The sequence below is a fragment of the Artemia franciscana genome, chromosome 7, assembly GCF_032884065.1.
Source record: "Artemia franciscana chromosome 7, ASM3288406v1, whole genome shotgun sequence".
Taxonomy (NCBI): Eukaryota; Metazoa; Arthropoda; class Branchiopoda; order Anostraca; family Artemiidae; genus Artemia; species Artemia franciscana.
In genome coordinates this window covers 11,017,999-11,222,756 of record NC_088869.1, presented here as the reverse complement: position 1 = coordinate 11,222,756, position 204,758 = coordinate 11,017,999, and the positions used below count along the sequence as shown (strand labels likewise).

The window sequence follows — 204,758 nt, the reverse complement described above, 5'->3', positions numbered from 1 at the left end:
AAAATACTTCAGTGTAAAGAGAAGTATTGTGAGGAGTTAAACCCCTCATATACCTAATTATCTTTGTTTTCGTTTTAAGTTTTAATGCTGGTCCCTACTTTCAGTTAAAAAGACTTTTTCTTATTAATTTTTTTATTGTTTTTTTTTAATAATGCTAGAAAATCCTGCGCCCCCTTCATGGAAACTGTCTTCCCTCATGAAAACTTCTCCATGGAGACATCACCCAATGAAACTCTCTTCCCTCAACACCTCCTCCCCCAACCAAAAATTCCATGTGAAAACATCTGCAAGCTTCCCAATAACCGTTACTATATGTAAACTCTGGTCAAAGTTTGTAACCTGAAGCCTCCCTCGGGGACTGTGGGGGAGTAAGTCGTCCCCAAAGACATAGTAATTAGGTTTTCGACTATGTTGAATAAAATGGCCATCTCAAAATTTGGATCCGGTGACTATGGGGAAAAACTAAGCGTGGGAGAGGGCCAAAGTGCCCTCCAATTTTTTAGTCACTTAAAAAGGGAACCAGAACTTTTAATATCCGTTAGAATGAGCCTTTTTGTGATGTCATAATACCGCTGGGTCATTACGATCAACCCTGGAAAGAAACGAACACAAAAAAACAACAGACTAAGAAATAAGCACGCATCCGTGATCAGTCTTCTAGCAAAAAAAGACTCCCACGTTTTTGTAGATAAGAGCTTGAAACTTCTACACTAGAGTTCTCTGATAAGTTGAATTTGATATTGTTATTTTTGTTCATATTTTATTATTTTTAGGGGGTGTTCTCCCTATTTTCCAAAATAAGGCAAATTTTTTCAGACTCGTAACTTTTCATGGGTATAACTAAACTTGATAAAACTTATATATTTAAAATCAGCATTAAAAAGCGTTTCTTTTGATATTGATAATGGTATCGACATTCTCGGTTTATAAAGTTTCGGTTACTATTGAGCCAGGTTGCTCCTTACTACAGTTCGTTACCAAGAACTCTTTGATAGGGCCAAACTTTCCAGAAAAATCATAAGGTTAAGAACAGATAACTAATATAGCTTATAGCCCTCCATTCACTTTTGACCGCTAAAAAGGCACTATAATTTCTCCTTTCCATTCCAATTGCTTCCCTCCAAAGTTTATATAACCATTCGTTCCATAATTACCTGGTTTTCCCCCGGGATATAGCTTAGAATCCTTACCCTGAGTGCTTCGTGTGTGTAGGGGGGGGGTGTTATAATCTTCAAAGACATAATTACTGGGACTTTCAAATATGCTAAAAAAAAGTAGCTCTCTCAAGATTTTCATTGAATATACTTGCGAAAATGATGGGTAAGATGGGGGGTAGTTGTCCTTTAATCACTTTTCAAATAGTTCGTGGTAACTAACTGTAGTAAGGTGCGACCCGGCTCAATAATAACCGAAACTCTAAAAAATGGATTCCATACCAATAGTTACATCAAAAGAACTGCATTTTAACGCTGATTTTAAATATATAAGTTTCATCACGATTAGTTTTACCCATCAAAAGTTATGAGCCTGGTAAAATTTGCCAAATTTTAGAAAATAGGGGGAAACACCCCCTAGAAGTCATACAATCGTAACAAAAATCACACTATAAGATACATCGCGTCAGAGAACCATACTTTTTATTGTTTTAAAAAGTAGGGTTAAGAGAAAGAGTCAAACTTCAGCGTAAAGAGTGAGGCGTTGAGGAGGAAAAGTCCCTTTCATATAAGGAGTAATTTCTTTTTCGTTTTAAGTTTCAGTGTCGCTCTTTACTTACAGGTAAAAAAAACTTGTTTTTTATTTTTTTAATTAATATTAAAAAAGGCACTAAAACTTCTTGTTTCTAATACAATGAATCACTTCTGAAGTTTGTACTTCAGTATAAACTTAAAACCCTTGCTCTCAGGGCTAGGAGGGGGGGGTTAATCTTCAAAGACATAATTATTGAACCTTTCCAACTACGCTGAACGAAATGAATATATCAAAAATTTTATCAGATATATTTTTGAAACTGATGATTGTGGGGGCTGGTTACCCTCCACAGCACTACAATTTGCAATTTCCAATCGAATGAGCACTTTGGAAGTTTCGACAACTGCTTCCCCATGATAACCCTGTTAAAAAAGCAACAAGAGCTAAGAGCTCATATGGCAATTGCGACGAGGTCAGAAGACACAAGAGCTGAGAACTTATATGGTATGAGCTCTAGCAAAATTCTAAAAATCAACAGATTGCTTTAAAATAAAAATCAGAGGCTTAATGCCGGTCGGGATTTAAAATAAGAGCTCTGAGTCACGAGGTCCTTCTAAATATCAAAATTTAAAATTTTAAAAAGCTAAAAATACCTCAATTTTTCTAAATTTTCCAAATTAACAAACCCAAGCTCCCCCAAAGAGCACGAATCCGTACCAATTATGTCAATCTCGTATCTATAACTTGTGCTTATGCTTCTCATCAAGTTTCATCCCGATATATCCACTCCAGCAAAGCGTTATCCAAGATTTCCGGTTTCCAAGATTCCCATTTCGCCCCTGCAGCTCTCTATATCCCCGGATCCAATTCGAATTGAAGAAGGAATATCTGAAAAATCAGATTCTTGTATATATCAAGTTTCATTGATATCCGATCACCTATTCGTAAGATTGCTCGATTTCACGTTTTCCAAGTGATCTTGCTTCCCCCTCAAACTTCCTTCAATGTCACCGGATCAGGTTGGGATTTAGAATGAGAGTTTTATAGCACAATATCCTTCTAGATATCAAATTTCTTTAAGACCTGACCTCCCGTTCGTAAGTTACAAATACCTCATTTTTTATAATTTTTATAATTAGCCTCCCCCCAACTCTCCCAAAGTGAGCAGGTCCGTTCCGGTTATGTCAATCTTGTATTTAGGACTTTTGCTTATTTTTCCCACCAATTTTCATCACGATCCCTTCACTCTAAGCATTTTCCAAGAGTTTAGGTTCTGCCCCCCCCACATCCCCTTCACCGGATAAGGTTGAAATTTAATATGAGATATCCGAGACATAATGTCCTTCCAAACATCAAATTTCAATAAGATCTGATCACTTCTTCATAAGTTAGAAATATTTCATTTTTCTAAATTTCAGAATTAACCCTTCCCCCCCTCCACTACCCAAAAGAGAGCGGATGCGTACCGGTTATGTCAATCAAGTATCTAGGGTTTTTTCCACCAAGTTTCTTCTCGGTTCCTCCACTCTAAGCGTTTTCCAAGATTTTAGGTTGCCCCATTTATTCCCCCCAGTGTCACTGAATCCAGTCGTAAGTCAAGATAAGAGCTCTGAGACACAATATCCTTCCAAACTTCAAATTTCATTAAGATCCAATCACTCCTTCGTAAGTTAAAAATACCTTATTTTTCTAATTTGTTCAGGATTAACCCCCCCCCCAACTCCCCCAAAGAGAACGGATCTGTTCCAATTATGTCAATCACGTATTTAGGACTTGCGCTTATTTTTACCACCAAGTTTCATCCTGATCGCTCCACTCTAAACGTTTTCCAAGATTTTAGGTCCTTCCTCCTCAATTCCCCCCAATGTCACCGGATCCAATCCAGATTTGAAACAAAAGCTCTGAGACACGATATCCTTCTAAACTTCAAATTTTATTAAGATCCGATCACTCCTTCGTAAGTTAAAAATACCTCATTTTTTCCGATTTAAGCGGCCCCCATCCCCCCCCCCACATGGTCAAATCGGGAAAAACGATTTCCAATTTAATCTGGTCTGGTCCTTGATACGCCTGCCAAGTTTCATAGTCTTAGCTTGCCTGAAAGTGCCTGAAGGAGCGAAACCGGGACCGACAGACAGACCGACCGACAGACAGACAGACCGTCAGAGTTTGCAGTCACTATTTGTCACTTCGTTAATACCAAGTGCCATAAAAAAACATCAATAGTACACTGTGTCCACATCGTGCTTTACTTAGGTAGAGTTAGTGCGCTGAACGTGACAGAACTGACCGCAAGGTTCTTAGTCTTGCTGGTACCCCGAAAGGGTGGAGGTAGCTCATTGTAGAGCCAATTGTCCATAAACCAAGATCTTACGGCCCAACACAGTGGTATTCCTACAGAAGATCATCTAACGATGTTGCATGATTTACACCCCTTTCCCTGTGGGGGGTTGTCAACCCTAGAGGCATGATTATTTGCCTTCTGGACAGATCAAAGTAAAATGACCATCTCAAAATTAGGATTGGAATTATCCCTAAATATAATTACCCCAAAGCCACGTAAGAAAACAAAACAAACACAGAATGTTGAAAATGTATTTGGATACTCCTATAATAAATTTGAAGCAAACAGGGTATTGAATTCAAATTAATTTTGAAGTCTATTCTTCTTAATTTGTTTCCAAAAACGTGTTATATATATAAATATATATATATATATATATATATATATATATATATATATATATATTATAAAAATATTGATTTGCCAGACAATTTTCACATTACTCCAAAATTAAATTAGCACCGGTAATCACATCTCCCGGTAACTAAATTTCATTGCAGTTATTTTTAGGTAGGTCTTCATTTTCAGGGTCAAATTTGTACTTTGAAAATAGTTCTTGTTCAAAAATATTGCTGAATAATTTTATCATTCAATGACCTAGATCGGCTGAAAATATATTGATCCTAACCAAAACATTACTTACTGTTGGACGATTGCCAGAGTAAGGGGAATTTAGCTGGTAATTTCAAGAAATGCTATTAGCCAATTTATTATAAGGGAAACGGGTCATTTATTTTAACAAAGAAAAAAAGCCAGAGCCCAACAACTCCCTGTGAAATAAGTGGCCACGTCTGTCACCAAAGATGTTTTAACTTTTATTACAGAAATTCAGAGTTTTTTATCTTATAGCGTTCGAAAAAAGAAGATAGTTGGAAATTTTATTTCAACATTTTAAGGATTCTTTGTGGATTGATAATTACCCTCCCCTTTTTTTCAGTTTGGTCAAGCATATATGGCAACAATTATCTTCTATCAGTACCAGGTTCAATCCATAGCAGATACATCTCCTACAATTCACCTTAAAAGAGGAACTGATCGACTTATCTGTATTTTTGTAACACAACCCATTTTTATATTGAAATTTAAAAAAGAAGCATTCATTATATCATAATGCTTCAATATTTTGAAATAGACTACTTTGATACAGAATATTCTGAAATATATATATATACATATATATATACATATATATATAATCATATGCATAATTATTTTTAAAATAATTATATATTTATTTATGTATTTTTCTCTAAAATGGTTCCATATTTTTTCAGGAAAACCAATATCTTGAAAAACTCTCGCATAAAAAACGATCCGAAAAATCTGAAGAAGGTGAAAGTTAGTTAAGAGCCTTAATTTTGTTTTTTCACATGGCGTCATGTACTATGTTAGTACATCATATAAGCATTTCTTGTGACAATATGTATGATACCATGTAAGCATTTTCTTTTATGATTTCAAGTATAGCATAAATACTAATGTTGAGTTTCCAAAACATCAGCTATTCATGTAATATAATGTCCGTTGGAAGGCCCAAAAATCAAATATTTGCAGTTGCAGTTACTATAAATGATGATATCATGGAGCCAGCACCCAAACTATCAAACGTGATAATATGTGAAAATCAACAACGTGGAACATCAACTGTGACAACAACAATATAGGCAGCTAAAGTAAAGGCTAATGCTAGATTATCGGAAGTGATTAAAATCCAAAAAATATGTATAAAATGAAAATAAAGAGCAAAGACGAGAGCGGTTAAAAGATTTGCGAATACGATAATTGTAGCGAGTCAAAAATGAAAATGAAGAGCAAAGAAAAGCATGGTTAGAGGAAAAGCGAAAGCGTGTCAAAAACGATAACTAAGAGCAAAGATACACGCGGTTAGAAGACATGCGAAACACAGTGTTTGAGTGAGTCAAAAGCAAAAATCAAGAGCAATGACATGCGCAGTTAGAAGACTTACGAGACTAAGGTTGTGAGCAAGTCAAAAATAAAAATGAAGAGCAAAAACGAGCAGCTAGAAGAAGTAGGAAACCGAAGCATAATGACAAAAGATAAGCCGAGGCAAAAAAGATTTTTTTTTCCACCACCTGAACAATTAAAAGAAACAAAGTAGTTCATCAATGCCTACCATACCTTTGAAAATCAAAAACCTGGACTAGTTTAATTGTTGAAAGAAAAAGAAGCTTTTTTCCCAACATCTGAGCAATTAAAAGAAACAAATATTTGGTAATATGTCCTTCACAGTGACAAAACACAAGCAGAGCAAAAAGTTAAAGCTGCAATAAAAAAAAATTCATGGTACATGTCGGTTTCACAATAATTTTTTAGGGAAGGAAAGACTGAATCTGCTTTCTCCAATATCTGTTCAATATTGTCGTCTGAAGATCCATCACTACAAAGCTGGGGCTTAATGTATGTGATGCTGTCACCCTGAATCAACTATGCTTTACTTACAGTTAATCAAAAAGGATCAGTGGCATTTAAAGCCATAAATTTTGTCTTAGTTGTACTAACGTTCAATCCAATTACATTTGCCCAAGGAACTACATCATCGAGCATAGTCTTAGCCTTTCCTGGGTTCAAAAGGGTTCTGCCATTGTTGGTGTGTTAAAGGTTTCTAATTGAAAGGTTCTTCCAAACATGAAATCCTAGATGAGAAGAAAATATACTTTCTAACAACCTATCAGAAAGGGCGGTATAATTTTGTTTTATGCCAATTAGTTTAGCATATCGCCCTCCAACTGATTTGGATTATTAAAAAGGGCACTATAAATTTTGATTTCCTAACCAATGAGTCCCCTCCGAAGTTTATATAACCCCCCTTTGAGTAAATACCTTATTAACCCGGGTGGTAACTTACAGCACATACCCTGAGAGCTGCGTGTGTGTGTACTAGCGGAGTTGTAACCTTCAAAGACATAATTCCTGGACCTTTTAATAACGCTAAACAAAAATTCCTTTAGTGAAAAGATGACAGTGGTGATTGTAGGAAAGCTGATCAGTGGAGGAGAAGGTTTCCGGCAGGTTTAAAATATTAGCCGAAATTTCACCCTGAATCGTCCATAAAAAGCTATGGACGCTTTTTTAGCCAGAATTGAATTATCTGCGGGAAGTTTTCCATGTGAGGGAGAGGAGCATTTTAAGTGAGAAGAACTTCCTATAAAGGGACTTGCTGGTGGGTAAAGAAACCCCAATTTTCTGGCATTATCTAAAAACTAGAAGAAGTTAAATAAAACACGTGTGAAGAGTGAGGTATTGAGAAGGGGGCAGCCCTCCTCACATAATTAATATTTCTATTTGTTTTAAGTTTTGATCCTGCACCTTACTTTAAAATAAAAATACTTTTTTTTAATAGCCAAAAGGGATTGAAGGGTGGCTAATCCCTTCCCCCAAACTCTTCACACATCCTTTTATCTGTAAATATTCCTGATTGAAATTCTGGGACAACGATTTCGTTTTTTGTAATAAGCATATAACTCATAACTCAAACTAGTCTGAATGTCAAACAGCAAAGTTTCTGGATTTGATTCCCACAAGGCCCTTGGACAAAGGATTTGAGTTATGTAAGCTGCCCATCGTTAACATATAAGTTGCTCATGTTAGGGGTGATCGTATAAACTTTTGAGGGATCATCCAATCGTAAATCAAAAGTTCTAAAACAAATTTTAAGAGCTAACAGTGATCGGAAGGTAATCAGCCTTTAAAACCTTTCCCCCCAAATTTATCTGATCACAATTTTGAGATGGCCTTTTGCTCTATATTGTCAAGAGGTCAAATAATTTTATGTTTGGAGTTAAAAGCCCCCTATCCCCCCGGGGAAAGGACAATAAGTTATGCAATATAGTGGGAGGATCTCATGTCAGAGGACAATGGGCTGACGCACTAGACGGGCTTTTGTGATAAACGAACACCTGCTCAGCCGCAACATAAACCCAAATAAGGTCCCATCCATAGCCCTGGACTGGGCTACTTGGAGATGACTGAAGGCGCTGTCTGCCAGTTCCCTCTACGCTAGCAATCCTGCTGGGCAAGAGTGGTAAGTCAAAGTAGGTAAGATCTAGGTTATTGACAATGGCTTCTGCAAAAGGGTTCCTTGACCCTTGAAGGGAACTCGCAAAACCCAGGACTTTACGGTTAACTCTATCATAGGCAGTGCAACAGCACTGACAAAGTACAGACCGATGTAAGTATAATCTATCATTTATTTTTTTGGAAAGGTCCAATAATTATGTCTTTGAAGATTACAACTCCCCTAGCACACACAAACACAGAAAAAGTAAAGACCGATGTAAGTATTAAATATCATTTAATTTTTTGGAAAGGTCCGGTAATTATGTCTTTGAAGATTACAACTCCCCTAGCACATACAAACACACACATACACACACAAACAAAACTCGCAGGGCATGGGTTGTAAGTTATAACCCGGTGATATATAAGATTATTATTGCAAGAGTGGCCATATAAACTTTGAAAGGGGTTAATTGGATAGAGGATCAAACATTATGGTACCATTTCTAATAGTCGAAATCAGCTGGAGAGCAATATGCTATTCTAGTTGCCAATTGCTAGGCATCAATATCAAACAGTTTTTGGTAACGAACTGTAGATGGAGCGACCCGGCTCAATAGTAACCAAAACTCAAAAAATGGAGTTTTTACCTATCAGAAGTTGCGAGCCTCAGAAAATTTGCCTTATTTTAGAAAATAGGAGTAAACACCCCCTAAAAGTCATACGATCTTAACGAAAATCACACCATCATATTCAGTGTATCATAGAACCCTGTTGTAGAAGTTCCTATCTATGATCAAGCTCCTATCTATGAAAATGTGGAATTTTGTATTTTTTGCCAGAAGGCAGATCACGGATGCGTGTTTATTTGTTTGTTTTGTGTTTATTTGTTGTTGTTTTTTCCCAGGGGTGATCTTATTGACCCAGTGGTCCTAGAATCTTGCAAGAGGGTTCATTCTAACTGAAATGAAAAGTTCTAGTGCCCTTTTTAAGAGACTAAAAAAATTGGAGGGCACCTAGACCTCCTCCCACGCTAATTATTATTTTCCCAAAGTCAACGGATCAAAATTCTGAGATAGCCATTTTATTAAGCGAAGTCAAAAAATCTTAGAAATATGTCTTTGGGGACGACTTACTCCCCCACAGTCCCCGTGGGAGGGGCTACAAGTTACAAACTTTGACCCGTGCTTGCATATAGTAATGGTTATTGGGAAGTGTACTGACGTTTTCAGGGGGATTTTTTGGTTGGGGGAGGGGATGACAAGAGGTGGATATGTTGGGGGAACTTTCCATCGAGGATTTTGTCATGGGGGAAGAAAATTTCCATAAAGGGAGCGCAGGATTTTCTAGCATTATTAAAAAAAAATTTTAAGTTTTTTCAACTGGAAGTAAGGAGCAGAATTAAAGCTTAAAACGAACAGAAATTATTAGGAATATGAGGGGCTCACCTCCTCCTAATACCCCGCTCTTTACGCTAAGTTATTTTTAGTGATTTCAACTATTTATTCTACGGCTTTTGTGATTCAGGGGTCATTCTTAATGAATTGGGACAACATTTAATCTTTAGTGTAAAGAGCGAGGTACTGACGGGGGGGGGGGTGAACCCCTGATATATTTAATGAAACATGAGATTACAAAAGTGCGTTACGTAAGCTAATTTATAAGTTAAGTTTATCTTTTACTAATAAAAACATTCGTAAATTTAAAAGTTGTAGTTGCCTTTTTAAGTAACCAAAAAATCGCAAGGCAACTATGCTATCTCCACCGTTCCCTTTTTTCTCAAAATCTTTCGATCAAAACTATGAGAAAGTCATTCAGCCAAAAAAAAACTTGCCAATTTCGTGTTAATTATTCCTCTGCGGAGAGCCAAAATCAAAACATGCATTGATTCAAAAACGTTAAGACATTAAATAAAAAAACAAGTTTTTTTAGCTGAAAGTAAGGAGCGACATTAAAACTTAAAACGAACAGAAATTACTTCGTATATGAAAGGGGCTGCTTCCTTATCAACGCCCCGCTCTTTACGCTATAGTTTTTTAGTGTTTTAAAAAGCAGAGTTAAGAGAAAGAGTCAAACTTTAGCGTAAAGAATGGGGCGTTGATGAGGAAACAGTCCCTTTCATATACGAAGTAATTTCTGTTTGTTTTAAGTTTTAATGGTCCTCCTTACTTTCAGCTAAAAACTCTTGTTTTTTTATTTAATTTTTCTAGAACGGCTTGTCCTATAGACTTCAAAGAAGGCTCATTTTGTGTAAAATCTCAAATTCTAGCTCCCTTTTAAGAGGTAAATGTAATAGAGGGCAACTAATCCCCCATGACATCTTGTTATATTCAAACGTATCTAATCAGAATTGTGAGATTCAGGTAAGTTTTTCAGAGAAATAGCATTGAAACTTTTAAAGGAGCTAATTCGATTTAAAGTTAAAAGTTCTAGTGCCATTTTTAAGAGAAACGAACAGATTGGGGTGGGGGATACCTCCTTCTAGGCCCATTCTTTTTCAAAACACATCAAGTCAAAATCTTAATATAGCTATGTTGTTCAACATAGAAGAATGGCTCAGCAACTATGTCTCTAGGGATATTGGTTGAATCCACCTCCATAAATTATGCAATTGGCTTTTTATGCTTTAAAAATACATGTTACTTCAAATTAAATGAAAAGGCACAATGGGTATGGTTGCCAATAAGAAAGCAAAAGTATATGTTGAGAACAACTAGGGAAATTTATTTTAAAATTTTGAGGTTAATAGTATTACTACTTCTGCTCTCACAATTTAAATAAATTAAAAGAGTGGAACCGTATCCAGGTTATCAAAAAGCACAGGTAGAACTGTTTGGGATTGACATTAATTTATTTTTTTTAGGTCAGCCTGAAGAGGCATAAAGTTAACTTTAAACAATACTATTTTTGTCAGGATTAAATTCGTTGAAAAAGTTTTTCCAACATACAAATAGCAAGCCAAACTTTGGATTCGTATAGAAAACAAGAGCCATGAGCTCATATGGCACTTGTGACGAGATCGGAAGAGCCAAGAGCTTCTTCCTACCAAGATTGACTACGATCCCTCTACTTTAAGGGTTTTCCAAGATTTCTAGTTCCCTCCTTCAACTCCCCCCAACGTCACCAGATCCGGTCGGGATTTGAAATAACAGCTCTGACACCCGAAATACTTGTAAATATCAAATTTTGTTAAGATCTGGTAACCCGTTCGTAATTTAAAAATACCTCATTTCTCCTAATTTTTCGGACTGAACCGTCCTTCCGATCCCCCCCCCCCCGAGATGGTCGAGTCGGGGAACTGGCTATTTATAATTTCATCTGGTAGGGTTTTTGATATGCGTGCCAACTTTCAGCGATCGCTGTATTGATCATGTATCCTGTTTCGGATCTTATTCATGTATAACCTGGATGGTCTGGGATTCAAATCTGAGATCTCTCGCACCCTAAGCAAGATTCATACCCCTAGACCACAGGCCACACTTAAGAAGAACTATTATTTTCTATCGGCGAATAGAATTCTTCTCAACTTTCTTGTTCACTCACCCCCCCCCTCTAGATGGTCAAATAGGCAAAGGGACAATTTATAATATAATCTTGTTTGGTCCCAATTACGCCTGCCAATTTTCATAGTCCTGTCACTTCATGGAAATTTTCTCCCCCCATGACAAATTCCTCCATGAAAAGTTTTCTTGCATAATCCCCTCCCCTCAAACCATCCCCCAAACCCAAAAGTTCCTCTAAAAGCGTCTATACACTTACCAATAACCATTACTATGTGTAAACACTTGTCAAAAATTATAATGTGCAGCCCCCCAACAGGGACTTTGGGGAAATAAATCGTCCTCAAAGACATAGTTATATATATAGTCCAATGTTTTTGGTCACCTAAAAAGGGCATTAGAGCTTTTAACTTTTAATTAGAACATTAGAATTAGCCCTCACATGACATCCTAGGACCAGAGGGTCGATACAATAACCCCTGGGAAAAAAAAAACAACAAAAAACAACAAAACAAACAAATAAGCAAACATCCGTGATGTGTCATGTGGCAAAAAATGCAAATTCCACATTTGTTTAGTTAGGAGCTTAAAACATCTACTGTAGGGTTGTCTGACACGCTGAATTTGATGGTGTGATTTTTGATTGTGATTTTGATGGTCTGATTGTTGATATTCTATGACTATTAAGGGCTGTTTCCCCCTATGTTCCAAAATAAGACGAATTGTCTTAGGCTCGTAACTTTCGATTGGTAAGTCTAATCTTAATGAAACTTATATATTTAAAATCAGCATTAAAATGCAATTCATTTGATGTCACAATTTTTATGAAAATTCCGTTTTTTAGAGTTTTGGTTACAATCTATGCCAGGAGTTCACTTTGGGCAGAACCATTCAATTAGAGACCTTGAATACACCGACGATTTCAGAACCCTTTCGGACCCAGAAAAAGCTAACACTATGGTAGATGATGTGGTTACTTGCGCAAATGTCATTGGATTAAACGTTAGTACAACTAAGAAAAAAATTAGGGCTACCATTCACAATTGAAAATCTCATTGAAAATATAATAGATAGGTGATTAAAAAAGGTAAAACAAAAAAATAGAGAGCCCATCCCTCTTGATTCAGTTACATTGGCAACTGAGAAAAATACTTTCACTACATTATCATACGTCTCGAAACTCACAGACAAACTTGGAAAAATCTAAAAAAATCACAATCTCTCTGGTTCTTTCAAAACTGAACAAAAAGTTGAACATTTTCTCAACTCGGGAAAGGATAAAATGGACCCTATACTAGGTAGTGGTGTCTACAGAGTCCTGTGTTCATGTGGAAAATTTTACGTTGGCAGACCCATCAACAACTAGGGGAACGATTGCATGAACAGAAATTTTCAATAGGCAAGTCACTGAGATTGGAAAATAAAAATTACAACTTTGATTCAGCTCTGGCCCAGCATATATACGAAAATCCTGACCATTTTGTTCTTTTTGAAGAGGCAACTTGAATATCTACCGTAAATGGCCTAACGCAACCTTTTAAAGAGGCAATTGAGATTAAAAAAACTTATAAATAGAAATTTGGCTATAAATAGAGACACGGGAGATATTTCCTTAAGCTTAATTTGTTACAATTTAATATTAAAAGATTCTATGAATGTTTTCGCCCGGTCTAATTTAAGACAACCTGTCCGCATATCTAATGAAAACAAAAATTGTAGACAGGTGAAATCTTTTGCAAGGCAAAGGATGCTTATTCAATCTAATTGGTAACTTCTTTTTCATTGATTTCAAGTTGGTTTTTGTTTCTTGATAAATAAAAAAAATAGTTTTTTCAACTGAAAGTAAGGAGCAACATTAAAACTTAAAACGAACAGAAATCACTCCGTATATGAAATGGGTTGCCCCCCTCTGCAATTTCTGGCTCTTTACGCTAAGGTTTGAATCTCTGCCACAATTCTACTTTTTAAAACAATTGAAAACTTTTGCGTAAAGAGCGAGGTGTTAAGGAAGGACAACCCATTCATATACGGAGTAATTTCTGTTCTTTTTAAGTTTTAATATCGCTCCTTACTTTCAGTTAAAAAAAATATTCTTTTTTATTTAATCTAAAGAAAGCATGACATCTATATCGAAAAATCTATAAAAGTTCCAGTCCCAAAATGAATTGGAATGAATTTGTCTTAACTGACCCGTTAAGACCAATTCATTCTCTTAAAAGGATTAATAACCAGTTTTTGAACAAACGTGGAAAAAGGATTATATTCTGAATCAATTAGAGACTAAATTTATTCTGTTGTAACAAAATATTACCTGAATGATTTCAACCGGCTAACAATAGCCTAACGCACGTCTGTACCTGCCTTGATTAAATAAAAAAAACAAGTTTTTTTAAATGAAAGTAAGGAGCAACATTATAACTTAAAACGAATTGAAATTACTCCGTATATGAAAGGGGCTTTTCCTCCTCAACGTGTCGCTCTTTACGCTAAAGTTTGACTCTTTCTCTTAACTCCCTATATGAATAAAAAAGCCCCTTTCATATAAGGAGTAATATCTGTTCGTTTTAAGTTCTAATGTTGCTCCTTACTTTCATTAAAAAAAATTTTTTTATTTAATTTCTGGGCCTTTTTGAATTAATGCATGTATTGATCTTGGCTCTCCGCACATAAATAATTAAAACGAAATTTACATATTCATTAAATGCAATTAATCGAAAGATTTTGAGAAAAAAGGAGCGAGGGAGGGGGCCTAGTTGCCCTCCAAGTTTTTGATTACTTCAAAAAGCAACTAGAACTTTTAATTTTTTACAAAAGTTTTCATTGGTAAAAAATATGCATAACTTACGTAACGAACTTCTATATTCGTATATTTTTATTGCGTATATGAGGGGGTTCAACCCTTGTCGACACCTCACTCTTTACACTAAATCTTAGGTTTTGTCCCAATTCCTTAAGAATGACCTCTGAATCACAAAAGCCGTAGAATAAAGAGTTGAAATTGTTAAAATATGTTAGCGTAAGGAGTGAGGTATAACGAGGAGGTACACCCCTTATATGTGTAATAATTTTTATTTGTTTTAAGTTTTAATGCTGCTCCTTACTTTCAGTAGAAATAACTAAATATTTATTTTTCCATTGCATTTTCAAATTATGCTATAAAATCGTGCGCCCCCTTCATTGAAATTATCTTCCCCCATGAGAAGTTTCTCCATGGAAATAACCTCCCGCATAACCCCCACCCCCTCAACTCTCCCCCTAAAAAAACACCTGAAAACGCCTGTACACTTCCCAGTAACCATTACTATATGTAAACACAGGTCAAAGTTTGTAACTTGCAGCCCCTCCCACTGGGACTGTGGGGGAGTAAGTCGTTTCTAAAGACATAGTTATTAGGTTTTTTGACTATGGTGAATAAAATGGCTACGTCAGAATTTGATCCGGTGACTTTTGGGAAAAATGAGCGTGGGAGGGGGCCTAGGTGCCCTCCTATTTTTGGTCACTTAAAAAGGGCACTAGAACTTTAAATTTCCGGTATAATAAGCCCTTTCTCGGTATTCTAAGACCATTCGGTCGATACGATCACCCCTGGAAAACAAAAACAAAAAAAAAACAAGTAAATAAACACGCATCCGTGATTTGTCTTCTGGCCAAAAATGCAAAATTGCACATTTTTGTAGATAGGAGCTTGAAACTTCTACAATAAGGTTCTCTGATACGCTGAATCTGATTGTGTGATTTTCAATTTAAAATCAGCATTAAAATACAATTCTTTTGATGTAACTATTGGTATCAAGAGTCAATTTTTTAGAGTTTCGGTTACTATTGAGCCGGGTCGCTCCTTACTACAGTTCTTTACAACGAACTGTTTTTTTCAGTATCTTTTTTCCTCATGTACAGTTCACTTAAGAAGGTTAGATTTTGTTGTTGTTTCTTCTGTGTTTCTTTTTTTTTCTTTTTCCTCTTTCTGATTTTTTTAGCACTGAAACGACTTGGCGGAGATCCTTGTCGAAATATTTGCTTGTTTTTCATATTTTGCTACTGGCTGATAAAATCCTCGTTTTTCACCTATTTAATTTTTCTCTTTTCATTTATTATTTCCTTTCTTTATTTTCATACCTTAGATTTTGAATGTTCTGTAAACCCCAACAGCCTTATTAAACGGTCTTTGTACAATTTTTGAACCAATAGCTATCTCAAAATTTGTATCAGATACATTTCGGGAAAATACGGCTTTGGGGGGGGGGGAGGTTATACGCCTACCGATCACTTTTAATCTTAAAAGAGTATTAAAACTTCTTATTACCAACACAATGAGCCCCAAGCGAAGTTTATGCAATCACCCTTTTTATATATACTTTATATAACCATAGGACATAACTTACAACTCTTGCCCTAAGGGCAGTTGTTTTTTTTTTATTCTCAAAGACATAATTTCTAGTACTCTAAATTACGTTGAAACAAATGGCTCTTTCAAAATTTTGATTAGGCACGTTTGGGGAAAATATGGGCATGGGAGTTTTGTTGTCCTCCAACCACTTTTAATTATTAAAAAAGGGTACTGTCCCTTTCATTTAACAAATTTCCATCAGACTTATTTTGGGAAAATACAAAACTAGGGGGGGGGGTATCCATCCTCCAATCACTCTAAATCTTAAAAAGGGTACTATAACTTCTGACAACCAATCCAATGACCCCCCTTCGAAGTTTATATTACTACCACTTAAATATAAAGGGCCTCTCGAAAAAATAATATTGAAGGCTAATTACTATAGGCTGTTTAAAAGCTCTAAATACTAGCGTGAAGAGCATAATAATGAGGAAGTAACAAACCCTGTCATTCAAAGAATAATTTCTGTTTGCTTTAAGTTTTAATGTCAGTCTTTATTTTTGTTTAAAAATTACTTGTTTTTTATTCAATTCTATTCAAAAAGTACTTCAAGCCATATTTAAAAGGTGAAACTTAGGTTTATTGTAGACAAAACGTATGTCTCTAATACTAATCAGTATTTCAAACTGGTGTGACGGTAAAATTATGTAATAGATACGATGCATGTTGAATAGAAAATAACATAATTGTCGTTTGAATGTCTTATGTAAATCAAATTTTCTTTTTGGAGAACTCAGTGTCTTACTTGTGAAAATGGATTCTTTTCATGTAAGTCCAAATTTTCTCTCTTTTTCGAATAGGCTTTGTCAATGTCAAATCATATGTACATTATGATCACTCCTTGTTGGCAAAATGAAAATAGTGAGTATTTTTTTTCCATTCCTCAACCAAAGATTTAACTCAAAGGTTGCTTATAAATCCCACTAGAATACTCCTTTTGAAAGACTACTGGCTCATTGATATGTTGCTTGCCTAGTCTGCGGTTTGACAACTTTTCTTGACCTTAATTGTCTGAGGGTCAGCCCTATGCCAGGTATGAGCGAATTCTGGACCCATTATAGCAAAGATCAATCCACTACTGTTTGACGAGTAATATTTATGATGATACAGTATTTATTATGATGACGTCCTGTTTCTACAATGCATGTGCTTATGGGGACCAGAATGACTGGAGTATAAAACTGTCTTAAGTGCTGTATCAAAAGAAAGTGTTCATATTAGTAAACGTTGATTTATTATTGTTTTTGGAATTTTTTTTTGTTTATTTGTTTTTTTTTTAATAATGCTAGGAGGAATCCAAAGAGTCTCTGATCAAAATAAAGATAATTTTGAGTGAGTTACTAATGAAGACATGACCTTACAAGAATCTAAACGGTCGACAACTCTCTGACGAAAGTAAAATAGTTCAAAATAGGGATGATACCTTTTTATTGACAGTGAATAGATATAAAATTATTTAACTGGATATTTTGAACACATATACAGTGTTCATCATCAGCAGTAAAACTCATCAATTTTACTGTTGATGATGAACACTGTACATGTGTTCGAAATATCCAGTTAAATAATTTTATATCTATTCTCTCTAATATATGTTTTGTATTGTTTAAGAAATAAAAGTTGCATTAAAATAAATTACTATTTAAATAAATGAATTACTAAATAAATAAATTCAGATTCTTAAGCAAAAATTTCAACCATAGCTATTAAACGAAGCTTATTGGTCATATTTTTATAGGTTCATACTTATGGAAAATCTCCATATTTGTATTCTATTATCATTCAAGCTTGGTTGACACTCGCCTAGTACAAATCTTTAACTATAAGCATATTTATATCTGACATCTGTTCAAGTACCAATTTATGTTAGTTTTGTGTAACTGTTTATTTGCTAAAATTAATTTATTATCGTTATTTGTTATCATTTATTATCATCAAAATCATTTATTATGAAGATTGCAGTTTTTTTTGTCACAAACAAGGACGTTATAAATTAGTAAAACGGAAATTTTCTCATATTTCGCTTAGATAAAAATCCATTGAACATATGGAGCAATATCAAACCATAAAACAAACATAAATTATTACGTATATATGAGTTGATGCCCCCTCCTCTTTACCTCACTCTTGACTGTAAAACTTTTTATGTACCTTTAAAAATACTTCTAATTGTTCTAATTAAACGACCCATTTGTTACAGGACTCACTCTTAAAGCATTGGGACACAAAGTAAAATTTTAGCGTATAGAGTGAGATATTTAAGAGGGGTAGCCCCCTCCTATTCGCTTAATAATTTTCTTTCGTTTTCAATTGTAATGTATCTCCTTAATCTCAATTTAAAAACACTTCAATTATTTTGTGTTTGATTTTTTTTTTTAAATTCTGCTTGGAAATATGGCCCCACTTCATATAAAATCTGCTCTCCCACAAAAAGTCCTCCTTGCAGAGCTACTTTAATTTGAACTAACTCCTCTTAACCCGTACCAGACACTTTATAACTATAGAATCCGATTCCTGCTAGATTCCCCCTTGAAAATTTCTTGCGGACAACTGCCCTTGAAGAAATCTTCTTGGAACGCTTTCATTTGAGAAAGACTTTAGATTCAGATTCAGATTCATTTATTCAAAAATTTATATTCATCAAAATCTTCAACTTGCCCAAATGGAAAGACAAGCTCGACTACTGGGCAAGACATATAAACAAAATTTAACAATCCTCATTGAAAAAATGAACCACTATTTCATCAATAAAATAAAAAAGAAACAGTATCTTTAATGAGAGTATTTCAAGTGGAGTAAGTGGATTGAGGCCAAAAAAAAAATATAAAATAAAAAAAAATTACCAACCGTTCTTGCAAGCAGATTCCATTATATAACTTTTTAATCGTCTCTTGAAAGATCCTTTTGGTAACTCAACAAATGTATTTAATGAATATATCTTGGCTATTGATACCAAATATACCAGAGGTTGAAACGGGACCTTTCATTTTTCACCAGAGGTAGTTTGTACGGGTTAACACATCTAGTTGTCAGTGAATTTTGATGTTTGGACAGTAAATTCTGGTCAAAAAAGAAATTATGTACATGTTGAATCTTAAAAAAACAAACTAGATAATAGCAGATGAGATTTCTGTGTAAGAGTCATTATGTCTAGAAACAGGTATGAAGTACGTGTTTCAGGGTGGATATCTGTACTCCTCGGGTGTTGTAAAAACTTATCTAGAATTCGAATAGCTTTGTTTTGCAGGGTTTGTAGTGGTTTAATATGTGATTTAAAAGTCAGCAAAAATATAGCTGAGCAATATTGGATGTGTGCATCATTTAGGCAAAAATATAGGATTCTTAGAACCTTATATGAGAATAAAACTTTTAGTCTGTGGAGCAAACCTATATTTCTTGATAATTTTAGTCTCAACCACGAAATATGTGGTTTAAAATTCAAGGTAGGGTCAAAAACGATACCTAAATATTTTGCTGTGTATACTCTTTTGATTTCATGAACAGTATCAATGGTAATTTATTCAGAGTTTTTAACTTTTGATATATATATATATATATATATATATATATATATATATATATATATATATATATATAAATACAGAGATCAGACCCGGTAAAAATATTACCAAACAATTTAGCTTAGCACCTGCACATGCAAAATCAAGTCGGCCAGTAGAAATTAAGACAAATAAAAAGACTTACCTAATATCTCTAAAGGCATTGTTCCCAGACTTAAGCTGATTCTACTATGCTGAGCAGAATGTTTGCCTAAAAAAATTGTGGCTGGATGTGTTTGGAAAATACCGGTTTTTGACAATTGCTGCTTGGCCACCAATCTCATTTTACACCTCAAAAGGCCATCAGAAATTATAATTTTAAATCGAATTAGCTCTTTTAAATGTTTCAATGATATTTATAGCTACTAAAAAGAGATGCTGCCTATGGTATTGGTTATAAGACCCTTTCAAAACCTACATGCATACAGTTTTCTCGTCCGATTAAAATTCCTAAGCGTTACTTATAAGATGCACCTTAATATCCTTACTGTCAATCTCTAAAATCTCATTTCAAACTTAAAAAGGGCACCAGATCTATTAATTTTGAATCAAAGTATCTTTTTTAAAAGTTACAATGATTTATTTGGCTATTAGAGAGTCGTACTGCCTATGCATTGCGTATATGCCCCCTTAAAAAACTGTATGCATGCAGTTTTCTCGTTTAATTGAATGACTCCTAAGCGTTCCCTATAACATTCATCTTAATATCCTTAGGGTCACTACTTACAGTAACTGTAGTGGTAGTATTAAAAACATACATATAGTTCCTTCTGGCTAGTTCAGAGTACCCCACCAATTACCTGTAAAGGTCTAAATTAAATATATAACTTGCTCTTCAGATATTACTTTGCTACCTTTTCGAAAGTCCATATGCTCATGGTTTATTTTGATTTAGTTCAATACCCGACTAAGTATTTCTTATAAGCTTCATTATAATACCCTTAGCTTAAATAGTGGCAATAGTTGTAGCAGCTTTAGTAGCATATTGTGCATAGAACCTTTGGTTTTTTCAACACCCCTTCAACACACTCTAATATCAACCGTTCCTGAAGCATTTCTGATACGTCCGCTTGAATACCTGTGTATGCATAGTATGTTTCTAATTAGTTCCGTGCAGTTTCTATTAATCCCAAATTTTTTGTCTTAATATCTTTAGTTTTAATGGCAGTAGTAGCCATGACAGCAGTAAAATTAATTGTATTAGCCAAAGATTTAGTGGCAGAAGTAGCTCCAGAAGTTATAAAATCTTTACCAAGTAACTACTTCACACCGTTGAAAACTGGGCTATCTAGGAGTTTTTCTTGTTCAAAATCGTCAATCATACTTTCTATCTCTGCCATGCGATTTTCCCACTCTTGAGTTTCTGTTTTCAAACTTTTCTATGATTGTAATATGATATGAAACTTTAGGGTAAACTCAAGGGACACTAAGGCATAGATTTCACTAATTATCCTCTCGCAAGATTACTTTAAGGAATCCCCACTTTTCTATTGTTTATTCCCAAATTTTCTATAACTTTCTCAGAATTTTTACCATCATTGATTATTTCGCTTATAGAATCTCATCCTTGTTAGCGACAATTCTCTCCAACAGCTGAGGTGATCCCTGATTTTAAGCACAGCAAATGATTTGATTTGTTTGTAGATTTCGGGAGAATCTTTAGCTTCTTCAAACGCCAATGTTTCTCCTCTCCCCGTTTCTTTTGCGACATATCCTTTATATTACCTTAGTACGATGCTAAACTTTTTAAAGTGAGTCTTATTTACTTGAAATCCTCGTAGCAGAAAACAATGAATTTTTTTTTGGCCTCTTCTATTTTTAACAATCTATAAGACTCCAACTGGCCATAATGGGAATCCTTGGAAATGAGCTAGGGATAAATCAAACAGTTTAAAGGGCATCTTGAAGTAAAAACAAGAAAAAAAACTTATGTTACTTTATATTACATTATATTAAAATTAATGTCGATGAGGGGGCCCGATGAACCACGGAGATTTGCATACGTCTATTTCATCGTACTCTGGCATCCACTGCAATGATTATAATATTATCAAACAGTTCGTGTAGACGAAGGAGTGGCCAGGCTCAGTAGTAATCGTAACTCCAAAAAATGGAATTTTTATACCAATATATATATATCAAAAGAATCGAATTTTTATGCTAATTCTAAATATATAAGTTTTGTCAAGTTTTGTTCTTCCTCTCAAAAGTTAAGTGCCTGAGAAAATATGCCTTATTTGAGAGAAACACCCACTAAAATTCAAATAATCTCAATTAAAATCAGACCATCAGATCAGCGTATCAGCGAACCCTATGTTGGAGGTTTCAAGCTTCTATAAAAAAAAAAAAAAATAAATTTAGTATTTTTTTGGGCCGGAAGAAAGATCAGGGAAACGTGTTTTTTTTTGTTTTTTTTTTTTGCATTGTATTTTATATTGTCATTTTATATTGACTATTTTATAATGACATTGCCATATCATATTTTACCATTTTGTTTTAGATCTTTTAATTCTTTTATAATTTTTTTTAGCAAACTGATCAGTATGGTCGTGGGTTATAGTTTTATATGTAGTTTTGTCATTCAGATGTGCATAAATTCTTGTGTCGTAATCTTTCGTATCCATGACAGCCAACGAACTGCTTTAGTTCTAGTAATGGACGGATCTTTGTGGAGATTGGATAGAATTCTCAGGTCACGCAAATTATCTGGTTTTATATTGGCGAGAGGATTAGCCTTTTTTTATTATTGTAAAGTGTATCAATAAGACAAGCCCTACCCAGACAAAGTTAGGACGACCATACAAGAATTAAAAGATCTAAAACTAAATGGTAAAATTACTCCACAATTATATAATAAGTTTTATATAATAAGCCCCAAAACATAATTTACCTCCCATATATCCCGGAAATCACTAGAAATCTTAAAAAAGTATGCACACAAAATAATCTGTATGTTGTATTTACCAATAACTTGGAAATCATATATCTCCTAAATTCTGGTAAAGATAAGACTCCAGTTAATCGCCAAAGAGCTGTCTATCGAATACCATGCGACTGTGGCAAATTCTATGTAGGAAGAACCCACCAGAATTTCGAGAAACGCCTACAACAACATAAAGATGATATCACCAAAGTGTTGAATTCTAATAATATTACTTCTGTTTCTTTTTATTCTGCTTTAAGTAGCCATGTTTTCAAAAATCGTAGCCACATAATACTTTTTGAAGAATCCGCCATTATTAGCAATGATCTAGGCATAAAGCAAGTAATTCGAGAAGCAATTGAAATCAGACTTAAGATTAATAATAAAATTTCCTTAAATAGGGATTCAGGAAAATATTCACTGAATGCTTTATACACATATTTAATTGAAATGATCTTACAAAATATTTTAAAAAACCCATAGATATTAACACAGAACCTGTCACAAATAGACCTATAAGATCAGCAGCGATGAAAGCTAGGCTGGCATTAAAAACCTGTTTTTAAATCATTTCCTTTCATTGAATTCAATTGACTCGTTTCATAACAATTTATTTTTCAGTCCTGGTTGAACTTCACTGAAGTAAGGATGCTGGGACTGTTTTGAAAAAGTTTTGAAAAATTGTTCATTTTAGTTTTATGGATTTTATTCTCTCGTAAGTTGTTTTTTCTTATTTGTATTGCTGAGGACGGCCCTTGGACATAGGGCAGAAATATTCATTTTAATTTGTTCTCCACTGTCTAAAACATTCCCTATTGTTCTTCTTGTTTTTTGTGTTTACGATGGAAAGGCAGTGTAGTCTTCGTCGTTATTTAAGTTAACTTACGTAACATACTTCTATATTTGTATTTTTTATTATTAATTTGTTATTAATCATTAGTATCTGCTTCTTTACACTAAAGTTTGAATTTTGTTTTAATTCTATAAAAATTATGCCTGAACCACAAAGGCCAATTAAATAGAATTAATAGTTCTTTTGAAATTTCTAAAAGTACTTTAGCGTAAAGAGCCAGGTAATAACTGAGGAAGAACCCCCTCATATACGTAATAATCTATTGTCGTCTTAATTTTTAATGTTGCTCCTAACTTTCAGTTGAAAAAACTTGTTTTTTTATTTAATTTCTGAACGTTTTTGAAGTAATGTAGGTTTTGATTTTGGCTCCAGTACATAAATAATTAAAAACACAAATTGAATATCATTTTTTCATTTTTCGGGTAAATGGCTTTCTCAAGTTTTGATTGGACAATTTTGAAAAAAGAGGGGGGGGAGGGTTAATTGCCGTCCAATTTGTTTCTTTACTTGAAAAGGGCACCAGAACTTTTAATTTTATTTACGGGTGTTTTTATTAGTAATAATTATACTTAACTTACTAAATGACCTATGTGACGATTTCTATATTCGTATATTTCTATTACGTATATAAGGGGGTTTGCCTTCTCGTCAATACCTCGCTCTTTACACTAAAGTTCGAATTTTGTTCCAATTATCTAAGAATCGTCCCTGAATTACAAAGGCCATCAAATGAGAATAAATATCTCTTTTTAAATTACTAAAAATACTTTAGCGTACATAGGAAGATATTGAAAAGGGGACGAACCCCCTCATATTTGTAATAATTTATGTTTGTTTTAAGTTTTAATGTTGCCCCTTACTTTCAGTTGAAAATGACAATATATAAAATGTCAATATAAAATGGCAAAAAACGATTATTTTGTTTATAGAATCTCATCCTTGTTAGCCACAATTCTCTCCAACAGCTTAGGTGATCCCTGATTTTAAGCACAGCAAATGATTTGATTTGTTTGTAGATTTCGGGAGAATCTTTAGCTTCTTCAAACGCCAATGTTTCTCCTCTCCCCGTTTCTTTTGCGACATATCCTTTATATTACCTTAGTACGATGCTAAACTTTTTAAAGTGAGTCTTATTTACTTGTAATCTTCGTAGCAGAAAACAATGAATTTTTCTTAGCCTCTGCTATTTTTAACAGTCTATAAGACTCCAACTGGCCACAATGGGAATCCTTGGAAAAGAGCTAGGGATAAATCAAACAGTTTAAAGGGCATCTTGAAATAAAAACAGGAAAAAAAGCTTAGGTTACTTTATATTACATTATATTACAATTACTTTCGATGAGGGGGCCCGATGAACCACGGAGATTTGCATACGTTTATTCTATCGTACTCTGGCATCCACTGCAACGATTATAATATTATCAAACAGTTCGTGTAGACGAAGGAGTGACCAGGCTCAGTAGTAACCGTAACTCTAAAAAACAGAATTTTGATACCAATATATATATATATATATATATATCAAAAGAATCGAATTTTTATATTAATTTTAAATATATAAGTTTTGTCAAGTATAGTTCTACCCCTCAAAAGTTAAGTGCCTGAGAAAATATGCCTTAGTTGAGAGAAACACCCCCTAAAAGTCAAATAATCTCAATGAAAATCAGACCATTAGATTCAGCTTATCAGAGAATCCTATGCTAAAGGTTTCAAGCTTCTATAAAAAAAAAAAAAAAAAAAAAAAAAAATTGGTATTTTTTTTTGCCGGAAGAAAGATCAGGGAAACGTGTTTATTTTTTTTTTCTAGGGGTGGTAGTATCGACCCAGTGGTCTTAGATTGTTACAAGAGGGCTCATTCGAACGGATATTAGAAGTTTCAGTGCCCTTTTTAAGGGACCAAAAAAACTGGAGGGTAACTAGTCCCTCTCCCAAGCTCATTTTTTTTCCAGGTCACCGGATCAAAAATTTGAGATAGCCATTATGTTTAGCATTGCCAATAATTTAATAAATATGTCTTTGAGGATTAGTTAATCACCCAATGTACCCCGGGGGAAGGGCTGCAATTTATTACCTTTGCCCATTGCTAACATGTAGTATTGGTAATTGACGAACTATACTGACGTTTTCAGGGGTTACTTTTTCTGATTGTGGGGGGATAAGGTTACTTAAGAGGATCTTTCCAAGGAGGAACTTATCATAGGAGAAGAGAACTTTCCTGAAGGAAGCGCTGGATTTTCCAGTATTATTTAAAAAAGAGAAATTAAATAAAAATAAATTTTTTCAACTGAAAGTAGGGAGCAGCATTAAAACTTAAAATGAACAGAAATTATTACAAATTTGAGGGGGTTTGTTTCCTCTTCAATGCCTCACTCTTTACGCTAAAGTATATTTAGTAATTTCAGAATAGATATTTATTCTAATTCAACGGCCTTTGTATTTCAGAGATCATTCTTAGAGAATTGGAACACAATTCGAGCTTTAGTGTAAAGAGCGAGGTATTGACAAGGGGGTCAACTCCCTCATATACGTAATAAAAATATACAAATATACAGCCTTGTTTCATAGCTTAATTTGTAAGTTAAGTATATTTATTACTAATAATAACGCCTGTAAATAAAATTAAAAGCTCTAGTGGCCTTTTTAAGTGACAAAACAAATAGGACGGCAATTAGGCCCCCTCCCCCTCTTTATTTTCAAAATCGTCCGATCAAAACTTTGAGAAAGCCTGCATGCATACAGTTTTCTTGTTTGATTGAAACTTCTAAGAGCCACCTGTAGGTTTCATCTTACTACACATAGCGTAATTAGTTGCAGTAGCTGTAGTGGTAGCATTAAAGGTTTACATACAGTGCCTTCTAGCTATTTCAAAGTCCTCCACTACTTACCCTTCAAGGTCCAAATTAATAATATACGCCGCTCTTCAGATGCTGCTTTGCTACCTTTTAGAAAGTCTATATCCCCATAGTTTATTTTGTTTATGTTAAACATCAACCAAAATATTCTTTAAAAGTTTCACCATTTGACATTTTGCTTAGCATTGTCAAAATTTTAATAAATATGTCTTTGAGGATGACTTAATCCCCCAGCATCCCTGGGGGAAGGGTTGCAAAATATGTACTTTGCCCATTGCTTACAAATAGTATTGGTTATTGACGAAGTATACTGACGTTTTCAGGGGTTATTTATTTTTATTGTGAGGGGATAAGGTTGCGTAAGAGGATCTCTCCATGGAAGAGCTTATCATGGGCGAAGAGAAATTCCCTGAAGGAGGCGCTGGATTTTCCAGCATTATTAAAAAAACAATGATAAATTAAATAAAAAATGAGTTTTTTCAACTGAAAGTAAGGAGCAACATTAAAACTTAAAACAAACATAAATTATTACAAATATGAGGGGCGCGTCCCCTCTTCAATATCTCCCTCTTTACGCTAAAGTATTCTTAGTAATTTCAAAAGAGATATTTATTCTCATTTGATGGCCTTTGTAATTCAGGGACGATTCTTAGATAATTGGAACAAAATTCGAACTTTAGTGTAAAGAGCGAGGTATTGACGAGAAGGCCAACCCCCTTATATACGTAATAGAAATATACGAATATGGAAATCGTCACATAGGTCAATTAGTAAGTTAAGTATAATTATTACTAATAAAAACACCCGTAAATAAAATTAAAAGTTCTGGTGGCCTTTTCAAGCAACGAAACAAATCGGACGGCAATTAACCCTCTTCCCCTCTTTTTGTCAAAATCGTCCGATTAAAACTTGAGAAAGCCATTTACCCGAAAAAAGAAAAACTGATATTCAATTTGTGTTTTTAATTATTTATGTACGGGAGCCAAAATCAAAACCCACATTACTTCAAAAACGTTCAGAAATTAAATAAAAAAACAAGTTTTTTCAACTCAAAGTAAGGAGCAACACTAAAAATTAAAACGAACATAAATTATTACGTATATGAGGGGGTTCGTCCTCTGTTAATACCTTGCTCTTTACGCTAAAGTACTTTTAGAAATTTCAAAAGAACTATTTATTCTATTTAATTGGCCTTTGTGGTTCAGGCGTAATTTTTATCGAATTTAAACAAAATTCAGACTTTAGTGTAAAGAAGGAGATACTGATGATTAATAACAAATTAATAATAAAAAATACAAATATAGAAGTATGTTACGTAAGTTAACTTAAATAACGATGAAGACCACACTGCCTTTCCATCGCAAAAACCAAAAACAAGAAGAACAATAGGGAATTTTTTAAGACAGTGGAGAACAAATTAAAATGAATATTTCTGCCCTATGTCCAAGGGCCGTTTTCAGCAATACAAATAAGAAAAAACAACTTACGAGAGGATAAAATCTATAAAACTAAAATGAACAATTTTTCAAAACTTTTTCAAAACACTCCCAGCATCCTTACTTCAGTGAAGTTCAACCAGGACTGAAAAATAAATTGTTATGAAACGACAGGGTTTCCATTTCGCATGCTTCGAAAATCGGTATATCTACCTAAAATTCGGTAGAAAATCGGTAGATGGCCTTACGCTATCGGTAGAAAAATCGGTAGGGAATTTCTAGACATGCCCAAACCCTTTAAGTGTATGTTAAGTTCGCGAAAATGCTCAATTTTTTGCTGAAGTCCCAGATCAATTCGGAATTAGACCACTCTAGAACGGTCAATCGACTTACGATTGATTATACGACGATTCAAAGCAATGTTTTCTTTAAAACTGCAAAAGAGTAAAGGGGTGTTGTTCGATCTTGTTGCAATAATGACGGTTACGAAATATTGCAGGCGTTGCAAATGCAGCGTTTGCGGTGGTTCTTGTAAATCGCTAGTATACTAATACGGCATGCTCTTGAGCTAGCGGCGATTCTAAAATGTTGCAAACGCGGCATTTGTAGTAGTTGCTGCAAATCTGCAGTGCCTCTGAATCCGAATTCACCCATAAGGAAAGAACGATTTTCATGTATTAATTAAATTGGCATTTGGTGTTTATGCTTACGTCGGAGCAAGATATGTTTAGACAAGAATATATTGCCTGTCACGCTTGTAAACATAGATGCTTAGCTAAACACGCATGAGAACGGGGCTTAAAAAATGCACTTTCAATATCCTTAGTTATTATTAATGGAATCCTATTATACTTAATCAGGTACTGTTCATCATAGTAAAGCACTTAAAATTGGACTTGTAACAACAAATGAGATACTGGATTCAAATGATTAAAGCAACTGATACGCAACTGCAAACGACGGAATCAAGCCTAAGATCGTATCAGTAGAATACGTTGATTGAATTCTAATCTACTTAATTAAGTACTTTTCATCATAATAAATCAATAAAGCATACTTTGGTCTTCAAACAACAATTCAGGAACAGCGACAGTTTCAAATATCTAATGCAACTCAAAACAGAAACTTTTGCTCTTCCACCGCAAACTAACATTCCGAAGCCTTAGCCTAGGATCAGATCAATAAATTGGTTGATTAAATTCTAATCTACTTACTTTGGTACTTTTTATCATAATAAATCAATAAAGCACACTTTGGAACAGTGGATGTTTCAAATAGCTAAAGCAACACAAAACAGAAACTTTTGCTATTATAGACTAACTTTGATCACCCATATACAATCTTTAACGGTCGCAGATGCTCGTACTTCCTTTGGCCGTTTCTCTAGTTCATGATCAACTATCAGCGACGAAGAATGCATATTCACCCTCTTCGTCCCGCATTCAGTACGATGGCAGACAAGGTCAGTGTCGACAATTCATTTTGTTTATCAGTCTTCACCTCTTTTAAAGTGCTGAAAAGACGTTCTGCAACAACATTTGAGAAAGGCAGTGAAAAGAAAAAGTAAATAGCCTGCCTTAAATTTTCAAACCTTGGTCGACCACTTGGGGTAACAATGGACAAAACGAATCTCCAATAATTCTACTGGTGACTGATACAGATCCTTCGGAACATCGACAGAGCTTTGTTCACGCCATTCCGAGTCAATGGCAGCTCTAGGACATTTGAGAGGGAAACGCTTAACTGGAATTGGTGCAAGACTAGAAACATTGAGCTTAGCAGCATTTGAGGGCTCTACAAGACAGGACATCTCATACAAATCATCATCAAATTCGAACCTGGTTTTGATCTGTGCAACTGCTTCCTTGTAAAATTATCTTGCTGTGAGGCATAGCTTCATCTCTTAATTATGGTCCACCTTAGGGTCGCGGTCTACAAGCTCTGAAATGGCGATCTGGGCATTCAGTCAAAGATAAATTTTTTGGATAGCTACATAATAATTGTCATCATTTACATCAAGTGAATTTTTCAAAGTATTTACATATCCCACCTCAAGAAAGTTCTTGGAGAGAGTTGCAACAAGTCTTTTTGTTTCTAATTTAAATGTATGGAAAAGGGGGAGACTGTGATTGGAAAAGAGCATTGAATTCAGCCAACATGCCCAAAATATAGTCCATGAACATCATCATTATTCTCATAAAGGGGTTTTTCAAACCACCAAGTGCTAAATCGTTTCCATGGGTAGGATCATCAAACAGAGCCTCAGTAAAATATAATGTCAGAGCATCCCATTGCTCAAGAATCCATTTGAAGCAGCTATGTACAGATAACCATCTAGTTTGTCCAGGGGACAATATCTTGTGATTGTCAATTTCTAAGAAGTCCTCGAAAGCGCTCAATGAATTCAGTCGTTTTGCACTATGACTGAAGTGGCTGTGAATGGCTCCGGGATTTCGCTAAATGGCACTGTTCGCAGTCACACCTATTATGTTTAATTCAAAAGAAAAAAAAATAGCAAAAATCGCCAAAAGTCGGTAGAAAATCGGTATTTCGGTAGGCTTGAAATTTATTCGGTAGAAAGGTCTGAAAATCGGTAGATCTACCGATAAATCGGTAGAAGTGGAAACACTGCGTCAATTCAATGAAAGGAAATGATTTAAAAACAGGTTTTTAATGCCAGCCTAGCTTTCATCGCTGCTGATCTTATAGGTCTATTTGTGACAGGTTCTGTGTTAATATCTATTGGTTTTTAAAAATAATTTGTAAGATCATTTTAATTAAATTTGTGCATAAAGCATTAAGTGAATATTCTCCTAAATCCCTATTTAAGGAAATATTATTATTAATCTTAAGTCTGATTTCAATTGCTTCTCGAATTACTTGCTTTATGCCTAGATCATTGCTAATAATGGCGGATCCTTCAAAAAGTATTATGTGGCTAGGATTTTTGAAAACATGGCTACTTAAAGCAGAATAAAAAGAAAAAAGAAGTAATATTATTAGAATTCAACGCTTTGGTGATATCATCTTTATGTTGTGGTAGGCGTTTCTCGAAATTCTGGTGGGTTCTTCCTACATAGAATTTGCCACAGTCGCATGGTATTTGATAGACAGCTCTTTGGCGATTAACTGGAGTCTTATCTTTACCAGAATTTAGGAGATTTATGATTTCCAAATTATTGGTAAATACAACATACAGATTATTTTGTGTGCATACTTTTTAAGATTTCTAGTGATTTCTGGGATATATGGGAGGTAAATTATATTTTGGGGCTTATTATATAAAATTTATTATATAATTGTGGAGTAATTTTACAATTTTGTTTTACATCTTTTAATTCTTGTATGGTCGTCCTAACTTCGTCTGGATAGGGCTTGTCTTATTGATAAACTTTACAATAATAAAAAAAGGCTAATCCTCTCGCCAGTATAAAACCAGATAATTTGCGTGACCTGGAGAATTCTATCCAATCTCCGCAAAGATCCGTCCATTATTATAACTAAAGCAGATAAAAGCAATTCGTTGGCTGTCATGGATACGAAAGATTACGACACAAAAATTTATGCTCATCTGAAAGACAAAACTACACATAAAACTGTAACCCACGACCATACTGATCAGTTTGCTAACAAAATTATAAAAGAATTAAAAGATCTAAAACAAAATGGTAAAATTACTCCACAATTATATAATAAATTTTTCCCCCGAGGCAGCTTTTGTCCAAAATTTTATGGTCTAACAATATACAATAACAATAATAATAACAATAACAATATGGCCAATTGTAGCTTGTACGAAAGTCCCCGCCTCCAACATTGGAAAATGGTTATGTACAGCCTTCAAACCTTTGCTTTTTTCTCAAAAATCTTATATATGTAATGCGGTTTATTTAGTTGAAAAACTCAAAAATATAAATATTTCAGAAAACACAATTATCAGTAGCTTTGACGATGTGTATGTATACAAATATTAATGTAGCAGAATCCGAGAAATTATTAGAAAATAAAATAAATGAAAATTATGATTTAATAGAAGTTTCAGCAACAGGATTAGATTGCGACGTTTTAATGACCTTGGTTAAACTTTGTAACAAGTATTTAATGTATTTCCAATTCCGCAATTCTTTCTACCAACAAATAAATGGCTTACCCATGGGTGCGCCTCTTTCCGGGTTACTGGCGAATATTTATGTAGAGCATATTGGAAATTGGGCATTAAATTCATATTTTTTGAATCATATCTTTTGAGGACGTTACATGGATGACGTTATTTCACTTTAGAACTAGGGGAAAAATGAACTTAGGGGTTTTTTAGATCACCTTAACACATAGGATAGGAATTTACAGTTTACCTTAGAAATTGAAATTGCAAATAAAATCTCATTCCTAGATGCTCTAATTATTCGTAACTTAAATGAACTCAATTTTACTATGTACTGAAAACCAACACAAAACAATGGATATTTACATTTTGAATCAAACCACCCCCCCCCACAAGTTAAAAGAGGTGTTGTAATATCTCTCGTAGATCGTGCCCTGAATATTTGTTCTGATTCCTACATCACAGCTGAATTAGACTTTATCAGGGACATACTTTTTGGAAATGGATATCCTCTTTTATTTATTAATGATACAATTAACCGTAGAGTGAAAAGACACTCCCATAAAATCAACGATAATTAACCATGTGAAAATCACGATAAGCCCCAAAACATAATTTTCCTCCCATTTATCCCAGAAATCACTAGAAATCTTAGAAAGTATGTATAGCTGTCTATCAAATACCATGCGACTGTGGCAAATTCTATGTAGGGAGAACCCACCAGAATTTCGAGAAACGCTTACAACAACATAAAGATGATATCACCAAAGCGTTGAATTCTAATAATATTACTTATGTTTCTTTTGATTCTGCTTTAAGTAGCCATGTTTTCAAAAATCCTAGCCACAGAATACTTTTTGAAGAATCTGTCATTAGTAGCAATGATCTAGGCATAAAGCAAGTAGTTCGAGAAGCAATTGAAATTAGATTTAAGATTAATAATAATATTTCCTTAAATAGACATTTAGGAGAATATTCACTGAATGCTTTATACACAAATTTAATTAAAAATAACCTTACAAAATCAAACAGTTCGTGGTAACGAACTGTAGTAAGGAGCGACCCGGCTCAATTATTCGAAACTCAAAAAACGGAATTTTGATGCTAAAAGATACATTAAAAGAATTGGATTTTAATGCTGATTCTAAATATATATGTTTCATCAAATTTAATCTTTGTCATCAAAAGTTACGAGAAAATTTGCCTTATTTTTGAAAATAGGGGGAAACACCACCTAGAAGTCATAGAATCTTAACGAAAATCACACCATCACATTTGGCATATCAGAAAACCCTATAGCAAATATACAAAATGTGGAATTTCATATTTTTTGCCAGAAGATAAATCACGGGTGCGTGTTCATTTGTTTGTTTTTTTGTTTAGTTTTTTTCTTTTCCTCAGGGGTCATCGTATTGACCAAGTGGTCCTAGAATGTCGCAAGAGGGCTCATTTTAACGGAAATGAAAAGTTCTAGTGCCCTTTCTAAGTAACCAAAAAAATGGAGGGCACCTAGGCCCCCTCCCCCGCTCATTTTTTTCTCAAAGTCAACGGATCAAAATTTTGAAATAGCCATTTTCTTCCGCATAGTTGAAAACCATAATAACCATGTCTTTGGGAATGACTTACTCCCCCACAATTCCTGGGGGAGGGGCTGTAAGTTACAAACTTTGACCAGTGTTTACATTGAGTAATGGTTATTGGGAAGTGTGCAGACGTTTTCACGGGGATTTTTTTGGTTGTGGGGGTGGGGTTGAGGGGAGGGTCTATGTGGGAGGATCGTTCCTTGGACGAATATGTCATGGGGGAAGAAAATTTCAATGAAAAGGACGCAGGATTATCTACCATCACTATAAAAAAACAATGGAAAAATAAACATGGAAACGTTTTTTCACTTGAAAGTAAGAAGTAGAATTGAAACTTAAAACGAACAGAGATTATTACGCATATGAGGGTTTCTAAAAATATTTTAGCATAAAGAGCAAGGTATTTAGGAGGAAATAAATACCTCGCTCTTTATGCTAAAGTTTTTTTAGTAATTTCTAGTAATTTCTTTAGTAAAAACTATTCTTTCTACGGCCTTTCTGATTCAGGGGTCATTGTTAAAAAATTGGGACAAAACTTACGATTTAGTGTAAAGAGCGAGGTATTAACAAGGGTACAAACCCCCCTCGTATACGTAATAAAAATATAAGAATATAAAAGTATATACATTTTTAACGAACATTTTTATTTGTAAAAAATATACGTAACATAAGAATTAACTTACGAAACAAACTTTAATATTCTTTTATAAAAAGTTACAAACTCTGTAAGTTACAAACTTTAACCAGTGTTTACATACAGTAACGGTTATTGGGAAGTTTATCAAAGTTTTCAGGGGGATTTTTTTGGTTTGGGTGTGGGGTTGAGGGGAGGGGGCTATGTGGGAGGAGCTTTCCTTGGAGTAATATTTCATGAGGGAAGAGAAATTCAATGAAAAGGGCGAAGGATTTTCTAGCATTACTATTAAAAAAATGAAGATATAAACAGGAAAAAGTTTTTTCAATTGAAAGTAAGGAGTAGCATTAAAACTTAAAACGAACAGAGATTATTACGCATATGAGGGGTTCTAAAAATACTTTAGCATAAAGAGTGAGGTATTTAGAAGGAGATAAATACTTCGCCTCTTTATGCTAAAGTATTTTTAGTAATTTCAACTATTTATTCTACGGCATTTCAGATTCAGGGGTCATTCTTAAGGAATTGGGACAAAACTTGATTTAGTGTGATGAGCGAGTTATTAACGAGGGGACAAACCCCCTCATATATATAATCAAAAATAAAAGAATATAAAAGTTTGTTACGTAAGTTGATTCTTAAGCTACGTATATTTTTTACTAATAAGAATGTTCGTTACAAATTAAAATTTCTAGTTGCCTTTTTAAGTAACTGAAAAATTGGAGGGCAACTAGGCCTCCTTCTCCACCCCGTATTTCTCAAAATCGTCTGATCAAAACTAAGAGAGAGCCATTTAGCCAAAAAAAGAATTATTATTTAAATTTCATTTTAATAATTTATGTACGGAGAGCCAAAATCAAACATGCATTAATTCAAAAACGTTCAGAAATCAAATAAAAAAATAGTTTTTTTAACTGAAAGTAAGGAGTGATATTAAAACTGAAAACAAACAGAAATTACTCCGTATATGAAATGGGTTGTCCCCTCCACAATCCCTCGCTCTTTACGCTAAAGTTTGATTCGATTAAAAATATAGTTGAAACAATTAAAAACTTTAGCCTAAAGAGCGAGAGATTGCGGAGTACGGAGTAATTTCTATTCGTTTTAAGTTTTAATGTCGCTCCTGACTTTCAGTTAAAAAAACGAGTTTTTTTATTTAATATATTAACGGATTGGTTGTTGAAATCTTGATGAATGAGTATCCTTTATGTCAGTATTGCTGATGTGTTTTGCATGATTTGCTGCTAAAATAGTGACTTTAGATCTACTTGTATAATCGACTTTTAATCAAGAAAAATTTAGCCGGAATATTTTAATCAGACCAAACTGCTAATTATTCTCGCTACAATGTTGAATATTTTATCTTAACCTCTCTTAAGACACGACTTCGCATACTGAACCATTTAATTCCTTTTCATCTTGATGTATTTTAAACAATGTGGTAGCTATATTAGCCGATGATACGTCTTTTCACCAGCAAAAATTATGAGAAATATTCAAGAGCTTCCGAGGTCTTTAATAACTCTTGATAGTATTTTTTTCAGCACATATATTGGTTTTTGGTAGGTTTCTAAATTCACACGAACTTTTCAGGCAATCACTTAACGGCTTAGTAATAGTGGCATAATTTTTTAAGAGATTCAATTGCAGATAATAAAAAAAATATGTGCTGCACATAATAAATAGCTGCACAAAATAGTGCTGCACATAATAAAATAGTGCTAAAACAGCACTTTTGTGATACAGTCGGCAACACTGAAAATAATCGATGGTTTATTTGACGCCTATATCGATATGCTGGCCTATGGAGCACCTCTGATGACTGTTGATATGTTTTCAAAAGCTATTTCGTGAAAAAAATTAATTGAAAGTCATAAATGAATTTCTTTTCCTGGTTAGAGAGAGGCCATTTGTAAAAAAAAAAATGATAATTTGACCCGGAAGGGTCCGGGAATTCAAGGGTTTGATGCGTCATGGGGTTGGGCCCACATTAGCCCCTGCCTTCGACCCTAAGTAACTCAAAAGTAAAATTTGTCACAATTAAGAAAATGCAATTGAATTAGCAGCGGGATTCAGCAGGTTTTCTTCTAACCACTACGGTCTTTTTTTTAAGTTTGAAAGTCAGTACAATTTTGCCAGACTGGTACAAAGTTAGTATAATTGTTATAAAGTTCAGCGATTTTTTCGACAGCCGGAATCGGGACTCCCCCTGTTCATTGTTATTAAAATATTGATGCTTCGTGACTTGTCTCTCTCTTCTTCTTTGTGTCTTTAAAAGGACACTTCTATGATACATTAGAGGGACACCATATGGGCTGCGTGCAAACGTTTTTTTTCAACTATTTGGCACCAAATTTAAAAATCGAAAGATTTGAATTGGCTCTTAAGATTTAAGATATGCCCCATTGATAATACATAAACAGGTAACGGCGCAGATTAACTATCCCTGATAGGACAACTTATTTTTTACTGTTTATCACTAAGTCAATTAGGGTGTAAAGTTATTAAGATACTGTCCAGTAGAACTAGGATATAAGAAAAAATCACTTTAAAATATATCTTAGGTTAATTTGACAGGGCCTCTGCATCCTGCACTTACCTTTAAATATGTAGTGGTATGTTCAGCTAACTATTTAAATGTTCCTTATGATTAGGTCAGGAATAAACAGTCAAGGGCATTAACTTTAGAAGTCAGGTCATTTAGAGAAGGCTGCACTGTTACCAATATTAAAAAAATTAAGAAACCTTGTTTGATTACAATGCTGCTTTAGCTTCTTCGAAGCTGGCACCCTTGATTTTTGCGACTACTAACAACACTGCCTCCTCTGAATGAGATGCCTTGTAAAGTTAGTACTCCATACTAGGAATTTGTCAAACGTATGGTAATAGCCCAATGGGAAATGATTGCAACTGTGGCTATGCCACCTTAAACTTATCAATCTAAATTTGTACAGACATATTTACAAGCTGAAATTTATGGCTTAAGGGTCTAATGAGCATTGATGCCCAGAAGACCTGCCTGGGGCTAGGATATATTGTCTGGTTGTGAAAACTACTATTCTGTATGTCTTGAAATTGTTAATTTTTCTATAAAATCTTTTCATCTTTTTATACCTTTTCAGGCTAACTGTTAAACTATTTTTGGTAAATGTTCAACTTCATCACAAGCTGTCTAAAGTGCGTATTACTGCATATAGCGAGATTCTGATGATCGCATATTGTTTCTTTGTCATTATTAGAGAAGTGCATCCATTCTTGGTTGATCCTCCTCCTCCATGGGGCAAATTAAAAATGCGTAAAGTGGGCTTACTTACAGATAACATTACCTATAAAGCTTAGCGTACTATTCCAAGAGCCCTGCAGTCACTGGGGCAAGGTCTAAATTCTAAATTTATTCCAAAAAGATTGACAAAACAAAAAAAACCTCAAACGAGGTTTATTAAATAAATATATTATATAGACCTCGCCCCACTACCTGTGGGGCTCATGAACTAATACGCTTTACTCTATAGGTAATCTTACCTGTAAGCAAGCCCAATTTATGTTTTTTTAGTCTGCCCAATGGAGGAGAAGGGTCAACCAAAAATGGACGTGGTCCTAGAGTTAGCATTTCCAAGTACAGCTTCTATTTTAGACAGCTTGTGACAAAACTAAACATTTCCCCTATTTTTGTTTTGAGACAAGAGAGATAATTTTGGGAAACGGTTCATAACATTCTTAGGCTTTCATTCCTGTTCCCTAAGTTAATTGACTAACAACTTGTATTCAAAGCTGCCTCCCTGTATTGCCAAAAAAAAACTCGTACCCTACATTTCTCTGGGGACTAATTATCTAGAGCAAAACCTTGGTTTGAGATTATTGTTTGTCATATTTTAGTGTGATGACCATTTCTTAAAATTGAAATAATTTAAAATGGTATACAGATATCTTCCTGGTTTTAACACTCAAATAATTTGAAATGGCTTCAAATATTTTAGTTCATCAGCATAAGATGTCCTGTTGCAAAATAACTATGTTCAGTGAGTGTGAGGAATGTTTTTGAACATTTGAATTCAGAATAAATCATAAGCTGAAAATTTGTAGTGACTGTCTCCATACTATTTATATTTTGTTTGATTTGTTAATTGCCTACAAATAAGTTTTAAATAATTTTATGTAAGACCATTTAAGCTTGTGAACCAAGTCTGGTAAAATCTCTTGCTTTTCATTCAGTTTTTTCTCCGCCCCTGAGACTCGTCTGAGTTAAAAAAAAGGCTCTCCGCATAGGAAGTTTCTGCCAACCTGGCCAAGGCCTCTTCAATCGTATTGTAGACTAAGCCATGTTTGGAAGAAGCCATTGAGCCACCAAAATGAAGATCCTTGGGGGGTCAGTCTGTTAAATCCTGCAACGTAGAGCTGAACCTTAACTTGAAACTGCAGCTGTCCACTGCAATATTAACACTCTTCAATCTAAGTGGCTTTGGAGGAAACTCAATGGACAGACTTTGTGAGCTATGACTGCCTATAAAGTATGGATTCCCAGTAACCTTTGTCACACCTGATTGCTGAGTAGACACTTCGTTGGTTTTGACATCTTTTGTGATTACCTGCTGACACTTTGGCTCCGATCCTTTAGGACTTTGAACTTGCCAGTTGTGGCTGATAGCATCCAAGAGGAAGACCCAAGTTTTGGTGAAGTGATTGTCTTCAAAATTTCTAAAACCAAGCAGGAACTTTGGTGTCTACTGAAGAGGCCTATGCTATAGACCGAACCATGAGACTAGAAAAAAGAAACTAGAAAATCTGACAGGAATGAAGACTGTATGCACTACTGAAAAGAACTTTAATATTCTAATAAACCTGTGTAGTGATATTAACAGCAAAATCTGCAACCAGGATATGATGTGAATAGACTAAGAAAATGATGACAAATCTGAATCATATGGATCTGAAGAGTCTGACTCTAATGACAGATGTGTTAAAGATGGTGCGACTATCAAGGCAAAGTCAAAAAAAGAAAATGAAAATTTACATGCTCATATTTAATAGCAATTGGGTTCCTGAAAAAGACATACAGAAATGGATTTGGAAGGATAACTGAGATTTTGCATGGTTCCTTTGCTGGGTTCTTCATAGATGTTACATTAGAGAAAATACCCGTGCTCATTGACATTCCAAAATAAATTTCACATCAAGAATTTAGACGTACAGCAGCATAGTTTGAACTGTAAAAGATGTACTCAAATAAAATTGAATTTTAGAAGAGTCTAGTCTTGCAGAATTAAGTTGAAAATGCAAAGTTTAAGCTCAGTGGCTTCATAACAAAACATAACTAGAAGGTTTTTTCTAGCTCAGGATCTTTTAAGGGTCTTTTCAGAAATATTTTCAAAATCTTTTGAGACATTCACGAATATATTAAAATAATTGGGAATAAATGACAGCCCAAAATTCACGGGTTCAAAAGAAAATGTTCCACCACCATACTGTATTATTGTTGCTTTATGCTTTGTTTTATAATCAAAAGCTATTGGCGAATATTTTCAAATAAGGTCAAAACAAGTATAAGACTTGGGATTACCGATTAGCCTTTCAGGGCTATTGCGCTCTGCTAGACCTCTTAAAAAGTGTTCCCTTATTCCATGATTGCAGGTAAAATAAGTTGCAGTTTTGATAAAGCAGGAAGCATTGTTTTAAAAAAATTAGTGCCAACTGCTGGTCAGTGTCTCTCAGAAAAACTTGAGAGAGGAAAGTTTTCAATCTTTGTGGATGAACTGAGAAATAAATTTGTTTTTAAATCTATGGGTATTTTTGCTTGTTTCTTGTGTCCTCAGCTGATACTTGTCTGTGATTGCATGTTACAGCTCAAATAATGAAAAAAAGTAGATAAGTTTTTTCACATTAAAAATATTCCAAAAGAAAATTGCACTACTGCTTTTGAATATGGGAAAGATAAAACTGTTGAAGGCTCTAATGCAAGTTGAATAATTTTGTTGTTGTTGACTATGTATTACTTAGCCTTGCTCTGTGAGCGTCTAGTGCAACCGAGAAAATTCGCCTAGAATTAAACAAGTTTGTCTGCAATGTATACAACTAAATACAGTCAAATTCACTAGATCCATTACAACTTACACAGAGATTCAGGGGCTGACAAGTACAAAAAATAACAAACTACTTGAAATCTGTGACTTGCGCTGGCTTTCCCTTTAGTCAGTAGCTTTAGATTAGCACATTTTAGAACAGTGTAGAGCACTAAAAGTTTAATTTTACAAAGAATTTAAGGCCACAAAGTTAGATTTTGCGGAAAAGATCCTGAAATTGCTTATACCAAGTTTCTGGGCTTTATTTTGCCACAAGTCAAACAAGTTGAACATTTATTTCAAGCAAAAAGGATTAGGTTATAGTGTTATTGCAAAACTGTTTCCACATTATTGTAGATCATCCTTAAGAATTTCCTACGGTCAGAAGTAGTCGAAAAAACATGTTAGGCGTACCTGAATACTTTTTCTCTCTTGAAAGAATATGTGTTGGAGCAAATATGGAAGCTGATGGGATCAAAAAATATTTCTTCCAAAAAGTGCGTGGCTTGAAATCATGTGTCTAAGCTTTTACGGGAAGTTAGCAAAGGATTTTTGTGTTTGCGTTTACTGCTAATCAATCTTTAAGGTATTGCTGAAAATGAAAGCGATTTACCTAGCTTGGCTGCCTACGGTAAAGAAGACTTATTACCAATAGTAGTCATGCCCCCTAACCCCTTATTCCTGCTGAGTATAAGTCTTTGCTGCATGAGTACTTTAAGAGTCATGAGTTTTTTTTTTGAGAAATTCAATGAGCCTCAAAATAGTTTTAGCTCCGTGAAATATTCAAAGCTTTGCACACTTATGTTCTCTGTCAGGTAATTTCTGCACTCACTCCCTATTGTTAAGCGCATTTGTCAATTGTCAAAACTAAGTCTCAAAACCTCCTTGCACTCTACACCATTTGCTCCTTGATTTGTACTAGGTAATAGATCCACGACCTCGGTAATTGTGTCTCCTGGAATCATTAAGAGAAAAGGGGGAAAGATAACAAGTACGTGACTAAATACAATACGTGGAAGATGAAGAAACTGAGCCTTTGCTAAGCTACCTTGATAAGGTGTTGCTCTGATGTCTTTTCTTGCAATTTCAGTTTCTGCACAATTGACTTGTTTTGTGTCTTGTCAATGAAACCAAGCATAGTAGCTCAGTTTTTCAGCTCCTGTCTATGCAGGGCTTCGTAGTAGGTTGGCAAATAAGTATATAAAAAGTACCTCTAGCTGCCGTCTAGTTGGAGGAGTCGGAAACATCTACTATAATAATAAATTATTAGATTTTCTTAAAAAAAGACATTGATTGAAAAATTATAATATAAAAATTATGTTATAGATGCTGTTAAGAACTTGGGATCTATTTTTTTCAAGAATTCCTTCCAATCATTTCAACTAAAACCCAGCCACAGTTATTTTTTGTATACTTTTTGTCCAGCTTGAAACGAAGCCTAGGGCTAATCCAGTGTATATATAACCCTAAAAAATAAGATTTTTTGGCCCTAATGAAGTCTTACAATCCAATAGAAAAAGAATGAAGCCGTAGCTTCAGCTCCCACATTTGTAGAATCTAGGTTTCCAGATTCTTGGCTTACATTTTCTTAGCCTGCTAGCTTTAACATGAAGCTAGACCAAAAGTACCCTAGACTAATGTACAAAAAAGGGCATTTATGTTTCAAGATTTTGGAACTCTTGAAGTACTTGCACTGAAAAATTATTTTAATGGTAAAAGAACCACAATATGATAACAAAAATAGAGTTTGGAAAAACATGAAGACAAAACAAAAAATCGTAGAAGCTCTGAAAAAAGAACTGGAAGGTTGGAATGACAAAAATCATGCTTGGGCTCTTTCCCTTGGACCAACTTCACTATCCAAAAACCCCAGAATTTAAAAGTTCTGGTTGGTGAAGCCATAACTTTAGATAGTACACTCTTGTTTATAGAGACGATGTGATAGCTTGTGTTATGGAAAAGCAAAAAATCAATTAGGGCATAATGTATTACATTGACAATGCTCTAGTCTTTTTTTCATGCTCTTTTATTTCGATGGTAGTGAATTAATAATAATATATATAACAAATAAAAAAGGATAAGAGATAGAAAAGAAGGGAATAGGAAGAAATTGTCCATTTTTTTCAGAGAGTACTGTTCGAAGGAAGATGCAAAGGGCAAAACCTACTAAAAATGTTTTCGTGCTTGATACGCTTTTTCCAGATAGCACAATTTTAGGGCTTTATTTTGACAAAAATCAAAAATCTAATATTGAAATCGCTGAGCTCAATGACCCACAGACAGGTCTGCAGCTCCTTTGGAGGCTTTGGCTATTTGATTACTTTTAATTTATTTGTGTTGGGGGAAAAAGTCTCTTGATCTGTTTTGACATACAAAACTAATTCGCACATAACTTTATGAAGCTTTTGGGGTTTTAATGTCAACTGGGTATTCTCAAATTGTTCTCATATCCTTGTAAGCCCATATGCATGGGTTTTTATTTTCATTTTGAGCGAAGCAAATTATCTTATCTGCTTGATCTATTTTTTTTTCACATTCTGGTAGGAGTTTTTTTTAGCTCAGAATCTTTTAAGGGTCTTTTCAGATATAGTTTCAAAACCTTTTGAGACATTCACGAATATATTAAAATAATTGGGAATAAATGACAGCCCAAAATTAACGGGTTCAAAAGAAAATGTTCCACCACCATACTGTATTATTGTTGCTTTATGCTTTGTTTTAGAATCAAAAGATATTGGCGAACATTTTGCATTAAGGTCAAAACGAGTATAAGACTAGGGATTACCGAAAGAATTGAAACTTGAATCTAATCTTAGCACTTTCAGGACACCCTTTCCGGTTACTACAGTAAAAGTTAAGAAAGATATTCATTAATGTGGAGAACTAACGTATTTTTAGCCCGTAAATCCTTTCTTCCCAACCCAAAAATTATTATATTCGTCTTTCACCTGTCCCATTATTTTTTGTTCCTATTAGTAATTTTTCTTTCAATTTAGCTGTGCTCTTCCTTTAAGTCAAAATTTAAAGTTCTCTTTGCCCATTGGTGTTCACTGAAAATTTGAGCCTTAAACTGCTGCTGAAGCAATGTACACATGCTATTTTGTTGGTGTGTCTACAAATATTTTTTTTTCAGTTTACAATGTCACTTAACTGAAAACAGAATCTAGCATAACAGTGGTACGTAGGGATAACCATCTAAACAGGATCGAGAGCAAATCTTTTGTGTCTTGTCCAGTGCTGCAACATTGTTTTTTTTTTACTTAAATATCAAGTAATAAGTATAAGTACTTTCCAAGTTCTTACTTAAGTATCAAATATCAAGTACTTGCCAAAATTGTACTTAAGTATTACTTCAAGTACTACTTCAAGTTTTTATTATATATATATATATATATATATATATATATATATATATATATATATATATATATATATATATATATATATATGATATCAAGCCTATGGCATCTTTTTTAAAGCCATTCTGAAGGCTTCTTAGCCTCTTCCCTTGCCTATAAAATATCCCCTATCATTCCTCTCTTGGAAATCTTAATCAAGAACCAGAATTTTCGTTTGATCGTTTTTAACAGTTTCCCTTGTTCGGCTGTTACACACCAAATGAAGTCCAAGAAAACAAGCTTAACCAATTTTCAACACAAAGGCTTGAAAGGAAAAGACTTTCAAAACAATTAAGTCCAGTCAAAAAAAATCTTGATTGGATCAGGCATACCACATGATAGGATTAATACAGTGCACGTAGAATTGAACTTCTGGCGATTAGTGTTCAATCAAATCTGGCACGTTTGAAAAAATACAGAACTATTCTGAAACATGTGAGAATAATGGAAAAAATACTGAAAGTATTGTTTTCCATTGTTTGGCTGGTACACACCCAATGAAGTCCAAAAAATAATCTGAACCAATTTTCAACACAACAGCTTGAAAGCAAAAGACTTTCAAAACAACTAAGTTAAGTCAAAAAACTTCTGTTCGGATTTGACAGATCACATGACAGGATTAATACAGTTCACATAGAGTTGAACTTCTGGCGATTAGTGTTCAATCAAATCTGGCATGTTTGAAAAAATACAAGGTTATTCTGAAACATGTGGGAATGGTGGAAAAAATATTGAAAACAGAAAAATAAACTTTGGTTTGGCTTTAAAACAGATAAAAGGTAATAAAGTAGTTCATTCTGTGATCAAATAAGTAAAAACCTTAGCAACAAAAAAAAAACTCAAATTCAAAAATAAGGAGCCAAGTGAGTTAGTTGCAGACTTTTTTAATAAGAGAAATTAAAGCTCAATAATCAAAAGTCAAAAATCAATCGATGGCATGTCTCGCCCTCGGCACCTTTACAAGGAAAGTGCCTCAAGTTTTCAAGTTAAATTCCAGATACGCTATGAAAATGTATGGCATCTATATCCTTTGGCTGGTTGTCACTCAAGCAAGCCGCATGGTGTGTAGTCAATTCAGATGGTCGGTAAAACTCCCTACAAACATATATTATAAAATCACGGGCTTGCAGCAAGCCCGCTGATTCAGACACATTCCATACGGCTGGTCAAACTGCAGAATGAATGAATGAATCAATGAATGAACCTTATTATCCGTAAAAGTATAAAAAAACACAAAGTACAGAGTATTATAAATAAACAAAAACGATAAACAGCAAGAACAAAATTCAAACTAACAAAAGTCAACATGGACTTATTAACCAGCATCAATATGGAAAAAAGCCTGCAGAGGGCCGTAACAGTGAATAAAGTAGATAGTCTTTTTACATATATCATCACTGGAAGATCGAATCAAAGGAGGCATATCTATTAAACCAAATCAAACCATTATTTTTCTCTTTTGGTGCCACCTAGGAAGTCGGAGGAGGCTTTTGTTTGGGGATATTTGTCCGTAAGCGACGCATAGGTTTTTCACGGCTTGATTCACTAGGGATGAAAAGGTAGTGGAAAGTTTTGGACCGTAACACAGACCAAGCCAACTAACTAAAGAAGAACATGGCAGAATTGCAGTCCCAGCAGCGAATGGAGCGACCGCATAAGGGCTATGAAATCAAATAAACTCGCATTTAGACGCATTAACTGATATTCTAATTTTAGATAGTTCATTGGTTAATCCTATAATTGAAAAGAAAAACCCATATTAAGGTAAGAAACATAACTTTTAAGGGGACGCAGGCACGCTGCAAGCACACATTTAAATATACTAGGAGACAATAGGGCAGAAATTGCAACCTATCTATTTCTAGCAGCAGTTTTCAAACTGTTCGTGGTAACGACTTGTAGTAAGGAGCGACCCGGCTCGATAGTAAACGAAACTCTAAACAGCGAAATTTTGATGCTAAAATATACATCAAAAGAATCAGATTTTCATGCTGATTTTATATATATAAGTTTCATCAAATTTAGTCTTTGTCATCAAAAGTTACGAGCCTGAAAAAAATTACCTTATTTTAGAAAATAGGAGAAAAAACTCTTTAAAAGTCAAAGAATCTTAACGAAAATCACACCATCGCATTCGGCGTATCATAGAACCCTATAGCAAAATTTTCAAGCTCCTATCTACAAAAATGTGGAATTTCGTATTTTTTACCAGAAGACAAATCACGGGTGCGTGTTTATTTGTTTGTTTTTTTGTTTTTTTTTTCAAGGGGTCATCGTATCGACCAAGTGGTCCTAAAATGTAGCAGGAGGGCTCATTTTAATGGAAATGAAAAGTTCTAGTGCCCTTTTTAAGTGACCAAAAAAATTGGAGGGCACCTAGGCCCCCTCCCACGCTCATTTTTCTCCAAATTCAACAGATCAAAATTTTGAGATAGCCATTTTGTTCCGCATAGTTGAATACCATAATAACTATGTCTTTGGGAATGACTTACTCCCCCACAGTCCCTGGGGGAGGGGCTGCAAGTTACAAACTTCGACCAGTGTTTACATATAATAATGGTTATTGGGAAGTGTACAGTCGTTTTCAGGGGATTTTTTTTTAGTTTCGGAGTTGGGGCTGAGGGGAGGGGGCTATGTGGGAGGATCTTTCCTTAGAGAAATTTGTCATTGGGGAACAGAAATTCAATGAAAAGGTCGGAGGATTTTCTAAAATTACTATAAAAAAAAGAAAAAATAAACATGGAAAAGTTTTTTCAATTGAAAGAAAAGAGTAGCATTGAAACTTAAAACGAACAGAGATTATTACGCATATGAGGGGTTCTAAAAATACTTTAGCATAAAGAGAGAGGTATTTAGGAGGAGATAAATACCTCGCTCTTTATGCTATAGTATTTTTAGTAATTTCAACTATTTATTCTACGGCCATTCTGATTCAGGGGTCATTCTTAAAGAATTGGGACAAAACTTAGGATTTAGTGTAAAGAACGAGGTATTAACGAGGGTACAAACCCCCTCATATACATAATAAAAATTAAAGAATATAAAATATTGTTACATAAGTTAATTCTAAAGTTACGTGTATTTTTTACTAATAAAAAAATCGTTAAAAATTAAAAATTATAGTTGCCTTTTTATGCAACCGAAAAATTGCATGGCAGCTAGGCCTCCTTCCCCATCCCTTATTTCTTAAAATCGTCTGATCAAAACTAAGAGAAAGCCATTTGGCCAAAAAAGGAATTTATATGCAAATTTAATTTTAATAATTAATGCGTGGAGAGTCAAAATCAAACATGCATTAATTCAAAAACGTTCATAAATTACATAAAAAAAACTAGTATTTTTTTAAAACTGAAAGTAAGGAGCGACATTAAAACTTAAAATGAACAGAAATTACTCCGTATATGAAATGGGTTGTCCCCTTCACAATCCCTCGCTCTTTACGATAAAGTTTGACTCTTTGCCACGATTCTGCTTTTAAAACAATTAAAAGCTTTAGCGTAAAGAGCGAGGGGTTGCGGAGGGGACCACCCATTTCATATACCTAGTAATTTCTGTTCGTTTTAAGTTTTAATGTCGCTCCTTACTTTCAGTTAAAAAAACTAGTTTTTTTTTATGTAATCACACCATGAAGTGGCAAAAACCATGAGACTAAGTCGAAAATATTCTGAGAAAAAAGGAATAAAACAAGAGCTAAGAGCTCATATGGCAATTGTAACGAGGTTGTAAGAGCCAAGAGCTCATTTGGCATGAGCTCTAGCAAAATTATAAGAATAAATAGATTAATTTAAAAGAAAAATCAGAGGCTTAATATTTGTCGGCATTTAAAATAAGAGCTCTGAGGCACAAGGCCCTTTTAAATATCAAAATTCATTAAGATCCGATCACCCACTCACAAGTTAAAAATACCTAATTTTTCTATTTTTTTCTCTCCCTTCACCTGATGGATAAATCGGGGAAATCATCTTTATCAAGTCAATTTTGCAGGTCCTTGACACGCCTACCAAATTTCATTGTCCTGGCACGTCCAGAAGTACCGAACTCCCCAAATCACTGGAACCCCTAACTACCCCAAAGGGAGTGGATCCAGTCCGGTTGCGTCAATCACGTATCTACGACATTGGCTTATTCTACCCATCAAGTTTCATTCCGATCTCTCCACTCTTAAGCGTTTTCCAAGATTTCCTGTTTCCCCCTCCAACTCTCCCCTAATGTCACCAGAACTGGCTGGGTTTTAAAATAAGAGATCTGAGACATGAGTTCCTTCTTAATATCAAATTCAAGAATACCTCACGAACGGTCACCCGCTCTTAAATTAAAAATACCCCAGTTTTTTTTTAATTTTTCCGAATTAACACCCCCTACAATCCTTCAAAGAGAGCGAATCCATTTCATTATGTCAATCACGTATCTAGGACTTATGCTTATTCTTCCCACCAAGTTTCATCCTGATCACTTTAAGCATTTTTAAGATTTCCAGTCCCCCTCCCCAATTCCCCCCAATGACACTGGATCCGGTCGGGACTTAAAACATAAGATCTGAGTTACGAGGTCCTTCTAAATATAAAATTTCATCCGATGAAATCCAAGAAGATCTGATCACTCCTTCGTAAGTTAAAAATACCTCATTTTTTCTAATTTTTCAGAATTAACCCTCCCCCCAACTCCCCAAAAGAGAGTGAATTCGTTCTACTTGTGTCAATCATGTATCTAGGACTTGTGCTTATTTTACCCACTAAGTTTCATCCCAATCCCTCCACTCTAAGCATTTTCCAAGATTTTAGGTTTCCCCCTCCAGGTCCCCCCACTGTCAACAGATCTGGTCAGGATTTGAAATAAGAAATCTGAGACATGAATTCCTTCTAAATATCAAATTTAATTAAGATCCATCTAATTTTTGTCCTCCCACTCCTCCCCCCCCAGATGGTCGAATCGGGGAAACAAGTATTTCAAATTTAATCTGGTCTGGTCCTAGATACGCCTGCCAAATTTCATCGTCCTAACTTATCTGGAAGTGCCCAAACTAGCAAGACCGGGACTGACAGACCGACAGAATTTGCGATAACTGTATGTCACTTGGTAAATACCAAGTGCCATACAAAGTAATTTTTCTGGAATATTTGGTTGAAGGTTGGCTTCAATTCGACTTATTTTGGAAAAAGTCTATTCCAGGCTTTGGGCAAGCCATGGCCGGAAGTAGTTGTAGGCCCTAATAAACTGAAGGAAAACTCGACTTTCTTAAAACTTGAAACCCCCTCCCCCTCGCCCTATTTTAGACAGGGCTTGTGATATCAGAGCTGGATATGAGCCCTGATCCTAGTCATCCTTGGTCTAGCTTTCATTTGGATCCGTTGCTCCATTTGCAAGTTATACTAAATTAAACCAAAAGATTTCATCACTTAAAACCCACCCCCCCTCGTTTTACTTCAGCGTGGGTTTTCATCTCAAAACGTGATGCCTGTCACGGTCTTAGGCACCTTTGGTTCACTCTTCACTGAGATTCATCGATCTCTCGCAAGTTACACTGAATTAAATGAAAAACTCAACTTTTTTTAGTACTTATAGCCCCCTCCCCCTAATTAAGCTAGGGTCTTCCTCTCCAAACATTATGTGTCTTATGGTTTTGCCATGTTTAGCTTGACTTTCATTGATATCTATTACTTCATTCGCAAGTTAAATTGAGTCGAACAATAAACTCAACTTTTTTAGCACTTAAAGCCCCCTCCCCCTTGCCCTAATTAAGCTTGGGTCTCCATCCCAGAACTCAATGCATATCATACTCTTAGGCATCTTTATTCAATTTTCATCGAAATTTATCTCTCCATTTGCAAGTTACAGTGAATTAAATGAAAAACTCGAATTTTTTTAACACTTAAAGCCCCATTGCCTTAATTAAGCTCAATTTCAATCCAAATAGTTCAATTTTAATATAAATCTGACTGGCAGTTCTCCTGCTATATTCCATTGCACAGACGGGCGGATAGACCGACAGATCTCAAAAACCTATCTTGATGGATATTTTCCGCTATCCAAATAGCTGATGATGCCTGGATGATGATATGCTATTGTTTTCCTTCTTTTTGGATCCAATGAGCCAACATGGCTACCTAAGACGTTGCTAAATCCGTCTGTCCGTCTGTCTGTCTTTCTGTCCGTCTGTGTAATCACGTATAGGGGGAGAACCACTGATTGGATTTGGATGAAAATTTTGATGGCTAAAATTGGTGCCAAGGATCATGAGACACATCAAGTTGAAAGATGAAGACCCTAGCTTAAATAAAAAAGGGGGGAGACAGCTTTAACTTCTAATAACAGTTTTTCGTTTAATTCAGAGTAACTTGCGACTAAAGTGATGGATCTGTATAAAAGTTGAACCAAAGAGGCCTATGACCATGACACATTTCAAGTTTTGAGATAAAGACCCTAGCTCAAATTTAACAAAGGGGAGTTGGTTTAAATTCTTAAAAAATTTAAGTTTTCCTTATAATTTAGTATAACGGGAAAATGGAGTAACGGATCCAAATGAAAACTAGACCAAAAATGCCTAAGATCTGGTTCAAGTTCTGATATCACAAACCCTATATCAAATAGGGTGAGGGGAGAGGGTTTCAAGTTTTAAGAAAGTTGAGTTTTCGTTTAATTTAGTAGGGCCTATAAATTATAAATGGAGTGACAAATATGAAGTCAGATTCGTCTGAATAACTGAATTTGCTGGAACGAATTTGACAAAATACCACTTCATTGGATCCAGATAGAATTCCCTAGACTTATTTATTGCAGACAACACTTAGATGGGCAAAGATTCATAGCTTCAGTAGTTTTACCAATAATGGTCCTGAGGATGATGAAATGGTAGAAATCTGGTTCAGTTGACGAGATGATAAAACTTAAACACTAATGTCAGAAATATAAGCCCAAATGGACTACAGTATGCAATATTTAGCACAAAACAAGGGATTTTAGCTCACTGTCGACCAGTGAACTGTGAAATAATTTCAATTTTCTTTGTTATGTAACTTTTAAAGAGAAATTAAACCAAGTGTTAATCATACGATAATTTTTTTCGTCAAAAACAAATACCTTATTTCATATCCAAAAATAGAGCATGGAGCTATATCTGAGTTTACTCTAAATCTAAAGGGTGATGTTTTCATGTACATTGCCAAAGCACACACACACAAAAACTATATCTGAGTTTGCTCTAAATATAAAGGTGATGTTTCCTTGTACATTGCTAAACCACACACCCATAAAATTTTCGTGTCAAAGGTAAAATATTTGAAAAACAAGTACATTAAAAGTATCTTAAGTAATTAGTATTTCGTAATCTTACTTAAGTATCAAGTAATAAGTACACCCTAAAGTTTTTAGTTAAGTACAAGTACAAGTAATGGAAAATTTTACTTAAGTAGTACTTCAAGTAAAAGTACTTCAAGTAAGTAACAGCACTGGTCTTGTCCTTTTCCTCTTACCAAAAGTGTATCTACTTAATTTTCATTCTATATTCCTCTCATTCCTCCCTTGCTCCCAAAACAGCATCAAAAAGTTTTTGCTTGATCCTCTAAGCGACTCCAAAGATAATGGGTATGCCCTCTTTCTATCAACTGGCAGCACTTATTCTCCTTTGATTTACCTCATTACTTCACTGTGAATAAATTATAGGAGCTATAGAGCCTGTAGAACATTTCTAATTTGCATAGCCAGCATAAACCAAATCTCTTTGTTCAATTAAAAAGTATATGTGTAACAAATTATCAATTTTTACTTCCCGAAAAGTTGTAAAGCTATGAGCCTGTCAATGTTTCCCCAGTTTTATACTATGGATAAAAATACATACAAAACGGGGAGTTATTCAAAATTTTTATCGCAGTCAAACCTTGAAATTTGGCGTAAAAGTAAGCTTTTGCAAAACCCTTTTAGTCAATAATGAATGACATTTCACAATAATAGGTATGTTTTACTTAGGGAATTTATTTTTAATATTTGTTTTATTTATTTTTGACAGCAGATTATCAAAAGAAATCATTTTCTCAAAGCAACGCTATGCCACACATAAAAATCAATGTAGAGGACAAAGGTTGCTGGTAGGGTTTTTCTTCTTAAAATCCAAATAAAAAACCTTAAAATATTTGAATTTAAATTCAAAAATATCAAAGTACAATCTGAATATAAAAATACAGTATCAAAATAAAAAATATAAATAAAAAAATGAGTTCATATTAAGTAAATAGTCACAGTAAATCTAAAACAAGAAATTATTTCTTTGTGACAAGGCTACTTTATCCTCAGCTCCATACTCTTCACTCTACTATCTGTCTTCCTTCCCCAATATTCAAGATAAAATACCCTAGAAGAAGGGTTAGGGGACTGTAATAAGAGTGTTTTTCAAACAGGCTTGAAGGCTCACTAAGACGTTTGTAGTTTTTGGGTCAAATGACTGAAGGTGTTTATATTTTATATATGATTGCCCGATTAATATGTTCGTTGTCTCACAAGACTTTGCTAAAAAGGGTCTTTTGTTAGATTTTTAACCAGTGTTGGCACAACAAGTATACTACCTTTAGGGCTTATGTTCCACTATATTTGGCCAAAGGTCCCATTACCTGTGCCACCACAAATTTCTATGTATGTATCTTTTTGGAAAAACAAAGGTTCTCCAAAGGATGCTAAAATGAAAGTAAACTCCCTATACTTTTTTTTAACCCTACCAGGGTCCGAGGGAAATAATCGATAAGAGTCGTAGAAAATAATTCAAAATTTGTTATATTGTTTTCCAATCTCAACTCACTGAATTATAAACGGGAACTTAAATAGGGTATTGACAAAAAAGATACAATATCATTTTTGTCTCTATTACGTGACACTGTGCGCCAAGAAAGTCACTTGCAGTCCAAAAATTTGATTTATTTTATCCATAAATCAAATTTCATTGGGAAGATTTAGCAAGCTTGTGAAAAGTCTCAAATAATACATATACATATGCATATAACAACATAATACATATACGGTATATGTATTATACGTATTATATATACGGTATATTGTATATATATATATATATATATATATATATATATATATATATATATATATATATATATATATACATATATATAATACAAATACAGTATAGACCAATTGATTACATCTTTTGAAATTATTACCTTGAAAATAGGCTAGCCTTTATGAGAGTTTGACTTTACTTTATAAAAATTTACTTTATAAAAGTTACTTTAGAAAAGTTACTTTACAGGTAACCTTGTATATAACAGAAAAGAGACATTCATTTGTTGAAATAGGAGCATAGCCCCAATAGTGAGTGTTCAGAAAGATTAACATTAGAATGTATGTAAAATTGTTTAATGTCATTAATTTTTCATTTCTATTCTCAAGGAGGAGCTTCCGAAAGGCGATGATACAAAGAAATCGTTTTGGCAGAAAAAAATAGGAAAGATTTTCTGTAAAAAGACCTTGTACAGTCGACTTCCTTTTTTGGAATGGCTTCCTAAGATCCGAATTGCTAGTTTAGTCTCAGATCTAATCGCAGGATTATCGGTAGGATTAACTCTGGTACCACAAAGCTTAGCCTATGCCACTATAGCTGGATTACCACCACAGGTAATTATTTTGTCCCTTTTTGAGCAATGATGTTGTTTTTTTGAAACTCTTTTTGCCTGAAGTATTTTGATCCATATAACTGTTAAGTCAAACTACGAGAATTCAATCACAATTTTACAACTTATACATCTAAAATGATTAAAATCCTTTTAAAAATTTTGATTTATTTTAGTATGTATGATCAAAATCCTTTCTAACAAGATCTAAAAAAGCTTGAGATTCGATGAATTTGTTGAGTACAAAGAACTTAAAGCAACTTCTTCCTCGTTTTCAACATAATAACTATCGGCCGAAAATTTAAAAGTTGACTTCATACTGCATCAGAACGATGAGTAACATAATCCACCTTTTATTCTATCCTCATTTAAATTTTGGTTGCATCGTTCTGCCCTGTATCAAAATATAATCAAGATATATATTATGCAAGACTGATGAAATAGCTTAGAAAATGTGCTGACCTTGCATCAACAATATAAATATGCGTCTGAAAATTGTTTTGGCCATATAAAGGTGGAATGAAATCACTATAAGTGGTTCATGACTAATTAAATACCAAATTCATATTTTTACAGTTTTACATACTACTCTATCTTCAGGTATATTGGAGGCTCTGAAGTGAATTCATACATCTGGCTTGCAGTGATATCTAGCAACCTGGTTGCAGAGGTTGCTATCAACCTAACAAGAGACAATCAGGTCCCATACTAAGAAATACAATAGCCCATAATTCCTTAAAAATAGTGTCAAATCGAAACACAAGTACACTGTTAGAATTTTCTTGTCCGAAAACCCTATATAGGAAATTTACAGCTACATAGCTTGAATGAAGAAGGAAATCAATTGGCTTGAAAAACAAATTAGTGGCTGCAAGCCCAATATTCTGCATCGATGTTATATTTTATTTCTCTCCGTTTTTCCTCTACAGGTAGCATGACACTGTAACATCATAGGGAGCTGTTTAATGGCTTGTTTTAAAGGAAATTGCAACATATTTTGTCTTTTTTAGCATAAAAAGTAAAAAAGAAATTTGAAGAAAAATTACAAGTTTAATCAGTATCATGCCTGTAGCCATAACAAAAACCTAGTAAAGAAGAAACGATATGCAGTAACTAAAAGAACAGAATTTTTTTGTAAATAAGATTCGGTAAATACAAGAATCTCTTGTAAAGCTGCTTTTCAGGATTATATATATAAAGTTATGATAAGGAACAAATTCTATTGCATAGTACTCATGCATTAAGTTAATTATATGAAAGAACCAACTATATTCAATATTAATTGAAGCTTTTGAAAATGAATAATTATACACCCTTGCATTTTAGTTTTTCAGATTCTCACTCTAACATTTCTTCTAGCCGTATATTTCTTTATTATTCATGTTTCTTAACTTTTTTTTTGATTTGTTGTAATTGTTTTTTTTGCCAGCATTCTAACCACGAAGTTCTTTGTACTTCATTTTTTTTTGCCTTGTTTTGATTCTCGCTGTCACAGAATCTAAAATTATACTACCTCGTTCTTCACATTCGTTTTTGATAGAACCAGACAAAATATAACAATAAGATGCGTAACTTGCACTTTTCAGGGTTTTCTTCCATGCTGAGTAATATATTCGTCGTTGATGTGCAGGTGGAACCAGGACTTTTATGCTACGTTGTTTTTTTCTTTAACACAAAAGAATGCCATACCATACAATACCATAATTAGTAAACCATACCATACCATACCAGTAAACCATACCATAGTTAAGAAAGGAAACCTGAAGTAAACGCCATCAAATCTGGAAATTTGGCTTTAGGAATTAGTTCTGGGCAGGGGGTGGATTTGACCCCCCCCCCCCCGAAAAAATGTTTTGTAACTGTTAAAAATTGAAACAAATATCAATATAGACCAATTTTTGATGTTTTTAAAGTCTTTTCGTATACCCCACCTCTGAAAAACCTCTGGGTACCCCACCTTTCCGTACCCCACCTCTGGGTACGGCAAATACAGGTCAAAGTGGAAATTGATTTCGTGAAACAGAACATAAGAGCTGACCTTTAATAGAGTGCAACATAACTCGATGAATTACCTTTGTTTCCTGATATTTTCCCAGTAATTACATTCACCTTAATTATGTTGTTATATAGTTCAGTAAAAATAAGGTGGGCTCTATTACACATCCCTTCTGAAACATTTAAGTTGGAAAATAATATAAGGATTGTATTTTTTTCATTTTTAAGTTATTGGGGTATAAATTTCCAGTATTAAATGAATTTAGGAATTCTTGAATGAATTCAATCCCCCTTTTTTATTTACTTGATTATTAAATTTTTAAGAATAATATTTTTTTTTGTGCGAGAATATCGATTATTTCTGAATTTATTTTACTAGCCTCTTTGGTGATTGAAGTTAAAATAACCTTGCCATGCATTTTTTGTAAACATTATTTCATATTTGTCTTTAGTTCACTAGTCAATGCTTTTAGACAAGTCTATAGAGATGAACAGTTTAACAAGAAGCGGCTTTTCTTGCTAATTAAAAGACAGCAGCTTTTGGAGTGGAGTAAGCATCGAGGCTTGCTCCCCGTGTCGGCACGAACATGATATAATGCAAAGCACCATAACAAGCTGGAGCCTTGTAGGTCTGTGGCTATCGACCGATACAGATTGTCTTTACAACATTTTTGTGTGTCTAATTTTAATAAGTAAGTCACAAGGAGGTGTGGATAGTTGAACTGTATTTTTTTCTTATTTACTCATGTTATTTGACGCAATAGATTCGTATTGTATCGTAAAAAACCTTTTAACTGTTTTAAAATAATAACTCATCGTTCAATCTTGTGCTTTTTATAGTTATATTTACTCTTACTGGATGACTATTATATAAGTGCAACTCAAATTAAATATATACAAATTGAAAGTAATTAAGGTAAGGTATCTTCATTAAGATGGCCTAATGCTATTGTTGGCTATAATTAAGATTTTCATCTTTTATTTTGTTTTGACTGTGTCAATTTTGGAAGGAAATTTTTCTCATATTTATCTACAAAATGCTCAGTATTTAAATATGGATGATACGACTCAGTCTGCTGTGTCTAGTAATAAAAATGTTTAAACGTCATATTTTATCTTCGTTTCAAGTTTAATTTTTCTGTGATTTTAAAAAATAAACATTTATTACTTTTGTTATCTACACATGTTAAGACACGAATGTAGATAAGTATAAATGCTTCTTTATAGAGTAAGGCCAAGGGTTCTATTAAACTTTAATTCTTCAGGATACCTTAATTAATTTAAAAACTGGCTTAAGCCTTTTTTTCTATAAATATTGTGTCCTGTGGTGGCGCAGTGGGTTTGACCTTAGCTTGGTAATACAGGACCCAGAGATCGAATCATGCTGCAGCAATGCATTGCAGGGCCGAAGCAGGGACCTTAGTAGTCAAGAAGTGTCGTTAATCTGATACGATACAATCTATAAATATTATAATTTTGGGCTTTTTAAAGTAGGGTGGACTTGGATAAGTCTGACCCGGGGTAACTCCAAAACCCCCATCTTATCTGGCTTTGTAATTAAAGATATATTTGTTTCCGTTTTCCGTCTTCTTCCTTTGATTTAGATACTTGACAACAGCGTTCAATATTTTTGCCATTTTCAATTGCTTTGTCATACAGAAATTTCAAAATTTTGTGGAAGACATTTTTGTTGCCTACGACTTAGGTAGCAATTTTTGATTGATAGTGACGAACAATAGAGAGATGATCAAACGATTCTAGATAGCTGATAATTTAGTAGCATAATTTAAGTTATTATTGTAATTTATAAGAATTTTGTTCTCAAATCAGTCAAGATATACAAGGGATATCGGAATTTCATTGGAAAAACAAGGATTTGGGTAAATCTGACATACCAGACTTACCCCATACATTATAAATTCGGACACGGGGGTCTGATTTCCCCGTGTATACAATTGGCTAGTTTTTTGCAATTCTAGCCTAGATATCAGTGTATTTGCCAACTATTCATAATATTAACAATACATAATATACAAACACACACACAAACACACATATATATATATATATATATATATATATATTTATATATCAGTGTATTATATATCATATATATATATATATATATATATATATATATATATATATATATATATATATATAAATAAATAAGTTGTCTGTGTGTGTGTGTGTCAAGTGACGTCATGTTTGTGTGTCGACTGAGGTCATGTTTGTCGACTGACGTCATTATAAGGATTTAGCTGTATGCGTCATGAAGTAATTTGTCGACTGACGTCATGTTTGTCAACTGATGAAATTACATACTGGGACACCGGGACACATATGATGACCGAGACACAGGGAATATAAATGACGACCGGAAACCTTAAAGAAAAATTACAGACTCGGACACCCGGACACAAATCATGACCGGGACACAGGGAATATAAATGACGACCGGGACACAGGGACACAACTACAACGGGGAAGCCGGGGGCAAAGGCGGGATATATGAATGACGACCGGGACACAGGGATTGTTCGAATAGAAATTACAGACCGGGACACAAATGACGACGGGGACACCGGGACACAGGGAATATAAATGACGACCGGGACACTCAAAGAGAAATTACAAACTAGGACACCAGGACACAAATGACGACCAGGACACAGGGAATATAAATGACGACCGGAACACAGGGACACATCATTAGAATAATAAGGTATAGATCTGAATACGGATTGTTTTTCCCATGGACAATTATATGTTGCATGTTCAAGAGTCAGTAAACCTGACAATCTATTTATATGCACAGACAATTGGACAGCGAAGAATGTTTTATATTCGCATGTTTTACGTCGTTAAACACACACACACACACACACACACATATATATATATATATATATATATATATATATATATATATATATATATATATATATATATATATATATATATATATATATATATATATATATACATATATATATATATATATATATATATATATATCATGAAAAGAGAAATCACCAATGCTACAGCACAAACACAAAAAAAAAAAAAAAAAAAAAGAGACAGAAGGAGAAAAGGAAGACTGTTTTCCTAAATTGGTGATTAATATAGACCAGCACTTGAATGAGGCCTTAACCCTACTCATGCATACAATCACATAGGTCAAACAGCATAGCCACACACAATCAACCATAAAGAATAATCCATGGACAGGCAGTCATGTCGTCAATAAGTATAAGGCGTCATTTACCGAACAATAGAAAAAATAATATAGACAAATAATTCAGAGGCAACACCCAGCATAAGGGCTCATCAGGAGAATACACTGGCCTATATAGGGTTTCGCCACTCTAAATTCTCTACCCAGCACAGTGTTGTGGCTACCACAGAATATCCATGGCATCCCCGCGTCAGGTATCACCCCCAAAATACATGCCTATGAAAAAAAAACAGCGAATGTAAAACAACCAAGTAAAACCAAAACCAGCTTATCTTATTAATATATCCCTCCCTTTAGCAACGATAGGTAAACTAAATATTATAAATTTTACCAAATCACAAATATTAACACATTGCAAAAAACCTGAATGAACTAAACAATTATAGAATTCATCTTTACCATGTGGCTAATTTTTAAAAAAAAATCCGCTCAATTAGAAACACAATTCAAAATAAATGGCGCTGTGACAACATTTCTCGAACCTCCGAAATTAGTTAAAAATTTCTTTAAGTATTTCTAGATAATTCTTTTGATATTTATTTAAAAGTTCGTTATAATGAAAACTAAATTTTTGAAATTGCCAAGTTAATTTATTTGCAGAAAAACCTCTTGATATCAATTTTTGGCTTAAGATTTTACATCTATTTTTAAAATCAATATAATTACTACAAATCCTTGCATAACGAAGTAACTGTGAGAAAAACGCTGAATATGTGATATTTGAGTGTATATTACTTTCAGGGAATGGGAAACTAATCACTTCAAAATCAAAATCATCTGTTTTATTATACATTTTAAAACTTAATTTATTATTATCACAAATATTAATATTTAAATCTAAGAAATGATCTTCATGACCAGCGCCATGACTAGGCTCAAGAATAAGCTCTGATGGATATATATTTTTAGAAATATCAATGAAATCCTTACAATTCAAGACCAAAATATCATCTAAATATCTTTTATTATTTGACAAAGCATGTTTTAAATTAATTGGATTATTCTTATCCATCATATATTTATATTCTAGTTGGCTTAAAAACAAGTCAGCTATAAATGGGCTGGCATTCCCCCCCATGGGAATTCCCATAATTTGCTTGTACAAATCACCCCCAGATCTTATATAAATATTGTATAAAACAAATTCCAATAACTCAAAAATCATATCCAAGCTGTAACATCTCAAGTTAACTGTAGTATTAAAGCAGTTTGTCCATATGCCTTTTTTATTATAACTGTCTATTTTTAAGAACCTTTTACTAGATAAGAGGAAAGATTTCTTTATAACAGTTTTTTTAAATTATCAAACACTAAATTAAGTGATAAATTAGTATACATTGTCGCAAAATCGAAAGACTCAATTCTTTTAGCTGAAACCATTGTTAAAGAATCTATCACCTGCAGTGAATTATTAACACTCCAATATGGATTAAAATTCGAAAATTTTTTAAAACCAGAACAATAGGTTTTAAGTTTATTTACAATTTCCTTTAAAATTAAAGAGAGGTCAGTAGCAGCAATGCGAGTTGGACATTTAGCAGCTCCAGCAATAAACCGTGGTTTAAGGGGATTTATGAAATTTTACAGTCCAATATAGGAAAGGGAACTTTTTATCATTGTCATTTATTTTAATATTAAAATTTTTAAAAAGTATTTCTTCAGTCTTTTCAATTAAATTCTCATCCTCTATATTTACCTTTTCATAAACATTAGTTGTGCATAACTCCCTTTTTAAGATATCACAATACAGCTTCTGACAAATTATGGCAAAATTATTATTAGCTTTATCCACTGGCACAATTACAAATTCATTCTTTAGATTAGCAATTGCTTGTTTAATCTTCGCATTATAAAATAATGATTTAGTGTTACTATTTTTTAAGTTAGAATATATTTTATTTCTTACTCTACTAATAGTTAAATTCTTCCAACTTTGAAAACTCTCTATTTTTATTCCCTTTCTTACACCACTTATCAATAAATAAATCAAAATCATTTTCCAAGCCATCAAGAACACTCGATGGTTTCAGATGATGAGAAAGACGGAAATTAGCCCCTTTATTCATTATAATTTGAAGATCATCTTGCTTTATTATTGACAAGTCCCTTGTTATAACATGTTTGTAAGCAGGATTTACAAATGGGCCAAGTTGCTTACAATTACAAACCGGTTCCCAATTTATATCGCTATCTAGCTTTTTTAGTATAAAATTATAATTAAAAATAATTTGCCCAATAGTTTTTGAAAATTTATAAGTTAAAACTGGACTATCATTATAATTTAAATTACTAGGAAGGGCCTGTTTCACATGCCGCTGATTTAAAATTTCTGGTAAATTAATATCTTCAATCTGCTTACAAGTAAAATTAATAGGTAAATATAATCTGTTATCCTTATTACTAATCTTATCGAACTTTTTCTTTTTTGAAATAAATTTCGTTTTAGTTAGAATGCAAATTGTATCACATATTACTTTAAAATTATAATCAAGAGCTGTATTATTCTTAACAATCCAGAAAAGTTTGATTAAATTCCTCTTGGATAAATTATTAAGACACTTTATTACAGAAATCATACCCCTAGATTCAAGTAGCTGGCATAGATCTATAGAAAGCATATGTACATCTAATTCATTTTTTCTATTATTTTTCCTATGTCCTCTCGATCGTTTTTTACGTTTAGTAGGACAAGTAAAAGAAGGATGGTCCATAAAACCATCAATACATTTAACAACAACATGAGACATGTCACCATATTTTGCTACACGATCATTTAGCCCAAAAGGATAAGCTGTACCAAGAGTATGGATCCAGAAATCCTCCTGTTTACGTAGTCTATTATTCTTCTCTTCTTTATTTAAATTTTCTAATTCTAAATTTTCTAAAATTGTGACAGTTATATCTGATATGGAACATTTACCATTACTACAATGTTGAACTAGATAGTTATTAGTTTTTTCATTATTAACTGTTGTCTTGTGTCCAGAAAATCTTTTATATATATTATTAGTTGTTTCCCCCACATATTGTAGGCAGCATTTATCACATTCTAATAGGTAAATTACATTGGTTGTTCTACAATTAACATTACCACGTAACTTGCATGCAAAATTTTTATTATACAATGTATAATTGTATAATAATTGTAATAAATGTATAATTGTATATTAAATGTATAATTGTAAGAAGAATATATATATATATATATATATATATATATATATATATATATATATATATATATATATATATATATATATATATATATATATATATATATCTATTCACAGGTGGGACACAGGGACACAACTACAATGGCGCGTAACGACTTGCGCGCGCAGGGGGGCTTTGGAAGGGGCGCGAAGCACCACCGCAACAGCTAGTATATATATATATATATATATATATATATATATATATATATATATATATATATATATATATATATATATATATATATGTATATATATATATATATATACGTATATATATATATGTATATATATATATATATATATATATATATATATATATATATATATATATATATATATATATATATATATATAAAGAAGAGAAGTTTAAATAAAGAAGAGAAGAATAATAGACTACGTAAACAGGAGGATTTCTGGATCCATACTCTTGGTACAGCTTATCCTTTTGGGCTAAATGATCGTGAAGCAAAATATGGTGACATGTCTCATGTTGTTGTTAAATGTATTGATGGTTTTATGGACCATCCTTCTTTTACTTGTCCTACTAAACGTAAAAAACGATCGAGTGAATATAGGAAAAATAATAGAAAAAATGAATTAGATGTACATATGCTTTCTATAGATCTATGCCAGCTACTTGAATCTAGGGGTATGATTTCTGTAATAAAATGTCTAAATAATTTATCCAAGAGGAATTTAATCAAACTTTTCTGGATTGTTAAGAATAATACAGCTCTTGATTATAATTTTAAAGTAATATGTGATACAATTTGCATTCTAACTAAAACGAAATTTATTTCAAAAAAGAAAAAGTTCGATAAGATTAGTAATAAGGATAACAGATTATATTTACCTATTAATTTTACTTGTAAGCAGATTGAAGATATTAATTTACCAGAAATTTTAAATCAGCGGCATGTGAAACAGGCCCTTCCTAGTAATTTGAATTATAATGATAGTCCAGTTTTAACTTATAAATTTTCAAAAACTATTGGGCAAATTATTTTTAATTATAATTTAATACTAAAAAGACTAGATAGTGATATAAATTGGAAACCGGTTTGTAATTGTAAGCAACTTGGCCCATTTGTAAATCCTACTTACAAACATGTTATAACAGGGGACTTGTCAATAATAAAGCAAGATGATCTTCAAATTATAATGAATAAAGGGGCTAATTTCCGTCTTTCTCATCATCTGAAACCATCGAGTGTTCTTGATGGCTTGGAAAATGATTTTGATTTATTTATTGATAAGGGGTGTAAGAAAGAGAATAAAAATAAAGAGAGTTTTCAAAGTTGGAAGAATTTAGTTATTAGTAGAATAAGAAATAAAATATATTCTTGTGTAATTGTGCCAGTGGATAAAGTTAATAATAAATTTGCCATAATTTGTCAGAAGCTGTATTGTGATATCTTAAAAAGGGAGTTATGCACAACTAATGTTTACGAAAAGGTAAATATAGAGGATGAGAATTTAATTGAAAAGACTGAAGAAATACTTTTTAAAAATTTTAATATTAAAATAAATGACAATGATAAAAAGTTCCCTTTCCTATAGTGGACTGTAAAATTTCATAAGAATCCTCCTAAACCACGGTTTATTGCTGGAGCAGCTAAATGTCCAACCCGCATTGCTGCTACTGACCTTTCTTTAATTTTAAAGGAAATTGTAAATAAACTTAAAACCTATTGTTCTGGTATTAAAAAATTTTCGAATTTTAATCCATATTGGAGTGTTAATAATTCACTGCAGGTGATAGATTCTTTAACAATGGTTTCAGCTAAAAGAATTGAGTCTTTCGATTTTGCGACAATGTATACTAATTTATCACTTAATGTAGTGTTTGATAATTTAAAAACTGTTATCAAGAAATCCTTCCTCTTATCTAGTAAAAGCTTCTTAAAAATAGACATTTATAATAAAAAAGCTATATGGACATATTGCTTTAATACTACAGTTAACTTGAGATGTTACAGCTTGGATATGATTTTTGAGCTATTGGAATTTGTTTTATACAATACTTATACAAGATTTGGGGGTGATTTGTACAAGCAAATTGTGGGAATTCCCACGGAGGGGAATGCCAGCCCATTTATAGCTGACTTGTTTTTAAGTCACCTAGAATATAAATATATGATGGATAAGAATAATCCAATTAATTTAAAACATGCTTTGTCAAATAATAAAAGATATTTAGATGATATTTCGGTCTTAAATTGTAAGGATTTCATTGTTATTTCTAAAAATATATATCCATCAGAGCTTATTCTTGAGCCTAGTCATGGCGCTGGTCATGAAGATCATTTCTTAGATTTAAATATTAATATTTGTGATAATAATAAATGAAGTTTTAAAATGTATAATAAAACGGATGATTTTGATTTTGAAGTGGTTAGTTTCCTATTCCCTGAAAGTAATATACACTCAAATATCACAAATTCAGCGTTTTCTCACAGTTACTTCGTTATGCAAGGATTTGTAGTAATTATATTGATTTTAAAAATAGATGTAAAATCTTAAGCCAAAAATTGATATCAAGAGGTTTTTTTGCAAATAAATGAACTTGACAATTTTTTAAAAAATTAGTTTTCATTATAACGAACTTTTAAATAAATATCAAAAGAATTATCTAGAAATACTTAATGAAATTTTCAATTAATTTCGGAGGTTCGAGAAATGTTGTCGCAGCGTCATTTATTTTGAATTGTGTTTCTAATTGAGCGGATTTTCTTAAAAATTAGCCACATGGTAAAGATGAATTCCATAATTGTTTAGTTCATTCAGGTTTTTTGCAATGTGTTAATATTTGTGATTTGGTAAAATTTATAATATTTAGTTTACCTATTGTTGCTAAAGGGAGGGATATATTAACAGGATAAGCTTGCTTTGGTTTTACTTGGTTGTTTTACATTTGCTTTTTTTTCCTTTCATAGGCATGTATTTTGGGGGTGATACCTGACGCGGGGATGCCATGGATATTCTGTGGTAGCAACAACACTGTGCTGGGTAGAGAATTTAGAGTGGCGAAACCCTATATAGGCCAGTGTATTCTCCTGATGAGCCCTTATGTTGGGTGTTGCCTCTGAATTATTTGTCTATATTATTTTTTCTATTGTTTGGTAAATGACGACTTATACTTATTGATGACATGACTGCCTGTCCATGGATTATTCTTTATGGTTGATTGTGTGTGGCTATGCTGTTTTATCTATGTGATTGTATGGATGAGTAGGGTTAAGGCAAAATTCAAATGCTGGTCTATATTAATCACTAATTTAGGAAAACAGTCTTCCTTTTCTCCTTCTGTCTCTCTCGTTTCTTTTTTTTTGTGTTTGTGCTGTTGCATTGGTGATTTCTCTTTTCATGATATATATATATATCTATATATATATATATATATATATATATATATATATATATATATATATATATATATACATGTATATATGGAATTCCCAAGGGGGGAGATTGCCAGCCCATTTATAGCAGACTTGTTTTTAAGTGAACTAGAAGATAAATATATGATGGATAAAAATAATCCAAATAATTTAAAACATTTTTGTCAAACAATAAAATATATTAAGATGATTTTTGGTCTTAAATTGTAAGGATTTCATTGATATTTATAAAAAATATATATCCAGCAGAGCTTACTCTTGAACCTAGTCATGGCGCTGGTCTTCTTAGTTCTGAGTTCTTTATTTAACATTAAAATCCATAAACAAAAAAATCACTTCAAGACAATCTCCCCATAAGGCTCCATGGCCGGGAAAGAACAGGGGAGAAAAAAATACCAACAACAAAAAAATATAAACAAAAACCAAAAATTGAGTCACCCACCTTAATAATCTCCAAAAAATGACAAGCTAGGCAGGGAGTAGCACATGATTTCACCAACTCAATTAAATATCAAACTCAATCCAGAGACATCAACTCCAAGGGAAACCGGAATAAAAGATAAAGACAAAAAAAATAAAAAAACAACAAACAAACAAAATTATTTACTAGCTAGAAAATCTCTAACATAATTTTTGAACATACCAGACGAGTGGCAGCTTCGTACGAACTCTGGGAGCGTGTTCCAGATCCTGTTGCAAGCTGTCAGAGGGTTGAAGTCAGACTTCACTGACGGTGTGTGAAGAACCAGTAAATTGTTGGAAGTGCGGAGATGATAAGTCGATTGATCAGAAACAAAAGACATATTATTACATAGGACAGCAGGAAGATGGCCGTGCAACTGTAAAAAAACGAAAGAAGAACAAGAAAGAAAATAGAGAGATTTCAAATCAAGCAAGGGTTTAAGTGAAAAACGGTTAGTTTCCTGAATAAGAGTCCTTGCTTTATCATAAAGTTTTGAAAGTGGCTTCAGAGACGAGGGAAAAGTTTACATCCAAATAACAGAACAATATGAAACATAAGACTGAACTAGGCTGCAGAACAAGAGTCTAAGAATCGACCCTGGAAATATATATTTGAGCTTTCTAAGGATTCCAAGACTCCTGGAGACTTTCATTTTAATCAGGTCAATATGATACTTGAACGAAAGATTTTCGTTAAGCAAGATGCCTAGGAATCGAACGTAACGATCCTTAGGTCTACTTAGAGAACCTCTTGATACATTTATTTCATTTAAATAAGGGTAAGCCTTTGAGACTCTGGAAAAAATGAGAAAACATGACTTTTCGTCATTTAAGGCAAGATAATTTACATCAAACCACTGGATAACTCTTTCAAAAAGGGCTATCATCCTTGAACGAAGATCAGACTCAGTTCTACCAGTTGTGCCAAGAGTACTGTCATCAGCAAAAGCAATAAGTGTATCCGGTAAGGACAAACTCTTGTCACAACTAGTAACGGATACTGGTTGACAAAGACGAGAGCAAATGGTAGGTTTTAAATTTTTAACCGCATTAATAAGGTCATTGACGTAGATTAAAAAGAGTATCGGCCCCATGACAGATCCTTGTGGAACACCAAACTCTATTCCAGAAGGATTAGAAAAGTCCGGATGAACCGAGATGACTCGACCAGATAAATATGATAGAAACCATGAATAAGCATTCCCTCTTATTCCAATATGGGACATTTTCAGAAGAAGAATCTTGTGTGTTAATGAGTCAAACGCTTTTCGAACATCAAGAAAAAGAGCAGCAGGTATCAAACTAGAGTCAAGAGCTGAATTTAAATAATTCAAGAGAGTTGCACATGCATGCTCAGTTGAATGTTTGGCCCTAAAACCAAACTGAAAATCATGAAAAAAGAGTTTAGAATCAAGAAAATCAAGAAGTCGAGAAAGCATAGCTTTTTCAAAACTTTTACTAAACACTGATAAAAGAGATATGGGACGATAATTTGCAGGATCATTCCTTGATCCAACTTTAAAAAGGATGATAACACGAGCACGCTTTAGAGCACTTGGGAAGACACCATTTTCAAAAGAAAGATTGACAAGTCTCGTGAGGGCACACACAATGACAGGAAGAATGAACTCGACAACCTTAGTCGGAATACGGTCTGGGCCAGAGAATGAAGAACCCCTCAAACAATTGACAATTCTGGCTATTTCAGCTTCAGAGACAGGTTCCAATGCCATTGATTTAGGACAAGGTGGTCCTAGATAAGACCTAAAATCAGGTAGAGAAGAAGAAGGACTTACAGAAGAGGCTGTAGTTTTGCCGATATTAGCAAAATAGATAGTAAACGCATCTTGAACTTTTAGCTCACCCTCTACATTTTTCCCGTCAATCACAACACTTGAAGGGACAGAAGGAGGCAGAAAAGATGGCCTGATAACAGAATTGATTACTTGCCATGTCTTCCTAGTGTCTTTACCGCACGCAGAGAATTTTACATGATAAAATAACGATTTAGCCCTTCGGCAAAGCGAATTGTAAACTCTTCTATAAGCTTTGAAAATTTGAAGCCGAGAATCACGCGAAAATGGCTTAGAGCACCTGTATTATCAAGCAAAGAAGCGGTAGTGTTAGTTATGCGAGTTGGAATACATGCAGAAGGTAGTGTTCCACAAGCGAGCATTGTCGAAAGAAAATCCAAGGACGAGGATGACCTCCGGTCACACAAATTAAGGTTGAAGTCGCCCATAATTACAAGTTCACATGAATGAAGTTGGATTATTTCCAAGACCTCATCAAGAATCTGAAGGAAAGAGGGAACAGACCCACTAGGAGACCGGTATACATTACCAACAATCAAAGCTTTAGCTTGGGTTTTAATCTCAATAAATATGGATTCAAAAATTCCCTCTTCATTTCTTGACAGGTCATGTCTAACAGAGTACGGAAGACATTCCGAAACATAAACAGCAAGGCCACCTTTAGCCATCCCACTTCGATTAAAATATTCCATCTTGTACCCAGGGAGATGCAATAGAGATTTGAAAGAATCTCAAGAATGATCTTGAAGATCATTTCTTAGATTTAAATATTAATATTTCTGATAATAATAAATTAAGCTTTGAAATGTATAATAAAACGGATGATTTTGATTTTGAAGTGATTTGTTTCCCATTCCCTGAAAGAATATATACTCAAATATCACATACTCGGCGTTTTTCTCACAGTTACTTTGTTTTGCAAGGATTTGTAGTAATTATATTAATTTTAAAAATAGATGTAGAATCTTAAGCCAAAAATTGATATTAAGAGGTTTTTCTGCAAATAAATTAACTTGGCAATTTAAAAAATTTAGTTTTCATTATAACGAAGTTTTAAATAAATACCAAAAAAAGATCTGGAAATACTTAGGGAAATTTTCGGCCAATTTCGGAGGTTCACGAAAAGTTGATGCAGCGCCATCTATTTTGAATTGTGTTTCTAATAGAGTGGGTTTTTCAAAAATAGCCACATGGTAATGATGAATTCTATATTTGTTTAGTTCAATCAGTTTTTTTTGCAAAGAGTTAATATTTGTGATTTTGTAAAATTTATCACATTTAGTTTACCTATTACTGCTAAAAAGCGGAATATATTAACAGGATAAGCTTGTTTTGGTGTTACTTGGTTGTTCTATATTTGCTGGTTTTTTCATAGGCATGTATTGTGGGGGTGATACCTGACACGGGGATGCCATGGATATTCTGTGGTAGGCACAACACTTGACTGGGTAGAGAATTTAAAGTGTCGAAACCCTATAGGCAAGTGTGTTCTCCTGATGAGCCCTTGTGTTGTATTGTTGCCTCTGAATTATTTGTCTTTACTGTTTTATTGTTTGGTAAATGACGATATACTTATTGACGACATAACTGCCTGTCCATGGATTATTCTTTATGATTGATTGTGTATGGCTATGCTTTTGACCGATGTGGTTGCATGGGTGAGTAGGGTTAATGCCTCATTCAAGTGCTGGTCTATATTAATCACTAATTTAGGAAAACAGTTTTCCCTTTCTCCTTCTATCTCCTTTCTTTTTTTTCTTTTTTTTAATGTGTTTGTGCTGTTGCATTGATGATTGCATCATTGAAGGACCAGATATAAAGCTCTATGTTTTTGAAAGTCCCAAAATGTTACCCTTCCCTTTTTCTTCTTTTTCTTTTCTACTATGACGATATGCACACCTTTTTTTGCATCTGTTTTTACACCCTTCAGCAAGTGAAGTGTTACCATTTCCATTTTTTCAGAGAGAGAGAGACACTTTTATTATACATATCATCAATATACAAAACAAACCACATCAGCCACTTTAGAAAGTCAGAGACTTGTTAGTAGTGGCTGATAAACATTAATGAGCACCAATACCAACAACATTAACAAAAAAAAAAAAAAAAAAACAAACAAAAAAACAAAAAAAAAAAAAAAAATAAACAAAATGAAACAAAAAAATTGGGAACAAGAAAACAACAGGAAAACAAAGAATAAGAAAAAAAAAAAAAAAAAAAAAAAAAAAAAAAAAAAAAAAAAAAACAACAACACTTAAAAAAAAACAAATCAATAAGCCATCCAATTTAAATTATATATTTATTTTCTACTCAGAAGGTGATTCTTCAGTCTACTCTTAAACTGGCTAACATTTTCAGATAACCTTATACTCATTGGTAAAGAATTCCACACTACTGGTCCAGCAAACTTGGGACCAAAACTTCCCCTCTGAGAGCTGCGACACTCATATACCAAATCATCCATATTTCTAGTCTCATAACTGTGGTATGAAGAATTCCTTATAAACATTTGACGAAAAATTTCAGGGGACAAACCATAAATACTCTGAAATACAAATATAGCAAGTTGATAATCATGAAGTTGGCTAACATTAAAGATCATAAGTTTCCTATAGCAATTAACTGTATCATTTTCACCATGGACATAATTTCCTAGTAGTCTAATAACTTTATTTTGTAAAACCTGAACACGTTTAAAATTTGTATAAAATCCACCAGCCCATATCACACAACCATAAGAAATATAAGGCATGACAATAGAATGATAAAGAGTTAAAAGGGCAGAATGAGGTAACTGATTTCTCAGACGCCGAATCAATCCAAGCCCTCTAGATACCCTAGCTGCCACCTGATCACCATGTGCTTTAGTTTCCACTTAACAGGAGATTTTATCGCTTATCAGTGCACAGGCGTTGCCATTGAAAAAAAATTCTCCTATGAACTTTATAATCATGTTGGAAGCCTGTTAGTGTCCCCGCCATGATGCAATTTCGAGATTAAAAATAAAACTTATTAAATTGGGATACTGGCTAAACTAGCATCATCATAAAAAGTGGCAATGCTTTACAACATACCAAAGAAAACACTAATTAATCAGATGAAGAAGCAAAGATATATCCTCAACTTGCCCGCTATTGATCATGGAAGACCTCTGTAACTGCCTTCCAAACCTCAGCAAAGTACGACAAATTCACCAAAAGTCATGGAAAGGTGGGGACGGGGCTTGCCAAAAATAAATTCCTAGATCAAGTACAAAAATATCTCAGTGTGAGCAAAATTAATACTCATTTCACAAACAATCAACCAAGGTGAAAATTGGGCTTAGGAAAAGAAAACAACATCTTGCTTAAGAAACATGACCGACTTGAAAACCTGAGGGCTTTGTAACAGGCAAACCCTTTAATCACTTTAGGATTTTATGAGCTGCTACGGAAAACATCAGAAGAGCTTGATATCTTAGTTAAACCAGAATGTTGGTACAACTTGGACGAATTTTACTTTTTGTCACGATCCTGATAGCCTTAAAATTACTTGCGTGAAAGGACCCCCAGCAATGCGATGAACAGGCGGCAATAGCATGATAATACAACTGTTCTTGCATGTATTAGTGCATCCGGTGAGAAACTACCTCCACTGGTAGTCATCTCAAGGAAAAACACATGGATTTTATGGCCACCTGTTATGGACCATCCAAGTGCATGATTTTCAGCTACTAAGAAAGGATGGATGATAGTGAGCCTCTTCTGTAACTGGTCTAAAGATGTGTTCCTGCCTAGGTCAAAGAAAAAGCACTTCTTATTTTTTATTACCATGGCTTCCATTTATCCTTGCCTCTTGTGGAAATCGCTTTACAAAAGAAGATTAGGATCCTTACGTTACCAGCCAATGCATCCCATGTTCTCAAGCCACTTGACAGAGTTATTTTCAAAGAGCTGAAATTGTCCTATGAGCAAAATCTCATGAACTGGCAACGAGTTCACCGAGGTAGTGACGTCTTACCAGAACAAAGACTCGTGAAAATTTAATGTTGGACCTGGGAGACTTACCTTACCTCTCCACTGATTAAAAATCATTTCAAGTGACTGGAATTTATGATTCCAGCACGTATCGACAACAATTTGTTTGACAAGGAAAAGTTTACTTAGCCAAGTCAAAACGATATATTGACAAAAATGAAGCATAGAGTCAGAATTTAAAAAGAGTGACAACCATAGTAAATACTGCAACTGATCAGATTACTATTTTAATTTTGGTTAGTTAAAACAATTCATACATGGGAGAAATCCTTTTAAGAACTTCTCTTGGACTCAGCACGTGGCCCTACTCTTGATGCCTTAGCTTCTGGGACATCTGGTAGGCAGAAAATTGCTCGAGAAGCTGAAATAATCACTTCTGTCGAGGCTTTGAGAGTGCTTGAACAAAAGAGAAAGAGAAAAAAGAAAAGCTCGAGAGTAAAACAGGGAAAGTAAAAGAGAAGACGATCAAACCAAAGCTAAGAAAGAACAGGGAGGGTGATATTTCCAATGAAGACTTTGACATCTCTCGAAGTTCCTCAACTGACCAAATGGACATTAAATATACTGTTGAAAGTCAGAACAATGAAAAGGAGAAATAGAAGCTGAACATACTGCTAAATGAATGCTAGGCTATAGCGTAAGATACCAAACATGATCAACAAGGCTGGTATATTGGAGAGGTGCTTGATTGTCCTGACAAAAATCTTAATGGCATAAAATATCTTCTCTGCTTGAGCCTAGCAAACTATTCATATGACAGGCCAAAAAAGATGACATTGAGGATGCTGAAAAATACATGTTTGTAGGACCATTAAAGCTGTCTTGAGAGGGTCTCTTCACTCTACCGTCATTCCAATTTCGGCATGTCACCACTCTGTACAAGAAGCACACCGAGAAGGACAAGTGATCAAAAGTTTGCTTTGTCATTTTTTTCCGATTCTGATTGAAATTGTTTTTCAATAACTTTTTTTTCGACTAAAAAGAAAAAATCTCTTATACTAATTCAAATTAATATTTCCCCCCATTATTTAAATAACGGTGTTACCTTTCTCATATTTACCATAAAAATGTAAAAAATATTTTTCTTAGAGACTTCTTCTATGTGCAGAGTAAAACCAACACTGTCGGAATTACCCCATAGTAAGCAATAGCCCTATGCTTTTCTGTTCTATATAATAAATATTAACAAAAGTTTGCTTTTGTATGGTTTCTCTGTACATACTCTATCATGTCTTAAGGTGGCAGAATTTTTGTCTCTGCATACATCGGATCTGCCCAGGTTTGTCAGATTTACCCCAGACTAGGGGCAGGTCCAACCCCCTCCCCCCTAAGATGGGTGTGGTAGGTGCAGTAAGTCACTGAAACAACAACACTTGTGAACTTTCTAGATTGTGAAGGATTTTACTACTATGACAAAGAACAACTTCAAATAGTTATATTGTGCAAGCAGCTTCTGAAAAACCTTGGGACCAAATTAAGCTGAAAAAACTCAATCGAAGGTCGGAATTACTCAAGTTCACCCTAAAATAACTAAAAAGTAAGTTCGACTGCAACATTTTTAAATTTTATATCATTTGGGAAAAATATTTTGTTTTTTGGATATTTGTTTCTGGTTGTTTATCAAGTGCTTTATTTGTATGTAATGAGCTCATTTAGTACGTTTGGCAATATTGGTGCAAAAAGGACAAAAAATTCAAATGATTAATAGTAAAAAGATTTAATTTCTTACACCCTTCATTTATCTTTTTCTGAAAGCCATATTATAATATTCGAAAATCATCCTTTCTTGCGGAAAAAATTTTGTATTGAATGTAATTAGTATTAAGTAGATTGAAGCTTTACTTAGAATTTTAGGCTAGAAAATCTTAATTTAGGTTATGGAGAATCCAACAAAGATGTTAAAAAAAAATATTTGGATGTGCAGTCAGTAAAGTTTCAAAGATAAAAATAGATTTTTGCTGCAGAGGTTCTTACGGAGCAAAGGTATGATTGGAGCTTGAATGCAGAACTGAAAAATTTCTGAATGTTTGAAAACTTCTTGAAAGTTTTTGGAATGTCCGAATAATTTTTTTATATGCCTAAACTATTTTCTTTTTTCCCCAGAATCTAAATAGTATTTTTGTATATTATGTGTGTTATCTATATATTGTGTTTGGCTTTTTTTTTCAGTTGTTACTTTGTTTAGTTTGTTGATGTTGTTTCGATAATTGTATTCTTTTTTTCTTTTTCTGCAGTTACATTATTAACCCAATTTATAATCAAAAGTTTCGCTCTGTTTCGTGAATGTTTGTTTCGTTGTTTGATATCTGATTTCGTTTGTTCAAAATCAGTTGTTTTGTTTTGTTCGGTGACGTACTTCATTCTGTATTTTATATACTCCTCAATTTTTAGGAAAATAAATAATTATTCAAAATTTTTTAACAGTTTGTTAAAGATTATTACTATCATTTTAAGGTACTTGCTAATTATTCAGATCACACCCGAGAAGTAAAGTATTTTGACTGAGTCAAACTAGAAAACAATTCTTTGTCTTGTCTTGTCCCATCTTTTGTCTCTTAGGCTATGAAACTGGTTTAACACACCCATACATAATCCATATACAATATATCTGAATATAAGATCCGAGAAATCCAGTTTCATAGCTACAAAGACAAGAGATCTGTGACTGACTGCATTGGACTTCTACAGTTTGGACAATATATAAGAATATTAGGAGCCTGGGGGTAAAGTATATTGGGTGTGCCTGTAAAATGTGTTAGCTGCAATTATTATACATTTTTCTGAAGTAAAAATTGTTTTCTAATTTTATGCTGTCCAAATACTTTGAGTTTGTTAAGAATAATTAACAAGTACTGTTTTAAAAAATTTTCTTTTTGCCTTGCACAAAAAAAAATGTTAAGGAGTAGAAGATTATGGGTAACATGGTTTTTATAATTATTTGAAAAGACAATGATGTAGATAGAGCGTAAGCCAATTTATTGATTGGAGGTGCCTCATAGGGTGCTATGTTAATTTGGAAAAATTCTTAAGCAAAGTAATGATTAATATAAATGTTATTTCATACTTTTTTTCAGTATGGTTTGTATTCCTCGATCATGGGTGGATTCATGTATGCTATTTTTGGTGGCACAACCTCAATGTCTGTTGCTCCTGTATCTCTGCTGGCTATAACAATTTACCCAGTTGTTACAAAATTTGGACCAGAGGTGGCAGTTTTTCTTTGTTTTGCTTCAGGAATCATCGAGATGGCACTTGGATTGTTTAATCTAGGTTTGTAAAGTTTAATTATATAGATTTTCTAGTTCTATAACACATGACCAACAATTCCCTAAAACGTGGTGGGAGAGAGCAAGAGTATTTTGTACTAAAAAAACTAAAAATGAAAATGAAACATTTTAGTCCCGCTACACGGCTTTACAGCCTCTACCTCCATTTATTACTTTATTCAAATTACCTAAGATAATAGCAAGTCTGCTTTAGTTGCTTAAAATAAATTCATTTATAGCAAAAATATAACACAAGTGGTTGAGTGTCTTCTACAAAATAGAGCTATCCCAAATCTCCAAGATTCTCATAAGGAAACAGCTTTGCTTTATGCTGCTGATAAAGCTACAATTAAAATTTGTAAGGTGCTAGTTCTAAATAGTGCATTATATTGTTTACGAAAGCACACTGGACATTTTTTAACTTCTGCTGAACAATGGATCCAATACAAATCTGCCCGAACTGTGCAGCAAAGTAGCTTTGCAATATGGTGCTGAAAAGAGGAGAATGAATATAGAGTCATGATGTCATTTGCTCTTTATAAAGTGGAGTATTCTCTAAAAATTCCAACGTATTACGCAAATCAATTCTTATTGTACGCTCTTTTGACAGTGAGCTTGCCTCTGGTGACTGTTGATTTAGTTTAAATTTCTCTAAATTTTTGTCAATGGAGTAGCCTAGTATGGTAATAGTGGCAGTAGTGGTAGCATGCAAGTATAGTCTTATCGATGAATTCTCTTACCAGTTCCCAAGAAATTCAGATTAATTAATTCATTCGTTACTGATTTACGCCCTTTCGACAATCTTTATAAGAATAACATGTTATGATTTAGTTCAACACTCCCCTGAACATTCCCTAAACAGCTTATCTGCATCCCCTCGTGTGTTGGAGAAGTAAAGTTCAAACAAATATCTAGTTCAGTTATATATCTCAAAGATATATATGATATTTAAACAATTAACACATTACCTAGCTTATAGCCCATGCCCTAAGGATCATGGGGATATCCCCAAAGATACAATTACTGGACTTTCCAACAGTGCTGAACACAAAAGCTCTCTTAAAATTTTGATCCGATGTGTTTTGAGGAATAATGGGCTCTAGGGAGGGGAGAGTCTGGCAGCCTAACATTCATTTTTGACTCTTAATGAGGGAACTAAAACTTCCAACTTTCAATCAAATGAGCCTCAGCCAATGGTTATGCGACCACACGCTCCATACAAATCTTATATGCCTTGGGGCATATCTTACAACCCTTGTTCCTGGGATCTGGGGGTATGTTTTAACCCTGGAGTCATTCCTCACCTCTTAATCTTAAAAGAGAACTAGATATTTACGCTTTCATTCAAATGATAATAGAATTATCCCTCCATAAGGACCTTATATGCACCTGGAGCATAACTTAAGACCCTTGCCCCCAGACTCCAGGGGAGTTTCAACCCTGAAGGCCTTACTATGTGATCATTAAACTTTTTTTTTAACAAATAGTGATCTACAAATTACTGTCAGATGCATTCGATTAAAAGCGGATTTGAGAGGTGGGACCTGTTGCCCTCTGATCACTAAGACTCTAAAAAAGTTAAAATAACTTCTGATTTTCAGCCTTCTCGGATGTTCATGCGACTACCCTTTCCATAAAAACTATATATGCCGCCAGGGCATAACTTACAACCCTTGCATTGAGGGCTTTGGAGATTTTGTCATCCTTGAAGTCATGATTACTGGAAGTTTTACCCACGCTAAACAAAATGGCAGTTCAAAAATTTAATAGGGCGTGTTTGGGGAAATGATAGGGGTAGGGGTTTGGGTAACCTATACACTCCCAAGATATAACTTGAAATCCTTGTCCTTAGGACTGTGGGAGGGGACTTTCGTCCTAAAAGATATATTTATTGATCCTTTCAATTTCGCTGAGAAAAATGGCTACCCAAAAATTTTCGATTAGATGTTTTGGGGAAATGATGGGCGTGGGAGGGTTGATTGACCTCCATTTGCTTTTGACTATTAAAAAGGGCACTAAAAATTCTAATTTTAAATAAAATGAGCCCCGTCCGAAGTTTATACGATCGTTCTTTCCATAACAGTTCTTATTCTTGATGATAATAACTTACAACCCGTGCCCTGAGGACTGTGGAGGGCTGTCATCCTAAAAGATATAATTAATTGGTAATTGAGTCAAGTCAACAGAATTACTGTCTCAAAATTTTGATGGATATGTTTTGGAAATGTTGCATATGGGGGGGGGGTGTGATTGTCCTCCACCCCTTTTGACCATTTAAAAGAGCACTAGAACTTTTAATTTCCAGTTGAATGGATCCCTTTCAAAGTTTCCACGAAAACTTCTTTAGGAAATGCCCTTGTCTAAAAAAGGAAATGAATAAATAATACATTGTGCCTGGATCACTTTTTATTTAGGTATGGCTATGGCACTGCCCAATAGCTACTAATTTTAAAGCTTGTCATGCTATAAATAGAAATCAGAAAGGATCAATAATAAAAAAAGCAAAATATTACACAAATCAAAACTTAGAATGATAAAGTGTCAGTACTCATACCCAAAATTAGTTCAGTTTTGATAGACGAACACTATGCAGAGAAAAACTAGTTTTCCAATGTAGCAATGGGGTCAACAGTATTGAAGTTTCAAGATAAGAATCTGGGTTCATATTGGGGGACCGTAAAAGACATTTCATGGAACGAAAGGAAAAAATTTATGACTTGTCTGAATTTGTTAACATTTTCCAGAAGCATAAAAATACAGATACTGCAATGTTGAAAACCAAACGATGGTAGCATGTAAGAGATAATAACATACTTCAAACATTTCCACAGAAGATGGCATTTTGAGTTTAGCTTATTCAGGAAAGAAGATGCCCAATACCCGTTTTACGAGTGGATGCACAACACTATTACGAGGAGTTGAATACTGTTTATCGAAGAGCCAGTTGATTGACCTAGTTAAGTGAAGTGATTGGCTGACATAATCATCCTGTTTACAAGAAGGCCAATCACTGGTGGGTCTTTCTTTCAAAAATTGAAAATGAATTCTGGCTTTTAGAATTCAAAAGCCTGGCTGGGAATTCAAATCCAAGCTTAACAGATTCAAATTCTACTGATGTAAAAAGTTTCATTGATGTGCTGGATGGCATTGTTCTGATTATTTTATGTTCAGTTGTTGAGAAACAAATTAAACTACAAGAATAAAAACCACTGAAGTAGGTGATTGCGCATCAAGTAATCTATTAATGAAGAGTGAATGTGAAGGACTTGCATCTTGACAGTTATCTTTCTTAAGATAAACAAAGTCAGTAGTAGTGGGATGGTACTGAAAAACAGCTTGGGCTTCTTGAGGTCCATCAGCCTTAGATGGTTAGTAAGCAATCAGGTAAACATTAAAACAGAAACACATATCATGAAGAGTTGTGATAAGCAAAGCCCTTGTTCCCTGTTTTGTGCAATGATGTAACACAGTAACATGAATAAGAGAGTCCTTCACTTTACATACATCATGACCTGCTACTGGAACACTAGTTTATCCATCAACATCAGTCAATCAATTATTGAGGAAGTCAAAGATTGAGAATAGCCAAACATTGTTTGAAAGTGAATAGAAGGCGTGGAATAATTGAGCATTTATTCGCAATGGGGATGACGGGTGGCCTCCGAGGCAGAAAACTTCGACAAAATTTAGAAACAACAAGTCACTAGGATTAGGTATGTGTCGTTTTATAAGGGAGATGCTGGGTAGTGAGAAGATCTATCAAGCAGAAAGTTGTACTTACCTAGGCAGTATTATTAGCAACGATAACGGGCACAGTAAGGACATTAAAAGTAGAACAGTCAAGGCCCATCATGTTTGTTCAAAGTTGAAAAAAGTTTGGAAGATTCTGAACATGTGTCTGCAAGCTGATATTAGAATATCGGAAGCTAAAGTGAAGTGATGACAGCGGTCAAGTATATTTTTGAAGCATGGTCACTTCGAACACAGAGGAAGATTTTCAATATATTTTTCTGAGTAAATTCCTACAGTTTCTTTTGGGTATCCAACTGACTGATCGCATCTCAAACGGTAAAATCTACAAAGTGTGTGGTTAAATTCCACTTTTTAGGGCTTTAATGAGCGAAATCTTGAAATGGTTAGGGCATATTCTGCAAGTGAAAAGTAACAGATTACCTAAGATTCTCCTTGTCAGCCACCCACCTAGGAAAAATGAAAAGCATTTAAGGGGAACAGAAACTTCATTGGATGGTGTAGACAGGGGGGGGGATGGAACAGATTGGCATAGAGAAGGAGTATATATATAGCTGTTTTGGCTAAGGACAAAACAGGACAAATGGCTAAAAGTTAAGGACAAAAGCTAAGGCTGTCTAAGGACAGCTTGGTGCTGCAGTGAGCTTTTAAGAGCAGTCACAGTAGTAAGAGTATTAGTAGGAGCAGTAACAATAGTAGTATTAGCTATAGTAGTAGTAGTAGTAGCATAGTAAATCAACATTTAGGGAGGAATACAAGTGCCTGAGCAGAAAGATGTTTGTGACTTTTAGAGCACTGACACTTTTAGAAACTCATTCAAATGTTTTTACAGCCTGCAATTGACCTTGAGTACTCAAAATTTGTTTGTTTTTTCCATGAGCAGCCCTAGCACAGTTTTTTACAAAGAGTTTTACTTCATCTTCAGTAGATTATTTTTCAAAACCCTTCAAGACGCTATTAAACGATGATTTCACAATCACCAGTATATCGAATACCCTTGTAATGATAATTTTTGCTTTGATTGCTGCATAATATGGTGGGAGAAAGAGTTTTCATTTGGAGGCTGGAATTCTAAGCCCAATAGTCTCTCCTGAATTCTTTGGGCATAGTAGGTTGACATAGTCTAATACGAGTAGAAAATGGAACCAGATCTTCTGGATAGTATTTTAACTCACCTAACAGCAAATTTTGAGAAGGAATCTGGGTTAAGGGCAGAATTAGATTCACTTCTACCTGACTAGACACAAGAAATCCTAGGTAGCGCAACAGTGCTGCCTAATTAAAGAGTGATGTAGGCACAATTCATTGTTTAGTTTATTTTAAACCAGAGCGCTTCGTTTAGAAGATGTTGTCATAGTAACTTGGAAAAGAGCTAATTCAATTTCAAATGGAGAGGGCCCGTTTCTCAAGTTTCAGTGACCCTTTTAATGGTCTAAGTGACCCCAAAAGAAAGTTCCACCCAACTTTTTTTTTGTTGCTAGGCCAGGGCACTTCGTATAGAAGGATTATTTTTATAACTTAGAAGGGGGCTCATTCGATTGGAAATTGCAACGTTTAGTGCCCTTTTAAACAGTCAAAAGGGATTGGAGGGCAACCATTTCCCTTCTTGCACCAATCACTTCCCCACAAACATCCAATCAAAATTTTGAGATTTTTCAGCATAGTTGAAAGGTCCAGCTTTTATGTATCTGAAGATCACACTTCCAACAGCCCGAAGGGCAAGGGTAAGGTATGCCCCATGGTCAAATAAAGTTTTATGGAAAAGGGAATCGTGTAGACTTTTGGAGGGGGCTCCATGAATTGTAAATCAAAAGTTGTTGCCCTTTTTTACAATCAACAATTGATCAGAGAGCAAATATTCCGCCCCCCTTGCGGTCTATTTTTCCCAAGCGCATCCTATAGAATTTTTAAGTTGGCTATTTGTTAAGAAAAACAGTCGAATGATCAAATAAAAATGCCTTCGGTTTTGACTTAACCCTGCAGTGTGGGGACAAGGGCTGTAAGTTATGCCCCAGGGGCATTTAAGTTTTTATGGGGGTGGTTGTTGTCTGAACATTAGAGGAATCTCTTTAGGTTAGAAGTCCAAAGGTATATTTCCCTTATTAAGAGTCAAAAGTGATGGAGGACCTTTACACCTTCCTTTTCTGACCGCCTTTTGTCCTCCAACGCATCCGGTCAAAATTATGAAATGGCCATTTGTTCATAATGATTCAACGAGCATATAACACTGCCTTCAGGAAGGAAAAAATCCTCCAGATTCCAGTGGCAACGGCTGAAAGCTATGTCACGGGTATTTGAGGTTTTTGTGAAATTGATGGTCGTGTAAACTTCAAATCGGATGGGGCTCATTTGACCTGAAGTCGGAAGATCTAATGCAATTTCGAAGAGTCGGAATTGAATAAGGAGTAACCAGCCCCTCCCCACAAGACTATAAGCCCCCAAAATACATCTGTCCAAAATTTTGCTCGTTTTTTATTGACATTAATTAAAAAAATTCTAAAAAATAAGTTTTTCAAATATTTCCAGACATTTCAATTTGTTTTCTAACGATATTTTTCTTCAAGACCTTTCAAGGCCTTTTTTTAAGGTCTTATTTTCAATATGTTTTTCCAGACGTTTCAAGGCATTTTAAGACCTTTTTTCAAAGCGTTTTTTCTTTCAAAGCTTTTTCTTTTCTTCAGAGCTTTTTGTTGAAATTTCTTTTTCTTGGGGATTTTTTTTCTTCAATGTTTTTTTCTATTTCTTAGAGATTTCAATTCAGGATGTTTTCCTCTGGGAACCTTGAAAATCCGTTATTAAAGATTTTTGTCCGCTGTAGGCACCATAGGTAGATATACACAAAATATATATAAAATCTGCCCGTACCAAGTTCCACGAAGAAAAATCAGCATGTTACAAGTTTCACGAAGCAAAAGAGTTCGCGAGGACATAAAACGATGTGCAATTTTCACAAAAAGAAAAATCAACATTCAACAAGTTTCACGAACAAAAAATCAGAACACAACAAGTTCCAAGATTGAAAAATCAGGACGCATCAAGTTTCACGACAAAAATAGATTTCACGAAGAGAAAAATCAAAGTAAGAGTTTCACAAAGAGAAAAATCCCGTCTATACTCTTCATGGAATGAAATGTCTCACTTTTACGTTTGGAGTGGAGCAACTTTGGGGCTTGAACGTTTCTGGTTTCTATGGACATATTTAGTTTGTTAGTTGTCCTTTTCATAACCAAGTTGATATTTAGAATGAAATACTTCACTTTGTTAACTTCTAAATAAACTAATATTGAGGTAAATTTCATAATAGTTATAATTGTTCCTTATTAACCAGGAAATATTTCTTTAATTTTGAGGTAGTTTTTCGGCGCAAGAACGAAGTGTCGGGGTCATAAACATATGAAACAACAAAATAACATCCTGGCCGATGTTAATATACTATTATTTCATTACTAGGTTTTTTTTTTTAAATTCTCGTAAATTTACCAGCAACCGTTTTATTCGAGTAATATTAATTTTGTTTTGGAAACATTCACGTTTATGTAAAAATAGCGCAAGTTATTTTTAATTTGTTTTTATTTCAGTAATTAATTTTGTCAAAAAATAAATTTTCAATTCAACATTTAAAAATTATCCCAATTAAGACTGGTATTTAATTTAAAGGAAAATATTGAAATAACTGTATTTTATTTTAAATTACTATAAAGTCACTGATTTAAAATGATCCCCCTTTCAAATGGGTAAATTTCAACAGGCTTAAAAAGAAAATTAAATGAAGCACAACCAAACAAAAAATGTGATTTAATGTATTCATCATTAGGATTTATATATAAGGTTATTAATGACCAGAATGACCATTGTTAGGCAATACTTTGGCCTCAGACAGCATAAAGCCAAATAAATTAAAATGACATCTTGTAAAAGTACATGCAGATCACGTTGGCAAGGCAAGAGAATTTTTCTGAAGAAAATTAGGGAATTTAAATAAACAACAAGAATTGCTTTCAAAGACCATGTCTGTAGCACAAAAAGCATTGCTTGCGTCACATGAAGTTTCTTTTAGAATTGCTAAATTGAAAAAAAATATTCAATTCGAACAACTTTGGTGCTACCTGCAGCAATTGACATAATAGGATGATGCTTGGTGAATCATATGCTAGTCAACTTAAAGTCATTTTTGGCAGATAATACAGTGGGAAGACAAATATCCGACATATCTGAAGAGCTATGTGCTCAATTAATAGAAAAATTGAAACTATCTTCTTTCGCGTTGCAAGTACATGATGCTACCGATGTTCTGAAGGATGCACACTTGACAATATATGTAAGATATCTTGTGGAATCTGATGTTAGAGAAGAAATGCTATTCTGTAAACTTATTGAATGCAATACTACAGCAAGGGAAGTTCTTAAAATCATTAATAATCCTTTTGATGATAATGGCATTGTGTGGGAGAACTCTGTTGGACTATGCACAGATGTAAGTTCATCTATGGCAGGAAAAACTGCTGTTCTACAAAACCTGGTTCAAAAAGTGGCTACTCGTGTAGTCTGGAAGCATTGCATGATTTATAGACAATCACTTGTCTCAAGAGATATGGGTGAAGATCTACTAACAATATTTGAAGTTATTACAACAGTTGTAAGTTTTATAAGAAATAGCCCATTAAGAGTTAGGCTTTTCGCTAAATTATGTCATGACATGGGTTCAGAATATAGATCAATTCTATGCTATTGTGAGGAACGTTAAATTTCTCGTGCCAAAGTACTTCAAAGGGTGCTTGATCTAAAGGAAGAGAACGCCATATTTCTTAGTGATAATAACAGAGATGAAGCACACTTGTTTTATGACACAAAATTACTTTTAAGACTTGTGTATTTGGATGATATTTTTCAAAGATACGGTATGTTGAATAAATCAATGTAAGGGGCTCAAATTTATGGTTCAATGCTGAAAGATATGATAACTGTATTTATAAATTAAATGAAACTATGAATAATAAGTTTGGACAATAATAAACCTGACATGTTTTAAACTTTTAAAATTACCTGTCTTGCTGATAAAATAGAAGAAAGTAAAGTTCTTATTAATGATCATTACGAGTCTATGGAAGCGATTCTCGTTGTACTTTAAAGATCTTGACATATCTAAATTTGAAAGGTTAGAACCCCCTTTGTGATTGATAAGATGGCTATGGTATTACGACTGCAGAGCAGAAAATGACAATTGAATTATCTAGTGATAGCACATTAAAGCAGATGTTTCGAGATGAAAATAATATTGTTACGTTTTGGGTACGAGTAAAGAACGATATTCCTACTTTGACAAACAAAGCTTTAGAAATTTCTTTGCCATTTATAGCATCTTACCTATGTGAAATTGGTTTTTCTACAGTAGCTGTCTTAAAAACAAAGTATCGATCTCTCTTAATGATTGAAGAGAAACTGATCTTTAATGATACCACAGTTTGAAAATAATTGTGATGAAAAACGAGTGATTGCCGCATTAGATTTTAATGCTGTATTGGTATTAGTTATATATTATTTTTTGTTTTTTATTAAATTTCTTTAAAAAAATTATATTATATTCTCCCATGATATTGTATATTATTTTGCAGCCCATTAAATAAACTACACTGTCAGTTGACTATTTATGAAATTTATTTTTTAGAAAAATTTCCGGGACGCAACAGTTTGTTTTCTAAACTGGGGCACACATTTTTTTTTAAGGGGGACGCGGGTGCAAAATGGTTGGAAACTGCTGATTATCTTCTTCTAACGCTTTTTATATCATTAATTGCTTTCGTGTTCCTTTTTTAACTCGGAGAAGTGTAGATTAAATTTAACCTTAAGTTTAAGAACATGCCAAGAACAATATGTTACTAATATGCCGTATAGTTGCAACCTCCATGAATCCAGTAAAATGATCCATAGCCTCCACTTCACACTTACATAGTTTGTATTTTTTTCTCCACTCTTTTAAAATTCCTCTTATTTTCATTAGATATATCACTAAGGCAATTCTTTTATAAATCCCTCCTCTTCTCTATAAGACATAAAAGATTTTAACTAATAGCCCTAGCTGTCTTCTATATTATTCCCTTAAAACACTATCAGTGAGTTCACAAACTATTTTCATAAAATTATCAAATTCATCTTTTACATTGTAAAATTCTAAACTCTCCAATCTAGTATTCAGCTATTCCTTTGAAGTTTTTCTCAAATCCTACTTCCAAACTGTCATATGTTCTATATATCTTAGGGATGTAAGGTAAGTCCTGGTCCTCTAGAAGTTTACCACCGCTGCTGTACATTTCCAGACCTAGCTTGCCCTTGATCCTACCCATAGTCAATAATAGGCTTCAGGATGAGGACTACAATGGCTTATAGTCTTGTCTAAAGGAAAGCTATAAATCTTTTTGGTTCAGGTGTTTTACTTGTTTTTCCAGTCTTATTGATAAAACGCTGTGAACGATCCTAAGACCATCCGTAAAACCATTTATTTCAATTATTCACTTGACAAAAGAAATATTTTTGTATATAAGGGATATTACAAAGGGAAAGACAATATTTTATGTGCATTTTGGCATTATTTTGCGATGACCAAAATCGTCCTAACAACTCACTGAAAGTTTTGACAAGATACACTTTGTGGAGAGTCTAGAGAAAAATTGGCAAAATAGCAATAGTGCAGTTTTAAAAATTTATAATATTTTGGCATGTACAGGAGACAGAGGATGTTTGACGTCATTAGGCCACTCACCAGTATTGCTAAAGTATTTTTATTTCGTTTCTAGGATTTCTTTTGGACTTCATATCACCAGCAGTTATAGATGGTTTTACCTCAGCAGCCGCCTTGATAATATCTTCAACACAGCTGAAATCTCTATTTGGTCTAAGTTATAAATCTGAAGGTTTTTTAAATACTTTAATTCAGTTTTTCACACATGTCAAGGAATATCGGATGGCTGATACAATAATGGGAGTGGCATGCCTTATATTTCTGTTCTCAATGAGAGTAAGTAGCTAATGAGGAGGTCTAGTTGATTAAGGGTATTAAATGTGTAACTAATTTATCACCAAAGAGAGAATAAATAAAATTATGAAGCAGGACTGTGTGCATGCACTTTGTCTTAGAAAAGGCAAACATATTTAAACCGTAAAGGGAGATTCACCAAAAAAAGCTATTAAAAAACCTTCTAAGATCACAGGAGGTGCAGCAGCGATTCTTAAGTCAAGAATAAAATCTGTCTCACGTTCTAAACACTTTTCAAAACGAGAGACAATCTTATAAAATTAATCGTCATAGAAACTTGTGACCTGGCTTATTTTTTTTAGAATTTGAATGCTTTAGCACCCTTTTAAGAGTCAGTGGTGATGGAAAGGGAACCAGAAGCCTCTTGAGACCTTTTGAGACTAGCTTCCTACCCCCCAAAGGCATCCAAATATTTTGAGACTTGCACTTTCTTTAAGCAGTTGAAAAGTTTTATGACTACGTTTTTAGGAACGTTATATCCACCCCTCACTGTCCTAACGACTAGTACTGTGAGTTATGTAAGTGTCTGGTATTTTATAAATAGATTCTATTATTAGGAAAATCCGCATGTTTTATCTTGTGTCAGGAGGGAAGGCTAAAAATGTCAAGGTGAAATGCTTAAGAAATGTTAAGGGGGACTCCAAAATAAGTCAAATCACCCTGAATATCTGAGTAGTAACAGCACTCCAAAGAATACATTAATGTTTGTATAGTATATTGTATTAAATATATATTTGTTCAAAGTAAGTTGTTGTACTAGCTATGTGGGTTTGAAATGTGAGGAATTAACATGGTCGATTTTAACTAACTTTCTTTGGGATGTAGAGACCTAAGAGAAATCGTTTACTCTAACCTCTGAAAACTGTAGAGCTATCCTTAGGTTGCTTGTTTCTAGCAACCTAGAAAGGGTATATTAATTAAGTGGCTCTGTAATGTTGAGAACAACTAAGGTCGCTTACCCTGGAATTTGGAGAATTATATAATCACATGTATTTTACTTGTTTATCGCATTTGGTATATTTTTTAAGTAGTTTTTGCGATAAAAAGACTTTTTGGTAGGTTGTTATTACGTTTTACTGAACTATTATATTAACTAGGTAGCCTTGAGGTGTAAACCTGACTTGTCTGACCATTAACAAAATGAAAAAAAAAAAAAACAGATCCTACTATGGACGTTGAATTTACCAATTGATATGTCATACATTTGCGCAAACACCGAAACCTATTTAAACAAGAGCTAAGAGCTCATATGGCACTTGTGACGAGACAAGAAGAGCTAAGAGCCAAGAGCTCATATGGTATGCGCTCTAACTCAATTCTAAGAATCAATAGATTGATTTAAAAGAAAAATCAGAGGTTTAATCAAACAGTTCACGATAACAAACTGTAGAAAGGAGCGACCAAGCTCAATAGTAACCAAAACTCTAAAAAACAGAATTTTGATATTAATAGCTACATCAAAACAATTGCATTTTAATTCTGATTTTAAATATATTAGTTTCATTAATTTTAGTTTTACCCATCAAAAGTTGCGAGCCTGAGAAAATTTGCCTTATTTTCGAAAATACTGGGAAACCCCCTAAAAGTCATACAATCTTAACGAAAATCCCAATATCAGATTCAGCGTCTCAGAGTACCCTATTGTAAGAGATTCAAGCCTCTATCTACAAAAATGTTGAATTTTGTATTTTTTGCCAGAAGGCAGATCACGGATGTGTGTTTATTTTTTTGTTTTTTGTTGTTTTTTTCCCAGTGGTGATCGTATCGATGCAGTGGTCCTAGAATGTTATGAGAGGGCTCATTCTGACGGGAATGAAAATTTCTAGTGCATTTTTTATGTGACCAAGGAAATGGAGGGCATCTAGGCCCCCTCCAACGCTAATTGTTTTCCCAAATTCAACAGATCCAAATTCTGAGATAGCCATTTTATTCAACGTAGTCAAAAAGCCTTATAACTATGTCTTTGGGGACCACTTAATCCCCCAAAGTCCCCGAGGGAGTGGCTACAAGTTAGAAACTTTGACCAGTGCTTACATATAGTAATGGTTATTGGGAAGTGTACAGACGTTTTCGGGGGATTTTTTGTTTGGGGGAGTGGTTGAGAAGAGGGGGATATATTCGGGGAACTTTCCATCGACAAATTTGTCATGGGGATGAAAATTTCCATAAAGGGAGTGCAGAGCTTTCTAGCATTATTTAAAAAAAAACATTGAAAAATTAAATATGAAAAAGTTTTTTCAACTGAAAGTCAGGAAAAGCATTAAAACGAACAGAAATTATTACGCATATGAGGGACTCACAATGTCATCACAATGACTCAAATTTGTCATGGGGAAGAACATTTCCATAAAGGGAGCGTAGAGCTTTTTAGCATTATTTAAGAAAAAACATTGAAAAAGTAAATATGAAAAAGTTTTTTCAACTGAAAGTTAGGAGCAGCATTAAAACGAATAGAAATTATTACGGATATGAGGGACTCACCTCCTCCTAATACTTTGCTCTTTACGCTAAAGTATTTCTAGTAATTTGAACTATTTATTCTACGGCTTTTGTGATTCAGGGGTCATTTTTAATGAATTGAGACAAAAATTAACTTTTAGTTTAAAGAGCGAGGTACTGACGAGGGGGTGAACCCCCCTTATATATGTAATGAAAACATGAGAATACAAAATTTCGTTACGTAAGCTAATTTATAAGTTACGTATATCTTTTACGAACAAAAACATTCGCAAAAAAACAAAAGTTCTAGTTTCCCTTTTAAGTTAAAAAATCGGAGGGCAACTAGGCTTCCTCCTCCACTCCTTTTCTTCTCAAAAACATTCTTTCAAAACTATGAGAAAGCCATTTAGCCAAAAAAAAAAAAATAATAAAAAATGCGAATTTGGTTTTTATTATTCCTCTGCTGAGAGCCAAAATCAAAACATGCATTGATTCAAAAACGTTCAGAAATTAAAGTAAAAAAACAAGTTTTTTTTTTACTGAAAGTAAGGAGCGACATTAAAACTCAAAACGAACACAAATTACTTTGTATATGAAGATCTTTTTTGTAAGATGGTTCTTATAAGATTTGAATGTAGTTTCAATATTTGATGTGTGAGAATTTATTCATTCAGCGAAAAGTCGATTTTTTTTCCTCAATACTCTTAAGCAAGCCTATTGTTATCCATGGCTTTACGGGCACCTGGTATATTTACACACACTTTCTTCAAAAGAGGACCAGTTTCATTTGAAGCATTCTGAAATATATCAGTAAACGACCTGAATACAAATTCAACGTCATCTGACTCTAGTATTACGACCCATCAGTACAAAGTAATTTGGCATTTCCTAGCTTATCCGAGTCTTGATCCATCTTTCTAGATTTTTTCATTTGACCCTTTTCATCGGAATACAGGAAAAAGTCTTTAATGAAGTGAGGAAGTCTGTAGCCAGAGTGCTCGATGGCACAAAAGTACTTGAGTCAAGACTTACTGAAGAAGTGTCAATGTTAAAGTCTCCCATGAAAATGATCTTTCTTTTCTTGGAACAGACCATCTTAGCAAATTCTTCAAATTAATCCAAATATTTCTTGGTGCTAAAACTAGGAGGGTGATAGAACTAGCATAAAAGAACCTTCTCAGATACTAGGGTGACTTCGATAACAAGAAATTCGAACAGCATTTCCTCATTTCAGAGAGTGGCTGCAAGCTAGGAACTTTGACCAGTGCTTACATATAGTAATGGGCTTGGGAAGTGTACAGACGTTTTCAGGGGGATTTTTTGTTTAGGGGAGCGGTTGAGAAGAGGGGGATATGCTGGGGGATATGTTCGAGGAACTTTCCATCGAAAAAATTGTCATGGGGAAGAACACTTCCATAAAGGGAGCGCAGGGCTTTCTAGCATTATTTAGAAAAAACATTGAAAAAATAAATATGAAAAAGTTTTTTCAACTGAAAGTCAGGAGCAGCATTAAAACGAACAGAAATTATTACGCATATGAGGGACTCACCTCCTCCTAATACCCTCCTAATACTTCGCTCTTTACGCTAAAGTATTTCTAGTAATTTCAACTATTTATTCTACGGCTTTTGTGATTCAGGAGTCATTCATAAGGAATTGGGACAAAATTTAACTTTTAGTTTAAAGAGCGAGGTACTGACGAGGGGGTGAACCCCCCTTATATATGTAATGAAAACATGAGAATACAAAATTTCGTTACGTAAGCTAATTTATAAGTTACGTATATCTTTTACGAACAAAAACATTCGCAAAAAAACAAAAGTTCTAGTTTCCCTTTTAAGTTAAAAAATCGGAGGGCAACTAGGCTTCCTCCCCCACTCCTTTTCTTCTCAAAACCATTCTGTCAAAACTATGAGGAAGCCATTTAGCCAAAACAAAAAATACGAATTTGGTTTTTATTATTCCTCTGCTGAGAGCCAAAATCAAAACATGCATTGATTCAAAAACGTTCAGAAATTAAGTTCAGAAATGAAAGTAAGTAGCGACATTAAAACTTAAAACGAACCGAAATTACTTCGTATATGAAAGGGGCTGCTTGCTCATCAACGTCCTGCTCTTTACACTAAAGTTTCTTACTGTTTTAAAAAGTGGAGTTGAGAGATAAAGCCAAACTTATTTTATAAGATAATAAGATAATTAAGATATATATTTTATAAGATAATAATTGATAATAAGAACAATATAAACTGTACTGATTCCTTTTGGGGAAAAAAATCTAAGCGACATCTTGCAACGACCATAGGCGACGGGGGAAAGCATCACTCGCAAGGCGTATATAAACCCGACCTTGATCAGACCACACTTGCTTATTACCGTATTTTTCACGTGGTAGGTTCAGAATGTCCCGTTTCTGCTTTGTTAAATTTTCTGATATAAATATACCAGTGCGCACCAGCTTCGACTTAAGCTTAAGACTTTCTGGGCTATTTATTTCGACCTGACTTTGACTAGGACTGGAGCTATGGCATCTTGAGAAGTTGTAGAACTGTTTAGTTTAAATCTTTTCACTTCCACGATATTACCATCAGATACTCCAGATATCTCCATTTTATTGCGAATCACACCCCCGATTACAGACTTTAAGTCACAACTTGGAGGCTGTTTTATACCGTTGAAAAGAAGACTGTCTAGCCGTACGTGCTGCTCATACATATCTAGTTTCTACTCTGCATTCTTAACTATCTCCTCAAGAAATATTATTTGATTTCTTAGAAATTTTAACTCGTTACTGAGTGCTAGGAATTTCGGTTCAAACTCAACAATCAATGCTGAATAAACCTCACTGACGATAGTTGAACTCTGAGCTTTTATGACATTCAAAGTGTCACTGAATAGAGACTGCCTACCAGGAGCAGTAGCCACTAGTTTTTCATCCAGCTTCTCGTCTATTTTTGTAGCAAGATTTTCCATCACACTTTGGATTTTCTGTTGTGTCACGGACATGCAAATAACAATAGCCGACGGTCCCGCTATAGCTTGTTGCCCAGGAATTGGAATTTGAGTTCTTAGCTTCTCTTTGCAAAGTTCTACATAAATGTTTGGTAGATGAATAAAATTCTCCAATGCTCCATTTACACCCTTGCTAGTAGACTTCATAGCTTCAGCATTATTTGCCTCAAACTGCATAAGCGGTGACTTGAGAACAAACTGGGTGTCATGTGACCCGTAGCAAAAAACCAGATACTTTAAGACTTCTGACTTTGAGTTTGCAGTCTTTGGATTCAAAACCTCAATAATACGAACTGGCCAGTCGGGACATCCTCGAAACATTGCTAGAGCCAGATCATGAATACTAAATTTAGCCATTATCTGTAGCTTAAATTTATCAAAGGTAATTTACAACAGTTGCCAATAAAATCGTACCCGTTAGTGGGGCTGGCCCACGTCAGCTGTGGCAATCACCATTTGACAGGAGGCCCATTGAAACGCAGGACCTGCTAATTGATTTCTTTACCGAATTCTTAAAAAATATCCAAATATCCGAGCATCCAAAATACTCGTGCCAATAATCACACGTCACAAATTATCAGAGCTAGTGAAATGCGACTGCATTGAATGAATGCTAGATGCGAACTGAAAACACTTAATTCTTTTCAGTAGAGTGCAAATTATGTTCTGTCTTTTGGAATGTATAGGGGCTTTGATTGTCAAATTTTATTCTCTTAATTTTCTTCCCTCGTATTTTTCTTTCATGGACGTAGCTTTAATAGTACTATTATCACAGTAGTTTTGGTGGTAGTGGAAGAAGTTGTACTTTTATTTGATGTATCTCGAGAAAACTACGAGTTTGTGTGTGTGTATGGAGGGGTGAGGGGTAAGCGAGCTCTTATCTTTTTGACTCACAAAAACGGCACTAGAGCTTATGACTTACACATCTAATGAGTCCCTTCATAATCATATACGACCATCCTTTTTATTAAAAAACTATTTGCCCCCAGGGCATAACTTACACCCTTGTCTTGAAACTGTAGGGGGGGGGGGGCTCTTTCCCAGAGACATTATTTTTGGACCCTGTAACTTCAATGAACAAAACTGTTAAATCTAAATTTTAATAGAAGGTGTTGAGGGAAATAATGAGCCTAATGGGGGGGGGGCTGGTTGCTCCCAAATTGCTTTGACTCTTAAAAAGGGCACTATAACTTCCAACTTCAAATTAAAAGTGCCCCATCTAAGTTTATACGACCATCCATTCCATAGAAACCTTATATGCCCTCAGGGCATGATTTGTGATCCTATTTCTAGGGTACTGGGAGGAGGGGAGCTGTGTAAATCCTAGAGGTATTGTTATATGCTCTTTGTACTATTTTGAGCAAAGTCGCTATCTCACAATTTTAATCAGATTCGTTTGGTTAAGCTGAGTAGTCCGGGGGGGGGGATCTAGCTGCATCACTTTGTACTCTTAGAAGAGAATTAGAACCTCCATTTTTCACTATATGAGCCTCCTCTAAATTTATAAGACCATCCCTTACATAAAACCTTAAATACCCCGGTACATAATTTACAACCCTTAACCACAGGTTCTTGGGTTTTCTTGTGACCCCAAAAGCCTTTTTAAATGATTTTTGGACTATTTTGAATAGAATCTCCAAACTTCTATTTGATGCATTAGGAACAATACGACGTTAAAATATGAGTGGGAGGGGGTAGAGTCACTTTGACCTTTAAGGGGGGTTCTAGAGCGTATTATTACCAATTCAAAGAGTCCCCTCTGGGGCTTATACAACCCCGCTTTCTATAAATCACTTGTATATCCCCTAGGTCATAACTTACAATGTTTGCCCTTATGGTTAGGGAGGTGGGTTGTCATCCTCAAATACATACTTTCCGGACCTTTCAACTACGTAGAATAATGATGTCAAAATTCTGACCAGAAGTGTTTGGGAACCTGACGCCCGTGGGGGAGGAGCATTTGCCCTGCACTTCGACCATAAAAAAAGCACTATCACTCTCAATTTCAAATCTAATGAGAGCTTTTCTAAGTTTCTACAAGAGCAATTTCTTTAAAACCTTATATTCCCCCAGGACATAGCTTACAACCATTGTCCTGAAGGTTTGGGGGGGGGGTTCATCCTTAAAGACATAATTTCGAGATCATTTAAATACGCTGAACAAAATGGCTATATTAAAAACTTTGATTAGAAGTGTTTGGGCAAATGATCGATGTGGGGAGGCGTTTGCCCTCTCATCCTTTTCGACCCTAAAAAAGTTCACTTGTCCTCTTTATTTTCAATCAAATGAGTTGTTTGCGGAGCTGCTATTAAAACGCTTTTCATTAAAATATTATATGCCCCCAAAGTATAACCTACAACCCTTGCCGTGAGGGCTTCGATGGGGCAGATGTCATACTCAGAAACATAATTTCCAGACCTTTCAACTACGTTGAACAAAATGACTATCTCAAAATTTTTATTGAATGTGTTTGCGGAAGTGGTGGTTTTAGAGGTTGTTAGTTTCTCTCCAATCATTTTCGAATATTAAAAAGGGCACTAGTTCTTTCAATTTCCAATCGAAAGATCTGTTTTCGAAGTTTTTACGACAACTCCTTCGATATTCAGTGTCCTGGTCTAAACAAACCCCCCCAAAAAATTAAATAAAACATTGTGCCAACATGGGTCTTTACTTAGACTATTTATTAGACACTATTGCGCTGCCTATGTTATTAAAGCTATGTGGTTCCACTGTAATGAACTAAGTTCAATATGATTATATTGGAAGTTTTAAAATTTTATGTAAGATATACCGATAAAATAAATCTGAGGAGTAAAACTTTAGTATAAAGCAGACATAGACCGAAAGAATGTGAATTAAAAAGTTTGATTCTACTGTTAAACCGTGTTCATCTTTGTTGATTAATGGCTTATACTTTTTTGTAGATCTTAATCCCTTATCTGTACAATGAAGACGGCTGAAAAGACATAATAAGATTAACAAACTAATGAATGTAATTTCCACAGTGAAGTTATTTTCACGAGGATTGTTTGGTCAATAAATCTTCAGCGTTCATTCAACTTTTAAAAACACACTTAACATCGTTTTCAATATAAAGTTGAATTTGGTAACTGTAGAAAGTCTACCTTATACCACCTTATACAAAAAAAAATCAACATATTTTTGAATTTGAAATATTTATTGTTGTATGCTTTATTCCTTACACGTTTGCTCTTTTATTTTTGTTGACCATAAAGAGTAAAGAACACAAGATAAGAAAAGTGAGAAAAGAGAATAAGACCAACATTAATGCTAAATACAAAAAAAAATAAAAATACAGTGCCATCCCTTCCTTGGCAATATTAGAGAGATTCTAAAAACATCAAGTTAACATGCTCAGAGTGAAAATACTAATCATTGAGACAAAAAAGAACAAAAGAATATAAATGAATAGGTAAAAATAAACAACTTGGAGATCAAACATTAACACACAAAATAAATAAACAACGATGGTTAAATAAAAATTAAAAAAACAAAGACAATAAACCCATATTAAAAAAATGGTACATCAAAATTGTGTAAAGACCTGCAATATTGATTTTTCAGAAGTAAGACAAGGTTATGGTACCACAAGGTTCAACTATAGGCCCTTTATTATAACAACACACTTCAGAACAAAGCCACTTGGGGCTAAGATGGCGTTGCTTTCTCTTTCTCCTTCCAGCCTATTCCTGGACTCCTTCTTTACTCCCTCCCAAGAAGTTCCTATTTCCTCAAAGTAAATCTTCGTGACATTCCCTCAAACCGTAGCAAACTTTACGTTTGGTCTGAGACTTAGGCCTTCGGAAGAACAACTTGGGAAATCAGTAATCCTTTATTTGAAGAACGCGTCCATGCAATCACAACTTCATATCATTATAGCCTTAGAAAGCGAAATTCACCTACATTTCGCTAGATTTTACTGTTTGAGATACAGTCAGTCACTCAGGAACTCAGAACAATTTTTCTGGAAACAATCTAGCAAATCTTCTTCTACTTCTTGGAGTGCCAAAGCTTCAGAACAATATCTATCCACTCTAGTCACTATCACTTTGAAAATTCTAATATGAGAACGTAGACCTATCTTCCCAGTTTGCTGAATATTTTTCTATTGTAAAAAAATATCCTAGGCCTCGACTTTTCTACTTTTAACATCTTCACTACACCCACTGGCTGTACAAATAGTATTACCATGGTAAGCGAAACTTTCCACATGATCGATCGTCTTGTTACCCATCATCATCTCCTAACCTTCACTTATTCCTAGTCTTATTGACTTAACCTTTTTAACATTAATGCGCATAACTATTTTTGGGCCATTAAATTGCAAAACCTCTAAAAAATTATTTAATTTTGCTAATGTTTTCATTCAATTCCAGGACAGTTCCCTTTTCTTTTGATTCCGTGTTCTCTCATTGCCTTCATTGTGCTCCTTAGCGCAAGCTACTTCACATTCATCCTCATAATGGGAATAGAAAGGAGCCCTGCTTAACTCCTGATTTAATGCAAAACAAGCTACTAATCTCATTTCCTGCCATTACTGCAGCAATGTTCTTGTCATACACAGCGTTGATTACTTCTGGTGGATAAGTTGAGAATCGTACCTTTGTGAAAATTTACTATCTGCTGAATCAAACACCAACTCATCTACGAAATTGAGAACAGGAGAGACTGAGGTGACTTAAGCACTTTAATTATTAATATGAAAATTAAAGTTGAATCAACTCATCCTCTTACCTCTCTAAAACAACGGTTTTCTTTCTTTTAGACCTATATCCACAGTATCTCTAGTCTAAAAATTATCACCACGCTTTGTTATTTTCTTCCTATAGCAGCCCGGCTAATGAGGCTCTTATCCCTTAAATAATAGATGTATTTCATGATAAAATGCTAAGATTGCTAGCTATTTCCCCTTTATTAAAAATTATACGATTATTTATCAGTAACTTGCCTCTAGCTTTTTAGCCACAATATTAAATAAAAACATTTACCAAACTATCAGAGCCTGTGGTATCCTGAGTTTCAATCTTTCACATGCTCTCACTAATTCTTCCTCAGAAATATCCCCTTATATCTGAAGGGTCACAAACTTCTTCATTCTTCTCCGTATGTGATTTTGTTACTCAATTATGGATTTGCATATTCTTAAAATATTCAAAATGTCTCATTTCAACTCTTTCGTTATCAGTATTTGTAGCCTAATTTATTTTTTTAAGTGGGAAAAGTCCTGGGTATTCCCACTCAATTTACTATCACTTCAATTAAATATTTTAAAACTATGCAACTTGGCTGCATTTTCTATATCTACTGTAATCATATCCTTACCCTTTACCTCCTGTCTTCTTAACTCAGATTTTAATACTTCCTTAACTACATTCATCTTATTTTCATATGATCTATCACTCAAATAACTCGTTTACAAGCCCCAAATCTTCTCTATTAAACATCAAATATCTTCATTAATATTTCTAAGTTGTTTCGAATTTTTTCCCTATGACACCACCAGCAGTCTCGCGAACTATTTTCCTATAATTTTTCAATTCATCTTCAACATTGAAAAATTATAAAATCTTAAATTTAGTATTCAATTATTGTTTCAATGTTTATCGAATCGAATATTTACATCCCGAAGTCTGTAGTCCTTGTATTTGCACTAAATATCAGCTTTGGATTAGACCTAGACTTTACCTGACGTTGATGTTAACTATTAACATCAATAACACGACGTCTGTATGCCCTAAAATATTATGTAAATTATGTCAGTCCTCGGTAGACAGTAACATAATGAATAAGTCTAGCTGTCTAACCAGCATGTCAGTACCATACTAATATATGTGCCATTTTGTGACTAAATACTCTATTGGCTATAAATAAATTCCTGGGCCAGCAAAATTGTTTCAGCTCATTACCTTGACTGTATTTTACCCAACACCATATTTACCTAGTCTGGGACAATGTCTATCCCTATTTCTACTAGCCTGGGCGTTAAAATCTCTTAACACCACATTTCTTCCTCGGACCCAGTCTGTTGGTTCCTTAAGCTGTAAGTATAATTCATATGATTCACTTCTATCTCCCTCAGATGATTCTACAGAGGTATGTACTATAAATATAGAGACCCTGCCCTTTATATTCATAAAATAAATGACAAGCGTCTGCCTGTTAACCTTACCAACTTAATGAACAATTGGCAGCTTACTTATTCATCATATGCCTTAGTCCCTTTTGATGCATCCCATCCTGCCCACCTGAAAAATACATTTCATATCTCCTAATCTGATATTTCCTACCCCTTGTAATATTAGTTTCTGAAACTTCTAGATAGCCAATTTCGAAGTATTTTTCGACTTTGGTTTTGATTGTGTGCGTAGATGGGGCGGGGAGAAGGCGTTTTTTCCTCCAAAAACTTTTTTTTGGATAATTCTATTGACCAAATTTGAAAAAAAACAAAAATATCACCTCCTAATTTTGATAAACACACTTTTTAATTCATAGTTGAAGTCTAATTAGTCCAATTCATCAGTAAAGATGTTGATGTGATAATTGTTTCTTAACAGTATTACATCCCACATCGCAATTTTAAGTTCTTTACATTATTGAAATTATTATGGACTTAGGAAAAGAAATGGTCCCGCAACCAGTGCAAAATGGAGAATAACACATGTTCTTGAGTCGACACGAAGCATTTAGGCCGGCTTATAACCAGGCAATAAAAAGTCCTTTAGCCTATAGTTGAAATGACGTTTCTTTTTGCAACCCTAGGCCCACATTGGCCACAACATGGATTTTTTCATTCTTGTCGATAGTTTTTTATCGACCAAAAGTGACCAATTGCTGTCTGTTAATTTACTTGCATGCTTTCATATCCCAATTTATCCCACTCCAGAGACAACATAATAAGGTGTTTCGTATCATAAAAGGCTTTCTTCCTTCCCAATCGTCTCTTCTGTGTAAGTCTTCTACAATGAGCTTATGTTGTATATCGAATTCCAATTGAATAGACAGCTACTTAACATTATTCTATTATAAATTAAGTCTAACCTCCTGACATTGCCTAGATGTTGCTTTTCTTTTACATGTTTTCAGTTGGTGTGCCATCTTGACATTCATGTCAAAATATGCGCTAAATTTGCCAGTCATAGATAATTTTAGAGAGGCCCCATTTTTTACTAAGAAAAGTGTGGTTGTCTCATGGAACTGATATGAATCTGCTATTAGTTTTGATTGGTCGTTTAAGGTAAATAAAAATAACAAAATTTTTTCTATTTGCAAGTTATTTGTTATTCACTTTTTTTGAATTGATTGACTCACTTTTAATTGGTCTTGACAAAATTTCTAATTATTGCTTGGAAACTAAGCACAATATGAAAAATTTGCAAATTTTGATCCAATCATTGCAAAAATCTTATATCTGATACTGATATGCAATTTAGTTTATTTAATAGTTTTTAAGATGAGTTTTAACATGTCAAAGTCACCCCTTATCTTTTACTTTTTGATAACAGCTATCTTTGTATTTATTTTTTTATTTTTGTTTCGGGCTCTTAGCTGATTTACTGTTCCATTTAGTGTCAAAATTGTATTGGTGATTGTTATTTTACTTCAGACACTTTTCTGTTTTTCTTGTAATTTACGTTTTTACCCTATTTTGAATTAGCGATACGTTTTGTCATCTTAAATAAAAATTTTTTAACATAATATATAAAAATAACTTTATTTTAGGCACTTGGACGACTGAAACTACCTGGAGACTCAGCAGTCACTAAAATTGTGTCGAAATTAGTATGGTTCTTATCAATTGGTCGTAATGCAATCTGTGTTTTCTTATGTGCTGGAATAGCAGTAAATACTTACGATCCATTATCAGAAGACACCTTTAACCTTATTGGAAACATCACATCTGGCCTTCCTTCGTTTTCCCCTCCCCCTTTACAGACTACGAATGTGACAAGTGGAAACAAGATACTAGAATTTTGGGAACTAGCAACTGAAACTGGATTTTTGATGATCATGGTTTCCTTGTTGGCTATTTTGGAAGCATTGGCGATTGCAAAATCTTTTTGTAAGATTTCAGTTTTTTACGATTTAGTGTAGATTAACCTATACAAACAAAAGAATTTTTCTTACATCCTAAGGCTGAACTAGTCATTAGCTCAAAGGAAATAGTCAGCAATTTTTTGATGGGCAGCATAACGTTGAGAAAATTCTTTAAAACAAAACAACGTTGAAAGGTCACACAAAGATTATAAAAATAAGGTAAATATAAGAAATCATAAGATTTTCACCAATTCCATCCTGCCACCCATGTTTCGCTTAATGATGTCTTATGATTTAAAATAAGAGGGCCATATACTATGCATAGATACCGCAACTCGGCTACATTTCAGAGGATACAATAGCACTGCCGCTTAAGAGTCTATGTTGGACAAAATCTTAAAAGATATGAAATCGTCAGGTTTTCTATACCAGTTACAACCCCAATTTTAATGGCTACTGTGGATCCCTACTTCTTTCTACTGCTCTTTTCCTCTACCCTAACTTTAAATGTCAAAACATTTTTGTGTCATTTTCACCAGACTCAAACCAAATATATTATGAATATCAGTTTTTATAGTTACAACCTTGAAAAAAATGCGTTCTTTTGAGTAATTTCCGTTCATCATGTTGATTATAGTGATTTTATGTTTATTTTGTCTTCGATATCCTGAGAAACAAAAGCGAATTGTTCATTTAATTACTCATCAAAATTGGAACTAGATATCTTTACTTTTTCTATGCTGATTAAAATTTTTTTTATCGTTTGGGGATTCATTTATTCTTTAACAATAATTTCTGATTGTTTTGATTTTGAACTATTATTTGAATCTAGTTCTGCTGGGCAAAAGTTTAATATAGCTTTTTCTTTTATTTTTTTAAGACTTCTTTTTGGTTTTATTCTCTCTAAAATCTTATGTATAGTAGAAGGCTACTAAAATATATACTTGAAAAGTTACATTTAACGGTAGCTGATTTCCTTGTCAGACAAAATAATTTATGCAATAATTTTAGAAGAACTCATGTCTCACATATGCTTCGCTCTGAAAAATCTTATGGTATATCAGGATTTGATTAAATGTGTCGATTCAGCTGAGGATCAATAATTATTATGTTGTAAACATAATGTCTCTATAGAAATTTTTTAAAGGAATTTATAGTGAGCATCACAAGGAATTTGCTTTTTTCATTTGCATTACTTACTCTTCTTAATGAAAAACAAAAATTTTAGCAGTTATAAAACATCATCCGAGTTCAAATTATGTTCAGTCTGGTTTTAATTTCATGGCTTAAGAACTATCTGCCAAAAAATATCCCTTTAGGCCAGTTTCCAACTTATAAATAGTCGAACAAAAAACAAGTTCTTTTAAATGAAAGTAAGGAGCAATATTCAAAATCAAGACAAAAAGATGTTATTTTTTGTATTAAAGGGGCTGATTCTTACTCACCCCTCTCTATTTAACATATAGTCTTAAAGTTACAAAAGAATGCTTCCCATTCAAGTTCAACGGCCCTTGTACTTGAGTAGTCTTCTTAAAAAAGAAAAAAAAATCAGAAAAGAGATTCAAATTTTAGCGCAAAGTGTAAGGGCTGAGCAAGGGGCAGCGTTCCTCGCATACACAACCATTACTGTTTGATTAAAGTTCTACAATTGCCCTTGACTTTCAGCATAAAATACTTGTCTTTCTTGTTCCGTTTTCGGGCATTTTTTAAACCATAAAAGGATATGCCTTTCCCTTCTCCTGGTTCTGCATAAAATTTCCCCTGGAAAACTCCCATCGGTACATCCGTTATCATTGAAAATTCTCCTCGGGGAAAATATACCCCGCCACTCTCCAAAGAAAATCGCTCCAAAAAATATTCATATATTTCTTGATAATAAATGCTATATGAGAAAAATATAGTGGAATTGTATATCTTGTAACACTTTTTCTAGTGACTACGGGTAACCTTTTCATCACCAAATGCTTAGCTATAAGCACTTTAACGTATGCTGAACATAATGGCTATCTGATACATCAATTGAATGCTCGTTGAAAAAATGGGCATGGGAGTTGCTTTAAAAGGGCATGATAATTTTGAATTCCGTTCAAATGAGCTCTCTCCCTATTTTCTACACTTATACCATTTGTTTGATATACTCACTTCTTGAAACGAAAAACAAGCAATAGCGAATCCTGATCTTTATTCTAACAAAAACAGAAAATTCCATATTTTGTAGATTGGAACTTAAAAACTTTTTAGTAGGGTTATGTTGGAGGATGAATCTGGTTGGGTAATCTTAATTAGGATCATTTGAATTTTTTGAAGTTTTTTTCACTTTTTCAAAAATAATGGAAGTTTCCTCAGGCTTAATTAGGAACTTTGAACTTAATGAACTAAGAATCAGCCTTGAAAACAAATTCTCTGGATGTGGTTAATATTCTCAAAACTCCATCCTTATAGTTTCGGTCATTATTGGAGCGGAATACCTCCATACTTGCAGTTCATTAACACGAACGGTTTGAAAATTAACTTGTCTGAAATGGTTGTAAACTTGTTTAACCTTTATTTGAAATTCATAACGATCGGTTAATTTAAAAACAATCTCAGAAATCTCAGAGAAGCTGTTGCCGGTATGGACCATCCCTTAAAGAATGTTGGTTGCTGAATCACAGATTATAAGCTGATGTCATGGCTCATAGACAAAGAATGAGATGTTGAAAGAGTGAAATTAAAATAAACAATTGACCCCAGTTTCACCCATCAGGTGACTCCTTTTTTCTAGTCCCTAAGCCATATTCTCTTTTCAGAGTAATAATATTCTATGCAAAAATTCCTAGACATTGTATGATACTCTCTGAATAAAAATTTAGTACTGATTCAGAGTTCAAAGTGTAAGGACCTCTTTTTGGATTGAGCTTTTCACTAGTATTTGGTAAGGGAGTATCATCACTACCTGATCTACAGCCAATATTTTCATAATAATTATGAAAGAAGTCATTCAGTGACCAAATAATTATAAATAAGTGGACTATTTTGAAACATGAGCGAAAGTTCCCTTGGGAACTGTGAACTCTCTTCTTGATATTATCATGGCCTATATGCAATATAGGTCAGGATTAAGCAGTTACGAAAATAATTAGAGTTTCTGATATTACACACAATAAAGGTGAGAGGAGAAAAAAAAGGTGATAAGAAGTAAAGAAGAAGTGAAGATTATCTTGATCAGATATATCTATAACTAGTATTATTTTTATTCTGATAGAGAACAAATCTTGTATTGTCTAATTTATAAAACCAAGGAACAAAGGCTAATTTACTGTGCTCATTTTATTGTCCTTTTTCTTGTTAAACTCTCATGAATTAAATTATAAAAATGACTCAATCAACCAGAGTCAGACAGGCAACAAATATTTACAGTCCAGCCTTTAGTGCTACAAACTGGGGAAAAATCCCTCAAATAACACCCTATCACACCAGACAGTGGATGGGAACCAAGTTGATTCTAGAAAGGACCCAAATCCCCCATTTACTTCACCTGGTAGACGGATATTCATACTCTCTGCTGAGATCCAGCTGCTGTATGATTTGATTACAAGAGTTGATACTTCAGTCCGACGAATTTCATCTGAAATAACTCTACATAAATACATAAATCTACATAAATATGTAGATGGTGCGTTTCTGGACCTTAGTTCTCAGTATCAAAAAATTGAAGAAAAATACACCCAGACTTCCCAGCAGACTGACGAGATACGAGAATTTGTAAGGGAAGAACCCTTCTACCGTCATGAAGCACAATGAAGAAAAATAAATATTACTGTAAAAAATTAACCTGAACAAGAAGGAGTTATTAATGTAACTCAAGTGAAGCATACAATTCAAAAATAGCTGCAACTTCCTGTGCCAACAGTATTGGAGACAACCTGACTGGGGGAGAAAATACCAACAACTCAGAACTCTTTTAAAGATACCAACCCCTTCTAATTTATCTGCCAGAATAAGAAATTTCTCTGAAAAGACAGATTGTGCAAACATCTTATATGAAAAGAAATAGCCTGCAAACGTTCTTTTGCAATGATGTACCCAAACGGCATAGAACAGCTGGAAGTATTGGTGAACCTCTCTCAAGAGGACAAAAAAGCTAATTGAGCATGAGACCATGAGCAGCAGATCTATTGCTGAAAAAGGGAAAGAAAACCTGGCTAATAAAGTGTTTGTCAATAACCCTGGTCTGATACGCCACTCCTCCAACTTATTCCCTAAAATCCATCTTGCAAATGTAAACTCAATAGTCAATAAAATGGAGGAACTACAAATTATTCTTGACATGAAATAGATTGATATTGCTTGCCTTACTAAAACAAGGTCTGGCTCAGAAGATTCATGCTCAATTCCTAATTATGACTCCCATTTTAAGCAAGGATTGGATAAAGATGGTATCCCTCTCTCTTGTGGTGAAGGAGTGGCCTTTTTAATAAGTGTACCCTCCCACATCAGATTCTTCATTTTCTGAAATTGGGAACAACTCCAAAACTGTAGTTTTATGGCTCTAGACCAGAGCCAAAAATCTCCCAAAAGACCCATATTGCATGATTTTTGTATTATTTATTACCTTCTTTCTAGTGGATTTAAGAAGGAGTTGACGGCATATGTGCAACTTTATACTGGAAGAATTCGCCGCAAGTACCCCTATGCTGCAATTACATTTTACGGTGATTTTAATGAGCTAGACGAAAAGTGGCCTAGCACTGCTTTTAGTATTGACAAGGTAGTCAAGTCGCCTACACGCACTGATAAAACCCTAGATTTGATTTTACAAACATTGAACATTACTACTCTATCCAAAAAATAGCCCCTCCAGTAGGGGAAGTGACCATCTATGCATATTTTGGACCCCTTTATCATCCTTGCCCCCTAATATTGGTTAGTTATTCATATAGAACCATTACTGGCGAGAAGATTGCCCATTTTAAAGTAAAACTTAGCTCCAAATCCTGGGCCAGTATCCTATGTCTTACCAATGGTGATGAAATGGCTTCTAAGTTTTCAGCAGAACTTTTCCAGTTATACTGTGACACCTTTTCAGTGAAAAAAGTCAATCCCAAATCAAATTGTAAACCATGGATAAATAAAAAAAAATTTGTGCCAAATATAGCAAGAAAAGAGCATGGTGCTCATGTGCTCAATAAGTTACTGTATTCTAACTCTAATAATTTCCACAAATGTATCCAAGATCTAATCGGAAAGGCTTCTTACATCTATATTTCTATATCTATATCTATGTTTCTCATGCTGGATAGTAATGGTGACCCAGTGAGTGCAGACATCATAAATGAGTCTTTTGCTCCAATTTGTAAGACTCACTCGCCACTCAAAAATATACCGGCCAACGGGGCAGTGAGTGAAATTCCTGTGGTTAAAATCCTTCAGACCCAGCTTAAACATGGAAATCTTGATACAAATAAGTCAGTAAACCCAGGTGATATCTCTACCAAATTAATTCTGAAATGTGCCCATTATTCAAGTGTACCTCTAACTGCAATTTTCAACCAATGTTTTTTAGACAGTATTTATTCAGAGTGTTTAAGTGAGATATATTATCACCTATACTGAAAAACAAGACCCAAAAAGTTCCCACTGACTTAAGACCAATATCAAAAACCTCTATTTTCTCCAAAATTTTGAAAAGTTTGATTTACAATTTCCTTATTGACGATATTGAAGATAATATTAACCCAAATCAGTTTGGCCTTAGGCCAAATCATAGCACCGCAAATTGTTTATGATATATATTTGACACTGTTTTCAAACATCTTGAGTTAAGTAGTTCCTACGTTGAGGCTGTTTTTTATAATATTAGCAAAGACTTCGACAACTTGGATCATCAGGCAGTAATTGATAATGCAAGGGCCTTAGGTATCACAGATTTTGATCTTACGTATGGTAGCTAGTTTTTTGTCTGGTCGTGAGCATTGTGTAGTCCACCCCAACGGAGATTCATCATGTTTTACTTCTATTTTCTGTGGAGCAGCCCAAGGGAAAAAATGGGGTCCTTTATCATGTTTAATTTTTTTTTTACAATGTTTTACCAAACTTTGACAACACTGTTAAATTTGCGGATGATTTGACATTATTAACGTTTTTCAAATCTCAAATACGTAGGGCGTTAAGCTTGACTCAGTCATTAACAACTTAAAGAATGATCTTGACAATGTTAAACTCAACCTAAGTATATCGAAAAGCAGTTTAATGCTATTCTCCTTTTGAAAAAATATACCCCCAATCAATAAATACCTTTGCATTCCAAATTTAAACATGGTTAAGCTGCTTTATGTGCGCTTGGAAAATGACCTTAAATGGAAGCTTCACTCTTTTCCCTTATTTAAAACATGTGGTTTTCTCCTTATATATTTTGTTTCCTTCTCAAATGGTTCTCCATGTCAATCTAGAACCATAAAATAATTTATTGTTCTTATATAAGACCTTGTCTTGATTACGTTTGTCCTGTCTGGCACCCTGGGTTGACCAAATCCCAATGTACTAACATTGAAAGCACTCAAAAAAACCTAAAAAAATTATACTGGGGACGTCCTATACCACGTACAATGAATCACGGCTAGACTTGCACTTACTACATTGGAATCACGATGTCACTTCCTTGCCATGAAATTTGGGCACAAGTGCCTTAGTTCTGACTATCATCGACGTCTTCTTCCCCCTTCAAAGAAAATCTCCCTATCCTTTCTAATACAAGACTTAATGCTCGTAGAGCAACAATTACCCAACTTGACTTGTATCCCAAAATGTTGACCACGAGGCACAAAAACTCTTTTGTTCCCTATTTTGATAATTGATTTAATTTTGTAACTGTGTTTATCTCTTAACATTTATTTTTCATTGTAATTGTTCTGACGTGCTTATGCTAGCTTGTGCCAGCCGAAAAATTATATCCTATTCTACGATGTCCTAAATACACGAAAATATGCCTATTTTTAAAATTGGAAGCTCAAGAATTAATCCAAAAATTGTAAATAAAGGAAAACAAACAGCAAAAATTATCTTCAAAAGTAAAGTGTCTTCAAAAATTACCTTTTATTAGATATTTTAAAAATTAAAGCATTGTTAAACTATGCTTTAATTCTTTATTTTTTTGGTAGTGATTAGAAAAGAGAAAAGAGTCGACTTTGTCCCTGGGCACTGAAAATCCTAAATATGTTTTGGCCATTAGCGTACTTTAAAGATTAATAAATCTTTTGATACATCTGGTTTTCAGCTGATGGAAAGAAAAGCGTGGATGCATCTCAGGAAATCATTGCTATTGGTGCAAGCAATATTGTAGGCTCCTTCTTGTCTTCTTTTCCTGTTACTGGAGCATTCTCAAGGACAGCTGTTAACAAAGCAAGTGGTGTTCAGACACCAATTAGTGGTGTTATAACAAGTAAGCAATCTTTAGTATTACTCAACTATTGCAGGTGAATTTGAAAAAATAGAGGGTTTCATATGAGTGATAATGGGAGGTTATTAATCTATTTACCTTCAGTTTGAGCCACAAATATAAAAATCTGGATTAAGGAGGAGTTGAGATGGTTAAAGTCCCATTCATATTTTGATCAATTTAATTTTTCTTTCTTGCTTTGATAACTATATTCAACCTCTACTTTAGATACGGAGTTTGCTGTTTTTTTTTATTTTCCGATGCAATTAACATAGTGATTCATTTCACATTAGTGTTTTAGTAGAATTTTAAAATGCCTTTTCTTCTGAAAATCTAGACCAGATTCACAAAACTACTTTTAGGAAGGTCTACAAATTTGTTAAAAATGTTTTTTGTTTTATTGTTGAGTTTATATAAACACAGTATTTTCTGATTTCTGTTAGGAATTTCATTTTAATAAAACCTTAATTCAGCACCAGATTACTAGCACTTGTCTTTGAGTTTTGTCTCAGACTGATTTCACAAAATGTTGTTATTATAAAGCTCTAGAGCAACTCCAATTAGGGATGCTATAACTTGACATATCATGTAAAAGCTTCCAAAGATAAGGTACATCATTATTGTTTAGGATTTTATTAGAAAGTGAGATTTTCTTTTTAAAAGCTATCTCTAAGGAAAAATTAGTTGTCCAAGGGCAGGACAATTTGACAACTGGATTTCAATTACTACTGTACGCTTTTCATGTAATTAACTAAAACAATTATCACAAACTAAGTTTTTCAATGAAAAGTAAAGAACTCCATTAAATGTAAATGAGTAAAAATGAAATCAAATAATCTACCAAATTTAAAACTACCACAAACAATGATAAATAAATGAAACACAAAACGAACAGAAATTAAATTAAATAACCGAGACAAACTCAAAACAACCAGAAACTAAGATGAGTTAGGCTCAAACCCAATGCCATTCGAAACTCTGAATATAATCTGCACTTTACTCCAAATAGTACAAAGGACTGTGCATTGTCAGTATAGTATACATGCACTGATATTTATTCCTTAAAGTGTTAATACAATTTGATTTTTTCAACTTATAAAAGTGAAAACATTAATATTTTGTAAATTTTTTAATTTTTTGCACGTAATCCTCAAGCCTTGGGAAGGCATAGGGGTTTGTAGCCCCTACTCATGTTCATTTCTACTCATTTTCAGGAAGTCGGTTATTTGTTGTAATTTGTGTTCATTTTAAGTTTCATTTATTTACCGATGGTGATTCGTGATAGTTTAATACTTGGTAGAATATTTTATTTCATTTTTGCTCATTTTTGGTTTAATGGAGTTCTTTACTTTCTTCTGAAAAACTTATTTTATAGAAAAGTTTTTTTTTAATTAGTTTTTGTTCGGTCATATTGACATAGTGTTCTTAGGGAAAAATAAACTAATACTTTAAATCTTTATGGTTTTTCTTAAAGAATTTATAGTTTTCCCTGTTATTTCTAAGCTAAAAACTCTTAAAAATGAAGTTTTGCTACCAATATTTACATCAAAAGAATTGCATTTTAGTGCCGATTTTAAATATATAAGTTTTATCAATTTCAGTCTCACCCAGAGAAATTTACGAGCCTGAGAAAATAGGGGGAAAACCCCATAAAAGTCATAGAATCTTAACAGAAATCACACCATCAGATTCAGCGCATCAGAAAACCCAACTGTAGAAGTCTCAAGTTCCTATCTAGAAAAATGTGACATTTTGTATTTTTTGCTGTAAGAAAAATCACGGATGAAGGTTTATTTGTTTTTTTATTTTTTCTCCAAGGCTGGTCATACTGAACCATTGGTCCTAGAATATTGGAAGGGGGCTCATTCTAAAAGAAAATTAAAAGTTATAGTGCCCTTTTTAAGTGACCAAAATTGGAGGGCACCTAGGCTCCCTCTCACTCTTTCGCCGCCCCCAGTGTAACCGAATCAAAATTTTGAGATGGCCATTCTATTCAAATTAGTAGAAAACCTAGTAGCTGTGTCTTTGGGACTACTTAATCCCCCACAGTCCCTAGAGGAGTGGCTGCAATTTACAGACTTTTACCATTGTTTATATATAGTAATAATTACTATGAAGTGTACAGGCGTTATCAGGGGGACTTCTTTGCATTAGGGTGAAAGTGCGTCAGGGGATGGGGTTACGTGGGAAGATCTTTCCGTGGAGAAATTTATCACGAGAGAATAGAATTTCCATGAGCTGGGCGCAGTATTTTCTTGCATTATTTAAAAAAGAAGAATGAAAAAATAAATTTAAAAATTTATTTACCTGGAAGTAATGAGTAGCGTTAAAACTTCAAACGAACATAAAATATTACGTATACAAGGGTGTTTGTCTCCTCCATAATACCTTGCTCTTTACACTAAGGTATTTTTAGTAATTTCAACTGTTTTTTCTACGGCCTTTGTGATTCAGGGGTCATTCTTAAGAATTTTGGATAATATTCAAGCTTTAATTGTAAAGAGCGATGTATTTACGAGGGGGCAAACCCCCTCATATGTGTAATGAAAACACATAAATATAGAAGTTTGTTACGTAAGTTAAGTTGTAAGGCATAAATGTTGACTACTATCAAAAACGTTCGTACAAAAAATAAAAAAATCTAGTTGCTTATTTAAGTAACAAAAAACTGGAGGACAGCTAGGCTTGCTCCCCCATCCCTTTTTATTATATCATCCAATCAAAACTATGAGAAAGCCATTTAGCAAAAAAAAAAATTGGCAAATTATTGTTTAATTATTCATGTGCGGTGAGCCAAAATCAAAATATGCATAAATTCAAAAACGTTCAGAAATTAAATAAAAAAAAAGTTGTTTTTAGCTGCAATAAGGAGCGACATTAAAACTTAACACGAACAAAAATTACTCCGTATATAAAAGATATTGTCCCCTCCACAATGCCGCGCTCTTTACGCTAATTTTTTTTTTGAAAAGTAGAGTTGCGACAGAACCAAACTTTAGTGTAAAGAGCGAGGCGTTGTGGAGGGTACAACCTCTTTCATATAAGGAGTATGTTTTAATTTTAATGTCACTACTTACTTGCAGTTTTTTTTTATTGCCGAGAGACCTAAACTTCAGACACAATAACCCAGTAAAAAATGTCAATATTTTATAAATTATTCATGCACCATTCTTCATAAACGTTTGACAGAGATCTGGAATCTAAAACCCCCTCTATAACTGCTTGCTATCATATATGAATAATTATTAATGAAGAACTTAGAATGTATGGGTTTGATAATTTGGTACTATTATCTTTTAGGTGTAATGGTTATCCTAGCAGCCCAATTTTTGACACCGTATTTCTTTTACATTCCAAAAGCAAGCCTAGCTGCTGTTATCATTGGTGCTGTAATACTAATGGTAGAATATCATGTGATTCTACCCATGTGGAGGACGAAGAGTGAGGAAATTTAGCTACCTCAGTTCATAAAGCAAAAATTTTTTTTAGCTTGTCTCCCTTGTTTCTCTCTTGTTTCTTTTTCTATATTTGCAGATCGTTTAATAGCAAACTAAACGTCACCTAATTTTAGGTTTTTCACTGAGACAGCTGAATGTTGTATCTATATCAAATATTTCCAAAGCTAAAATTACTAACAGAAAACTATTGCTAATTTGCTTTAAACTAAAGATTAACAAGATAATTTGTATTTAGTAAAACATTTATTTCCCTGATATGTTATTTTACTCATCTTTCTTTGAGATGGGTGTATCTAATGTTTTTATCTCAGATGTTTCAAAGCTTATATTTTGACCTCTAATCTGACGATGGTAACTTTCTGTTATTTACAAAATCAAGAATTCTTGCCAATTTTTCGGCTTAGTTCATTTATCTGATAATAAAAGTATGCAGCAAGGGGAATAAGTAATAAGTACATAAGTGGATACGTATAGGGCTAAAGTACAATAATGATATTAAAATTTTATAAGAACTAAAATCTATATTTTATATAATTTCTATGCTATGTAATCAAACAGTTCGTGGTAACGAACTGTAGTAAGGAGCGACCCGGCTCAATAGTAACCAAAACTCAAAAAAATGGAATTTCGATACCAATACCTACATCAAAAGAATCGCATTTTAATGTTGATTTTAAATATATAAGTTTCATCAAGTTTAGTTTTACCCATCAAAAGTTACGAGCCTGCGAAAATTTGCGTTATTTTAGAAAATAGGGGGAAACAACCCCTAAAAGTCATAGAATCTTAACAAAAATCACACCATCAGATTCAGGGTATCAGAGAACCCTACTTTAGAAGTTTCAAGCTTCTATCTACAAAAATATGGAATTTCGTATTTTTTGCCAGATGGCAGATCACGGATGCGTGTTTATATGTTTTTTTGTTTTTTTGTTTTTTTGTTTTTTTTTCTTTTTCCCAGGGGTGATCGTATCGACCCAGTTGTCCTAGAATGTTGCAAGAGGGCTCATTCTAACGGAAATGAAAAGTTCTAGTTCCCTTTTTAAGTGACCAAAAAAATTGGAGGGTACCTAGGCCCCCTCCCACGTTAATTATTTTACCAAAGTCAACGGATCAAAATTCTGAGATAGCCATTTTATTCAGCGTAGTCGAAAAACCTTATAACTATGTCTTTAGGGACGACTTACTCCCCCACAGTCCCCATGGGAGGGGCAACAAGTTAAAAACTTTGACCAATGCTTACATATAGTAATGGTTATTGGGAAGTGTACAGGCGTTTTCAGGAGGATTTTTTTGGTTGTGGGAGGGGTTGAGAAGAGGGGGATATGCTGGGGGAACTTTCCATCGATAATTTGTCATGGGGGATGAAAATCTCCATGAAGGGAGCGCAGGATTTACTAGCATTATTTAAAAACACAATGAAAAAATAAATATGAAAAAGTACTTTCAGCTGGAAGTAAGGAACAGCATTAAAACTTAAAACAAACAGAAATTATTACCCATTTGAGGGGCTCACCTCCTCCTAATACCTCGCTCTTTACGTTAAAGTATTTTTAATAATTTCAACTATTTATTCTACGGCTTTTGTGATTCTGGGGTCATTCTTAATGAATTGGGACAAAATTTAAGCTTTAGTGTAAAGAGCGAGGATCTGACAAGGGGGCAAAACCCCTCATATATGTAATAAAAATATGAGAATACAAAAGTTCTTTACGTAAGCTAATTTATAAGTTACGTAAATCTCTTACTAATAAAAATATTCGTAAAAAATTAAAAGTTCTAGTTGCCTTTTTAATTAACCAAAAAATCGGAGGGCAACTAGGCTTCCTCCCTCGCTCTTTTTTTCTCAAAATCATTCGATCAAAATGATGAGAAAGCCATTTAGCCAAAAAAAAAAAAAAAAAATGCAAATTTCGTTTTAATTATTCCTCTGCGGAGAGCCAAAATCAAAACATGCATTGATTCAAAAACGTTCAGAAATTAAATAAAAAAAAACTAGTTTTTTTAACTGGAAGTAAGGAGGGACATTAAAACTTAAAACGAACAGAAATTACTTCGTATATGAAAGAGGCTGCTTCCTCATCAACGCCCCGCTCTTTACGCTAAAGTTTTTTACTGTTTTAAAAAGAAGAATTGATAGACAGAGTCAAACTTTAGCGTAAAGAGCGGGGCGTTGATGAGGAAGCAGCCTCTTTCATATACGAAGTAATTTCTGTTCGTTTTAAGATTTAATGTCGCTCCTTACTTTCAGTTAAAAAAACTTGTTTTTTTTTATTTAATTTTGTAAAGGCGTAACACCTTCTCTATCAAAAACTTTTACTAGAATAAGGGTTAGCTGAATAGGAAGTTTTCTGGAGATCTAATTTAAGTTGTATATAAGATTTCCATTCCTCTTTATTAAGACTATACTTAATATTAGAATAATAATTTAACTCTGCTTCAATGATGTCAATTTAAATAAATTTAAATTTCATATATATTTTTATTTTCATACGTTACATATATGTGTATCTTCCTAGACATGAGGGATACGTTTTTCTTACGTAAATATCGAAATTCACTTACAATGAAATTAGCAAAACAGAAATTTAAATTTTTTGAAAAAAGGTAAAAAATCAGTTTTAAACTTGATGGTTGTGCCTAATATGAATAAGCTTGATTTTATAGTTTACAAAAAAACGTCCTCGCACATTAGATTTCTTCATTTCAAGTTTAACCATTGTCTAAATTTTAAAAGAGGCTTGGTAGAATGTCTTGCGGATAGAAAACTTAATACCTTTTGGAGGTCCCCTTTTCAAAGGAAATAGGATTTTCTTTAGATATTCTTTTTGAGAATGCCTCCTTGTGTATCTAATTGGTTTTATATTTGATAAAATATAAAAACTCGACACACTCTCAAAACTTGGTCTCATACCTCTAGAAGATTTGAATAGACTCTAAAACCCTGTTTACCTCCATTACATTATAAAATATGATTATGTTATTATATTATAACTCTCTTAAATTATTTATTGATAATTACATCACAAAAATTACTTCAAAACTGAATCACACTCTGGTTAAAATAAATACCTTATTCCAAATTTTTTCCAAGTATTCAAAAGCGGATTTACTATTTTGAATCTTTGTTAACCTGGTAAAGTTAAAACCCTTGTTGTTTTTCAAAAGGAGGTATCTCAAATTTCAAAGAGTTGTGAAAGTTTTCAAGTTTGTTTTGATTCCCAAAACTTACGAACAGTGCTACATCAGCACCAAAAAAGTATAGCAAAAGTATCAAAATGTTTTAAGTCTATTGATCCAACGCTAAGCAGCCACGTTTTTGATAATCAAAACTATTCAATTGTATTTTGTTAAACGATTCCAATTGGTATTTTTTCAAGCAAAAAATTTTCATTAATTAATTGAAATCACACGAAATTAAATAGTAACCCATGCCTTAATAAGAACTTGGGTCAGTACAAACTTTAATAAAGAATAAGTGAAATTAATTGCCAATCTACATGATACTATTTACTAACGGAATAGAAAATTAGGAGTGAAACAGATGAATATCAAATATTTCCTTATAATAAAGTAATTAAGCAGTAACCTTTCCCAATAGTAGAAAAACGTCTGAAAAAGAATCTTGATTCCAATTAATGCATTAAAAATATTTGCTTTTCACGCCGATTTCAAATAATTTTCGCTTTATTCGTTTAGTTCAGTGTTAAACCCGTTCAAAAGATATGAACAGACACAGTTTCCTTAGGGAGGAAAGCTTCCAGAGAATATTTCCCAGGGGAAATTTACACAAAAGTTATGGAATTCATTGGCATGATTTTAAAACAGTCAAAAATTAAAGATATATTTCAACTGAAAGTAAGGAGCCACACTAACACCTTTAAAGAGCAAAATATATAACGTATATGAGAAATACTTCCCATTATTTGACCCTCTTTTCTTTGACCAAGCTTTTAAATTTTGGCCCACTTCACGAAGTCTTCAAGCACAGAGATAATTTAATTTGTGTGAGAATTGCTCAGAAAAAATTCTAAGGACTCTAACAGCGAGGGAAGAAAAATGTGTATCTTGTCTATTATGCGAAGACATTTCTATTTGTTTTAAGTTTTAATATCCCTTCTCACTTTTGGTAAGAAACAAACTTATTGTTTTTACTTGATTGCTTTAAAAAATAGCTCCAATTTCAAATCCACTCAAGATAGCATGCCTGCATAAAGGCTTTGGCTCAATCCTTGTAAAGTGAAAAGTGGCGGTGGAACTGAGAAAAATTCAAAATTTACTTATGGAATTTAGTCTTAAAAGTATATTTTTTTAGGCTAAATTGGTTTACATTAATTTATTTTGTACTGTATATTTCCAATGAAGACTTTGAAATGTAAAGTCTATTTATATAGTTTCGTTAAATTTACTGCATTAGCTAGTTTCCTTATTATTTTATCTTGCTTTCTTTGATCGAAAGGCAGTGTGGCCTTAGTCAGCTTTTTCATTCATTTTAAGATCCTAACCGTTTGTAAAAACTTGTGTTAGGGCTTTATTTTATGCTCACAGTTGGATAATATGCAATAAAAGATAACTTTTTCTCAGTCACGTGCTTCATTTACGCCCGTTTCATATTTATTATAATATAATTACCTCCAGTTCTTGCACTCTAATTGTAAATACTCCGTGTCAGTCCAATGTTTTACAAAAATTTCCCTGTATATTTGTTCTATCAATTACGGTAGGTTTCAATCATCAGTAGCAACTCTGCTCTTTATAAATTCCTAAGAAAAAGCTGTAAAAGTAGCTGCAAGTCACTTTTTGACTGTGTCGCAAGTTTTATCTGACGGACACAGATCCAGCTGTCCAGGAAGGACAGATTGAAACAGTTGAATTCAACATCCACTGCAAAAAAGGCTATCCAAGCAAAATAAGGGCAAAAAGTAATGGCTACTCTATGAGAGTAAAAAGAAGATTCTTTATTTCACAAAAGCCTTTAAAAAGGAGTTTGGATGTTCAGGCAATCACAGGTTCAGCACAGAGATTAATTCACTTAAAAGCTTTAAATATTTCAACTTAGAGCAGGTAAAAAATTGTTCAAAATGCAAGCCACAAACTAAAAGATCTTAATTCCCTTTCCTAAATTTCAATGAAAACTCTCTTGCTCAATATTTTAGCAACTTCTAATATCTAAAAACAGCCGTTAAAGAAACTCATTATTTTCCTAATTGAAATATCAATGTCCTTTTGCTTTGAAATGTTCCACCCCTAGGGTACATTGTAATCTGTGTCATCTTCATCTGACCAAATCCATGGGTCCTGACGATATACCTAATTTTATCTTGAAGTGAAATTAGCTGGACATTTATCATCATTTTGTCGGGTGTATTTATCCTCTTAAACTCTTTCTTACTAATGTCATTAGATTTTTCATTATAGCGAGAACAACATCAGGCTATTGTTATTTGACCTTGCTAAGACTGTCAATAGAGTATAATATTGTGGCATATTGTAGCAGCCTAGAGCAGCATATGGTAACTTAGCCGGTTAATATGAAAATTCGAAATAGTTATTTCCTCTTTGTCATTTGCAGGTGTTATAAAAGTAAAATCATTTTTCTCGAAATCCTGTACATCACAATATGCCTCACATACATTATGCCTCACGATGCATAATAAATGCATTTCATACTTACACTATCTAAAGCATCTTTCAAGTAAAGAATAAAATTTTATGTAAAGTAATATTAAGAAATGCGCTTGAAAATTTAAAATTTGTTAATTGAATATGCTGTGCCCAAAGCTGATTAAGAAATGGTCAATTATTATATACGTTAATCTTAAAATTAAAAGAGTATGCTCGAATGCAGTTAAGTAAATTTCAAAAAAGCAACCTGAAACCTCATTAATGTGGGCTTCAAAGAAAAAAGATCAATCGAAACCTTTATATCCGATAAATGGCATAGCAAAAAAAAAATTAGTAAGATTTGACATGTCTCACTTTTTGTCTTGTTCTATTTTGCCAGGGCAATGAAACATCACAAAAATATGTTAAAAGTTATATTTGAAAAGAATTTGCTCTATTTTCTTAGTATAAAGTTATTAAGTATTTATATAATTTATTTTTACAAAAATTTACTTTCACATACAAAATAATATAACACATGTATATTTGGGATATATAAAATTTATATTTTAATAAATGTGTGCTTGAAAAAATCACTTTTCTGAAGTATAATGTCAGTGCTTTAAAAATAACTTAAGAAATCTGGATCATACGATCATGCGATCATGCGAATTTTTGATGCGAACATCATGCGATTTTTGGTCAAAACCTCATTATTTTGGTAGCACACTCATTTGTAGCTATACAAGACCAAATAGTATGAAAGAATCTGCAATAGTTTTTGATAAGACAGATAAGGCAGTGAGTTCTTTACTTTGTTTTATTCTAAGAAAAGTCAAAAACTAGCCCTTATTTTAAACATAAAACAATATATTCATACTGGACCTTTCCTAATTTTCTTATTGAAAAGGGCTTACAATGATAGCTAGTAAATATCTACTTATTCAGATTTTTAATCTAAGTCTTCAAATTCATAATTAGGATTGAACAAGTCGATTGTTGGTGAAAGATTCTATGGCAAGGTGACCAGCTTTAATATTCTATTACAAAAGTGTATTTTTGAAAAAGACAGAAGTTAGGATTAAAAGAAAATACCCTAACCAGCCCCTCTTATGGGCTAAATATGTATTCATTAAGGTATTAGACATCTAATTAAAATAAGTCTGCGTTTTCCAAACCTTATTCTTTTGTATTTTGCTCCTGCTCCGTTTTACTCTATAAAGATCAATTCTCTCAGAAAATTGTTAACATATTCAATTTCAAGGTATCAAGACAGCTAAAATTTCACAATAAATTATTAGTCATTAATTTTAAATGCTTTTCTCAATTAAATTAAAGCTAAAACCTATACCATACACTTCCAGTTTACATAAGGCCTACCACAAAACCTTATTTGTAAAATTTAATATAAGAATGGAAATTATAAAAAAACTGGTTTGTCTGTATTTATGGTTCTAACTCTACCATCATAAAATATCATGACAAAGATTTGATATTTTATGATTGATATTTTATAAAATTTTGAACTCAACCTCTTTTTTTGGTGCTATTCCAACTTTCACATAATAATTTAGACATTTCAATATTAACGCTCCACTATTTTGTGTTAACAAACTTGTCTGTTGACCCGAATGACATCAATTTAATCGCTGTTATGTTTCTGTTTATTTTCAAAGAGTCAGATTTGATCCCATTTGGCACGACGTTCTTTGCTGGGCTCTTTTTTGGCTTAGATTTGGGAATCATAGTCGGCACTGTTGTTCACATACTCATTATGTCATTTGCAAAGGCTAGACCAACCATTGAAATTAAAGCAACTCATGTAAGTATTTTAACAAATACTCACATTGTTTCCAAATTTTGGATATCTGGCTTGAAATTTAATTTTACCAAATCGAAGGTCTTAAATTTAGGTCAAAATAAAAAAAAATTCTAATAGGCAAATAAACCATGCGTTGTTTGTTGTGAAATGGGATTAACAACTAAAACATACTAAATTAACAACTAAAACATACTAGAAAATGAACACCACAATGTCAAAAAATAATTTCTATTTTCTTATTTCATTGAATTTTCTAATATTGTCATACTCTTAGTGTAAACTCATTACAGTAATAAAATGTACAATCTAAGACCTACAATTTCATAGCATCTTCGATGAATCTTAATCCTTTGATACTTAGGACTATAACTTACAGGAACGATCTTTTTATTAGGACAGGAGTAAGGAATAATAATCAAATTAAATTAGATTTTAAATTTACAGATAAAATATCGTAGTCAACAAATGACATGATACTTAAGAATGATTCTGATTAATGGGCAATTTTTATGGGTTTGATCTGTTTTGGTGAACTTTTATAGGCTCTAAAAACCCTTTCCTATTATAGTAATTCAAAGAAAAAACAACCATAAAATTCTTTCGAAGACTTAGGGTAAACCTAAGAAAATTATAAGAAATTATCATATTTTTCTGAAACGAAGATAATGCACACCTTGGATTGGCAAGTTTTGTTGTAGAAGGGCCAACATTTTCGGTGGAGATAATACGCGGGCCGCACTTAGGTTAAATGTAGTTACACTGTATTATGTTGTTGTATGTATACCATAATGATTAGAGTATATCTTCTATTTATATACAAATAGTTTAGGTTGAAATTACAACACTAACTGGACATTTTATGACATTATTTATAGTCAGTACAATAAATGAGACTTTTGTTGTTGCATTTGAATTGCAATTTTTTAAAGTTAGCTTGCATTTGTGTTTAGAGACGTTTAGTATTGCGCCTAAATGTATACGCTATATCCAATAACCGGGAACAGTGTTTTTTTCTATAAGTCAGAATTGAAAACTTTTATTCAAAAATATATGTAATACCAAGTAGTAATTATTTGCTGAACAAACCTTTTTAAATCCGTGTAGTATTCAGAGGGCAAACATCCATAAAAATCCACCTTTTTTCTTTAAAAGCTATCTTAAGTATGGTATCACTTTGTAAATCAACTGTGTTGACCTACAAATCACTTGATACCATTATTGACAACTACTGCGTAAGGTCTTCTGAGAATTATCCAGCTTGCGTGAGATCATTTTGAAATCGGCATAACGGTTTTCAAACTCAGTTTGTAGTTGTAGTAATGCACTATTCATTTTAGTATTCTGCCAAACAAAATTTAAATAAGCTTCTTCTACTGCTTCCTTGCTAATCGGAAAATGATCGAGCTTTATTTCATTGATAAGGTTGATTAATAATGTTGGTTTTATTTCAAAAGCCTCAAAATCTGAATACAACTGGTATAATAATTAATATTTTGCATGAAAATAAGTATATTCAGTTCTTTCATCAAATCAGTTAAATATCCAAAATCCCAGGCACATCTATATCTATTTATTCTTATGAATCTTACAAGCCACTCTATCCCTGCCTCTTTGGCACTGCTCCTGTTCAGTGGGATGACCTTTTTTGTTTGCTTTAGGAAACTAGTTGATACAATCAAAGTCACATGTACTGGCAATTGTAGTTACAAGTACTTGAAGTTTCAAAAGCAATCAGCCACAGTCACAAGTATTTGAAGTTGCAAGTACTGACAAATTTAATCAGTTAAAACAAGTCACAAACTGAAAAGGTCCTAATAACAGTAGTACTAATTCCAAAAGTAGAATTTGTAGTAGCCCTCTAAGGTTCGATTTATTGCTTTTAACTATTCTTCAGATATTGTTCGTATGCCCTTTTGACAACCTCCATGAATAGAGTTCACATTGATTTTGTTAAATATGAAATACAATATCACCTAATGACCTCACCTTCGTGGTCTTACCGATCATAGACATATTCCCGATAGGGTATTTTAACGTTAATATTTTATTATATAACCCCTTCAATAAGTCTTATAGTTACGATTTCACACCTTTGTCGGATACTATGTTGTTGTAAAATGGCCAATGGAAATATATATAATAAAAATAATAAATAAATATAATAAATGGAAATATAAGGGAAATTTTTGGGGGGTATATTCCAAACTTTAAAGTAAGTTTATTCAAAAACAATAAATCATAAAATACTAAAATAATCCGTCTGAACGGATGAACTTCAAAGTAACTATGCTAAATGGTGTTTACAGATTTTTTCAAAAATGCTAGATAGCGTCCCCTTTTCAGTCTGTTGTGTATATGTATTTTGTGTATAATTATCTTTCAGTTGCGTTGCGACGAGGTCACATGCGGCCCGAGAGTTCTCGACCCAAGATATATACTGATAAGGCTGATAAGCAAAGTCTAAGACATGTTAAATTTCAAATGAATGCTCAAGTCAAATTTTAAAGAAGCAAAGCCTTAGTTTTTATTTTAGCTAAGTAGGAGTTTGGCTATTGCACTCTTCCAACCATGATCCTTCCAAGATCATTTGCGTTCTTGTTATTTTATTGGAAATTGTACGTATTTTGAAGAGTTTGCTTAAGTTTTTCAAAATAAAAGCAATGAGAAAAAATTAAATTTAATAATAATGAAATTGACTGAAAAGGTCTATTGAAAGGAAAGTCAGCGTTTACATTCCTGGGAATTTTCAGAATTCAGTGTAAAATTCATATTAGAGATATTTTTTTATTATTCTCAATTTGGTTTATAAGAAATTTATTAGAATGTGCTTGCTTGGAAACTTTAATCATTAGATAATAATATTTCCACTCATATTAAGTTTTGATAATGCTCTTTACTATTTTTGAAGAGACTATGCAACAGAAAGTTTCTAAGAATCTACTTCCAGACATATTTTTTTTCATAAATCGATTATTGAGGGATATCATAATGAATATTACTCTTGTTTTTAAGGCTTATATAATTAAGAACGGAAAATTTGGGTTGTACTTTTACTTCTTATATTGTTCAGCCTGATCTGAAAGTTGACTTTAGTTGAGGCCAATATGATTATTATTATTTTTTAATTTGAAATCAAGTCTACAATTGTTTAGTATCTTCAAAATGTGAGTTATAAATGAATATAGAATCTCAACGTTCATAGCTGTCAACGATGTCACTCAATGTTTTTCGTTTGTGCCTGCTTTAGCCGCTACATTTAAAACTTCTAGATGATCATTTGGCGTTGCAAGGAAACTGGCTGTGAGGTTTCCGTGCGAATGAATATTTTATGGATATTTTAACAACCTGGATGCATATTTTCTTATTACTATTTATTTAGTTCAACATCTCTCCGAATATTCCCTGAAAACTCAAGTTTATTGTCCTAGCTATTCTTAAGATATTATCGACACTCTCTTCTTATTACCTGTATGCAACTAGTGTCTTTTGATTTACTCTAACATTGCCCTATACATTTTTCATACAATTTTAGTTCAGCCCCCTTACTTTCCCCAAAATATTGCCAACATTATTTTGACAACCTCTATTTACTTTGAATCTATTTGTTTGGTACTTCCGCTGAACACCATAAGCCGTATCTAAGATGCTGCTAATACATAAGTTTGACAAAATTAATGTTCTTATTGTCTTTTTAATATATTAAATAAAAAACTTGTTTTGATAACAGAAAGTAAGGAGCGACATTAAAACTTAAACCGAACAGAAAATTACTCCGTATATTCAAAGGGTTTTCCCCTCCGCAATCCCTCGCTCTTTACGCTAAAGCTTTTAATTGTTTTAAAGAGTAGAATTGTGGCAAAGAGTCAAACTTAAGCGTAAAGAGTAAGGATTGTGGAGGGGACGACCCTTTTCATATACGGAGTAATTTTTGTTCGTTTTCAGTTTTAATGTCACTCCTCATTTTCAGTTAAAAAAAACTAGTTTTTTTCTTTAATTTCTGAAAGTTTTTGAACTAATGCATGTTTATTTTGGCTCTCCGGCATATTTATTCTTTTTTGGCTAAATGGCTTTCTCTCAGTTTTGATCAGACGACTTTGAGAAATAAGGGGTGAGAAGGAGGCCTAGTTGCCCTCCAATTTTTGGTTACTTAAGAAGGCCACTAGAACTTTTAATTTGTAACGAAAGTTTTTATTAGTAAAAAATAGACGTAACTTAAGAATTAACTTACGTAACAAACTTTTATATTCTTATATTTTTATTATGTATATGAGGGGCATTTTACCCTCCGTTAATACCACGCTCTTTACACTAAATCGCAAATTTTGTCCCAATTCTTTAAGAATGACCCCTGAATCAGAAAGGCCGTAGAATAAATAGTTGAAATTACTAGAAATACTTTAGCATAAAGAGTGTGGTATTTATCTCCTCATAAATACCTCACTCTTTATGCTAAAGTATTTTTGAACCTCTCATATGCGTAATTATCTGTGTTCGTTTTAATCTTCAGTGCTACTCCTTACTTTCAATTGAAAAACGTTTTCATGTTTATTTTTTCATTGTTTTATTATAGCAATGCTGGAAAATCCTGCACCCTTTTCATTGAATTTTTCCTCCCCCATGACATATTCCTCCGAGAAAAAATCCTCCCTCATAGCCCGTTTCCCTGAACTCCACCCCCAAACAGAAAAATCTCCCTGAAAACGTCTTCACACTTCCCAATAACCAATACTGCATGTGAACACTGGTCAAAGTTTGTAACTTGCCGCCCCTCCCCCAGGTATTTTTGGGAGCAAGTCATTCCTTAAGACATAATTATTATGGTTTTTGACTATGTGGAGCAAAATGGCTATCTCAAAATTTTGATCTGTTGACTTTGGGAAAAAATGAGCGTGGGAGGGGGCCTATGTCCCCCATTTTTTTTAGTCACTTAAAAAGGGCACTAGACCTTTTCATTTCCGTTAGAATGAGCCCTCTTGCGAGTTAGAATGAAACCTTGCTTTACTTGAAATTTCTTTGTTTTTTGTCTCGCACTTCTTTCAATTTTTATGAGGTTGGATGGCCAGCCTCCTGCTGACATCTGTAGCAGCATAACTTCTATTTCTAAGAAATTGACTAATTATTTCTGGAGTCCAAAAAATTTATCGAAATCTTATACTCCATCAGCACTATATGACTTTAATCCTCTGATAGTTTCTAACATAATTTGGAACACCCTTCTGCCGTTTGTACGGGACCGCAAACCATTTGGGATATTCAAAAAGTATGTTTGTGAATTTCTTGCTAATAAAACATAAAGTTGCAAAGAAAAAATAAAAGGGCGAACAATAAACAGTCAGCGAAAACGATGAAAAATTATGGATTCATTTTGTTCAAGACAATCGCTTGACCGTCCTCTGTGCAAAATAAAACTGATAAAAATATAAAAAACTAAACCTTAAAACAACCTCGCTTTCTTCTTTTTTTGGAATTTTATGCTTTACCATGATTTGCCACTGTAGTCTCAAAAATTTGTTTACTTCTTGCCAATAATTAAGGCTTCCCCTTTTTTCTGAGAAACTGATGTCTTTAAATCTGGCCTGCTGTTTATATGTGTAGATGGAATCAAATATGACTCCTACGCCTAGCTTGGATTTTTCTGGGAGAGAGAGATGATTTTGGCATATGGCGTGAGTGCATTATTTAAGAAATATTTTATGGATGTATTTGCTTAATTTTTTGTTTTGATTCTCCCCTTTATTTAACCATAGAGCCTTATGGAGGAGACTAAGTTGAAGTATTTTTTGAATGAAGTATTGAAGATTTTGTTAAATATTTAAATATTTCTTGCTGTTTTTAATAAGCTTAATCCAATATCCCTAATATATGCATTTTTAGTTAATACTTACATTCGCTAATACTTTAAACTTTGTGTCATCCGATATTTTTGATATATTGCAGATGAGACAGAGGTATCGTCCACCTCTCTTTGTGTCTGACCATTTAGAATAGCTTACCTATACCTTTGACGTGCTGGGTGCTGCTGGGTGTTGTGTCATAAGTAAATGTAATAATAGTCACGGTTGTAATCGTAGTAGCTGTGGTAGTATTTTCAGTTAAAGACACAGTTATTTGCATTCACAGTCACAAGTAGTCAAACTCATATGAAATTACTCAAAAACAGAGATGTAAGGTATTTAAATTGCAATAAAAAATAATGCCAGGTTTTAGCAGCTATTATTGCAGTTGCTAATAATTGCAGTATCAATCACAAGTATTTTTAATTGATTTCAAAAGTATTCAAAGTCACAAACAGTCCCAGTCTGAATCGCAAATGGTACTTGATGGTACTTGAATGGTACTTGGAAGAAATTGTTCTTGATTTTCATTCTCAAAATTTCAAATCGCCATCAAATTTACCATCGTTGAGTTTAAGCGTTGGGTCGTTGCCAGAAAAATATATATAAGAAATGCCACTTCTGGCATAAATACTTTTTGGCTAAGCACTCAATTATCGACTAAAACTCTCAAATATAATAAAAACTACCTTTCCTTTGCTTTTTAGGACAATCTTGTCAATTAGATGTACACTAGTCTATGCTAAGAAACTCACAAATACTCAAACATAAATAGACAGTCTCACTTTTAGTTTTTTTTTTCTTAATAAAAGTCCATGATTTTAATAACAAAATTTTAGAACCACCCTAAAAGTTTGAAGATGAGCTTTTTCTTTGGGGGCATTTTCTCCATGTGTAGATCTGTGCTGTTGATATGAAACGTCAAACTCGACTACTTTTGAATATCTTAAATCGCCGTGAAAAGCTAATTATTTAATATACATATCAAATTTATCAGTAACACAATATTTTAAATGTCTTTCAACACCCTCTGTAGCCAAACATATTGTTAAAACATCAAATTGTTAAAACAAATTTATGTTTTATATGTCATAGAAAATCAAATTTTGAAGGTTTTGAGCAGATCACACACCCCAGTTCAAGAAAGCAAAACTTAATGTTAGAAGACATATATGTTGGAGCAGTAACCTCTTCGACTATGCTAAATTAGAAATGAAAATTAGAATTTATTGTAAATTATAAATTGAACTGTAAATATCAATAAGAACTTTTGATGTGTTGAAAACAGTATTTTCGGTACAAAGCGGCACTGGAAATAAAGGAAAATATTCATAGCAGTCAGCCACGATAAAACGTTGAGATAGTTCTTACGAATTAAAGCAGTACAAATTTATTTTCACTGATTTATTTAAAAAACAAGCAGCTACCCAGTTTGGCAAACAGTTGTGTAAAAATGGCAATATTTGATAAGAATAAAGTTGATAATATTAATGTCAAGTTATATGATTTCAGACACCACTGTGTCAATCCAATATTATAATCACAATGTTAGCTATTTTTTTTGTAACTTAAGTTTTCAATATGGTGCAATCAATCTCTTTTTATTTACAGAAAGAGGATGGAACAATCATTTTGGTTATGCCCCGTGAAAGTCTGGTGTTCCCAGCAGCTGATTATTTCATTAATCTTGTCAAAAAAGCCATTTCCAAAGAAGAAAAGGTTACAACAGTAATTTTTGATCTAGCTTTTGTCAATCGGTTAGACTTTGCTACTGCTAAGGTAAATTTGATTTTCTTCATAATGTAAATAATGTAAGTTTAACCTAATGACAAGTTTGTAAATTCAAATAAAATAAAAAAAAATCATTTGATGTTTTGCTAAAAATTCTCTCTCCACAATCTCCTAAAAGTTTTAATGGACAACTCAAGCCAATTTTTGAATTTCAAATATTTATAAATTCCACCATTGTCCCTCCACTCTATTATTTTTGTAAATTTTATTGCTAATTTATAATAGACAATTTTTACCATGCGTAATTGATAGATTTAAATCTTAAAATGTGTTTGATGCAGCTGTTACCTCCAATATGGAAAATAGTTGAACCTCCGTCAAGAAAAGTGTATTGCGACGTTACGAAGACGTAACGTCGCATGAAGCGTCGTGGCTTCAAGAAGGAAAAAGAATATCGGATGATTCCCAGACATGTATCAATAAGCGCAAAGAGCCGGGGTCACTTATCCTGATCACGTCGGGCCCTGAGAAAAAACCAAGCTGCAGCTCAAATAAGAGGAAAAGGCGGTGTAAAAAGTGCTAGAAAACACAAGAAATTGTCATTGAAGGACACCAGTACTTGCATGAAAAAAATAGTAAGAAAAGAAACAAGAAAATATGCTACCCCCAAGGAAACAAAATAATTGAAAAACAAATAAGTTATTCTGCGTAAAATATTAAAAGGAGATTAAAGTCTGGACTAACGAAAAGTTGATGAGATATAACCTCAAGGCTTAGATAAAGTTCTCAGTAGACCCAAAACTGATATTCTAGAAATGTAAGGGACATTTCTTTCTCGCAGATCAACATAAGTGCTACCCTCCCCATCTACGCCAGAAAAGTAACGATAGCTGAAGAAAGTTACAGGCTGAATGGGAATTTAGAACTGGTTGGATCATTGTATATGTGCCAAACGACTCTTTTCAAGCACATGAAGCTTTTGCACTGTTTTTTCTATTGGTCAATAAGAATAAAGAAAAAAATTCCAAAATATCCTAAACAGGACGTTTTGGTCAATTTTTTCAAGAACTGTGACATGTTACTCAGTTAAAACTAGAAGAATACCCGTTTAATGTCTTTTCCATGTATAATACAAGCCACAGTAAAATTGCTAAGTCTAGAAACAACTCTTTACTGACATTAAGGGACCAGGAATCTAGGTTTTGACCAAGGATGCTTTGCTCTCATTTTATTTTCATTCTTCCACCGAAGGTTGAAGAGTCAAAAGGATTGGACAATAATACACATATTTATTTACTTCTTTTTTATGCATTTCTAACTCTTCAGGCAAAACGAAAGTTTCCACCGAGACAGAATGCAAAATAGAGAAAAGGACAAAATATGGTAAAATAAAATAAAAATCACTGTATAAGAATGTTTTCCCATCGACATAAACTAATTCTGTAGTTAAGTTTAAAAAAAAACGATTTTAAATAACTATTTTGGGTCAGTTATTTTATATTTGTGGCTTAATGCTGAAGTTTTAGTTCAAAGGGGTAAATCAAGCAAATAATTCGCAAATTTGTAATACACTGAACGAAGTATACTATTATCTGTTTGCTAGAAAATCTTCCAGAATGACGCTGTGTCTACGAAATATAGTAGTGCTAATGAATTGTCCAATTTAGAAATGATTTTTCGATTGATTTATTTTTTTGGAAAACTGAAGCGTAACATGCACCAAAATTTTTATTAAGGTTGGAAATTAGCAGTAAACGGGTTTGGTTTAAGGATGGCCTAATTGGAGGACCATTTTAAAAAGTTGATTGAGTGGCTTTACTAAAGAACGTCCCATTTGGTCAAACAGACCCTAATTACTCCATTCTAAAAGAAGAAGCCCAAATTTTAAGAGTTAAATTTTATCTCCAGTTTAGATCGTTCACTCTCAAATATAGTAAAGTTTTCTTCCATAGGCAATGCTAAACATCCAAAATTAAATTCAAGTTTTAAGAGATTAGAAAAAGCAGAAAGAAATTAACGAAAGTCATGTGGGGAAAGAAGTGCCCTAGGAGGCTAAGAGACTTAGAAAATTAATAAAACAGCAGATTTACGTTTCTTTCAAACAAGCTAACTTCAAAATAGATAGATAAAGTAGATGCAAGTCAAAGAATAAAAATGCAAAATAAATTGCATTTTACTTGGAGGCTAAAAGTTAGCCTCTAACAAATTAATTTCCGTTTCTATTTTCTTATGTAACCTAAAGAGTATCTTTAGGTTTGAAAACAATATCTTTAGATTGTTAATTGAACCGAAAAAAACTCAGTTTTATGTTGTTGTTTTTTTCGGAGGGGAGTAGAGCCAAAGAATAAACTTGATCGATTTTGACCGATCTGGTGAAGTAGGCCTACTTATAAAAAGTACCTTGGAAAACGCTCATGCGCTGTTGTTGTAGCAATGATTGTTTTTTCTATATTCAATCAAAAATTATGAATTCATTTCAGGCAGCAGATAGTTATTTTACCTATTTGTCATTTGGGAATTCATCCATTTTATAATCAAGTTTTATTTTGAATTTTCATGCATTCCATTTTCAAACCATTTTGTTTCTAGCCACTTTTGGAACAGAAAAAGGTAATTACTGAAAGGTCAAACTATGGAGCTGCAAAGTTAATACGGCAATATCAAATTATACTTTTCAAACAAGGTATCTTTGGAATAGAGAGTGGAAGTAGAGACAAGTCAAATGACGAAAGAGCGAAAACTAAAGATATTAAACCACATCTTTCAAATAATATTTCTTCGGAATAGACAAGAAAAGCATTGAAAAGCCCAACCATAATGCAGAAAAACTAAAGTTATGAAACCACCTGTTTCAAACAAATGTACCTTCAGAATTATAAAAAAGCTACCAAAGACAATCTAATCAACGAAAGAATAATTAAACTTGTCCAATCATACATTCAAAAAAGGGTACTTTTGAAATGGACAAAGAAAAGAGCTCAATCATTAAAAGAGCAAGACTAAGCATACAAAATCATAACTTAGTAAAACGAAGTACTTCCAGAAGGTATCTTTTGAGTTACTTTTCCAAGAAAAGTAAACAGCTTCATTAAGCCAAGAATCAGCAGAAATAAATTCAAATAACTTCCAGGCACAAAACTACTATAAATGATTATCAATAAATAAATGAAACCCACAACGAACAGAAACTACAATAAATAGTCAAACCCCAGTCAAACTCAAAACCAGCAAATATTGACATGAGTTGGGCTGATAACCTCCATGCCTTCCTAAGAACAGAAAATTATTTTTGCTTAACTGAAAAAAAATATGGTTTAAATGTTTTCACTTTTCTTATTTTAGTAAATCAAATATTATCAAAACTTTTAGGAATAAATGTCAGTGTATGTAAATTAAACTGACAATCAATGGTCATTTCTTTCAATTAAGAGCAAACTATATATGACATTTACTTATTGATATTTATTTTTCGTAGTTTTACGCTTGGAAAATTATTTGACTCTATTTCTGCTCATTCTTGGCTTAATGGAAGTCTTTATACTTTTTATTGAAAAAACTTATATTGTGGAAGAAATTTAAATTAATTTATCTTAAGAGGAAAAATTTTTTATAAGATATCAAAAATTTCAAAAAACACGTTCAGCTCCTGTCCTCTACTCAAGCAGTAATTGTTCAAAATTATATAGAATCAAAAAGTTCCTGGTAACGACCTGTAAGTAAGGAGCGACCCGCCTCAATAATAACCAAAATTAAAAAAACAAAAAATTTACACCAAATAGATATATAAAATAATTGTCTTTTTATGCTGATTTCAAATTTATAAGTTTCATTAAGTTTGGTCTCCCCCATCAAAAGTTACGAGCCGGAAAATATTTTGAAGCATTTTTGAAAAAAAATAGGAAATACCCTTTAAAATTTGTAGAATATTAACAAAAATCAGATCATCGGATTCAGCGTATCAGAGAACCCTAGTATCTAGGTTACAAGCTTTGATCTGCGAAAATGTGGAATGTTGTATTTTTTTCTCCAAAAGAAAGACCACTAATGCATGTTTTTTGTTTTTTTTCCAAGGGATGTCTTATCGATACACTCATCCTATAATACTGAAAAAGGGCTCATTTGAACGAAAATTAAAATTTCGGTGCACTCTCTACGTGACCAAAATATCTTTGGGCACATAGGTCCCTTCCAACGCCCTTATCTCAAAATCGTCTGATCAAAATTTTGAGATAACCATTTTTTTCACCATAGTTTAAAGGTCTAGTAACAATGCTTTTTGAGACATCATGACCCCCTCTCCTCCCAGAGCTACTGGGAAAAGGTCTTTAAGTTACAAAATTTACCCATTGTTTAAGCACAGTATTTATTATTGTGAAGTAAGCATACGTTATTCAGGTACGAAAGGGGGAATTTTTCTGCTGGTTGGATTTTTCATAGGGATAACTTCCCTGGGGAGGGAAGTTTGCAGTGCTTGAATCCTAAAGGGAAAGTTTTGCGCTTCGGGAATTGGCTAGAATTTCTATACAAAATTCTTCTTATTTCTTCCTTTCTCTTTGTTTACTCAATTTTACGCTTAGAAATATTAAGGGAAATGTCCTGGGTAAGTTTCCCATAATAGAATTGTCTAGAAAATACATCCATGAGGAAGAGGAATTTTTCCATGTAGTAGATTTCCTGGCATTATTTAAAAAAGATAAGAAATTAAATTATGAAAAATAAATTTTTCACGTAAATTAAGGAGCAACATTAAAACATAAAACAAACAAAAAATATTACGCATAAAACTAGGGCTGCCATTTCTTAACACCTCGCTCTTTATGCTTAAATTTGGTTTCTTGTCCTAATTCTATTTGGAAGACTCCTGAAACACTATTTTCTTAACTGGAAAATAAAAGGTATTTTTAACCAGTACTAAGGGACTTTAGCTTGAAGACCTAGATATTGAAAAAGAGCAACTCCCCTCATATACGGAATATTTGTTGTTTGTTTTAAATTTATTGCTGCTCCTTACTCTCAGTTGATTTTTTTTCATCTAAGTGCTGTAAAAAGACGTATATTATAACAATTAGATACTTTCCAAAATGAAAAGAATCAAGGAAGTGTCTCCACGGGAGTTTGTTAAATAAGTTTGTACCATATTTTATATTTGTTGATACCATGTTTTATATTTGTTCACAATTTTCCATTGGTCAGAGAGAAGTTAAAAATTGGACTAAAAAAAAACCCAAAACAATCCAGCAGATATCTAAAATACCTCACATGAAACAATAAGTTGAAAACTGAAACACAGTTAAACACGTGAGGAAAATCACAGACGAGAGAAATTTTGGTGTGAGTTGATTACGAAAATATACAAAACATCATTCAAATCGTTTAAAAAAATGCTTATCTATATCTTAAGATCTTTCCCAGAAATAAGACAGTAATATAGTGTTTACTATATCTTAATACAATTTTTGTATAAATTTGAGTCCTATACAAAACAACATGATTTGGCTTGGTTTTGGACCATAAAATTCAAAAGAGAGATTCACAACAGAGTTCCCGTTATTCACATACTGCCGATGATTTGCCGTAACGATTCGGCTGTAGTTGCCACAAGAGATTAGTAACAAATATTTGCTCACATAATATTGACAACAATTTTTAATTCTTGCGACTTCTTCATTATAACAAATGAAGATAAGGTTTTATATTCATTTATCTTCAATTTGCATCTTAGTTATGAAAAGTTACTGAATGTGGCGTTAATAACTATTTTGAAAGGTTGTTAGTCACTGTCCTACCCCATACCCCGTGAAAAGAAGCTTAGAAGTTTTCATTCAATCATTTGTGAGTATAAGAAGATATACCTGGCAAAAAAACTATATCACCTTTTAATAACATATAATGACTGATTTTGCCATTCATGTTTCTTATGTTTCATTCTGAATTGAGTTTTGCTATAATATTGGGGGTGAAGTAACCACTTCTATTAAAATGAGCAGTATGGGTACCATAATTGAACCTATTCCTGAATTCCTTATTCCTAAAGCCTCTGCTGTTTCTAGGTTGGGATTAAAGGATCCTAGCTAAGGCTACATTTCTCACGGCTGTGGGGGGATTGTATCTAATAAGGCTTGACTCTCCGTCCCTAGACAGCAGTGAAAACCCTTTAGCGCAGCTCAAAGTGGTGAAGGGGTGTAAACACCATTTAGCTCCACGCCGACCAAGATGAGAGCAAACGTGCTCTGGGTGACCTAAATGATTCGGGTTTCTGTGTTTAAACATATCCCCAGGAAACATCAATGGATATCAGACCTCGTAAGAATTTGAATATGGCTACGGCGTCTCCAGTATACGACGCCACCACCGTATTGGTGCTGGTGTCGAGAAGTAAGCCAGCCAATCATGCTACGGCACTCCCGACAGGTGACGCAACTTCGAGCATGGCACAAAACTTGAAAAATAAGCGATCCAAAACCATAGATAAGCCCAATACCACTATCGGGCAAACTAAATTAAAACTGAACAATGGCTGCTGGAATATGCGATCCACAAAAGATGAAACTACTCAAATCCTCCTCGTGCACGAGATGGAAAGATTCAAAATCGATATACTTTTCCTATCCGAAACAAAAACATGTGGCTCTAGGGAAAAAGTCATTACTGCCCCTGAAACACTCCAACCATTCTATTTATTTTATTCAGGAATTGAGAACAACTCAGGACTCCCCGGTGTAGGATTCCTTTCTAAGCCAAAGAGCCAGAAATGCTCTTCTACAATAGGAACCAGTTTTCCTCCGTCTAGCCAAGATTAGACTCAAAGGCAGCACAGACAATATATCTCTTCTGTCAGCCTATGCTCCAGCGCTTGATGCCATAGACGAGACGAAAAATGATTTTTACACGGAACTACAGACCGTGACTTCAGTTATAGCCACACGAGACTACCTAATTGTAGCTGGAGACAATAATGCTAGAGTGGGACCTAAGGACCAAACCTTTAGCAAATTTTTTGGAAATTTTGGATTAGGTCAACTTTGCAAAAAAGGTGAAAGGTTGGCCAATTATTCCCTGATGAATAGACTGACTGCTTCCAATACTCTTTTCCAGGATTAGCTAAGCCACCTATTAACTTGGTATTCCAACAATGGCATTACCACAGCCCAAATTGACTACTTACTCATCCAACAGCGATGGAGAAGCTGTGTTCAAGACTCACGTTCTTATAAGGGAGCAGATACTGGGTTGAAATCTGGGTCAGAAAATAAACTGATAATCACAAAAATTCTCCTTCGTCTTGCAACATGCAGAAAGAATAAAGAAAAAGGTGGCATTGACAGCAGTAAAATCAATGATAAAACTGTCAAACATACCCTCAGCTCAAAAATGACTAACCGCTTTGATGCACTAGATTTTGATTCGTTAAACCTTGAGTATGAATGGGGATCATTCAAAACAATTATGTCGGCGACAGCTGGGTAGTTTCTAGGGAACAAAAAAGCGAAAAGACAATAGTGGATCTCTCCTAAAACTCTTTCCTTGGTTGAGCAAAGGAGGAATATGATCGGCCTTGTAGAAGCAATCAAAGACCTTCGTGAGCAAATAAAACGCTTGTCGCAACTTGACCGTCAACAGATGAGGGGAGAATCAGCCACCTCATTGGAAAAAGCAGCCCGAGCTCATGAAACCCGGAACCCTTATCAGATTCTCAAAAAAACTACAGGGAAAAGGCAGCTGTGTCAAAGGTTTTCAAAGACAACCAAGAACTAATCATTTCCTCCAAGAATAATCGGATTATTAGATGAAAACAACATTTCCAATTATTTCTAAATCCCTCTCATTCATCCCCCCTTGACGATCTTCCTCCATCGGCTTAGAAAAAGCCCTATGGTGCTGCATTTGGCGCTCCTACAAAAGCCGAAATCCTTAAACAATAAAAACAATAAAGAACCATAAATCCCCAGGTGAAGATGGCCTTCCTTCAGAACTATGTAAGAAGTGTCCCGAAGTAACAGCTGAACAGATACATAGCATCCTTCAAGAGACATGGAAAATGAATTACTTCCCATAAAACTGGAGAACTTTGATTATAATACCATTTTATAAGAAAGAAGACTAGACTGTATGTAGAAATTATTAAGGAGTAAGTCTTGTAGATATCGCAGTAAAAATATTCGTGATAATTCTCTTGAATCGTTTCAAAAGTTCCCAGGAGTAAAATACGCACGAAAATCAAGCTGGCTTTAGACTAGGCAGAGGCTTCACTGATAATATATTCAGCAGATCTAAAGGTTTAACTTACCTCTATCTTTAAGATTCCTCGACTACACCGCGGTCTTCGACTCCATTGCTCGTCAAAAACTCTGGAATATCCTAGAAATCGATGGCATGCCTGTAAATTTTATTGAACTATTTCAGGTATATTACTCAGAGTCAACAAGCCGGATAAGAATCTATGGTGAGGAAACTGAAGAATTTCTAGTCGAAAGTGGAGAAAAGCAAGGCTCTGTTCTCTCCCCTATTCAGTTTAATTACTGCATAGACTGGGTGCTAGAACATGCCCCATTGCAACAATAAACAATTTTTGAAGCTACTTAAGGCAGAATTAAAAGATAAGATTGGCTGGAAAATAACACAAACAACTTATTGCTAATATAGGCATTATTTTAGGAAATCCGAGCTTTAGCGTAAAGAGCGAGGTATAGACGAGTTTTATGAACTTTTTTATATACGTAAAACGAGTGGGGTTCACTCCCTTGTAGATACCCCGCTCACTAGGCTAAAGTACGATCTCTTTAGGCAAAATTTTGTTCCAATTCTATAAAAATGACGGTTTTTGAATCGCAAAGGCCGTTTAATTAGAATAAATAGCACTTTCAAAATTACTAAAAATACTTTAGTGAAAACAGAAAAATATTGACGAGGGGTTGAACACCTTCATTTACGAAATAATCTCTTTTCGTTATTAGTTTTAATGTTACTCCTTACTTTCATTTGAGAAGACTTGTTTTTTAATTTAACTACTGACCGTTTTTAAATAATAACGGGATATCCAGTGCCCCCTTCATAAGAATTATCTTACCACATGAAAAATTCTACCATGGAAAGATCCCCCACGTAACCCAATACCCTGCTCCCCTCAACAGAAAAAATTCCCTCTTAAAACGTCTGTATGCATACTCATTAACAATACTGTATGTATACAATGGGCAAGGTTCATAACTTGCAGCCCCTCTCCCAGGGACTTTGGGAGAGTAAGTCCTCAAAGACATGGCTATTAAATATTTAGACTATGCTGAACAAAATAACTATCTCAAAATTTTGATCGGTAACTTTGCGAAAAATGATCGCAGGAGGGGGCTAGTTGCCCTTCAACTTAAAAAGGATGCAGTAACTTTTAATTTTCGTTAAGATGAGCCGTTCTGCGACATTCTGGGACTACTGAGTTGACACAATTACCCCTAAAAAAAAAAAACAAAGAAACACGCATTTGTGATCGTTCTTCTGGCAAAAAATACCAAATTCCACATTTTTGCGGATTGGAGCTTGAAAGCTCTACAGTAGGGTTCTCTGATTTGCATAATCTGTTGGTACGACTTCCATTAAGATTTTGTGAATTCTAAGGGTCTTTTCCGCTTTTTTCGAAAATAAGGCAAATATTCTCAGGCTCGTAACCTTCTATGGGTAGGATTACATTTGGTGAAACTTATATATTTGAAATCAGCATGACAATCCAATTTTGTTTTTGTATCTATTGGTATCAAAATTCGGTTTTTTAGAGTTTCTGTTACTATTGAGTCCGGTCTCCCCTTACTTACAATTCAGTACCCAGAAGAATTTGAAAAGTACTTTAAAGTCGTTTACAAACTATTGGACTGGATGTCTGGTGATTTTTTTTTCTAATGGAGCTGTCTCTCTACTTTTAAGCACTAAATTTTTAATAAGCGTACACTACAGACACTACAGTAGTCTTATCTCACCACTTATTACGGATTCACTAGTTTTTGCATTTCAATTATTATATATTTTTAAATTCTTTTGCTAAAATTCTGAGTTTTGTGATATGAATTCTAATGAGCTAAAGGACTTGACAGCCCATCTCATCCTTATGAAAATTTTATTAACACACCTAAATTGTCAGTTCTGTTCACTAAGCATTGTTAAACCAAAAACAACCCTCCTGACACTTTAAGTAAACCTCATGATTATAAAAGCAGAATGACATTATATATAAGAAAAAAGAAATTGATTATTAGAAGAGCCATTTAAGCTTATAAGTATTTCATATATAACCTTAAAGGGGTGATTGTTAGACGGAATGCCTATTGATGTAACATTTAACGATGTAGGTAAAACCATTCTAAGTCAATGCTCTGAAAAGAACTAATTTTTTAGCATTATAATCTTCAAATAGCTAAATGTTTCTAAAAATTTTCAAAGACAATTATTGGATAACAAATGTATAATTACCATATAGCCTTATTTGTGGCAATCTGAGTTACTTCAGGGAACCTTTTTATAAGATTCAGAACAAAGAATAGGGCTTTGGGATAACATTTTTCTCTTTATTCATTCATGTATAGCTTTTGATTTTACCATTCGTTTCATCTGAGCTGTTTTTTATTTCAGAGCCTTAAGTGCCTTTCAGACGATTTTGGAGGATCGGGCGCTGAAGTAATAGCTATCAATGTCATGCCAAAAATTCTTACAGTCTTACAAGGAATTCAGTCAAAGAAGATGAACGTGGCCAATTGCTAACATTTCTCTAAAATCCTGTTCAGAAATATATTTTCGTGTTCTTTCAAACCTTCTGTGAGTCAAAACATGTAAAATTAGAATAACAGATCTAAAGCCACATTGGCCAGCCATGACAGAAATACAAAGAAATAAATTTGAAGACGATAATTGGGTCTAAGCCCAGTAAATGAAAAAAAAAAAAATCAAACGAATATTTTGCCCATATATAGGCGTTTTCAGCGTAGAAAAAGTAGTTTTACCATTAATCACTCTTACCACTCACCGCTGACCATTAGAATTATGGTTAATCCCTGTCAAGGACGTTTATCTAAACAAGACAATAATCCAGGTAGTACGAACAATTGAAAGAAGGTTGCAATTCTAAAATAGAAAAGTATACTAAAAGCTTAGGGAATATAGAAGATGTGCTAAGTTGGGTGCAAGACTATCCAACAGGTAGTAAGTGCTCAAATGTTGCACTGATATAAGTTCATAAGGGTGGGGGGTAGGCTGCCCATGAGATAATAGAATACTCTTACAATCTCCTTTCCCTTGCAAGGAAATTTAAATTTCAAACAGTTTATTTTGTTTGGAAGTTTTTAATTTCTCTTACTGTTCATCCTCATAATTAGTTTACGGTTTCCCTCTAACCAAAAATTTTCTTTACATTAACCATGTCAAGTTCAACTCATGGAAGCTTCATAAAAGAAATTGAAAAGGGAAAAATGTCTCTTTTCGATTGCATTGTTGTTGTACATAATAGACCCAAAACAACAATATTATCTAAGAACTAATTTTTATTTGCAAAACAAAATTTTTAAAACTACGTAAATCACCTGAAGCCCGTATATCTAAATTAGAAATGACATGGTTAAAGCAACCATTGTTGAAAAACCTGCAACAGAAGTCTAAAGATGGCAGCAGTTATAAGAAAGAGAAACATTTTTGCATAAGATGCACTAATGGGTCTTTTTCATATCAAAGGGAGTACTTCCTCTTTTCGATTTCTATTTTTCCTATTTTCAGATTAGTTTTTCATAAAATTTATTTTCTTTGGTCTAATTTCTTTTTGTTTTTCTCTCTAAAAAAGAAATGTAATGTCCATTCAGATCTGCACAGAACTCTCATCAAAATTAGAGCAAAGTTTAAAATACTTGCTTTTTAATTTAAATCATGAAAACTCAAAATATTTTATACACTGTAGGAATCTGGACGAGCTCTCAAATAGAATACATCTAAAAAGTAACAAGATGATGAGTAATGTATTCCTACGTCGTTGTGGATGCTTCAGTTCTACATCCTAAGTCTTAACACCAAGTATTTTCGTCCGGTGAGGGTCAATTAACAAGTCTTAAGCTTAGGTATGTCCTAAGTGAAACTCAGTAATTCAGTCATGGCATTTGACTTACATGCTCCATTTATATTTTGGAAGAAGCTTTGATTGGTTAGAACAAAAAAATCTCACAAATAATGCCCCTGGAGATTTTGGCTTTAAATTCCTTTTGTTTTGTGTTTAAACTTATGCCAAAAGGTAATTAATGCTGTTCATGGACTGGTCAATGATCTACTTGCTTCAACAATACTGGCAAATGAGACGTCAATGTTTTCACTTGGTCCTTGAGCATATTTGATTTCTTGCATAGAATTGGTTACAACTATTATAACTAAATTTTGATTAAAACTATATTGCAACTAAATGTGTCTAGATTAAATCCGTACTTCCTAGAAAAATTCTTGCCTGTATGAATCAAAACTGTAAGTAATGTCTATTTCCCTATTATTAGGCAGAAGATCGTTCACTAGACTAACATAAAGCTGGAAAAAAAAACATAATTTCAAATTTGAAAACGGTGTTGGAATTATTTATAGAGGCTAGGAAAGCAATTAGTAAAGTCAAAGTACCCTGAATTCGGTTTGTCTGCTTGCTTTTTAATGTTAACAGGAAAAAGTTATATATTGCTGCTAAACCATCAAACTTGGAGTTTTTTAAAATAATAACGAAAAGGCAGAATATCAGCTAAAAACAGCAGAAATCCAAAACTAACTTATTTTCATGAAAAATACAGAAAACTAGTTTTTAATCAAAGTTCTAATTATAATATTCAGTTTTTTTGCAAAGACCTACATACACTGCGAAAAAATGGATTCTTGGAATTCTAACTCATACAATTTATTCAGAAATGGACAGTTCTGGGTTTTTCTCTAATTCTCTTTACTAAGAAAAGGCCTACCTCCCTGAAAAATGCATAAAACATGTTTTATATACAACATTTCATTATTAGCTAATCTCCAATTTTTTGCTAAGGTACTATGGAAAATAGTAAAAATAGATTCTCATTATTTTAATTTATACCGATTATTTAGGGAAGGACAGTTCTGGTTTTTTCTGCAGAAATAGTTCGTAGTAACGAAATGTAATAAGGAACGACTCGGGTCAGTAGCAACCAAAACTCTACAAAAATGGAATTTTCATAGCAACAGTTACATCAAAGAAATTGAATTTTATTGTTGATTTTAAATATATAAGTTTCCTCAAGCAGTTACAAGCCTGAGAAAATTTGCCTTGTTTTAGAAAATAGGAGAAAACACTCTCTAAGAGTCACACAATCTTAACGAAAATCATCCCATCAGATTCAGCGTATTAAAGAACACTACTGTAGAAGTTTGAAGTTCCTATCCACAAAAAGGTGGAATTTTGTACTCTTTGCCAGAAGACAGATCACGGATGCATGCTTATTTTTTTCCCAGGGTGATCGTATAGACCCATTGGTCCTAGAATGTCGCCCGAGGGCTCATATGAATGTAAATTGAAAGTTCTAGTGCTCTTTTTAAGTGGCCAAAATTTTAGGGCACCTAGGGCTCCTCCCACACATATTCTACCCCAAAGTCACCGGGTCAAAATTTTGAGACAACGAATCTGTTCAGCTTAGTCGAAAACATAATAACTATGTCTTTGAAAAAGTAAGACTTTTTCATGTTGGGGTGGGAGTCAGTCAAGGGAGGGGGTTTCGTGGAAGGATAATTCAGTGGAGTAATTTATCATGAGGGAAGAAAATTTTTATGAGAATTTCGAAGGATTTTCTAACATTATTTGAAAAAATAAGAAATTAAATAAAGAAAGTTATTTTCGCCTGGAAGTAATGAGTAGCATTAAAGCATAAAACGATCATCAAGTATTACTTATATAAGGATATATGTCTGCTCCACAATACCTTTTTCTTAAGGCTAAAGTATTTTTAGTAATTTCAACTATTTATTCTACAACCTTTGTAATTCAGGGTACATTCTTAGAGATTTGGGATAAAATTCAAGATTTAGCGTAAATAATGAGGTATTGAACAGGGAGCACACCCCCTCATATACGTAATAAAAATACACAAATATAAAAGTTCATTGCGTAAGCTAATTCGTAAGGTGCGTATGTTTATTACTAACAAATACGTTCGCAAAAAAAATCTAGTTGTATTTTTTAGTAGCCAAAGATTGGAAAGAAACTAGACTTACTCCTCCCTTTTTTGTGTAAAATCATCAGATCAAAAGCTATGCAAAAGCCACTTAGGAAATAAAATAATATGCAAATTTCGTTTTAGTTATTCATTTGCGGTAAGCCAAAACGAAGACATGCTTTAAATTCAAATACCTTCAGATTCTAAGAGAAAAAACATGCTTTTTAAACTGCAAATAATGAGCGAGAATAAAATTTAATCAGAACAAAAGGTATTCCGCATAGAAAGAGGGTGTCCCGTCCACAACGCCTTGCTCTTTAAGCTCAAGTTTTTTAATTGTTTTAAAAAGTAAAGTTGTGACAAAGATCAAAATTGTTCGGATTTAATCATGATTAGGATAAGATTAGGTTGGTAGGCTTTAATAAGTAATATTTAATTTAAGTTTATAACAGATATACATCAAGAATTTACAAGATTGTTTAAGTTGCGCAGACAGATGCAATATTAGAAGAAAAGAATGAAGAAGAAAGATGAAAAGGATGAAAGATGAAAAAATGATGAAGAAACAGAAGGATGGTTTATATTTATTACAGCAAAAAATTCTTTATACTGTTCATACATCCTCAACATGGAAATATAAAACTATTGTTGAATTCCAAAATCATCAAATTGGCTTTAACTCAATTTTTTTTTTTTTTTTATTACAAATGTCATGATGGCATACTAACAGAAAATACACAACACAAACACACTAAGTAGGCATACAAATTGCGTATATCATGTCTTTTTTTCCATCCTTTACCTTACAGATTAGAAATTTTTAACTCAATCTGAACTTGCAATTAAATAAAACATACAAGGGTTTTCGATGAAAATAAGGAGTGACATTAAAACTTAAAACGAACAGAAATTACTCCGTGTATGAAAAGAGTTGTTCCATCATAAACACCCCGCTCTTTATGCTAAGGTTTAACTCTTTCTCAAAACTCTGCTTTTTAAAACAGTAAAAAAAATTTTAGCGTATAGAGCGATGCATTGTGGAGAGGAAAAACCCTGTCATATACATAATAAATAAAAAACTAGTTTTAAATGAATAAAACAAGAAATTATTTATTTAAATAAATCATTAATTCATATTAATCAAATTCAAATTATCTGCATATGAAAGGGGCTGTTCCCTCCTCAATGCCCTGCTTTTTACGCTAAAGATTTTTATTGTTTTAAACAGTAGAGTTGATAGACATAGTCAAACTTTAGCGTAAAGAGAGGGTCGTTGAGGAGGGAGCTACTTCTTTCCATTGCGGAGTAATTTCTTTTCATTTTTAGTTTTAATATCACTCCTTACTTTCAGTTGAAAACCTTGTTTTCTTATTTAATTTTCTTTGTAAAAATGACCTTTTCTCATGAAAAATGCAGAAAACTAGCTTCTTATTGAAATATTCATTATATTTTCAGTTTTTTATATATACATATAAAAGTGAAAGACAAATATTCTAGGAATTCTAATTCATATGATTTATTCAGAAAAAGACAGTTCCTGTTTTTTCTATAGGTTTCATTGCTGAGAAAGGCCTAAGTCCCTGAAAAATGAAAAAAATAATGTTTTTATAGAACAGTTAATTAGTAGGTTATCTTCAAGTCTTTGCAAAGAAATGATAGAAAATTTGAAAACATATATTCTTACGATTCTAAATTATGACATTCGCTCAGAGACAGATTGTTCTGGTTCTTTTTAAGGATTTCGTCTTGAAGAAATGACCTATTTTCATGAAAAATGCAAAAAACTAGCTTCTATTTGAACTTTTTGTTAAAATCTTCGGTTTTTAACATGTCCCCAATTAAATTCTTCATGTCTCTAGAAATTCAACTTGTCCTCAGTTAAATTCTTCATGTCCAAAGTTCAATTCAACATGTCCCCAGGTAAATTCTTCATGTTCCCAGTTCAATTCAACATTTTCCCAGTTAATTTTATCATGGACCCATTTTAATCCTTCATGTCCCCAGTTCAATTCAAAACGTCCCGAGTTAAATTCTTCATGTCTGTATTAAAAGGGAAGTAAAGAGCGAAGTTGGAATTTGAAACGAACAAAAATGGTTACTCTAGAGTCTATGTAACATATATCAACAAAACATGTACCAATAAACCAAATGATGATACTTTTCTGTGTAGGAATACCAAAAACTAGCGCTTTACTGAAAATTTAAGAAAATATAGGGTTTCAGTACATTCGAAGTAAACCATTAAAGGAAACTTTTAAAGTATGAAATTAAAGCTTTTTAGGGATACTTCATAATTATTTTGTAGACAGCCTTAAACTGAAGCCATATTCACAGCATTAGGACTGTAATACTATTATATTTTGACAGTATTAAAAGGGAAGTAATGAGCTAATATGGAACTTGAAACAAAACAAAAATTCTTACTTCAGGGTCTATCTAACATAAAACAACAAAACCTCTACAAATAACCCAAATGATGATACTTTCCTATGATTGTAGGGTTAATGAAAACTAGTGCTCTACTGAAAACACAAAATAATAAAGGATTTCGGTAAATTAAAGCTAAACCGTTTAAGGACACTCATTACAGTTTGAAAGAAAAGAATTTTATGGATATTTCATGATTATTTTGTAAACAAATTCAAAGTGAAGCCATCTTAACAGCATTAGGACTGTAATATTATCATATATTGATAGCATTATATGGGAAGTAAAGAGAAAAGCTGGAGATTGAAACGAACAAAAATTGTTACTTCACGGTCTATCGTCATATATCAACAAAACCTGTACCAATAAACCCAATGTTGACACTTTCCTGAAAACACTAAACAATCCAGGGTGTCAGTACATTAAAAGTAAAAGTTACAAATATCAACAAAACCTCTACGAATGAACCAAATGATGATAATTTTCTTTGTTTTTAAGATTACATAATACTAACGTTTTACTGAAAAGACAAAATAATATAGGGTTTAAGGACACTTTTATGTTTAAAACCCTTTAAGGACACTTTTTACTGTCTGAAAGGAAAGCTTTTAGGGATACTTTTTCATAATTTTGTAGACGGGATCAAGCTGAAGCCGTCTCCACAGCATTAGGACTGTAACGCTATCATATATTTATAGTCTTAAAAGGGAAGTAAAGAGCAAAGTTGGAACTTGGAACCAACAAAAACGGTAACTTCAAAGTCTATGTAATATATATCAACTGAATCTGTACCAATAAACCAAATAATGATACTTTCCTCTGTTTGTAGGAATACAGAAAACTAGTTCTTTACTGAAAACACAAAATAATATAAAGTTTCGGTAAATTAGAAATAAACCATTCAAGGACACTTTTTACTGTATGTAAGGAAAGCATTTTAGTGATTCTTCAAGATTATTTTGTAGACGGAATCATAGTGAAGCCATCTTCGCAGCATTAGGACCGTTCATATATTTATTCATTTATTTATTTTTCAATTTATGAAAAATAATTTTGCTTATATTTATAGTATTAAAAGGGAAATAAAGAGCAAAGTTGGAACTTGAAACGAACAAAAATGGTTACTTCAACGTCTATCTAACGTGTATACTCAGAGCCTATACCAATAAACCAAATGATGATCCTTTTCTGTTTTTGTAGGATTACAGAAAACTAGCGCTTTACTGAAAACACAAAATAATATAGGGTTTTAGTACATTAAAAGTAAACCATTTAAGGAAATTTTTTACAGTATGAAAGGAAAGCATTTTAGGGATATTTCGTGATTGTTTTATAGATGGGTTTAAACTGAAGCAATCTTCACAGCATTAGGACTGTAATTCCCTCATATATTGATAGCAAGAAACTTAAAACCAACAAAAATTCTTACTTCGCGGTTTATCTAACATATAACAACAAAACATGTACCAATAAACACAATAATATCACTTTCCTATGATTGTGGGATTATAGAAAACTAGTGCTTTTGATGTATGAAGGGAAAGCATTATAGGGATTTTTCACGATTTTTTCATAGACAGGTTCAAACTGCAGCCATCGTCAGAGCATTAGGACTGTAATATTATCATATATTGATAGTATTAAAAAGGAAGTAAAGAGCACGGTTGGAACTTGAAACGAACAAAAATTGTTACCTCACGGTCTATCTAACATATATCAAGAAAACGTGTACCAATAAACCCAATGATGACACTTTCCTGTATTTGTAGGATAACAGAAAACTAGCGCTTTACTGAAAACACAAGAGAATATAGGGTCTCAGTAAATTAAAAGTAAAATATTTAGGAAAAATTTTAAAGCATGAAGGGCAAGCATTTTGGGGATATTTCATCATTATTTTGCAGAAGGGTTCAAAATGAAGCCCTCTTCACAAAACTAGGACTGTGATTATGTCATATATTGATAGTATTAATAGGGAAGTAAAGAAAGAAATTGGAACTGGAAATAAAGAAAACTTGTTACTTCACGGTCTTTCTAAAATCTATCACCACACCCTGTACCAATAAACCAAATGACGATACTTTCCTATGTTTGTAGGATTACAGAAAACTAGTGCCTTATCGAAAACACAAAATAAAATAGAGGTTTCGAGACATTAATAGTAAACCATTTACGGATGCCTCTTTCAGCATAAATGAAGTGAATTTTAGGGATAGTTCATGATTTTTGTTTTAGAATGATTCAGAAGGAATGAAGTATTTAAAAGAGAAGTAAAGAACAAGGTAGGAAACTGAAACGAACAAAATTGTTATTTCGTGATCTATCTAACACATTTAAACAAAACCTTAACTAATGAAACAAATGATGATACTTTCCTGTATTTGTAGGATTACAAAAAATTTGTGTTTTACTTAAAACACAAAATAATATAGGGTTTGGACATATTAAAAATAAACCATTTAAGAATACTTTTTACAGCACCGTTAATCTATCATATATCAACTAAGACTTTGCAAATAAACCAAATGATGATACTTTCCTATGATTGTAAGAATACAGAAAACTATCACTTTACTGAAAACACAAAATAATATAGGGTTTCAGTATATTAAATGTAAACCTCATTAATGTGGGCTTCAAACAAAAAAGATCAATTGAAACCTTTATATCCGATAAATGGCATAGCAGAGCTACAGCAAAAAAAATAGCAAAGATTTGACATGTCTCAATTTTTGTCTTATTCTTTTTCGCTAGGGCAATGAAATATCACAAAAAGATGTTACAAGTCATATTTGAAAAGAAATTGCTCTATTTTCTTAGTATAAAGTAATTAAGTATTTATATAATTTATTTTTACAAGAGTTTTCACATACAAAATAATATAGCACATGTATATTTGGGATATATAAAATTTGTATTTTAATAAATGTGTGCTTTAAAAAGTCACTTTTCTGAAGTATAATGTTAGTGCTTTAAAAATAACTTAAGAGATCTGGATAAAACATCATGCGATTTTTGGTCAAAAGCTCATTATTTTGGTAGCACACTCATTTTTAGCTATATAAGACCAGATAGTAGGAAAGGATCTGCAATAGTTTTTGATAGGACAGATAAGGCGGTGAGTTCTTTACTTTGTTTTATTCTAAGAAAAGTCAAAGACTAGTCCTTATTTTAAACATAAAACAATATATTCATACGGGCCTTTTCCTAATTTTCTTATTTAAAAGATGATAACTAGTAAATATCTACTTATTCAGTTTTTTAATCTAAGTTTTCAAATCCATAATTAGGATAGAACAAGTCGATTGTACTACAGTATCTTAAGGAATACTTCCATAAGAGGAATTGTTTATCATTTTCTTAAACGATGCATCTCTAGTAAACTTTCTATGAAACCATGCATATTGTGTACTATTTCTGAACTTTATCATCAACATATGTGTGTGAAAGATTCTATGGCAAGGAGACCAGCTTTAATATTCCATTAAAAAATTTTATTTTTGAAAAAGACAGAAGTTAGGATTAAAAGAAAGTACCCACACCAGCCCCTCTTATGGGCTAAATATGTATTCATTAAGGTATTAGACATCTAACTAAAATAGGTCTGCGTTTTCCAAACCTTATTCTTTTGTATTTTGCTCCTGTTCCTTTTTACTTTATAAAGATCAATTCTCTCAGAAAATTGTTAACATATTCAATTTCAAGATATCAAGACAGCTAAAATTTCATAATATATTATTAGTCATTAATTTTAAATGCTTTTCCCGATAATATTAAAGCTAAAATATATACTATACACCTCCAGTTTACTTTAGGCCTACCACAGAACCTAATTTGTAAAATTTAATATAAGAATGGAAATTATAAGAAAATCTTATCTACATACAGACGAAAAATCGTCTGTATTTATAGTTCTAACTCTACCATCATAAAATGTCAGGACAAAGGTGCTTACAGATTTTTTCAAAAGTGCTAGGTAGCGTCCCCTTTCAGTCTGTTGTGTATATGTATGTTGTGTATAATGGCCTTTCAGTTGCGTTGGGGCAAGGTCGCATGCGGCCCGCGAGTTGCCGACCCGTGATATATACTGATAAGGCTTATGAGCAAAGTCTAAGACATGTAAAATTTCAAATGAATGCTCAAGTCAAATTTTAAAGAAGCAAAGCCTTGGTTTTTATTTTAGCTAAGTAGGAGTTTGGCTATTGCACTTCTCCAACATTGAGCCTTCCAAGATGATTTGCGTTCTTGTTATTTTATTGAAAATTGTACGTATTTTGAAGAGTTCACTTTGGTTTTTCAAAATAAAAGCAATGAGAATAAATTAAATTTAATAATAATGAAGTTGACTGAAAAGGTCTATTAAAAAGAAAATCAGCGTTTACATTCCTGGGCATTTTCAGAATTCAAGGTAAAATTCGTATTAGAGATGTTTTTTATTATTCTTTGTTTTGATTATAAGAAATTTATTAGAATGTGCTTTCTTGGAAATTTTAATCACTAGAGAATAATATTTCCACTCATATTAAGATTTGATAATGCTCTTTACAATTTTTCAAGAGACTTTGCAACAGAAAGTTTCTAAAAATCAACTTCCAGACATATTTTTTTTATAAATCTATTACTGAGGGATATCATAATGAATATTACTCTTGCTTTTAAGGCTTATACAATTAAGAACGGAAATTTCAGGTTGTTGTTTTACTTCTTATATTGTTCAGCCTGATCTGAAAGTTGACTTTAGTTGATGCCAATATGATTATTATTATTTTTTTTTTAATTTCAAATCAAGTCTAGAATGGTTTAGTATATTCAAAATGTGAGTTATAAATGAATATAGAATTTCAACGTTGATAGCTGTCAACGACGTCACTCAATGTTTTTCGTTTGTGCTTGCTTTAACCGCTATATATACAACTTCTAGGTGATCATTTGGCGTTGCAAGGAGACTCGCTGTGAGGTTTCCGTGCGAATGAATATTTTATAGATATTCTAACAACCTGGATGCATGTTTTCTTATTACTATTTATTTAGTTTAACATCTCTCCAAATATTCCCTGAAAGCTCAAGTTTATTGTAATAGCTATTCTTAAGACAATATCGACACTCTCTTCTTATTACCTGGATACAACTGGTGTCTTTTGATTTACTCTAACATTGCCCTAAACATTGTTCATAAAATTTTAGTTCAAACCCCTTACTGTTCCCTCCCCCAGGTATTGTTGGGGAGTACGTCATTCCTAAAGACATAGTTATTATGGTGTTTGACTATGTGGAACAAAATGGCTATCTCAAAATTTTGATTCGTTGACTTTGGGAAAAAATGAGCGTGGGAGGGGGCCTTGGTGCCCTCCAATTTTTTTGGTCACTTAAAAAGGACACTAGAACTTTTCATTTCCGTTAGAATGAGCTCTCTTGCGACATTTTAGGACTATTTTGTCGATACGATGACCCCTGGGAAAAAAAAAAAATAAATAAATAAACAAACAAATAAACACGCACCCGTGATTTGTCTTCTGGCAGAAAATACGAAATTCCACATTTTTGTGGATATAAGCTTGAAATTTTTGCTATAGGATTTTCTGAAACGGCAAATGCGATGGTGTGATTTTCGTTAAGATTTTATGACTTTAAGGGGACGTTTCCCCCTATTTTCCAAAATAATGCAAATTTTCTCAGGCTCGTAACTTTTGATGACAAAGAATAAATTTGATGAGACTTATATACTTAAAATCAGGATAAAAATCCGATTCTTTTGATGTATCTCTTAGCATCAAAATTCCGTTATTTAAAAAAGTTGCGTATTCACACCATGGAATTATTCAAAGAAATAATTGTTGCTATTTAACTGCACAAGCCTATTCTCTCATGTTTGAATGAAGATAGTAGGAACGGAGGGAAATGGGTTCCTACTCTTTGCTAAATTGCCGCTAGACCTTACAATTTGGACAAAAGTATTGCATTAGTTATTTGCAGTTAATAAACAAGTATGAAGAGCTGGCAAAATTTTAGCTAGCAAATGAATTTCCTTGTAAATTGACTCTGAGAATGAAGCCCAAAATCATGAGTTTCAAACTATAACAAAAGGCATCCGACTGTCTTTAATTTAGAGGTCTGGAAATAACAGAAAATCGACTTTTAGCTGGTATTCATTTCAATGCATTTAATTTATGCATTTCAATGCTAAGCATTGAGCATATTAGTTTGTTCCAACACTGCTTTAGGTCTTTTAAAATACAAGACACCATACACTTATAAAATTGAGTTTATTTGTGATTATATAGTGACAATTTTTTGCCGTTTTTTTAAATTTATTTTTTTGTGATTTATTTTTTAAAGCAAAACTTGAAAATATACTGTAAAAAGGGACATTTTTCCCGTTTAAAACAATTCCTTTATCAGTGGAACGTATATTAAAACTTTCAGATAGCCTGAGATCAAAACAAATAAAAGCGGGTTTATTTGTGATTATATAGCAACAATTCGTTATGCGGTTTAAACTTTGGCAAAAATTTTTTGCCATTTGTGTTTTAACCTTTTGCGTTTTTTTTATTTTATTTATGATTTATAATGTTTGTTTTTAAGCAAAACTCGAAAATATACTGTAGAAAGGAACATTATTCTATTTTAAAGCAATTCCTTTTTTGTGTAGAACGAATATTAAACTTTCAGGTATCATGGGATCGAAACAAATAAAATGTAGTTTGCTTCAACTTTGCGTCCAACCCCCCTTCATCTCAAAAATATTATAACACCATTTTTATCTTTTCAAATATAATGTTAAAATAAAGTAAAATTAATTTTATTTTAATGAAAATTTGACATACAAACCTCAAAGTTTCAATATTTTGGGCCCTTTGAAATACAGACTATAAGTAATAAAAGCCTTTCTTTCGAAGAAAAAATGCATTCGAGTTTTTTTACTCATCTTTGGTTGAAAACTGTCGTGCTAATGGGATTCTGATGAAAAGGGATAAAAAGAAACGTAATTCAGAGATGCTTGTTTTTAAAAGCCACCTTATCCTTCTCATATCCTCCCTGTACTACCACTAATAGAGAATTCAATACCAAAATCTAAAAGGCAGACATTCCTTACTTACTTATTCATATAAATATAATGATTTTAAATGTGTCAAATACTTTTTTTACGATTAAGCTTATTTGTGATTTCTATTGTTTGATATTAACAAAATCAAAAATATACTCCAGCAAGGGACACTCCTCAGGTTAAAATAAAAACAATTTATTTCCACTCCCCCCCTCCCTTGGCGTCTCGAAACCTTACAACGTAATTTTTTTATTTTAAATATAATACTAGAATAAAATGAAATTCATTTTCATTGGAACACGAGTTTGAGACTTTCTGCCTCAAATTTAGGTGTCGTTTCTTATTACTTTATCTTCTGTGTTTTTAGCTGGAGTCTCGGAATTAATGTCAGTGCGATTTTGCAGACAAACATGCATGTATGTTACATTGTCTGAAAGCATTTGTACTGTATTTCACTAATAAAAAATAAAAAGTGGGCATCATGGATCTAAGTTCCTAGCAAAAATGTGTTTATTGACATTGAACACTAGTTTTGACGGATTTCTCCTATTCTCTGCCCGTTTGCTGGCAAATTACCATGGATTAAGCAATGAAAAAATGTCTAACTATAGAAAAATAACCGGTCTATCCTTCAGCGTAGGTTTCGTTCCTCGAAAGCTTAGCTCCTAATAAAAATTCGAATAAAGGCTTTTCAAACAAACACAAGCACAGCCGAAATTCCTTAGCTCGCGCACACAGAGAAATGTTAACCCGGGTACGGCGGTTTCCAACTTTGAAAATAAGCATGTATTCAGTATTTAGTCGCACTAGTGACAGAGGAAAGTAGAGAAGAGTTGAAAATGTCTGAAATTGAAGCTGAAGTGGGACCAGCATCTATATAATCCCAGAGCATGGCTTCACCAGCCAAGAAAGAAAAGATAGCAAAGGCTCCAAAACCAGCTAAGGCTGCAAAACCTAAAGGGGATAAATAGGTCAAGGCACCAGGAAACCACCCAAAATTCACGGAAATGATCACCAAGTCCATTGCTGACCTGAAAGAACGTGGGGGACCTATCCATCAGGCCATTCTCAAATACATAATGGGCAATTTTCAGGTTGGCAATGATGCCAAAGTTGTGAATATGCATCTTAAGCAAGCTTTGATAAATAGGATAAATAAGGGGATAATAATGATAAATAGGATAAATAATGATAAGGGGATAAATAGGCCAAGGCACCAGGAAACCAACCAAAATACACGGAAATGATCACCAAATCCATTGCTAACCTGAAAGAACATGGGGGACCTAGACGTCAGGCTATTCTCAAATGCATCTTAAGCAAGCTTTGAAGCGTTGCCTTGCAAATAGAATTGCTATAAATCCCAAAGGTACTGGTGTAACTGGTTGTTTCAAGCTTGCAAAGCCTGTCAAGGCCGAAAATTGCAAGGCTGTAAAGCCTGCCAAGCCCACAGCTTAAAAAACCACAACTAAGAAAACAACCAAAACTACTGCAGTAAAAAAGTCAACTTCAGCCAAAAAGGCTATCAAGCCAATGGCTGTTAGCAAAAAACCTGTAAAGGTTTTCAAGAAACCCACTGTTGCCAAACAAGCAGTAGCAGCAAAGAAATCGAGACCCAAGAAAGGGCCGTCAGTCAAGAAAGCTCCCGCCAATAAAGTGGCATCTAAAAAGTCAGTAGCTAAGAAACCAGCTAAAAAGTAATGTGTGCAATAAGTTATCCTGCAGTATCAAACATCCCTTTTCAGTGCTCGAAACCTTCTGTTCAGAAAGTTATAATGCTATAAATTTCCAATTTTGACTCTCTACTTTTCCCTTTCAAGTATAATTCAGCTGTTGTTTGAGCCCAAAAATACGTTGCATAATATTTACTTTTTTATTCTAGAGCTATTCCTGTTTAAAAAATAAACAAACCCATATTAAAGACTAGATTTGACGGCTGGCTCGTAAGGTTCAAGCTTGATATTAAAGTGTTCACATTGATAAATATACAAAAATATCGCCATAGCCGAATGGTTAGAGCGGCACCTTCAAATTGCGGGAGCGGAGGTACCAATCCCGACTAGTCCGACGAATCATAACTAATAAAATTATATCAATCAAAAATTAACAGATTAAAAATAACAAAGTGTAAATCGTGAGAGTTGAGGTGTCATTCTATCTAGACTTATAAATACTAGTACTATTTTATAGTAAAACAACACAAATATAATTAGTGTCGCTTAATTTCTTTTTTTTAAATCTTCGAAAAAAGAAAAGGTTTGATACAAAAAGTTTAGACTCTAAAAATGACTGTTGTTGTTGGTATTGTTTTCTTATTTAACCATACAACACATGAATCGCAATCGTTGCAAAAACAAAAAAGAAAAACCACAGATTACCTAGAAATGACTCGCTAGGCCTCTGAGCAGAAATTGCTTGCCCAGGCAGAGCGGTTCCGTGAATATACGTTAGAATTAACGATAAAAAAAGTTTAGACTCTAAAAATTACTGTTGTTGTTGGTATTTGTTTCTTATTTAACAATACAACCCATGAATCGCAATCTTCGCAAAAACAAAACAGAAGATGCACAGATTAACTAGAAATGACTCGCTAATCCTCTCAGCAGAAATTGTTCACCCAGGTAGAGCAGTTCCCTTAATACACATTAGAATATACAATACAAAAAGTTTAGACTCTAAAAACAACTGTTGTTGTTGGTATTGTTTTGTTATTTAACAATACAACACCTGAATCGTAATCTTTGCAAAAACAAAAAAGAAGAACCAAAGGTTACCTAGAAATGACTCGCTAAGCCTCTGAGCAGATATTGTTCACCCAGGTAGAGCAGTTCCCTTAATACACATTAGAATATACAATACAAAAAGTTTAGACTCTAAAAACAACTGTTGTTGTTGGTATTTATTTCTTATTTAACAATACAACACATGAATTGCAATCTTTGCAAATCAAAAAAGAAGAGCCTAAGATTACTTAGAAATGACTCGCTAGGCATCTGAGCAGAAATTGTTCGCTCAGGTAGAGCGGTTCCGTGAATATACTTTAAATTATCCGATAAAAAAAGTTTAGACTCTAAAAATTACTGTTGTTGTTGGTATTGTTTTCTTATTAAACAATGCAACACAAGAGTCGCATAAATACTAGTACTATTTTACAGTAAAACAACACAAATATAAATAGTTTCGCTTAATTTCTTTTTTTCAAATCTTTGACAAAAAAGAAAAGGTTTGAAACAAAAAGTTGAGACTCTAAAAATTACTGTTGTTGTTGGTATTGTTTTCTTATTTAACAATACAACACATGAATCGTAATTTTTGCAAAAACAAAAAAGAGGCAGCACAGATTACCTAGAAATGACTCTTTAGGACTCTGAGCAGAAATTGTTCGCCTGAGTGGAGCGGTTCCCTGAATATACTTTAGAATATACGATACAAAAAGTTTAGACTCTAAAAATGACTGTTGTTGTTGGTAGATGTTTCACAAAAAAGAAAAAAAAAACAAAAAAGAACAACCACAGATTACCTAGAAATGACTTGCTAGACCTCTGAGCAGAATTTGTTCGCCCAGGTAGAGCGGTTCCGTGAATATACGTGAGAATATACGATACAAAAAGTTTAGACTCTAAAAATGACTGTTGTTGTTGGTATTGTTTTGTTATTTAACAATTAAACACATGAATCATAATTTCTGCAAAAACAAAAAAGAAAAACCACAGATTACCTAGAAATGACTCGCTAGGCCTCTGAGCAGAAATTGCTTGCCCAGGTAGAGCGGTTCCGTGAATATACGTTAGAATATACGATACAAAAAGTTTAGACTCTAAAAATTACTGTTGTTGTTGGTATTTGTTTCTTATTTAACAATACAACCCATGAATCGCAATCTTCGCAAAAACAAAAAAGAAGAACCACAGATTACCTAGAAATGACTTGCTAGACCTCTGAGCAGAATTTGTTCGCCCAGGTAGAGCGGTTCCGTGAATAAACGTGAGAATATACGATACAAAAAGTTTAGACTCTAAAAATGACTGTTGTTGTTGGTATTGTTTTCTTATTTAACAATACAACACCTGAATCGTAATCTTTGCAAAAACAAAAAAGAATAACCACAGGCTACCTAGAAATGACTCGCTAGGCCTCTGAGCAGAAATTGTTCACCCAGGTAGAGTAGTTCCCTTAATACACATTAGAATATACGATACAAAAAGTTTAGACTCTAAAAATGACTGTTGTTGTTGGTATTTTTTTCTTATTTAACAATAGAACACATGAATCGCAATCTTTGCAAATCAAAAAAAGAAGAGCCTAAGATTACTTAGAAATGACTCGCTAGGCATCTGAGCAGAAATGTTCGCTCAGGTAGAGCGGTTCCGTGAATATACTTTAGACTATACGATAAAAAAAGTTTAGACTCTAAAAATGACTGTTGTTGTTGGTATTGTTTTCTTATTAAACAATACAACACAAGAGTCGCAAAAATACTAGTACTATTTTACAGTAAAACAACACAAATATAAATAGTTTCGCTTAATTTCTTTTTTTCAAATCTTCGACAAAAAAGAAAAGATTTGATACAAAAAGTTGAAACTCTAAAAATTACTGTTGTTTTTGGTATTGTTTTCTTATTTAACAATACAACACATGAATCGTAATCTTTGCAAAAACAAAAAAGTGGCACCACAGATTACCTAGAAATAACTCGCTAGGACTCTGAGCAGAAATTTTTCGCCTGAGTAGAGCGGTTCCCTGAATATACATTAGAATATACAATACAAAAAGTTTAGACTCTAAAAAGGACTGTTGTTGTTGGTAGATGTTTCACAAAAAAGAAAAAAACAAAAAAGAACAACCACAGATTACCTAGAAATGACTTGCTAGACCTCTGAGCAGAATTTGTTCGCCCAGGTAGAGCGGTTCCGTGAATAAACGTGAGAATATACGATACAAAAAGTTTAGACTCTAAAAATGACTGTTGTTGTTGGTATTGTTTTCTTATTTAACAATTAAACACATGAATCGTAATCTCTGCAAAAACAAAAAAGAAAAACCACATATTACATAGAAATGACTCGCTAGGCCTCTGAGAAGAAATTGTTCGCCCAGGTAGAGTGGCTCCCTGAATATACGTTAGAATATACGATACAAAAAGATTAGACTCTAAAAATGACTGTTGTTGTTGGTATTGTTTTCTTAATTAACAATACAACAAATGAATCGTAATATCTGCAAAACAAGAAAGATTAACCACAGATTACCTAGAAATGACTCGCTAGGCCTCTGAGAAGAAATTGTTCTCCCAGGTAGAGTGGCTCCCTGAATATACATTAGAATATACGATACAAAAAGTTTAGACTCTAAAAATGAATGTTGTGTTGGTTATTTTCTTATTTAACAATACAACACATGAATCACAATATTTGCAAAAACAAAAAAGAAGAACCAAAGATTACCTAGAAATGACTCGCTAGGCCTCTGAGCAGAAATTGCTTGCCCAGGTAGAGCGGTTCCGTGAATATACGTTAGAATTAACGATACAAAAAGTTTAGACTCTAAAAATTACTGTTGTTGTTGGTATTTGTTTCTTATTTAACAATACAACCCATGAATCGCAATCTTCGCAAAAACAAAAAAGAAGATGCACAGATTAACTAGAAATGACTCGCTAATCCTCTCAGCAGAAATTGTTCACCCAGGTAGAGCAGTTCCCTTAATACACATTAGAATATACAATACAAAAAGTTTAGACTCTAAAAACAACTGTTGTTGTTGGTATTGTTTTGTTATTTAACAATACAACACCTGAATCGTAATATTTGCAAAAACAAAAAAGAAGAACCAAAGGTTACCTAGAAATGACTCGCTAAGCCTCTGAGCAGATATTGTTCACCCAGGTAGAGCAGTTCCCTTAATACACATTAGAATATACAATACAAAAAGTTTAGACTCTAAAAACAACTGTTGTTGTTGGTATTTATTTCTTATTTAACAATACAACACATGAATTGCAATCTTTGCAAATCAAAAAAGAAGAGCCTAAGATTACTTAGAAATGACTCGCTAGGCATCTGAGCAGAAATTGTTCGCTCAGGTAGAGCGGTTCCGTGAATATACTTTAAATTATCCGATAAAAAAAGTTTAGACTCTAAAAATTACTGTTGTTGTTGGTATTGTTTTCTTATTAAACAATACAACACAAGAGTCGCATAAATACTAGTACTATTTTACAGTAAAACAACACAAATATAAATAGTTTCGCTTAATTTCTTTTTTTCAAATCTTTGACAAAAAAGAAAAGGTTTGAAACAAAAAGTTGAGACTCTAAAAATTACTGTTGTTGTTGGTATTGTTTTCTTATTTAACAATACAACACATGAATCGTAATTTTTGCAAAAACAAAAAAGAGGCAGCACAGATTACCTAGAAATGACTCTTTAGGACTCTGAGCAGAAATTGTTCGCCTGAGTAGAGCGGTTCCCTGAATATACTTTAGAATATACGATACAAAAAGTTTAGACTCTAAAAATGACTGTTGTTGTTGGTAGATGTTTCACAAAAAAAGAAAAAAAAACAAAAAAGAACAACCACAGATTACCTAGAAATGACTTGCTAGACCTCTGAGCAGAATTTGTTCGCCCAGGTAGAGCGGTTCCGTGAATATACGTGAGAATATACGATACAAAAAGTTTTGACTCTAAAAATGACTGTTGTTGTTGGTATTGTTTTGTTATTTAACAATTAAACACATGAATCATAATTTCTGCAAAAACAAAAAAGAAAAACCACAGATTACCTAGAAATGACTCGCTAGGCCTCTGAGCAGAAATTGATCACCCAGGTAGAGAGGCTCCGTGAATATGCGTTAGAATATACGATACAAAAAGTTTAGACTCTAAAAATGAATGTTGTTGTTGGTGTTGTTTTCTTTTTTAACAATACAACACCTGAATCGCAATCTTTGCGAAAGAAGAACCACAGATTACCTAGAAATGACTCGTTAGACCTCTGAGCAATAATTGTTCGCCCAGGTAGAGCGGTTTCCTGAATATACGTTAGAAGATAGAAGATAGAATACCTTAGAAGTCGTTGATTAAAGTCAGTTGTTTTCACGGCGCTCTTGAAGGAGCAAGTACATTGGTGTTATTGATGCTACTGAAAGACAAAAGTCGTTGAACTTTACAATGAAGTTGTGGCCGAAAACATTTGAAGGGACTTTGAACATAGACCAATCAAAGACTAACTTTAAAGTTAGTTTTTGTTCAAGACAATTGCTTAGGCGGCGCTATTGAAGGAACAAGTAGACTATTGCTATAGATGCGATTGAAAGACCAAGGCACTTTGATCTGTACAATGGAGTTGGGCCTGGCAACATATGAAGAGGATTTAAGCATGGATAAATCAAATACTAATTTTAAAGTAAGCCTTTGATTTAAGTCAGCTATTTATGTGGCACTATTGAAGAAACAAGCAGAATTGTGGTGTAGAGGCTATTGAAAGAGAAAGGTATTTGAACTGTCTAATGGAGTTGAGCCGGAAAATATATGAAGACGATTTGGACATAAATACACTGTTCAATCAGCTTTTATCATAAATTGCTGGTAAAGTGCCCCCAATGGAATATATTGAATGACATGCCATCTTTTTGGAAATCAGAAATGAGTGTGAGTCCACTATTGTTTCGGCTTAGCTGATGAGCCAATAAATGAAGTCAAAAATTGTGACTTGTGACAAAAGTGAAAAGTGACATTATAGGCTCCCAGTATATTTGACCGACTAAAGCGGTGCCCCATGGACTGAAGAATCAATTCCGGCATAGGAGAATTAATCATTTAAAACTGTATGTTTCGTGGTGGCTTTCAACTTGATTTAATTGCCGGAATGGTCAACTAAAATATCTTGGGGGCTTATAATGTCATTTTGGTTACAATTTTTGACTTAATTTATTGGCTTAGATAAATGTGAGTCAGGTGTTGGCATGTGTGTATTACCAATAGATGGATATCAAGGAGATGTCCAACTTAGTCTCTTCTGTTTTTCTTTTTTCTTATAAAAGATGTAATCAGCTTGGTGCTACTAGAGTAAGGAAACGAGTTTGTTACCAAGAATATTATTTTACTCTGAAAAAAATCATTATAATATATATATATATATATATATATATATATATATATATATATATATATGTTATATATACATATATATATATATATATATATATATATATATATATATATATATATATATATATATATATATATATATATATATATATATATATATATATATATATATATATATATATATATATATATATATATATATATATATTTATATATTCATATATTTATATATATATATATATATATATATATATATATATATATATATATATATATATATATATATATATATATATATATATATATATATATATATATATATATAAGATGCCAACAGCACCCGTTGTTCCCAGGCGGTCACCCATCAAAGTACTGACCGGGCCCAACGTTGTGTGATTTCCTTGATCTGACGAGACTGGGTACTTTCAACGTGGTATGGCCGTTAACTGAAAAATTTTGTAACAAAATGATGAATTAATTAAGGATTATTAATTTAATAATCATTAAAGAAGCTATGAAATTAAGGATGCTGAATATGAAAAGGAAAACTTGCACATTTATCTAGTAACAAAGGACACGAATTTACCGGAGGCTGGGGAGATATTTTCCTTAAAAATCCTTAAATTATACCCCAACAAAATCTAAATATATATTTGAGGCTAAACTATTTTGTTACAATTAATAAAGTTTCAAAGACCCTCTAATTCGACTGATCTGAACCGGCCTAGGAAGCCTAGGATAGTCATCTCAAAGGTGGAAACATTTTGGGGGGCTTGTCATTTTTTCAGAAGGAATAAAGGTTTGTTTTAAGAAAAAGAATTAATAAACATATTTTGATTCTTTTTAAATATTTGTCTACTAAAACCCTTGGTTCAAGACTCCAAAACTGGGTATTTTGTTTCTTTTCAGTTTGTAGACCAACAAGCATTTTGTTACAAAATTTCGCAGCCAACGGCCATACCACGTTGAAAGTACCCAATCTCGTCAGATCCTGGAAATCACACAACGTCGGGCCCGGTCAGTACTTGGATGGGTGACCGCCTGTGAACACCGGGTGCTGTTGGTATCTTATATATATATATATATATATATATATATATATATATATATATATATATATATATATATATATATATATATATATATGTATATATATATATATATATATACGTATATATATATATATATATATATATATATATATATATATATATATATATATATATATATATATATATACATATATCTTGAAAAGAGAAATCACCAATGCAACAGCACAAACACACACACAAAAAAAAGAGAGACAGAAGGAGAAAAGGAAGACTGTTTTCCTAAATTAGTGATTAATATAGACCAGCACTTGAATGAGGCCTTAACCCTACTCATCCATACAATCACATAGGTCAAACAGCATAGCCACACACAATCAACCATAAAGAATAATCCATGGACAGGCAGTCATGTCGTCAATAAGTATAAGTCGTCATTTACCAAACAATAAAAAAAAATAATAAAGACAAATAATTCAGAGGCAACAACCCAACACAAGGCCTCATCAGGAGAATACACTGGCCTATAGGGTTTCGCCACTTTAAATTCTCTACCCAGCCAAGTGTTGTGGCTACCACAGAATATCCATGGCATCACCGTGTCAGGTATCACCCCCAAAATACATGCCTATGAAAGAAAAAAAAACAGCAGCAAATGTAAAACAACCAAGTAACACCAAAACAAACTTATCCTGTTAATATATCCCTCTTTTTAGCAACAATAGGTAAACTAAATATAATAAATTTTACCAAATCACAAATATTAACACATTACAAAAAACCGGAATGAACTAAACAATTATAGAATTCACATTTACCATGTGGCTAATTTTTAAAAAAATCCGCTAAATTAGAAACACAATTCAAAATAGATGGCGCTGCAACATCATTTCTAGAACCTCCGAAATTAGTTGAAAATTTCTTTAAGTATTTCTAGATGATTCTTTTGATATTTATTTAAAAGTTCGTTATAATGAAAACTAAATTTTTTAAATTGCCAAGTTAATTTATTTGCAGAAAAACCTCTTGATATCATTTTTTGGCTTAAGATTTTACATCTATTTTCAAAATCAACATAATTACTACAAATCCTTGTATAACGAAGTAACTGTGAGAAAAACGCTGAATATGTGATATTTGAGTGTATATTACTTTCAGGGAATGGGAAACTAATCACTTCAAAATCAAAATCATCCGTTTTATTATACATTTTAAAACTTAATTTATTATTATCACAAATATTAATATTTAAATCTAAGAAATGATCTTCATGACCAGCGCCATGACTAGGTTCAAGAATAAGCTCTGATGGATATATATTTTTAGTAATATCAATGAAATCTTTACAATTTAAGACCAAAATATCATCTAAATATCTTATATTATTTGACAAAACATGTTTTAAATTATTTGGATTTTTCTTATCCATCATATATTTATATTCTAGTTGACTTAAAAACAAGTCAGCTATAAATGGACTTGCATTCCCCCCCAATTAATTCCCACAATTTGCTTGTACAAATCACCACCAAATCTTATATAAGTATTGTATAAAACAAATTCTAATAACTCAAAAATCATATCCAAGCTGTAACATCTCAAGTTAACTGTAGTATTAAAGCAATTTGTCCATATAGCTTTTTTATTATATTTGTCTATTTTTAAGACCCTTTTACTAGATAAGAGGAGAGATTTCTTGAAAACAGTTTTAAAATTATCTAACACTGAATTTAGTGATAAATTAGTATACATTGTCGCAAAATCGAAAGACTCAATTCTTTTAGCTGAAACCATTGTTAAAGAATCTATCACCTGCAGTGAATTATTAACACTCCAATATAGATTAAAATTCGAAAATTTTTAATACCAGAAGATATATATATATATATATATATATATATATATATATATATATATATATATATATATATATATATATATATATATATATATATATATATATATATATATATATATATATATATATATATATATATATATATATATATATATATATATATATATATATATATATATATATATATATATACATATTAAAAAAGAAAACAATACCATCAATAACAGTCATTTTAGAGTCTAAACTTTTTGTACCAAACCTTTTTTTTTCTCGAAGATTTAAAAAAAATTAAGCGAAACTATTTATATTTGTATTGTTTTACTATAAAATTGTACTAGTATTTATAAGTCTAGTTGGAATGACACCTCAACTCTCACGATTTACACTTTGTTATTTTTCATCTGTCATTATTTTTGATTGATATAATCTTAATAGTTATGATTCATTAGCCTCGCTCAACTAGTCGGGAATGGTACCTCCGCTCCCGCAATTTGAAGGTACCACTCTACCCATTTGGCTATGGCGATATATTTGTATATTTATCAATGTGATTGCTTTAATATCAAGCTTGAACCTTACAAGCCAGCCTTCAAATCTAGTCTTTAATATGGTTTTTTAATGATGATAGAAGGTAATAAGCATACCTAAGCTATGGTTTTCAGGTGATTGATTTTTCTTCTAACGATAATTTCGACAGGACCTGTGCCTGTCATCATCAGATTAATTCAAATTTAATTAGTCAAAGGTTAAGTCAAAGATCTATCTCTAATATTTAGGAAGAAAGAAGAAATTTGAATTAACCTGATGATGACAGGCACAGGTCCTGTCGAAATTATCGTTAGAAGAAAAATCAATCACCTGACATCCATAGCTTAGGTAAGCTTATTACCTTCTATCATCATTATGTATGAAAGTCAGGTTGACCTCAGAGAATATATTGTTTTTTAAGACAGCAATAGCGCTAGAATACAAAAGTAAATATTATGCAACGTATTTTTGCGCTCATACAACAGCTGAATTATCCTTGAAACGGAAAAGTAGAGAGTCAAAATTGGAACTTTATAGCATTATAACTTTCTGAACAGAAAGTTTCATGCATTTGCTTTGATAGCCCTGAAAAGGGCTGTTTGATACTGCAGGATAACTTATTGCACACATTACTTTTTAGCTGGTTTCTTAGCTACAGACTTTTTAGATGCCACTTTCTCGGCGGGAACTTTCTTGACTGACGGCTTCATCCTTGGTGTCGATTTCTTTGCTACTACTGCTTTGACCGCCTGGGAACACCGGGTGCTGTTGGCATCTTTTGTTATATATATATATATAACAAAACAATGTATATATATATATATATATATATATATATATATATATATATATATATATATATTATAATGATTTTTTTTCAAAGTAAAATAATATTCTTGGTGACAAACTTGTTTCCTTATTCTAATAGTGCCAAGCTGATTACATCTTTTATAAGAAAAAAGAAAAACAGAAGAGACTAAGTTGGACATCTCCTTGATTTCCATCTATTGGTAATACACAAATGCCAACACTTGAGTCGGGGAAATAACAGCGATTTAAAATAAATTTTAAAGGCACAACAAAAAAAAAGGCTCAAAAGCCTGAGCTAGAAACTGTCTAAAAGATTTGTTGGCCTTTAAAAAGGCCGTTTGGTAGGGGGACAGTTCAGGGAGACCATTAACCACCAAAGCCATAAAATGTACGACCTTGACGCTTCAGAGCGTAGACTACATCCATTGCAGTTACTTTCTCTCTCTTGGCATGTTCTGTGTAGGTGACAGCATCATGAATAACATTTTCGAGAAAAACTTTAAGAATACCTCTGGTTTCCATGTAAATTAGGCCAGATATACGTTTTACACTACCGCGGCGAGCCAGTCTTCTGATAGCTGACTTTGTGATACCCTGGATATTGTCACGAAAAACTTTGCGATGACGTTTTGCACCCCCCCCCCTTTTCCAATCCCCTTTCCTCATTTTCCTCTTCCTGTCATATTAAATTCAGTGGAGTCGTCAACAGCTGTAAAGTTTTTTTCAAACTAAGAAATTTCCTTCAAAGCCCGTTCAATTTATATTATTAAAGTCTTTCCCGTCAAAATGTGACTCTGTCGCGCGGCTGGCGCTCCATATAGATATAGCCACTAGGTATTGATTCGTTTGTTCATTCTTTTCAGTGTTGCTAGATGTAGTATAATTATGCGGAACGTAGCATAATTAGGAACCAAAAGCATCCAAGCATAATCCTCCTTAAGATAGCACAATCGTAGCATAATTTAAAACGATGTAGAACAGCTCATAAAGTCACATCAATAAAACGAACTAAAAAGATGGTTTATCAATTTAAGATGGTTACGGTTATCATTCAAGATGGTTATAATTTTTTGACCAAACTAAAGCAAAATTTTCTGCACAGCGTTTAGGTGTATTGGTTTCTACATTACCGCAGCGACACAGACGCTCAAGCGCTTCCCGAATGGTGATCTTTTTTTGAAGTCCCTTCAGTTTGTTAATCCCAGGATGGCCCTGGGAACTGAAAGAACCAGTATTCCGTCACTAGGTGTCGTAGTGAACCGATTTCCAAGTATCATGCAAAAACTCACAGATATTGACTCCCAGTGGCGCAAGCTGCTACATGCTTTTAGTGACTCTGAAAAGATAGATGTGAGAAAAATTACTACAGACTTTATGCGGAGAAAAATGCTCGAAATTAGATACTTTACCGACGAAAGAGTTTTCCAGATCTGGCTGAACTTGCAGAGAGGGTGCTCTCCCTACCGCATTTGAACGCAGGCTCAGAAAGAATTTTTTTTTGGGTCAGTGATTTCAAGACAAAAAAAAAACGGAATCGGTTCAAGAAAGAATGATAGAAAAATGAAGAAAGAAAGAAAGAATATTAAAGCCGTGTTGGTCACAAAATCGCGATTAAGAACAAAAGATACAGTTTGCTACAAATATGTCCCTACAGACAATCAGATCAAGCTCCATAATACCGAGAACCTCTATGTAGCCATCCCACCCCCAGGTCAAGAAGTCAAATCTGAAAGCGAAGATGAAGAAGATCATTGAATATGAACAGTGTTTTTTCCTTCTATTTTTAATGTATCTGAAGTAAAGTTTTGATGATGATGTAAGACACTATGGTTTTCAAATGTCGTCAACCGCTTCGAGAAGAAAGACGACCTGGGAAAAAAGACGAAAAATGTTGAACCAAATTGGGCCAAGAAACTGAGATCAACACCGCCGGTGGGGACTGTAAAGTCTATTGCTGTATTCTCTACTTTACTTGTTAGAACCTTTATTAAGATAAGACAGAATTCGACTTGTCTTAACTAATCGATTTTTCGTGAAACCTGGGAAAATATAGAAGCGTAGCATAAATGTGTCCAAAAAAGCATAATTTTGGACTAAAGAAAGCATAATCCTCTCCGTCTAATCTGGCAACACTGATTCTTTTAAAGAGAGGCAAACTATCAACCTGGCAAGGACAAAACAAACTGCAAGAAAATCAACGGGCGGAAAGGCACCTAGAAAGCAGCTTGTGACCAGGTCAGCACGTAAGTCGAATCCTGCTACTGGAGGGGTGAAATAACCACACAGATACAGGCCCGGAACCGTAGCCCTGAGATAAATTTGTCGCTATCAAAAGAGTATCAAACTTTTCATAAGGAGATTGCCCTTTCAAAGACTTGTGGGAGAGATTGCCCAGGATTTCAAAACTGACTTGAGGTTCCAGAGTTCAGCTGTGATGGCCTTACAAGAAGCCAGCGAGGTGTATTTAGCTGGACTTTTTGAGGATACCAACTTGTGTGCCATTCACGCCAAAAGGCTGACCATCATGCCAAAAGATGTTCAACTTGCCCCTCGTATCCGTGGCGAGAGAGCTTAAGCACCCTAGTTCACCGCAATTTCATCTTAACCAACGGCCCTTTTAAGGGCCACTAGATGAATTAAACAATCAGGCTAAATTACGTTAAACATCGTGGTGTTCGGTGAAAAAAAAAATATGACTCAAGAAGGCATAATTATTTCAAAATTAAATTATAAGATTCAGTTCAGCATTAAATAAGATCCAAACTATCTAATGAAAAGCGAAAGGCACCAAAACCCAATTTAGGCCAGTCTAATAAATCCAAAAATACCCCCCCGAAAAATGAACAGACTCATTTTTATGCAGTCCTAATAAGGGGGTGAATGCCATATTTGCCTCTCACTAAATCGGACCATCTCTCTTGGCTTTTTCTACAATTGGCCATGGCCTTATACCCACAACTATTCGATTTTAATTCAAAATCATCGGACATAAAAAAATAAAACAAAAAAAAAACTATGGGCAAAATAACAAAAAAAGGTCGAAATTAATTCAGGTATACGCCAAATTATTGTAAAAATGAGTAATAAATTCAGCTTGGCATACAACAAGATCCAAAAAATTTAATGAAAAGGAAACACGCAAAAAGACAACTTAGGTCAGCCTAATAAATCCAAAAACATTCAAAAAATGAACGGCCCTTAATGGGCCCACGGACCTTTATAAATGCTTTCAATGGAATTTCATGAAAAAGTCGAGGCTCCCTTTTCTATTTTCTTTAACTACTCGGCGATAGATATTATTTTCTATACAACAAGCAAATTGAGACCTGCCTTCTAAACAGGAACCCTTTTTATTGTTTTCAATTGCGGTTTAGTTTGGGCTCTTGTTTACCCAAGATTTGACAAATCAAAGCCAGGAGTAATGAAAGCAATTTGATAGTAGAGCATTTGAAATAAGGTGTTAGCCCTTAAAAAGGGCTGTTTGGAAGGGTCTGGATGATTGAGCACTAATAGTCGAGGGAAACCCCCTTATTTGGAGCTTGTGTATTTTGTTTCAGCTTTAGTACCTTCACTAACAGCGTGCTTGGCAAGTTCTCCGGGTAGTAACACTCTCACAGCAGTTTTAACCTCTCTGCTAGTGATGGTGGACCTCTTTTTGTGGTGAGCTAAACGAGAGGCTTCCGCAGCAATCCTTTCAAAGATGTCATTGACAAAGCTATTCATGATGCTCATTGCCTTGCTAGAAACACCAGTGTCAGGATGCACTTGCTTGAGAACTTTGTAAATGTAAATGGCGTAGCTTTCCTTCCTCTTTCGTTTCCTTTTCTTATCCGTTTTACTGATGTTTTTGCACCTTACCAGCTTTCTTTGCTGCTTTTCCTGAAGTTTTTGGAGCCATGGTTAAAAGATGCCTTAAGGCCGTGATTAAGTGAACTGATGTAACTCGAAAATCCCATGTTAAATTGAAAATTTATATTTAAAAAGTACTCAAGATGCCGCTTTTAATATCAAGCCATAGCTTCTTGAAGATGCTACAAAATGTTTGAAAGGATTTTGCTCTGTTTCCTCTAATTGCTTAGAAATCTTAGCAAATGTCTAGGTCTTTTTCACAAGTGTACTCTATGAAGGATATTGCTTTTGGAACAAAATCAGTACTATCATGAGTAGAAAACAATAACCTATTAGATGATTGGAACCTTTTTTCGATGTATTTTCCTGTTTTCTAACAGTCCCATAGAATATTTTCAGCTACCTGAAATTTTTACAAGTCGGTTGCTTGAAAGAATCGTCTCAGATCGCCAAAAATCCCCCTTAGAGACCAAAATGACAAGCTGGTATAATCAGCTGCTTGTTAATAGTGTGAAATTTTCATAAATTATTTCAATGCAATGAAGAAACCTAGAAATAAGAAATAGTCAGGAGCCTTCAGTAAAGTTGTGCACACAAAGCCGAAATCATGGGAAAAATTAAATCAAAGCGAGGTATGCAACTGCGAAACTTCCAAAAATTTGGGGATAGGCGAGTGGATAAAGAACCGAAAAGAGGCTAAGGCGGACTGTTGCATGAAAGTTGGAAAGAATGGACTGGTCAACCTCAAACGAGGCCATGACTACTTTTACCAAGTACAATGTCAGCATGAATGTGCTCAGCTAGATACTTGCTTTTTCATGATTTTTACCCAGAAAGACTTCTACATTGAAAACATAGACCGCGATCCAGGCTTTTGGACCGAAAAGATTTTTCCCAAGCTGAAAGGATTCTTCATGGATGCTTTGATCCCAGAGTTCCACGGGGGCTTCCAATGCGAGAGCCGTACTTATAAGATTAATCGTCTAGTACCGGTAACAGGAAAATTCATTTTCCTTACATTCTATCCTTCTTTGTATTTACATACTTAATTGTTTTGTCATTTGAAATAAAACACCTTTGTCTATATTGCTTGTCCTCCAACTTTATCAAACAGTTCGTGGTAACGAACTGTTGTAAATGGCGACCCGGCCATTTACAATTAAGCTTATATATTTTAAATATATAAGCTTAATCAAGTTTAGTCTTACCCATCAAAAGTTACGAGCCAGAGAAAATTTGCTTTATTTTAGAAAATGGGGGGAAACAACCCTTAAAGTCATAGAACCCTACTGTAGAAGTTTCAAGCCCCTATGTACAAAAATGTGGAATTTTGTATTTTTTGTCAGAAGGCAGATCACAGATGCGTGTTTATTTGGTTTTTTTCAGGGGTGATCGTATCGACCCAGTGGTTCTAGAATGTTGCAAAAGGGCTCATTCTAACGGAAATGAAAAGTTCTAGTGCCCTTTTCAAGTGACCAAAAAATTTTGAGGGTGCCTAGGTCCCCTTCACACGATAATTATTTTCCAAAAGTAACCGGATCAAAATTCTGAGATAGCCATTTTATTCAGCGTAGTCGAAAATCCTTATAACTATGTCTTTTGGGACGACGTACTCCTCCACAGTCCCCGAGGGAGGGGCTACAAGTTACAAACACTGACCAGTGCTTACATATAGTAATGATTATTGGGAAGTGTACAGACGTTTTAGGGGCGTTTTCATTTGGTTGGGAGCAGGGGTTGAGAAGAGAGGGATATGCAGGGGGAACTTTTCATGGAGGAATTTGTCACAGGGGAAGAAAATTTGCATGAAGGGAGCGCAGTATTTTCTAGAATTATTTAAAAAATAATGAAAAAATAAATATGACAAAGTTTTTTCAACTGAAAGTAAGGAGTAGCATTAAAACTTTAAAGGAACAGAAATTATTAGGCATATGAGGGGCTCACCTCCTCCTAACACCTCGCCCTTTACGCTAAAGTATTTTTAGAAATTTCAACTATTTATTCTACTGCTTTTGTGATTCAGGGGTCATTCTTAAGGAATCGGGACAAAATTTAAGCTTTAGTGTGAAGAGCGAGGTACTGATGAGGAGGTGAACCCCCTCATATATGTAGTAATAATACGAGAATACAGAATTACCTTACGTAAGCTAATTCGTAAGTTACGTATGTTTTTAACTAATTAAATGTATCCTTCCCCGCTCCTTTTTTTTCTCAAAATCATTCAAACAAAACTATGAGAACACAATTTAGCCAAAAAAATATGCAAATTTCGTTTTAATTATTCATCCGCGGAGAGCACAAATCAAAACATACATTGATTTAAAAACGTTAAGAAATTAAATTAAATAAAAACAAGTGTTTTTTATCTTAAAGTAAGGAGTGACATTAAAACCAGAAACGAACAGAAATTACTTCATATATGAAAGGGGCTGCTTCCTCATCACCGCCCCGCTCTTCACACTAAAGTCTGACTCTTTCTCTTAACTCTATTTTTTTTTAAACAGTAAAAACTTCAGCGTAAAGAGCGGGGCGTTCACGAGGAAGCAGTCCCTTTTATATACGAAGTAATTTACATTCGTTTTAAGTTTTAATGCCACTCCTTACTTTCAGTTAATCTGTTTTTAATTTGTAAGAAAACTTTGGTTTTCTAAGAATCCTCGAAAAAAGCTTTCAACTAAGTTCGGTGTTTAGTTTCGAATTAATCAACTGAAGTATTTTAAATAGCCTATCCCTAGGAAAAAAAGTGGAAAAAACAATAAATTTTAAAATGCACTCTATGCATGCCGTCACAGTTGCATATACATGGGCATTTTGTACTTTAGAATTATAGTGCTCTTTTGCTCATTTGCTCTTCTCCCTTGGTCGGTAACAAAGCTTTGCAAGACGCAGCCAAATATATTACTATTCCTCGGCTGAAGCATCTCATCAAAGGAAGCTGTCTATCAAAACCTTTGACAAGATTTGATAATTGGTGCTATTCGAAGTTTTGACAATCGAAGGTCTCAAGAGAATTAAAAGACAGAAGGCTAACCTTACTTCAATTTTGAAGCTCTTTTTTTCAAGTTCACTTAATCACGGCCTTAACAAAATCCAATTGTCAAATGAATACCGTTTACAAAATTTGACCCGTTTATATACCAACTAGAGTTCGCTCCCAATTCTCTTGTCAGAGGAACTCAGTTTTCTGGCTGGAGTATAAATTATTTGCGCTTTTAAGAATAGGCATCATTTTCAATTTTTTGTTGATCAAGAAGAGTCTGAGTGAATTCTGTGCCCTAGAAACCATATTAGGAAGAGGAAAAGGTGGAAAAGTGAAGGGAAACGTAAAGCCCCGTTCAAAAAGGGCAGGTCTTCAATTCCCAGAGGGAAGGATCCACCGTCTTCTGAGAAGGGGCAAATATGCAAAGCGAGTTGGCGCAGGGACACCCGTTTACCTTGCAGCGGTGATAGAGTATTGATGAGCTTGCTGGTAACGCTGCACGAGATTAAAAATAAAACTCGTATCATTCCTCATCACCTAAACCTAGTCATTAGAAAGAACTGAACAACCTACTGTCGGGGGTTAACATTGCCCAAGGAGGTGTTTTGTCCAATATTCAAGCAGTCCTTCTACCAAAGAAAACTGAAAAACCGGCAAAGGCCTAAATGAATCTAATTTTAGCTCAAAGACCTACCCTAAATTAACCAACAGCCCTTTTCAGGGCTACAAATTCATTGAATCACTCTATAGCATTTAACCACTCCCGGAATGGAAAAACTTATGAAATTAAGAATGCTGAATGTGAAAAGAAAAACTTGCACATTTGTCTAGTAACAAAGGACACGAATTTACCGGAGGCATGGGATATATTTTCCTTAAAAATCCTTAAATTATACCCCAACAAAATCTAAATATATACTTGAGGCTAAACTATTTTTTTACAATTAATAAAGTTTCAAAGACCCTCTAATTCAACTGATCTAAACTAGCCTAGGAAGCTATAGGGTAGTCATCTCAAAGGTAGAAACATATTTGGGGGCTTGTAATTTTTTCAGAAGGAATAAAGGCTTGTTTTAAGAAAAAGAACTAATAAACAAATTTTGATTCTTTTTCGATATTTGTCTACTAAAAACTTTGGTTCATGACTCTAAAACTAGGCATTTTATTTCTTTTTAGTTTGTAGACCAACAATCATTTTGTTACAAAATTTCTAAGTTAACGGCCATACCACGTTAAAAGTACCCAGTCTCGTCAGATCCTGGAAATCACACAACGTTGGGCCCGGTCAGTACTTTGATGGGTGACCGCCTGGGAACACCGGGTGCTGTTGGCATCTTTTATATGCCAACTATCTTTTACTTTTTCAAAGTAAAATAATAGTCTTGGTAACAAACTCGTTTCCTTATTCTAGTAGCGCAAAGCTTAAATTATAAGCCCCCAAGACATCATATGCGAGTCATTTCTAGGTATTATGTGGTTCTTCTTTTTTGTTTTTGCAAAGATTGCGATTCATGTATTGTATTGTTAAATAAGAAAACAATACCAACAACAACAGTCATTTTTAAGAGTCTAAATGTTTGTATCAAACCCTTTCATTTTTGTAGAAGATTTGAAAAGGAAATTAAGCGAAACTATTTATATTTGTGTTGTTTTACTGTAATATAGTACTAGTATTTATAAGTCTAGTTGGAATGACATCTCAACTCTCATGATTTATACTTTGTTATTTTTAATCTGTTATTATTTTTTATTGATAGAATCTTATTAGTTATGATTCATCAGCCTCACTCAGACTAGTCGGGAATGGTACCTCCGCTCCCACAATTTGAAGGCGCCGCTCTACCCATTGGGCTATGGCGATTTGTTTGTACACTTATCAATGTGAGCACTTTAATATCAAGCTAGAACCTTACGAGCCAGCTGTCAAATCTAGTCTTTAATATGGGGTTGTGTTTTTTTTTTTAGACAGCAATAGCGCTAGAATGCAAAAGTAAATATTATACAAAGTACTTTTGGGCTCAAACAACAGCTGAATCATTATTGAAAGGGCATCATTGCCAACCTGGAAATTGCCCATTATGTATTTGAGAATGGCCTGACGGCTAGGTGCCCCACGTTCTTTCAGGTCAGCAATGGATTTGGTTATCATTTCCGTGTATTTTGGGTGGTTTTCTGGTGCCTTGACCTTTTTATCCCCTTTAGGTTTTGCAGCCTTAACTGGTTTTGGAGCCTTTGCTTTCTTTTCATTCTTGGCTGGTGAAGCAATGCTCTGGGATTCTAAAGTGGTCATTTTGTTCTCAAAATTTGAGAACATCCCGATAGAGTTATTGGAATGTATAAAACTCTAAAACTAGCAAAATAGCTTGTTTTTTATAGATATATAACTGCACAGTGGTCATTTTGTTTTCAAAATTTGAGAACATTCCGAAAGAGTTATCGGAATGTATAAAATAGTGAAACTAGGAAAATAGCTTCTTTTTATAGATATAAAACTGTACAGTGACCATTTTGTTCTCAAAATTTGAGAACATTCCGATAAAGTTATCAGAATATAAAAGACTTTGAAACTGTAAAAATAGCTTGTTTTTTATAGATATACAACTGTAAAGTGGTCATTTTGTTCTCAAAATTTGAGAACATTCCGATAGAGTTATCAGAATTTCTAAAACTATGAAACTAGGAAAATAGCTTCTCTTTTATAGATATACAACTGTACATTGGTAATTTTGATCTCAAAATATGAGAACATTCCGATTGAGTTATCGGAATGTATTAAACTATGAAACTAGGAAAATAGCTTCTTATTTAGAGATATACAACTGTACAGTGGTCATTTTGTACTCAAAATTTTAGAACATTTCGATAGAGCTATTGGAATATATAAAACTATTAAACTCGGAAAATAGCTTCTTTTTTTTATAGATATACAACTTTACAGTGACCATTTTGTTCTCAGAATTTGAGAACATTCCGATAAATTTATCTGAATGTATAAAACTATGAAACTAGGAAATAAGAAAGCAATAAGAAAAGACAACTAAATTTGAGGCTGAAAGTGTCAAACTCATATTCCAATGAAAATGAATTTCATTTTATTCTAGTATTATATTTAAAAAGACAAGAATTACGTTGTAAGGTTTCGAGATGCCGAGGGAGGGGAGGGAGTGAAAATGAATTGTTTTTATTTGTTTTAATCACAGCCTATATAAAATTTCAATATACATATCATTTAAAACTAAACTATTTGTATCCTGAAGAGTGTCCCTTGCTGGAGTATATTTGAGTTTGTTTAATATCAAACAATAGAAATCACAAATTAGCCTAATCGTCAAATAGGATTTGACACATTTACAATCATTATATTTATATGAAGAAGTAAGTAAGGAAAGTTTGCCTTTTAGATTTTAGTATTGAAGTCTCTATTAGTGGTAGTACAGGGAGGATATGAGGAGGATAAGGAGGCTTTTAAAAACAAGCATCTCTGAATTTCTTTTCTTTTTCCCTTTTTTATCAGAGCCCCTTTAGCACGACAGTTTTCAACCAAAGATGAGTAAAAAAAACTCGGATACATTTTGTTTCGAAACAAAGGTTTTTATTACTTATAGTCTTGTATTTCAAAGGGTCCAAAATATTGAAACTTTGAGGCTTGTATGTCAAATTTGTACTCTAGTAAAAATAAATTCTACTTTATTTTAGAATTATATTTGAAAAGATAAAAATGGTGGTATAATATTTTGGAGATGCAGGGGGGGGGGTTGGACGCAAGGTTGAAGAAAACTGCATTTTATTTGTTTCGATCCCAGGACATCTAAAAGTTTCATATTCGTTCCACACAAAAAAGGCATTGCTTTAAACTAGAAAAATGTTCCTTTCTACATAGTGTATTTTCGAGTTTTGCTTAAGAACAAACATTAGAAATCATAAATAAAATAAAAAAAACGCAAAAGATTAAAACACAAATGGCAAAATTTTTTACCAAAATTGAAAACGCATAACGAATTGTTGCTATATAGTCACAAATAAACCCACTTTTATTTGTTTCGATTTCACGCTATCTGTAAGTTTTAATATATGTTCCACTGATAAAGGAATTGTTTTAAAAGGGAAAAATGTCCCTTTCTACTGTATATTTTTAAGTTTTGTTTAAAAAAAATTAACATTATAAATCATAAATAAATAAATTTAATAAAAACAGCAACAAATTGTTACGATATAATCACAAATAAATTCAAATTTATAGGTTTATGACGTCTTGAATTTTAAGAGACCAAAGGCGGCGTTGGAACAAACTAATATGCTCAATGCTTAGCATTGAATTGCACAAAAGAAAAGCATTGAAATGAATACCAGCTAAAATTTGATTTGCTGTTATTTCCCGACGTTTAAATTAAAGACAGTCGGATGCCTTTTTTGTAGTTTGAAACTCATGATTTTGGGCTTCATTCTCAGTGTCACTTTACAAGGAAATTCATTTGCTAGCTAAAATTTTGCCAGCTTTTCCTGCTTGTTTATTAACTGAAAATAACTAATGCAATACTTTTGTCCAAATTGTAAGGTCTAGCGGCAATTTAGCAAAGAGTAGGAACCCATTTTCCTCCGTTCCTACTGTCTTTCTCTTGGCATTTTCTGTGTAGGTGACAGCATCACAGATAACAGTTTCGAGAAACACTTTAAGAACACCTCTGGTTTCCTGGTAAATAATATGAAAAAAACTTCGTTTTCTTAAAGAGTTAAAGAGGCTGCGTCCCAAAGTCGAACCTTAAAACGTACAGGAATTAGAAGAGGCAGTTGGGGGGCTGCCGCCCCCCAAACCCCCAGCTTTTAAAGACTCTTTTGTACAGTTTTTTTTTGTGGGGGGACTTCATTGTTACTAATTACTAGTTTCGGCGCAATGGTTCTCCTGTCCTCTTGTGTTTAACATTTTTCGAAGTTATTCCATTATTCATTCATTTCAATGTTTTGTTAATTAAAAGAGGGCCTTTCCCAAGCCAAGAGCGGGGGGTTAGCAAAAAAACAAAAAACCTGTACAAAAGAGTTTTTAAAAGCTGGGGGTTTGGGGGGCGGCAGCCCCCCAACTGCCTCTTCTTATTCCTGTACGTTTTAAGGTTCGACTTTGGGACGCAGCCTCTTAAACTCTTTAAGAAAACGAAGTTTTTTTCATATTATTTCTGTACGTTTTTCTACAATCCATGGTGGATGTAATTTAATAATTCCTGTACTCCTCGTACAGGAATTAGGAGAGGAAACCCCCCCCGCTTTTAAATCATTGTATAAAATAGAAAAAAAAATAGATAGAATGACCGAAATGTTTCTTTTGCTCATAAGAAGCTAATATTCTGTTACCTCTCAAATGATAAGCTGTCCAGGTGTGATCAAAATTTTTTGATGTTGTGAAAAAAAACCGCCCGTAAGGGACTTGAACCCTTGACCCGAGGATTAAAAGTCTCACGCTCTACCAACTGAGCTAATAACTTGCATGCGTGTAAATATAACTTCTCAATAAATTTTAAAAATTTCAAATTAACATGGGCTCTTATGGAGAGAAATCCGTTAATTAATAGCTAATGCGTGGTTTCTGGAAAACAGGGAAGGAGTTATCGGATCGAGCTGAAACTTCGCGGATAAGCTCCTGGGCCGTAGGGGACCTTAACTTGTGAATTTCAGCCTGATCGGACAACGTTAAAAGGGGGGGGTTGGAGGGTCGAAACTTTTGGGGGGTTAAGATTTTCCTACGAAACTTTCCAGGGAAATTACTCGGAGAATTCCGCATCGAATGAGTCTTCGTACACCCAGATCCGATGTCGGATGTGACCTGTAGGCGTCTAGGAAAAAAAGTAAATGAATTTTAAGTGGCTATGAGTGGTTTCTGGAAAACAGGGAAGGAGTTATCGGATCAAGCTGAAATTTTGCGGATAAGCTCCTGAGCCCTAGGGGACCTTAACTTGTGAATTTCAGCCCGATCGAACAACGTTAAAGGGGGGCTGGGGTTGATGAGTCGAAATTTTCGGCCAGATTTTCCCCATGAAGGAAAAGTTGGAGGGGGATGAAATTTTGCAGGTTTCTTAGTTGGAGCTCGGGCTACGAAATGCATCCCTCCCCATCCCTCTGCGACCACTGGAACCGAAGATCGCTTAACATTGTCGTGTGTCGCCTCTTTATAGAGGCACGAGTGTGCCTCCTTGATTAGGCCAGATATACGTTTTACACCACCGTGGCAAGCCAGTCTTCTGATAGCTCGCTTTGTTATACCCTGGATATTGTCACGAAGAACTTTGCGGGTACACTGTTCAAAATTCAAGATTTTTATTTCAACTTAGGTACAAAACACACAATACAATAAGGGTCAAGCCGAAGACACAAGGTCGATTGACAAAAACTGTGGAGCTACATAAACTACATTTGAAATCTGATATCGTGCAAATTCTGGCGTCCCACTGGATTTGACGGTAAAAAATAATTCAGATATTATAATTATACGTAAATTCCTACAAATGAGATAAGATGTTACAAACAAATAAGGATAATCCTTGCATATAATGTTTAAAATAAAAAATAGTGACGAAGACCACACTGCCTTTCTGTAACAAACAAACACAAAGTAAAAGCAATAGGGAAATGTTTTTGAAGAGAGTGGAAATTAATTAAGTGAATTAATTAAGTGTTAGAAGTTGAAATTGAAAATCGAAAATAAACTACCGTTTTTAGATTTGCTAATTATTCGTGATACTGATAAACTAGATTTTACTATCTATCAAAAGCCAAAACATAACAATAGATATAACAATTACCGTTTAAAAATACCGTTATAACAATTACCGTTTTTTTAAATTTATTTATTTATGATTTATAATGTTAATTTTTCTTAAGTAAAACTTGAAAATATACTGTAGAAAGGGACATTTTTCCCGTTTAAAACAATTCTTATATCAGTGGAAAGTATATTAAAACTTACAGACAGCCTGAGATCGAAACTAATAAAAGTGGGTTTATTTGTGATTATATTGCAACAATTCGTTATGCGTTTTCAACTTTGGCAAAAAAAATTTGCCATTTGTGTATCAACCTTTTGCGATTTTTTTATTTTATTTATGATTTATAATGTTTGTTTTTAAGCAAAACTCGAAAAAACACTGTAGAAAGGAACATTTTTCTAGTTTAAAGCAATTCCATTTTTTTTTAAGAATTAATGACGCTTCTTGACTACTATGGCCCTTGCGTCGGCCCTGCAGTGCATTCCTGCAACGTGATTCGATCTCTGGGTCCTGTATTACCAAGCTAAGGTCAAATCCACTGCGCCACCACAAGACTTAAAACAATTCCTTTTTTGTGTAGAACGAATATTAAACTTTCAGATGTCCTGGGATCGAAACAAATAAAATACAGTTTTCTTCAACTTTGCGTCCAACCCCCTCTGCATCTCCAAAATATTATATCATCATTTTTATCTTTTCAAATATAATTCTAAAATAAAGCAAAATTTATTTTTATTAGAATGCAAATTTGACATACAAGCCTCAAAGTTTCAATATTTTGGGCCCTTTGAAATACAACACTATAAGTAATAAAAGCCTTTGTTTCGAAAAAAAATGCATCCCAGTTTTTTGACTCATCTTTGGTTGAAAACTGTCGTGCTAAAGGGGTTCTGATAAAAAAGGGAAAAAAAGAAAAGAAATTCAGAGATGCTTGTTTTTAAAAGCCTCCTTATCCTCCTCATATCCTCCCTGTACCACCACTAATAGAGACTTCAATACCAAAATCTAAAAGGCAGACATTCCTTACTTAGTTATTCATATAAATATAATGATTGTAAATGTGTCAAATACTTTTTATACGATTAGGCTAATTTTTGATTTATATTGCTTGATATTAAACAAACTCAAAAATATACTCCAGCAAGGGACACACCTCAGGTTACAAATAGTTTAGTTTTAAGTAGTATGTATATAGGCTGTGATTAAAACAAATAAAAACAATTTATTTCCACTCCCTCCCCTCCCTCGGCATCTCGAAGCCTTACAACGTAATTCTTGTCTTTTTAAATATAATACTAGAATAAAATTAAATTCATTTTCATTGGAAGATGAGTTTGACACTTTGAGCCTTGTCGTTTCTTATTGCCATATTTTCTGTGTTTTTAGTTGGAGTCTCGGAATTAATTTCAGTGCGATTTTGCAAACACACATGCATGTAAGTTACATTAACTGAAAGCAATTGTACTGGATTTCACTAATAGAAAACAAAATTGGACATCGTGGATCAAAATTCCTAGCAAAAATGTGTTTATTGACATTGAACACTAGTTTTGACGGATTTCCAATATTCTCTGCCCCTTTGCTGGCAAATTACCATGGATGAAGGAATGAAAAAATGTCTAACTATAGAAAAATAGCCTGTCTATCCTTTAGTTTAGGTTTCGTTCCTCAAGGGGTTACCTACTAATCAAAAATTCAAATAAAGCCTTCTCAAACAAACACAAGCACGGCCTAAATTCCTTAGCTCGCGCACACAGAGAAATGTTAACCCGGGTACGGCGGTTTCCAACTTTGAAAATAAGCATGTATTCAGTATTTAGTCGCACTAGTGACAGAGAAAAGTAGACAAGAGTTGAAAACGTCTGAAATTGAAGCTGAAGTGGATCCAGCATCTGTAGAATCCCAGAGCATGGATTCACCAGCCAAGAAGGAAAAGAAAGCAAATGCTCCAAAACCAGCTAAGGCTGCAAATCCTAAAGGGAATAAAAAGGTCAAGGCACCAGAAAACCCTCAAAAATATTTGGAAATGATCACCAAATCCATTGCTGACCTGAAAGAACGGGGGGAAATAGCCGTCAGGCCATTCTCAAATACATAATGGGCAATTTCCAGGTTGGCAATGATGCCAAAGTTGTGAATATGCATCTTAAGCAAGCTTTGAAGCATTGCCTTGCAAATAGAATTGTTATAAATCCCAAAGTTACTGGCATAACTGGTTCTTTCAAGCTTGCCAAGCCTGTAAAAGCCGAAAGTTCTAAGGCTGTAAAGCCTGCCAAGGCCAGAGCTAAGAAAACCTTAGTCAAGAAAACAGCCAAACCTACTGCAGTTAAAAAGTCAACTTCAGCCAAAAAGGCTAACAAGCCAATGGCTGGTAGCAAAAGCTTTGTAAAGGTTTTCAAGAAGGCCACTGTCGCCAAAAAAGCAGTAGCAGCAAAGAAATCCACATCCAAGAAGTAGCTTTCTGGAGCTTTCAGTCAAGAAAGCTCCCGCCAAGAAAGTGGCATCTAAAAAGTCAGTAGCTATGAAACCAGCTAAAAAGTAATGTGTTCAATAAGTTATCCTGCAACATCAAACAGCCCTTTTCAGGGCTCTCAAAGCAAATGCTCGAAACTTTTTGTTCAGAAAGTTATAGTGCTAAGAATTTTCAATTTTGACTTTCTACTTTTCCCTTTCAAGTATAATTCAGCTGTTGTTTGAGCCCAAAAATACGTTGTATAATATTTACTTTTGCATTCTAGCGCTGTTAATGCCTAAAAAAAAAACAAAAAAAAAAACAACAACCCCATATTAAAGACTAGATTTGACGGCTGGCTCGTAAGGTTCAAGCTTGATGTTAAAGTGCTCAGACTGATAAATATACACATATATCGCCATAGCCGAATGAGTAGAGCGGCGCCTTCAAATTGCAGGAGCAGAGGTACCATTCCCAACTAGTCTGAGCGAGGCTGATGAATCATAACTAATAAGATTATATCAATCAAAAATAATAACAGATTAAAAATAACAAAGTGTAAATCGTGAGAATTGAGGCATCATTGCAACTAGAATTATAAATACTAGTACTATTTTACAGTAAAACAACACAAATATAAACAGTTTCGCTTAATTTCTTTTTTTCAAATCTTAGACAAAAAAGGACAATGGAAAAACTTGGACAACTTGATTTAATTGCCGCAATGGTCAACTAAAATATCTTGGTGCTTATAATGTCACTTTTGTTGCAATTTTTGACTTTATTTATTGGTTTAGATAAATGTGAGCCAAGTGTTGGCATTTATTTATTACCGATAGATGGAAATCAAGAAGATGTCCAACTTAGTCTCATCTGTTTTGTTTTTCTTATAAAAGATGTAATCAGCTTGGCGCTATTAGTTTAAGGAAACGAGTTTGTTACCAATAATATTATTTTACTTTGAAAATAATCATTATAATATCTATATATATATATATATATATATATATATATATATATATATATATATATATATATATATATATATATATATATATATATATATATATATATATATATATATATATATATATATATATATATATATATACTAACTGTTGGGGGCACCCCAACACCTAGTTGGTGGGGGCACTTCAAGCCCCCTCAAGCTCCCCCGCGCGCGTATGTCGTAACGCGCCATATTAGTTACGCACCATTGTAATTGTGTCCCTATGTCCCACCTGTGAATATATATATATATATATATATATATATATATATATATATATATATATATATATATATATATATATATATATGTTTTTAACTACGTAAAACTTGCGAATATACAACATTCTTTGCTGTTCCATTGTCTGTGCATATAAATAGATTGTCAAGTTTACCGACTCTTGAACATGCAACATATAATGGTCCATGGGAAAACAATCCGTATTCAGATCTATACCTCATGATTCTAATGATTGCCCTTGAGCTTTGTTGATGATGATTGCAAATCGACCATTCCCTGTGTCGCCTTCGTCATTTATATATCCCCCTTTGCCCCCCAGTGCCCCCTTTGTAGTTGTGTCCCTGTGTCCCGGTCATCATTAATATTCCCTGTGTCCCGGTCGTCATTTGTGTCCTGGTGTCCCAGTCTGTGATTTCTCTTTGAGTGTCCCGGGCGTCATTTATATTCCTTGTGTCCCGGTGTCCCGGTCGTCATTTATATCCCCCTGTGCCCCCCGGCGTCCCCGTTGTAGTTGTGTCCCTATGTCCCAGTCGTCATTTATATTCCCTGTGTCCCGGTCGTCATTTGTATCCCGGTGTCCCGGTCTGTATATGCATTCATTTTTTTAGTTGTGTTTTTCTCCTTTATTTTTCATTTTTTTTTCCTTTTTTATTTTTTTTCTTTTTTAGTTTTTTTTTAGTTTTTTTTCTTTTTAGTTTTTTTGTAGTTTTTACCGTTTTTTTAGTTTTTTAGTTTTTTTTTACTTATGTCCTGGTCGTCATTTATACTCCCTGTGTCCCGGTCGTCATTTGTGTCCCGGTGCTTTGTTCATGGTGATTGCTAATCGAACACTCCTTTTGTCCCGGTCGCTTTCTCTTTGAGTGTCGTCATTTATATTCCCTATGTGCCGGTATCCCGGTCGTCATTTTTGTCCCAATGTCCCGGTCTGTAATTTCGTCAGTTGAAAACATGACGTCAGTCGACACATAAACATGACGTCACCCAGCAGACAGACCCACACACACAGAGAAACTTATTTTTATATATATAGATTAGTTTTTTTTTCTTTTTTTTGTAGTTTTTACCTTTTTTTTAGTTTTTTTAGTTTTTTTTTTACTTATGTCTTGGTCATCATTTATACTCCCTGTGTCCCGGTCGTCATTTATTTCCCGGTGCTTTGTTGATGGTGATTGCTAATCGAACATTCCTTTTGTCCCGGTCTCTTTGAGTGTCGTCATTTATATTCCTTATGTGCCGGTGTCCCGGTCGTCATTTGTGTCCCGATGTCCAGGTCTGTAATTTCGTCAGTTGAAAACATGACGTCAGTCGACACACAAACATGACGTCACCCGACAGACAGACCCACACACACACAGACAACTTATTTATATATATATATGGGGTGGCGCTTCGCGCCACCCTAACACCTAGTTGGAGGGGCGCTTCGCGCCCCCCCAAGCCCCCCCACGCGCGTAAGTCGTTACGCGCCATATTAGTTACGCGCCATTGTAGTTGTGTCCCTGTGTCCCATCTGTGAATAGAGATAGATATAAATATATGTTTTTAACTACGTAAAACATGCGAATATACAACATTCTTCGCTGTCCCATTGTCTGTGCATATAAATAGATTGTCAGGTTTACTGACTCTTGAACATGCAACATATAATTGTCCATGGGAAAAACAATCCGTATTCAGATCTATACCTCATTATTCTAATGATGTGTCCCTGTGTCCTGGTCGTCATTTATATTCCCTGTGTCCCGGTCGTCATTTGTGTCCCGGTGTCCCAGTTTATAATTTCTCTTTGAGTGTCCCGGTCGTCATTTATATTCCCTGTGTCCCGGTCGTCATTTGTGTCCCGGTGTCCCGGTCTGTAATTTCTATTCGAACAATCCCTGTGTCCCGGTCGTCATTTATATATCCTGCCTGTGCCCCCGGCGTCCCCGTTGTAGTTGTGTCCCTGTGTCCCGGTCGTCATTTATATTCCCTGTGTCCCGGTCGTGATTTGTGTCTGGGTGTCCCAGTGTGTAATTTCTCTTTGAGGTTCCCGGTCGTCACTTATATTCCCTCTGTCTCGGTCGTCATTTGTGTCCCGGTCTGTAATTTCTCTTTGAGTGTTTTTTCTTTTTAGTTTTTTTTTTAGTTTTTTACCTTTTTTCTTTTTTCAGTTTTCTTTTTCTTCTTTATTTTTCAGCGTCACTATGAAGTACATATCGACGAACCTTTGTTTTTTTAACTTAAATCTGGTAGGCATTGATGACCTTATCCAAGTCAAAATCCCAAACCCAATAGGTTCTTCAGTCATTTTACAATTAAACATTTTTCCGTGAACAAATGTCTTAAATACCGTTAATGACGTCACCGTCAAAGCAAAAATGACGACAACTAATTTCATGACGTCAGCCGACACAGAAACATGACGTCACCTGATCCACAGATCCAAAGACAGACAACTTATTTATATATATATATATATATATATATATATATATATATATATATATATATATATATATATATATATATATATATATATATATATATATATATATATATATATATATATATATATATATATATATATATATATATATATATTTATATATATGTATATATATCTATATATATATCTATATATATATATATATATATATATATATATATATATATATATATATATATATATATATATATATATATATATATATATATATATATATATATATATATATATATATATATATATATATAATTTTACTTTGAAGTAAAAAAGAATAATATTTTAATTTGAAAAAAAAATCATATATATATATATATATATATATATATATATATATATATATATATATATATATATATATATATATAAAGATGCCAACAGCACCCGGTGTTCCCAGGCGGTCACCCTTCCTCGTACTGACCGGGCTCGACGTTGTGTGATTTCCAGGATCTGACGAGACTGGGTACTTTCAACATGGTATGGCCGTTGGCTTAGAAATTTTGTAACAAAATGATTAATGGTCAACAAACTTAAAAGAAATAAAATGCCTAGTTTTAGAGTCATGAACCAAGGTTTTTAGTAGACATATATTTAAAAAGAATCCTAATTTGTTTATTAATTTGTTTTTCTTAAAATAAACCTTTATTCTTTCTGAAAAATTACAAGCCCCGCAAAATGTTTCTACCTTTGAGATGACTACCCTATGGCTTCCTATGCTAGTTTAGATCAGTTGAATTAGAGGGTCTTTGAAACTTTATTAATTGTAACAAAATAGTTTAGCCTCAAGTACATATTTAGATTTTGTTGGGGTATAATTGAAGGATTTTTAAGGAAAATATCTCCCCAGCCTCCGGTAAACTCGTATCCTTTGTTACTAGATAAATGTGAAAGTTTTCCTTTTCACATTCAGCATCCTTAATTTTCTAGCTTTTTCCATTCCGGGAGTGGTTAGATGCTATAGAGTGATTCAATGAATTTGTAGTCCTGAAAAGGGCTGTTGGTTAATTTAGGGTAGGTCTTGGAGCTAAAATTAGATTAATTGAGGCCTTTGCCGGCTTTTCAGTCTTTTTTGGTAGAAGAAATGCTTGAATATTGGGCGAAACGTCTCCTTGGGCAATGGTAAGCCCCGACTGCAGCTATTTCAGTTCTTCATCGTTTCTAATGGCTAGCTTTAGGTGACGAGGAAGGATACGAATTTTTTGTTATCTCGTGCAGCATTACCAGCAAGCTCATCAATACTCCATCATCGCTGCAATGTAAACGGGTCTCCCTGCACAAACTCACTCTGCATATTTGCCGTTTCTCAGAAGACGGTGGATCTTTCCCACTGGGATTTGGAAACATGCCCTGTTTGAAAGGGACTTTGCCTTTCCTTTAACTTTTCCACCTTTTCCTCTTCCTGACATGGTTTCTAGGTTACGGAATTCACTTGGACTCTTCTTCAGGGCTTTTTCTTTGAAATTGTCAAACACATATTATTATAGCCAAAAAACATGAGAAAATATGAGAACGCTGAAACTTGAAAAACATGAGATTCGCATGAGAATTTTTTTTATATTTTGAATTCAGTGTTCAAACTAAACCCGAATTTGGCAGCAGATCAATTTATCACTCATTTCTATTTAAACTCAGCTTTCAACTTAAAAAAAGGCAAATCTGGGATTAACCCCTTTATTAGAATTGTATTAAAATGAGTCTGGTAATTTTTTTGGGGGGGGGGAAGGGTATTTTGGGATTTATTAGACTGGTCTAAATTGGCTTTTGGTGTCTTTCGCTTTTCATTAGATAGTTTGAATCTTGTTTAATCCTGCGCCGAATCTTATAGTTTAATTTTGACATTATTATGCCTCCTTGAGTCATACCTATTTTTTTCACCAAACACTACGCTGTTTAACGTAATTTCGCCTGTTTGTTTAATCCATCTAGTGGCCCTTAAAAGGGCCGTTGGTTAAGATGCAACTGCGATAAACTAGGGAACTTTAGCTCTCTCGCCACGGATACGACGGGTAAGTTGAATATCTTTCGGCATGATGGTCACCCTTTTGGCGTGAATGGCACACAAATTGGTATCCTCAAAAAGTGCAACTAAATACGCCTCGCTGGCTTCTTGTAAGGCCATCACAGCCAAACTCTGGAGCCTGAAGTCAGTTTTGAAATCCTGGGCAATCTCTCGCACAAGTCTCCGAAAGGGCAATTTCCTTATTAACAGTTCGGTACTCTTTTGAAAGCGACGAATTTCTCTCAGGGCTACGGTTGCGGGCCTGTATCTGTGTGGTTTTTTCACCCCTGCGGTAGCAGGAGCCGACTTACGTGCTGCCTTGGTCACAAGCTGCTTTCTAGATGCCTTTCCGCCTGTTGATTTTCTTGCAGTTTGCTTTGTCAAAACAATGTTGATAGTTTGCCTCTCTTTAAAAGAATCACTGTTGCCAGATTAGACGGAGAGGATTATGCTTTCTTGAGCCCAAATTTATGCTTTTTTGGACAGATTTATGCTACGCTTCTATAATTTCCCATGTTTCACGAAAAATTTGATCAGTTAAGACAAGTCGAATTCTGTCTTATCTTAATAAAGGTTCTGTAAAGTAAAGTAAAGAATACGGCATTAGACTTTACAGTCCCCACCGGCGGTGCTGATCTCCGTTCCTTGGCCTGATACTTTGATCTCCGTTCCTCAGCTAGATACTTGCTTTTTCATGATTTTTACCCAGAAAGACTTCTACATTGAAAACATAGACCGCGATCTAGGCTTTTGGACCGAAAAGATTTTTCCCAAGCTGAAAGGATTCTTCGTGGATGCTTTGATCCCAGAGTTCCACGGGGGCTTCCAATGCGAGAGCCGTACTTATAAGATTAATCGAATAGTAACGGTAACAGGAAAATTCATTTTCCCTACATTCTATCCTTCTTTGCATTTACATACTTAATTGTTTTGTCATTTGAAATAAAACACCTTTGTCTATATTGCTTGTCCTCCAACTTTATCAAACAGTTCGTGGTAACGAACTGTTGTAAATGGCGACCCGGCTCAATAGTAACCAAAACTCTAAAAATGGAATTTTAATACCAATAGCTACATCAAAAGAATCGCATTTTATTGCTCATTTTCAATATATAAGTTTCATCAAGTTTAGTCTTACCCATCAAAAGTTATGAGCCTGAGAAAATTTGCTTTATTTTAGAAAATGGGGGGAAACAACCCTTAAAGTCATAGAACCCTACTGTAGAAGTTTCAGGCCCCTATGTACAAAAATGTGGAATTTTGTATTTTTTTGTCAGAAGACAGATCACAGATGCGTGTTTATTTGTTTTTTTTTCAGGGGTGATCGTATCGACCCAGTAGTTCTAGAATGTTGCAAAAGGGCTCATTCTAACGGAAATGAAAAGTTCTAGTGCCCTTTTCAAGTGACCAAAAAAATTGGAGGGCACCTAGGTCCCCGTCCCACGATAATTATTTTCCAAAAGTAACCGGATCAAAATTCTGAGATAGCCATTTTATTCAGCGTAGTCGAAAATCCTTATAACTATGTCTTTTGGGACGACTTACTCCTCCACAGTCCCCGAGGGAGGGGCTACAAGTTACAAACACTGACCAGTGCTTACATATAGTAATGATTATTGGGAAGTGTACAGACGTTTTAGGGGCGTTTTCATTTGGTTGGGAGCAGGGGTTGACAAGAGAGGGATTTGCAGGGGGAACTTTTCATGGAGGATTTTGTCATAGGGGAAGAAAATTTCCATGAAGGGAGCGCAAGATTTTCAAGCATTATTTAAAAAAACAATGAAAAAATAAATATGACAAAGTTTTTTCAACTGAAAGTAAGGAGTAGCATTAAAACTTTAAAGGAACAGAAATTATTAGGCATATGAGGGGCTCACCTCCTCCTAATACCTCGCTCTTTATGCTAAAGTATTTTTAGAAATTTTAACTATTTATCCTACTGCTTTTGTGATTCAGGGGTCATTCTTAAGGAATCGGGACAAAATTTAAGCTTTAGTGTGAAGAGAGAGGTACTGATGAGGAGGTGAACCGCCTCATATATGTAATAAAAATATGAGAATACAGAATTTCCTTACGTAAGCTAATTCGTAAGTTGCGTATGTTTTTAACTAATAAAATGTAATCTTACTAATAAAAAAATTCGTAAAAAATTAAAACTTCTAGTTGCCTTTTTAGGTAACCAAATAATCGGAGGGCAACTAAACCTCCTTCCCCAATCCTTTTTTTTTCTCAAAATCATTCGATCAAAACTATGAGAACGCAATTTAGCCAAAAAAAAAATATGCAAATTTCGTTTTAATTATTCATCCACGGAGAGCATAAATCATAACATACATTGATTAAAAAACGTTAAGAAATTAAATTAAATAAAAACAAGTGTTTTTTATCTTAAAGTAAGGAGTGACATTAAAACCTGAAACGAACAGAAATTACTTCATATATGAAAGGGGCTGCTTCCTCATCAACGCCCCGCTCTTCATACTAAAGTCTGACTCTTTCTCTTAACTCTATTTTTTAAAACAGTAAAAAACTTCAGCGTAAAGAGCGGAGCGTCCACGAGGAAGCAGTCCCTTTTATATACGAAGTAATTTATATTCGTTTTAAGTTTTAATGCCACTCCTTACTTTCAGTTAATCTGTTTTTAATTTGTAAGAAAATTTTGGTTTTCTAAGAATCCTCGAAAAAAGCTTTCAACTAAGTTCGGTGTTTAGTTTCGAATTAATCAACTGAAGTATTGTAAATAGCCTATGCCTAGGAAAAAAAGTGGAAAAAACAATAAATTTTAAAATACACTCAATGCATGCCGTCACAGTTGCATATACATGGGCATTTTGCACTTTAGAATGATAGTGCTCTTTTGCTCATTTGCTCTTCTCCCTTGGTCGGTAACCAAGCTTTGCAAGACTCAGCCAAATATATTACTATTCCTCGGCTGAAGCATCTCACCAAAGGAAGCTGTCTATCAAAACCTTTGACAAGATTTGATAATCGGTGCTATTTGAAGTTTTGACAATCGAAGGTCTCAAGAGAATTAAAAGACAGAAGGCTAACCTTACTTCAATTTTGAAACTCTTTTTTTCAAGCTCACTTAATCACGGCCTTAACAAAATCCAATTGTCAAATGAATAGCGTTTACAAAATTTGACCCGTTTATATACCAACTAGAGTTCGCTCACAATTCTCTTGTCAGAGGAACTCAGTTTTCTGGCTGGAGTATAAATTATTTGCACTTTCAAGAATAGGCATCATTTTCAATTTGTTGTTGATCAAGAAGAGTCTGAGTGAATTCTGTGCCCTAGAAACCATATCAGGAAGAGGAAAAGGTGGAAAAGTGAAGGGAAACGCAAAGTCCCGTTCAAAAAGGGCAGGTCTCCAATTCCCAGTGGGAAGGATCCACCGTCTTCTGAGAAAGGGCAAATATGCAAAGCGAGTTGGTGCAGGGACACCCGTTTACCTTGCAGCGGTGATGGAGTATTGATGAGCTTGCTGGTAACGCTGCACGAGATTAAAAAAAAACTCGTATCATTCCTCGTCACCTAAAGCTAGCCATTAGAAAGAACTGAACAAGCTACTGTCGGGGGTTAACATTGCCCAAGGAGGCGTTTTGTCCAATATTCAAGCAGTCCTTCTACCAAAGAAAACTGAAAAACCGGCAAAGGCCTAAATGAATCTAATTTTAGCTCAAAGACCTACCCTAAATTAACCAACAGCCCTTTTCAGGGCTACAAATTCATTGAATAACTCTATAGCATTTAACCACTCCCGGAATGGAAAAACTTATGAAATTAATAATGCTGAATGTGAAAAGAAAAACTTGCACATTTGTCTAGTAACAAAGGACACGAATTTACCGGAAGCATGGGATATATTTTCCATAAAAATCCTTAAATTATACCCCAACAAAATCTAAATATATATTTGAGGCTAAACTATTTTTTTACAATTAATAAAGTTTCAAAGACCCTCTAATTCAACTGATCTGAACCGGCCTAGGAAGCCTAGGGTAGTCATCTCAAAGGTGGAAACATGTTTGGGGGCTTGTAATTTTTTCAGAAGGAATAAAGGTTTGTTTTAAGAAAAAGAATTAATAAACAAATTTTGATTCTTTTTCAATATTTGTCAACTAAAAACCTTGGTTCATGACTCTAAAACTAGGCATTTTATTTCTTTTTAGTTTGTAGACCAGCAATCATTTTGTTAAAAAATTTCTCAGTTAACGGCCATACCACGTTAAAAGTACCCAGTCTCGTCAGATCCTGGAAATCACACAACGTTGGGCCCGGTCAGTACTTTGATGGGTGCCCGCCTGGGAACACCGGGTGCTGTTGGCATCTTTATATATATATATATATATATATATATATATATATATATTATAATGATTTTTTTTTCAAAGTAAAATAATAGTCTTGGTAACAAACTCGTTTCCTAATAGTTGAAATTACTAAAAATACTTTAGCGTAAAGAGCGAGGTATTAGAAGGAGGTGAGCCCCTCATATGGGTAATAATTTCTGTTTGTTTTAAGTTTTATTGCTGTTCCTTACTTCCAGATGAAAAAGCTTTTTCACATTTATTTTTTAATTGTTTTTTTTAAATAATGCTAGTAAATCCTGCTCTCCCTTCATGGAAATTTTCTTCTCCCATGACAAATTCTCGATGGAAAGTTCCCCCAGCGTATCCCCCTCTTCTCAACCCCTCCCCCCAACCAAAAAAAATGCTCCTTAAAACGCTTGTATACTTCCCAGTAACCATTACTATATGTAAGCACAGGTCAAAGTTTGTAACTTGTTAACCCTCCCACGGGGACTGTGGGGGAGTAAGTCGTCCCCAAAGACATAGTTATAAAGTTTTTCGACTACGTTGAATAAAATGGCTATCTCAGAATTTTGATTCATTGACTTTGGAAAAATAATTAGCTTGGGAGGGGGCCTAGGTGCCCTCCAATTTTTTTGGTCACTTAAAAAGGGCACTGGAACTTTTCATTTCCGTTAGAATAAGCCCTCTTGAGACATTCTAGGACAGCTGGGTCGATACGATTACCCCTGGAAAAAAAAACAAAAAAACAAATAAACACGCATCCGTGATCTGCCTTCTGGCAAAAAATGCAAAATTCCACATTTTTGTAGATAGGAGCTCGAAACTTCTACAGTAGGGTTCTCTGATACGCTCAATTTGATGGTGTGATTTTCGTTAAGATTTTATGACTTTTAGGGGGTGTTTCCCCCTATTTTCTAAAATAACGCAAATTTTCTTAGGCTCATAACTTTTGATGGGTAAGACTAAACTTGATGAAACTTATATATTTAGAACCAGCATTAAAATTTGATTCTTTTGTTGTAGCTATTGGTATCAAAATTCCATTTTTTAGAGTTTTGGTTACTATTGAGCCGGGTCGCTCCTTACTACAGTTCGTTACCACGAACTGTTTGAAAATGTTCCTTTCTACATAGTGTATTTTCGAGTTTTGGTTAAGAAAAAACATTAGAAATCATAAATAAAATAAAAAAAAGCAAAAGATTAAAACACAAATGGCAAAATTTTTTGCCAAAATTGAAAACGCATAACGAATTGTTGCTATATAGTCACAAATAAACAGTCGGGATGCACTTGCTTGAGAACCTTGTAAATGTAAATCGCATAGCTTTCCTTCCTCTTTCGTTTCCTTTTCTTATCCGTTTTACTGATATTTTTCTGCGCCTTACCAGCTTTCTTTGCTGATTTTCCTGAAGTTTTTGGAGCCATGGTTAAAAAATACCTAACGAAATGCAATTGTCAAATGAATAGCGTTAACAAAATTTGACCCGTTTATAGACCAACTACAGTTCGTGCACAATTCTTTTGTCAGAGGAACTAAGTTTGCTGGCCGGAGTATAAATTATTTGCGCTTTCAAGAGTAGGCATCATTTTCAATTTGTTCGTTATCAAGAAGAGTCTGAGTGAATTCTGTAACCTAGAAACTGCGTCAGGAAGAGAAAAAGGTGGAAAAGTAAAGGGAAACGCAAAGTCCCGTTCAAACAGGGCAGGTCTCCAATTCCCAGGGGGAAGGATCCACCGTCTTCTGAAAAAGGGCAAATATGCAGAGCGAGTTGGTGCAGGGGCACCCGTTTACCCTGCAGTGGTGATGGAGTATTGATGAGCTTGCTGGTAATGCTGCATGAGATAACAAAAAAAAACTCTTATCATTCCTCGTCACCTTCAGCTAACCATTAGAAACGATGAAGAACTGAACAAGCTACTGTCGGAGGTTGCCATTGCCCAAGCAGGTGTTTTGCGCAATATTCAAGCAGTCCTTTTACCAAAGAAGACTGAAAAATCGGCAAAGGCCTAAATGAATCTAATTTTAGCTCCAAGACCTACCCTAAATTAACCAACAACCCTTTTTAGGGCTACAAATTAATTGAATCACTCTATAGCATTTAACCACTCCCAGAATGAAAAACGCTATGAAATTAAGGATGCTGAATGTAAAAAGGAAAAATTACACATTTATCTAGTAACAAAGGACACGAATTTACCGGAGGCTGGGGAGATATTTTCTTTAGTAATCCATAAATTATACCCCAACAAAATCTAAACATACATTTGAGGCTAAACTTTTTTGTCAAAATTAATAAAGTTTCAAAGACCCTCTAATTCGACTGATCTAAACTAGCCTAGGAAGCCATAGGGTAGTCATCTCAAAGGTAGATACATTTTGGGGGCTTGTCACTTTTTTCAGATGGAATGAAGGTTTGTTTTAAGAAAATGAATTAATAAACATATTTTCATTTTTTTTAAATATTTGTCTACTAAAAACCTTGGTTCATGACTCTAAAACTAGGCATTTTATTTCTTTTAAGGTTGTAGACCAACAATCATTTTGTTACAAAATTTCTAAGCCAACGGCCATACAACGTTGAAAGTATTCAGTCTCGTCAGATATTGGAAATCTTACAACGTCGGGCCCGATCAGTACTTGGATGGGGGACCACCTTGAAACACCGGGTGCTAATGGCCTCTTATATATATATATATATATATATATATATATATATATATATATATATATATATATATATATATATATATATATATATATATTATAATGATTTTTTTCAAAGTGAAATAGTATTCTTGGTAACAAACTCGTTTCCTTATTATAATAGTGCCAAACGGATTACATCTTTTATAAGAAAAACAGAAGAGACTAAGTTGGACATCTCCTTGATTTCCATCTATCGGTAATAAATAAATGCCAACACTAGACTCGCATTTATCTAAGAAAACAAATAAAGTCAAAAATTGTAACAAAAGTGACATTATAAGCCCACAAGATATTTTAGTTAACCATTCCGGCAATTGAATCAAGTTGAAAGCCACCAAGAAACAAATAGTTTTAAATGATTAATTCTCCTATGCCTGAATTGACTCTTCAATCTATGGGGCATCGCCTTGATCGGTCAAATATACTAAAGTGGAGTATTCACATCATGGAATTATTCAAAGAAATGATTGTTGCTATTTAACTGCACAAGCCCAATCTTTCATGTTTGAATGAAGATAGTAGGAACGAAGGAAGATGGGTTTCTACTCTTTGCTAAATTGCCACTAGGCCTTACAATTTGGACGAAAGTATTGCATTAGTTATTTGCAGTTAATAAACAAGTATGAAAAGCTGGCATAATTTTATCTAGCGAATGAATTTCCTTGTAAACTTACTCTTAGAATGAAGCCCAAAATAATGAGTTTGAAACTACAACAAAAGGCATCCGACTGTCTTTAATTTACAGGTCGTAAAATAACAGCAAATCAACTTTTAGCTGGTATTCATTTCAATGCTTTTCTTTTATGCATTTCAATGCTAAGAATTGAGCATATTAGTTTTGTTCCAACGCTGCTTTTGGTCTTTTAAAATACAAGACGCCATAAACCTATAAAATTGAGTTTATTTATGATTATATAGTAACAATTTGTTGCCGTTTTTTTAAATTTATTTATTTATGATTTATAATGTTGTTTTTTTAAGCAAAACGTGAAAATATACTGTGGAAAGGGACATTTTTCCCGTTTAAAATAATTCCTTTTTTCAGTGGAACGTATATTAAAACTTTCAGATAGCCTGAGATCGAAACAAATAAAAATGGGTTTATTTGTGATTATATAGCAACAATTCGTTATGCGTTTTTAATTTTGGCAAAAAATTGTTGCCATTTGTGGTTTAACCTTTTGCGTTTTTTTTTATTTTATTTATTTGTAAAGTAGAGACTAAATATACTATAATTAAAAGTAGAGAATAAAAAGGGAGAAAAAAGAAAAGAAATTTAAAGATGCTTGTTTTTAAAAGCCTCCTTATCCACCTCATATCCTCCCTGTACTACCACTAATAGAGATTTCAATACCAAAATCTAAAAGGCAGACATCCCTTACTTACTTATTCATATAAATATAATGATTGTAAATATAGCAACAATTCGTTATGCGTTTTTAACTTTGGCAAAAAAATTTTGCCATTTGTGCGTTTTTTTATTTTATTTATGATTTCTAATGTTTGTTCTTAAGCAAAACTCAAAAATATACTGTAGTAAGGGATATTTTTCTTGTTTAAAGCAATTCCTTTTTTGTGAAGAACGAATATTAAACTTTTAGATATCCTTGGATTGAAACAAATAAAATGCAGTTTGCTTCAACTTTTCGTCCAACCCCCCCTGCATCTCAAAAATATTATAACACCATTTTTATCTTTTCAAATATAATGCTAAAATAAAGTAAAATTTATTTTTATTAGCATTCAAATTTGACTTACAAGCCTCAAAGTTTCAATATTTTGTGCCCTTTGAAATACAAGACTATAAGCAATAAAAGCCTTTGTTTCGAAAACATGCCTCCGAATTTTTGACTCATCTTTGGTTGAAAATTGTCGTGCTAAAGGGATTCTGATAAAAAAGGGAAAAAAAGGAAAGAAATTCAGAGATGCTTGTTTTTAAAAGCCTCCTTATCCTCCTCATATCATCCCTGTACTACCAGTTATAGAGACTTCAATACAAAAACCTAAAAGGCAGAGATTCCTTAATTACTTGTTCATATTAATATAATTATGTAAATGTGTCAAATACTTTTTTTTACGATTAGGCTAATTTGTGATTTCTATTGTTTGATATTAAACAAACTCGAAAATATCTCCAGCAACTCCAGCAAGGGACATTCCTCAGGTTACAAATAGTTTCGTTTTAAGTGGTATATATATTGAACTTTTATATAGGCTGTGATTAAAACAAATAAAAACAATTCATTTCCACTCTCCCCCCTCGGTATCTCGAAACCTTAAAACGTAATTCTTGTCTTTTTAAATATAATACTAGAATAAAATGAAATTTGTTTTCATTGGAATACGAGTTTGAAACTTTCAGCCTCAAATTTAGGTGTCGTTTCTTATTGCTTTATCTTCTGTGTTTTTAGTAGGAGTCTATTAGAATGCAAATTTGACATACAAGCCTAAAAGTTTCAATATTTTGGGTCCGTTCAAATAGAAGACTAGAAGTAATAAAGGCCTTTGTTTCGAAAAAAAATGCATCCGAGTTTTTAGTTGGAATTAATTTCATTGCGATTTTGCAAACACAAATGCATGTATATTACATTGTCTGAAAGCACTTGTAGTGGATTTCACTAATAAAAAACAAAAAGTGGACCTCGTGGATCTAAATTCCTAGCAAAAAGGTGTTTATTGACATTGAACACTAGTTTTGATGGATTTCAACTATTCTCTGCCCCCTTTCTGGCAAATTACCATGGATGAAGCAATGAACAAAATGTCTAACTATAGAAAAATGACCTGTCTATCCTTTAGTTTAGGTTTCGTTCCTAAAAAGCTTACCTCCTAATCAAAAATTCTAATAAAGCCTTTTCAAACAAACACAAGCACGGCCGAAACTCCTTAACTCGCGCATACAGAGAAATGTTAACCCGGATACAGCGGTTTCCAACTTTGAAAATAAGCATTTATTCAATATTTAGTCGCACTAGTGACAGAAAAAAGTAGAGAAGAGATGAAAATTTCTGGAATTGAAACTGAAATGGCGCCAGCATCTGTAGAATCCCAGAGCATGGCTTCACCAGCTAAGAAGGAAAAGAAGGCAAAGGCTCCAAAACCAGCTAAGGCAGCAAAACCTAAAGGGGATAAAAAGGTCAAGGCACCAGGTATTCACCCAAAATACACGGAAATGATCACCAAATCCATTGCTGACCTGAAAGAACGTGGGGGATCTAGCCGTCAGGCCATTCTCAGATACATAATGGCCAATTTCCAGGTTGACAATGATGCAAAAGTTGTGAATATGCATCTTAAGCAAGCTTTGAAACGTTGTCTTGCAAATGGAACTGTTATAAATCCCAAAGGTACTGGCGTAACTGGTTCTTTCAAGCTTGCAAAGCCTGTCAGGGCCAAATATTCCAAGGCTGTAAAGCCTGTCAAGCCCACAGCTCAGAAGACCTTCGTCAAGAAAACAGCCAAACCTATTGCAGTTAAAAGGTCAACTTTAGCCAAGAAGGCTATCAAGCCAATGGCCCTTAGCAAAAACCTGTAAAGGTTTTCAAGAAACCCACTGTTAACAAAAAAGCAGTAGCAGTAAAGAAATCGACACCCAAGAGGGGGCCGTCAGTCAGGAAAGCTCCCGCCAAGAAAGTGGCATCTAAAAATTCAGTAGCTAAGAAACCAGCTAAAAAGTAATGTGTGCAGTAAGTTATCCTGCAGTATCAAACAGCTCTTTTCAGGGCTATCAAAGCAAATGCTCAAAACTTTCTGTTCAAAAAGTTATAATGCTATAAATTTCCAATTTTGAGCCTCTACTTTTCCCTTTCAAGTATAAATCAGCTGTTGTTTGAGCCCAAAAATACGTTGTATAATATTTACGTTTGCATTCTAGCGCTATTGCTGTCTAAAAAAAAAAAAATGTTAAAGACTAGATTTAACAGCTAGCTCGTAAGGTTCAAACTTGATATTAAAGTGCTCATATTGATAAATGTACCAATATATCGCCATAACCGAATGGGTAGAGTAGCGCCTTCAAATTGAGGGAGCGGAGGTACCATTCCCGAGTAGTCTGAGCGAGACTGATGAATCATAGCTAATAAGATTATATCAATCAAAAATAATAAAAGATAAAAAATAACAAAGTTTAGATCGTGAGAGTTGAGGTGTGATTCCAACTAGACATATAAATACTAGTACTATTTTACAGTAAAACAAAACAAATGTAAATAGTCTCGCTTAATTTCTTTTTATCAAATCTTCGACTAAAAAGAAAAGGTTTGACACAAAAAGTTTATACTCTTAAAAATTACTGTTGTTGGTATTGTTTTCTTATTTAACAATACAACTCGTGAATCGTAATGTTTGCGAAAAGTAAACAGAAGAACCACAGATTACCTAGAAATGAGGCCTCTGAGCAGAAATTGTTCGCCTAAGTAGAGCGGTTCCCTGAATATACCTTAGAATATACGACACAAAAAGTTTAGACTCTAAAAATAACTGTTTGTTCTTAGTCGCGATTTTGTGACGAACACGGCTTCAATATTCTTTCTTTCTTTCTTATTTCTTTCAATCATTCTTTCTTCAAGCGATTCCGCTTTTTTTGTCTTGACATCACTGACCGAAGAAAAAATTCTTTCTGGGCCTGCGTTCAAATGAAGTAGGGAGAGCACCCTCTCGGCAAGTTCTGCCAGATCTGGAAAACTCTTTTGTCGGTAAGTCTTATATTGGCACATCTATCTTTTCAAAGTTACTAAAAGCATGTGGCAGCTTGCGCCGCTGGGAGTCAATTTCTGTGGGTTTTTAAATGATACTTGGAAATTGGTTCACTACGACACCTAGTGACGGAATACTGGTTCTTTCAGTTCCCAGGGCCATCTTGGGATTAACGAACTGAAGGGACTTCAAAAAAGGATCACCGTACGGGAAGCGCTTGGGCGTCTGTGTCGCTGCGGTAATGTAAAACCTAAGCAACTAAACGCTGTGCAGAAAATTTTACTTTAGTTTGGTCGAAAAATTATAACCATCTCGAATGATAACTATAACCATCTTAAATTGATAAACCATCTTTTAAGTTCGTTTTAGTGATGTGACTTTATGAGTTGTTCTACATCGTCTTAAATTATTCTACGATTATGCTATCTTAAGGAGGATTATGCTTGGATGCTTTTGGTTCCCATTTATGCTATATTCCGCATAATTATGGTACATCTGGCAACACTGAAAAGAATGAACAAACGAATAAATACCTAGTGGCTATATCTATACGGAGCGCCAGCCGCGCGACAGAGTCACATTTTTACGGGAAAGACTTTAATAATATAAATTGAGCGAGCTTTGAAGGAAATTTCTTAGTTTGACAAAAACTTTACAGCTGTTGACGACTCCACTGAATTTAATATGACAGAAAGAGGAAAAGTAGGAAAGGGGCTTGGAAAAGGAGGCGCAAAACGTCATAGCAAAGTTCTTCCTGACAATATCCAGGGTATCACAAAGCCAGCTATCTAAAGACTGGCTCGCCGCGGTTGTGTAAAACGTATATCTGGCCAAATTTACCAGAGGGGTTCTTAAAGTTTGTTTCGAAAATGTTATTCGTGATGCTGTCACCTACACAGAACATGCCAAGAGAAAGACAGTAACTGCAATGGATGTAGTCTACGCTTTGAAGCGTCAAGCTCGTACATTGTATGGCTTTGGTGGTTAATGGTCCCCCTGAACTGTCCCCCTACCCAACGGCCTTTTTAAAGGCCACCAAATCTTTTTTACACTTTCTAGCTCAGGTCCTTTAGCCTTTTCTCGGTTGTGCCTTAAAAATGTTGGTAAATAATTTTCTTTTTTCGTCTCAGGTATAATATCTGCTAGGAAATATGGAAACAAATTTTCCATTGCTATTTTATTTATTTAGCTTTTTCTTGCATATTTTTGAATAAAGCTGCGTATTCACACAATGGAACTATTCAAAGAAATAATTGTTGCTATTTAACTGCACAAACCCATTCTTTCATGTTTGAATGAAGATAGTAGGAACGGAGGAAAATGGGTTCCTACTCTTCGCTAAATTGCCAGTAGACCTTAAAATTTTGACAGAAGTATTGCATTAGTTATTTGCAGTTAAACAATAAACAAGTATGAAAACCTGGCAAAACTTTAGCTAGCAAATGAATTTCCTTGTAAACTGACTCTGAAAATGAACCCCAAAATCATGAGTTTCAAACTACAACAAAAGGCATCCGACTTTCTTTAATTTAGAGGTCGGGAAATAACAGCAAATCTTCTTTTAGCTGGTATTCATTTCAATGTGTTTCTTTTGTGCATTTCAATGCTAAGCATTGAGCATATCAGTTTGTTCCAACACTGCTTTTGGTCTTTCAAAATACAAGACGCCATAAACCAATAAAATTGAGATTATTTCTGATCATATAGTAACAGTTTGTTGCCGTTGTTTTTAATTTATTTATTTATGATTTATAATGTTGTTTTTTTTTTAAGCAAAACTTGAAAATGTACTGTAGAAAGGGACATTTGTCCCGTTTAAAAAAATTCCTTTATCAGTGGAATGTATATTAAAACTTTCAGATAGCCTGAGATCGAAACAAATAAAAGTGGGTTTATTTGTGATTATATAGCAACAAATCGTTATGCATTTTTAACTTTGGCAACAAATTTTTGCCATTTGTATTTTAACCTTTTGCGTTTTTTTTATTTTATTTATGATGTCTAATGTTTGTTTTAAGCAAAACTCGAAAATATACTGTAGAAAGGAACATTTTTCTAGTTTAAAGCAATTCCTTTTTTGTGTATAACGAATATTAAACTTTCAGATATCCTGGGATCCAAACAAATAAAGTGCAGTTTGCTTCAACTTTGCGTCCAACCCCCCTGCATCTCAACAATATTACGACACCATTTTTATCTTTTCAAATATAATGCTAAAATAAAGTAAAATTTATTTTTATTAGAATGTAAATTTGACATACAAGCCTCAAAGTTTCAATATTTTGGGCCCATTGAAATACAAGACTATAAGTAATAAAAGCCTTTGTTTCGGAAAAAAATTCATCCGAGTTTTTTGACTCATCTTTGGTTGAAAACTGTCGTGCTAAAGGAATTCTGATGAAAAATGGAAAAAAAATGGAAAATTCAGAGATGCTTGTTTTTAAAAGCCTCCTTATCCTCTCATATCCTCCCTTACTTCCACTAATAGAGACTTCAATACCAAAATCTAAAAGGCAGACATACCTTACTTACTATAAAAATACGTTGCATAATATTTACTTCTGTATTCTAGCGCTATTGCTGTCTAAAAAAAAAACATTTTAAGGACTAGATTGGACGACTGGCACGTAAGGTTCAAGCTTGATATTAAAGTGCTCACATTGATAAATATACAAATATATCGCCAGAGCCGAATGGGTAGAGTGGCGCCTTCAAACTGGGGGAGGGAAGGAAAAATTCCCGACAATTCTGAGTGAGGCTGATGAATCATAACTAATAATATTATATCAATCAAAAATAATAACGGATTAAAAATAACAAAGTGTAAATTGTGAGAGTTGAGGTGTCATTCCAACTAGACTTATAAATACTATTACTAATTTACAGCAAAACAACACAAATATAAATAGTGTCGCTTAATTTCTTTTTTTTCAAATCTTCGACAAAAAAGAAAAGGTTTGATACAAAAAGTTTAAACTCTAAAAATCACAGTTGTTGTTGGTATTGTTTTCTTATTTAACAATACAACATTTGAATCGCAATCTTTGCAAAAACAAGAAGAAGAACCAAAGATTACCTAGAAATGACTCGTTAGGCCTCTGAGCACAAATTGTTTGCCCCGGTAGAGCAGTTTCCTGAATATACGTTAGAAGATAGAAGATAGAATTCGTTAGAAGTCTTTGAATAAAGTCAGTTGTTTTCGCGGTGCTCTTGAAAGAGCAAGTACATTGGTGTTATTGAGGCTACTGAAAGACAAAAGTGTTTGAACTCTACAATAAAGTTGAGGCCAAAAACATTTGAAGGGACTTTGAACATAGACCAATCAAAGACTAACTTTAAAGCTAGTTTTTGATCTAGGACACTTGCTTATGCGGCGCTATTGAGGGAACAAGTAGACTTTTGTTATAGATGCGATTGAAAGACCAAGGCAATTTGAACAGTACAATGGAGTTGGGCCTGACAAAATATGAAGAGAGAGAAAGATGGGTTTATTAATATAAATAACAAAACAAAACATGCAAATGGCCCGAAGCAAAGCTTGTTTGGGCTTACAACCCCAATACACATACAAATAAAACAATACGAAAAAGAAGAAAAAATAAAAAGAAAAGAAAAGGAAAAGAAAAAAGAAAGAAAGAAGAAGAAAAAATCAATTACCCTGCATTTCAATCGAAACAGATATCCACTTCAAAAGAGACAAAACAAAAAGAAACCAAAACCACTTAACCAGTATCGCCAAAATCAAAACCAACATCTTGGCTCCACTTGAGGTCCACTCAACTATCAAAACCATAAATATTAAGGCAAAATAGCTTTAATTCCCGCCGAAATTCAAAAAAACTATCCATGTTTCTCAAAGTCGTAGGTAAACAATTCCATGCATGGGGTCCTAGATGCCGAATAAAAAATTGAGATCTACGGGTAATAGCAAGCGGACGACGAATTATATCGGACTGTCTCGTAGAATGTGTATGAATATCACTTCCTAATTCAAACATACTTTTAAAACATGTTGGTAAACAATTTTGAAAATATTTATATATAAACAGGCTTCGATAAAAAATAATAAGTCCTGCTAAAGGCAAGATTTTGCATTCTATATACCTCTTTTGTACCGAGTCTTTAAAACCTACACCACATAACACTCGAAGCGCTTTATTCTGCAAAACTCGAACACGATGGAGATGAGAAGGAAATGTACTACCCCAAACATTGCAACAATATAGCAGATAAGGATGAATTAAGGAATAATATATTGTTCTTAAAATATCTCTTGGGAAAATATACTGCAACTTTCTTAAAATGCCAACATTCCTAGCGAGTTTAAGACTAATATAATCTATATGTTCTCTAAAGCTGAGACATTCATCAATTAAAACTCCTAGATATTTTGTACAATTTATTCTTAAAATACTCATATCAGCAATATTAAGTCTGTCTATCCAAGGGTAATAATTTGTGCTCCTACCATACAATAAAAAGCAAGATTTACTATAATTCAAATTTAACTTATTAAGCTTCATCCAATTTTCTACAAACTCCATACAAGAGCTAATACAACTCAACAGCTGAATTCCTGTTCGTGCAGCCACAGATATATGAGTGTCATCCGCAAAGCTGGGAACAATTACTTTTTCCCCATCACATCCAATGTCAAGATCATACGAAATCATATTAAAAGCTCTACATAAATCATTTATAAAAATTAAAAATAACAGGGGACCAAGAACAGATCCTTGAGGTACTCCAAATTTAACACTACTAACTCAAGAAACATTATCTCCTAGTTGTGCATATTGAGTTCTTTCTTTTAAAAACGAGGACAGTAATTCAAGAAATGGTCCTCTAAAACCGTAATTTTCTAATTTGGCAATGAGTATAAAATGGTCAACGCAGTCAAAAGCTTTTACAATATCAAGAAAAACAGAAGCGACTTTCATACCATTATCCAACGCATCATTCACAAAAGTTGTCAAAAATAAAACAGCATGCTCAGTAGATAAACCCTTCCGAAAACCAAATTGATTTGGATTAAAAAATGATTTACTCTCCAAAAATTCAACCATTCTTTTAACTATCAATTTTTCAAACAATCTAGATACTACTGGTAATAAAGAAATGGGCCTATAGTTTCCTAGTACATTTTTATCTCCACCTTTATAGACAGGAATAACTTTTGCAATTTTAAAACAACTTGGAAACACTCCAGTCCTTAAACATTCATTAAATAAATACACTAAATGACCGGAAATAACAGGGTAAATATACTTTAAAGTTTTAACTGTTACAAAATCAGAGCCTGAAGCTCCAATTTTTAATTTTTTCAATGTTTCAGTAAGCTCAGAAGCGTTGATTGGCTTCAAATATGCTGAAACATCACTTGCATTCGATAAATATTTCTTAAAACTACCTTCATGCTCAGAAATAACTATACTTTGGACCAAATCCTTTCCCACATCAGCAAAATGACGGCATATTCTATCAGCAGTTGTACTATCATTATGTATACCGTCAGGAAATATACCATCATTATTAGGACTTACGACAGATTTTATAATTTGCCATGTTTTTCTAGGGTTACCTTCACAAGATTTAAATTTATTACAATAGTATTCAGCTTTGGCCTTACGAAGTAGTGCATTTAACTGGTTACTATAAATCTTGTATTCTGTTTTATCACTTACACTATTACTAGCCGCATACATTTTGAACAAATATCTTCTTCTAATAATAGCCTTTAAAAGAGCTCGGGTGATCCATGGTTTCTTTGGAGTTTCTCTACGACGAGTTGCATTTTTACAAATACTACAATCAATCAATAAACTATTTATAATTGAATACCAGTTTTGAAACTTAGCATTAATATCTAGTTCATTACTATTTAAAAATTCAAAATTACATTTCTCTAACATTACTTTATAAAGAATGAGCACATTATTATCAATGATCACTTTTTTATATCTATTTTGTGAATTTGAGTTAAGCCTAGTACTTTTACTAAAAAAATTTTGAACACTCAAAAATATCCCAAAATGGTCAGATACTTCATTTATTATCACACTTGCATTATAGTAACTGACATTAGCAAAAATATTATCAATCAACGATGCTGAATTCATAGTAACCCTAGTTGGGACTGTAATCGTAGGCTTCAACCCATAACTCAGCATAATATTTAAAAACTGGCTAACTTCTGTATTAATAAACAAATTCATTAGGTCAATATTGAAATCACCACACACAAATATAGGTAAGTTTCTACTCCTAATCATGTCCAACTGTTCTTCTAGTAACATAAAAAATTCATTAATATTACTTGACGGAGGTCTATAAACAACAACCAAATAAAACACCTTGGATTTCTTGATAACCTCTATTACCAAGCTCTCAAATACAATTTCTCTATTAACCCTTAAATCATCTCTTTCTATAGCTAGCAAGTCTTTTCTAATGTAAGCACCCAGTCCACCATGCTGACGTGTCTCCCTATTCTTAACAAACACAATCGATAATTACCTATTTCTGATAAACTAGAATTATGATTCTGTAACCAAGTTTCAGTTAGAGCTAATATTTGAATTCCAGAAAACATACATAGTTCATTTAAATATGTTACACTGCTTTGTAGTCCCCGACAATTCAAGTGGAAAGCCGTAAGAGAGTCATTAGGCATTGATTCAGAAATATCAACCGGGCTAATATAGCGTACTGCTATTTTACTTTCCTCTACAACAAAATCATCAATCCCTCTACTTTCATCTATTATCTCCAAATGGGCCAAATTAAGTGGACTATTCTCAAGTGGACGCAATCTATCAAAATCTACAACCATTTCCAAAATCATTTAAACGGTACTGGTCAAGTGAGAAAAAATCATCATAACTATCCAATATTATTCTTCTCAGTAAATCCCGGGACGAATGAAAGTTAAAAGAGCCCTTAATAACTTCCTTTAAAAAACGGAAATAAATATAACCAACAATAATATGACTGAAATAACTATCCTTAACACAAGCAATAAGTGAATTAAAAAAAAATAGATTAAGAAAATATACAAACAGAAAAAAGATACAAGCAATACTTTTCCTTTCCAATATCGGCCAAGGAAGGAATGAATTGCAAACTAACATAATTCTCAATAATTATTTACCGGATACCTACACAATATACACACACAAATGCACCGCACACTCACACTAAAAGGGGGAAAAAAGGGAAATTATTTACTTTTCTCTTTGACATAAATTAATCTTGACAACAAAAACAACATCTACAAACATACATTTAAAAGAAAAAAATATAAGCAAAGGGAAAAAGAAAAAAGAAAAAAAACACAAAACAAAAACAAAAAAAACATTTACATGGACATACAACATAATTATAATTTCACTGTGGAACACCTCCTAAACACATTGGTTGGCTTATTTCGGGAATTAATTGGTCACATTGATAAACAGCTTTCACTCCATTTGCTCTTTCGACACGAATAACTGGCGGAACGGAATTTGAAACCCAAGACGATATACCCAGTGCAGTCAATTTATCCTTCATTGCAAATAACTTTTTCCTAGCAACACGAATAGAAATAGGTGCATCATCACTCAAATGAATGTTAATGTGATTAGCTACTGACTTGCCTTTCAGCCATTTACCTCTTTTTAATATATCTACCTTAACATCAGATGACCGAACATTCACTTTAAAAAAAATTTTCTCCTTCTTTACCATCACAATAGAGAACTCCGGTACTTCAGACATCTGCAGACCGTCCTCACAAATATTTTCAAAAATAAATTTAGCTTCATTTTGGCTTTCACACGGAACACTCCACACAATTAGGTTGCTGTCATTAGATCTATATTCAAGAGACATTAGGCGGTTTGTTAAATTAGATGTAGAATCTCTGAAGAAACGAGCCTCTTCCGAGACAACACAGAGATGTTTCTTGAGTTCATCAATTTCGCTTTTCACACCAGTAACTTCAGCTTCAACACGATTAACTTCTGTTTTTAAATTTGTATGTCCAGATTCCACTGTTGAAATACGGCATTCCAAAGTTTTTAATCTACCATCAATTGACTCCAAAACCTTCTTATTATCTTCCAAAACCTTCTTATTATCTTTTACAATTTCTAACATCTGAGTGAAATTATCAGCCAAAGATTTTAAAGATAACTCATCATTAGCTTTCGAAAAAACTGAATTTAGACCACTTGATGCATCCGAAATATCAAACATGGAGCGGATTTGTACTTGGACAAATCAAAGACTAATTCTAAATTAAGTCTTTGATTTAAGTCAGCTATTTATGCGGCGCTATTGAAGGAACAAGCAGAATTGTGGTGTAGATGCTATTGAAAGATAAAGGTATTTGAACTTTCCAATGGAGTTAAGCGCGAAAATATATGAAGACAATTTGGACATAAATACACTGTTCAATCAGCTTTTATCATAAATTGCTGGTAAAGTGCCCAGAATAAAAAATATTGAATGACATACCATCTTTTTGGAAATCAGAAATGAGTGTTAGTCCGCTGTTGTTTTGGCTTAGCTGATGAGCCAATAAATAAAGTCAAAAAATGTGACTTGTGACAAAAGTGAAAAGTGACATTATAAGCCTACAGTATATTTGACCGATCAAGGCGATGCCCCATGGACTGAAGAATCAATTCCGGCATAGGAGAGTTAATCATTTAAAACTGTATGTTTTTTGGTGGCTTTCAACTTCATTTATTGCCGGAGTGGTCAACTAAAATATCTTGCGGGCTTATAATGTCACTTTGGTTACAATTTTTTTACTTTATTTACTGGCTTAGATAAATGTGAGTCAAGTGTTGACATTTATTTATTACCGATAGATGGAAATTAAGGATATGTTCAACTTAGTCTCTTCTGTTTTTCTTTTTTCTTATAAAAGATGTAATCAGCTTGACGCTGTTAGAATAAGAAAACGCGTTTGGTACCAGGAATATTATTTTACTTTGAAAAAAAAGTCATTATAATATATATATATATATACATATATATATATATATATATATATATATATATATATATATATATATATATATATATATATATATATATATATATATATATATATATATATATATATATATATATATATATATATATATATATATATATATATATATATATATATATATATATATATATATAAAAGAAAGATGTCAACAGCACCCGGTGTTCTCAGGCGGTCACTCATCCAAGTATTGACCGGGCCCGACGTTGGGTGATTTGCAGGATCTGAAGAGACTGGGTACTTTCAACGTGGTATGGCCGTTGGCTGAGAAATTTAGTAACAAAATGATTGTTTGTTTACAGACTGAAAAGAAATAAAATGCCTAGTTTTAGAGTCATGAACCAAGGATTTTAATAGACAAATATTTAAAAAGAATTAAAATACGTTTATTAATTCTTTTTCTTAAAACAAACCTTTATTCCTTCTGAAAAAATTGACAAGCCCCCCAAAATGTTTCTATCTTTGAGAAGACTACCCTATGGCTTCCTACCCTAATTTAGATCAGTCGAATTAGAGGGTCTTTGAAACTTTATTAATTGTAACAAAATAGTTTAGCTTCAAATATATATTTAGATTTTGTTAGGGTATAATTTAAGGATTTTTAAGGAAAATATCTCCCCAGCCTCCGGTAAATTCGTGTCCTTTGTTAATAGATAAATATGAAAGTTTTACTTTTCAAATTCAGCATCCTTAATTTCATAGGTTTTTCCATTCCGGGAGTGGTTAGATGCTCTAGAGTGATTCAATGAATTTGTAGCCCTGAAAAGGGCCGTTGGTTAATTTATGGTAGGTCTTGAAGCTAAAATTAGATTCATTTAGGCCTTTGCTGAATTTTCAGTCTTCTTTGGTAGAACGAATGCTTGAATATTGGGCAAAACGCCTCCTTGGGCAATGGTAACCCCCGACTGTAGCTTGTTCAGTTCTTCATCGTTTCTATTGGCTGGCTGAAGGTGACGAGGAATGAAACAAGTTTTTTTTTTCTCGTGTAGCATTACCATTAAGCTCATGAATACACCATCACCGTTGCAAGGTAAACGGGTGCCCCTGCACCAACTCCCTCTGCATATTCGCCCTTTCTCAGAATACGGTGGATCCTTCCCACTGGGAATTGGAGACCTGCCCTGTTTGAACGGCACTTTGCGTTTCCCTTCACTTTTCCACCTTTTCCTCTTCCTGATGTGGTTTCTAAGTTACAGAATTCACTCGGACTCTTCTTGATCACGAACAAATTGAAAATGATGCCTCTTCTTGAAAGCAAAAATAATTTATACCCCAGCCGGCGAACTGAGTTCCTCTGACAAAAGAATTGTGCGCGAACTGTAGTTGGTATATAAACGGGTCAAAATTTGTAAAAGCTATTCATTTGACAATTGGATTTTGTTAAGGCATCTTTTAACCATGGCTCCAAAAACTTCAGCAAAGAAAGCTGGTAAGGCGTAGAAAAATATCAGTAAAACTGATAAAAAAAGGAAACGAAAGAGGAAGGAAAGCTAGGCCTTTTACATTTACAAAGATCTTAAGTAAGTGCATCCCGACACTGGTGTATCTAGAAAGGCAATGATCATCATGAACAGCTTTGTCAATGACATCTTTGAAAGAATTGCTGCGGAAGCCTCTCGTCTAGCTCACTACAGAAAGAGGTCCACCATCACTATCAGAGAATTTCAAACTTCTGTGATGCTGCTACTACCCGGAGAACTTGCCAAGCACGCTGTTAGTGAAGACACTAAAG

The 204,758-nt window shown here is 33.7% G+C and overlaps 5 protein-coding genes and 7 pseudogenes across 10 annotated transcripts; 7 read left to right on the top strand and 5 right to left on the bottom strand.

Annotated features, from left to right (window-relative positions):
• The first annotated feature begins 16,653 nt into the window (after positions 1-16,653).
• LOC136028843 (sodium-independent sulfate anion transporter-like) lies at positions 16,654-136,920 on the top strand. 6 transcript variants are annotated; one of them, XM_065706771.1, is made up of 10 exons: positions 16,654-16,705; positions 52,725-52,949; positions 74,161-74,356; positions 84,894-85,114; positions 98,321-98,660; positions 105,891-106,055; positions 109,353-109,493; positions 116,791-116,936; positions 124,382-124,549; positions 135,116-136,920. In XM_065706771.1, exons 1-10 carry the CDS (start codon positions 16,691-16,693, stop codon positions 135,242-135,244), a joined length of 1,746 nt encoding a protein of 581 aa, XP_065562843.1. In that variant the 5' UTR covers positions 16,654-16,690; the 3' UTR covers positions 135,245-136,920. The 6 variants fall into 6 exon arrangements, with proteins under 6 accessions (XP_065562843.1, XP_065562845.1, XP_065562846.1 ...); XM_065706774.1 differs by lacking the exon at positions 16,654-16,705 and adding an exon at positions 23,072-23,135; XM_065706772.1 differs by lacking the exon at positions 16,654-16,705 and adding an exon at positions 27,683-27,764.
• Positions 136,921-149,674: 12,754 nt separating this feature from the next.
• LOC136028692 (uncharacterized) lies at positions 149,675-163,075 on the top strand. Its single transcript, XM_065706520.1, has 2 exons — positions 149,675-149,838; positions 162,874-163,075. The coding sequence occupies exons 1-2, from the start codon at positions 149,675-149,677 to the stop codon at positions 163,073-163,075; spliced, it is 366 nt and encodes a 121-aa protein (XP_065562592.1).
• On the bottom strand, positions 156,584-156,702 carry LOC136029763 (5S ribosomal RNA; annotated as a pseudogene).
• LOC136029760 (5S ribosomal RNA) lies at positions 157,203-157,321 on the top strand (annotated as a pseudogene).
• A 953-nt stretch (positions 163,076-164,028) lies between the features above and the next one.
• LOC136028841 (histone H2B-like) lies at positions 164,029-164,398 on the bottom strand (annotated as a pseudogene).
• A 4,145-nt stretch (positions 164,399-168,543) lies between these two features.
• On the top strand, positions 168,544-168,662 carry LOC136029758 (5S ribosomal RNA; annotated as a pseudogene).
• Positions 168,663-176,178: 7,516 nt separating this feature from the next.
• LOC136028691 (histone H1-delta-like) lies at positions 176,179-176,538 on the top strand. Its single transcript, XM_065706519.1, has one exon. It carries the CDS (start codon positions 176,179-176,181, stop codon positions 176,536-176,538), a length of 360 nt encoding a protein of 119 aa, XP_065562591.1.
• Positions 176,539-180,636: 4,098 nt separating this feature from the next.
• On the bottom strand, positions 180,637-180,755 carry LOC136029762 (5S ribosomal RNA; annotated as a pseudogene).
• A 1,478-nt stretch (positions 180,756-182,233) lies between these two features.
• LOC136028689 (histone H3-like) lies at positions 182,234-188,006 on the bottom strand. The gene is made up of 2 exons (XM_065706518.1): positions 187,967-188,006; positions 182,234-182,670 (listed from the first exon to the last, which is right to left on the bottom strand). Exons 1-2 carry the CDS (start codon positions 188,004-188,006, stop codon positions 182,234-182,236), a joined length of 477 nt encoding a protein of 158 aa, XP_065562590.1.
• Positions 186,476-186,594, top strand: LOC136029761 (5S ribosomal RNA; annotated as a pseudogene).
• A 4,280-nt stretch (positions 188,007-192,286) lies between the features above and the next one.
• LOC136028688 (histone H1-delta-like) lies at positions 192,287-192,823 on the top strand. The gene has a single exon (XM_065706517.1). It carries the CDS (start codon positions 192,287-192,289, stop codon positions 192,821-192,823), a length of 537 nt encoding a protein of 178 aa, XP_065562589.1.
• A 10,349-nt stretch (positions 192,824-203,172) lies between these two features.
• On the bottom strand, positions 203,173-203,291 carry LOC136029768 (5S ribosomal RNA; annotated as a pseudogene).
• Between the last annotated feature and the right edge of the window lie 1,467 nt (positions 203,292-204,758).

What these genes read in the sequence shown, in the direction of transcription:
- LOC136028843 (XM_065706771.1), top strand. An exon ending in TAGCTGGATTACCACCACAG is followed by an intron (nt 52,950 to 74,160) that starts GTAATTATTTTG and finishes ACTTTTTTTCAG; the next exon opens with TATGGTTTGTATTCCTCGAT. An exon ending in TAGACTTTGCTACTGCTAAG is followed by an intron (nt 124,550 to 135,115) that starts GTAAATTTGATT and finishes TTTTTATTTCAG; the next exon opens with AGCCTTAAGTGCCTTTCAGA.
- LOC136028692 (XM_065706520.1), top strand. Translation starts at nt 149,675, where the DNA reads ATGGCTGTTAGCAAAAAACCTGTAAAGGTTTTCAAGAAACCCACTGTT. An exon ending in GCTAAGAAACCAGCTAAAAA is followed by an intron (nt 149,839 to 162,873) that starts GTAATGTGTGCA and finishes GCCCTTTCAAAG; the next exon opens with ACTTGTGGGAGAGATTGCCC.
- LOC136028688 (XM_065706517.1), top strand. Translation starts at nt 192,287, where the DNA reads ATGAAAATTTCTGGAATTGAAACTGAAATGGCGCCAGCATCTGTAGAA.
- LOC136028691 (XM_065706519.1), top strand. Translation starts at nt 176,179, where the DNA reads ATGGGCAATTTCCAGGTTGGCAATGATGCCAAAGTTGTGAATATGCAT.
- LOC136028689 (XM_065706518.1), bottom strand. Translation starts at nt 188,006, where the DNA reads ATGGCTCCAAAAACTTCAGGAAAATCAGCAAAGAAAGCTG. An exon ending in AAAATCAGCAAAGAAAGCTG is followed by an intron (nt 182,671 to 187,966) that starts GTAAGGCGCAGA and finishes ATTCTTTTAAAG; the next exon opens with AGAGGCAAACTATCAACATT.